This window comes from Erythranthe guttata, chromosome 5 (genome assembly GCF_056151865.1).
Source record: "Erythranthe guttata isolate IM_541 chromosome 5, IM_541, whole genome shotgun sequence".
Lineage (NCBI taxonomy): Eukaryota > Viridiplantae > Streptophyta > Magnoliopsida > Lamiales > Phrymaceae > Erythranthe > Erythranthe guttata.
In genome coordinates, this window is record NC_142537.1 from 2,002,591 (window position 1) to 2,281,827 (window position 279,237).

Here is a 279,237-nt window from a genome sequence, read left to right on the forward strand (position 1 = left end):
AGCAGAATCCCCCCAACGATTCATTTTAATTAGCAAACTATCCCTAAGAAACTCACCGTTGTGCATTTGTGTTCCAAAAAAAAATCATCATAGGAGTTTTTTTGCTAATATTTATAGCATTAGGGGTTTTTTTTGCTAATATTTATAGCACTAGGGGTTTTTTAGCAAATCCAATAAACTCTTTCATTTGATATCATGGTTGAGGCCTATGATGTATCGTTGGCCCGTGACATAATCAAACAATTTGTATGATGAATAGATACTCGATGAAGCCACTATAATTATGCTTCCTTACATTACAAATGGAATTACAAAAACGACCCTCTATATCTGTTAACGCTAGTTCTTACCTTCTGTACATAACAGAAACAGAAGAAGTCGAACACGGGCTTGTTATAAGGCAAGAAGCCCACAAAAGAATAATATGGGCCTGCTCTTGGAACCCGTTCGCCCATCAATTTGCAACCGGGTCGAGAGATAAAACCGTGAAAATATGGGAACTCGAAAACGGATCATCCGTTAAGCTGCTCACAACTCTACCGACTTTCAAGAGCAGCGTCACCGCTTTATCTTGGCTGGGAATCGACAGACAGAAGAATCACGGGCTTCTTGCTATTGGGATGGAAAGCGGTCTCATAGAGGTGTGGAGTATTATTTCCAGTGGCGAAAGTGAAAATAACTGTGCAAATGCGTCTCTTTTCGTTCGATTTGATCCGTACGTGTGTCACGTGTCTTCGGTTCATCGGCTGAGGTGGCGAAGTGCGGAGAAGAGCGGAGATTCTTCCAAGGTGCAGCTTGCTTCTTGTGGAGATGATCATTGTGTGAGAATATTTCAAGTAGGTGTTTGATTTATTTATTTTTTTGTGACAGATTGATTGATTTTTTTTTTAAATTTAATTATTTAGAAAGTGAGGGGTATAATTATGTCTGTCAAATTTATTTGGCCACCTTTTGTATACTAAAATATAAAAAGTACAGACGAAGTTGTGGCGTCATCATCTATGCAGGATTATTGTGTTCATCTTTTTGTAATTTTTAAATTAAATGGATTAAAAAAATTAATGGTATTTTTTATTTTTGTTTTTGTTTTTAATCATTATGAAAGTTTGAAACAGCTAAAATGCAAAAATAACAATGACTCGTACTACACAATAATTAATCAGTTTCTTTTTTCATGCTTTACAGCCCGTGTACTTTTAATTTAGAGTAAATTACGGCCACCTCCTGGGTTAAGGTTAAATTACAAAAAAATCCCTCATGTTTGGGTAATTACAATTGTCCCCTCAACTATTAATCTTCTAACACGTCCATCCTTACGGTGTTAAATTTAGTGGAATATTCTCCGGTCTGTAGCCGTACTTTTACCCCCATTCGAGCTCTATAATTTAAAACAAGATGATCGTAAAATGTGTCTCTCGCCTTGTAAACATTAGAATGTGGTGCATCCCCATTCGAGCTCTATAATTTAAAACAAGATAATCGTAAAATGTGTCTCTCGCCTTGTAAACATTAGAATGTGGTGCATTAGAAACAGCACGATTGCAAAACACGAGTACAAACTAGAGAATATTCCACGGAATCTAGAAGATTATATAGAGTTTGACACTGTAAGGATGAACGTGTAAGAAGATTCATAGTCGATAGGTGATTGTAATTAATCAAACATGATGAACTTTTTCGTAATTTAACCGTTCGAATAAAAATAAATGCAATAGACAATCTTAGCTGTCAAAAATAAAAACAAAATTTTCAGCAGGGAATTTAATTAGAATTTTATAATAGATACATACATACAGACAGACAGAGGAGAGGACGTGGCGATGACATGGGATAGAGTCAGCATTTTTAAGGTACTTTAAATGCTTGCAAACATAACATAGTATTATTAGTCAGACAAGGTTGGCGTGTAGCTTGCATTATATTCCTCGTACACTCTTAATCCCATATACTAATCCTTAGTTAATGACGATTAATTCTTTAATTAATGAGTAACCTACAAAGCACAAGATATTGCAATAATCAGTGCAGATTCACATCAACGCCAGTAACCAATCACCATAAAGCAACGGAGTTAAAAAAAAAAAAAAATCAGCTTATCACCTCACTCTAATTCATTTTTTTGTTCATTTCAATATTCCTCAATAATTTTTTTACTCAATCTTTTTTGTCAATATTCCTCATAATTCCCCACCAGACCAGGGATTTAAAAAAATCAAAAAATAAAATAAAATAAGGATGCTTCAAATTTTCAAATAGAACTATGAGTATAAATAAACGCGATTTTTTTTCACGAATTTACGTACTTATCATGCACAAAACAAGGAAACACAACGGACGATAGATCGAATTTGTTACACATGGTTTATGTCTATCATATGGTTTGCAAGCTATTATACGAGAGTGTAGATTTACCCAATGTACTTATACGATTGGCTGCGGGTTGTTACCAAGAAAAAAAAAAAAAAAAAAAAAAAAAGATCGAATGCTCCGTAAAACTTTTGCGGTTCGACCGAATATCCAGAACAAACGAAATCTTGCAAGGCAAATAAGAACATGAGCACTAAAAGTAGAGAGCATATGGGGAAAAGCATATATATAATAACTTTACATAATATGCTAACCACCAATAATTACAAACCTGCATAAAGAATCAATACTATCTTTACAATAAAATACATACAAAAAGAGAGGATAACTTAGTTACCTGTCTTAAAGTTCAAAATTCCTTCTTAAGAATCCATGAAGAAAGATGCAACTGAACAAAGTCGTCTGTCACGAATCTCGATTTAATACATTGTTTTTCGATAAGGATAGATGAAGAACATATCTTCACAGATTTCTCGTAAATGTTCGCAAAATCCCTTGCAATTGTTAGATGACGGATTTCTCATAAAAGTAAAGTTGCATATGGAATTCAATTCATCAAAGCCAAAGAAACATAAAAAAGACTCCCCGGAAATTCATAATCGCATTTCTTATATTACAAAAGACTTACACCGATATTGTATATCTATATAGACCGACCATATAAAACCCCGAGCTCGAAACTCTACAGTATATGATATCAGAAACCAGATCACCTTATTGCCTATTACAGTTATATCATATTACCAATATTAATAATCGGAGATGGATTAATCGATTGCCGAGCATAAAAACCAAACTCACTGCTTCAAAATTGTTCGTTCGTCCGAGCTTGCGGAGCAGATGCATCTGGTAATACAGCAATGGTGGGGCCCGCTGCCACGGCCGTCTGATACTTAGCAGCAGCTAGCTGATGTGGCAAAGGGGTGTAGTACATTTGACCATGGTTAGTAGTCGGGTCAGCATATTCGTAACCGTAACCGGGATTAACTGGTGCGGAAGAAGGGTGGTGGATTTGGCTGTAGCCGACGTACTGCACACCTGCAGCTGTGGTTGTGGTTCGATAAAGACCAACGCCGATCTCGGGTGCGTTTCTTGATTGAGGGGCTTGTCTGTTGGATATGTAGTACATTGGGTACTGATTATCGAGCATGGGCTGGTGTTGTTCTTGAGAAGGGTATATTGGGTAATACGAGGCGATCGGTACAGCTGGGATGTATTGGTTATTAGCGTGGATGAACTGTTGCGGGGTGATGTGAGTTTGATCGTATTGGGCGGATAATACGTAACTCGATTCTTGAAACTGCGGATGAATATGGAGGTTGTTTTGATCGGTAATCTTTGGATCGAGGACGTGATTAGGGGTCATCGGACCGTTTGTCGACTGGATTAGTGGTTCTTGATAAGTAGCTTGTATCTGCTTGGATTGTGGGTTTTTTGTAATTTCTTCACTGTTATCAATTAATTCATCAAAAAATCCCAATTCAGATACAAGAACACACACACACACACACAAACACACACACAATTAAATTAAATTAAAATAAGGAAAACACTAATTCAGGGATGTACCTTGAAACTGAATCTGGGGAAGGCAAATCAGAAGCACTGATTTGATTCTGCTGAAATTGGGGTGGTTGTACCTGCGGCTGAATTTGTTGTACCTGTATGTAACCGCCGTGATCGGATCTCTCATCGTCGGAAGACCCTCGATTAGCAGCAGCATACTCACCAGCAACCACCGCCGTCAGCCCAGAGACCACCGTCCCACTCCCAGCCGCGACGCCGCCGCCGGCCGTAAAAACCCTAGCATCTTCCTGCTTCGGCTGTAGCGGCGAATTGGCATTTCCGGCAACACCAACACTCATCTGCTGAAATTGCTCCTCAATTCCCGAACCTCCGGTCTTCGGATCGGACGGAGAGCCGGAAGCGGAACCGGAGGAAGACGACGACGTTTCCGGCAGCGGAGAACCCCGCACCGAGTGTACATCCTGATTGCCAACGTAACCGCCGTTAAAAACTCCGTTTCCAGTACCAACGGACTTTGATCCCTCCGTTAGGGGTTCGGCATCTTTCTCCACGACGGCGGCCGCCGCCGCCGCCTTCACGAAAAAATCATCATCCAACCCCAGTAGACAATTAACCGACGACGACTCTGAAAAGCCACGATCGCTACCAGAGCCCGCCTTCCAATTGAGAGCGTTGAAAAACCACCCCTCCGATTTAACACTCGACGGTGATTTCGGGAACAGGAAGAGGCGGAGGCGGCCGTGCTTCGTCCGGCCGCCGCCGCCGCCGTCACTAAGGCGGTCGTATTCATCCACCATGTTCTCGAAATCCTCGTCGGCGGTGACCGAGATTAGGGAATCCAAATCCTCGTCGGGGAGTTGGTATTTCAGGGAGAAGGGTTGATTGTCGAGGAGGATCTTCGAGAGGCGGCGGTTGAATTCGGAAAGTGAGGTGTGGCGGTCGACGGCGATGATCCGGGTGTCTCCTCCGACGTAGCAGAGAGTCTTGTCGTGCGGGCGGGGGACCACGTGGCCGCCGTAGCTGCACATGAGGCGGAGCTTCGGCGGCGGAGGGTCGGCGTTATACGAGCCGGTGTGGCGAGTGCGAGGGGAGGAGCCGACAGAGGCCGCGTAAAGCGCCGGGGTTGCGGTGGTGGTGGTGGAAATTGGCGGAGCAGCAGAGTGTGGTGGGGCCTCCATGAAAGTAGTTTGAGTTGGAAGAGAGAGAAATGGGAAAAAGGCAGTTGTGCTGGTTGGACAATTGCCTCTTTTTTTTATACTTCTTTGCAATTTATTTTCATTATTATATTGCTACTATCTATTTATTTTTATTTTTATTTTTTTATAATAAATTGCAAAATTACTGGAATTAGGTCATATTATATCTAGACCCTCTTCAATTTGAAAAATTATATTTATGTACTTAAAGTTTGATTACAGTCAACAATTGACTGTAATTCATTTTTTCTTTACCATTAATCAAATATGTGTAAATTTTTATTGTCCTTTTATTTAAATTTAAATAAATGGTTTTAATTTCGCGCGAAGAGAAATAACGATTCTCCATCAAATCGACCACTGAAAATTGGTTTCCGATCATGTGAGTAATCTGTTTAGAAGATGGGCGCAAATAAGAGATGAGTATGGGCGAGCGAGAGGGTGAGTAATTACGTAATCAATGGGGTTCGTGCAATTCATCTTAATAAGATATATGTAATTTTTAACATGTGAGAGAGTCTAAATATAATTTAACCTGACCTCAAGGAGGTAAATGTGATATAGACCCTTCATTTTATTCAATTTTAGTAAGAAATCATCATAATTATTAACTACAATTTTCTTGAATATATGTTGTACCACGCCATAAATACAAAATATGTAATCTTTGACATCAAATGTGTAATATTTTCCTTGTACGTTATATGTAAACAATTTAAACATGTAAATGAGTTATTTATTCATGACTTATTTATAAAATCAAATCTTTAATTGAGACATCTCTAATTACATTTGAGACCTTACATTACTAAACCATATTATTTGAACTTCATGAAATCTACTCTGGTGAAATGTAAATTTGAAATGATTATATATATTTTTCAAAATTCAAGAGAACTCTTGTTTATTAAATCTAAGAAGATTAATGTGAAAATAAGTGGGGATTATCTAAATCTAGGTGTATATATATATATTAGCAAAAATCATTAAATAAATAAATAAATAGATATTAGCAAGGGTAAATTACAATCACCTTCTTGAAGTAAAGTGTAAGTACAACGGAACCCTTATTTTTGAGAAATTACATACAGCCATCTGTAGTTTGAAAATTTCTTACATCCACCCCGCTATAAAAGGATGCTATTGTAAGCAATCTGCAAGTTACAAGGGTGGATTTAATTATGAAAAAATGAGGGGGGTTTTTCGTAAATATGTGTTACTGCAACGGGGCGATTGTAATTTACCCTATTAGCAATAAATGTATGTGATAAATATCTATGAGGATTGTGTGAAGATGTTTCTTGGTTGCAATAATGAGGGAAAACAAACAGGAAAAGAAGTGGGGCTTCTGTACGGTGTAAAGAAAAGGGGGTGCAAGTTGCAAACTGAAAACTAGTGAGGGGCTAAGCGGAAAATCAGGTTAAAATTTAAAAAAACGGAAGTGAAAGTAATAGTTAATTTCAAAGAATACGTTCTGTTTAAGATAAAAGTAAAAACTGTTGCGTGACAGAGGAGTGAATAAAGAAAATTACTGTAGTATATATTTTACAGCATTTTATAGTACACGTATATATATATAATTGGTGTATGGGTTGAATTTACAATTTTGGACCAATAATAAAATAATATCATAATTGGGTTTCTTGAAAACCCAAATTGTTAGTATTATCGTACAAGCTCATTCTTATGGTCAAATTTACCTATTGAATGAGGGGTTTTTTCGTAAAATAATATATAGTTGAGGATTAATTGTAATTATCTATACAAGAGGGGTATTTTCATAATTTGACCAGAATTTTTCCTAAACTAATAAAGCTTTTAGGCCGTATTGAAGATTCTTTTGGGGTCAAATATACGATTATTTTTGTAAATTTGGGGCTCTAAATTTGTTTAGGCCCAATTACAAGGCCCATTTAGTTTTATTTTTATTTTTATTTTTTTGTTATATATGTATTTGTTTAGCATCATATATCATGTATCTAATATTCTTCTCCAAAATTGATTGGATAAGATAGGTGTAACGATAATTTTCTTATTACAGATAGAGCTGACATAATAAAGGTTGTTTGTCATGGTGTGGCATTTAAGAATAAAGTTGATCAATATATTGAACTAATACTCAATAAAATAAAAATAAAAAGCCTAATTTTAAGCTATTATATCAACTTATCACTATTCGGCTTATTCTTAAGAATTAATATTCCATGAATTTGACAAAACTATATGATGGGATAAAGGAATCATGTGCATGAAAGCCAATTATTTCATGTTGTTTTTGGAATATATGAAATAAAAGAATTGTTCTTATTAAATATTTATTCCCATTCTTGATGATTTGCCTCGGGACTTGGACAACTATTTTGTGTATTTATGCTTTTGTACTGAACTTTTTTATTATTTAACAAAATTACACTGTGGCGATCGGACTTTGTTTGATGTTTGGCGGGTCGACCATCAATGCAGTAAATATTATATTATTATGACTTATTTTGCCTTTTAAGTAGTTCTTTTTGTTGGATGTCTCAGAGATCGATAAAATAATTATTATTTTTGTTAAATTATTTAATTTTGTATTGACAATCAAACGAGAGTTGCATATGTAGAATCTTAGATAATGACGCATTTAAATGGAAGACGAAGAAGAATCTGCACCTTTGGACATGCAATATTTCATGTGGATTCGACGATCCGTCGTCAATCCACGGATTTGTTATCAATTATTCCTTTGTGTATAATCAAATAAAAGATTTTTGTTTATATAATCTGGTTTAATTATTTGGTTGGTTATGTTCATGTATTAATCATATGTATTATTGGTTGATAGATTATGTGATTGGATAATTTGGTCCAAAAAGAATTACTATTAGAACTCTATAATAGCAATTGTTGTAATTGGGCTTTAATTGTTTTTATTGGGCTTTTATACGTGATCGGAAGCCCAAGGGAGAGAACAATTTCCATTGAGCTTTAATTGTTGTAATTGGGCTTATTCTTCTGAACATTTCTCATATTATGACAATTAATACATTGCAAATAATAATAATTTATTCTACAAGCTTAATATTTTATTTTTCTTCAAAAAATATTGATTTTTTCAAATTCATTTAATTGCCAATTCGTCCTTTTTTTAATACTCAATCAACCAGTAATAAATAGGTAGGTACCTGGACCATTCACTCAATAAATTTGAACGTGCCACCTTGAATTAATCAGCGGTTGAATGGGGTCGCTCGGCGGCACGCGGTACTTGATGTATTTTATCCGGTGATTTTAAACCGTAGATTTATATAAATAAAAATTCACTAACCACACGTACACACGAATCTGTATTATTGTATGTAAATCACAAAATCACCTGGTGTATTTCACTGAAGTAACATCTACAAAACCGCAGTACGATATAATTGATATTTTAAGTTTGTTTTTTTAGAAAATTGCGGTGAGATTATTCGATATGAAGCGATTATTAATTAAAATAAAAGTATATCGGAAAAAATACATTTTTCATCCCTCAAGTTTGCACCAATTTCATATTTGCTCCCCATGATTACAAAAAATATATTTGGTCCATCATGTTTCAATAATTTAACACTTATATAGTTATTTCCGTCATTTTACCGTTAACTCGCAGTGGCGGACACACCCTTGATTCTGTTAGTAATAATAAAAAAATTACGGAAAAGACTAAAAGTATTGTATTTTTGAAACACGAGGGATCAAATGTGTTTTTATGTAAATATGATGGACCAAATGTGGAATCAGTGCAAACTTGAGGGGTGAAAAGTGCATTGTTTCCCAAATAAAAACCTCGCCGCGTACAACTGATTAATTAATCCAACGGCTGAGCAAAGTTGACCAAAGCTCTGTATATAGTCGTTAAAATTGAATATAGTATATAGTATTCAACCGTGGCAGCGCTGCTTCACTTGCATTTCAAATTGCCACTTCAACCCCACGACCCATATAAACCCTCCTCTCTCTCCTCTCTCGCTCTACTCTCTCTCTACTTTCTCTCTCTAATCTTTCTTTCCATAGCTTTTCGATCAAGAGATCTCGGTGCCATTTAGCAAGCTTTACTGTGAAATCGGGGGTCCACTCAATTACAGCATCGACGACAATTCAGGAATTTATTTTTTCTTCTTCTAGAAGGTAATCAATCGTTGATTTTTCGCCGCCCTAGCTTAAATTTCACCGCAAGGTACTGTCGTTACTCGTTAGTTGTTGGAACATCGTTCACGATAAATAGATTGCTTGTTTCTTCACCATTTGGCCAATCAAGTACTGATAGTCTCTGTTGGTGTTTTCTCCTTAGAATCTGGAAAAATCAGCGCTGTTTGAGGGGTTGATTTCTCTTGTTTGCGAATGGGTTGGAAGGATATGATATCGTTTTGCCCTAACATGTTTCAGGTTTGTTTTTATTTATTTAATTGTTATTTTTTTTTTTTCCGTTTCTGATGTATCTTTTACTGTTGGACCGAAAAATTGCTAAATATGGCTTGCCTAGTTGATATTTCAATTTTAGTGATTTTCTTATTGTGTTAATTTTAAGTTTGAAGTAACTTGTGATTAGTATGATGCAGTTTGGTTCGTGTAGATAGAATATACCACTGATCATTCAATTAATAGACAACCGAGTACAGTGTTGGATTGATTGTCAAAATATTATCGCTTCGATTGTTTTTCAGTGTTAGCATACTATTCTAAGAGGGAAATTTCCCGGAGTTTCTGTTTTGGGCGTGAATTGATATTTCTTGGATTTGACAACTGCAATTGATTTATAAAACTAATAGTATTCGTGCATTTTGTGGAATACTAACAGGGTAGTAGAGCAAACGAGGTCGAGCTTGGTTGCCAACATACAATAAAGTCACATGGAGGAAAAGTCGCGAAGACTCACAAACACGATTGGTTGATACTTATACTGCTTGGAGGTATAGAAATCGTGTTGAATATAACTCAGCCGTTCTACCGTTTTGTTGGTAAAGACATGATGACCGATCTTAGATATCCCATGAAAGAAAATACCGTTCCAGTATGGTCAGTTCCGGTGAGTTTTTTTACAAAAAAAAAAAAAAAAAAACTAATAAAATAAAATAAAAGTTATAATATCTTAGTTATGTTGCTGACATATTTACTGGTGTTTTTTTTTTCTTTTTTTGGCAATTAGCTTTATGCAGTTTTGTTGCCTATTCTTATATTCACGATATACTATATCCGAAGGAAAGACGTCTATGATTTGCATCATAGTGTACTAGGTATTATACTAGTTGTCCCTTTTCTTGTACTAATGTTAGTTTTTAAGGATTTCAGTATATTGCGTAAGACGAGCAAATAACATTAACATGGTCGTGAACGAAAAATGCAGGACTATTGTTTGCTGTGCTGATAACTGGAGTTCTCACTGATTCAATAAAAAACGCAGTTGGCCGACCAAGGCCCAATTTCTTCTGGCGTTGCTTTCCTAATGGGCAAGATGTAATATTCAATATACTTTTTTAATTTTATTATACTTTTAATTTGCTAAAATCGATTTAAAAAAGATACCCGTAATGCAGTTTTTTCTTTCTCTTTTTGTTCCTGGATTATTAGACATCAAATGGTTTTCTGCATTAGAACTTTGGTTTGGTATAATCAATATATAGTATGGCATTAGATAAAAAGTTGGAAATTAAAATGCACAGATTTTTCGATTATTCGAAAAGCCATATTTTCTATTATTCGAAAAGTCATATTTTCTATTATTTTAGCCACGATTGTAACTTACTTTATCTTTTTTTTTCCAAATTATCAGTTATACGATCAGTTGGGTGATGTTGTGTGCAATGGTAAAGCCAGTGAAATAAAAGAAGGGCACAAGAGTTTTCCAAGCGGTCACACTTCATGTAATTGAACTTCTTGATTTTAAATTTAACCTGTGATAATGATAAATAAGGGTGTGGTAAAACTTGGATCATGTGACGGATTTTTACGAATTTTTATTTTTTTTGCAGGGTCTTTTGCGGGTCTTGGTTTTCTATCTTTCTACTTGGCCGGAAAAATTAAATGCTTTGATGGGCGTGGCCACGTCGCGAAATTATGCATTATATTTCTCCCCATACTTGTTGCTTGTCTAGTCGGTGCTTCTCGTGTTAGTGACTACTGGCATCACTGGCAAGATGTGTTTGCCGGGGGTCTACTAGGTAGGTCCCGTTTGGATATGATAAAAAATATTAAAATAAAACGCTTGTTCGATTTATTTTATTTAATTTTATTTTTGTACTCTTTTTTCAGGGCTTTCGGTTGCTACATTTTGCTACCTGCAGTTCTTCCCACCTCCATACCACACTGAAGGTAGATTTTCCCTACTTGAGTTTTTGTTTGGCTCTTTCTTATTCTTTTTCTGATTTTTATTGAATTTTATGGTTGGGGTATCGTTTATTTCAATTTTCAGCAATGTTTTCGAGGCTTTCATATAATAGTAGTTGCAAAGATGCTTATACAAAATTTCTTTCTTAGACACCCTTTTTCAACATTGCTGTTATAGTTCTTAGCATTTGAATCTCAATCATTGCCGCCGTTTTCTTGGTTTTGTGATTGTTCTAACTAGTGGTAGGAATTGGAAAGGAAATTCCAAATTTCATCAATTCTGATTTCCAAAAACTCCAGATTTTTTTTTTGAACGGAATTGGAACATATAGTATATTCCTCCCGGTTTCAGATCTGATTTTAATTTCCGAAATTCCGATTTTTTCCCCAGAAAATTACACTTAATATCAATATGGTTATGTAATTATAGGCAACCATACAATTAGAATTTTCGAATTCTGCTGATTCCAATCCGATTTTTTTTAAGAGCAAATTTATTCGTTCCGATCTACGAAATTCCGGTTTTCGAATTTCTCGAATTCTTTCATATAAATAAACGGGGGAAATTATCTTATTTTCGATTGCTCCTGATTGCAGGATGGGGCCCATATGCATATTTTCGAGCATTGGAGGAATCACGTTCGATATTAGTTCCTCCTCCGAATAACGAGATAGGCATGCAAGGAGTGAATCTGAATCATCAAAATCAAGACTCGAGTTTTGATGCTATGGAGTCTGGAAGAAGGTAGTACTACTATTTATAAAATAGTTCTTTTTTTGTCCAGTCCCTTGGGTTTGTGTAAGAACATCTGGTTTGAAGGAAATTCCTGTTAAGATATTCCTGTTCCCAAGTATTGATTGGTTGAATTAGCATCTAAATACTTATTCTTTTATTCTGTAATATATACAAACTGTTTGAGGGTTAAGAAGATTATATTGGAATTTTTATTCTTTAATAAATTAAATTGTGAAATAATAGGCGTAGCGTTTGGAATAAACATTTTTTTGTTTGAGATAAAAAAAAAAAACGTTTCTTTTAGGATAAATTACGTAAACCCCCTTGAACTTAGGCTAAATTATGAAAGCACCCTCACCTATCTGTAGTTACCAGAATTCTCCCGACGTTTGTTTTCGTCTTAAACCGACTCCCTTATGGTGTAATTTTTCACAAAATCTTTTTTATGCCAGTTACTATTTCACGAAAAAATGTCAATTCTACCTCTGCAAACATGGCACCTTACGCTACTTTTTAAAGAAAAAAATTACTCTCAGATGGATAATGGTGTATTAAAAAGTTGTGAATTTATTATTTAAGAACAAAGTCCGTGTAAAGGCTCCCGAAAGATAATTTGTGCCGTTAAAAAGTAGCATAAAGAAATGTCACGTTGTAGGGGTAGAATCAACATTTTTGTGAAATATTACTTCAAATAAAAGAAGATTTCCATGAAAAACCCTACTTTCAGGAGGTCGGTGTAAGTAGGAAACAAACGTCAGGGAATTTTGGTAATACGGATAGCTGGGGCATTTTTGTAATTTAGCTTAAGTTGAGGGTTTTTTCATAATTTACCCATTCTTTTATGAAAAAAGGGTGAAACCGTAAAAGTACACCCAAAAGACTTGGGGTTGTCTAGGGTCCGAGAGGGTTGTACTTCTCGGACCATAATCAACCAATAAAATTTTTCCACATAGAAAAAGTACGAAGCCCCAGAAAAAAGTACGATACATGAAATATACGTGAAATTACATCAAACTCCTTCTAATGAAAAATTAAAAAAATAATTGTTTTAAAGTTTATTACAAATCAACAAATTTAATGAAATAATAATCTTCCATTTCAATCTAACAAAAATTTAAGCCCTAATATTATTTTTTCTTCGTCATCAACGTTTTCCACCCTTGTTCATCACCATCAAATATCAATCATTACCTCCGACCAACATCGTCTCTTCTATAATCATCTATTATTTTCACTCCGATGATTATACATATACTTTGAAAACGTGGGTGGATCAATGCTCAAGGCTGTGCTGCTCAACATGAGGATCCATGGTCGTATCATTTTTTTTTTTATTAATCTCGTCTCAGAGCGCATATGAATGCAGGGATTTGAAAGTGGCCCTTATACATATGTCTTTTTTCTGGGAAAATATAGGCAAGCAGATTATTTGTCCACTTTTGTACTGTTGAAGGCTCCATCTCTGTTATTTTATGTGTCCGTAAAAAAGATAAAAAATAATAAATAAAAAGAAGAAGAAGAAATTTTCTATGCTATTTAGTCCTGCTACAGCGTATAGTGTTATATTCATTAGAAGTTAATATTTTCTATGCTATTTGGAAGCTTGAACAGAAAAATGCTTGCAAGGTTCAATTTACAACAAAAATTGCGCAAATTAGCAAATTAGTGTCACGAAAAATTGTAAGAGGACATAGACTGAAAGATTGAATTTGTACTAGTATGCAACAAAATTATTGTCTCTTTTCTTTTTTCTTTTTCTTTTTTTTTTCTGGAAAAATGTTCCACATCAAATTACTGGCTGTAGGTAACTAAACCAGGGGAGAGTGAGATCACAAGGATAATAGATTTTATAGACTTAATAGCGAAGAAAACGTGCTACTCATTATCTTTATAGAAGATAGTGAGATCATTGTCTTATTCAAGCACTTGCTTCAGAAATTTCACTTACAACTCAAATTCATTGTACTAATTGTACCTTGAGAAATCGTACTAATTGTACCTTGAGAAATCATAAGATTATGATACAAATTGTATGCTGAAATTTATTACGTACATTCATGAAGAAATCAGATTGAGAGAGTATGAAAGTAATCAGAAGAAATATGAGAGAGGAATTATGTCTACACACACGGTAAAAATAAATAATCACAAAATCAACCTCATATGTGTCAATTTCAATATTGAACAAGATATAAACTGCATTAATAGTTAAAATAACATAGAATATAGTTCACATATTACAGTAAAATCCTGACAACTAGAAGCAATCAAAACACAAAAAAATAAAATCAGTAAAAGGATCTCTAATTTTGTTTCAACTTCAAACTCCAGCTTTCACTCGACTTTAGTTTTTCTTGAACCTTCCATCCTCTTCAGGCTATATCAATTCTTACTACACGTTTCTTCTTCTGCAAATCAACAAAATAATTTTTTTATTAGAAATCAATCAAATAAATTTCAATTAGAAATCAGTAAATTTAAAATATATTACTTCTCCATCATCAATTTGAGGGTGAGGAGAGGATGGTCTGCCTCTACGCCACCAGAAATCGAATCAATGGATAAAAATTTGGGGTACGGTGAATCGTTAATTCTTGTGCGTGTGATGTGCGGAAGAGGGATGTAAATTATATTTTTTTATGATAAAGTTTGACAATTAACGATTCTTTTAATTTATTTTTTTAGTTGATTATGAAGGGTAGTAAAGTAATTTAAATCAAGTACGATGTGGGTACGATCTATTTTTACTAGATCGTACTTTAATTTATTAATTTTCAGGGTTGTACTAGGTCGTACTCAGACCGTACTCAAGATCAACGGCTATAATTATTTAGATAATATATTCTACGCACCAGATTCAATCGTTTATGGTCCGAGAAGTACAGCCCTCTCGGACCCTAGACAACCCCAAAAGACTTACGTGTGGGATTTTAATCTTTTACAGTAAAGTTTGGTGAGAAGTACCATCTGTAAGGCTATTTAATCAAAAAAAGGAAAATCATAAATTGGACGCATAATCACAATAATTAACATAGTTTCTTAAGTGGCTTGTTATCTAACCATGTGCACTTATTGTTATTGAATAATTATACGCTACGGCCCCGTTTGGTTGCTAATATAAGCCATGATTAACTAAATAGTTGGACTTAATTTGATGTTTGGTATCCTCAATAACTTGCCGGGTCGACCCGCCAAAATTATATAATCATGGCTTATCTTGCCTTATGTTGGCTTATCTTGCCTTTTAATGAGTTTTTTTTGTTGCACCTTTCAAGCTCCAATAAAATAATTGGGTCTCATTAGATTATTTAATCTTATCTTGGCTAATCTTATCTTGCCAACCAAACGAGGCCTACATCTATTAAATAGCTCCACAATTGTGCTATTTACATGCTAATTATACTTTTAGGCCTGTTTGCTTGCTACTATTAGGTTAGATTAACTAAATAGTAGGATTTAGTAAGATGTTTGGTTGATAGAATTCAACATTACTCAAGCCCGCTACTAAAGTTGAAGTCCGCAATTAAGTGCTACTATGCCATGAAATTAGTAACACCCCTCCCCCTGCAATTAATTTAATTTTGTAGGTGTGACTAAAACGGAAAATTATAAATTTATCCTCAAAATAATAATTTAATTTTGTTAAATAAAAGACTTTATAGTCATTTTACATATAATAACATAATTTAACAAATTTAATACAACATGTAATCTAAAGAACCAAATATATTATTAACTAATTAATTAGTTAATCAGTAGGAAATTAATCCAATCTAATTTAATCCGATCTAATCCAATATAGTTAAGCAAACTAGGCATTATAGTATTTGAAACGACATGTGAATACTTTCACTACCTATATTAGATAGAAAGAAAGAAATGGAAAAAACAAGTCAAATTATAGAAATAAAACAATATTAGTTACTATTATTTAGGCTTAGAGATTAATTAGACTTAATTATTTTCAATAATTTAAAATTGTATGGCATTGGGAATACGGAACAGCTGACCTATTGAGTATTGACAAATGACAACCCATGCCCCCACCACACACACACACACACACATAAATAAATCACACTGCGAAGCCCATTTTTAGACGGAATCACGCATTTTACGCTGAGAAATTAGTTTGAGGCTGAAACCGAAAATGGGAACTCCGATAAGAGTGGTCGCCGACGGCGATCTAGCTCCGTACCATCTGTTGAAGGATTCCGGCGACGACTCGCGCCTCAATCAGCTCGGCTACAAACAAGAGCTCAGCCGCAGCCTCTCGTACGTTTCTCATTTTCTCTCTCTCTGGTATTTCTGTGTGATTAACGAAGGATTCGTCATTTTTAGCAGTAATAGTTATTCAAATCTGTGAAAATGTCGACACCGTTTTTTTTTAAAACTCCGTTTCGAATTTTGTGGCGATATCTCAGTTTCGTTTTCTCTGTGAAGTTCACCGTTAATCGAATGTGTAGACGATAATGGAAATTCCGTTCCCGATTTAACGGTTCGTCATTGAAGAGATTATCTCCCCCAATCACAATAGAGTCTCTCTCTCCTCTTTTTTTTTTTTTTTTTTTTAATTAATTTAATTTATTTTATTATTATTACCAGTATTAAAATAGAGATTCTGCCAAAATCAAGATGTATTTATTTTATTTTTTGGTTACACTAAGAATAAAAATCTGACAAATCTATAATGTACGTCTCCGAGTAGCGATTACGACCACACTAATTTATTCGACCAAAAATTACATCTTTCAAATTACAATTAATTAAATGGAATTTTATTTATTTTATAGCAAAAAGAAAATTTGATTATATTCGTGCATGAATGTGTATTTATCTTGAAATGTGCCAATTCCGAAAAGTCGGCATAAATTCACACACCAACACACTTATATACCGAAATATAGAAGTTATATGCTACATCTAGTTATTTATATTTGGTGGATTTGAACCGTAAATCTACACATAATCCACACACCCCATGTATATGCGTACTAAATGGACAGTTATTTAATTAAATATAGAGTTCAAATCCACCCAGACACCGAATGATTTTCCAATTTTAATCGTTTATTTTAAATATGTATGAATCTATACACGTGTCTGAATAACAATTTGAGTTTGGGCTTTTTATGTGGACAGGGCTCTATCGAACTTCTCAGTGACTTTCTCAATAATATCTGTATTGACGGGGATAAACACATTGTACAATCAGGGCCTTACATTTGGTGGGCCGGTGACTATGGTTTACGGGTGGCCGATTGTGGGCCTATTCACCTTCCTTGTAGGCCTTTCTCTCGCCGAGATCTGCTCCGCCTATCCAACCTCCGGCGGCCTTTATTTCTGGAGTTCTAAGCTTTGTGGTCATCGCTGGGGCCCTTTCGCTTCTTGGCTCACCGGCTGGTAATTTTACCTTTCCCCACCTTTTTTATTATATTTAATTTTCTTTCTAATTCTTTTATTTGAATAATTATATATTAATTAGGAAGTGATTGATATGTGAGACTTTTAATGTATGAATTTAGAATTTAGGGGCCATTTGGTTAAGCTTATTTTAAATAACTGATAAACTCTTATATCTAATAAGTTTGTGTTTAGAGTTGATAAATTGTTACGTCTTATTTTTAGAATTAATTCTTAAAGTGTGTGGATAATGATCTTATAAAAGAGTATTTAGAGTATTTTTTGCAACTTATTTTTTGAAAATTTAAGGTTTAAAAAAAACCTACCAAACATTTTAAACTAACTTATAAGCTTCAAACGTTTTGAAATAACTTAAAAGCTATTCTTAACAACTTATAAGCTTCTTGAAAACTACAAAACTTTGCTAGTATTTCATCTTAACATTTTTTGAGTGAGTGGGGTAAATGGTATGAATTAGAAGGACTAAATAAATGAATGTTGTCGTTGGAGATTTGATTTTTTTTTTTATTTCTTTTTTTCTTTTTTGCGTGGTAGGTAATGCTTGATTGTGATTAACTGGTTTGTTACTCTAAGCAATTATATAAATACATTAAAATTAACATCTCACTATGAAGAACCAATAAATAATGAGATTGAGTTGACTCCAGCAAGATTATTATAAGTTGATGATGGGTTCATTCAACTTTGTTTGATTGCAAGATCAGCTACTAAAGATACATTATTTGTTTTATTACAATTTGGAAGTAGATTATCTTATTTTATAATTTAGATGTCCAAGCTTTTAATATTTTACTGTATTTAGAATATTTTAATTTATATAATTATTTGTATATAATAATTAATAATAGTATTTGTATTTAATTAATAATAGTGTGAGCACAGAGATCGAGGAAGGTTTCCTCGATTGGCTAAAAAATCTGAGTTTCAGTATATTTAATAGGTGTTCACGTGGCTACACCGAATACTCTCGGAATAATGTGTTATAGGAATCTTATCATATTGATTCCAACACAATCTAAAATTCCAAAATGTATTTACTAATACTAATAGAAAAAATAATATCTTGAGATTAGTAATAAATAGTAGCTAAATGAAAATAAGATAATGAATTGAATTAATTGGGAAATAATTATAATTGGAGCTCAGACGAAGCTCGTCAACTCTGTAAAATTATACACGAGCTTGAACTTGAGCTTGAGCGGGCCCCTTCATATGGAATTAAAAATAAGTACAAGTAGCGTTGGTGCAACAAGGCAGTAATTGTCTTGTCTATTTCATGTTCATTTACTATATATATATATATATATATATATATATATATATATATATATACTTTTTTTGTGTGCCTTCTTCCTTAGGCAAATCATAGTATAATGCCAACAAACAACTCTATAATTTATAATTCCAAGTTTAGACTCAAATTAAAAAGAGGATCTAGGTGGCGTGTTTGATGTCGAGATAGTGATGCATTTGGTGGTGGTCGTTGGTTAGGAAAATATAATCTTGGGGATCTATGGTGAAAATGAACATGGTATCCGAACTACTCAAAGAATATATGTTTTTGTGAATAATGGGAAAATGAGGTTTGACATTTCCCTATTATTGTAGTACATGGGAGTTTTATATCTACCAACCCCAATTATTTATCTAATCTTCAATCTTAAAAAGAAAAAGAAAATTACGTTTTATTTAATTTTAAAGTAAAATGTAGGAATTACTATAATTTATGTCTGGAAGACTGAAAGATATAATGATACTGAAAATTTAGAAATTTCTATAATTTTGAAGTAAAAAAAAAAAAAAAAAGAAAAATCAACAATTTCTTTTCAAAAAATAAATAAATAAAAAGGCAGAGAATGGCTCATAATTCTCCAAGGAGTTGATTAAATTATTAAAAAAATGTATTTATCGCTTCTAAATTAAGGCCGAAAAGAAAAAAAAAAAAAAAAAAAAAAAAAAATCAGAAATCCCTAATCATAATTCAGAACCAATCCGCAATGCTGGTTGCTTTGTTTGACCACACTTCGCTTCTGTTGACAGCTAAACTAAACTACAAAAAACAACGAAAAGTCCGAAAAGAAAAAATCAAAATAAAAAACCATTTCCTTCGAACAAGCATTTGCCACTCCCACATACATAGGATTACTGTGGCAAGAATCTTGGACAAGAATAAGTCCTCCTTTCTGAATCAAACAGCATCTCTCTCTCTCTCTCTCTCTCTCTCTCTCTCTCTCTCCCACACACGCACAAGCACACACACAGTAAAAGAAGAAGAAGAAGATGGTGTATGAACGTGGAGAAAATAATCAGTCACGTGTGCAAGAAAGCGGCCGTGATTCTGTTACTGATTCCGGCCATGCACGTTTGAACGAGCTTGGCTACAAACAAGAACTCAAGCGCGACCTCTCGTAAATCATCTTTTTTTTTTTTTTTTAAGATTCAATTTTTTTTCTTCTTTTCTCGATCTTTATTCATTCATTAATTTTTTTATTTTTTATTTTAATTTAATTGGAGTACGGCAGAGTGCTGTCGAACTTTGCGTTTTCGTTTTCAATAATATCGGTGCTCACCGGAGTAACCACACTGTACAACACCGGTCTGACTTACGGTGGACCCGTTTCTCTGGTGTACGGATGGCTGATTGCCGGTTTTTTCACAATGTCTGTTGGGTTTTCAATGGCTGAGATTTGCTCTTCTTACCCCACTTCCGGTGGTCTCTATTATTGGAGCGCTAAGCTCGCCGGCCCGAGTTGGGCTCCCTTTGCCTCTTGGATGACCGGATGGTAATTATTATTAATTTTTTTTTATGGAAAATAAATTTTAGTTTTATCAATCGAGTTTTTTTTCCGTTTTCTGCTTAGTTACCGACACTAGCGGAGCCAGGATTTGCAGTCCGAGAGGGCCGCCGTTAATGCTAGTGTACACAAATTTTAGATTTTTATATAAATTAATAGAGATTTGAAAAATGTTGGGGGGGGCATGCCCCCCTTGGCCTTACGCTGGCTTCGCCACTGGTTACCGAGACTTGAATTCTTTAATGCTCTTTTTAGCCTGTTTTTGCTGTTTCTTTGTGTGTAAAGCTAACTTTGTTTTATTACCAACTTTGAGCTTCGTGTTTATTCAAGACAATCTTGTCTTTGGTGGGACAGTTCCGAAGTGACGAACATTTTCCGAAATTAATTGCCTAGCTAATTCTTGTGTTTGTGGTTGGTTTCTCATTGGCCATTATTAACTTTATTATATGGAGTTTGTAGCTTATATCGATGACCGCAGTTTAACCTCTAGTTATATCCTGCGTAATTTTGAAGTAATTTGAATTGTATAGATCACTGTATTTGCTTGACTTCTTTTTCGTCCAAGAAAAGATGACGATTTGAATTAAATCAGTTATCGTTTTCCTTTTTGTGCAGGTTTAATATTGTTGGCCAGGTACTTCCTAAGCATTCAATCGTGTATCCGAAAGTTCTTATCTGATGTTGCTTTCCAGTGGCCGAGCCACCGTAGGATGGGGGGCTATGGCCCCCCTCAACTTCTCAAAAATCTACTAATTTATATAATTCTTTTTTCTTCGAATAGTGTAATAATTATTTCTCTTGCAGTGGGCTGTTACAACGAGCGTAGATTTTTCACTAGCGCAGTTGATATCGGTAATAATTCTCCTCAGCACAGGCGGCAAAAACGGAGGAGGGTACGAGGCCTCTAAATACGTAGTTATCGCATTTCACGCCGGAATTCTGCTCTTGCATGCTACCATCAACAGTCTTCCTATCTCGTGGTTGTCCTTCATCGGACAGCTCGCTGCTGCATGGAACATCCTAGGTACCCTAAATTAATAATTTTTATGTTTTATAAGTGCCATTATGCAATATATTTAAATATATTTTTTTTCGAATTTTCAGGTGTCTTTGTTCTCATGATCCTAGTTCCCTTGGTTGCAACCGAAAGAGCCAGCGCCGAATTTGTTTTTACTCACTTCAACACAGATAACGAAGTAGGAATCGGCAGTTCGTTGTACATATTTGTTCTTGGACTTCTCATGAGTCAGTATACGCTAACAGGTTACGATGCATCTGCACATATGGTGAGTATTATATGAATTTTCAATCGATTATAGTCGTTTTTGAGTATTATATTTATTGAATTTTTATTTGCCGACAACGGGTTATTTCAGACAGAGGAGACTAAAGATGCGGATATAAATGGACCGAAGGGAATAATAAGTTCAATTGGAATATCCGTAATTGTTGGCTGGGGTTATATATTAGGCATCACATTTGCAGTAACTGATATCCCAAAACTTTTGAGCCCGGAAAACGATGCTGGTGGTTATGCAATTGCTGAAATATTTTACCAGGCTTTCAAGAGTCGGTACGGTAGTGGTGTGGGCGGAATCGTTTGTCTCGGTATAATTGCTGTTGCTATATTTTTCTGTGGCATGAGCTCGATCACTAGCAATTCCAGGTAAAAAAAAAAGTAAAAAAAATAAAATTTAAATGTTTGACAGTTTTCGAAATTTTGACAAGTGATTCATACGGTATTAATGTTACTAGGATGGCGTATGCGTTCTCGAGAGATGGTGCGATGCCGTTCTCGGAATTTTGGCATAAAGTGAACAAGTATGAGGTCCCTATAAACGCAGTTTGGCTGTCGGCTTTTATAGCTTTCTGCATGGCTCTAACGGTACGTTTGTCATACTTGAAAATTCTCGGAATTGTTTTTTTTTTTCGTGAAAAAATGTAGTTACATTTTGCCGTGTAATATATTTTATTGCAGTCACTCGGAAGCTTAGTGGCGTTCCAAGCCATGGTATCGATAGCTACTATAGGGCTCTACATAGCTTATGCTTTGCCGATATTTTTCCGAGTTACATTGGCTCGGAAATCTTTTTCTCCGGGCCCGTTCAACTTGGGCAAATACGGAGTTCTTATTGGTTGGATTTCTGTCTTGTGGGTGGCCACAATTTCGATTCTTTTCTCACTGCCGGTAGCATATCCGATTACCGACCAAACTCTCAATTATACCCCTGTTGCTGTTGGAGGGCTACTCATTCTCACTGTTTCTTCTTGGTTTCTTAGTGCAAGGCACTGGTTTAAAGGTCCTATTACAAATATAAATAGTTGAACTTGAAACCACCCCCCCCCCACCCACCCCACCCCACCCCACCCCCATTTTTATTTGTAAGTTATAGTTTCAATTGTATTGTTCTCTAATGGAATATTTATTATAAATGAATTTTCCATCCTCAATTTGTGTTTTTAATAGCCATATGCACATTCGCGGAGTCGGGATTTCCGGTCCGAGGGGGCCGAATGCATTTAAAAAAATCTAAAGGGACCCATAAATGCTAGTGTACATGTACACAACTTTTATATTTTTATATAAATTGACAGAGATTTGAAAATTGTTGGGGGGGGGGCCATGACCCCCCCTTTACCTTATGTTGGCTTCGCCACTGCATATGTAGTAGCTTGTTTTTGAACAGTCCCATTATTACAATTTACAGATTCATCGTTTCTTACTGTTACGATCGGAGCTCCGATCAGATTTAGAGAGAAATTGGAGGGAGATTTTATTGATTTCAAAATGAGTGTTTACAGTTTGAGTTTACACAAATAAACTCAGCACACAGCTGATTAGCTCAGCTGTTCCGTTATTTATAGCCAACGGCTTGCCACATGGCAGCCGTGCATTGGATGCGCGACTTAACAGAAAACCAAGAGAAATAGAAAAGCGCTTTTTAACTATAGTAACTGCGTCTTTGTGAATACGGCGTCGTTTCTTCCTAGCCAAACGGAGCAATTAATTTTGTCCATTTTTTATTTATTTTTAATAAGTTTCCCAAACGATTTGAAATTACGAACTCCGAATCCAACAGACAACAGTGGCGCGGCGGGACACACGCGCTGCAAATCCACCTCCGATTCGTCTCTACTCGTTCAGATATCTAGAGAGAGAAAGCAACGCCGGTGCGTTAGAGAGAGATAGAGAAGAATACTCTCATCAATGGTGCGATTCTCTTTACCATTATTTGTAGCTTTTTCCTCCAATTGTTATATGAACGCGTCCGTAGGGTTTGGTTTTCCCTGTATAAAATTGACTGTGTTTTACGATTTTCGCAGGACAATTCGAACGAAGAATTCGAACCCCTCTTTGATTACACGCGGATTCAGCCGTACAGCGTCGTTTGCCTCGACGGTAAGTTGCGCTGTAATTGATTTTTCGCTTTTCGGTAGGGTGAAATTTTTTATTTCCTATTTTATTAATCGATGTATTCCATGGGGATTGGCAGATGATAGTCAGGACGAATCGCCGGTGTTTTTCCCCAAGAAACGGAGAATCTCAGATCCTCAAGTACAAACTTTTCCTTCCATTGAAAGATCCATTTTTTCCCCCGTTTTTATTGTAATTGCTGAATTAATCATTATGTTCATGTGGGGTTTCTTTGACTGGAAATAATAGGAAGAAAAGAAAGAGAATGCGAATGCGAAAGATGCAAAGGTGATTGATTGTGATGATAAAGAAGATGATGAAGATGATTGGTTGCTTCCACCACCGAAGGATTTAGATAATAGTTGTGATATTCATAAGGAGGACTCGACTTTGAAGGCGCTGAGGTAAGTGTATTTGCTTACTCCGCTGACTACTTGTTGTTATGATACGGATTTCCTCGGTGAGAACTGCTTCTAAGGAATGACTAAATGATTTTCCACTTGTTAAGGCAGACAACCTAAGGTCCAATACGGCTTTGCTTCCGTGTCACATAACATAGGTGATAGGACTGTAAATTTCACATACTTGGGGAAAATTTATGTAGCTATATATTCCTGCTTGTCATTGTGATCAAAATTATGCTATAAGATAAACCGGCCCTTTTGTTTGGGAGTTCATCTTCTTTGGGAAATTACTAAATAATGATTTTTTATTACCGGCCTAGATGAAATTCCTCCTCTCCCTCCTTCCACACCCGCTGGCTCCAAGTACTTGAGTATTTGAGATGTAATAGGGAAACGTGCAATTTTTTTGTTACCTTTTTATGTTATAAAGCTCTCGTCTTCTCAAAATAAACTTCGTAGGTTCCGACTTCTTTGTAGTAATGCTATAGGAAAAGAATTAAAAAAATATTTTTCATTATTTGACTGGCTTGCACTAATTGATGTGGTTAACCATATTATTATACTCATTATAGTAAGCATATGTTTAGTTTTGTCAATTGAATTTTTATTTTGTTTATCTCTTCATCAACAGAGAGGTACAATTCGTGAAACACTTTTTCTTCATAATCTGCTGTTAGATAATTTATTACTGTTGAGTAAGTATGGTTTTCTTACCTGTTCCTTTTCTTTTTTCTTTTTACCTTTTTATAGTTTGTGGTGAGAACTTATTGTCTTGAAGTGGTTAGTTAGTATATTGTTCTGGGCAAATGAGAATATGGCTTACCACCAACTGCATTATGCGTTGTTTGTATTTGAATATTTAAGACAGAACTAGGTCTTCTATGAAAATAGCACCTTATTCATATAACAGTTTTAACCCTGCAAGAATCTTTGCATATTCTTGACTTATTCGGAACCCACTACAGTTATTTGCTACTAGAAGCCGAATTCACAATGAAGACTTGGTTAATGCAAGTTTGTCATATCTATGTTAAATGAGAAATTTAGGCCCATCATAGTACTATCTTATGCGGCAGTTTTGAAACTCCATCATTTCGTATACTAATTCACTAGCATGTTTGGAACTGAGATTCGTCGTTGTCAATGATGAAGATACTTTAGCAATATGGCATGGCCAAAATGATTTCATTCCGTTTCTTTAAATCTACAATTTCGATTTTTTTATGAAAAAATGTTTAATTCGTCCACTTACCCTTTCCTCAACATTTGTGTTCTTAGGTTGAAAAGGCAGGAGTTGGCATCTTTTGCTCAGTCAGCAGAGGAAATGGTCAGAGCTGTTGAAGAATCTGTAAGAAAAGACCTTGATGCTGCTTTACAGTCTTCTCCAAAGAGTGTTGCTAAGGAGCCAGTGGAGCCGCCTCCTTCTGATCGGGAAAAACTTGTTATATCCATCCAGGATAAAGATGGCCTTAAACAATTTCGTGTTTACATGGTATGTACTTCTTTATTTTCTTTAAAAAGCTAAGATATACAGCATATTTTGGTATTTCGATGGTAAATTTATGACTTAAGGAACAAGTTTGGCCGTACAATCTGAGTCTGCTTTTACCGTTTCTTTAGATGTTTAGAAATTCACGTTTAAAGCCTCATTATCGTGTCATGTAATCTTGTAATTAAAATGGTGTTGCAGAGGAGATTTAGGTATCTATTGTTCTATGTCGAGATTAACCTCGGAATCTAATGTAACATGTTAGGGTAGCATGAAGAACAGCAAAGCACTTGCGGAAACTGTTTTCAGTGGTCTATAACTCTATATGTCTTAGCCACCTTTTAGTATTTTATCTTCTCGGATAGTAACAATAGATCTCTAAATCTTAATATATCAAAACTAAAACGGGTTTTCAAGAACTTGGTGTACTTATATCTATGTTAGTTGTAAGACCTCTGATCGGGAGATTATGCTTTCTTTCAGTGAAAGTACTCTTTTACTAAGACTAAGACGATCGATAGTGTTTTCACGTACATAATTTGTATTTATCTTTTCGTGTGAAGTTTAAGATTTGCCACAAGCTACGCTGCATCTTTTCTTTTCTTTTTTTCTCCTCGATTTTAAACAGTAGCTTAAGACAGTTGAATATTTGTGATGCCCTTGTTCATTTTATGGTTTGTGATTGTGCAGGATGATAAATTCGAGCGCCTTTTTAAGATGTATGCAGACAGAATTAAGGTCGATACGAAAAACTTGGTTTTCTGCTTTGACGGGGATAAAATCAATCCAGCTGCAACACCTAATAGCCTTGAAATGGAAGAAAATGACATCATAGAAGTTCATGTCAAGTCAACTTGATCTAATCTATTAAGGTACTTTAAAAGAGCTTCTTTCTTGATCTTCGTCTATCATTGCCCGTTTCTCGGATCGCAACATCGAATTTCGACACTGAATTATTTCTAACCCCTTAGCCTGATTTATTTCAGGTTGCCAAAAATGCACAAGCTGAAAAGTCGTACTAGAGGAATGCAATTATCGTCTCGATGAGTTGTATACCAATCTTTTTTTTTTGTTTTTGTTTTCGTCTCCTACAAATGTAAATTGATGAATAATTTTTTTTTCCCTGGATATTTTTCGTTAAAACTGTTGGTCGAAAACGCTCGGTAATGATTTTACGTCTTATATCATCGTATTACAAAGTTTGTGTGCACAAATATACAGGTACAAAAATATACATCAAAAAAGGTAAGTCAAGTTATAAAAGATTTATTACTACCAAAATAAGGGCAACACAATTCATTTTAGGTCATTAATTCCTTTTTTTTTCTTCTTCATTTATTTGTCAAATTTAGTATTATTAGTATATAAACAAAGACACGAAAGTTGGCAGACAGAAAGTCATTACAAATATCTATCTTTGATGATGGATCCAACTGCCCAACTTCCAACTTCCCCATACCGGGTGCCCAATCCTAACCATGACGTGGCGTGCTCCCATTGGCTGCTTGGATGAGTTGCCCGTACTGTCACATGCAGGATTCAGAAGTAGATAACACCTTTTTTTGTATTATTTCATATTTACATATCACCCCCCAAAAAAAGTGACCACCTCAGCCAAAAAGTGCATTCTAAAAAGCTAGAGAGAGAAACAAAATACAAGAAAGATGACTCATAATATAGAGAGAGAAAGCAGATAATATCCCTGTGATTCTCTTTTTCCACCTTTTTTTCTTTTTTTGCAAAAAAATAAATAAATATTCTCTTACATATATGAAAACACAGATTTCCAAAAGGGTTTTCTGATCTTGTTGCTGATTCAAGAAATTAAAATCACAGGTTTTTTGTTTCTGCTCTTTTAAATATTTTTGAGGTATATATATCAATTTGTTTGTTACTAGGCTATGTTTAATTTATTCAAGATGTTCTTGAATTAGGAAGATGATTCAATTGTATATATGTATGTATAGGTCAGTATATCCAATTATTTTCTTGCTTGCTAGAGATCTTAATTTTTTTTCTGTGTATTGAGGTGAATTTATGTAATTGATTATATTGGCTTCATTTGTAATGAAAATCGAGTGTCGTTTCGCCTAAATCATCGATTAAATTGCAATTAAATTGCTAGTAGAATGACAATATATTTTTGCAGTATTGATTTTATGCAATAGTTAACTGATGATTTTATACAACGTGGGACGGAATTTTTCGTACTCAATTTCCATTTGTTTATTTTTTTCTCGTAGGAAATACTGTGATTCCCAATCGGATCGTGTATATATACGTAGATAGATACACATGCCATGTTCGATAGTATTGGAATTGTACTGAGCGAAAAATGAGTAATTCGACAATGGAGAAACGTTGTGAATTTTGCAAGGCGTTAAGGCCGATAGTGTATTGTAAGGCGGACGCAGCGTATCTCTGCCTCTCGTGCGATTCGAAAGTCCACTCAGCCAACGCTCTTTCGTTCAGGCACCCTCGTACGCTCGTCTGCGAATCATGCAACAGTCTGCCAGCTGCCGTGCGGTGTTTCGCCCACCGGATGTTCATGTGCCAGACCTGCGATGACATCATCCATCGTCGTCACCGTGATGATGTCGTCGGTTTTCCGCACCAGAAGAAAGTTATCGGTTGTTATATGGGATGCCCCTCTGCCAGAGATTTAGCTTCATTGTGGGGATTTGATTTTAATGAATTGCACAACAATTCTATTATTGGTAAATAAAATTAAAAAAATTATCAATTTTGAATTTTTCTTTTTTCAATTAATTAGATTTTAGTTATGTAACTTGAAAATTTAAAATAAATGATATGTTCTTTTGTACAGAATGTGAAGGGGGATTCAGCAGCAGAGGAACGAAGGTACGCGTTGATGAAGCATAGTCGTATATATCTCGATTTTATTCTTCAGTTATTCGTATTCAAACAATCATATATATCAGGTCTCGTTTGTTTGGTAAGATTAGCCCGTTAATCAAAATAAGAATATTTGATCTTATCTAGGCTTATCGTTTTAAGTTTGCATATACAATCGCGAAGCAGGCAATAGGGCCATTGCCCCCTACTATTTTCCGAAAACTACTATGTTATAGAGATTTGTTATCTTTCGAGCAGTATAATATTGTGGGCCCCACAAGGCTTGTTTGGTTTTTTTTTTTTTTTTTTTTGAATTTGTTGATGATTGTATGCTATTTGTATAGGTAGTTGAAGACGACGAACGAGATCAACATAGGTACTCGATTCTGCAACAAATCCTCTACTTGGAGAGGCTTCAACTCTCCGAGGAAATCGACGGTCCACATTCATTACACATCAAAGAGCATAAAACCCTCAACAACAACAACAACAATAATAATAATCCAATGGATAATTTTGATGGGAATCTTGAATTCCAACAGAAAGAATATTCTCTCGAGGAGAAGACCGACGCTTCGTCGTTTTCACAGCTGGACCACTTGGCAAGTAATAATGGAAATCATCATTTGCATGGAGATAATTCATTTTGGCAATACAAAAGCCCTTCTCATAATAACGAGGTTGTCTCATTAGTACTATCTTCTTAACTATATATGTGTATCTATATATGTATATACACACACACTAGTTATAAATATATAATGCAATAATTGTGCATGCAGATTTGGCTTCAGAATATGCAAGACCTTGGAGTTTGCGACGAAGTACAATGTTTCGACAACGACGATGTCAATATACCGGACATCGATTTGACATTCCGGAACTTTGAAGAACTTTTCAGAAACGAGCACGACCCAAGTTTTAAATTGGATCAAGATCCATCGTTTGGCTTCGGAACCACAATCGAGGTTTCAAAATTTTCAAGCATTCGTTTCACTTCAAATTTTTTTGGGATTATTTTGATATATTATGACATGATAATGTTTCCCTTTTTGCAGCACTACAATGATTATAATCAATTACAAACGATGATTAATAATCCGTCGTACTACTCCGCATATCAATATCAAGATGGAACATCATACGATTCGAAGAGATCGAATTTTCATGGTAATGAAAATGTCATTATGAGAAATAAGGAGAAAAAAGCTTTGAGGTAATTATTTATTAATAGAGTAGTTTTTTTAATTAAAGTTGTTGAAAATAAGATTTGGGTTCCTTTGTTTTTTTTTTTTTTTATTTATTAATTTTTTAAGGCATGAAAAGCAAGCCTATTATACATCTCCAAAATCGAAATCTGAAATCAAGAAACGCGGGAAAGGTGAAGTATGTTATAGATGGAATTATGCATTATATTGAAGGTATTATATACTACTACACACACTGGGTGTGTACTGTGTTGTACATGTAATATTATCCCACGTGGAAACTCAAGAATTAATGTTTGATGAATTTCAAATATTTAAATCTGCCCTTCTTTCACTTAATTATATGTGAGTTCCCAATTTTGTATTTGGGTAAATTACAAACACCCCCCTGAGGTATGGTCAAATTACAAAAACCCCCCTCTTGTTTGGATAATTACATCTACCCCCCTCAACTATGATTTTTTCTTAGACCTCCACCTTTATGGTGCCAAATTCAACATAGTCATCTAGATTCCGTGAATTGTAATCTAGTTTGTACTCTTTTTGTGTAAAAAATACAGTTTTCGATGCAGCACAAACTGATATATACAAGCTAAAAATCACATATTATGATCATCTTGCTTCATAATGTAGAGTTTGAATGGGATAAAACGGGTACAAAAGTGATAATATTCCATATAATCTCTAAGATTCCACTAAATTTGATGAGTTGAGGGGGGTGGTTGTAATTATTCAAACAATAGGGGTGTTTTTGTAATTTGACCATACCTCAGGGGGTGTTTGTAATTTACCCTTTGTATTTTAATGGAATAATTACACAGTGTTTCCGGTTTTTTTTTTTTTTTTTTACTCGAGTCCATAAAAGTATTGAGCAAAACTTAAGTTGCAAAAATCCTAACTTTGAAATTAAGATATTTTTTCACTAAATTTCTACAACAAGTAAATATATAATGAAGAATATGAAATGATAATTATAAAATAGAAATAATATGTAGAGGTTTATAAATTTGTATTTTGCAATTTTTATTTTGACATCTTTTATATATTATTTTTACCGTAAAAAAAATAAGAATTACAATTAAGTATTTATAATAATATTACCGATTTTTCAGTAAAATGAAAACAATCGACCGACTCATTTATACATGGATCGGTTAAAATTACAAGCCCACTATATATGTCGGTTAATTATCGATTTTCGACCAAAAAAAATGGGTCGAAAGTGGGTCGGTTTGCCTATAAAACCACCCATGACCCAACTCTATGTATACATATAGAGCCCATGAAAGATTAATTACCCAATCATTAATTTTGTTTTTTGTTTTTTCGTAAAGTTAAATTCGTCTTAGGTCTTAGGTGTTACACATGAAATAATGCCCATATGATTAATTTACCCATTTGGCTACTAGCTATGGCAAAGTTTATAATTAATTTTATAATTTCTCACCCACCCCCCACCCCAAAAAAAACATACCTATTTGCATAATTATAATCTAAAGTGAAAAAAGTTGCCATGCTATATTCTCTCAATTGGGATCCAATGCAAAGGCGTGCATTATTAGCTGGTGCATTTTATATTTTTCTTAATTCTTTATTGTATAAACCTAAAAAATTAAAATCATTAGATATATATATATATATATGTGTGTGTGTGTGTGTGTGAATGAGCTGTCAATGAGACTATTCCAATGTAGAAAACTAAGAACATAAAAGATGCCTGTGAAGCACGAGCAATATACATGTGAGATAGTTGTCAAAAGTTACAAAAGTTATTGGAAAAATCACTTTCTTTATTTCTTTCTTTCACTTTACACATTCTTAGTGTGAATAATATAATTCTTTTTTCTTATATTCACATTTAATAACAATTGTAGGTGTTTTCATTGAATTTCACGCATAATTCGTCCTCGTTTAATAAGGATGTTGTTAGAGTTTCTACGTATTCGAAGTAACTACTTAATCAGGTCAAGACAATACTACGGAACTCTCGTAATTCTAGATACGTAAGATGTTACCATTCGATAATCATCTCCTTTGGAATTGAATTTTCTGAATTCTTCTAACAGCGAAAAACTAATTTGAGGGTAATTTTTTTAAAATGCTATTGTTTATATTATTGCATCATATATATCTAGCTTTTTTTTTTTATTATTATTTATTTATTTAATGTTAATTAAAAAGAAACTAGCATCTTTTCCCCGTGCGATGCACGGGATCTTATTTTAAAAGTGATAAAATAAATAAAATTAATACATAATAAGAAAATATAGTATACTAAAATAGTAATATTTAATAATGTAATATTATTCATATTTTATATAACATTATTTTTTTTAAATCTTATATATTAAGATTTATAATCCAAATTAGAGAAAAAAATTAAAAATAAATAACTACCGAAGTACCATTAGGGTAGGATTCTTGTTTAGTTTAAATTTTGATAATTGTTAAAAATTATAGTTAGAAATTAGTAGAGAAAAAATATTAAAAATAAGCAATTACAGAAATATCCTTAGAGTTAGTACCATTAGGGTAGGATTCTTGTTTAGTTTAAATTTTGATAATTGTTAAAAATTATAGTTAGAAATTAGTAGAGAAAAAATATTAAAAATAAGCAATTACAGAAATATCCTTAGAGTTATTTTTTTAGGGTTGTCCAGCGTTTCTTTCTTTTATATATAAGATTAGACGAGAAGAAGGTAGTCAATTCCGAAATTAGCTTAAGCGGGTAAAAAGTACACTCTGAACTGTTAAAAATGAGTCGGTAAATAAGTGGAAACGGTTAAACTCGAGAAGTGGTGGGGCCCACACCTAAGAATTTTTTGCAGGTGGAAATTTAGATTTGAAGCCGTGTCTCGAGGCTCACGCGCCGATATCTGTCAACTGGTAAGCCGACATAGATTTGACCGTTGAGGGGGTTTGCCTTTTACTTATAGTATTTTTTACCGCCTTTGGACAATTCTAACCCTGACACGTAGCCACAGTTTGGCAGTTAAAAAATGTACAATGATTGACCAATTCTGAAGACTAACTTTTTAGTTTTTCCTAGTACCGACCGCCGCAGAGTGAAAAATGAAAATAATAGTCTTTTAAGTGCACGCGCCACACACGCGTCTGGGAGAAGCTGATTTTCGTCGTTAAATTTTTAAAGTGTTCAGAGGTTAAATTTAGGTGACGCTTAAATGGCGTAGTAATGATGTCATATTAATCCAGCAACTATTGGCCGTACATTGAACCAAAAAAACCAACGGCTGTGATTTAAATAAATCGGAGCACTGAAGTGTACCTTTATCTAGTAGATTCATCACACACTATTGTAGATAGTTAATACTTAATGCATCGGGTTGACTTTGACCACATTTCTTATTATTTTTTCCACTTTTTTTTGTGTTTCCGATATTTTTGTAATTTGCATAAACATTAAATTATTTATTAAACAATTCAAACTACTCGAATTCGATTATTATTTCATTTAAGTGTATGAATGAAACTCGAAATGATTGTTACTCAAACTTAATTCAAGCATATACATAATTTAAAATGAATTCAATTACTTTAATTATATTTTATTTAACTCGACCTATATTATTTCAAACTCTTTCCACTTTTCTAAAAAAAGTATTCAATGAAACAACTTTTTGTTGGCCATTTATTTAAACGTAGTTGAAAAAGAAAAATAGAGAGTAACAAAAAATGGGTGGTTGACTTATGGATTATTTCATCTTTCAATCTTTTCACAAACCCTAAAGTGATTTGATAACCCATATTAGGTGTTTGCCATTATTTTCTCCATTTTCATTTTATTTTTTAAATTCTTATATATATTTCATCCTATAATTTCCGATTTTTGCCGACTCATGTCTGATTTTATTTAGTTTTAACAAGTATTTTCATTCGAAATTTTGATTTTCAATTTTTCAAATTATTGGAATGGAATTCAGATTTGCTTTTCAATTCGGATAAAAAAAGATCAAAATTTCTCTGAAAGTGTTAACTCTGATCCGATTCATCCGACTTCTTTCATCCCAACTTGCGAACAATCTCGCTCACAAACACAATAATTAGGCAATAAAACTGAAAAGTTGGCCATGAAGACTTTTATGCAATGTTTTGAAACCCGGACCGGACCGGCCGGTTCGACCGGTTCAACCGCGAACCGGTGCCTTGTCCGGTCCGGTTAGACCTATAAAACCGAAAATCACAAAAACCCGGTCAAAATGTCAAAAACCGGTTTTTTGACCGGTCGGACCGGAAACCCGGAAACAGGCTCAAAACCGGTTTTTTGGCTGCACACGCACTTTTTTAATTAATTCAAAAAAAAAAAAAAAGGCAGCCGAAACGGCGTCGTTTTAATGCCCAGAAAAAAAAAAAAAAAAAAAAAAAAAAAAAAAAAAAAAGAAAAGGAAGTTGAAACGTGGGCTGACTGCTTAGTCACAATAATTGATTATTCAATTCTCTACTTTTTAATTTTTACCCTAGTAAGACAACAAAAGTTACAGAAGGTGTTTTTTATTAAAAAAAGTACGAGCCTCTGCCAGACTACCAGGCACCAGCCCTGTTTTCTTAAAAAAAAAAACAGAGAATTTATTCCCTTCTTCTCCAAGTGCTGCGTTCTCCAAATCAACCATAACCGGCATCGTTGTTCTGAAATTGTCGTCGCTCTGGTAATCCTTTTTTCAGATTATAAATTTATGAATTCGTTTATTGAAAAATAGATCTAATTACATAGAATTTATATTCTTTTCACTATTATATAATTTAGCAAATAAATCTTGAAATTGGTGTTTGAAGTACACAAATAATTACTTGTTTGTTTTAGTTAGTTGATTAATGGATACATGAGTTAGTTGCTTTCGACTTTATAATTTGTAGTTTTATACGTATTTAATATTTAGGCATGCACATACAATCAAATATAATGAAAAGTAAAGACGATTCATGCTTATTTGATGTGGGCCGGTGTGCGGGGCTGCCTTGCCATAACTAGCCGCCCCCGACGTTTTTCGCAACGCACCCGACGCCCGCCGCCCGGCGGCCGGCGAAGGCAAAGGCAAAGGCTAAGGCTAAGGCTATTATTATATATATTTAAATATATATAATAAAAATTTATTTATTTCGGACCGGGCTCCGGCGGGGGGGGGGGGGGGGGGGGGGGGGGGGTCGGGCAGAAATTTGGGAGCCGGCCCGGCGCACGGAGGGGGACTCGGCCGGGCATAGTGGGCAGCTCTTCCCCCCTATAGTAGTGAAATGGACAAAACCAGCCAAATGACCACTAGACATTGACAAAACCGGCCATCGCAATGCTTTGTTTTAATATTTAGGCATGCACATACAATCAAATATAATGAAAAGTAAAGCCTTAATCAAATATAATTTTTGTTTTTTTTTAATTGTCAAGAGCATGAGTTCGATGTGATGACATTCCATGGAGGAGATGAAGGTGGAGATGAAGATGAAATTGGAGATGAGTACGAGGAAGAGTGATATATGAAGATGATAGTGTCTTTCATATGCATTTACTATTTACTTTAAATATTTGATTTTGATATGAGACTTATTTTAAATGTTTGTTTTGGATGCAAGACCTTTTTTTTTTTTTTTTGAGTTTTGATTTAAATTAAATGTTAACTTTTGAGTTTTGACTTATAAGATGATTATGATTTATGTTCCCTGTTATTTTATGGTTTGATTTATAATTTTATGGTTAATTCATGAGAATATTTGATGTTGGTAATAAATATGCTATTTTTACGTATTTATATAAATTAAATATAAATAATTAAAAATAAATTATTCAAAAACCCGGTTGGACCCCGGTTGAACCGGTCCAACCGTGACCCGATAGCTTGGCCGGGTCAATGTCCGGTCCGGTTTTCAGAACATTGCTTTTATGTATGGAGGTGTGAGAGTGATTGAATAGTTATAAACACAACCAACAAAATATATTTTTATTTTATTTTATTTATTATTTATTATTTATTTTTTTACTACGAAAACTCCAACGACATAGGAATTCGAGTTAGTGGAGTTCTTCTTTTCGCATTCCCCACAATTATGCCCTTAACCCTACTACTATTTCAACACTAACTATAGTATAACTACTCATTATATATAAATTATTAACATTATAATATATATATGTGCATATGTATATATCTACATACATTCTATCTATATATCTACATGCACGTAGATTCATGTATCTATAGAGATTCTTAATTAATTATTACCATATATATTTGATTTTTGTCTTATTTAATACTATTATTCTACTTACAAAAAAAACCAAGTCTCACTTTAAACTAAAAATCTACCATTGATCTTTGCCTTTATATACAACCACTTATTTTCTCATACCCCTAACTAACTACCACTCTTTCTCTCTCTTTCTTTCTATAAGACAATTTTCAGTTTTCACCCCTTCTAACTAAAAACATGGCCGGTGGCTACCGCGGAGGAGAAACACGGCGGCGGCGGCGGAAGCGGTGGAGGGTAGAAAAGTAATTTTGCATGTCCAATTAGTAGCTACAAACAAAATAGCTTTGCAATATTATTTCGCTCTCCCGAGTTTGTTGCCCTTCTAAACTAGGGGCGGAACTGGGAGAGCGATATTATTGCATTGCGGGGGAATTGAGGGTAGCGGTCCGAATTTATGTTTTACGTCTCGAAAATTCCATTTTTAACCTTGACGTTTTTTATTTATTTTATTTTTATTTTCCTCTCGTTGCAGTTTCTTTTTTTTGTTTTGAAGTATTGATGAGATAAAACATGGGACGATGTAAGAGATGCATACAAAGTAGCTAATTCATGGGTGTTAAGGTGGTTGTTATGGATTAGATAGGGGTGGTTTGGGAATTTTGTCAGAAGTTGGGGGTCTTTTGTGTAATATCTTTGTTATGCTGCTGGGCATGCATCTCTTACACCTGATCTTAATGTAATATTGGATTTCTATTGAATTATATATCAGAAATTAAACTGTTACTCTTTTTTTTTCTTTTTTTTTCTTTTTTTGCTAATTAATATCTTTCCCCTTCTAAATTTTTTACTTGTTAATATGATCTAGTAGTTAAATAAATATTATAATATATATATATATATATATACTTTTATTCATTTTGAGAATATATACATAGAATTTAATCATCGTAAATAAATGGATTAATTATATATTTGTTTTCTTTAAATAAACTTCTATGAGAAATTCAAGCCCAATTAATTGTAGCAGTAAAATATAGAGTTGGGCTTAGTGTTTATTTTATCAGATGGGCTTCGTATCAATATTAATGTGGGCTCTTAGATAAAGCACAATACTAATTCTCAAAAAAAAAAAATTGGGCTAATAAACTTTCCTTAGAAAACCCACATTAAAATTTTAAATTTAGTATTTTATATATCATATCTGAGTGAAATAAATGAAAAATAATACAAGAAATAGTATAATAAATTTAAAATTATTATATTAAAATGAATTTTGTTTTGCAATTGGCTTCAGAAGAATACTCAATTAAATTAATTAATAAATGCATCTTCGATTTCGAAATTATTAATTTTATTATCATGATATACTTACAATTCATGCTACAACATGTTTTCTTTTTTTTTTTCATAAAATATTTAGGTTTATGTGCATGGATGAAACAAGCCACGTATTCCTGGGTTGTCTAATACCAAGATTTCGCGTGTCTTTATTTTGATCGATTGGTCGCCACGTTGGCTGGCTGATAGCTGGGGTACGTGGACGGCCACGATTAACTCTCTTTTAGCATGACTAAACAAATCTCTACACGTTAGTCCAACAAAATTATTAATTAAAAAATTAAATCCAAAGCAGAAACAAAATTAATTTTCTGTTCAAAAAGTGTAGAATATTTATAAAAATAATAAATAAATTAAATAAAAAGCAATTAATTATTGGGTAAATTACATCTACATCCCTGAGGAATGCTAAAATAATTTTAATGTACATGTGATTTTGATAATTACAGTCACACCCCTGAAACAATTATCGGAGCCAAGATTTCATGTTCTGGGACCGACTATATTTATTTTCTGCGGGGCCGTTAGTGCTACCATAATCGAAAATTTATAAATCTTATATAAAATAATAAGGATTTAAGAAATGTTAGTAGTGTTATGTCGCCTCTTAGCTCTATGTTGCCCTACCACTGCCTGAAACTAATAGTCCGTTTGATCCTTAACGGAATAACTTATCCAATGCATTATTTTGTTGGGGTTTCTAATGTTTTAGGGAGATAAACTTAAATTACCGATGCTTTCTTAAAGTTATTTAAGCATACCTGATATGGAATTTGCAATCTGCAAATTGGAGGGTGCCGACTCCATAAAAAAATATTTATAGTGGGACCAAAATTTATCAGGTCGAAAATGACACAATTACAACTTTGTCACACTCACCAAAAAGTTGCAACTTGCAGATGCTTTTTACATTATATTTATTTATTTATTCAATTAATTAAACTCAGAAAAATATATATCAAAAAATACAAACAGTCTTTTTTTTTTTTTTTTTTTTTTTTTTTTTTTCTTTTTCTTAATTTTCCCTAGCCACCACACATTTTCTTGCAAGTGGTCACTGCGAAAATGATTCAGCACCCAACTACAATGAAAGCAATTTGCAATTCCCAGCTTTTCATTGGTTACTGAAGATATTTAACTAATTTGAGGGCTATATTGGTCTTTTTATTTTCGAATTAATTAGAGGAAAATATTGATATTTTAATTGAGAAAAAATATTGTCTAAATATAACTAATATTATAACTAAAAATTAGATGATAAATAAAATATTAATTTGGTGTTATTTTTGTCTTTTTTAAATTTTATTATTTTACAAGGTTTTGATGATTTGTGCTTATAAATATGTTGTCAGATTTTTTTGTTGTAACAGTGGTCTTTTGAAGTTGAATATATGGGAATGGGACCATCCCATATAACACTCTTTATCTGCTTGTCTATTTTTACTCCCTTTTTCTGTCTTTTATTTCAGTCTTCACGTGCAAATGGTCCCTATGTTAATTCATTCATTCATTCATTAACTAATTATGATAGTTGTTATTGTTAATGATGCTACCAATGATAATAATTATAAACTAAGCCCCTTAACTAGTAATAAATTACGAAAAAATTCCACATGTCTGGGTAATTACAATCACCTCATCAACTCTGTCTTCTTACATGTTCACTCTTGCGGTGTAAAGTTTAGTATAATCTTCGAAATTATGTGGAATATTCTTCAGTTTGTGGCCGTTTAACTCCCATTCGAACTCCACATTTTGAACAAGATGATCACATGATGTGTTTCTTGGCTCATAATATCATATTGTAGTGTATCAGAAACTATATTTTGCATAAAACGAGAACAAATTAGAGAACATTCAATGGAATCTAGAAGATTATGTTGAACTAATAGAATGGACGTGTAAGAATATTTTTAGTTGAGGGGAGTAATTGTAATTACTCAAACAAAATGAAATTTTTCGTAATTTGACAATAGTTCAGAGGTGACCGTAATTTAGCTTAATAGTAATGATATGGCATTGTTTTAGCTCGCAAACACCCATATGTTTGGCCTTTTAAGAAAGATTTAGAGAAATAATAATTTCTTTTAGGAAAGTAAATTTCATTAATTGGTTCATATGACAATTTTTATAATTTTTTTTTTGTAGTTTTTATATCTTTGAATTCTTAGAATTTTATTACTTTGATTTTTAATGTTAATTATAAATTAAAACGTATATAAGTTAAGCATTCATAACTTTCAGCATTTATCGGATGAAGAAGATTTGATTAAATAGCTATCTATTACGCATACATACAAATAAATGTGCGTGATTATATGTATATTTATATTTCGAATTCGTTGTAAATAATCAAGTGCATCATCTAATTTCCCCACTTATGTGCATGCTCAACTAAATATACATATTTTGAATTTTCTTAACTATTTTCTTCAATAGAAAAATACCGATTTTCAAATTATAATTGCCAACTAATAACAATTATTTATGATACAAAAAAAAGATTAATAAAAAAAATGTTACAGTAGGTGAAAGGAGCTCCTATGGTAAGGAACACCTCAAAAACAGAGGATAATTTCCCAAGAAAAAGAAAAGGGAAAAAAAAAAAGAAAAAAAGAAAAAGAAAAGTGAAATGTCAAAACTGCCACCAAGTTTAACCTGGAAAAAAAGAGATTAAAAAAGGTCCCAAAAAACACACATTCGCATCAAACTCGTCACCGCCACGCGCCGCCGTGGTTCTACACTACATCACTGAGACGGGAACCACGCGAGGAGATCTTCAGCGACGCGCCTGCGCGTGATCATCACGCTCTCTCCGGACGCGAGGTGCGTCCGGCAAAGGGGGCAGTTGAAGTTCAGGTGGTTGAGCCAGCCGTCAAAGCAATCCTTGTGGAACACGTGGCGGCAAGCTAGCCTGCGCACGTGGTCCCCCTCGTCCAGCCGGTTCAGGCACACCACGCAATCCACATCCAACTCGCCGTCAACTCCGTCGGACCGGTTCCGGTAGGAAAAAGCCCGGTTCAGATTCAATTGGTCGCAGAGCACGACTAGGTTGGCCAGACCGGCGCCGGCGACCTCGTATAGAGAGCTCTCGAAATGTCGGCGGTGGTCGGCCCCGGCCGGATCGAACCGGGGGGAGAATAGGCCGAGGCTGTGCAGGATAGTGAGGAGAAGGGAGTGGAGATAACTTACGCTCTTTCCGACAAGCACCACCATAAATACGAGGACCGATTCCGATGACACGTCGGACAGCTGATTTTGTAAACCCATCGCGTTGTTCGATTAACTGATTGTTAGTGTTTCATGCAATAATCTGGTTGTAATATTGTGTTTGAACATATACTTATATATTAATATATACTCTGTGTGTGTGTGTTTATATATATATATATATATATATATATATATATATATATATATATATATATATATATATAATGTATGTATAGATGTATGCGTGTATACGTGGAGGAAATGAAGGAAGGACAGGCAAGCGAATTATATTGCTTATATGGATTCAGATGGGTAGGAACCCATTAATATTTTAATCCCAAATTACGGTCAGCCCGAGGTAATACGAAAAAACTCGATACGTGCCAATTACTGAACCGGTAAGTTCGATATTTAGTTATAATTAAAAAAACAAATTTTAAATATTTTTGATAAAATTTCGATAATTGGGTTACTATTGAACCGTACGGTAAACGGTATGAAAATTTGGCGTACCGAAATTTTGGTCAATTTTATAGGATGAGCACCTCTAAATTTACCGATTGAAGAATTTTTTCATAAGACAATAAATAGTTGATGGGTGATTGTAATTATGCAAAATAAGAGAGATTTTGTGTTCAAGGGGTAACTCTAATTTGCACATATTTGAATTAAATACATATTTTTATTTATTTCTCTTTTAGAAAATAAAAAAAATTACGAAAATTGCATAGACTAATAAATAAGTTTCCGAGTCCAGATAGTGACATCATAATATGTCACTTTAATTATTTTCTTACTTTTTACATAGGGGTGAGAAAAAAAAATCGAGGAATCGGATCGAAAACCGAAAAAACTAAACCGAATTGCACCGAACCGAAGTATACACCGCATACTCGGTTTTCAATTTTTTGTGAACCGAAAATTTCGGTTCGTACTCGGTTTTTCAAGTAGTAAACCGAACCGAGGAACAAAACCGATATATATATATATATATATTCTTTTTTTTTTCTTTTTTTTTACTTGAATAAATTTCAATTGATTTTTGGGCCTACGTTTGGGCAGGTTTTTGGGCTGACTTTCGGGCCAAAATGAGCTCAAAACCGGACCGAAAACCGAACTATTATTGAAACCAAACCCAGAATTTTATGAACCGAAACCGAGAAGGAACCGAACCGCAAGAAACCGATCAGTTTGGTTTTTGGTTCCGTAGGAACCGAACACTTCGGTTCCGGTTCCGGTTTGTGGCTAACACCGAACCGAACCAAACCGTTCTCACCCCTATTTTTACACAAAATAAAATAAAAATAAAAATCAGAATAAAAAAAATCCTTGGTGTCAAAAATTGATTGTAATTCACAAAAGTTCATGTATGGGAAACTTGTGCTGAAAAGATACACATTAAATACATCACTACAAGACAAGATAGGTGGGCCCCGTCATGGGTTGGATATGAATATCTTTTGAAGCTGTTTCATTAGATGAATTTTATTTCATACAAAATCTTATTTATTTATTTTTAATACTTTATTTATTAATTATTATTAGTACAAAATAAATAAATAAAAAGTAATAACAACGTGGACGTATGCAGACCTTAATCTCTCAAGCTCCCTACTTTTTATCATAACCTCAGCAATTAATTCATCCTTTTTTGTCATCTATCTTAATTAAGCTAAACCGACTTATACATGCATTTGTCACAATATTTGCCACAATTTTTTTTTTTATATATATTTTTTTATTATTATTTATTAATAGTTAAATACCTAAATACACTTCTTCTTAACTAATATATGACTTAAATGTTATTTGGCATAAACTTATAAACTGTTAAAAAAGAGTTTCTAACATGTTTTTGAGCTTATAAACTCTTTTACAGTGTTGGTAATTTTTTTTTAAAAGAACCTTTTTGACTTGAACATATTTATTGACTAATGTATTTATATAAAAATATTATTAACTTGAACATATTTATTGACTAATGTATTTATATGTACATCTAATTTTATTTAGTTATGTATTTTGTGGTCCCCACAGGCCTGAAAATATTGTCATGCCTGACGACTGGCCAGGATGAAATAAGTTTCGTGTGATAAATTAAAGCCGTGTTTGGCATTTTTTTTAGTTCCTAAAGTCTTATCTCTTTTCCATAAATAGTATAAACAAAACTAATAACATTACCTAATACAAATATATATATATAATAAAAAAAAAAAAAAAAAAACTTTGGAACGTGAAATGATATGAATAATATTTAATATTATAACTATTAGATGTAGGGGTGGTTTCGGTACGGTTACCGAATATTTTGTTCAATACCGTGTACCTACCGTATCTTTCGGTATTGAAAAATTTTATACCGTTACCGTACCAATAATTGCGGTATACCGTTATTCGGTATACCGTAAGTTTCGATACGGTATGATCGGTACGTGGTAATCTACCGTACATCATTTTTTTGATGAACTCGGATGATACCATAATTAAGATGAATACTAAATAAATGCATAAATACAACAAATTAAGCAAATGAATATGGTGATCGATCAAGCAATCTACATGAATTTACATTATACAACCGTAGTAGCATATGTTGCTTTAATTAACTAATGCTTACTAAGATATCTATAGAAAAATTGTAGAAACTTGTAATGAGCAAAAAAGTTTGATGGTTTAAGTAAGAGAAATAATTTTTTTTTTTTTTTTTTTTGCAATAATGCAAATGAAACAGAAGACTGGGAACTCAGGGGGAAAGAAAGGGAAAATAAAGTATGGCAAAAAGTATTCCACCAATAAGTGATTAATTGGACTTTGAAACTAAAGAAGTACGTGACATAAACAACTGTAACGAGAGCTAATATTGAGTTTGCATAAATATATGAAGATAATAAAAAAATTATAATTATGTATATATAATATATATATGATGTATCATATCGTTATTCTTGTTTTTTATTTTCTTTATAATATTTGTTGACTATATTTTTTTTTATCTAAAGTTGAATATAAAGTATAAAGTTGAATATTTGTTGAATATATTAACTAATTTTAAAAATATAAAGTTGCGGTACGGTACGGTATTACCATGGTATTGAAGATACAATACCGCTACCGTACCGTAAGACAATGGTACGGTACCGATACCGTACCAAATGTAGTGGTAACCGAAAGTTCGGTATTTATTCGGTAATTTATGGTAGGTATACCGTGGTAATCGGTATTTCGTAATTTTTGCCCAGCCCTAATTAGATGTATTAATATATTAACAAATAATAATAAATAGTAAATAAATAAGTATTCATGCACGGAGAAAACATAGTAAAACGACAAGTGTCACTTTACGCGTGCCACGTAAACGTAACTAACTGTATACTTTTAATTCACAAAAGTTTATGCTGCGAAAGTTGCGCAATAAATAATAAATAAATAAACAACAAAAAGTAATAATAAATAAATGAAAGATAGTGGGGCCATCAATTACATATGGTAAGATCTACACAAATATCTTTCGAAGCAGTTTCATTAGATGATTTTGTTTTGCAAATAAATATCTCGAGATTTTTTTTTTATTATTTGCAAATAGAAGTCAAAAACTAGCCCAATATACTAATTTAGGCCCAAATAAAATAACCAAAGAGCCTGTTTGGTCTATGCTTATAAGTTGTTTAAAAAACTTATAAGCTGTTTAAGAGCATATAAGCTCTTTCAATGTATTTGGTATTTTTTTTCAAACAATTCAAATATTCAAAAAATAAGTTGTTGGAGAGTAAATAATTTTTTTTTCCAGGGTACATTTAGAGGGTGTTTGGCTAAACTTATTTTAAACAGCTGATAAGCTCTTACGTCTAATAAGATGTTTTAAGAGCTGATAAGCTGTTACATCTTATTTATTAGATTTATTTTTAGAGTATTTGGATAATGAGTTTATTTTCTATTTTTACTCACTATAAAATCTTAATTAAAAAGGTGGGGTAGATGTATTTTTTTAAAAGATCTTATTTGCTCTCCAACAGTTTATTTAAATAAAAATTAAGATCTTTTTTCAAAAAATTATCAAACACTTTGGAAGAGATTATAAGCTCTAAAACATCTTATAAGCTTCTTTTAACATCTTGTAAGCTTAGTCAAACACCCTCTTAGTGATCTTTTTATTTAAGATCTTATAATATGTAAAAAAAATAGCTTATATGTTCATTACCTTAAAAACTAATTCTGAAAATAAGACGCAACAACTTATCAGCTCTTAAACAACTTATGATATGTAAAAACTTATCAACTGTTTAAAATCAGCTAATTCCTTAATTTCAAGTAATTGAGATGCCACCACATCCACAAAATCAGCTAATTCCTTAATTTCAAGTAATTGAGATGCCACCACATCCACAGCTCAAATTATTTTCTTCAATTTGATGATTTAAACTCCAAAGTAAACCTAGTTATAACACTTATAATTAGAAATATAAACTGGAGGGCATAGCGGTAATTAACAAATTTAATTTCAGATGAGACCAAGCTAGAACAAAGGCAGGATTCAGTAAAATATTTCAATTTTATTATCAAAATATAAATCTCATAATAGTACAGCCAAGAGTCGAAAACAATCTCGATTTGCATTAAGCATCTATTTAAGTAACAGATTTCCATAATAAAGTCGAAAGATATAAATAGTTTACAACGATTTAGGGTGAAAACAATCAATAACTTCTCGACAATTTTATTACATCTTCGTACTTGAAACGATCTTATAACTCGAGATGTCCTGAAAATCCCTTTATGCACTGTTTCCAGTTGCCTTAGTCAAAGAGGTGAAACTGAACCTGCAAATTAATCAGAGTGAGTCACATATACAAATCAGGATTTTCTTGAATTCAATTCCGAAAATCTGGTGAAATTTAATTCAAAATCAATCAAATAATATGTTGTTTTTTTTTTTCATTTTCGTGTAGAGAGATACCTAATAATGGGCTTCTGAGTTGGCATGTTCGCTGATGTAGGCACGGTTGCAGTTGTTACCGATAATTCGAGAGGCTACAACAAAGAGGTTGAAGTAAAAAAATCAAAAGCTAGTTTGCCATTTTACGATAAAAGATAGAACAAAGAAACAATAAAATATATAAAACTAAAAAAATAACCTCGAGCTCCTCCAAGTCAAACTTTTGTTGAATAACCGAACAAGTGGGCCCCTCCCCTGGTCTTGCTACTCCTGTCGCTAACTCCGGTGTGACAGGCACAGATGTTTTTAAACCTTCAATTTCACCGTCGTATTGACTTTCACTCTTCAACTCCACAGCCCCATCAATTTCTTCCGATAAACCTTGGAAATTAATAGTTTGTTCAGAAGAAGATTGCTCGATCAATTTGCTTTGACCAAATCCCGTAATTCCAGGACCATTGCTGGATATATTCCCAGGAAATCCCGAGTTACTTATAGTATCAGCGAAATTATTAAGCTGGATTTTTTTCCTCGCAGGCGAATCATCCAACGAAGTGGAGTCACTAGCGCTAACAGCACCTCTACTGGCTTCGTCTTGCTGCTGCTTTCTCTTCTTCCGACCCGTAACAGCATTATCGGGCTGTGGGGAATTCGATCCGGGCAATCTTTGAACAACGGGGCGGATCTCGAAACCTCTGCCAGTTGGCGGTGGCGGGGGGCGGACCCCACCTGGGAAGACGAAGCTGGGTATCTCCTTTCGTTTGACGTGACAAACGTTGATCCACATTGTTGCCTTCAAGGAGTTGTACATGTACACATCACGCTTGAAATCGTCCACAGTCATCCTTATATCGAATTGTTCGGTGGTGGCTTGAGGGTTGGGACTTTGCTTCCTTCGCAAGCCAGTGAAGTAACTGTGATAATTTGGCTTTGACTTGTCTGAAAATTCTCCAGGGTATGGATGGCACTGCAATGCCCCATTTGTGTCCCTTTCAATCTGGATTATTCACAGCAAAAATTGTTTTAACATATACATGTGTGTGTGTGTGTCTATATATATATATATACATAATAAATTAAGCCAATAGCAAAAAGAGTTGGACAGACCTTTAAAGTAAGCCACCTTATTCTGGACTCGACCCAACCTTTCCAATTCATCAAGTCCTCGGCCGTCTCTGCTGCTATGTCGATTTGCAGATAATTCCTGTATGCTTCAAAGAAGGCGAAAGGCTCGAAAAGAGAATCCCAGCTAGCATTATTTGCTTCTATTGCCTATAACACACACAATAAATGGATCTGACATAAGGAATAACACAGCAAACAGAAGCACTAATCCCAAAAATCAAGTCTTGAAGCACAAGAAAGCATATCTACATACGCGAAAATTAAGGTTTGAAATAAGAGAATGAAAATTAAGGTTTGAAATAAGAGAATAACGTACCTCGCATATTTCTTTCCCTCTCTGAAATTCTTCGGTCATGACACGTAAAGTGCTTGAAGAGACATTGTAGCTAGAGTTCATGCAGGGATATGCAGGGGTTATTATGGGCATCAGGTGTAACGTGTCCTTGTGATTTCTTCTAGGATCCCAGAAGTTAAGTCCTAGAGATCCTTGTTCGATTGGACACAACATCACAGGATTTGGCCATTTCCACAAATTGTATACCCTAAAAAAACGAGACACCAACATGCTGGGAAGAGCGTTTGGGTACAGCTGGCAAATGCGGGCAACAAGCAGCGCCCAGTTAATACCACCAAGAAAACCCGTGACCTGTACATATGGAAAACCAACTCAAGTTTAAAACACGAACTCAACACAAAAGCCAAATTGCTCGATACAAGTGAAAAGAAAGAAGCTACGGCATTAATCTCCTTACATTTGAATAAACTCCACGCCGCTTCGCCCATAGCCTCATACATCTCAGTGTAGTACGAAAAGTCTACATTGTAAAAAATAAATAAATATACGAATCACTCTGAAGACAAAGACTTCAACGTTTAGTTTTACTGATCACAAACCTGAATATTTGGGACCAGGCGCAATATTTGATCAGTAACCCTACAACCATTGAGACTACGAACAGTCTTGTCATCCACATTTTGCAGAATAGATTCTTGTGAAATATCCAAATCCTATAAACAAAAAACAGCACACACAAACAATAAATTTAAAAATAATAATAATAAAAACAAATCATTAAAGGCTTTCAGTTTTTCACTATTGCTACAGCCCCTAAACTAGATAAACGGTAAACAACAAGTACACAGCTTAAATCAGGTTTCAAGGTATCAGAAAAGAAAATGAAATTCACGAATATGGTACACGAAATAAAAACGAAAAGCTAAAAACTCATTACTAGAAACAACAAAGGTCCATACTTCAGGAATAACCCAGAGGGACACGTTTGCATAAAGTAGATCAACAGAGACACCATTGAATTTGAACTTCATCACTGGAACATGAGCTTCTGATACTGAATGCAGCTCTTGTACTTCAGGCATCTCCACCAACATTCTGTAAAGTTCGCCAAAGAAATCTTCCTGTATTTGACAAAAGTTATTTTTTCTCGCAACTGACAAGTACCAAAATTCAATAGGATATAAAATAGAGAAAGCGTCTTACATTTCGAGTGGCATGCTTTGGTCCAACACACAAGGTGTCTATATCAGCACCAGGACTATGTACCTAGAAAATAGACGAAAGCAACTAAAAGTCAATCCTCCAATACACGCCTTGCACCCCTCCTATAAAAGAACACACTGTTTCGACGATTAGAGCCAGGGGATAATTTGTATAATAAATATTCATCCTTTCCCATAACTGGTTACTTTATTTTGCTTTTTGCATGATATTTCATGTATTCGTCAGTTAATAAAGCTCGTGCAATGCAATCTAGATATCTTCCTCTATTTAGGCCCAACCACATAAAAGTATAAAACTTAAAACCCGTTAACATTTCATGTGAAATAAGTAAAAGTAAAAGTAACTCCAGTGCCAGCAAATAACACACGTAATCCAGTGAAACATATAGAACCATGCACATTCGCTCGTGAAGAAGACATATATAATCTTGTATCTTAGCTCAACTTTGTATAACCGACATATGTCTAAAATGTAATTTGAAAGAAGAATTTGAAAAATTAAAGTAATGTTTGATTGTATCTCAGTGAAGGCATTTGAGAAGATTTACAGACAATTTTATTTACGTAGCCGAAGATACTATCCAAAAAGAAAATAGCTAATCATTTTTTCACTTCATCGAGTAGTACTATAATTACCCTGACCATAACATAAGAGTTTCAACTTCAATTGATGGAAGTAAGGTAAAATTTGTACAAATGATAAGCGAAAGCACAAAGGAAACAAAAAAAAAAATCATACCCCAAGCCGATAAGAACCAAATGTGAAAATTTTTGCGTTCGCCTCCTGTACTATCGACTCATTATAACCTTTGGCACGGCTAATATTCTTCACCCACGTCTTCACAATCTGTGAAATAATCCAAGATCGGAAAATTAGCATCAATCTATAAAGAAAGAAAAAAAGTAGAGAGTTGAGTTTGAGTAGACAACCTGGTCCAATCTACCAAGAACTTCCTCCCTTGCGATAGCTTCTTCATGACTTTCGTACAATCCCGCATCTACAAGAAACTGATCCCATACACAAGTCAGAACACACTTATAAACCACTTCCACTTGATAATGATTTGATTTACTTCTAACTATCGCAAAATTCATAAGCTAAGAAAAATTCAATGTTGTTTCAATCAGAAGTAGCTAAATGGAGGAAAACTGTAGCTGTAGACAATCAAAATTTTAAGCGAAAATCAAGTTGTAGTTGCGACAGAATTTCCATTTCTCGAGAAAAAGAGGAAGAAGGGACAAAAGAAACTGAATTTTAAATAAATAACAATAAAACCCTCGAACAAAGTCAGATTTTGCCTATAAAAAAGAAGTAGCTTGTCTTCTTTCTGTTTTACCTCCCTAAGAACATCAATAAACTACAATCAAGTTAACCACCTAATTAAAATGCATCATCGATCAAATTGAATGACAATCATTTTCAATTCTGACAATGAATACCCGATTCCATTTCAATGCCATAACTGAACCTTAGAGAATGAAACCACATAAGTATTTCGAATAGAATAGCTATCTCCTACTTGAACCAAAAACAACCCCAATCACACAAAGAAACTGAGCAGAACATATGTACAAAACTCATGAGAAGGATATATAGAACCAACCTTTTCCAACTCACGAGTCTTGATAACATCAAACTCACTTGGGCCGCCAGTTGAAATCGGCTCAGATAATCCAATACGAGCTGCAGTAGCCTGATTACTCAATCCAGGGCTACCCATCAACTATCCTCTTCTCAGCAATTGATTTGTTTCAAGAGATTTCCTCTCTTAAATTGGGTGAAAGAAGAAAAATAAGCTGATGACAATATAACAACAAAATCTCCCTTTTTTTTATTACCAATAACAGTTAACGATCAACACTCAACAATCAAAAAATATATTTATAAATAGCTATATTAAACAAATGATCAATTATATTAAACAATTGATCAACTAAAAAAATCAAAAAAAAAAAAAACAAAACAATATCCTTCGATTTTTTTATTGAATTCCAGAGAAAGCTACAAAAGAGGAAAATACAGCTAAAATTAATCGACGAAACTCTCCCTCTACTATCAATCTCTCTTCTTCTCTTTTTTTTTTTCTTTTTTCTTTTTTCTTCACTCTCTTTTACAGGTATACTACGATTAAAATCGAAACCCTAATAATTGAATCGAACGAGGCTTCAAATCTTTTTTTCCTCCTCTTTTCTTTCTCGATAATGTGTTTGGGTCTTCTCGAAACGGCCGGAATCCCTAAAAATCAATTAAAACCTGAAGTTATCCACAACTGAAAATCAATTATATCTACTAATTAACACGATGATATATATATATTTGTAATTGCAAATATACACATATATATATATAGAGAGAGAGAGAGAGAGATAGAGAGATATAGATAGAGAGAGAGAGGGGGAGGAAAGTGCTTACAAAAGGAGAGTCGTCGGCTGAGGAGGTCGTGATCGGAGAGAATTTGCTGAAGAGAAAAAAATTTGAGAGAGGCGACAAAGGAAAATAAGGGCAGAAACAAAAGCGGAGTAATTAATGATATCCGTAATTAATTAATACTTAATTAATTCATTAATAATGGGTTAGGTTGAAATTGAAATGCTGTAGGAAAAGTTCGAGACTTGAAAGTCAAACACCAACTCTGACCCACTATCCAAAAATTTATTTTAGTTTATTTTTTCCTAAAAATTGTTTTTTTTTCTTTTAATTATTTTCCTAGACTATGAGGAAAATATTTAATATTAAATTAGAAAATATATTTGTTTGTTGACAATATAGGTCGGGTTTTTATCTTGTAAATCGTTTTTGGCTCCCGATCACTATACTTTGAGCACTGCATTCCTTTCTTTTAATTTCTGCTTACAATGAGCTCCCTACTCATCCGAAAATATCTGAAATGCCCTTCAATGATTGAATTTTGAAAGTACTTATCGATTGATTTCGAAAGCATTTATCAAAAGTCACGAGACCAAGACCAGAGTGTTAGGCGAATGTGTTTTGTTTTTTTTTCGCGAGGATGATAACTTCTAATTTTATTGAATGTTAGAATGGTTGTGTTATAGAGGCCCGATCTTTGCCTATTGCATCCATGGTGGATGTTACACGAAAAACATAATGAAAATGATGAATAAAAGGTTAGAAAAATACGTTCACGTGATTGGACAATTGTGCCCGAAACACGAGGAGACCTTGGCAAAATATTAGATGGCCTCACGTACCATCGGAGTTGATTGGTCTAGCAATTGGGTCTTCGAGGTTCGTGTAAACAGTATATTATATGCGGTGAGTTTGCAGCAGAAGATATGCTCTTCGAGAGAATGAAAACTCACAAGAGTGTCGTGTAAACATACTTGTTCATGTATTACCGAAAAGAAATTGTCCGTGTGCGACTCTTGTGGCCCGGTTGGTTTGGGCCCGTTGCCATGTTTAGGTGCATACTGTTGTGGGCCTTTTGAATCCTTTTAAAAATATAGTTCTATTAAAAATTTAAAATCAATGTCTAAATTCTACTGATAATCTGTGCTTAAATTCCTATTAATTAATTTAATCATTTTAATTATTAAACGTTTATTAATTAACAACAAAAATAAATAATTACTTAATTAGTGTAAACGCTGGCACGAGAGAAGGTTTCATTTGAATACCGAAAAATCAGCACTCCCTCTCTACAAAAACATTTCCCCCAATTACTTAGCTCCAGGTTTTGGCGCCACTGAACAAAAACTTGAATTTCAGTCAATTAAAGTTTTCGATGCAAACGAATTAATTGTTTCTCACTGCCCGGATTTCGCAATTTGCTTAGCATTATCAGGTATCGCATCTCTCTCTCTCTCTCTCTCTAGATTTCGATTTCCTTTTGCGTTTATTTACTTTATTTAATTGCTCTGCAACATGCGTAGTAGTCTTCAACAGATTCGCGAGGTGTAGGGTTATAATCAATTGTATTGTTTCAAAGATGTACAATTGTTCTTCTTTGATTTGGTGAAACTGATTTTAGATGGCCGCTTCAATTGGGTAGTTTAATTCAATTGGGGATTTCTGGCCTTTTTTATTTCAAAAATTGGTGAAAGTTCGTCTAACAATTTGTTTTCTGTGTGTGTGTGTGTTTTAATTTTCCAGATTGCAGCTTTAAATAGCTTTTGGAGGTTGATTTGGTTATACTGGGATCGATTTCATGGCCGGTTATTATGATATCGATGATATATTAGCAGAAGAAGAGGTATCTGCTTTAAATTCTTGTTCTGCAGTTTTTAGAGGTGAAAAGTTGTGATTCTGATTTATGTTTCTGTTTTGGATCGGGCCCTCGAATTTTAGCTCGTTCCATCGGTATTCCAACACGATGCAAATGGGGTTGGGCTTTTTGACTCGAGCGATGATACGGATAAGGTATTTTTTTTTTTGTGGTAATGGTGCTTGTAACTCATAATTCATTTAGTAGTTTAAGCTTGTGAAGAATAGGATGTTCCTATTACCATAAATCTTCACGAAATACTCGTTGTCTTGATTTCAGGTGATAGCTGGTTCAAGAGCAGAACTGCCCTTTTGGCTGGTCCGCGAGTTGTATTTGAGACAACTTATATCTATAAGGGTTCCTCCGTGTTTTGACAGAGAGTAAGATCTCATTTTAATCCTAGATTATGCTTTTATTGATATCTATAAGTCGCCATCAAGTGGTTTTCGTTGTTTGCATCCAAGAAATAATTTGTTCTTGTTCTTTGGAAACGAGGCTGAAAGCCACAGAGATGCGGAATATGTCATTTTTTCTTCCTCTTCTTTTAGTATAAAGACAGTGCTAGAAAGTTGAAGTTGTACACATTTGAACTGAATATGTTTTAGTAACTTCTTATGCCATCAATTCTATCTTCTATTTCCCTTATTCTTACCGAGCATAGTACGAGCCCTTCACAGAACTTTTGTAATGTATTAAAAGTATTTGGATAGTATTCGTATATTATTTTGTCAATATTTGAGTTACTCTTTCTTTTTTTCTTCTCCTCCTTTTGTGCTTAATTTCTATTTTGTTCCTCGGCAGTTCTAAAACACGAGAAGAAATAGGTGCTGATGCCGCCCATGTGGATCTAAAGAGTCGATGTGCATATTTTTATACACTAGGGTGTAAGATTGCACCACTGTAAGTTTCCTCCACTCCTTTTGTCATTTTCTTAAAATCCCGGTTTCCTGCACATTCTTCCTTATTTGCCATACTTGTGTAGGAGAAAATAAATCAGAAAAAATAACTCTTCAAACTTGTTGTCTGCGTGTGCAGTAAGAATCTCAATACTTTTTTATCCATCTACCTAAAAACCTTAAATTGTAATTAGTTTTTATGACTTCAAATTGAAATGGTGTTTGAGGAATATATGCATTTTCCTTGGTTATAGATAAAGAAAAAGCTATGGACAACGAGTATTTAGCCACTCAGTTATTCGATATCATTACCCTGTTCATTTCATTATGAAGTATACTTACGTTTAATATACGCATCTTCTACCCTAAGAATGCTTTGATTTTCAAATGATGTAACCGAACAAAGACTTAAAACGACAGCTCATCATATAAAGTTATCACCGAGCTCACCTGCTTATCTTAACAACGAACAGCATAGGTGACAAAACCATAGGGCCGTTTCTTCTTGTGGCATTTCGGACCAGATACAGGGAAGTCTTGATTAAGGCACATACTCTGTCACTTTCGGTGGCTCCCAAATACTTGATTCTTCTTACTAATGAAGAAGCCAAACGTGAGTTCACTTTCTCCTTATGAATTTCAATTTAAAGGGATTTTGCGTTTAACGCCTATATATATATTGTTATAATTTGTTTTTGAAGTGTATGAAGCTGGACAATCTTCGATAGTTGCGTTTAAAAAGTGGCGGATGGGTGGGCCCAGATTCCAAATGGCCCCTGTTCTTGGACGGAAGAGGAAACCGACTTAAAAACGGTGGTGGTAAATGGTACAGCCTGTTCCGCTACATGTGCAACATTCCTTATACTAAATTGTGAGGTTCTCCTCAAGTTAGATATTAATTTCAGTAAATTAAAATGATTCGTATACTGCACTGTGAACTTTAAGATTGTTGTCACCTAGGTTTTTCTGTAAACTTGTAATAAAATCATCATATGCCGGGCAGATTTTGTACACCCCTTAATTTTTTATTTATTTCTTATGATTTGACTTGGCTCGTTCTATATTTTTTTTTTTTTTTTGAGTAAATTCAAGTCCATTACAAGGGAAAGTAGGGGAGGGAAACTCGAAACTTTAAAAAAGGGATCTATGATATCAATATATAAATATATTTTTAATGCAATTATAAAAAAAAATGCTGGCAAAACTTTAAAACAGGGATCTATGATATCAAAGTATCAATATATAAATATATTTTTAATGCAATTATAAAAAATAAAATAAAAAATGCTGGCTATGGGGTTCGAACCCATGCGCACTTATGTGCAGAAGATCTTAAGTCTTCCCCCTTAACCTCTCGGGCAAACCAGCTTTATGTGAAAATGCTTGTGAAATTACATATTAATAATAACAATTAGAAATATTTCGGCTGAAACAAAAGTCCACCAACCACGTTAGGGGCAAAAGAGGAAATTTGCTACACCTGATAGATACTCACAAGTCACATCACAAGTAACAGTGAGTTGGTGTTTGGTAGATCCGCATGGTGAGATTGTCGACAAGCTGACTGTGTACGAGTCTCCGATATAAACAATAAAAACTACGGCTTCTTTCTCCGCCTTTTAATAATTAAATAAAATAATAAAATAAAAATAAAGCTAACCTCATTTGCCCTTCCTATACACGAAGAGCTTCCCCCTTCTCTCTCTCTTATTTATTCTCTCTTTCTCTCTCTAATTTTGGTCACACAAAAAAAACAACAGAGAGTGATGGCGTGCTCAAGTGTGGTCAAATTGAACGCCGCCTCCTCATCGTGGACCGCCGGCCAGAAGTCCGTCGTCAACCAGCGCCCTGGATCGGCATCGCGATTCCCCGCCCGCCGCGTCTCCGTCGTCCGCGCCGGATCTTACACCGATGAACTCATTAAAACCGCCGTAAGCTCTCCCGACGTTTCTCGATTATGAATTGTAGATTTTATATACACATATTGCGTTGTTTTTTGTCTGTTTGAGACTTAATTTTTTTGTTTTCGAATTTTATGCATGATTTGTTGTTGATGCAGACCGATCACAGAATTCTAATTTATTTATTTTTCGGACTGTTTGGAGATTTGTATATGTTGAAAAGTAAAATGATTTCATTTTCTTAAGCAATTTGAACTGGCTTTTGAGATTCTGCTGTTTGGAGATTTGTATATGTTAACACTCTAATTTAGAGAACTTGTTCTTATCATTTCCTTGAATTCATTTTATGTGCTGCTCCAATCATATAAATATCAAATCTATGTTCGAGGGTTCGAACTCAACTCGAGTATCTTAAACTAAAGCCGTTTCTGTTTTGCCTTTTTTGGGATCAGAAATCAATTGCATCTCCAGGCCGTGGAATTCTTGCAATCGATGAATCGAATGCGACCTGCGGAAAGAGGTTGGATTCGATAGGACTTGATAACACGGAAACAAACAGACAGGCATATAGACAGCTTCTGTTGACCACCCCTGGCCTGGGCGAATATATATCCGGAGCAATTCTCTTTGAGGAGACGCTCTACCAATCAACTACAGATGGAAAGAAGTTTGTTGATTGTTTGTCCGATCAGAATATCGTACCTGGTATCAAAGTTGATAAGGTGAGGTTTAATTATTTTTTTTTTAATAGAAATATGTTTCTTGGGATTCTTCGATATATTGGACTTTGGACTAATATGAAATCATTTCTAAATTCATGGTTTTGTTTTTCCGTTTAACAGGGTCTGGTTCCCTTACCAGGATCGAACAACGAATCTTGGTGCCAGGGATTAGATGGACTTGCTTCACGTTCTGCTGAATACTATAAGCAAGGAGCTCGTTTTGCAAAATGGTATGATTTATATTGCGAAGTGCATTTGCTGATTCGTTCGAAGGATAATTTTGAGTATTGACCTTTTTGCCCTTGTGTTCTACTATTTTAGGAGAACTGTTGTTAGCATACCATGCGGTCCTTCTGCTTTGGCTGTTAAAGAAGCAGCTTGGGGTCTTGCTCGTTATGCTGCTATTTCTCAGGTATGTTCTAGTTTTGCTTCTTCAATCTCTTCTCTTGGAGGAAACAATGAAAAGGATATTAAATATATGATTTTGCGTCCAGGATAACGGTCTAGTGCCTATTGTAGAACCCGAGATTCTTCTTGATGGGGACCACCCCATCGAGCGGACACTTGAGGTGGCGGAGCGTGTATGGTCGGAAGTTTTCTACTACTTAGCAGAAAACAATGTTGTCTTTGAAGGAATTCTGCTTAAGCCCAGCATGGTCACACCAGGTGCCGAACACAAAGAGAAGGCTTCTCCAGATACCGTTGCCAATTATACCCTCACCATGCTTAGAAGGAGAGTGCCTCCTGCCGTTCCAGGAATCATGGTATTTACAATTATACCCTCACTATGTTTTGTTTTCTTGATTTTTTCTTTTTTATTTATTTTTTTCCTCGGTTTTTTGTTTGTGGTTTTAGTTCTTGTCGGGTGGGCAATCTGAAGCAGAGGCAACATTGAACCTGAATGCAATGAACCAAACTCCCAACCCGTGGCACGTGTCTTTCTCATACGCACGAGCATTGCAGAACACAGTGCTCAAGACATGGCAAGGGCGCCCCGAGAACATTGATGCTGCACAACAATCACTTTTGATACGTGCGAAGGCTAACTCGTTGGCTCAGCTCGGAAAATACTCGGCTCAGGGCGAGAGTGACGAGGCTAAGAAAGGAATGTTCGTAAAGGGCTACACATACTAAGTTTGCCCTTCCTTTTCTTTTTCTTTTCTTTTTTTGCATTTTCTTGATTTAAATTATGTAATGCTTGAATAATATGATAGTACTAATAAGTTCCGTAGAACGATTTCCCGAGCTTTGGCCTTTAAAAGGTGGAGTTGGTGAAGTTGAGGGAATAGTTGCTTGTTCTTTTTGTTTCTAGTTGTTGAACTGAAACATTCGGTTTGAACCATGATTTTGATCATATTTTCTGTGATTTTGACAATTCATAATTGCGTCCAATTACAATTTGGACCTACAACTCTTTGAAATTGTAAATAGACCCCAAAGTTATACCACTTGATTATATGGCCCACCCGCGGCCCATTGAAAAAGTCCCATCTGGCCCGTGGTCACAGCCCATCCGGCCTACTGTTTTCACGGGCCGACCCGCCCGGCCCCTTAATCCATTTTATCTTATTTTGATGGGCTGCCCTAGACAATTTTTTTTTTTTTTCAAATCATATAATTAAATAGATTGAGTTTATAAATTTTAAAATTATTTTAAAATTCTATATATATGTAAGATACATATTTATTAAGGTATTTTTTGATATTTTATTAGATGAAAAAAAGAAAAAAAAAACTCATAAAAGTAGAAACTTAATTGAGCCAATGGCGGGCGGCCCACGAGCCCATTACGGGCCACAGGCTGGCCCAGCCCGCGGAGTAAAACTGAGGTTTAGCCCGTGGAATTATATTGCTGGGCTGGGAGGGCTGAATACACGGGCTTGCTTCGGGCGGGCTTCACGGGCCTGGACTATGGGCGGGCCGCAGTCCGAAATTTGTTCATCACTATTGGGAACTAATCACGGCCCGGAGTAAAATGGGCCTAATATGTCTTAAGCAATCACCCTTTCCAATGGCCCAATGGACCATGATCAATAGGCCATAACAATAATTAAGACCTACAATTTAATACGGCCCAAATAAATATTCAGACTTTAAATTTCTGGATCATTATAAGTACGTAAATTCAGATTTATTTTATTTTATTAGGTAAATTACGGATTCCCTTTTTAGGTAACTACAAATTTACATTCACCCTTCAATTATAAATTTATCTTCTAACACGTCGACTCTTATGGTGTCAAATTCAACAGAATTTTATAGATTATGTGAAATGTTTTCTAGTTTGTACTCGTCTTGTGAAAAATGCAGTTTCTGATGCACTACAATCCGATATTACAAACCAAGAGACACATTTGATGATCATCTTGTTTCGAAACGTGGAGCTCGAATGAGTTGATACGGGTACAAACTGGAGCATATTCCACATAATTTATAGAATTCCACTAAATTGACACTACAATGAACGCGTAAGAAGATTCATAGCTGGGGAAATAGTCGTAATTACCAAAATAAGAGATGGTTTTCGTAATTTAACCTTATATCAGAGAACCGTAATTTATCGTAATTAAAATATAATAGAGTGCCTCGAAAAGCGAGATTGATCTGTGTGTCGGAAACATGGAAGTGATTAGATAAATAATGTTGAGATAAATGGAATCTGACCATATAAGTTCCAGACAGGTTGGGAACCTATGCTCCTTCATTTCCTTAATTCTCACTAAATATGTTTTCTGCTTTTCTCTCTCTCTCTCTTTTGTTTTTCTGTTTTTATTTTATTCTTTAATACTTGATTAGAAAAAGTCGAAATCGAAATCGAAATCGAGGGTTAAAAACTTGATAATATAATAAATTAATTTTGAACAATAATATTATGTCAAAAAAGAAAGAATATTGTTTTGATTATCTCTTAAAAATATATGAAATTATTGGTGACAGAATGTTAGAGCAATAATGTGAAATTATCAAATTATACCAACTAAATAATTAAATTAGGTGACAAAATAATTTATTAGGTTCCAATAATTAATGATAAAATAGAAGAATAGAAGTATATATACACACACACTGACACACACACACCAACTCTCTCCCAAAGAATGAATCAAATTATGAAGTAGTAACATTTCATAACCAATATTTATTTTTCTTGAAGTATGTATGTTAATGATATTTAATTAGCATAATCCTTTATTTACCGCACGTGGCTTACGTTATCAATAACCCGTAGAAATAGGGGCACTATACATATAAATCATTGACCTAATCCAACAATACATGATGGGCTGATGCCTAAATATTTGTCATTACTCTGTTTGTTTTTGCCACCATTAGTTTAAGAGTTTAGTGTCATATTTTTCAATTGAATTGACACTAAATTTCAGGGGACCCCTTTTTATTCCCTTCTTATATATGTTTATTTATTATTAGAGAGTTGAAATTCGTTTTTGCGAAATCTCTCGTCTCAGGCCCCCCCATCTCCTGGCCCGACAAGTATATAATGAAGAATGTAAATCATAGTGACTCAACGGCCCGTTAGGGTAGCAAACGCGGATCTGGTGCCCACAAGGAACTAATCTTCATTGGAGTAGAAATTCGGGCTAAAATTTGTTTTTTAATTACACAATAAGTTTTAGCAGGGTGACGTCATTATTAATTTAAACTATTGTAATTAGTGCAGCTTGATCTTGGATCTTAGATTTGACCAGGTGCTTACCTGTTAACCTATATTATTATATTTCTGGCTTTCTGCCTTTTTAAATTAATTTCCAGGCCAATTATTTTATGGCTTAATAGTACTTTCACCCTTAATATATGATCTTTTAGCATTTCGTACCCCAATAAACAAAAAAATAATATTTTACACCCCAAAATATAATAAATCATTTATAACCCACCTGATTTGTTTTTAAAGTTAATCGGAGCAATTTCGGCTTTTTAGTGGTATTTTTTCGAGGTGTAAAATATAGAAATCGGACGAGAACAATGAAACACGAAAATTTGTAGTTATTTGAGTTGACTTTTCAAATTCTTGGTATGAGAAAAATAGTGTAAATTGAATGAAGAATAATTGCTTTCTTTTATAGCTAAAGAAACAATATAATGATGGGAATAATTACAAATAATACTTTTTTTATAATCAATAAATTGGAAAATGGTAAAAGGCCAGTGATATAATAGCTTGCATATAAATGTGAGGAATAAATAATTAATATATCATTATCAATAAAAGTGGGTACGAATATATTGATGAATAAAATTTTGTCTTATGCTGTGCAGAATCTGCATTATCAATTTGGATCATTGCCTTTTAAATTGTTTCGTTATTTTATTTGTTATTATTATTATTTTTTAAATAATTTAATAAATAAATTTGGGCCATTACTTTCAAAGTGAGCCCAATTGTGTTGCGGTCCCCGCCCCCCTAACAAAAAAGTTCAAACAACAAATTAATGCAATTAATTGTTTATACTTTCCATAAAGGTTGTGTTGAACAAAAAAAAAAAAAAAAGGAAATAATTTATGATTTTTTTTATTTTTTATTTTTTAGTTTTTTTCTGATAATCTGGTTTAGGTGTTTGCAAAATTAAATTTTAATTATATTTCTCTTAAAATAAGTTATAATTTGATTTGAAAAACACATCATGAACCTGTTTAAAGTTGATTTACAGTGTACTTACACGCACTCTTAACTGTTAGAAATTAACACTTAATATCAACTTAAGTGGTGTTTGCAAAAGCTTATTAAGTAGAAATTATGAATTGTGAGTTAAGTTCGTTTTAAGTGTTTATTCCTCGAAATTGGGGGTGTTTGCAAAATTTTGCTACAAAATCACCTTAAATATTATAATCTATAGCTTAAAACTATTTAGTTTAAGAGAAGCAAAAATAAAAGTTCATGTTGCAAACACCTAAAAATAGATTATGAGCCCAAAAAAAGTTCATAAACTATTTGTAAATGCTTTTGCAAATACCAACTTAACTAATAATTACTAACTTCTGCTTTTAAATAAAATTTTTGAAAAACACCACTTAAGTAATATGCTCATAACTTTATACTAACACTCCTCATATATTAGGCCATTTCTATATTAGTTTTTATTTATTTATAATTATTATTTCATATCCTACAAAATTAGAAAGCAATTATTTTAAAAACAATCAAATTGTAAAGTTTTCCATTTTTTGATTTAATTATTAGGAATTTAATAACTCAAAGTTAATTTCAACTTACCAAACACATGATATATATCCATTCATTGATTTGATTATATGCCTAACTTTCAACCATGTGAAAATAGTCTTATGTTGATTTAATTATATGCCTAACTTCATCTCATTGTTCAATCTTTTCTAGTATCAACCATATCTCCTTTTATTTCCTTTATTTTCTTTTTCCTTTTCGAGTAGGGATTGATATTTACTCAAAATACCAAAAATACCCCTAATCAAAATGTTTAAAAATGTTCAACCTTTGAAATTAATCTTTCCATAAATTTGCTTCAAAAATGTTTTATTTTATTTTATACACTTCAAACATAATTCGACTGCTACAATAAAAAAAATGTATTCACTAAAATACAAAAAACACCTCAAAAAAATTCAAATTCTCCTTCCGTGTTTTTTTTCCCCAACACCGTTCGAAATAATTTGACTGCTACTATGCATAAAATCGTATATTCTCAATACATAGACAAAACATCATATTAATTTCTGATTCACAAAATATATTTTTCCAAAATAAAATAAAAATACAAACTCGAAAGCTTACCAACCATTGAGAACATAACAAGAAAATATAGTTTTATAGATTCCACACTCGGTAAGATATACCATGTAATTACACCAGAAATCTACACACCGGCTTATAAATAAATACAGTAGAACCTCGATAAATTAATAACCTCGATTAAATAATAGTTTCTCTCGGTCCCGACTCGATAAACACATGTTAAATTATTAACTTGATAATAATTCTCTAAATTAATAGAATTTTCCTAGTCCCGACTGTATTATCTGCACAAAACAAAAAAACTAGCAAAGGACAAAATAGTAATTTCACTCTCACCGGCATTACAGTGTTGTACCTCTGGGTGACAATAAAGAAGAATAGAAGATGACGCATATTAAATGTATTCCTCTGCAATTATCGAATATCCAACTCTAGTCTATTTCATCACCATCATCACCTTATTTAGCAGCCTGGTTTTGTACAGATAACCCCTCCCCCCCCCCCCCCCACCCTCACCCACCCCCCACCACCCCACCACCCAGGGTTTAATCAATCAATTAACAGATTTCATTAAAGCTGTAATCTTTTGTTTCTCTCTCTATAAATACTTTTCCCTTTGACCGCCGTACCAATTTTTAACACATCATCCGCCTTTTCCTTTTCGCCGCCCTGCTGCCATTGAAGAAGTACAGACCCGGACCTTCTGTTTCTTCTATCCCCTCTTTCAATTTTTTATTTTTTTCCTCATCTTCTGCAGAAATATTCGATTACGGCGGATACATATTTTTAATTTGATTTTTTTTTTTGTGGAGCGGGGGTTTATCTTCTAGTGATTCCCCATTTTTTTCTCCCAAATCTCGATTGGTATATTTTGATCTGAAGGCTGAGATTGTTCCGTTTCACCCCCCAATCGTGTGGCTCGGGATCGCTCGTCAGTGGCTCGCCTACGTGAGTAAGGGAAATTGAAATCATTTGATCCCTTTTTTGCGGGATTTTCCTTTTTAATTTCTGCGTGTCTGTGTTATTTATTTGCTTTGATTAATCGCTGCGAGTCTGCGAACTTGGTGTTTTTTTTACTTGTGTGTGTGTGTGTGTGTGTGAATTTGGTATTTATTCTTGTTACAGTCCACTTTTATGTATAGACTTGTGTGTGTGTTGCCCTGTTTTTATTTGTTAATTCTTATCGGAGATGTATGGTTTTTTAGCATGCAATGACGTAATTATTTTGCTGTTCTTGAATACCGGGTTTTCGTTGTTTCGAGAAATTAGTCGAGTTTTTACTTGGAAAGAGTTTCAGACTCTTAAATTGGAGCTTCACTTGAAGTTGGAAGTTATGGTGGTGGTTTTGTTGACTTTATTATTGCATGCAATTAATGAAATCTCTGAATCGTTTATGGGTTTTCGTCTTACAGTCTTGTTGGTGAAGAGTCTCTATACGGAGTTGGTACATTTTGATACTTTCTACTGTTCATGAATTAAAGAAGTTTGATTAGGTTCTATGAAGCTACTAAAATTCGTTGGTAAATGGTCGATTAAATCCAGAAAACATTATAAAACATCTTTGTTTACGGGCTTTAAGAAATATCTTTGCTTGGTCTTCTTAGCAGCATCAATGAGTTTTACAGGGACCGTTTAGATTCAAATGATTTATGTTCTGTCATTTCCTACTACTTTTAACACTTTCAATGACTTCGAATTTCCTGAGTTTCTGTTTTACTTTGTCTTCAGTTGGTACAGAGATACAAAGTAACTTTGTGTGTAAACAATTTTAGTTTTAAAATTAGTATAACTTTGCATATCTGACAATGAATTTTGCCCGTTGCTATATGATGTATAGTCAATCGGTGATCATTTTACTCGTAGAAGCACATTGAGGTTACCTTTTAGAGCATTTTTAATGAATTTGAGTTGGTTCTTGAGTATATCGGTTGCTTCGTTTTCTTCTTTTTATAAAGGATACGATCTGATGTTATATAACTAAGAACGATACACAATGACGAGGGTATAGAAGTCTCATAATTTGATCTCTTTTTGCAGTGCAAAATCTTGGAAATCTGAAATTCTAGGTTATGGAACTTAATGGTCATCGAAGAGGCAGAAGGAAGGATCTTGTTTCTTATCAAAACGGTGACTTGAGCGCATCAAGTAGTGAAGATGAGCATGATCCGTGGATTGCCTGGGCATACAAACCTCACACCATTACATTATTACTAATCGGTGCATGCTTTCTTGTGTATGTTATTAATCTTTTCCGTAGTGATGTTCACAATTTTTTGGATTCGAAATATGCAAGATCAATTTTTTATTCACCTTATTTCATTCAGAGTTTTCATATTTTGTTCTGTTTAAAATTCTTCCCAGATGGGCAAGTGGAGCACTCGATCCTGAACGTAGTTCAGAAATTGATTTTGTTACTTCTGTGAGAAGGTTTGTGCTACAAGGCTTACCATATTGCATGTCAAAGTTTTCTTTTTTCTTTTTTCGTCTTGTCTTTTTTCAGAGTTTTGAAGTAAAAAAATTGTTGCTTTTATGATTTTTGTAGGGGTGTATGGGCAATGACTGCAGTCTTTCTTGCTTATTGCGTGTTACAAGCTCCTTCTACGTAAGTTCTTTCATGTCAGTGAAATCTGCTTGTCTATGTGTTGAGCTAATAATTAGACTTGTCAGTGATGCTTACTGTCATGTAGCTGTTATTTCATTGATTCTGGCATTATTGAATCATATGTTATGGTACATGGAACCAAGAACTGCAATTATTCTCTTTGCAAACGAAACACTCGAATATGAACTTATTACAGATGAGTTTATCTAAAAATCGAGGAAGCGGTTATAATTTGTGGGGAACTTCATTTTCTCGTGAATGTTTGTGTTGTCGTCATTTTGTGCCGTCAATTCAGATAAAAAAAAATGGAAGAATCTTAGCAATGGTATGCCATGTTTTATGCAACTGTAGATCAACTTTTGCACCTTTCCCCCATCATAATGGATGAGACATAGGAACATTGATGCCCTAAATTATGAGATTTTGATGATAAATTTTGAAATCAGTATTTTTTCAATACGGAGTATCGGTTTAGAAATTAAGGGTACGTGTAGCTCCTTGTAAACTGTCCCACCCACAAGTTTATTATGTAAGTTAGTTTGTGACAGCATTTCTTGGAGTTTTCTGTTGACCTGTTTCCTTTTTGTCAATATGCTGAGTCAGCACTTACTTTTGCTCTCAGGGTACTTATCCGGCCGCATCCTGCAATTTGGCGCCTTGTTCATGGAATGGCTGTCATTTACCTTGTTGCATTAACATTTTTGCTTTTCCAGGTCAGCTTTTAGCAAGCACCGGCATTTTCGTTTCCCTCTTTTTTTTGCCTGATTTTTTTTTCAGTCAAATTTTTTCAATGCAAGGGATTCTGTCAAATGACTCGTGGATACAGTATAGATTTATAATTTTCTCGAGAAAATCAGAATGCTTACAACACCTTTTCAAATGCCTTAATGCATGGATGTATCAGTTTCTGATTTACAGATATGTTCAGTAATTGACTAATTTCTGACGCACTTCTTTATTTTTCTTATTTCGTATTTTAAGAAGCGTGATAATGCACAGCAATTTATGAGGTTTCTGCATCCCGATCTTGGAGTTGGTAAGGGATTTTTAGACCTTTTGCTTACTCCACAAAATGAATTCTTTCATTGGTTCTCTTATTTCTACTACCCAATCTCCCTAATGCAGAACTCCCTGAAAGATCATACGGTTCCGATTGTCGAATTTACGTCCCTGAAAATCCCACAAGCAGGTTTAAGAATGTTTATGTATGTTATCTTTATTTTACTCTCGTGTTTTAAACATACACTTAAAAAAAAAAAGAAAAAAAACATGCACCTGCATTTCAAAGACTTGATTTTTTTAAATTTTTTTTTTGGTTTTTAGGAGACACTTTTTGATGAGTTTGTTCTGGCACATATTCTTGGATGGTGGGGTAAAGCTATAATGATTCGTAACCAGCCACTCTTATGGGTGCTTTCTATCGGATTTGAATTAATGGAGGTCAGCTCTTATTTCTCCTACCTGTCGTTTTTTTTTTTCTCGCAGTGTTCATTTTTCAAGCAAAGTTCTGAATATAGATTTTGTTTGTTCGTTAAGGTGGTTTTAATACTGGTGTTTTCAGCTTACTTTTCGCCACATGTTGCCAAATTTCAACGAGTGCTGGTGGGATAGCATCGTTCTTGATGTACTAATCTGCAATTGGTTCGGTAGGAATCTTTTTTTTTTTTTCTTTTTCTTTTAAATATCTTTATTGCCCTTACTTGTACGTTTTATTAAATGAACATCAAATATTGACATTCTTTGCTTTACAAAAATTACAGGTATATGGGCAGGAATGTGTACTGTTCGGTATTTTGATGGTAAAACGTACGAGTGGGTCGGTATTAGCCGCCAGCCTAACATAATGGGAAAAGTACGTTTTTTATAAATGACTTTTTCTGTTTTTTTTTTTTTTTTGTCGATTTTTTTTTTCTGATTTATATTATTTCGAGTTTTCAGGTGAAACGAACGCTGGGGCAATTTACACCTGCCAGGTGGGATAAAGACGAATGGCATCCTTTTCTAGGGCCGTTTCGATTTATACAAGTTCTCAGTCTGTGCATAATTTTCTTGACTGTGGAGCTGAATACTTTCTTTCTCAAATTTTGCCTTTGGATTCCTCCTCGAAACCCACTCATAGTATATAGGTTGGTTTTGTGGTGGCTTATCGCAATACCTACTATACGAGAGTACAACTCTTACTTGCAAGACAGGTATTTCCCCTTCTTCTAGAAGCTTCCATTTGAATCGTCTTTTTTTTACTGTCTGATTGATTTTTGTTATTTTCAAGAAAACCGGTGAAAAAGGTGGGATCGTTTTGCTGGCTTTCACTTGCTATCTGCATTGTAGAACTCCTCATCTGTGTCAAGTTTGGACATGGTTCGTATTCTTGATTGCTCCTTTGTATATTTAAATTTTTTTCGTCGAATATTTGATTTTTACTTAAATGGTTTTATCGATTTAGTACGAAATTTGGATGGTTTAAAAAAAAAAAATTTGGTTTGCCAGGATTATTCCCTAATGCGATGCCGAGGTGGTTGGTTATATTTTGGACATCTGTCGGTATCGGACTTTTGATATTCTTGTGTGGATGGTCATGGCAACTGCATAGAACCATCAAGAGGAAGTGGCAATAGATTCTTTCTTTTTCTTTTCTTTTTTAAAATTTTTTATTTTAATTTTTTCGTCGTGGTTATTTATGTTTCTCGTTTCTTTGGGTAATTAACTTGTTGTAAATACCCACCACCACATTTGTAATTTGTAAATGTTTTCTCTCTTTAGGTTATATCTCACAATTATTTTTTCTAGCGAACCTCGATTATTTTGTTACATTGTTTCGTCGAACACAAACAATCGATAAACGACATATTTAGCAAAACTTAATCAAATGGAATCAAATAAATGTTTTTCTTTAATGAAATACAAATAAGAGTTGGCTGTTCTTGATCCCAACACTTGTATCAGTGTTTGTGTATATAAATCTGTGCTGTACATATATATTGTGTATCTCTCTTTTCCCCAAAAAATTAGCAGCAACCCTAATCAGCTTCATCCTTCGATGTTACTACTGTAGAGTACTACTTCATCGAATTCGGTATGATACCATTTCCTGAAATATCGAGTAGCGCCCGTTTTCGTACTGCGTATAACTGGCACGTATACACTAAAGATATATTAGCCCACAAATCAAATCACATACCGTTAAAGCTAAGAGACGGATTATCCATCACGAGGGTAGTTTTGTCTTTTTGTTCGAATAACCAAAACAAGCACACAACTGCATTGAGGTTAATTCACAAATGATGGGCATTGTTCGTATTCTCGAATTTGATAATGGAGAAGATTTCTCTAATCAAAATACAAGACGTAATAAAATTAAGTACGACCTCTGCACTTATCTATATTCTCGTTTCTGTAATAAATTACTCTGTACAACCTTGCAAACAAAATATATGTATTCAATCAGTTCCTTTTTTACTGATCAAATATCTCTCAGACCAACGGAAATCCAAAAAATCATATTTTTCAGCGAAGTGATAAATAATATGACACAAAACATAGGTCCATTGAAATTACCAGCTTTGTGCTTCGTCGAATCCATGGAGATATCGCAGCGTCGAGAACCGACAGCAATATTCTTGCAGCAAACAAATGATATCCAGTTCCTGTAATAACGAGATGTAACCCTGGTTAACAAAGTTAAACTTCTAACATGTTCAATTAAAAAAAAAAATCAGAGTATATATTTTTCGTGTTCTGTCTACTCTACCGACAAACATGAGGTAGTCTAATTAATAATGATCTCTCATTAGTTATGTATTCATTACATGCAAGCAGTATTCAATAAATTGATGATGCTATGAATTAGAGGAGAACTTGGGAGAGATTCTTGTTCTCGACCAGATTTAACATCTGCCCTGAGTATATTTTCATAAACGAGAACAACAATATCTACCAAAGTAAATATCATTTAGTAATGTTTTACGTATCTGAACGGAAAGATGGAGAACATAACGAAAACATGAAACAGGCAGTTGCGTGAAACATTGCAGGACCTCGTAATTTGGCGTTAGTGCATTTAGATGCACGTGCACACTAACTATTCACAGGACAAAATTTCTCGAACAACATCGATGGGAACACGAACCTTCGAAAGCTGAAGTGCACGTTTCTCGAAATTACAGGAACTACAAGAGAGAGATGCTAACCACAAGGTGCTTTAGTCCCCTGTAATGAACCGAAACAAGAAACTATAACGGATCAGATAAATTTCGGTATGCCAACATTTCATACCGTTTACCGAACTGAATATACGATTTGGTTCGGTAAATAACCGAATTACATAAATTTTATGTAAAAATATTGGGCAAATTATGGCCACCCCCTGAGTTATGGTCAAATTACGAAAAGCCCCCTCATGTTTGGGTTATTACAGTCACCCCTCAAAATCACAGTGAAGTACAAAATCGACATACTTCATGAGCTGGCATATGCAACACCAGAAGCAAGATTTCAATCCGACATTATTATTCACACACACACACACACACACACACACAGAGATGAAGTATGAGACTCGACCTCAGCCATGTCATAGTGAGCAAAATGATTTAACTCATCTGCTCCGAAGATAATAAATTTAAAGTCAACATATCACAAAAGGTCAATATCACATATAACTATGCACATGCACTGAATAAAACCCCAGAAAAACGCTGCAGAAATCCACACGAGCATATATTTTTCAAGATTCTCAAAAATATCAAAGAGGTCAATATCAACTATTCATACCTATCAAAGCATCTTCTGTTCAAGAACGCGAATCTCGGATGAGCAGAAAATCTCAACATTGACCAATCTGAAACTCTAATTCAAGTAATTGCTTCAGCTGTTTCCCCTTTCATTTCGAATTACACGTTCGAGTTCTCGTATGGCAATTAATTTATAGTCTTTTCTCAAATGCTTGAACAGCGCACTGTGCGTGCAAGAATCGGGCTCGATTCCTCTGTCCAGCATCTCAATGTACAACCTCAAAACCTCCTTCCAATTCCCAATGTCGCAGTTTTCGTTTATCAGTATAGTGTAGGTGTACTTATTCGGAAATATCCCTTTCGATTGCATCTCGGAAAAAGTTCTGTACGCCTCGTCCATTTTTCTAGATTTACAGAGCCCATTTAGGAGAGCGTTATACGTGATCACATTAGGCAAAATACCATTCTCCAACATTTTCGAGAAATAATTTTTTGCTAAATCTAACTTTTCTTTTCCAGCATGAGAGTGAATCAACACGGTATAAGTCACAACCGTAGGCGATAATCCTTTCCTCACCATCTCCTCAAACAACTCTCTGCCTTTCCTAAGGTACCCGATTTCCAAATGGGCATGGATTATACTCGTATACGTAACGTGATCGGGCACAACTCCATTCCGAACCATCTTCTGTAATAAATCACAAGCATCTTCTAAATTACCCAACTTAGAGACCCCATCCACAAACACGTTATACGTTATCACATCGAGTGAGAAATCCTTTAGTCGCATCTCTTCTTGCAGTTCAAATGCTGCGTCCAAATAGCCGTGCTTCAGTTCGCCTGCTATGTGAGTAGTGTACACAATACGATCGGGCTTCAATCCTCTGCGCAGCATCTCGTAGTAAAACTTTTTCGCCATCCACATATTCCCCGTCCTGTAAGAACCGTTTATGAGAATCGTGTAGGTGACGATATCAGGAGAGATTCCATGGCCGATCATTTCGTCTTTTATGCGTTTAGCGCCTTCTAAATCACCCTGTCTAGAAAGCCCATCCATTATCGTATTGTACGTAACTAAAGTAGGATCAAGATTCATTCTCCTTAGCTCGGATAACAAGACCAACGCCTCGTTTATATCCCCCAGCACACAGTAGCCGTATATCAGAATATTGTATGATAATATATCCATCGCCAAATTCTTCTTCTGCATTACTGCAACCCACTGTCGAGCATAACTTACACTTCCATTCTTGCAGTAGCCATGCATCAAAGCATTATAAGTAGATACAGTCGGCATAGCTCCTTCCATTTTCATCTCTTCCCTTAGCCCCAGTGCCTCAACTAACATTCCCGTTCGACAATACCCACTTATCAAAGAGTTGTACGTATAAGCCGAAACCTTCATTCCCTTACTCAACATGTCGGCCATTAACTTTTTCGCATCCTCAAACTGACCTTTCTTCGAAAACCCGTTAATCAGCACGTTGTAAGTAACGTCGTTTGGAGAGTGGCCCTTCGTCTGCATCTCCAGCAAGAGATTGAAGGCGTGCTGCATATTCCCTTCTCTACAAAAACAATCCAACATTGTATTGTAGGTGATAATAGTCGACTCAACCCCGAAAACCCCCATCAATTCGTACACTTCCCTCGCTCTACCGAATAAATCTCTATCACCGAGCGTCCTAAGAATCCTATTGCAATTCTTCACGTCCGGCAAGAAACCGTTCATCATCATCTTATCGAATAGCCACAAACATTTATCAACATCCGATCTCTTCGTGCACAACCACAACAGTAAATCGAGCACCTTACACGACACATGGTTATCTAAATACCCGTCGATCAAAACATTGGCGAAATTATACATGTCCACATCAATTACCCTCTCCACCACCCAATAAGCAGATCTCATAAAACCATTCCGCACCAAAACATCAAGAACACTACAAAACACAAACTCCGAATGCTTAAACCCCTTTCGACCCTCGGCCCAGCGGAATATCTTTAAAACCATCCCGGGGCGATTCCTATGCGAATTAATGGAACTCAAAAACAAATCAGGATCCCTTACCAAAGAATTGAAATAATCTGGTGCAGCCCAATGAGTATCTCTAAAAAACCCGGGTTTCTCTTTAGCTGTATTGGAGACAAGATTCTGACGAAGCCCGGGTAATGATTTAATGTTGTAATCCCTTGTTGTTACGATTCGATTGGTGCTAATGTTGTTGTTACCTTCGGGATTGAAAGTATGGGTGGTGTTCAACTCCGATGAGCAATGAAAATGGTGGGCGCGAGAGAAGATGATAAACAAATCAATGTTGACGGAACAGAAATAGTAGTAGAGAGAGGAGCTGAGGTTTTTCGTGGGGATTAAGGATTTTGAAGCTATTATACAAAAGGTCATTCTGTGATTTCAAAAGGAAGGAAATTAAATTAGCTGAGAATCGAAGAAAGTACATCCATGCGAATAAAACACGGGGAAAAAATGAAGGGTTTGTTTGATTCAGAGATTCCAACGAATGGGGGCGGCGGGATGTTAGTGGTGGTGCAGCCTACCACCGTGCGGCGAGAGGAGGAGGAACGTGTTCGCTATATCAATTTCTTTTTTTTTGTGAAAATTCATTTCCCTTTTCTCTTTTGATTATTATTTAAATAATAATAATAATTATTATTTAATGGGCAAATTACGGCCACCCCTGAATTATGGTCAAATTACAAAAATCCCTCTTGTTTGGGTAATTACAGTCAGCCATCAACTATGTATCTTACGAAAAAGAAACGCTCTAGATGTAAATTTAGGGATGTTAAATCGGTAAAATCGAACCGAAATTTCAGTACGCCAACATTTCATGCCGTTTGTTTACCGAACTGAATATACAATATAATTTGATAAATAAACGAATTACATAAATTTTATGTAAAAATATTTAAAATGAGGGGCGACTGTAATTACCCAAACAATAGGGTTTTTTCGTAATTTGACCATACTTCAAGGGGTGGCCGTAATTTGCTAACTTGTAAGTAGGGTGAAAATTGGTTTTGAATTTCCAATTTCAACCGATTCCGACGAAAAGAATTTCAACTCCATAATATTGGTTCTCATTGATAAGTTCGAAAATTCCAATTTCGATTTTTTCAATTTTTTAGGATCGAAATTGAAATATTGCATTACCTATTGGAATTTTAATTTCTATAAGTTGGCATTTATAAGATCAAATTATTATTTATTTCATATTATGGGTGAATAAAAAATGAATTTTCAAACTCCATCTATTTCGATCCAAAAAAAATCGATTTGATGAATGCATTAAAATTCCGATCCGCGATGTATAAAATAAATCATTTATGTCAAGTAATGAAAATAAATCTCAAATTAATTCCTCACAGTAGCACCAGAATTGAACTTTAGTATATAGTCCCATTCAGCACTTAACATTCGCGATCCATTAGTTTATGTAACATTGCCTGCACATGTAATGAAACCATATGAGTCGAAAACCCGAAAATTAGATAAAATAATTTCTGCCAAAAGATTATGGAATTTAAGAAACTAATATAAAAATGTGTCGCGATTTTGGGGAAAAAAATTATAATTTCGAACTCCGATAGAACGTACCGGACAAGAGCTATGCGATTTCAGCCCTTGATGAAGTTCGTGCCCCGATATTAAAAGCTTCACCGGCCGAAACTCGGTTGATCGGCCTTGTCCTCTGTTATCCTCGAAGGATATTAGAGAACGTTCTAGAAGATGCTCAAACGCCTGAAAGTAGTAAGTTTTATTTCGTATATGCTAAGAAAGTTCGATATAAACATTCGGTTCGAGATTTATTAATAGTTTTAAAAGTTAAGTATTATACATACCCGCAAGCATACATTCCGTGCATAATAGTCGGATGTTTGGAAGGTATCGTGTATGCTTTTGTACTCTGCAATGAATAACAATAGATCGGGTACGAATTTCCGGAGGAAGTAATTAAAAAAAAAACGGAGAAAAGATAAAGCGCACCTTTCATTATAGAACTGAAGTTGCACATCTCCAGCTCTTTGACTTCCAGCCTCTTCATGCAAACCAATATATAAAGCTCTAAAGTGGAGCAATCTGCACGAATAAATCCGTTTTGCAATCATTACCGAAAATGAAAGAGACGTTAGGTTGGAATATAGCTTGCATGGAGATTCCGGAAGAAAACATTTTACTAAATATTTATATGTTACGCCCAGAAAAAAATGCACGAGGAAACTATTACTAGAAAACCCGAAGAAAACAAAATGTGCTGAAATATGAGAAAGAAAATCTCAAGAATCGGTGATGTGAAAGGCCAACGTATAGTGGTATTTAATTTACTTATTTGGGGATCGGTATTGTTTCTCTTTTAGTTCTCGATCAATAAGAAAATTCGATAGTTCATCTTATCACTCTAGTTTTTCGTTAATTTTAAGGTGCATTCCAATCCCTAACAAGTGAAAAGAAAAAAGAAAAAAGAAAAATCACCTTTTAGAGCCTCCAGTTTCGGCTGTGTCTGTATGCTCGGAAGTGCTGATTTGAAATTCTCAAGTGATAGGGAATCAGAATTCAAGTCCATATGACAAACAGCTGAGAATCTGGTGGCAATTAACGTGATGTCATTGGTCGGGACGTAATAATTATACATACAAAAAAAAAATCTCACTTTCAAAAACTATTAAGCTAGGACTTACAGAAATTTCGATAGATGGCTGACAGTTGAATCAGAATAACATAATGTATCAGTGATTGCGTTGAATTTCTCATCGGCTAGAATGTTCTGCGAAAATGTCAAGGACTCTAAACAAGTATAAGTAGAAAAATTCTTTGGTTGCACACTTATTAAGCAATTTCTACTTCAGTCAACTCAATCAAAAGCTGTTTACGAGGACTTCTAATAAGAGGGCGAAATTGCAAAACTTGCTGTGGATTTATTTTAAAAGACTTTATAGGAACTGTTGCAATGATTTCCGGAAAAAGGATACAAGAAGTTTTGAATTAAAAGCTGCTATGTACTCATTTGGAAGCCCTGAATCTGCCGGCAGTAGTAGAATGTGCTCTACAAGTCTGCATATCAACAGGGTAAGTCATGATAATGAACTATTAGGAAGAAAAAAAAATAATAGGAAAGAATCGGAAATTCAGAAGATACAGGAGAGAAACTCACCTTTTCAAATCTTGTCCTGAGGGAGGAAGAAACAACAGTTTCCTGTGTGAAAAACGAGATCTTACTCTTTTCTCCAACAACTGATCAGCGTCCTACAAACCAAAAACGAGGTTTAAACATTTTTCCTAAAGCCACTTCAATGGAATAAAATTCATTGCATCACTAATAAACACAACATAATATATTTTTCCTAAGCTACGACTTCTGTTATATAGTCACTAGTAATAATGATAAAACTAGAGGCAGAGGCATCATACCAATCGACAACTCACTCCTACTACAACAGCTTGTGATGTAACAGATTGCATTGCATCAAGCAAACTATAAAGTAGTCGCTGTTTTCCCTGCAAAGATCAAGAAATGAAATAAGAATTGGTGCAGAAATGAAATAAGTCCTTCTACACTTGATAGTATTAACTTACCTGTGTAAAAAGGTCAAACTCCTCTAGAACAAACACAATTGTTTTATGTGCCAATCCACACTCCCTGGTTAAAAACGAGAGGAGAAATTAAAACTCTAAAACAACAAGAAATATCAAAAGTAGAAATTTTCTATCTTCTGAAAAGACAGGCATCTACTGTCGATGGACTTACCGCAACATGGACAGCAAGAATTGGGAGTTATCATCAAATGATGCCTGCCAAATTATTTAAGGAAGTATAGCAATTGGTCAGATCAAATTCCATTTTTTATTTTTATAGAGAAACTTTTTGGCAACTTAAAAACCTAGAATAACATTACCATTTTAGAGAACAACAGTTGATGTTCCAGACACAATTGCCTAGCTATCTCCTGCATTAAAATTTAAGTAAGATTGAAGTACACAAATAACTTGATGCCATGAAATAAGAGGCCCGTTCCATATACATTATACATGTGGTGAAGCTAACTCCTAAATAGGAATCTTTAAACACATAAATTTGAGTGATACGTTGGCTTAACCTCCTGATGAATCTTTTGTGTATAAATTTTTTTCCAAGTAACCGGGCAAGAGAAAAAACCAGGAAGCACTACTTAATAGCACTTCGATACTTGAGCCAAAACACGGGCAATACATTTGTACCGAAGATAGCTTGGTATTTATTTAAATAGCTTTATTTTCAAATCTGGTAATTTTTTGACTAGAATTCCATGTTTCTGGGAACATCTTGAGTATTTTTGGTAAGGAAAACTTGAGTCACATGCGTCCGGGTATCCCGTTTTATTGCATTCGTAAACACTTGCTAGTTATAAGTTAAAATTGCATCTACTTTGATCAGCTTAATCGTTTTGAAAGTAAAATCTTAGGACTTCTACATGCATCACATCTTTCGAGACTTTGGCCTAATAAATTTACGATAAAAGTGAAAGGTCTTGTGTATATTGAAATTATGTTTGTTAGCAAATGAATAGAATTTAATATCTGATTTAACCAACATTGGTCAATTTCCAAGGCTACATTTGGCGGCTAATTGAGTAGACAAGACTTTTTGTTGTAGGCCTTGAATTACTCAACTTCTATATTAGATAAAATATTCATGTGTACGCTATAAACGCAAGGATGAAGTGTGGGTAGTCATACCTTCAATGCGCAATTGTTATCGCTATGCAGAAGGCCATTGAGCTTAATCTGAAACGATACAACAAAATTAATCACGACAGAGTCCAGAAATACATCAAAATGTGCAACCAAAGGAAACACTGCAATTTAGAGAAAGAAATCTTAAATCAATATTCGGATACAAAAATCATACCACAGAAATCATGGCTGGGTGTTCTTTTAGTAGTTCTTCCAGAACTATCTCCAACACCTAAGCAAAACAAAGGGCAAAAAACACATGAACTTAAGACGTTATCCTTCGACCACTTCATTCAGTCGATATAATACAGAGAAATGGTACACACCGCAATTTTTCCACAGCCTCGAGGACCCAAAAGCAGAACTGAATTGTTACATGCCTCAGTTACTGAACTTGATATTATATACTTCAATTTACTGAGAAAAAGAAAGAGCGAAAAAAAGGTTCAGTTTTTCTCATGCCTAATTGCCTCTATCTTCCAATGTAAAAACGAACAATTAACAATCAAGGGGTGAACAAAATAGTCACATAAATAGAAAATACGAATGTCTATGTCTGATACTATCAGCTAAATGTTGCATCAGAACTTTTGTAGAATTTACCCAAAACTGTTTAAACATTGAAGCAACCTGGTCACCCATGAGATTTAGAAGGAAAAAAAAATATCGAATGTAGTAAACGATTGGATCAACAAACAATCAAAACTCCGTCTCAATTTCACATGAAAGTAGAACTGAAACAGATGTCCATTCGTACATGGTTCAATTGACACTGAGAAACCTAAAATTTTCGCCCAAATTCAAACCTTATATTTCTCCCTTACCCAGAAAGCAAGGGTATATAATACTGAAATAAAGTGATTTTGTGTTAAGCCCCATTCAAGCTAAATTCCCAGGAATAGATGTTTTTCATCAATTCAGCAAAGAAATATGGAAATGGAAAAAAAAAATGAAATTTAAAAAAAAAAAAATGATAATGAACCTGTAGTTGGAATCAGGGGATTGGGAGAAAAAGGAGTAGATGAAAGATGGATTGGAGATCCTGCTTCTGATGATGGTTTTGGCTAACTCTGCTTGATTTTCGTGACCCATTGCTTCTTCTTCGCTTTGCGGATACTCTGTGAAAAAACGAATTAGATTGATTTGGTGAAGGTGAAAAATGGCGGGAAAACTGAGACTCGAGGGCTGGGTGGTGGTGGTGTGATCGACTGTTACGCACCCAGTCACAGTTGGCCACATCACGGGTTGTGAACCGTCGGATCACGTGTCGAAAATAGACGAGTTTAAATAATAATAATCAGACCCTTAATCGTGTTTAAGTCCTGGACCGGCCCACTTTAAAAATAATGGCTGTATTTGCACTTGGGTCAGCCCGATTACTATTCAATGGGCTTCAAACGGACCAAATATTTTAGGAACCCATTTAAGGAGTATAAATTACAATACAGGAGAACTTCGATAAATTGGTAAAAATATATTAAATACAAGTTCGATAATTTAATATTTTTTACTAATTAACAAAAAAAAATTTAGTCACAACTGTATTAATTTATAGATGTTAAACTGGATAAGGCATTTCAAATATTCTACTCTAATTTATTTATTTATTTTCTACTCGAATCGGATATTGAAACGCTTCTCAAATCAGTTACTCCTACAGTTAAACATTTATAAATTAATACAATTAGGATTAGCAAAATTCTATTATTTAAGAAAATAATAAATTATTAAACTATTAATTTAATATATTTTCATTAAATCAGGACATGATAAAACTAATATTTAAGGCGATGTTCTTAATTTATCGAGATTTTATAGAGTACTTCTTTAATGATATTATTATTATTATGGATAATAATTCGTTTTTTGCCCTTTTCTAATTAAAAAAAAAACAAGAAATAAAATGAAGTTGGCAAAACCGCCACCAACCAAAAGGGAGCGCACAATAGAAAAACCCAGGCCGATCGCCATTCGTCGCTATAGTGCGCATGTTCTTCGCTCCCAAAAATATCTCAACAATCCACAAACACCAATCATCAATAATTCAACGTTCAATACAAACTCTTGTGCGAGCACGAATTAGCAAATCTTGCACACAACCAAAAGAAATCAGTAATGGCAGCCACAGGAGCTCTCATCTTCAACAATCCACACCTCAGCAGTAACGCCCTTTGTTTCAAATGCTTGAACACCCAACCGAAAACTCTTCTCCGCATCAACCAGAAAAAATCCAAGTTATTCGGCTTCTCAAACAAGAAATTCAGCAGATTAGTTTGCTCCGCCGTCGAAGATCTCACGGAGAAGCCGCTCGAAACTAGTGTCGGCAGTTTAAATGGAGCCGGCCCAGCTGTTAAAGGTAGACTTTGTAAAAATTGATTAAGAATAAATCGTCTTCTGTTTCACAAGTAATTGTTGGTTTTGATTTATGTAGTTTTGTGGAGTAATTGTTCTATCGGTTTTGTTTTTTTTTTTTTTTTTTCTGAAAGAGGTCGGTTTCTATTTGCTGATGTTGGGTGTAATTGAAGGTGTATGCGGCCATGAGAATCTAGGGTTTCTTGTTAAAAGTCGAATTGGTTACATGTTCTGTGGATTATGGTGTTCTTAGGTAGAAATAATTGTTCATTGAAATTTGTCCAATCTAAATGGAAGGATAAACATTGATTAGGTGCTAATTTTGAAGATGTTTAAATGGTTTAGTTCTTCTGGTTTCAACTTAAATCAATCAGTTAAGAGTTACTAAAAACTAGAGATTTCGAACAAACGTGGATATTGGATCTAAATCATGTTCCGTCTGATGATAATTGATAACGCAGTTTACAACTTAGTTATTAATTTGTTGTATTACTTCACGAGGGAACTGCCGGTACTTGCTGCTGTGGAATTATTAACATTTCATTCTGGATTGTATATTAATATCGGTTGTCCTATTTATTGAAAATCGTAAATTTCTTTTTTTTTTCATTGGCTAAACGAGAATCGGTTAGTCACGTGTATATGAGCTTACTGTATATTGTTCTACTTATCAACTTGGTTTGGGATGTCGTTTGAAATAGCAAGCAACTTTATGATATCTGTGCACTGAACTTGTGCTGTTTGACTCTGACATGTTATCTAAGTTGAGACTCTTAAGTAAAATTGAAACTGACTTTAAAATTGTAGTCGCAAAAATTGGATAGTAATATTGGTCGATGCATGTTAAATCTGTACGTGTTGCTGGACATCACCATTATTTTTTTCCTTATATTTTAATTCTTCTAGTCCGACTTGTATATTGTGGCATTTAAATTCAAATTCTGAACGTTTATTGTGGCATTACAGATTCTAGTGACGGGGCATTAGAAAACCCTTTTCTGAACAAAAAATCAGATGATGATGGAGGAAATTCCATTTACAATTTTCTTTACCCTAGTAAAGAGCTCCTCCCAGACGATAAAGAAATGAGTATATACGACCATTTGGAAGAATTAAGAGAGAGAATTTTTATCTCGGTTTTGGCTGTCGGAGGTGCTATGGTTGGCTGTTTTGCATTTTCAAAGGATCTAATTATGTTCCTCGAATCACCAGTGAGAGAACAAGGTGTTCGGTTTTTACAATTAGCACCTGGAGAATTTTTCTTCACTTCTCTAAAGGTTTGATCTCATCCTAACTTTTGTTCTTCACTTAATTTAGTCATTATATCATAAAAATCTGCTTTCATCACCACTGGAAAATCCAACAGTTGCAACTTTCCATGCACTTAGTTGAAGTTTATCGAAATTATGGTAGCTGAAATTGGCACCTATATGTAGCCACGCACATTCTTTGACGGCTATATTAATCCATAATGGCAATTTATTTACTTTCCAAATCCCAATGCTAGACTAAGTATAGTACAGTCGGATGAGATGAGGCTCGGAAGATATTGTGAAGGATCTGTAATAACTCTATCTTGCTTTAATAGCTGTTAAATTGAGTTATCCTGTTTTCCCATTTTTGGCAGGGAAACAGTATCGTAATTAGTGCCCATACTTGGAAATATTAATATTTTCTTGGTCTGAAAATTTTAATTTGTGCGGCAAAATAAAAGTAAAATGTGGATCTTTTGTGCAGGTATCTGGATACTGTGGGCTTCTCTTAGGTAGCCCTGTAATCCTGTACGAGATCATAGCTTTTCTCCTCCCAGGTTTGACCAGGTCAGAGAGACGGTTTCTTGGGCCAATCGTGCTAGGTTCCTCTATCCTTTTCTATTCGGGCATCGTCTTCTCTTATTACGTTCTCACCCCTGCAGCATTGACATTCTTCGTCAATTATGCTGAAGGGGTAGTTGAGTCACTGTGGTCTATCGATCAATACTTCGAGTTTGTTCTTGTCCTCATGTTCAGTACCGGATTATCTTTCCAGGTAACTTTTAGTAATTTTCATTTGTTCCTGTTAAAATCATTTTCAGTTAAAATGATTTTTGTTTTTGTTTTCATTGTATATTCAGGTACCAGTGATACAGCTGCTGTTAGGGCAACTAGGGTTAGTTTCGTCCGAACAAATGTTGTCGGTTTGGAGATACGTGGTGGTGGGTTCGGTAGTTGCAGCTGCTATACTCACACCATCAACGGACCCTCTTACTCAGATGCTCCTAGCGGGCCCACTTATGGCTCTTTATTTGGGCGGTGCTTGGGCGGTTAGGGTTCTTGGCCGCTGAACTCCCGTTTTTTAAGGTCAAATTTACACATTTGCCACTACTCTATAATTCCCAGAAATACCACTAGTGTATGTTTGTTTGAAGAAAGACAGTATTATGTATGTTTATTGTTGCCTTTTTTACTTTTAATAGAAATGTACTCTACTGTATTATTGTAGAAAAGAAGTACTGGTAAAAAATATTTAAGGAGTGTTCAAATAAAGCATAGTATTCAATTATTATCTTCTGTAAGGTCGAAACTGCCCCTTACTAGGGAGTTCATTTTCTATTATTTATTTTATTAATAAATATTTTGTACTGGTATTTGTATCTAATAAATATTGAGATATTCGTATTGATTGTCAGTGCCAAATCTTAGATCGTGTGGCCAGCAAAATTTGACTTTAAAGTGCTTAAATTACAAATTAGGATTGTATTTCATGGTTTTTACTATGCTATATTAGGTGAAATACAACGGGTACATCTTTTGTCACTCATAAGTGCACAAACACACGTCTATATTGGTGTGTGTAGATTAACTCATAAGTGCACAAACACACGTCTACATTGGTGTGTGCAGATTAACAGGCAAAATTCACCTGGTGTAACCTTCATCGGTTACGGCATAAAAGTAACCGCATTTGGTCATTTAGTAGTCGGAGGACTTGTAATATCACATCCGTTGTACATACAAGATTTCATTAGTTCAGAATTAAGTGTATAATAATTCGACTTAATAAAAACACTAAGCGCAATACCTTTTATATCACAACTGTCAACTGAAAAAAAATATATATACTACCACCATTGTGGGGACAACTTGTGTCAGATATTTTGGTTTATATGTATGTAACTGATGATGGCTTCTCCAAATTGATATATTCCCAAATGATCACTATATTATTGTTATAAAATTAAACAAAAGATTTTAATATAATTAAAGTCTTTGGCTTTGGCTTTGGCTTTGGCTTATGTACTCTTCATTTTCCCAGGTCCCAAGCTAATAATTAATTAGAGGGAGAAAGAAAATGAGTGGAGAAGAATCAGATCATCCTCTAATTCGGAACGACGATTTTTGCACGGAACGGGAAATTCACAATTACGAAGACGGAAGAACGGGATTTATCGAGGAAGGGAAGAGGCAGGTGAGATTAGCAGTGCCTCTGATAGCAGTAAATATGCTCCATTACTGCTTGCAAGTGATATCTGTGATGTTTGTCGGTCACCTTGGGGAACTTCCTCTCTCCAGTGCTTCCATTGCTACTTCCTTTGCTTCTGTCACAGGCTTCAGTGTACTGGTAACTATATCATTCCCCCCTCTCTTCAATTGTGTTTATTGCATTCAGCTCCTCTATGTTTACTTTAATTGTTAAAAAGACCCTTGCATTATTGATATTGGTGAAAAACACCCTGTAATACAACTTTTTTAGCGAAGTACCCCAGACCTGACCGTTTAAGGGGTCGCGTGCTAAAAAAAATGCGTTATGAAGAGATTTTTGCTAATATTAATAGTATGAGGACTTACATGAACTTTTTTAGCAATTTATAAAACACAAGGGACTGTATGCAATAAACTCTATTTGATTACATAGATGTGATAACGTAGAACCATGAACATGAAATTAAAATTTTGTGCTCTATTATAAGGGTAAATTACAGTTTTCATCCCTCAAATTTGTACCGATTTCACATTTGATCCCTCATATTTACAAAAAACACATTTTGTCCATCATGTTCCAATAATTTAACATTTTTTGTCATTTTCGTCAATTTAACTTTAGTCTATCTGATGAATTTGATGAATTGAGATATCTGGAAACAATATTTTTTATTATTTATTTCTTTATTCGAATTTTAAGTAGAGTCTTAGTCTATTTCTGTATTCTTTCTAGATTCAAACAAAATCAAAAATCAAATAAATTCATAGGTTTGATACCTTATCTCGAACTCATGTTTCAAAGAAATATTCAATCACATAAAGTCGACAAATGAAGTGGGTTAATTAAAAATTCACAGGTGAAAAATGGCAAAAATGAAAGCATGTTTGATTACGTTAGTTTTAACAGGAAACTGACGGAAATGACTAAAAGTGCTGAACTTTTGCAACATAAGGGACCAAATGTGTTTTTTTTGTGAACATGGGATCAAATTTGAAATATGTGCAAACTTGATTGACAAAATCTGTATTTTCCCAAAAATGAAATGTAATGCTAATATAATAGAGCACAAAATTTGAAGAAAAAATCCAATTTACAAAAATAAAACACGAATTTGCTAAAAGAAAAAGTTATTAAGCCCCAAAATATTATCAAAATGTAGTAAAAATGGGTCTTTTGAGGACCTAAACGAAGTGATTCGTCGTAGATCGTGGTCGTTTTGTCAATAAAAGAACATATGGGGACTTTCTAACAATTAGATAAAATATAAGGGTGCCGAATGCAATAAACCCTAATTCATAATTTCTCAATATTTTTTGAAGTTGGGAATGGGAAGCGCGCTGGAAACTCAGTGCGGGCAAGCCTACGGAGCAAAGCAATTCAACATGCTCGGAATCTACACTCAGCGTGCAATTCTCGTTCTCCTCGCCCTAACCGCCGCCCTCGCCGTAATCTGGTACAACACCGCCTTCATTCTCGTGAATCTCGGCCGTCAGGATCCAGAAATCTCCGCCGGCGCCGGCGATTTCAACCGTTGGATGATACCCGGCCTCTTCGCATACGGAATCCTCCAATGCCTCGTCCGATTTCTGCAGGCGCAGAACATCGTCGTACCTATGGTGGTAACCGCCGCCGTGAGTGCCCTAATCCATATTTTCGCGTGCTGGATTTTGGTGTTTGAATTCGAGCTCGGAAGTAGAGGTGCTGCTCTGGCTAATGCGGTGTCGTATTGGATTAATGTGATTCTGTTGGGATTGTATATTAGGTTTTCCTCATCGGAGCGCGTGAAAAGCACTTTCACCGGCTTTTCGAGACGAGCTTTTGATGATGTGCTTGGTTTTCTGAAGCTGGCAATTCCTTCTGCTGTAATGATATGGTATATATATACCTAGTTTTATGGTTACTCTGTGCATTACATTACATATACATACATATTACATATGTGTGTGTGTGTGTGTGTGTGTGAAATACTAATGAGTTTCGTGTTGATTAATTCGGAGTTTTGTAGCTTCGAGTATTGGTCGTTCGAAATGGTAGTTCTTTTATCCGGTCTCCTCCCGAATCCGAAATTAGAGACATCGGTATTATCAATAAGGTTTAATTTTGTGTAATATTTAAAAAAAAAAAAAAAAAAGTTTTGTTTTTTACACTATTTTCGCAAGTTTTTTGAGTTGTTCTTAAAACAGCCTTAGCACATGTTGGATGGTGTATATGATCTCAGTTGGCCTTGGTGGTGCAGTAAGGTAATTAATTAGTCATAAATTCATGCACACAAAAAAAAAAAAAAGTTTAATTGCTTTTTTTCAAGAATTCCCCATGTGATTAATTACTTACTTTTGCTAATTGCACTGATTGGGGGAAAAAAAATCCAGCACGAGGGTTTCGAACGAGCTGGGAGCTGGAAATCCGCAAGGTGCGCGTTTAGCAGTGTGTGTAGCAGCAGTAATCGCCACGTCAGAGGGTGTAATAATTGGAGCGAGTACGATTTTGGTTCGACATATTTGGGGAAAACTGTACAGCAATGAAGAGGAAGTAATCGCGTACGTTGCTCGAATTATGCCTCTGCTTGCACTCTCGGACTTTTTGGATGGTTTTCAATGTGTGCTATCAGGTAGTAAAAAGAATGTAGGTATAATTTGTGTTTTTAACATATTTTTTCTAATTAAGTAACTATTAATAATTGAATTTCAGGAGCTGCAAGGGGATGCGGATGGCAAAATTTATGCGTAGTCGTAAATCTTGGAGCTTATTACGTTGTGGGAATTCCTTGCGCAGTGATCCTCGCTTTCGTCTTTCACATTGGGGGCATGGTAGGTCAATTTAAAATTTCGAAACTCAAAAAAAAAAAAAAAAAAACTTCTTCAAAAATCGGAAGCTTTCGGATCAGAAATCTGCGGACTTCGAAATTCCAATTTTTCAGTCACCTATGATGTACATAATCAAACAATCTAGATTTTTACGAGGGCTTCGTCAAATGGTCGTGTTTGTAGGGGCTTTGGATGGGGATTATATGCGGGCTTTCGGTTCAAGCGTTGGCACTGATTATCATTAATCTGTGTACTAATTGGGATCATGAGGTGATAATCAATTTAATTCTCCACTTTGTTTCTTGCCTTTCTTTTTGCACAAACAGAGCTTCAATTTATTATCGTGTTATGTTTATTGTGATGATTTAGGCGATGAAGGCAGTTGATCGGGTTCGCGAAAACGACACAGGTTCGGAACGAAACTAGAAAGCTCATTCATGTCAAAATTGATTCATCAAGACAAGACAAGACAGGAACTGTCTTCAAATTTAGAAAGAAAAGAAGAAAAAGAATTAATAATAATTGTAGATGTATTTTGTTTTAAATCACACTTGTTTATATAATTAAATTTGCACTTTTTTCATAAACTCATATGTTGTAGACTACGTAGCAGTAGCACGGAAACTTCAACTTCAACTTCAACTTTTTATATTAGCGTTTCGTAAACCTAATGGGTCATTTTATAATAAAAGTTAGAAATATGTTTTTACATGATTTAATGATCAATTACAAACTCTGAGTTGATAATAATATTTTTTTTTTTGAATATATTTGTATCGAAATATATAAAAATATAGTATATTTATATATATACCCGTATACTTTTAATATTTACCCGTATTTAATATTTAACTGCACAAAAAGTCCATGTGATAAAATAAATATCACTAGAACCCCTCCCATGTGTTTTAAATAAAACGTTAAACTTTTACATCGTGGCAAATTGTGTTTGAACTAAATAAAATGCAAATCTCACAAACACGAATACATATATATATATATACTAGGGGAGCCGCACCGCGCTATGCGCGGTACGAAATGCCCCGTGGACATAGATAACAAAATTACAATAGACATTGCATATTACAAGAAGACATTATCGTATATTCTAAGCAAGCGCAAAAGTTGGAGTTATGTTTCGTACAAATATATATAATTCCAAATTGTTCAAACTGTTTCATTCAAATTGTATGAAAATGCGGAAAAATTGCATGCCTAGCTCGTATTGGCTTCTCCAACAGTTGCAAATAGCAATCCTCGGTTATAGGACTTGGTTGACAGATGTACCACAATATTCATCTTCAACTGGCATGGGCTCATGAGCTTTATCAATGAAAAAAAATGTAACAAAATTTAGCCAAAATAGTTGAATCGAAACTGAGAACAAAAACATAATTGATTTGTATGACTATTAGTTTACCTTCACCAAAAAGCTTCCTAGCACCAATGGTTATCTCGGGAGTCCCATAATCACTACGGAAATCCTCGGTTGCAGAAGAATCTATATGACGAGGTTGTTTGTTCAATCGTTTTTTTCATTTCTCTTGGTCCACCTCTAAAAGAGGAAGGCAGCAAAAATAATTTCCCAACATTTGCGAAGTCATTTTCTCCTTAGATACCCAATGAATCAACTATTTCTTGAATCGGTTTAGTTCGAAGTTCTTTCTGAAGTTGTCCACAATCCAAACGAGATTCTTCCAACTTAACATATGACTCAATTGCACGATATCCAAAGCGAGCTCTCCGAGTGTTGAGTTCTCGTTATTTTGAAGAAGTCACAACTATACATATATATCAAAAAGCATTAATATATCAAAAAGCATTAATTATTTGCAGAAAATGCAAATTAAACCAAATTACTTTAAGTTATTGTGGTTCTAGTTATACAGACACAAAGCAATAATATGTCGCAAATTTAATCTTAAGCTTACGTACGCCAGCAAATAATAATGTGCATAACTTTATCGCGCAAAATCTCAGATGCAACGTCCACCAACCTTACATTTTTATGAATATGAAACTAAAGTATCGTGAGAAAATATATCTCGCAAGAAAATGATTGAGAATTCAACACATGATTTTAATTTAAATGATAATTAATACACTCACTTAAGTTAAATGTCCGTGATCGATACAACTGGATGTCGAAGGTGTATGAGAAATTTGCAAATGTTCAACAGAAAACTGAAATAAACACCCAAATATTTGTTTGCATAAATAGCTTCAATAAAATTTTCTAAAAGTGCAACAAAAAGATAAATGATTAATTTGTTTAAGAGTTTTGTTTAAAGCCATATATAATGTATGTATCAAAAAAATAATTTAGTTTATGCTTGGCACAAGCCGAAGACGATAAGTAATAGAGAGACACAGTAAATCAAAGATGAAAAACAACTCCGTTAGGCCATGTTTTTTTTTTTTTTAAACATAAACATTAAACTTACTAAAGATGAAATTAAATTAAGGTCATGAATTAATCATTTGAAATAGTTATTTCATTAATTAAAGTGAAGATACTAAGTTTTAGATATTACTTCAAACTTAATAATTTTGAGTTAATTGAAAAATAATTTAATAATATACAAAAATGAAGATATTAATTCTTATTACTTTTAGATAATATACTAAAACATAATAATATATTAAAAACATAAAATGGAGATAATAATTCTTCAAACTAATTCTTATAAGCTTTATTTTCAATGAATATAACAAATTTTATAATTAAAGTAAAAGCATATAAATTAATACTTACCAAAGAAAAATAGAAAACTAAAAATTAAGGCCTGCAAAATTGCGCAGAGCATTACATGCAAGCAAAATGAAAAGAAAAGCAAATTACTGTTGGGGGCCCATGGTTTTGTTGGACAAAAATTAGAGGAAAGAAAAAAAAGAATAGTGAATATGGGCCCACGTTTTTCGGTCGAACCAAAAATAAGGTATTAAATAAAAGTCTAAATTAAATTGAATTTGCACGTGAAAATGGAAAAGAAAACACAATACGGCGTCGTTTAAGGCTCAAACAGAATTAAAAAAATTGGAAAATATATTAGGAAGCACTGTAGAAAATTTCCTACACATTTATATAAGATATATATATATATATATATATAAATGATGATAGTGATGGTGATCAAGTGGGGGCAGTAGTATACAGCTAATACATTATACATACATATGCCATTGAAAACCAAACCCATTTCTCGTTGATCAGTTCTCCACAAGCAAAAAAAAAAAGAAAAAACACACACAGTACTGTGTGCAGTGAGTCACAGGCAGAAAAAAAAAAAAAAAAAAAAGGAAAAGATCGATGGAGGATGGTTTGCTGCTTCTGGTTAATAAAGAGAGAGAAAAAGATAATAAAATAGGGTGTGGGGTGATAGTTGCAGAGATGAAGAGTGTGGGTTATTTAGCAGGACCGATGGTGGCTGTCACTCTATCAAACTATCTTCTGCAAGTTATATCAATGACAATGGTTGGTCATTTGGGCGAACTTTCTCTCTCTAGCACCGCCATTGCCATGTCTCTTGCTGGTGTCACTGGTTGGAGTCTCCTTGTATGTCTTCTCTCTCTCTCTCTAGATCTCTCTCTCTCTCTCTTCATCTTTTTTTTTTTTTCATTATGAAATTTGAGCTAAATAATTTTCTAGCTTTAATTTTCTCTACGTTGACAAAAGTACTAATCTACAACCATCTACCTCAACTGCCCTATTTTATTACTAATATTTTATACTTATGGATATAATATAATATTATTTCAAATTAAATCTTAAAATTAATATTTTTTAATACAGAGACATATATATATGTGAGTTAAAGGTACGTGGTTGTAGTTAGTTGACAATCCTATGTAGTGTTTATTTTTTTATTCTTCGTCCAAACTAAACGCAGATACACATGGATGTGAGTGTAATTATATGTAGATCAACGGCTGATAATGACTCCGGTGTATTTCATCAAATAAACAGATAGTAATTTTGTCCTCTGTGTGTGTGTGTAGAGAGTAGAAATTTTAATAAGTGATTAGTAATCAATGATGAATTATTATCTCTTGTGTAATATAATCAACAGTTAGGCATGGCGAGCGCTCTCGAAACCCTAAGCGGACAAGCTTACGGAGCCGAGCAATACGAGAAAATCGGGACACAAACTTACACCGCCATTTTCTCTCTCATCGTCGTATGCATTCCTCTCTCCATTCTTTGGATTTGCATGGGAGATGTACTAGTACTTTTAGGACAAGATCCCTTGATTTCGCGCGAAGCCGGAAAATTCATAGTGTGGCTTACTCCGGCTCTCTTCGGTTACGCAACTCTTCAACCCCTCCTTCGGTACTATCAGATGCAAAGCTTGATAACTCCCATGCTTATAAGCTCGTGCGTCACCGTATGTTTCCACACGATCCTGTGTTGGTTGCTCGTTTTTAAGTCCGGATTGGGGAATATTGGAGCTGCTATAGCCATGAGCCTTTCGATTTGGATGAATGTGGTCATCCTCGGTTTGTACATGAAGTTCTCGGCCAAGTGCCGGAAAACTCGCGCTCCGATTTCTATGAAGATATTCCATGGGGTTGGGGAATTTTTTCGGTTTGCGGTTCCTTCTGCGTTAATGGTTTGGTATGTAATCAAATTTTCACTATCTCTTAGCGAAAAAAAAAATAAATTGATATTTTGCCCCGTCTGAGATAAAATTTTGGCTCTGCCACTACTAATGCGCATTCGCATGCCTCAAATGTTTACCTAGTATTTTCACTCTTTTCTTGATCCAATCGCAATCTTAGTGTTCTCTTTTGTTTTCATTCAACATTTGATGGTTTTGTAGTCTCGAATGGTGGTCGTATGAGCTAGTTATCTTGATGTCTGGGCTTTTGACAAATCCTCAACTCGAAACCTCGGTGCTGTCTGTGTGGTAAGTTCCCTGTGATCGAACATTGTACATGACTACATTGTCAAAATTAGTGCGTCGGGGTTTACGGTTAAGTTGGTGAAAAGTGATGGTTCTAATGAATGCGGATCTTGTGATTTTTGAACAGCATGAACACCGTATACACACTTTCCGGAATACCATATGGATTGGCCGCTGCTGGAAGGTTTATTCACGGCTCCCCTTTTGTATACTGATTCCTTTTTTACAACAAAATTTGAAGTTGTTATTGATCTAATTTAAATTACGCAGCACGAGAATTTCGAACGAGTTAGGAGCTGGAAAACCAAGGGAGGCTCGTATATCTCTCATTGCTCTAATGCTTCTTGCATCGATAAGCGCGATAACTTTGAGCACAGTCCTCTTTGCTTCCCGCAACGTTTTCGGCTACGTTTTTAGCAACGAAGCGGAAGTTGTGGACTATCTCTCAAACATGGCTCCCCTTCTTTGTTTTTCTGTTATACTCGACAGTCTTCAAGGGAGTCTTGCAGGTTCGATATTTTGTTCTTTTTTTGCAGCAACGCCATTGAATTGTTTCGAAAAGTCAAAAAAAAAACGTTAGTAAAAATAACAGAATAGAGTAAGTACCAAGGTGTCGAATACCAAATATACATATTTCCGTTTCTTGATAGGCGTTGCTAGAGGATGTGGGTGGCAAGATATCGGAGCTTATATCAACCTAGCTGCGTTTTACCTGTTCGGTATTCCGATAGCTGGAATATTGAGTTTCTGGTTCGGTTTTCGAGGAAAAGGTCTATGGATCGGAGTACTATCTGGTGCCACATTGCAGACACTCATGCTAGGAATAAAAGCAAGTTGCACAAACTGGGAAAAAGAGGTATTTTCCCTTTTAACAATTTAAATTAATAAATAAAATCATTTTTATTTTATGTTATTGTGAAAGCAAATGGATTGATTTGGAATAAAATTTTCACTCTGCAGGCATATAAGGCAAAGGAGAGGCTGATTCAGGCGGAGTCTTCGTCAGTTGAAGGTGGACTTGCTTGAAGAAATGTTAGTAAACAAATCGACCATTATACAGCGTAAACGCATGTTTTTGTAGTTTAGTGCAGACAAAGAAACAATAATCAAGAACCGAGAAGCCACTACAATTTTTGTCGATACACTTACCTTCTAAATTGAGAAAGGAATCTGAAACTATGATCGTTCCTCTTTCTATATTGACCGCTCTACAACTTAAAAACCATGTTCTTGACATTTTGTGCAGACAAAGAAACTGTAATCAAGAATCGAGAAGCCACTGCATTTTCTTTTGCAAGACACTTAAACTTCTAAATGTTCATACATTCACATCATTTGCATGCAAACTTTCAAGACTAAAAAATAAAATAAAATAAAAAACCGAAAACCAGCCCTGACATCTGGAATTTAAGAACACTCGACAGAAGAGAAGTTTGAGCAAGGCGGCTCGTCCCCTTGAGCGTTGATTTCAGTAGCAACATTCTCAGGTGATGGACAAGGTTGTTCTCCATTTTCGTTCTCCTCTGGACTAAAATTAATTGGAAACTTCGTCACTCTCGGTTTATCGGCTAGAATATTTCTTTGGACCTTATCGACTAAAACCTTCTGAGGAGGCTCTTCTTTTAGCTGCTCATCCTCGTAATCATTATTGACGTAGTATCCTACTCGAATGAACTCTTGCCCCTGATAGGAGCAAGTCAATAGTAGCACTGTCACTCCAATAATATCTTCCTCGCGGATTTTTGACGGGTCCGGAGAATCGGCCTGTAAAATTTCGAGCAATAATTCATGCATGAAAAACAAAACAACAAAAAAAACGAAAAAATTGTAATGGTAACTGACAAGTGTGACTCTTTACCTGAAAAACAAAACGGTAATTACCAACGTTGACAGGGCCGACAAGCACACTTTCTAAGACTTGGTCGTAAGTTTCATCCTCGGCTGATCCCACGTAGATTAGCTTCCATTCCAAATCTGAGACAAATGGCAAGTATCAAAATTTGTCCAGGAAAAAAATTGATTTCCAAAAACTCCATGTAAGAAGATATCTACTGCAGTTCCTTTACAATTCCAGTTAATAAGCACGCGAGAAGACACGATCACCAAAAACTCGCCTAGCTACGATGCAACTTTTTGGTTCGAAAGTACTGAAAATATTAGGTGGGTATTAAATCCTGAATACAATCATGGAAGTATGCTAGGTTTTAGAAGCTCGTTCGGTTTGAAGGAACAGAGGTAATAGTAATCTCCAGACAAATTTACGACATGAAATCGGATTGTACTTTGAGCTAGTTCTTATTGATTACCAATTTCAAACCTAATTAGATCAATCTTTCTTTCATCTGGTAGCATTTTAGATCTTGCAATCGGAAACGCAAACCCACTCAATTCGACCACCTAATCTCAGATTCCCCAACCAGTACATACAATTTATACGAAAACATTATAATCCCCATTGCACCATATGAAATTTTATCGGAAGAAAGTGTGAAGCTTGCCTCAAAATTACAGAACACACACGCACGCACGCGCGCGCGCACACACACACACACACACACAAATCACAAACGCGTAGAATCAAGCAAATTAAACTTTTGAAATTTCTAGTTTCCGTACCGTCTTTGAGGGGAGACAAGCACTCGTACGAGATTTCGAATTGGAAGGGGCTGACGAACGGAGCCGGATTGTCCAAAACGGCGACGTTCTTCAAATTCACGGCGCTCATCGTCTAATCGGCGGCGGATTTTCAGCTTCAACCTTGTGGATTGCAGAGTAAAACGAATCGCACAAACGAAACCCTAGGAAAGAGAAGCGTCGAGGCAGTGAGTGGGGGGGGGGGGGGGGGTGTTAAGCAGTTTTCAAATGAAGTATTGAATTTAATTTAAACATGGATAAAAATGGCAATCTTTGGTTTGGCGGGAAATTTTTGAGCTGAGAACAATGCAACCGCCAAAATGAAAGGCACTGGACGAAATCGTGTAATACAATCGTCTGATTAATTTGACGAAAAGCGCTAGCGCGATTACAGCTCGTAAGGGAAAAAGTTGGAGAATAAAACAGGAGGGAGATAAATTACACCAAGCTCCCTTGAAGTTGAGTATAATTACATATAAGCCCCCATGAAATTTGAATAATTACACAGATCTCCGTCAAGATTTAATTTCAGTATTTTAACTCCTTCTAATCGTTTATTTACTTTAAATAATATTTTTCTCTCATTAAATATTGTATGAATTATATTACTCTCCCTTAAACATGTAGAACACTTTATGTTGAAAAAAATTATGAAGACCTCTTTAAAGTCTAATTTCATTTAAAAAATCGAATCTAAACTCGTTCAACATAATATTTATTAAAGAAAAACTATTAAAAAAATCATATTGATACACAATTTTGTTCTTATTTTATGTATGCGTAAGTAGGGGTGTATATGAGTTCGGCCGGATCGATAAAAACTCGATCCCGAACTCGAGTTTTCTAATGCTTCAACCCGAATTTATTCTCAGTGGTATGTAAGTTCGTGAGCCGGCTCGCGATTTTTTTTAATTAATATAAAATTCAATAAATAATTTTAAAAATAATTGAAGTTCGTTATTTATTTAGGAATTTTTTATTATAATTTACAATAGTAGAAAAAATTAATAATATTAATAAATATAAAATACACAAAATGGGCTAAGGTTCTAGATCGAGCTCGAACTCACTAAAACAAGTTCAACTTAGCTCGAGCTCGACTCGTTTGCACCCCTATATATAACCAGTGGCGAACCTATATACGGACACGAGGGAGAGAGTTATTTTTTGAAGTACTTTCTTTTAATATTTATATAAATATGTGTTTTTGTCTCCCATTTTTTTTCTTCCCCTATTAGTAAATTTATATCTTTTCCCTAATTGTCATTTCACTATAAAATAATATCACTAAAATTTATAATATTTTAATTACAAATTATAAATGTATACTTAACTTAGCAATTTTGTTGAGTAACTCTATGAACAATCGAGGGCCTTGCCTTCGAGTCCTGATTTTTTTAAATCTTTTTTGTGTCTGTACTATTTTCAGAAAAAACATTATCTTCCATACAAAATAACTTGAGTTCGTCCCTCTATATAACACTAAAATTATATTGTTCATCTTAAAAAAATCGCCTTCCATAGCAAATTGGGGATCACACACGATTAAGTATAGGTCGAAGTTCAACTTTGATGGAATTTTGGGTAAATTTCAAACTTGATGTGGTCTAATGTAAATAGGACTAACTTATAAGCAGGTCAGTGTAATTTATCCTTAAAATAAATATTCCAATGAGGGTAAAAATATAATTATTTAAATTTGCATCGAAATTTTAACCTAAATCAAACATACTGAATTTCAAAATAATTCCAAAATCGCTTATTCTAAACACGCTACCAAACATTCTCCTTAATTTCGATTGAAAAATTTGAGTAGTTCTAAATAATTTCATTCTAGCAAAGTTTATATCCATCATAATATAGTTAAAACTCTATAAATTAATACTGTCTCTGGACTAGCAAAATTATATTAATTTAGAGAAATATTAAATTATCGAACTAATCATTTAGTAGTTTTTTACTTAGTCGGGAACGAAAGAAACTATTATTTAAACAAGGTTCTACTGTAACTGAAACAAAATTAATTCAAGAACTTAAAATTTAAAATATATCTAGTACAATAAAATTAATAAATCTATTATTATGAAATTAAAAAAATAAAAATAACACCAAATTATTTCATATAGAGCATCTTGAACAAAGTCAACGGACCATGGCTCAGCAAGCTGCCAGGTGGTTGATTTTGGTCCATCCAGATCCAGACCATCGTTTATTAACCCCTTTTTTATCTAATCCCGCATCACAGTAACACCACAGTGAAAAATAAGAAATTTACTCCGCGGTAAAAAACTTCTAAAACAGGTCGCCACTCCCCACCCACTCTCTCTCTAGATTATAACATCGTCTCTCATCAAACCCTAGCATTTTCGTTCTCTACCATCTATTCATTTCTCTCTCTAGAAACCCCAATCGTCAACTCCTCCGCCATGTCTTCCAGGAGGCTCCTAGCCTCGATCCTCCGATCGTCCGCCGCACGCCGCACCAGATCCCCATTCCCATCCGCCCCGAGGCCCAGCCCTCGCCCCTCTCCCGCCGGCCACTTCCTCCATCGCGTCGCCGCCCACTACGCCACCTCCGCGGCTGCTGCTCCCACCACCACCCCGTCCAAATCTCCCAGCGGCGTCTTCAGCGGGAAGATCACTGATGAGTTCACAGGTGCTGGATCGATCGGGAAAGTGTGCCAGGTCATCGGTGCTGTCGTCGATGTCAGATTCGTCGACGGCTTGCCCCCGATTTTGACGGCGCTTGAGGTCTTGGATAATCAGATCAGGCTTGTTTTGGAGGTCGCTCAGCATTTGGGTGAGAACGTTGTGAGGTGTATCGCTATGGACGGTACTGAGGGGTTAGTCAGGGGCCAGCGCGTGCACAACACTGGCTCACCTATTACTGTGAGTTTCGAATTTCGTTTTGTTCTCTCTGTGGACTGAGATTCGCTTAAATATTCTTAATTGTTTTTTATTTTGTTTTTCCTGTTTTGGATATGAAAAGGGTTTGAGATGTTTGACTAGATCTGGTTTCTGATGTGGTTCGGAGGTGTTATAGCTTGATTTATGGTGTACTTTGGTTTAGGTGCCTTTGGATTATTTCTTTCTGTTCATTTTATACAATTTGTTCCTAGGTAGAACATCCTTTTGAATATTTGGCTTTGGTATATTGAGATTTTTGTTTTTTGTTCATGTTATGAGCTTTGCCTAGAGTAATTTTGTATATTATGGTTTGATTAATGTCACTGAAGCAAGGATGCTTCGTTTTGGAATATTAAGTTTTCCTATTAGTATGTTAAAGCTATTGGTAATATGTCTTTTGCAATTCCTGAATGATCGGTTTTCGTTGGGTAATAATACCTCCTTTGCACATCTATAAACATTTGCAATTTAGGGCTGGAATTAGAATTCTTTTGTTGGGTTTCAATTGGCCAATGTGTGTTTGTTTGAAGTGTATGGCTGCTTACCTTGATTATGCCTTGATTATGCTTATTTTGTTTGTCAAATGTCAATTGCGTAATATTTCTCATGTCAATCATAGGTACCTGTCGGCAGAGCCACTCTAGGTCGCATCATTAATGTCATTGGAGAGCCCATTGACCATAGAGGCGATCTTCGTGAGTGAATATGGCTTTTCGTTTTAAGTAATCTTATATATATTGGATAAGGGTTTAATTTTACTGACAAATGGAGTATGATGCAGACACCGAGCACTTCTTACCAATTCACCGTGAAGCTCCGGCCTTTGTGGAGCAAGCAACCGAACAACAAATTCTTGTCACTGGTATCAAGGTACTTCTGATGAACCCTATTTGATGAATGAAGTTCGTATTACCTTCTATTCCACTCTGCTTTACGTTTATTTTGAGTTTCATTTAAATGCTAAACTACCTTTTTGTATCTGTAAATTCCAGGTCGTCGACCTTCTTGCCCCATACCAAAGAGGAGGAAAGATTGGGCTGTTTGGTGGTGCTGGAGTCGGGAAGACCGTGCTTATTATGGAACTTATTAACAATGTCGCAAAAGCTCATGGTACATTGCTCTTTTGTGCACTAATTATCTTTGCTCTCGCTTGCTTAACTTTCTGACATTTTACAAATTACCTTTCTCTTGTCAGGTGGTTTCTCTGTCTTTGCTGGTGTTGGAGAACGTACTCGCGAGGGCAATGACTTGTACAGAGAAATGATTGAAAGTGGTGTCATTAAGCTAGGTGAAAAGCAGGTTAGCATCAGATAATTTGAGAAAAAATGTTCATTTATCTAGTTTGATATGATGTTTGACCTCAAGTTTTCTCATCTTTATTATCAGTCTGAGAGCAAGTGCGCTCTAGTGTACGGACAAATGAACGAGCCCCCGGGTGCCCGTGCCCGTGTTGGACTTACTGGATTGACCGTGGCTGAACACTTCCGTGATGCTGAAGGGCAGGACGTGCTTCTCTTTATCGACAACATTTTCCGTTTTACACAGGTAAGCTTGCATCTTGTTTAACTATTCAGTGAGTATTACATACTTGTCTGCAATGTTTGCTTATGTTAATGTTTGTTGTCCCTTTTTCGATTGAACAGGCTAACTCAGAAGTGTCTGCTTTGCTTGGTCGTATTCCTTCTGCTGTCGGTTATCAACCTACTTTGGCTACTGATCTTGGAGGCCTTCAAGAGCGTATTACTACAACTAAGAAAGGTTCCATTACATCTGTCCAAGCCATTTACGTGCCAGCTGATGACTTGACAGATCCTGCTCCTGCAACCACCTTTGCTCATTTGGATGCCACTACTGTGTTGTCTCGACAGGTATATGACTTTTCTTTTACTTTGCTGTAAGAAATATTATTTGGGTAACTATATTAAATGAAGGTTTGTTTCTTTGCCGAGTATGGTTTTGATCTTTTTGGCATTATTGTTATTTTTGTTACAGATTTCTGAGCTTGGTATCTATCCTGCCGTTGATCCTCTTGACTCGACATCTCGTATGCTTTCCCCGCATATCTTGGGAGAGGGGCACTACAACACTGCCCGTGGTGTACAGAAGGTTCTTCAGAACTACAAGAATCTTCAAGATATTATCGCCATTCTTGGAATGGATGAGCTAAGTGAAGATGATAAACTGACAGTTGCACGTGCTCGTAAGATTCAACGATTCTTGAGCCAACCTTTCCATGTCGCAGAAGTTTTCACTGGTGCCCCTGGCAAGTATGTTGAGTTGAAGGAGAGTATTGTCAGCTTCCAGGTAAATGTTCTACCATTGAATATTATCGAATATTTTTTCATGCTACAAACTTCACATTGTTATCTGAAATTGAGAAGCTCGATAATTTTTTTTTTCTTGTGTAAGGAAAGTACTTGTAGATAATCTGGCATATATACATACTTTTTATTGGATATTTCTAAGTTGACACTCTTAGGCTCTGTTTGGATCCAGAAAAGCCAAGTAAAAAGATGAAATGAGTAGGTAAAATATTTTTCTTCTTTGGTTAGGAGGTACAATACTAGGAAATAGATTTGGTGAAAATATGTTGTGACTAAAACAAGGAAAATAGATATTCATAAAAAAAGATTAGGAGAATTAGAAGTAAAACGTAGCAAGTATCTTCTTGCCCATAACCCCCATGGCAAAACCTCAACATGGATCAAGAAAATGATCTCCATAATCAATTGCATCACCATTTTCCTTAGGAACCAAACATATTAGAGATGTATAAATTCATTCTTTGTTTTTATTTACTTTCATTTTCCTGTTTTCGAAATTCAAGAACCGAACATAGGCTTTTTAGAGGCTTTGGTGAACTTGTATATCTTCATTTCATGTCTGTACTTCTCATACACCGTCTATATGTTCGTTTTGCTCATTGTGTTTGTTACTATACCTGGTATCTGTACTCTGATTGTGGTTCCTTTTGTACAAGTGAACTGTATTGTAAAAAAAATACTTGCACAATATATTTCGAACTATAACTTTGTCCTCTACTTCAAAAACATCTTTTTGGTTAACAAAGTTGTCGTAGGTTACCATTCACTGACGTGTTTCTTGATTGTTTGGAACAGGGTGTGTTGGATGGAAAGTACGATGATCTTTCAGAACAGGCATTTTACATGGTTGGAGGAATCGATGAGGTTATTGCCAAGGCTGAGAAGATTGCCAAGGAATCTGCTTCTTAGATAATAGATAATTGTTTTTTTAACGAATTCCTTTTGTTCTGCTTCGACTGATAATCGCGAAAATAATTAAGTTATGGCGATGCCATAAGGAGTTTTTCTTTCTTTTCTTCTTTTTGGGACCGAACTTTCGAAATCAATATGTTCCTGTTTTGTATGTACTCTGCGGGAAAGTGATACAGATGTGGAGCTAAGAGGCCCTCCCTACTGGCTACATAGCCTCCATTTGTTTTTAATTTTTATCGTGTGCCTTAATAAGAAGTGTTTACGATGGCGAATTTGTATATTTTCGTTTCAATTTTGAAATGTTGAATGCGCACAAGGTAAATGTTTAAATTTGTCACGTATCACTCGAAATGTTCGTCGAACTTGGCGTAATTTCAAATTTATATGTTCCTATGTTTGGTTTTCGATTGAAGTAACTGCACAGTATAGTTTGTCTTGTTATCGTACCTACCTAAATTCAGGTTTATTTATTTATTTAAAAAAAAATTATATATTGATTTTATCTGTAAGAAAAGTAGTTTTATAGAGTATTGGGTCAAAAAAATTGTAGTATTGGGTCAAAAAAATAAGTACTGTGTAAAAGAAATGTTCTCTTTAAATAAAATAATACTAGATTGAACTAGAATTATTAGGCTCTTCTACTTTGCACCCTTGAAATATAGTTTTTTAACATTTTGTCCCTGCAACAAAAGTAATAGCAATTTGCACCCTAGAAAATAATGTAATCACAAAAACCTATATGGATGTGATACGTGGAGCCTAATACAGCTCGAGTTTAACGCACGCGCACCTCAACAGCAACCCAAACATCAACCACCGTCCGCGGCGGCGCTTTCTATCCTCCTCTACGACCAACTCAACTGTAGAATATAGACACAAAGCTTTTTCCAAAAAAATGGCGGTTCTAATTCACTTGCCAAATTCCACCCCAACCCTTGGCATCCATGCATCACACATTTCCATATCTAAATCCTTACTCCGCCCATCCATGACTGTTTCCAAACTCCAGCCCCTCCGCCGTCTCTCCCACCATCTCCGCCGCCGCAGTCTCGCCGTCTCCGCCTCCGCCGTCCGCCAAGACACAACCCTCTGGACTCCCACCCCGCTGCTGCAAATCTCTCCCGCAGCCGAATCGCTATTCAACATCACCATCGACGTCTCGGAATCGCCCGAGCTCGCCGCCTCTTACACCAAGGCCGGCCAGTATTTGCAGCTCCGCCTTCAGGATTCCGACTCCAAACCCTCGTTCCTGGCCATCGCATCGGCGCCGTCGCTCGCCGCGTCGAAAGGCGTGTTCGAGTTTCTGGTGAAATCCGTCGCCGGTTCAACGGCCGAGCTCCTGTGCGGGCTCAATAAAGGTGATCTCGTGGAGTTGACTCCGGCCATGGGGAAGGGATTCGATATTGACCAAATATCCCCGCCGGAAAACTATCAAACAGTGCTAATTTTCGCCACCGGCTCTGGAATTAGGTAAAATTTGCTAAACGATGTCGTTTTGTTCTTTTGAATCAGAATATCTAACTTCATTTATATTAGATTAATTAAAAGATTCATGAACCATAATTGAACAGTCCATCCATCAGGTACATGTTTGGATCTTGTATTGCAATTTCACATTGCATGTAATAGCTAGTTCGAGCTTTTGTCGAGCCGGCTCGGCTCATTTACACCCCTAATCTATCTTTACTTGTTTGTTCATGATACGCACGCTCATATTTTTCCTTGTCTCGTATGAAATTGCTGTTGTATACCCGTTTCTTACTCTGTAACTCCATATATCATCCGGAATATTATTCAGTTTCTCTTTAACTTTATCAGAAAACAGTCGATATCGTATAGTGGCCATTTAATCTCTTCTTGAATGGACAATGTGTCGTGTAATAGGAAGTTAATTACTGCGATTGTTTTTGTGTTTCCTTTAATTCTTGTCCTTTTTTTTATTTTTTAAATATATTTTATTTATCATGTACTACTAGCCCAATCCGGTCTTTAATCGAAGAAGGCCTCAATGCTAATGTGAGATCTGATGTGAGACTCTATTACGGAGCTAGAAATCTTGATCGGATGGCTTATCAGGTATTTTACTGTCGTGCTTATTATCAATCACCATTCCCCCCTATACATGCGAGCAAAGGTTAAGACATGGAATATTCTCTACAGGACAAGTTTAAAGAATGGAAATCGTCTGGAGTCGATATTGTGCCTGTGCTGTCCCAGCCCGACGATAGTTGGACAGGGGAACGAGGTTACGTGCAGGTTTGTCAAACACATTTCTTTCGTTTAAGGAAATTTGTGATGCCTCCCTCGTGTGTATGCATGCATGCATGTATATATGTATGAATAAGTATGTTCTCACTCTATTGCTTTTGCAGGCTGCATTTACTAGAGAGAGAGGAAACTACGGCCCTCAGTCTACCGGAGCAGTTCTCTGTGGCCAAAAACAGATGGCTGAGGTTAGTAGTTCTTGGCCGATAATCAAGTTTACACAATTGTATCGTTTATTATCCTAACTAGGTTTTGCTCAATGCTGAACTGAATTAACGAGTACGTAGTCCTACTTGAAAGTGCTCTTATATTGTCATCCCTCGTTCGAAATTCTTGGTCAAAAGTTCAAAAATTAATATTTATTCTTGGTACTTCTTTTAAGACCTCTTCTTAGGATAAATCCCGGTACCGCTTTTAAATCTTGATATTTATACCTGACAAATAAACTTTAATGTTATTCCACTTAAAATGCGTTACACACATCATTTGTCCGTCTCGCTGTTTCCTAGCCATCTACACGAACGAGTGCATGCCAATCCACCTCATTTCAGATTGAGGACAATGATTCTATCAATAACCAAGGCTTATGTGAGCCTACTCGTAAATGTGATAGCTTGATAGAAATCCGGGTATTAGTTACGTGTGTTTGACAACAGCTAGTAGTAGGGCTGAAATGGCTAAAAAGATTGAATATTACTTGTCTACCTTGTCGCTCGACTATCCATCTTTAGCAGATCTACAAACACTTTGTAATTGAGTAAAAGATACACGTTATACTAACGAAGGTCGTTAAAAAACAGTCGGTCAAGAAAAGTGCTGGAACTAATACTTACAACAAAGTTGTACAGTCGAATTGCCTGAGTGGGTTAGATTATCTGCTATTTTCTTACATGGATCAGCTTTATTGCAGGAGGTGACTGCTGTTCTTGTAGCTGATGGAGTATCGAGCGACAAGATTTTGAAGAACTTCTAACAACCGTAAATTTTTGAGCTCGTCGTGTTGGTATATTATATATTTATACTTTTTTTGTTTTTTTTGTTTGTGCTTATAAAATCATAATCATTCATTCATTCAGAAGCTGAGCATCATCGGCTTTAAGTCACATAATACATGTAATATGAATAAATCCATCATATTATACTCGTAAATTTCGACCAACAAATATTTAGCTTGAGATGTGATTATTTTTTCGGTTTTTGAATTCATAATGTTTAATTATATCACCTATCACCCTTCATCGTCCAAAACCGAATGTGATCGAATCTGGTTCGTCTTCTTGATGATGTCAGGACGAAGCTCCGACGCGATCAAGTTTGAAGAGATATTTTATGTATCTTGCATATTATAGTGAAAAACATTAGCTGGTATATAGTTTGAGTGAACAATTCCATTTTTTTTTAATATAATTCCAATTCCAATCCAAAAAAATCGGAAAAATTCAGAAATTGGAATGGAAAAAATGTTTCAAAATCGGAACTTTTCGAATCGGAATCGACGGAAATTGGAACTTTCGTTCCAACTTGCACCCCTAAACACATCTAATATATGTATGACGGTATACCATCCACAAGATAGGAGTATAATATAAAGAAACTTACGTATTGGATAAATTTCGCTCTCGTGTATTGGGCCGAAATTGAATAATTCTAACAAATTCGACCCAATAAATTAATTACATTCCCCCATAATTCCTTCCCAACTAAGCGAAAAAAAATGAATTAACGAATTAAATAAAAAAAGCAACAACTAAGCAACAACACGTAAACGATACGAACAAGTCGCGCAAATATCAAAACCCCAAATAAAACGTAGTCGGAATTTCTCTTCATTGACTTTTAACTGCGCATAATTCATTTTGTTTGTTTTTTAATTTCATCATTTATTCTTATTATCAATATACCCTTTTTCCAATCAACCGCTTCGCTCCGACCACTAAGCCATGGCGTCGCCGTCGTCGACCACCACCACCAACGTCATGCTGGCGATCTACGAGAAGAAGACGAACTCTCTCGACTTCTATCGTCCGCTGCGCAACTTCATCGTGGTCAATTACTCCGAGCGCGAGGCGCAGAATCTGGAGGACGATCTCGACACCTTGAAGCAGCTCCGCTCCGATGTGGAGCGAGGCGGCGCCGCTGATTCTCCGTCGGCGCGGCGTGACCTCCTCCAGAATTACTATAAAGCCCTCTGTGCGGTGGAGTCCAGGTTTCCGATTTCGCCGGACAAGGATCATGTCAATACGGTGTCGTTCACCTGGTTTGACGCGTTTAAGACTAAGCTGAAGGCTTCCCAGCAGAACGTACATCTTGGTAGGTGCTTTTGTTGAATTGATTAATTGGAGACTTTTTTTTTCCGTGCTTCGGAACTCTTTATTTTTACATTATTGGCCTGTGAGAGGATATGATGTGCCTATTTTTCGTTTTCGATGATGCAGTTTAGGTTAAAAGAGTAATTTAGTTATAAAGAAACGAAGTTAATTATGCACGCTGTATAAATGTATCAATTAGAGATGCTTTCTAATTACAATAATCAATAATGGCATCTGTTTCGAGTTTAGGCAGAAATTCAATTTATGAAAATGTGAAGTGGGGGAAACAAATTCATGCATAAGAATTTTGTAAGATTTAGTAGTTTTATGTCAATTGATGATCAGCAACCGTCCAGGAAAAATAATAATTGTTCACTAGCAACCGCACAGCGATTTCTTATTTCAATTTTGCTATGTCCGAGATTATTTGACTAATATTCTGATTTGACTTGTGTAGAAAAAGCTGCCGTGTTGTTTAATTTGGGGGCAGTGCACAGTCAAATGGGACTAAGTTTCGATCGGTCTGCAGTAGATGGAAGGAGACAGGCATCACATTCATTTATAGCAGCAGCTGGGGCATTTGCATTTTTGAGGGATAATGTGTCAATGAAAGCCTCAGTCGGAAGTTCAACGACGCTGGATGTTTCTGTAGAGTGTGTTGGAATGTTGGAGAGGCTGATGTTAGCTCAGGCTCAAGAATGTGTGTATGAGAATACCATTGCTAAGGGGAGCAGCCCTGGAGTCTGTTCAAAGATTTCAAGACAGGTGCTTCTGCCAGAAACTCTTTTATCACTTCATCTCACTTTATATATTGCTTGAATGCATGTATTGCAACATTTTTAGGGTTTAAACATTGTGTCTTGAAAGTACTCGGCCAAAGAAAAAACACATGGAACATAACATTTTTTACTCGTAACAAGAATATTTGAGAATATACAAATCTTCACGCAGCAGTTAGATGGTTAGTTTTTCATGATAAAAAGTGATGAAATTGTGAGAGGGAAAGCTTATGAATTGAGGAACTACTGGTTTCTGCGCATTCTGTCCTGTAGATTTAAGACCTTTGTATTGAATGCATGAATTAGTCATCCAGAGAAAAGGATCTCCTATTGCCTATTGGTTAGAGCCTCAGATAATCACAGTCTTAAACAGATATTTTTGAGTGTGAGAAAGAGAACCTGAAAAACCAAATCCTAGATTTTCTTCTAATTGAGCGGTTCCATGCTTGGAATTGAATTTTACATGAAGGCATGCAAATTTTTAAATCTGCCATAATGTAGGCACAATAAAGTATTTGGCATTCAAACTTTTATCTTCTGTAGTTTATATTTGATTGCTTCCAACCTTCTTGAACAGAATCGCTCTGTCATGCTCTTGTGGAAGTTCTAGTGCTCTTCTGTCTTAGTAAAAAATCAGAAAAGTTTATGATGAATACATTGTTTCTACCTGAAGCTAATATTGATTATGGTCGCTAACTGGATGATATTGTTCTATTGATGAACATGGAATCACACTTAGTATAGGGAACATCATAATTATTAACGGAATACATACTTTAGATATTCTGTTAGATTTTTCTTCTTATCTTTCTGGCGTAAAACGTCTGTAATAGAAAATTATATAATATATAATGTATGAAAATTTAATCAAGTACATGATACATGTCCACTGATTGTTGACTACCATATGGTGGTAAAAATCTTGTTACTGTTGGAACTGTAATGCCAAATATTACTTAATGGTGGAAATGGATTCTTTAGCCTTCTTGTTTGAGTACTGAGTAAAACAATCACGTCAATAACCTCAATTGCAGGTTGGGCTATTCTACGAGGAAGCTTTGGCGGCATTGAGTGTTGCACCTCTAAACCAGCACTTTGAAAAGGCCTGGATTGCTCATATTCAGCTAAAAGCAGCTTTGTTTTACACAGAAGCTTGCTACAGATATAGTTTAGAGCTACATGACAAAGAAGAAATCGCAGAGGAAATTGCACGCTTAAAAAGTGGGCTTAATGCCCTTTCTGAGGCAAAAAAGTCAGCTCCCAGAGGGGCAGCCCAGCAGCTCTTGGATGCAGTAAATAAACTAGAAGCTAATTTGAATCGTAACCTGGAGAGGGCTATGAAGGAGAACGACAGAGTGTACCTAATGAGGGTTCCCCCTGCCAGTTCTTTAACACCACTTCCCACCTTCTCCATGGTTAAACCAATGCCAATGAATGATGTATTGGATGCTAGCAAGGAGAAAATGTTTGCAAGTCTTGTTCCTGATAGTAGTGCAAAAGCGCTTTCTAGGTATACCGAAATGCTTGATGACATCATTAGGACTCAGGCTGAGAAATTGCAGCAGGGTAGTGAACTAGCTCGGGTGAGACTGAAGGAAATGGAGTTGCCTGATTCTATTCTTGCTTTGGAAGGGAATTTCAATCTGCCAACAGCTTTAAAAGAAGATGTGGAGGCAGTACAGATATGTGGGGGCCCGGCTGGTTTGGAAGGTGAGCTTCAGCAACTGAAAGACCTAAGGAGGGTAAACCATGAAATGTTGGTACAGATAGAGGAGCAGTTGCAGAAAGAGGCTACTGAGGATTCACAGTTTAGAAACCAATTTGGAACTCGGTGGACGAGGCCCCAATCCAGTACTTTAACAAAGAACTTGCAGGACAGGTTAAATAGGTTTGCAGGAAATTTGAAGCAAGCTGGAGAAAGCGATGCTCGAATTGAGAGATCTATGAGAGAATATTCAGCACTTATGTCTATCCTCGACTCCCGTCCGGTAAGCCGTCAAACTTCACTTGGTTAAATGCTATCCGGATCTGGAATCCTCAATTTTTTGGAGTCAGCTTTGTGATAAATGTCTTGGATTTTTTAGTTGGCAGTGCTTATTCAAGACTAAACTATTGAATGCATCAAAACTTCTTAAAATATTATCCCTCCGTGCATTGGTTGTTATGAACTTATTTAGATGGTCATTTGTGAGTTAGTATGCTAAAATGGCATGCTTCTCATGCCTCGAGGATTAAATTGTGGCCTACTTGCTCCTTCAATCTCAGAAGTTCTAGAGTCCACAATATTTGCTGATACATAGTCTTTTAGTTTAGACAAGATGTTCTTGTTTGACTTTCCATGCTGTTACCAAAATTTTTGATTAATGGATTTTCAATTTGCTCCATGTCCGAGACCGTAGCTGTTTGCACCACATTGTTTTCCCACAAGTATCATACTGAAATCAATTACCATGAAAGTGGAATACTGAGATATATCAACTTGTTACTTCAGCAATTAATCGATGAAAACATTCTTTCCCTTTTGCAGTAGTCACTATAACTTCGTTACATTTTAAATCTTAACTTCTGAATCTATTTGTTCTGTGTTGTTGCTGCATTTTGATTCCAATGTGGATTTCTAATGTTTACTCTTGTTGATTTGTGATTAGATTGAATCTGCCCTGCCAACTCTTGCTAGGCCAATAATGTCTCTGGATGCAAATGAAGATGTTGTAGTTGGATCCCTGAAGCAGAGCTTGGTAAATTCATGTTACTGAGGCTATAATTTGAATGGTCAATCTGCGATCTGTATCGACTATCGTCAACCTAACTGTTCTTTTTCTTTTTTTCGTCATTTCATGATGTTGTTGTTTCGCTGCACGAGCATATTTTTATTATGTTAGATATTATTGATTAAAAAGCCAAATACTTTCGTTTAACATCAATTAAGTTTCTCCGATAAAGATATTTTTGTTAGCTTAACCTCAAGACTGGTAACTCGGCAAGCTTGTGATTTATTGCGTTTGTTTGCAGCGGCAATTGGAGACTCTTGGTGCTCAGAGAGCAGGCCTTGAAGACATGCTGAAAGAGATGAAAAGAAAGGTACGATGGATTCAGTAATTTGCCGATTTTGTAATTGTCCTATTTAACATTATGAGCTAGGTGAACGGTCTGCCTTTCTGTTTGTTATCTCCAGTATATTGCGTTCAATTTCAGTGTTGCCTGTATTTCTATCTATTGATACATACCATGGACAGCTTTTCAAAAATTATCTCTATGCAAACAATTCGATTGATCTGATTTATTTTTATTCCATCAGGGTGTAGACTTATCAACAGGGACTCTTGAGTTCTTACACCAAACTATTAGTCTTTATTGTGAATGAACAGTTTAGTTGTTGATGATTTATGCCATTCGGCAGCAGGTCAAATTTCTATTGTCCATAGGTATGAAATCCTGTTTATTGAAAATTAACATCATAGTTTTCAACTAAACTTGATTTTACCATTTCTGCGTTGGTGGTCTGACCTAATTTAAAGTTTGTGGACATTTAGACTTCAAGAAAATGTCTAAATCCTTTTTCTTTATCATTCTTGAAATCAAAATAAGTGGGGCAGGTTAATTTATGTTTTGCAAGGAAAAAAAAAAGAGGGGTAGAGGGTCACGAATTCCAAACAAAACGGAAGTTTCATTAGACTATTTTTGCTGTTCCAGTAAAGAGAGTGCTTTAAGTATTTCATGCCTATGTAACAAGAAATGTTGCAAAAAAATCTGATTTAAATTTGAGCTTCAGTAATGTGAAACTAACTGTTGGTTGACTTCACTCTTGTGGTTTGTCACTCAGGATGATATACTGCCCAAATTGATGACCTCTACTGGCTCGCACGAGGATCTTTTCAGAAAAGAGATAGCAAAGTATGACAACATTTGTGGAGAAATTGCTCAGAACCTTGAAGCACAAGACCAACTACTAATGCATATTGAGGTCTGAATTTAGTTGATTATGTTAATAACCTTCATGCAGATTTTCCTATTTGTTGTTAATTTAAATCATCTGCTGACTTGTTGCAAGTGATCTCAGTTGTTATTGTTATTCTGATAACCATTCACATGGAAATTCAATCACTGACGCCCACATATAATATGAACTTTGTTCACGTGCATGTGTACATGAGTAGTAAATAATTGTTATCCAGGAGTGTGTGAGTTCGATTCTCAACTTTAATAGTCAAGTTCTCTTGTGTATTCATGTCTCTTAAGATTCTGACAATTCATAATCAGATTTATATAATTATACGAACTGTCTAGTGCAGTCTTTAAAAAGCTGCAATATACGTCACAAAATGAAACTTGTTGATAACCTCAATGGATTTTTCTGTGTGGTCCAAAAAAAGTTGTATTCATGGAGTTCGGTGACTTCTGACTGTGAAGGCAACTGTTAATGCTTTGGTGGCTTTCAATCTTCTAATAGAAAGTTGTTCCTTCATAAAGAGGTTTATCTGGATATAGGTTCTGCTATGCTTGCTTATTTAGCATCCTCCTATCTTTTGAATACTGGGATATTCCTTTATAATTTATTTGTCTTTGAAATCTGAGCATGATGATTGTTCTTAAGGAGAAGATGAAAAGCTTTTAAAATCATTGAAGAAAATATTCATCTTAAATACTTTCATATTTGTCAGGCACAAAATGACAAGTTTGCTGCTATCTTTAACCTTGAAGATTATAAAGGTATGTATGTACCCTGTGCATAATGTTCTCTTGTCATATATGAAATATGGTGACTGCGGACATATTTAGCACTTAATTTTACTGACTAAATCAAATCAAAACAGATTCTTGATGTATTTTCTCGTGGAGACTAAGAGTTAACTTGCCATTTGTTATTAGTGTTTGGTGATATGACAACTTACACCCACTCAATTGGTTGTCAATTTACCAAATAATAATGTGAATTGCGCCAGTTGATTTAAATGTTTCTCATGTGGTTCACCTTGACACTGCAATGACGCTTTTAACTTATTTCTATTATTCATCTTCAAGTATCTTATCTTGTCCTTAAAAGATTTCTTTCAAGTTTATTAACTTACCTCTTAACTTGTAGGGTCGAGAAGGTTTAGCCACTATACAGTTGTTTTTGTTTTTATTTATCTTCAACTAATCATTCTCCTCTCTTTTAAACAAGTTAATTTATTGATGCCGCTTTTTATTTTTGTTTTCACATGTCCTTTTATTTTTTATCTTTTGCTTTAAACATTATCAAACTTCGTTCTATATTTCCTCAGCATCTCGTGAAAAGGGCTACAGACAGATTGAAGCTGCCGTAGCTAAATACCAAGAAATTAAGGAGAACATCAATGAAGGACTGAAGTTTTATGTTACCCTTCAGGTATGAAAATTCTATTGTCTATAGGCTGCATTATCAATCCAATTGAAAATTCTCTAGAGAAAAATATTGAAGGTGAACTGTGACGAGTCAAAAAAACTGAAATGTGATTTTGCAGTGTGTTCAGGACAAAGTTGTCGTTTTTACATTTTACAGTAACAGATAATAAGGCTAGATTTGAGTAATTGCTTACAGTCCAAAAATTTCCTGATTTGTTGAAAAATTGTAGACCTGTAAATTTCTCGTGACTATGGAATATGGATATAGTGGTGACACAATCTTGCATGTGAAGAACACCAGATGTAGAGGGCTTGTATAGTTTGTGCACAGTGGACTAAATTATAATCTCTAAATATGTTATTTTTCGAAAACAGGACGCTATCACAATTGTAAAGCAACAGTGCAGTGATTTTGTGATGACTAGAAACATCCAGTGCCGAGAGATGATTGATGACGTTCAAAGGCAAATAGCAGGCCTTAGTTTCCAGGAAGGCAAAAGCAATGCTAGCTACTCTTACACGTCAGCTGGGCCGCCACCTCATCAGGTTCAAAGAACGAATTCTCAACAGCAGCAACAGGACCCTTCGAATATGCCCAACTCATCTCACGCACAAGCCCCCACTTACCAGCCACCAGTGGCTTCTTATGCTCAAACTCCTCCTCCATATACAACCCAACAACAGGTGCCGCCTCCCTACCACCAGCCCCCTTCAAATCCATACCCACCCCCCCAACACCAACAGGCTCCAGTGGGCCATGAGTATGGGCAGCCTGCATATCCTGGTTGGCAGGGGCCATATTATAATGCGCCATCTCAGCAACCTGGATCGATGCCCCGCCCTCCTTACACTGCTCAATCTCCATATCCGCCTCCCAACCACTCCAACCAGAGTGGCTACTACAGGCAATGATGAATTTTGCTGTATGGTTATATGGTAAAGTTAAATTCTAGACCTTGCTCTCAAATTGGTTTTGAGTGATTCACTTTATACAAATACTACCTGCGGCTCATATCTGGTGTTCAAGAATTTGTGTGTATATGGTGCTAGTTTCGTTCCGTTACCTTCCCGTCTCCACATTTTATTACATCCATATATTCAGAACTTTGATGCTTTTTTTTTTGATGCTGATACAATATAGTTGTGTAAAACGACTACATTTGGATTTCGTGAGGTTATGTTTGTTCATATAAATTTTATGGTGGTTGGGCTGTTCCTACCTTGAACAGTAATTGATCTCGCAAATGTACTGTATGCCTACAATTAATGATTTCTGCATTTCTTTGTATTAATTTGCTAATAAGATATTTATTCATGTGGCAATTTGACAATCTTTTTATGCTTTCTAGTACGCTTGTGCTTGTTCGTTGGAACTTTTTCTTTTTTTTGATATACTGGTCATTGGAACTTAGAAGGTGCCAATATTTATCATATTCGGTTGGCTGATTGACTAGCAAGAAGTGTGAGATTAGGGGAAATTCTTTGTAGCTTTTGATTTTTTAGGTAAGTTAGATATCCGAAGCAGGTCGGAGAGATTTCTGATAAATTCTTATCAGGTCACGACATTTACCATATAATTTTGTCATTGATGCATCATGTGCTGAAATTGTTATATTCACTCTGAGGGTAGTCTTCAATATGAATACTAAAAGGTATCGTGCACTTCGATATTTTTACTAGTGAATACAAAATAGTGTCATAACTTTATTCTTCTGAAAAACTTCAGCAAACAACATGTGAGTAACGTGGTACAAGTTGGTAACATTACATAATAGCATTTATTGCTACTTATTTGGTTGTATAATCGAAAGTAGATACTCTTGTTACTACATCATTCAGCTTTGCGCTTGAGGATGACAAGTATTATTATTGACTTCTCATTGTCGGGGTCCAAGAAAAGTGGTGAAGCTGCAATTTTCTTTGTGTACCTATCGAACAATTCATCCATGACTTCACTTCCAAAGTGATTTTTCAGCAATCCCTCGCAGGTTGCTCTGAGGTACGTGGCACGTGCATCTGCGCTGCGCAAGGTGCGCTTTCCTGGATTATTTAATATTTCCATTCTTTCAATACTGAAACTGTTACTCCTCTCGATTATGGCCTTTAATTCTTGTGGGATGGTAAAATACAACGGAAAGTTGAATGTGTCTACCTTTTCTTCTCCAATTATTCCCTGCAATAGACGTAGAGTTAAGGACTCCATATCTGTGTTAGTGAATTTAACTCTAGAACTTAATTGCTATAGGTTTCTGCATTGCACAGAAAAGTATACGGTTCTTTCGTATGCAACGAAATTCTTTAAGGTTGCATTTTGATGGGAGGATTTGAAGGAAGGATTTCGAATCCATATAAACAAATCCATTGAGCTTGTTTGGATTGATTCATTTTGACGATAGATTTCGTATCTTTAGCTCAATATCCTTTTGGGATTCATGCTAAAACATAACATAAAATTAAGAAATAGGGTCGAAATAAATGTTGTTCCTTTACCTTCTTGGCCATGTCCACGAGACAAGAGCCTATAAGCTCCAACTCTGATTGGGTAGTGTAGAATGTCTCAGAATGCTCAAAACAAGGGGCTGCAGGAACAAGTAGAGCCATTAGCCCTCCACTCACAAGTTCCTCCGCCCTAGCTTCCAAAAACGAGCCAATATCATTAGCATAGCGATTCGAATAGGCTTCGAAAACTTCCTGTACAGCTCCTGTGTAGTGAACTCTCCCTTTATTCCATGCTGGAGAAGTATCATCGCTCACTGCCTTAGGAACTTCGGAGATCCAGTTGAGTGCGCAAGAGCAGTAGGCGAAATCAAGGGAGGCTTTAGGGAGGAGCCGCCCGTGGAACGAGCCCGCCACTGCGGCGGCGTGGTAGTTTTTTTGTGGTGGGATTGACCGGAACAGTGTGTTGAAATCGTTAAAAACTTGATCGTTGAAGAGCACTTGAAAGTCTGGGATTTGTGAAGTTTCGGATCGAAACTTCTTTTGGACCGATTCGGTGATGATTTGCATGGCTGGGAAGGAGTTGTGTCCTGTTGAGCAGCCGAAATCTGCGATTCGAAAGGGCTTCAGGTGGGTTGAAAAAACATGCCCGACGTCTAGTTTTGTTGCAATCTCTTCTTCAATTATTGGTTTTGCAGCATCCACAACTCCTCTCTGCAAGGAAAAAGAGAGTAAGTTCTTGATTATTAGGTTCTGATTTTTGTATATATATATAGATAGAGAGAGAGGTATACAGACCTGATAGGATGAGTTTTGAGCATAGCTATTAGGGCCTTCTCCACCATTCATGGCGTATAACCCTAATAACGGCATTTCTGTTGTTTTTTCATCGAAATTGAGGTTTGCATGATGATGGATTCTATGCTTTGGATCCAATGGGGAGCTCAATGTCATGCGGATTGAGGTCAGCGGGTATCGGAAGCAATTCACCATGCCGTACATTTGAGCCATGTGTGTGTTGTGTATGTGTGTGTGTGTGTGTTGTTGTGTGTGTGATATGGAGTTACTCATGCATGCACATGTATATATACACATTCATCTTCACCGGCAGCAATGAGGACCTAATATAAAATAATTCCACATAGCTATAGCTGACCACATTCATTATGACTTCTTTTGTGTTGTTTAGGGTTGACAAATTGAACGGGATTTTCGATTCTCACCGCTTAGATTTGAATTTTTCCGAGTCATGGAACAATATTTTTCATTCATTCCGAATCTCGAAATTTCGATGATCCGATTTTTTGAATTCTTTTTGGATCGAAATTGGAACATATATGAGATTTCGATTTTCAATTGTTCTTTGGATGGTAAATTGAAATATATATGAGATTCATATTTTAATTTCCGGACATTCGGATTTTTAGGTTACTAAAACTTGGAATTTTCCGGATTCCGTCGATTCCGACCGAAAAGTTTCCAATTCGGGAACAAGCTTCTTCATTTCCAATTTTTGAAATTTTGATTTTCCAAGTTCTGATTTATGTTCTTAAAATTTCCTTTTGGAAAATAATTGGAATTGGTTTTTCACTTCCGAGAAAAATCAGATTTAGTGCTAATTGTAATCGGATTCACCCGTTTTCCATCCTCTACACTATTTCCCAAGACCAAAATAGTTCTTCTACCTGACTTTGAGTACAATTACACAATAGACCTTGAATATAATATATAGCTGATTCTAGGTTTGAATTATACTCAAGTGGCTGATATTTGACATTAATAAAAGATAATGAGATGTGACAATTTCTTAGGCTGCCTAATGCAATACCCAAACCAATCAAGATGAATGCTCATTTGAAAAGCTGTTAGCCCAATCAAACATCAAATAATTTCACAATTTTATATTAGATTCTGGGCTTAATTAAATAATATGATTAAATAATAAAAGTCATAATTGAAGATCAAGTGGATGATAATGCGTATTGGCATTATGAATTTGACTATATATGTTCATTGCTTACAATAATATCACTGCTTAGGAAATAACAGAAATTATTCCCTTTGGCGTTTGACCACTGTTTAAACATAATTGAGGTGATTCATTATTGAAAGAATTAATAAAGGATAAGCTGTGGATTCAATAATAATAATATAATCTTTTTGGGCCCTTGGACAAATATTTTATAAATCATTTAGTGGCTATTTTCAGGCCCTGACCCAAATGCATACATACAACCTTTTGTAAACAACTCGGAGTGGTGTAATGGTTTAAGTTTGGGTTGGAGGTTGTTAAAAGCTCATTTGATATGCTTTGGGAATTTTACAGAAAGATTAGATAAATAAGTAATCAACAAGACAAGATGCCTCTTATAGATGCACTGGGTAAACCTACATTCTCGTATATAGTTTGCAAATCATATGAGAGATGTAAATCACACTAGGTGATGGGTTGTAGACTTGGTAATGAGCCAAATCTCGTGAATCGAGCTAGGTTAACAAAAGGGTAAGGCCATACTCGGTAGCTCATTTTAGGCGCTTAGGAGAATTCGTGCCCGTTGACTAGAAGATCTCCTAACTTGGAGTACACGATACAGCAAGAGGAAAAAATCTCGATAAGGAAAACTTATCCCGAGAGGGAAGGATAAGAAAAACCTACTATCGATGGACTCTAGAAAACCCTTACTCTATCAATATGTTTAGTAAGGTGAACAAAAGGCAGCCAGAAAAAAATATACACAAAGAGAGCAATATACTTAAAGTTTCTCTTAGCAATTGTCTAAAAATCTTATAATCGCTAGTCTCGAGGATCTTCTCTGGGGGTTCCATATAAGACAGTCATTAACGGAGACTTTACTGAGTATAATCGAACGCGATCACTGGGCAGTTAACCATGTGTGACAAACTCGACATAGAGACTATATTGTCAAGGAAATTCAAACTTGAGTCAATTGAATCGTGTAGGGAATAATTTTGGTTTATTATTACGATTTTTGGTTTTTACTGTGATAACCTCTTACACCAACCGCTAGGCTATCCTTATGTAACAAAATGATATTTCGCAAGTTGTCTTGTAGGCAAAAGCAACTTTACTCTTCTTTTAGAAATTTAAAAATTGACATATACATTTTGTGTTCATACTTTAAAGGGGAAACTACAGATAAATCCCTAATCCAAAACTCAACACACAAATCAGTCCCTAGGTAGTTTCCCCAAGCAATTCAGTCCCTACTCACGCGCCTAACATGCAGTTCAGTCCCTAATAAAATGTGCAAATACTAAAATACCCTTTACTTTATACTAATTTTACATAACTTATTTCCAACCTCCAACGCGCCGTTTGTGTTACACGCTCTTTGCCCGTTACATTTCAAAGAAGGAAGAAACAACGAAGCACGAAGAATCAACAAAACGCAGAAAAATTATACAACGAAAGGAAAAATAAAAATAAACAAACCCATTTCTCAACAATGGTGAAGCAGGGTAAACAACAAGGTTTGATTTTTTTTTTCTTTCATTTTCTTGGAAACAGACCCATTTGGGTGTTGCTTAAGCTTGCAAAAAGGTTTATTTGTTGTAGAATTGCATGATTTTGAACATATCCTCTCATGGGTATTATGCCTCGACTTTATTCGGTGTTTTCCCTAATCATTAAATCGGTTCCAATATCTGTTTTTCTGTTGTTTGGGTTTGCAAAGATCATTTATTTGTTGTCGAATTTCATGATTTTGTAACAGTTTCCTCATGGGTATTATTCTTCGGTGACATTAGCATGTCCCCAAAGGGTTTAACAAGGGTTTCATATAGGATATGGGAAAGAGGCTTATTGTATTTTTCGTACTGGTTCTATAGTATGTGTCATGGACAGTAATGGCCTTAATAATGCATTTAGATGGTATTGACACATGGGTACTCGAAGTACTGTCCCGAAAGCATTTAGATGGTATTGACATATGGTACTAGAAGTATAATGTTTGATGCTCCTGTAGTATAAGTCATATGCCATAATAGTATTACTAGTGCCTTTGAATGGTATTACTAGTGACTTTGGATGGTATTGACATATGGTACTAGAAGTATAATGTTTGATGGTCCTGTAGTATAAGTCATATGCCATAATAGTATTACTAGTGCCTTTGAATGGTATTACTAGTAACTTTGGATGGTATTGACATGTGGAACTTTATAGTACGTTGTATTTGTTATAATTGTAGTTTTATGTGTATGTAATTGCAGGAATTGATGTAAAAGAAGATTGCAGTCAATGATCAAAGCGTACCATATTTTTTGATGAATTGAATTGTACCAATTTCATTGACGCTTTAATGATCAATAAGTACGGGAGATGCATAAATTATGTTTTCGATGGTTATTTTAAGGTAGGTGAGAATTATTGTTGCGTTTGGAATACAAGATCCCATAAATATGTTGAATTTCATACATGATACTCATATACTATACAATATATTCATACAAGTCTACAATGCTCAAGTGTAAAACTAATATTTTCTTCAATTGTTACCATAATCGATATTGATCAACTCCCACATTGTCTCCATTCATTCTTAATAGTCTTAAAATGAAGAGTTGTGTCTTAAAATGCGATCATATGGATGCCTTGGCCCGACAATAATATATAGACTGTAACAATACTATATGAATGGCAAACATATACTTTATCAGTGAACAAATCGTACTATAGTCACGAATCACTTGTACTTCACAAGTGTATTCATTGTACTTACTTGATGAACAAAGCGTACCATATTTTTTGATGAATTGAATTGTACCAATTTCATTGACGCTTTAATGATCAATAAGTACGGGAGATGCATAAATTATGTTTTAGATGGTTATTTTAAGGTAGGTGAGAATTATTGTTGCGTTTGGAATACAAGATCCCATAAATATGTTGAATTTCATACATGATACTCATATACTATACAATATATTCATACAAGTCTACAATGCTCAAGTGTAAAACTAATATTTTCTTCAATTGTTACCATAATCGATATTGATCAACTCCCACATTGTCTCCATTCATTCTTAATAGTCTTAAACTGAAGAGTTGTGTCTTAAAATGCGATCATATGGATGCATTGGCCCGACAATAATAAATAGAGTGTAACAATACTATATGAATGGCAAACATATACTTTATCAGTGAACAAATCGTACTATAGTCACGAATCACTTGTACTTCACAAGTGTATTCATTGTACTTACTTGATGAACAAAGCGTACCATATTTTTTGATGAATTGAATTGTACCAATTTCATTGACGCTTTAATGATCAATAAGTACTGGAGATGCATAAATTATGTTTTAGATGGTTATTTTAAGGTAGGTGAGAATTATTGTTGCGTTTGGAATACAAGATCCCATAAATATGTTGAATTTCATACATGATACTCATATACTATACAATATATTCATACAAGTCTACAATGCTCAAGTGTAAAACTAATATTTTCTTCAATTGTTACCATAATCGATATTGATCAACTCCCACATTGTCTCCATTCATTCTTAATAGTCTTAAACTGAAGAGTTGTGTCTTAAAATGCGATCATATGGATGCATTGGCCCGACAATAATAAATAGAGTGTAACAATACTATATGAATGACAAACATATACTTTATCAGTGAACAAAGCGTACTATAGTCACGAATCACTTGTACTTCACAAGTGTATTCATTGTACTTACTTGATGAACAAAGCGTACCATATTTTTTGATGAATTGCATTGTACCAATTTCATTGACGCTTTAATGATCAATAAGTACTGGAGATGCATAAATTATGTTTTAGATGGTTATTTTAAGGTAGGTGAGAATTATTGTTGCGTTTGGAATACAAGATCCCATAAATATGTTGAATTTCATACATGTCTACAATGCTCAAGTGTAAAACTAATATTTTCTTCAATTGTTACCATAATCGATATTGATCTACTCCCACATTGTCTCCATTCATTCTTAATAGTCTTAAAATGAAGAGTTGTGTCTTAAAATGCGATCATATGGATGCATTGGACCGACAATAATATATAGACTGTAACAATACTATATAAATGGCAAACATATACTTTATCAGTGAACAAATCGTACTATAGTCACGAATCACTTGTACTTCACATGTGTATTCATTGTACTTAGTTGATGAACAAAGCGTACTATATTCACGAATAACCCAAACTTTACCAGCTTATACATTGTACTTATTTGGTGAACAAAGCGTACTATATTCACGAATAACCCGAACTTTACCAGCTTATACATTGTACTTATTTGGTGGACAAAGCGTATTATATTCACGAATAACCCGAACTTTACCAGCTTATACATTGTACTCTTATGTTCACTAATTAAACAACAGTACATAGGTTTTACATAGCATGTAGACTGCAAATATTACTAGATTCAACACTATCAAACTATGAACTACTCCACCTTCAGAATTGCAATTTTCACTTCACTTTCTTGATGGACTTGGTTCATCGACGCACATGTAGCTTCATTTTCTTCACGATTTGAGTTGGAAAAAGTTTGCCCAACTTCAAATGGTTCACACCAATGGGAGTAGCCATGGTGTGGGCAACAGTAAAATAACCTTCCGGGATTCGAAACCATTGTTGGGTGGGTGGGTTTTACAGTGATTTTTTCGTCGGAAAAAGAGGAAACCAGAGGAGAGAAAGAGAGAAGAAATAGAGAAGAAAGAGAGCAGTAGAAACAGAGAAGAAATAGAAGAAAGAAAGAGAAGATGAAGAGAGAGAAAAAAGAAGAGAGAGAAAAGGGTGAGAGTGAAAAAGAAGAGAGAGAATATAATAAAATATATAAAAATTCACATTAGGGACTGAACTGCATGTCAGACGCGTGAATAGGGACTGAATTGCTTGGGGAAACTACCTAGGGACTGATCTGTGTGTTGAGTTTTGAATTAGGGATTTATCTGTAGTTTCCCCTACTTTAAAAAGTAAGAAAATACTAATAATTAATAATAAATAATAAATGGTAAAAAGCAATTAAGAGATAAAAGAGGGGTGTATATAAGAATAAGAAAAGTACAAAAGTTGCTGTTGGGGAAAAGCTGTCCATAATGAATGCTGATGAAAGGGCTGTTTGGCCATGCATGCATTTACATCCTGCGTTTGTTTCATAATTTTGTCTTTCCTTCTCACTTTTTAATTCCTCCACCTTTTCCTTCTTTTAATTCTCCCCACTGTTTTATATATATATATATATATATATACCCATATCAACTTTGTTAGAGAGAGAGAGATCTAGAGAGAGAGAGAGATTGTGGAAAAACATTCTGTAATGGAGAGACGATTTAATTATTTACTGGTTATTTCTCTGCTACTCGGAGTTTCGTTTTCTGCCGTCGCCGCCGGATCGGATGTTCCGGCGATTTTCATATTCGGCGACTCAATTTTCGACGCCGGAAACAACCACTACATCAAAAACTGCACCGCGCAGGCGGATTTCGCACCGTACGGATCCACCTTTTTTAAACGCCCCACCGGAAGATTCACCAACGGCAGAACTGTAGCCGATTTCATCTGTAAGTGCACCTCTCGATCTATTGCACACACACACACACGTGCGGGTGTCTGTGTTTTTTATTTTTATTTTGGGGATAATTAATATGTTGATGAGGGTTTATGGTAATAATTGATACCGATGGCATTGGCAGCTCAATTTTTGAGAATCCCACTGCAAAAACCGTACCTGGAAATTGTGAACGGAGGTAGAAAGAATTATCCGGCGAACGGAATCAACTTCGCCAGCGCCGGCAGTGGGGTTCTACGTGCAACAAATAACGAAACAGTGAGAATTTCTTTTTTGCATCTTTTTTTTTTTTTGTATGAAAATATAAAAGTCGTGTTTACATGAAAAGGTGTCCCGAAACAAGCACGATTTTAGGAGGAAAAAATTCTTTACTGGAAATCTTTTTTATTTTTTATTTTTTTGAATCAATTTAATGGCTTTCTTTCTCTGATCTTTTAATTTATATTTTTGGGAAAATTCTAAAACCATATTAATTATAAAAAAATAATTTTCAATAATATATGAGCCACGAATTCTTTTAAATATTTTCGGGTCATTTTCTTTCATTTAAAAAAAAATTAGTGCTTCATATGCTATTCTTAATTTTTTTTTTTTCAATCTCAATTAATTATGTTATCATATACTAACTTTCAGACGGTAAAATTAAACACAACCAAAAAAAATTAGGTGACAATTGATAAAGTGTAAATATCCCTCTTAGGAAATTGTTCCCATCAAAATCGACCATATAATAAATTGTAACATGATTTAATTTCCATCTATTACAATTTACGCCTCTAGTATAATTTGCTAGCAGATTACTTCGTTAAAAAAAAAAAAAAAAAAAAGTAAGTGGTGGTCCTAGTGGAATCCGAAGTATCAAATAATTAATTTCATTTCTTGAATCTTCACTCTTCACCATGCAATAAGTGCAAACTTTATTTTATACATTTCCAATACAAAATCTCAATCAATCAAATAAATTTCTTGCAGGGAGTAACACCACTCCAAGTCCAGCTGCAACAATTCAAAACCCTAGTTGACCAAAACCACATCAACATAAAAATCCTCCAAAAATCCCTCTTCTTTTTCGAGTCCGGCTCAAACGACATATTCAACTATTTTGCCCCGTTCGACACCCCAACATTAACCCCCGACGCTTACGTACAATCCATGCTCAAAGAAGTCCAACTTTTCATCGACACAATCCACAAGCTTGGGGCCCGCAAGATCGCAGTGTTCGCATTAGGGCCCGTCGGCTGTGTACCGGCCCGTGCACTCTTGCCAGGTGCACCCGTCAATAAATGCTACGGGAAAATGAATAAGATGGTGAAGTATTACAATACGGGGCTCGACAATTTGGTGAAGGGCTTGCCTGTAAGATATCCCGGCGCAGTCGGTGTTTTCGGAGGTGTTTATAAGTTGGTTCATGTTTTTCGCGACGACCCCAAACGATATGGTAATTTCTTTTTGTTATCCCTTTTCTGGTATAAATAATGCATATATATTAAATGGTTTTATCAATTGACATACAGCAGAACATCGATAAATTAATAACCTCGCTTAAATAATAATTTCTCTCAATCACGATTGTATTAATTTATAGATGTTTAATTGTATGTAATTAATTAATCTGTGATTAATTTTAAACAGGATTTAAAAATGTGGATAATGCATGCTGTGGATTAGGAACACTTGGAGGACAATTGCAGTGTGGGAAAGAAGGGTACACAGTGTGCAAAAACCCTAATGAGTATTTATTTTGGGATTTCTTTCACCCATCTGAGCATACATACAAACTCATATCCAAGGCCTTGTGGGCGGGTGACACGACCCGGATCCGACCCTTTAATTTGAAGCAACTTGCCAATATTACCCTCCCCGAGTTTTAAATATCGATTATATATATGTATGTGTTCGGTTTAATTTATATGTATTGAGGTTTGTTTATGGAAAAAATAAAATCGGACTTTTTGGTTTCTGTCAGATTTGTACTACTTGGTTTCAAGCTATGTGGCACATAAACTTCAACTGTTTAACGTTTTCGCGTTTCGGGCACGTGTCGTGTCCGACATTGGAGGACACTTGTTGGACACCTTTATGGATTGTTTTGCAATTTCTAAAAAGTTATAAACATGTCTGAGTAATAAACCCTAATGGACAATTGCAAACTAATAATTGATACTAAAATTTATTCTGAATATATTTGTATGAAAATATATATAAATAAAAACTTATATATATATAATTATATAGTATATTTATAAATATACCCCTATATTTTTTATATTTACACATTTTGCCCAAACTTCCGTGTCCCCGTTTTTGGGGCATGCTATTTTCCGATGTTCGTTTCCCTATCCATGCTACATAGGTTACAAGTGTTACACAAAAATGAGGTTATTAATGTTATGTGGGATATGATTAAGATTTGATTAATGGCACAATTAGGGCTAACTAAGAACAAAATTAGGTGGCCCAAGTTCACTTGGACTTGAAGATTATTATATTGTTTCGTGAGCTCGCACGCAGCCTATCATTACTCATTACAACACGTTTATATTCTCTTCTTCTAATAATGATGGTTTCGTCTTTATGGCACTTATTATCCCTCATTAATTGGCTTGATTAACGCGCCGATAAAATGAGTTATATGTCAAACTCATATCCCATAACTTTTTATTTTTATCCAACGTGAACTAATTTATAGAGATTTAACTATAATTGAATTTGGACTTATTCTGATTCAGATTCACTCATAATTTCAAAAAAATATTATATAAAAAATATATTTTAAATGTACATCAAAATTACCTTTGTACAAGATATATTTTCTGAACTAGTGGTATTGAATTTGTTTCATTTATTTAAAAATTATTATGCCTATGCGATCGATTTTTTTTTTCTTTTTTCTTTCTATTATAATAATATTTTATTTTGTTTAGAAGTATGTAAAATAAGATAGTTGGGCTAGTTCGAAGCTTCCGCAGACTTCGGCCGAACTCAGTCCGCGTCGCCTAGTCAACACCCAAACAGTCCACAACCGTCTGCCCATATATATAATGTCATTTTCCTCTTTTAAAATAATATAATATAATATAATTAATAAACTTCTCCCTTTTGAATAAAAGAAAAATACATAAATAAATAAATAAATTCTGAATTAACGTGTGAATGTGGGGCACGCTTTTGAATGTTCCTCTCACTCCTCAATTTATTTATTTTATTAATTAAAAAAAGAACAATTTAATCACCAGAAACAAACCAGAAGCGTGACTAGATAAACACACGCAAAAACTCTCTCTCTCTCTCTCTCCTCTTTCTCTCTCATCAACACTCAACAGTCGTGTTGTATATAAAGTCTGTAAACCAACTGAGAGAAACCCCAAAAACCTTCTTCACAACATTTTTTCAACATCAAATGGGAAATTACATCTCCTGCGCTTTCGTAGCTCCGAAGCTGAGGAATCATAGATCCGCTAGGGTTCTACTCCCCGGCGGCGAAATTCGACAGTTCCGGCAGCCGGTCAAGGCGGCGGAGCTCATGCTCGATTCACCCAGCTACTTCGTCGCCAACTCCAAATCGTTAATCATCGGCCGCCGATTTTCGCCGCTGTCGGCGGACGACGACTTGGAGTTTGGAAACCTCTACGTTATGCTTCCGATGAGGAGAGTCAATTCCGTCGTCACCGCCGCTGACGTCGCCGTTTTCCTGATGTCTGCCAATTCCGCGCCGAAGCGGTTATCAGGCGGCGGCGGCGGAAGCTCCGTCCGAGTGTCTCCGGAGGCGGCGGCTGACAATTCGAGTGAGAATGGACGGCCGAGATTGAGTTTGGAGGATATGGCGCCGGAGTATCAGTTTAGACTGGCCGTGTGCAGGTCGAAGCGGCCGGGGTTGGACACAATTATGGAAGAGCCAATTTTTTCTAGGTGAAAATTAAAAAAAATTAGTTAAAAAAAATAGCTTTTGTTTATAGGTTAGGACGGTAATTTTTTCCATGTATATTTTTTTTTTTTTTTTTGTGTGTGAAATTTAATTTTGTTAATTAGGTGGTTGATTTGTTGGTTAGTCATACACTGTGGATGATATACATACAAATTAAGTTTGAAGATATGTTATACTATATTGATGACAATAATTGGTATAGCGTGATTTTTATTTTATTTATAATTAAATAATAATTACGAAATTTGGTAATTTCCTAGTGGTTGCCTTTTGAATGGGATTGCTACTTTTGAATTTGACCATGCCAACAAGATTGAATCTATCAGCATTTCATTTTTAATCGGAAAATGACATACACTGTAAATAAAAGGGAAAAATGATCTACAAATTACAATATTAATGAATATTAAAAGTTTATTTAAAATAATAAGAATGAATTTAAATATGGATCTTATGTTAAAAGGCCTGGTTGAGCTGAGTTGGTAACTCGGTTTATGCCCATTTGTAATGAAAATTATACATGGCCCAATAACCAAATAGACACGTATTGGGCTTAAGATATATGAATAAATAAATATAGCCCAAATTGAAAACTAAAGACAAAATATTATTATACATTTAATATTATAGGTTAACTAAGTATTAATTTTTGTTTGATTTTTATTTTTTACCGATCAGAAAAAAAGCTGATTTTGTGACTACTTTTTTCATTTGCGCTCTTAGATTTTTTCTGGAACGAAATTGAAATTAGATTTTCACTGATTTTTATTTTATTTTATTTAAAAAGTGTTAATTGGAGAAAAAAAATTAATTTAATTAATCCAATTGGTAAAAAGGAAATGAGGGAATTTGCTAATTGGACCAAAAAGCATCGTAATTCATGAACTGCAATCTTTTCTTGGGACTTTTGATATTCATTCTTGGGAAATGATACTAACTAATGAGATTAAGATGTTAATCTCTTTGTATTACGTGAGAGCATTTAAGTTAATTAAATCAAAGAGACACACACACACCCAATTTACATCTATATATACATCACAACCGATCGCCTTTTTATATATACAGTTTGTATTAGCTAGTTTCTTATACTCTAATAATATAATATTACTTTCATATTTGCTAATTAAAAAATATCAAGAAATGAACATGTCTGGAAAAGGTGGCAACGGTGGTGGATCAGTTGGTGGGGGAAAAGGCGGTGGCGGTGGCGGCAATGGTGGTGGTGGAGCCTCTCAAGGCGGCGGCGGCAGTGGTGGAATGATGAAAGCTCCGGGAGGAGGTGGGACGACCTACATATCTAGGCCTGGCTTTGAGAGTAATCCACAGGGATATTTTTCTGGACAGCGTGGCAATGATCAAAAGGGGAAGTGATTTTGATTTAATTAGTTTAATTAAATAATATAATGGGAGTGCTACCCCTAATTGTGTAGTCAATGATAATATATTATCATGAATAAAATAGTTTAATTATTGCTTGACCAAATTGAAAGTGAATTAAATTATATATGTAACTGCTGTTTTGAAGATATTTTTTAGCAAATTTTAGATTGAGAGCATCTCCAACCTTGTAGGTTTTGGAGAGGCAAAACTAAATTATAAATATTTTACCATCTTAAACCGAGAAAACTTGATCCGAGCTATAATTTAGCCGATTGCTAAATTCAATGACCTAATTGGTATATATATCAGTTAATTATTCACATATGGTATCCAATATAATATTAAAATAATGCAGCCCCCACCCCACATTTTTACTATTCACGTGTAGTCATCTTTTTTTTTCTAAGCCAAATTTCTATTCAGTGACATTTTTTAAGTTTATTTAATTCTTTTTTTTCGTTTATCTAATTATTATTATTATTATTATTATTATTATTATTATTATTATTATTATTATTATTATTATTATTATTATTATTAATTTATGTAAATTTTATTATATAGATTTATCGAAAGAATACCTACTATTTTGCATATTATATATAAGATATCAAATATATTAATTGTAAATATCTATTATAATCAAATAGTAAAAAGTAATAAAATGTAATAAAATGCTAAGATATAGATGATATGGTTGGAACAGGATAGTAAAAACTAAAAACTGAGCTGCTATTACATTGTTCATCGGCTATTATAGATATAGATTTCCAATTTTTAGCATCTAAATTTGGAGATGACATGACAATGTTAGACCATTTGTTTAATGTTTAATAGTAAAACGCAGCGTTTCTTCTAATATTAAATTGAACGTCATCTTATTTTGTTTATTAAAAAAAACATATAATATAATTAATAAGTGAAAATTGGAATGGATGAGTAATTGAGTATTATATTATTACCCGCGGATTTTATATAGAAATTCAATCTAGTTTATTGTACATAACGAAGCCAAGTTGTGTCACGTAATGGAGGGGTACAACTCAACAATGCATGCATGCATGCACGTACATAGTTGTCCAAAGCCCATGCACAAAGGCTCGTAGTTCAATTAATTCTTAGTTCTTATCCAATAACCCTATGTATATATAAGTGTGTGTGTGTGTGCATTTCTTTTCTATAGATATCGCAGATTATATACTATAAAATGACAGGAAAAGGTGGTGGTAGTGGCGGAAAAGGTGGTGGTGGCGGTGGAGGAAAAGGTGGTGGTGGCGGTGGAGGAAAAGGAGGTGGCAGCGCTAGTGGCGGAGGAGGAAAAGGTGGCAGTGGTAGTGGTGGTGGAGGAGGAAAAGGAGGTGGCGGCGGCGGTAAAAGTGGTGGATCGGCCGGAAAGGGAAGTGGTGGCGGCGGTGGCTGCGGACCAGGGATGATGACGGCGCCGGGAGGAGGAGGAGAGTGTATATCGAGGGGTGGTTTTGAAAGCAACCCTCAGGGTTATTTCGCCGGACTTCATGCTGGAGACCAGGCTTCCAAACAGTAGTTATATCAATTATATAAGTGGAATATATATATATATATATATATATATATATATATATATATATTTGTAATTAAAACCTATATATGTTTGTATATATTGCGAGTATTTGCTTAATTTTGTAGACAGTCGAATCTGTAACCATGTAATACTATTTTCTTGAATAATAAAAGTTTGTAAATTTCCTGTTTGATTGCTTAGTTTAATTTAAACTTTTTTCAGTTTGATGAATCAAATATGAAATTTTATTTAAATGAAATAATTGGGGGGGTGATATTTTTTTAATGGGGAAATATAATCTTACATATGAAAGTAATAAAAGCTACGGCAACGTAATAAATTTTAATGACCTGTTTGTAAATTTTATTTTATTTTTTTGATCTTCAATTATTTAAATATAGCTCTATTTTTTCGTCTATTATTATCTTTGTTTTATAATTCATTTTAATTAATATTTTTGTTTTTCTCCAATATTTCAGCTATTATCTCCTATTTTTTTCGTCTTTGACTCTTTTCTCTAGTTAATTATCCATACGCTAGGGCAATCCTAGGGTATTGTATTTTTGCAATATTAATTTAATCATTTTTCATTTTTAATTTACATTCTACCTTATCTTATCTTTTTCATTTATTTCTCATTTCTGTTCACGCTTTTATTTTGAACTTTTTATAATATCTTAGTAATTATTATTTTTTATATTTTTTTTTCTCAACTAATTTTCTAGTTTTGACTTTTAAAATGTTATGTGGAAAAAAAAAAAAAAAAAAAAAAACTAGTAGATAAAACAAAAATAATTCCAGAAGATAACTAAGAAACCTGCAGGAAAATTGATAAAATTTTTCTAGATGATACACCAGAGAATGCCACGTGTCCACAGTAAAACGACGTGGCTTTCGATTATAAGCTATGCTGCACGGACACTTCTAGAAGGTGAAGAGTCCCCGTATCCGATACCTGGACACTCGGACACTTCCGGACATTTCTCGGACACCCGTGTCGGGCCGTGTCGTAATTTCGCTAAAAGTAGGACACCCGTATCGGGCAGTGTCCACAATTTTAAGAAAGTTAGGACACTTTTCTTACGTTGTAAGAGAGAGCCCTGATTAAAAAAAATGCGCATTTTCTTTTCTCTGTAATACACATTTCCTCTGTTTTCTTTGTGAGTCCACCCAAAACTCCAAAAGTCTAGCATGCGACGGCAATCAAGAACACGAGCAACAAGGGCGAGTGGTTCTCTTATGCGATGACGACTTATACATATTTTTTACAATTTATAAATGTACCCCTATATTTTTATTATTTATAAATACACCCCTATATTTTTTATATTTACGCGTATCCCCCACGTGTCCGTATCCTAATTTTTTAGAAATGCCGTATCACTGTGTCCGTATCCGCGTATCGCCGTGTCCACGTATCCGTGTCCGTGCACCATAGATTATAAGTCATGTGAAAAATGAAACTATGATCTCATGCTACCAAGTTAAACAGTCTATATTAATTTGAATCCCTGTATGTTTATTTATTAATTAATTATAAAATAACAAAAAAAGACACGTGTAGAAATAAAATGATGAAAGATATCTACAACAATATTATTCATTTAATTTTAAATCAACGGTGAAAAATGAAGGCAACAAGAAAAATACAAACAGAGCCACAAAGGAAAACAAGTCCAACTGTGGTGGCAACTACACAAGCAAGCTGAATAATTGATGACATCACAGCCATCTTATTTTTCTCCTGTACGACGTCGTACGGGGACCTCATGTAATTCCATCCATGATTGTGACACGTGTCCACCCTCTCCTTCTTCCTCACTTGTTCCATTCTGCACCTTAGAACACTCATATTTGCGTCCACTGTGTGTGAATAATTTCCTATATCATTAAATTAACAATTTGCATAAATTTTATAAATAATTAGGTAATTATATCTTATAATATTATCTCCCTTTTTTTCATATATTTTATCTCATATTCAACATTTAATGTTTAATTTGTCACATAATTAAAAATTAGGTACATACCAATCTATTAATTATCTAAAAAAAGAAACCCTTATAATATATTATTAAATTCTAGAAGGGGAATTAATTTTTTTTTTTGGTTAGTCGAATTAATACAAAAGTGAATAATTAAATTGAATAAATAATTAAAAAAAAAAAAGTAGTACCTTCATCTCTAAAGCTTTGGGATCTGGCTTGTGCAGCAGGGAGTTGTACCTTAACCCTAGAGAAACATGGATTTGTTGTCCTGCAAATTGAAAACGCACTCGAAGCACCCATAGTAGATAATCCGTTCATATATGCTTTTGCTTAAAAGCCCTTTAGTTTTGAAAATATAACAACCTAGTCCTCTCAATATTGCTTATTTGCTTTTTTTTTTTTAACTCTCGGTGAATTTCTTCCACTCTTGCTTGTTTCACAATATGCGTATACATATTACGTTTGATATTTATAGTTGCTCTACAAAGAACAGTTACTCTAGAAAGAAAACATATATATATATATATATATTAAGTACATATATATGGGGATCGTCCCCTTTTTTTTTACTCATTTTCTTTCTCTTTTTTTTTTGGCCCATTTAGTGCTTAAACGCCGCCGTTTCATTCCATCGGGTCCAATTAGCTTTGCAGATTCTTTTTTTTTCCCTTTATTTCTCAAGCTGCTCGACCATGACATGGCTGCTTGCTTTTGCCTTTTCCTTTAATCCGTTTCTTGTGGAACGACGCCGTTTCGACGCTTAGGGATTGGCCAACAATTGTTGACCTCCGCCGCTGTCCGCCGCGCTTCATTCAAGAACCTCCACCGCCTCTTTTACTATTATAGTAAGGTTCAAGTCCCGACACCAGGCAAGCCTATCTGATGTTTTCCTCAGCCTATTTCTTCCTCTTGTCTGCTTCACGTTTTCTTCGTCCTACGTGTTGCGTCTCCGTCTGTCCTCATCACCCCTACCCGCCCCCTTCGTTTTTTCTGAATCAGACCACAGATAAATCAATCTCAATTTCCTAAAACCCCTACTGCTCACATACCATCCCGACGCCCGCCGACCAACCTTGGCCAGCCGGTTGCCACGGCGACAGATAGCAGATGTTTGCGATTGGTCAACGTTTACAGTGTTTCGTTGCTGTTTTTTCAGGGAGAACTTCCAAAAAAATCTACGCCTTTATTGGGGATGTAGGAGGTATTCTACTAAATTCAGGTTGATTGTTATTTGAATTGGGTTACAAGCGAGCTTTGTACACACCCTCTGAGACAGTCGGTTTTCCTGTTCTCTCAACTTTCACCCTATCGGTTACTTCTCTTCGATCATTTCTTAATATCTTTCGCTTGATTTATTTATTTAATTTTTTTTTTTTAATTTACAACCTGAATTTACACATTTATCTATTCTTGGGCTTGCTTTTTCTTGCAGGTGTATGAATTGATTTTTATTGTAGGCCTTTGGGAATTACGTTTATTTGGGTAATACTACTAATCAGTTCCTATATTTACCATTTAATTCGATTATTTTGCCATTTGTTTCCCTGTAATTTTTTGTCAATATTGATGTGGCTGATATTGGTTTCTTATCTTCACCGGTTATTTGTTTTGCTGAGGATTGATGAAAGATTGATTCATTGTAGACATTTACCATAGGTATCTTAACTATTACCAATAAGGTGTTTTTATTTTATTTTGATGCATGTTCTCTCCTTCGTTATTCCTTCAATGGGGGAGTCGGATTATTTTGGTATCATATAACTGTATATATATGGCAACAGCTGTTGCCAGTATTTGAAAGTCGTTTCCTTGTATCATAATTTTTTTACTGTACTTCGGGAATTGGAATCTTGAGGGCTTTGCTTTGTAGGTACTGATTGCCAAGTCAGTAGTCCTGGACTTGCTTTCTTGTGTTTCGGCTTGGTCTTGGTCTCTCTATTCATTTACAGGTTTTTTTCTTTCTTTTTTTCCCGGCTCCGGCTTGCTCTTGGTCTCTCTCTGTTCATATACAGGTTTCCCGCTTGTTGGAGAATTATATTATTATTTTGCTGGTGCCATCTACTTTTTACACCTGATTTTATTCGGGCGAGTGAATTCTGAGATGGAGATGAGTTCAGCCACGTTTGTTGACGGCGCCACTCCGATGAGTAGCTTTGCGGCGACTTCGTTTGCTTTATGGCTCTTATATATATATATATATTTTTTTCTTACGATTTACTTTGGTTCGTTTAGGTTTTTGCATTTTTTTGATTATTTGAACTTAATGTCTTGTTGCTGTTTTGATGTTTGTAGAAATTGTACAACTCCCGATGAAAAAATCAGCGGACATGGTACGACGGCCAGGATTTATAGAGGTAAAATTCTCATTTATTTAGTGCGTTCTTGTTTCTGTTACACAATGTACTTTTTTATTCAGTCTATTTTTCTCGGTTCCGAAATTACGGATGTTTATTGTGCTCTCAATTTTGATTATGATTCTTTTCAAAATATGGCTGCTGATGTTGGTTTCTTCAGCAGCCACCACCAGGTTCGCTTTGATGTATTTTTTCTTCACGTCATTTTTTCCTTCGAGTTCAGTTTAATCAGGCCCCGTAAAAGGCCTCTATAATTCTTCAATTCCTTAGGTGGATCTTGACTGCTTGTTTCTTCACATTCTTGGAACTTACTGACCGCCCTTAGCTGGCTCTTGGGTCCGGTTAGCTGGTCATTATAAATAATATTCCGCAAAATTCCGGAATAAAATTCATTAAAATGGCTATTTTGATTAATGAGTATATATATCGTGTTGTTTGCAAATATTTTACTATTTGTGAGGATAAATTCTTTGGTCTTCTATTCTGATGATACTCGATCACATTGAACTATAGTTTGGAGTGAACCCCATAGTCATAGGCTGAAAATGGTGGTCATTTTGTATTATCTCTCCAGGTCCTACTTGCTGCCTTGAGCTTCAGGTTGTACCTTCACGCTGCCAAACGTTTTCGCAAGTTTCCCAACGGAAGAACACGGGTAGTTAGTTGGCAGTCCTGATACTAATAGTTTTTAACTTTTTTATAGGTGTGGTGAGGGCAGGGAGTAGAAGCTGTGGAGGTCTGAGTCTGCTTGGATTTCATTCGTGGGGTTGACTACGCGCCTAATTGCCTGTAATTCTCTGCCCCATGTGGATGCATATGCGTATGCGTTTAACTTTCCATTTCTGAATGCCAATTCATAAACATGAATAATTTCTGCATAGTTATTGGCTATTTGTGGTTTATGGAATTCGGTTTATAATTTGTATGTGTTTCTCTTTTCGTTATTCATAAGTTGCTGCTTCAGTTTAGGCCCGGGATATGAATGCAGAGGGATAACGACGAATAAAATTCCTTAAATAGTGGAACAATCTTATACTGTCGTGCCCAAAATTGTGCTGGCTCAAACCTAGGGATATGAATGCAGGGGAATAATGAAGAATCAAATACTTTAAATAGTGGAACAATCTTATACGGTCGAACTTGTGGAAGAATTCCGCCACAGTGAAACCAAAAAACGTTGTCAATTTGGATCGCCAATTTTTGTCATCGAAAGTACGCGTCTTAAGGGAACATTGCCTTTCGTTTTCCTCTAAATGCACATGTTTCAATATTCGTATCGATTTAGTTATCGTAAGTTCTTAATCTTTGTCAGTGTGACGTGAACTTTAACAAAAAAAAAATACTCTTTAATCAGGCGAATGGATGAACGCTTCTGCGGGACTAGCATTTACACCACATGTACTACACGTTGGAGTCGGAGAGGTAAGTTTGCTGCATTCCCTAATTAATTATCTCAATTTTATTCGGTAATCCGTCAATTTGCAGTAGTAATTTTTATGTTGCAATTATTAATTGCTAAGTCGTATACAGGATATTGCGGCAAAAATACTGGCATTTGCACGACAGAGACCGAGATGTGTTATGCATCATGGCAGGTAGTGGATCGGTTTCTTCGGTGCCACTACGCCAGCCCACAACTTCTGGTGCCAATATTACGTTTCAGGTTAATGCATTTTCTACTCGTATACTTCTTTATACTAACCAAATAAATTTTTTTCGTTAATGAATTAATGGCATAATTGTAAATTGTGTGCCACTTTGGTTGCATATTTAGTACGTACTATGAAGCATCTATTTACCATTTTAATAAAGATGCTGATGTTTCTCTTAGAAGGATTTGTAATAGAAAATTCCAATAATCGTGAAGCTTTAAACTTTTGTCCGGCTACAACTTCATTTTTAATAATTTAAATAGATTTTTTTTGTTTCGTGAAGCTTTGAAGTTGAAGGTTATTTTTCAGTCCTAGATTGTCCATGTTGATTGTAAGTAATTACTTTATGGTCTGTCCTTTTGTTCGAGCTATCATTATTTTATTTTCTGACTTGCTATTTCTAGATAAATAGTGTCGTTTTGAGATATTGTGCTTGTCCGATTCGTACTTTCTCTCGGAAAGCGGTGGGCGCCGCATTCGGACAGGTGCTGTGTAGTCCTGATGGCCATATGATTGGAGGTGCAATAGGTGGTACTCTTATTGTAGCAAACCCTGTGCAGGTATTTGGTCTATTTACTTTGTTTTTCTGTTCAAAAACGGGTTAGTTTTCTTAGGCATTGTTTGGTTCATAAGATAAGATTAACCAAGATAAGAATATTAAATAATGTAATGAAAATTCGATTGTATTATTGGACCAATAAATAATAATGTATTGGTCCCTATGCCCGCCGGCGTTTTGCAGCAGGGTTTTTTTTTCCCCAAACCGCTGCCTAAAACACAACTTTGTTTTGCAAACTTCTTTCTGCGTTCCCCTTCGTGGTCAGTGGTCGGCGGCCTACAATTTCTTGCGCCACCAGCAGCAGCTTGTCGCATCTTTGCCACGTTGTTTGATATTCGCCCGCCACCTCCTCTTTTTTTTTGAATATTATCCTGCATCTTCGCCACCTAAGTTTGCTGTACAGCCCCCACCTCCTTCTCTCTGCCACCTGCGACTATTGACTCAATTCCTTATTCTTTCGCCATATCAAGTTCCCATGATTTTATGTAAATTTTCTGCTACGTACATTCTTTGGGCTTTCGAAGCTATTTCAAGATTGCCACTTTCTGCTATTATGGGTTCCATTTTTCATGTTTTGCTTCTTTCTTTTCGATGGGTGTTTTGTTGGAATTAATTAAATCACAATTTTTTTTATTATGCATAGTAAATTCTATCAGTGGGAGTGGGGTTCTGGATAACCTTTGTTTTACGTATTTTCTTTTATCATCATAATGAATTCACATTGACATTGTCTGGAGGTGTAAATTTCGGCGGTTTTGCTTTGTTCGTTAACTTTAAAGAATTGATTTACTTTTTAAGTTTCAGTTGTCATATTTGGTTGCGATGGAAAGAGTTCATTCAGGCACGATCACAGTCTTGGTTTGTACCACCTTTTGGTTAATTTAATTACGATGAATATTACCTTTTCTTTTTTGTCTTGTGGAATAACTAAGTCCTTTTGCTCGTCAAATAGATTCCAGAGTGTGATTGGAAGCTTATACTTCAATTTGTTTTCTTTTATTGTTTGTTGTGAATTATTCCTTATTTTTCAGTTCGAGATCGGTTTAGAGGATTCTGAATTGAAGCCCTCGTTTTCATCCTCTAGAGTACCACACCAGCTGGGAGAAAAGTGTTACATTTATTTTCATTATGGTCTGTTTTGAAGTTTCCTGGCTATAGATAGTTCATTTGCTGATTTTACTTGTTTCGAAGAGTGTTTGCGTACTATCGGCGAGACAAGATTTGCCCCCCACAAAACATCGCGCCGTCCACTTGCTCTGCAACCCAATACTTTCCGCCGAAGCGCCTCCCACCAAACCGCTCCAGTTTGCCGCCTCAGACGTTTAAAGGTCCTGTGCTCTCGACCTTAACCTCGCTCCATATATTATTGTTGTCGGTGGTTAATGGGAAAGATGAACTGTGCTGCTGTTTCTCTTCGGTTTACATGAACGTTCGTATTTAAAAAAAATTGTTTTCTTGCAGTAATTTTCCACTGAATTTTCTTATTAACTAGTGGACATATCGCCTGGCAGGTATGCTCATGTTGTCGTGCTCTACGTCGTGCTCTACCGGCTGCCTGCTGCATACTTACTGAAGTAAAACGTCAGTGTGTTCGCAAATACAATCGGTTGCTCAATTTAATTACAGGTATAATTCCTAAATTTTTATTTTGTGCATGTGCCAAAATTCATTCACCAAAACATATGCCCTGAATATGTCGAACTTTCAGATTTTTTGACGTCTTAGTTCTTATTCAGGCTTTTGTGCTGCAACCTCAGGTCTTCCCTTCAATTGGGAACTTGTGCTTCTGCTTTATGGTTGTAGGCATGGTTATGGTGATCTATTTACGTTGTTGTCGTAATTTTATACATTATTAGTACATGCACAACATATAGCAAAGAGAATGAATTTACACTATAGAAATATTGTACTGGGATGGTATGGTTCTATGGAGATGAATCAAATAGGCCCCAAAAAAGAAAATGGAAGAGGCCCCAAAACAAAAAATGGCGACGCTAACAAAATAGTCTTGTTTTAGTCGATTTGGATCTATCATCATCTTTTTCAGTTCACGGATCCGTTGTCGAAGTGAACCGATGTTCTTTACAATTAATGTCAATAAAATAACTGTTATTACTCGTATATACATTTCTTCTTGTTTTGTTTGGTAATGATGCAGCTATTTTTATGTGCCTAATTCGAGTTGCAAACTTGTTTTCCTGATATCTATCAGTGTTTACTCATATTTAAACACTTCATTTTTTGCACAGATTAAACACTATCCATTATGTTGTCTTTTGTTTCCTTGATTGCTATTTAACAGGAGTTTTTTTCATAAAGGAACTATGAAGCAAGACTATGCAGAGGTTTCTACATGGATTTGTCTTTGTTGTAGTGAAATGGTAATTATTTTCCTTGTAAATCTTTAAGAGCTGCGATAAATAGAAATTTATATCTTTGATTGCTATTAACAGTAGTTTTTTTGTCAGTGATTAGGATGTGGAATGTTCACCTCTCCACTTCTCATTATCGCGAGGTATTTTACTTTTTGTTTTTTTTCTTTTCTTCCCCATTTTGTACTGGTTTTCTAGATAAGAATGGAGCATCCCGGATTTTGTATTCGAAGCTGTTTTCCCATTCCTTTGCGGATTCAGAGCAACTTCTCAACAATTTGCAATTGCCCTGTGAGTTTCATTTTCTTTCTCTCTGTTTTGTCTTTGCTTTCCCGTTGGTCATAATGTTTTTCTTTTTCTATTAATACCAATTTCCAAATTACCTGGTCAATAACAGGTTGTAGATTTTAACGAGGATGCTCGTGTTCACCACTTCAAAGGTAGCAAGCACTTCCAGATAATAATTTGTTGTCTTTGTTGTTCCGTTCTTTTTGTGCGTGTGTGCTTTCCTTATCGTGGAGGAATTTGATGTTTTTTCTTCTGTGTTTTTTATCTATTATTTGATATACTCCAGAAAAATAACGGCAATTAAATTTCCCCACTTCGGTGTTTTTTTGGTTTCAATAACCACCATATATGCCCATAGGGTCAAGATTTTATGTCTTGCCTTCAGAAACTTATGTGAAGAGAAGAACTCCAATGGGGTGTGTTCAACCTTATTTTAATTAGAAGTTATTAATCTCAAAGATGAAGTTGTCTATTTGGACATGATATTGCCTGCTTTAGCACTGTCAAATTATGTTCTAAAGTTAGCTGTGTTAGTAGTTGTGCCTAATGAATTATCGATGTGCTACTAATATGAAATGTTCTTTTTGGTTTAACTAAAAGGCCCAATTTCCTGAACATAGCCTCGGTAGAGGCAAACCCAACTAATTCGCAATTTCTTGGTCACCGAGCCAACCTCGTCCGACACCATTTACGAGAAGGTGCGGTCGTCTCAATCATATATTGTTTCAGGAAGGCCAATTTCGGCGAGGAGGAGGTGTGTATCTTCAGCCAGAGAGAGCGGAAGTACCCCAATGGCGAAAGGTCAAATCAGGCCTCAAAGTCGGGATAATAGAAAGCCACTGGTATAAGATAGCACCAGGTTTTGTTTATTACAAGATATCAGAAAAACCGAGTTACTTTGGGTATTTAAGAATTTTTCTTGCTCATTGAGTAATTTTGATTTTGTTTTTGTTTTTGTTTGTTTAGCGCCTTGTCTTGCTCGTTGGCATATGGTTCTTAATAAGCACATTTCTTTATCCAATATCATTTTTTTTAGATGTATAGGGAGTTGCAGACTTAGTACATTTCTGTAACCAATAACATAATTTTTTGAAATGTATAGGGATTTCCATAATTTTTGTTTCCGTTATGCTCTTTTATTATTTACAATTTATTCTTTGAAACTGTAATTGGTTATTGTTTTTTGGCTGTGAATCTGCAAGAGGGAACAAGTTCTTCAAAAACTTTTGCATGTGTTGTTGCTCCTTTATCTGGAATTGCTTTCTTGTGTTTCGGCTAGGCCTTTGTCTCTTGATTCATTTACAGGTTTGCCCATTTTTTGTGTTCCACCTTCGGCTTGCTCTTGTTGGTCTCTCTGTTCATATACAGGTTTTTTGCTTCTTCGAGAATTACATTCATTAGTTTCTGGTGACATTTACTTTTTACACCTGATTTTATTTGGACGAGTGATTTCTGAGACGGAGATGAGTTCTGCCACGTTTGTTGATGGCGCCACTCCGAAGAGTAGCTTTGCGCGTCCGACGACTTCTTTTGCTTTACGGCTCTTATATATATTTTTTTGTGTTACGACTTACTTTGGTTCGTTTAGCTTTTTCGTATATGTTTTTCTTCAAGAATTACATTCATTTTTTGCTGGTGACATTTACTTATTACACTTGATTTTATTCGGCCGAGTGATTTCTGAGATGGATATGAGTTCGACCACGTTTGTTAATGGTACCACTCCTCTTCTTACTTTGCGTCCACTTTAATCAGGCCCCGTAAAGGGCCTCTATAATTCTTCAATTCCGTAAGTGATTTTTGACTTCTTGTTTCTTCACATTCTTCGAGCTTACTGACCGCCCTCAGCTGGCTCTTGGGTCTTTGTTACCTGGTTGTAACACTAATATTCCGCAAAGTTCCAGCATAAAATTCTTTCCAATGGCTATTTTGGTTAATGAGTATGTATATCTTTTTTTTGCACATATTTTAATATTTTTCACTGTCTTTATCCCGTTCTGCTACATAATTTTTTTTTGTTTCCTCTTTTCTTTTCACCTTCTTTGACCGGGATTTTTCTTCCCAAAAGAGAATTACGAAACAGATACCTCCACTGCACAGGAAGAAAGGAGATGGCCATCAAACAATGAATTATTCGAACGCGTGATTCCAAGGTTATCAGTGGAGGTTGCCGGAGTCCGCAATCACACCGTACAAGAAGCCCACAGCGCCGACTAAAATCAGAAAACTAATTAAATTACCGACCAATTGGCGACGCCGGGTAGGGCTTAGCCCTTTAGCTTTACACAACAAAAAGGCCCATCTGTGCTGGGTTAGGAGTCAGCAACTGCACTTCGCGGAGAGGAGGAAGTGGCCAGAGAAAGAAGCGTCAACTATTGTAGAGGCGGAAAAAGCCGCGGTGAACGTATTATATAATTTCTACCTGGCTGTAATTTGGCTCCCCTGTACCATTGTCTTAAAAAATTGTCCTCATCCCAGACGATTTCCCCTCACCCCTCATCCCACACGATTTCTTGTGCGCCTCAGCCCAGGATCCGGTCGCATACAAATTTTTGCCATCGGCGTTTGTTGTTGGTCCAGGTTCGTAGGCTGCTCTCTTATAAATTATGATAATTACTTGATATAATAACAGTGCTGCAAAAACTACCCTTGTGTTATCTCGAAATAGCAAAAACCCCCCTGTGAAATTTAGTCAAAGGCAGAATCCCCCCTAGCTGATTTTTTAGACTTGAAATGACAAAATTGACCCTCAAAATGTATTTATATATATACATATTATATGTATATTTATTCTTTTTAATTTATTTGTTTAGAAATTAAAAAAAATAGTAAACAACTAAATTGATTATTTTTTAAATAAAATAATTAAAATATTTATAAAATATAAGAATTTATTAATTGCAAGACTCCAGGGGTATTTGTGTCTTTTTATATCAAGTCAACCCTCAAATAGTTCCATAGGGGGGTTTTTGCTATTTAAATAATTTCACAGGGGGGTTTTTGCTAGTTTATTTATCACAGGGGGGTTTTTGCTATTTTGGGATTACACAGGGGTAGTTTTTGCAGTTTACTCTAATAACAATTATATTTTTCAAAATTACGTTATAAATTTTTTTTTTCAAATATTTGCAGTTAAAGTTGGTATTTCTTTTTCTTGCTCTATGTGATATGCCTGGTACCCAAGACGGCGGAAAGATCTATTGAAGAGCTTCAGCATCGAACATAGGTTTGTCGATTACAAAGCTTTTCGCTAAATAAAACTCACCTCCACTGTAAAGGAAGAAAGGAGACAGTCATCAAACAGTGAACAATTTTTGTCAATGTTGATGAGTTTTCTACTCCAATGCATCGAAATAAACCTGAACGAACAGTTTTCCACCTTTGTAGTGAACTCATTCGTGCTACAGTTGTATTGCACAACAGCCATCAACATCAAATTTCTTTTTCCTACCGAATTCCAGAGATAAGGATCGATACCATTTCCAAACTATTACTGAACTATGTCATCCCTTCGATCAACCTTCAATGTCTCATATCTTATGCCTACGGAAATGTGCATCCTGTATTTTTGCTATTTCTTCATTTCCTTGTTATGCTATTGTATATTTTCTAATGTCAAATTAGTCCTGCAACTTGTATGTACATATTTTGGATGTTCACCGGTGCTGAATATAATAATAATCAGTATGCAGTGGCAAGTCCAGGTACGTGTTACAAGGTGAGCTTAAATTTTCTACATTTACGGCACAATATGGAGCATAAAATCTTATGACTTACGATTCAATTCATTTATATCTATGTCGATTCAAATGTTAAAATAAATCTTAAATATCAACAAATCGATCAAATTTTACGATTCTTGGTCCCTATATTATTATAATTTTTTTTAATTCTGATCCTTAAACGAGAAATGCACCCCAAGTGGGGGTCAATTTGTAATTTTTGGAAATCCACCCCCTGACTGTAGCAATTTTGAAAATTGCAGAATCACCACTATACTTACTCCATCTTCCCAGCCGCTTCAGCCCAATTGCAAATTTAACCCCAAAGTGGATTTCTCTTGCAATAACCGAAATATCCGCCACCAACGCAGTATGCTTCTACTCCTCAGCTATAATCGCGTGTGACTCATTTACGCAAATTCGCGATACCGTGTTTAAAATCTTATGATTTACGATTCAAATCTTACGATCCAATTCGTTCATACCTAAGTCGATTCAAAAGTTAAAATAAATCTTATATATCAACAAAACGATCACAGTTTACGATTTAAGATTTACGAAAACTTTAATTTATTATATTTTTTTTATGATAATTACAGTTTTGGTCCCTATATTATATACTATTTATAATTTTGGTCCTTAAACCGGAAATGCCCCCAAGTGGAGGTTAATTTGTAATTTTCGAATATCCACCTCCCTGGCTGAAACAGCTGTGAAGATTGCAGTATCACCCCTATACTTACTCCATCTTCCGCTTCACCCAAATTACAAATTTGATTCCAAAAAGTGGATGTCTCTTTCATTATCCAAAATATCCGCCACATTTACGAAAATTCGCAATAACGAGCATAAAATCTTATGATTTACGATTCAAATCTTACGATTCAATTCATTCATATCTATGTCGATTCAAATGTTAAAATAAATCTTCAATATCAACAAATCGATCAAATTTTACGATTTTCGGTCCCTATATTATTAAACCTTTTTTTTAATTTTGGTCCTTAAACAAGAAATCCACCCCAAGTGAGGGTCAATTTGTAATTTTTGGAAATCCACCTTCCTGTCTAAAACAATTTTGAAAATTGCAGAATCACCCCTATACTTACTCCATCTTCCCAGCCGCTCCATCCAAATTGCAAATTTAACCCCAAAGTGGATCCCTCTTGCAATATCCTAAATATCCGCCACTAACGCAATATGCTTCTACTCCTCCTCAGCTACAATCGCGTGTGACTCATTTACGAAATTTCGCAATACCAAGTTTAAAATCTTATGATTTACGATTCAAATCTTACGATTCAATCCGTTTATACCTAAGTCGATTCAAAAGTTAAAATAAATTTTAAATATCAACAAAACGATCAAATTACGATTTAAGATTTAATAAAACTTTAATTTGGATCTCTCTTTCACTGTCCAAAATATCCGCCACATTTACGAAAATTTGCAATAACGAGCATAAAATCCTATGATTTACGATTCAAATCTTACGATTCAATTCATTCATATCTATGTCGATTCAAATAATAAAATAAATCTTCAATATCAACAAATCGATCAAATTTTACGATTTTTGTTTCCTATATTATTATACCTCTTTTCAATTTTGGTCCTTAAACCAGAAATGCACCCCAAGTGGGGGTCAATTTGTAATTTTTGGAAATCAACCTCCCTAGCCGAAACAATTTTGAAATTGCAGAACCACCCCTATACTTACTCCATCTTCCCAGCCGCTCCACCCAAATTGCATATTTAACACCAAAGTGGATCACTCTTGCAATATCTTAAATATCCGGCACCAAACCAATATGCTTCAAGTCCTCCTCAGCTATAATCGCGTTTGACTCATTCACGAAAATTCGCAATAACGAGTTTAAAATCTTATGATTTACGATTCAAATCTTACGATTCAATCCGTTCATACCTAAGTCGATTCAAAAGTTAAAATAAATCTTAAATATCAACAAGACGATCAAATTTTACAATTTACAATTGAAGAAAACTTTAATTTATTATATTATTTATAATAAAAATGCGATAATTACAGATTTGGTCCATATATTATATACGAATTTTAATTTTGGTCCTTAAACTGGAAATGTCCCCAAGTGGAGGTCAATTTGTAATTTGAAAAAATCCACCTCCCTGGCTCAAACAGTTCTGAAAATTGCAGAATCACCCTTATACTTACTCCATCTTCTTATCCGCTCCTACCAAATTGCAAATTTGACCCCAAAGTGGATCTTTCTTTCAATATCCAAAATATCTGCTAGAATTCGCAATACCAAGCATAAAACCTTATGATTTACGATTCAAATCTTACGATTCAATTCATTCATATCTATGTCGATCCAAATGTTAAAATAAACCTGAAATATCAACAAATCGATCAATTTTTACGATTTTTGGTCCCTATATTATATACCTATTTCGCATCGCACACGCCGTCATTCAGATAGCCTTTACGGAAGGAAGAAAAATTAACTCCTGATTAATCAGCTTTCGTTAACACATAAACGAGTTTGTATTTTGACAATCATTTGTGCACCAGCAAATTCCATTGTTTCTAAGGGAGTGGACCCCTCAGCACCCTCGGTAGACAACTTCAAATCGTCACTTTCCATCGCCACATTCGACACAAATTTTACCTAATCGTAAAAAAAAGATTAAAAAAATGCAGCCTAAAAATCGATATATGAAAGTATGTCGAAAATACATAATACGATAAGTTCTTGTATTCACCCGAGGCACCCACCCGAGGCACCCGGCACCGCGCATTGCGCGGTGCTCTACACTAGTATATATATATATATATATATACTACTATATAGCAGTGAATAAGACCACGTCTCTACATCGAAGTTGATGCTACTCGAATATCGTGCTAGATATTTTGCTATTTTATTTTAAATTTGGACAACAAATTAAAGCTGGCCACAATATTAGAAATAGGTGACAAGCAGCTTACATATATATATATATATATATATATATATATATATATATATATATATATATATATATATATATATATATATATATATATATATATATTAATTATGGTCGAGTGTGTATAGCACGAAAACTTCAATTTTAGACGTTTTTGCATTTCTTACACGGACTATCGGTCATTTTGAAATTTTTAGAAAGTTAGAAAAATGTTTGAATAACAAATTTGCCCTAATTATTTACGCGATTCAATGATCTATTGTAAATTAATAGTTAATAGTAAAATTTAATTTGATTATGTTTGTATAAAAATATATAAAATTTATATATAAACAAAAACTTATATATATTTATATAACAAATTTATAAATACTCCAGTAATCTTAATATTTCGGGATATGCCGTTTTCCTGTTACCAATTATCATCGTTTCCGTGTCCGTTGCTGCAGTGGTGCAAAATAAAAGAATTGGTGATAAAGTTGCACCACGTGCACATGGTATGACAAAAGATGCATGCGGACTTTCAATCGAATTCGGTCCAATTTAGATAAGTCAAATTAATAAATATATATGTAATTAGTGCAGATTGATCGAACTCAATATCTGTTAACTCTGGCTTCTACTATTGTTTAACAAGTGGCATCAAAACTATTACTATATCTAATTAATCATTAATGTGGGATTAATATTGATGATGCTAAAATATAGCTCACCTAGGATGGTGTAGAAAATGAGCTGGGAGAGCAAAGCAGATCAGTAGCTTGACAACTTGATGATCCTGAGGTATCTGCGAAATGAACACACGTGAACTACGCCGGGGGTTGATCCGGCGGAAACCCCTCCGACGCTCAAGTCAGACGTGCTGATCATAGAAATAGTCCAGAGAATACGTATTGTAGTATTGCTCAGTTAATAGGACGTACCTTAATAAAATGAGGAAAACCTCTATTTATATGTCGTTTATTGGGTTGGGTTTGCTTTGTTGGGCCCAAGCCTTACTTGAAGGTGTTTGGGCCTCAGTGATATTAGTCTTCGATATTGGACTCGTAGCCCAGTAGGTAAAGAAATTGTAGGCCCATTGGGTTGGCCCAATTAGGCATATCATTAAGCCCCCCACTCTCGAGTCGATGTGGGGGCCATGTTGTGATGGGTTTCAAATCGTGTCGAGAGTAAAAATTGGAGAAGTCGATCATTGGCGTATGGCCTAATGGTATGCGAAAACGCGTTGGAGCGTGTGTCGGAGGGGTGTGAATGCGCGTTGGCGCATAGCGCGACAAAGTTGCCGCAATATAAATTAATCGAGTCGTCGGTTTTGTCCCGCGACGATGTAGTAGCGATTTATCTCCTCGTGGGAGCTATCTTGTCGCGGGGTAATAGTGTTGATCGAGTTATCTCCTCGTGGGAGTTGTCTCGCGATAATGTAGTAGCACGGATCAAGTAATCTCCTCGTGGGAGTTGTCTCTGGGGTAATCGAGTTGATCGAGTTACGTCTTCGTGGAAGTTGTCTCACGATAATGTAGTAGCACGGAGCTAGTATTCTCCTCGTGGGAGTTGTTATTTTTCGACATTTTCAATGTTTTGACGCGTTGCTTGTATGTGTTTACATATAGCTTTCTGCGTGATGTACTTGAGGAGGGGATCAGGCTCTCAAGATTTTTTTTATATGGGGGTCGTGCCCCTTGTTAGACCTCGTGGGTCTTAAGTATGTTTGGACCGTGGCCACGTTTTAATGAATGACCCATCGAAAACAAGTAGATAAATTTGAGTAATCAATCTGGCCAGGCTATATAGATTCTCATAATATCTCTAAGTGCTTCTAGGATTGTAATCGTGCTAACTTGAGCTTACGATTATATGGTGAATTTCGGGCGAGTTGTCTCCTCATGGGAGTTGTCTTGAGCGAAGTTGTAGGAGCATTGGATGATGCGCGATTTAGGCGCGTGTGGATTGAGGTTGCTCTGAGCGAGTTGTCTCCTCGTGGGAGTTGTTTCGCAGCGAGTCTTATTATCGAGCGAGGTGGTTGCACGTGGGAGTTGCCTTGCAACGGATTTGTAATATCGAGCGAGTTAGCTCCTCGTGGGAGTTGTCCCGCTGCGGGTTGGGATATCGAGCGAGTTGTCTCCTCGTGGGAGTTATCTCGCTGTAGGTTGTAGTACCGAGCGAGTTGGCTCATCGTGGGAGTAATCTCGCTGCGGATCATAGGATGGAGCGAGTGGTCTCCTCGTAGGAGTTATCTCGCTGTGGGTTCGTAGGACCGAGCGAGTTGGCTCCTCGTGGGAGTTTCCTTGCTGCGGATCGTAGGATGGAGCGAGTGGTCTCCTCATAGGAGTTATCTCGCTGTGGGTTCGTAGGACCGAGCGAGTTGGCTTCTCGTGGGAGTTTCCTCGCTGCGGGTCGTAGAATGGAGCGAGTGGTCTCCTCGTAGGAGTTATCTCGCTGTGAGTTCGTAGAACCGAGTTAGTTGGCTCCTCGTGGGAGTTGCCTCGCAACGGGCTGTAGGATTGAGCGAGTGGACTCCTCGTGGGAGTTGTCTCGCTGTAGTTTTGAGATTAGAGGGGGTTAGCTCCTCGTGGGAGTTGTCCCACAACGGGCTATAGGACGGAGCGAATGGTCTCCTCGTGGGAGTTATCTCGCTATGGTTTCGTAGACCCGAGGGAGTTGGCTCCTCGTGGGAGTTATCTCGCTATGGCGTTGAGACCCGAGGGAGTTGGCTCCTCGTGGGAGTTACCTCGCAACGAGTTATAGGACAGAGCGAGTAGTCTCCTCGTGGGAGTTAACTCGCTATGGTTTCGTAGGGAGTTGGCTCCTCGTGGGAGTTTCCTTGTAAGAGGTTGTAGGACCGAGCGAGCTGTCTCCTCGTGGGAGTTGTCTCGCTGCGGGTTGTATTACTGCGCGAGTTGGCTCCTCGTGGGAGTTGTCTCGCAAGCCTCCCACTCTCGAGAGGATGTGGGAGCCACGTTGAAAAGGGTACCGGATCGTGTCGAGAGTAGATCGGTGTTGTAGTCTTGCGTTAATCGTTGGCATGGTGTGGAGAAATAAATTTTTTTTTTTTATTTCATAGCGAACGCAATTTGGTAGGTGCGTTAAAGAGCTCGCGCAATTTGGTGGAGCGCGTTGAAATTCTCGTGCGATTTGGAGAAGCGAGTCAAAATCTATGCGCAATTTGGTGGAGGACGGTGAAAGTTGAGCGCGATTTGATGGGAGCACGCAGTCCAAGGGCTCCTTGGAAAGCGCGCGCGCGTGCTTGCGCGCCCTCCAATTTTTTTTTTTTTTTTTTTTTTTTTTTTTTTTTTTACTGCTGATGCGCGCGTGCTGTGCACGCGCGCGCGTCAGGCGCGTGTCGGCCACGCGCGCGTGCGGTGCACGCGCGCTTCTTCTCTTTTTTTTTTTTTTTTTTTCTGAAGCGCGCGTGCTGTGCACGCGCGCGCGCGCGTCAGGCGCGTGTCTGCCACGCGCGCGTGCGGTGCACGCGCGCCTCCTTCTTTTTTTTGTTTTTTTTTCTTTTTTTTTTTTTTTCTCGGTGCGCGCGCGCACAGCTGGCTTGGAGGGGCGCGCGCGCGGCGGCTTGGCCGGCTCGGGAGGCGCGCGGCTTGGCTAAAATATATATATATATATATATTTTTTATTTTTTTATTTTATCTCCTTCTTTTTTCTTCTTCTTTCTTCTTCTCTTTTTTCTTCTTCTTTTTCTTGTGTCTTTTTTCTTCTTCTTTTTCTTGTGTCTTTTTTCTTCTTCTTTCTTCTTCTCTTTTTTCATTCTCTTCTTTTTTCTTCTATTTTTTTTTTATTTGGTTGATATTCACCTCCTTGGGGATGTTTTATTTTTTGAATAGGATATTACCCTCGTTCCTTGAGATGGAATGTGCACCCCCTTGGGGATGTTCTATTTTTTAAGTAGGGAGATTATCCTCGTTCCTTGAGATCGGATGTGCGCCCCCTTGGGGATGTTCTATTTTTTGAGTAGGGAGATTATCCTCGTTCCTTGAGATCGGATGTGCACCCCCTTGGGGATGTTCTATTTTTTGAGTAGGGAGATTATCCTCGTTCCTTGAGATGGGATGTGCACCCCCTTGGGGATGTTCTATTTTTTGAGTAGGGAGATTATCCTCGTTCCTTGAGATCGGATGTGCACCCCCTTGGGGATGTTCTATTTTTTGAGTAGGGAGATTATCCTCGTTCCTTGAGATGGGATGTGAACCCACTTAGGGTTGAAAGGTAAGGGTGATGCCCAACCTTAGGATGGGGATAACTGCCCACTGTAGGATGAGGCGTTCGAGACCTATGGTCTGAGGTGGATGCGCATGGTTGTGCCATTGGTTCGCGCGTGCGCGTCATACCATTTTTTCTGTTTTTGAAGTAGGGACGTGAAACACTTGATGGGATGTGAAACCCCTTGGGGTTGAAAGGTAAGTGGATGTACCACCCTTGAGATGTGATGCCCAACTTTAGGATGAGATAGCCCCCCATTTAGGATGAGGTGATCACGAACCACTGGGGTGAGATGCCCCACCTTGGCGATATATGGTGCCACTGATTCAGTGGCAGCACGAGTTGAATCTTCCGTGATCATACGCTGAAGGTCTTCTTTGGTTATCTGAACTGTTCGAGAAGTAAGTAGAAATTGATCATGTTGAGGACCCAGTGGGGCCTCACGAGGAGGAGCGTTGGCTCCTGCTATGACGAATGAAATGTTTTGGGGGCGATGTGACCCCCAGGGAGTCGATAACCCTTGGCGAACAAAATATTTTGGGAGCAGATGTAAGCCCCCAGGGAGTCGATAACCCTTGGCGAACGAAATATTTTGGGGGCGATGTAAGCCCCCAGGGAGTCGATAACCCTTGGCGAGCGAAATATTTTGGGGGCAGATGTAAGCCCCCAGGGAGTCGATAACCCTTGGCGAGTGAAATATTTTGGGGGCATATGTAAGCCCCCAGGGAGTCGACGGCGGTGGTGCCATAGGTGGCTCCACATGTGGAGCAGGTGCTGGTATCGCGTTGGGAGCATTTGCTCCCCTCGTGGCGATATATTGGGTCACGGCCTCTATGGCAGCGCGAGTTGAAGTTTCTGCTATCATGCGTTGAAGCGCATCCTCGGTTATTTGAACCATTCGAGGAGCAGGGAGCGGTGGATCGGCGAGTGGTTGGTCCCCAAGGGGGATCACCTGAACCTCGCGAGGCGGATCCATGGGATGTGGAGGAGGTGGCAAGCCAGAGCCTCCACGAGGTGGGAGGTCATTTGCTGTGTCCTTTTCTCTCCGAGCAGACGCCTCAGGAGGATCTTGTTGGCTACGTGATCTGGTTTGCATCGTTCCCACAGACGGCGCCAAAATGATGATGCTAAAATATAGCTCACCTAGGATGGTGTAGAAAATGAGCTGGGAGAGCAAAGCAGATCAGTAGCTTGACAACTTGATGATCCTGAGGTATCTGCGAAATGAACACACGTGAACTACGCCGGGGGTTGATCCGGCGGAAACCCCTCCGACGCTCAAGTCAGACGTGCTGATCATAGAAATAGTCCAGAGAATACGTATTGTAGTATTGCTCAGTTAATAGGACGTACCTTAATAAAATGAGGAAAACCTCTATTTATATGTCGTTTATTGGGTTGGGTTTGCTTTGTTGGGCCCAAGCCTTACTTGAAGGTGTTTGGGCCTCAGTGATATTAGTCTTCGATATTGGACTCGTAGCCCAGTAGGTAAAGAAATTGTAGGCCCATTGGGTTGGCCCAATTAGGCATATCAAATATGTTGATTAATTAACGACTTGGAACAAGTTTATGAGCCACGTAGCGCTCTCGGACTAATTCCTCTATTCTTATATATATATATATATATACTAGTGATGGAGCACCGCGCAAGGCGCGGTGCCCGGTTGATTCATACGAATAAAAAATAAGAGAAAATAATGCAGGCAACGGTGAAGGAGAAGGAGATTTCTTTAATTTCAGAATTAATATTCTTTTTCAGATTCTTCCAAATTAAAACGGAAATACAATGCAAAACAGGTTACAGAAAGCCAAAAATAAGCATATTAATGATGGAAAGAAATTAAATTAATTTTCCATAAATCTCGAAGAACTAACCAAGCGGGTTATGCCGAATCGTAGAAGAAACAGCAGCTCCAGCAGCTGAAGCCTCTGAAACTTCTTCCTTGTTGCTATTGTTATTACCTACTTCAAAGAGGAAACACAATAATGAGAAGCTAATCTTAATTTCTTGATAGTTTATTTAGGTGGATACAACTTGCTGGAACTTTGTTCAATAATCTATAAAAGATGCAAAATCATTAAATCAAACTAAATGAATGCATGACTTGTTGAAGTAATTAGGTAAAAAAGAAGGAGAATAAATTAAATGCAAGAACTGACCACAACTGATGCTGTGTAGCCAAGAATTAAGCCTTTTCTTCAACATTCGTTGAAGCATATTTGATACAAATGCTTTCAGCTTTTAACAGTCTCTTCTCATCTTTAAAGCCCATGAATTGCAGAGGATATACTTTCTTTAGTCCTGAGAAATGAACTAATATAATAATAGAACATGACGAGCCTGGCCTAGTTTTCCTGAGGTTTTGCAGTAGCAGCAGCAACTTTCTCGGGTTCATTCGGCTTCAGCAGCAAATCCGATATTCTTGCAGCCAAACTCTGTTTTGCTGAAGGGGATACACCGTGCCTACCGATAATCGACTCAAGCACTGCTTCCAAGAGTTGTTTGTTCTCTATGACCGCGCTCAGGGGTCGAATCATCTTTGGAGAAGCTAATCTGCAGATCAACAACACACAGTAAAGGAGTCGATTAATAGAGGCGAAAAAAGCAAGTCATCGTTCATCATCTTAATTGCCCAAGAAACGTGTGATCACCGTTGATGAGCCCTCCGGTGATTGAGTGAAGAGGATAGAGCTTCCAGGAGGGAAGTTTTCGTCGCTAAATACTTGGAGGAACTTTTCGATTGCGGCAGACTCTGCATCGGTGTATTTCTCTACTTTTTTCCAGTAGGCGACGCAGTTTTCTGCTACCTTCTCGGAGTATTGTTTGCCAGTTAATGGCAGTATCGTTGTCACGTTTGTGAATTTCTCAAAGGCATCTAAAAATTAACAATTAGGGATTAATAACTTTTTCTTAAAAGAAACAAAAAAAAAAAAAAAAAAAAAAACTGAAAATTGAATCCTTACCAGTGACGATGTCTCCGAAGAAGTCGAGGGAATCCGTCAATTCGTCGGCGGTCTTGCCATTCCACTTAACGGCGAGTGACTGTACAACGTTATCTTCTAGGTAAACCCCAATTGCAGTGAATTTGATGAACCTCCCCTCGATCTCCATCCCTCTCACCCCTGCGCATGTTATCAATAACCATATCAGCGGCGCTGATTTTGAAATTGCACTACTGCTTCAGCAGATAAACGAGAGAACTAACCTGCGCCGCCGAGGAAGAAGGTCTTGGTGGAACCGGGAGGGTTGATCGCTGGAGGAAATACGCATGATTCGACCTGGACTTGTAAAATTAAAGACACTGATATTGCTTAAAATTAAAATTTAAGCAATATTCAATCATAAAAAAATAGCTGAGGAGGGCGGCGATCAGGGAGGTCTTGAAGAGGAAGGCGGAGGGAAGAGAGGGAGGAAAGTAGCTGCGGGGGTGGATGGCTACCTGGGAATTCTTGAGATTGACGGCGGATCCGGAAGGAACATCGGAATTTCCGGGGAGAAGGGAGGCGCGGCGGAGCAGGTGGAGGAAAGGTGCGGTGGGAAGAGACGTTGGCGGCAGAGGCGGTGGGCGGCGAACGCGCGTGGAGGTGGGGGGGGGGGGGGGGGGGGAACGATTCCCGCTGCCATGGTTGTGTGGCAAGGAAGAAAGAGGAAGGCCCCTGAGTGGAGAAGAAGAGCGGTGGGGCAGTCAGCATTTGCGGCGGCAGAAAGGAGAGAAGGGAAAAAGGGGAAAAAAAAAAAAAAAGGAAAAGAAGTAGGTCGATCGTGCATTTTCTGAAAGAAAAGGAAAAAGAAAAGAAAGCTGCACGGTGATTGGTGGATTGAAACGAAACGGCGCCGTTTCAGATTAAAAGGGGCCAAAAATAAAGCGTAGAAAATAGGGGGGCGAGAATTGGGGGTTATCAACATATATATATACTTAATATATATATATATATATATATATATATATATATATCCCTCCAAATTACTTTTAAATGTAAGTAGGCTGATAAAAGTGGATAAAAGGTGCAATTGAAAAGTATTTCTTGGGTGAAAAAGTAATAAAATAAACTATGATAAACTACATTATTGCACACAATATAATATCTGTAAACTGCGACAATGGATACAAATTTGATCTACTATTGACTGCCCAAATTTATACTTGTCTTGTTTAATTTATACCTAACATGCTTGAAAACTTTGCACGTGTCAAGTGACAAGTTATTTGTACTTGGGTACTTTGTTGTTTTTTATAAAATAAAAAATAAAAATAAAATACAATAATAACATAAAAATATACCGATAAATTGACGCTCCCATGTAGGGATGGCAAAAAAAATCCGAACCGCTAGCTATCCGCGGGTATCCGCTATGTTTAAAACCCGTTACCAAAACCATTAGGGTTTGGTAATATATAGTTTCTGTAAAAGAAAAGAAAACCGTCATGGTTTTGATATAGTTCTGGTTTTACCTTTACGGTCATGGGTACCCGACCATTTAATATATAAAATTCAACAATATGAGTAAACAAATAATTTGGCAAAATTTGAAATAAAATATTAAATAATTAAGGAAGGATATATTTGTATATTTTTTTTCTTTTCTTTTTTTCTTCCATTTTCTGAGAGTTACTTAAACGTTATCGGACTTACAATTATATTTTATTACAATAATTTAAATGGTAAATGGGGACCCGTGGATACCCGAATATTCGTCGTAATGGTTCTGGTATTTCCATTAATTTTTCAAAAGGGTTCGGTATGATCATGGTTTGAGCTATATTAAATAAGGGGGCAACTATTTCAAATACTAACTTTTGCTTACTTGAATACTACCAAGTTTAAAACCAAAATTGAGTACATATTTATCAGTTTTTTCTTACTTTAATACCAAAATAAAAAGAAAATTACAAAAACACCCTTTCATACAAAATATCAATTATATCAAATTTTATTAGAAATTACCTATTCAAAAACCAAATAAAAAAAAAGAAAAAAAACCCTTTGTTGTAAAAACCCTTTACGGTCATGGGTACCTTTACCAACAGTATTTTTTCGACACATACCTGTCTAAATTTGGAGAATTTTCGACAGGTATGTGTCGAATTTTTTTTTTTTTTCGACACGTTGGTGTCGAAAATTGACCAAAAAATCGACCTGTATGTGTCGAAAATTGCCGGCGGGTTTCAAAAAAGAAACTTCAAAATCGACTTCGAAGCTCAAAAAAGACATTGATACTTACCTTAATGTGTTCTCCTTTCATATATACTACCATATTATTGTCTTATAACTCAATTTTATAAGTTTTGTGAGGTTTTAATTTCTTTAGTTTTGAAATTTTTTAGAAGGGTTTGTTGTGAGATTTTTTAGAAGGGTTTGTTGTGAGGAAGATTTTTTAGAAGGGTTTTTGGGGAGGGAGAAGAAGGAGATGGAGGAGGTGAGGGGTTTGTGAGTAGGGAGGGAAATAGTTTTTTTGAGTTTTTGATTATTTGGTATTTAAGAAAGAAAAATAGTATTTGTAATATTTTTTTTGGTTTTAATTTCATTAAGGGTATTAAAGTAATTTACAATTAATTATTTATTTTTTATTTTTTTGGTATTCAAGTAAGCAAAAGTTGGGATTTGAAATCGTGATCCCCAATAAATAATAATGGTTCTGGTATTGCACTTTTTCGAGGGTACCCGCTCCGTTGCCATCCCTACTCCCATTCCTATAAAGTGAAGAAAATAATTTTTTTTCTTTTTTTTACGAAAGATGCTCCAATATAAATAACTAGATTAAGGTCTTACTACACTTTTTAAATGGAGGGCAATTACGTAACTTCACATAATGTGATTGGCCCATTAAATTGGACTGTAGAATTATTGGGTATTTTATGGATTTAAATAAAGCCGGCCCGAAAATCTATAATGGGCCTGCAACATTTGAGATTGATTAGGGCTTTTTATGCAATCATTGCAATATGGGCCTGGGTTAATCTGTATTTAACAAAGATTAAGAAATGTTTTATTTGATGCAGAAATTAAGGTCAACCAGTTAATTACTATGAACCATCTGATTATATGTTGTAAGTCATAATTATTTAATTCAAAATTTTTTTGCAAGATTCACAGTCAACAAGATCTTCACTTTTTTGTTGACTTTTTGCACTAATTTAATTAGTTCGTTTTCTGCTGATCTACAAACACAATATTTATTAATTTAAAAAAGGAAAATTAACATAAATTAAATAAAAGCTAAGTTGGATCATCTAACTCACCTGCTCAATTAGATGGTCCAAGATAATCTGCCTATATCATCCATGCCCACGTGGATCAATTACATTATTTACAATATTTTATCTCTCTTAATAATTGATTATTATTTCCTTATTAAGGAATCTTGAATTATTATTTATCCAAAATTCTATTGGCCAGAACACTACTGGGATTCTCTATGATATTTGCTTTGTTAAACAATTAAACTTTTTTTTGAGGATAAAATAATGATGTATTAGACTAAATGCGTTAGTTTAAGGGGTAAAGAAGAACCCTCATTACAATAGTCACTAAATCCAGTAGCTAGTGCATGGGCCAACATATTGCCGCTGCGTTTAACAAAAGAAAAATCGCATAATAATAAAGAACTAGCAATGCGTAAAATGTCTTCAACGAAAACTCCAAACGACGAGAGAGAAGATTCTCTCGCTTTAAGAACCTTGATAACTTGTGGATCTAAGTTCAATCCAATTTGATTGTATTTGCATGTAACTGCTTTAGTATACGCGCGCAGTGGTGAAACCAGTATTTTACATTGTTTTTCAATATATATTTGATTTCACCACTGCTAGTACTTAGCACCGATCTAAATTGAGTTCTCAAATTAAAAGCACATACATGCATCAAATTTTTTTAATTGAATTTCCATTTGTAATATAGAAAAAGAAAATTTAAAAATGATTATTTCATTTATTTTAATTATTGATTATGGGTGCAATATGGTGACGAGGTAAGAAAGGTGGCCAACCATACCAATGACCTTTAGTCTCGTCACAACTAACCAAATCCTCCAAAATTTGGGTTCTGAGAGAGACAATTTGTTTATTTTTATTTATTTTTATTTATTAATTTAATGTTTATCAATAAAACTCTACCAAAGTTAGCCAACCAATCAACTTGCACACGTCTAATTTTTCTTTTTTTTATGGGAATATTTTTTTTAGGCAGTCAAAGTTTGTACGCTGACTTTGGAAGTCCAATTTGTTGCGGTAGAAATTGTAATTTATTATGTCTTCAATTTTGGGCACGACTAAATCAAGTCACCAATTCACCAATTCAACTCGTTTATCCTCATTCAGATTTTTGAATGGGTGGGTTTTTATGATTTCTTAGTTTACATAAATTTAATTTATTTGTTCTGAAAAAATAAAAAACAATAGAAGTGTAAATCAATTTGCTTGTTTTAGAATTACATAATTAGATAATAATTTAGTTATATAAGAGATCAAGGCAAACTTATATGTCACATTACAATTAATTAGCACATTGCTTCTCTTTGGCTATTGAGTATCGTCGTACTGTTTTTAATGCATTCAGTCACTATCCGAATTAAAAATTCTGGCTCTGTCACTGCTCGTATAATTAGAATCAATGTTACGAAATTACTAGTAACTAATCACTAACTGTAATTTCCTTTTGCATTAAATAGAGTTTGAAAATTTGACAAACTTTAGTCCAAGTTTTCAATGAAGTAATTGAGATTATTTATTACATCTTTATCTAACCTAATGGCTAATGCCCTAATCTAACAAACAAAATGAACTGAATTTATCGTCTCTTATTAATTTATCGTTCAATTTCAGTACTTAAAAAGTAGTAAAAATTAATAATTATGTTATCAAACTAATCAAATAATTAAACTTTAAATAACCTCTTTTGAATAAGGAGTTGATGTGAAGTTGGAAAATTATTTAATTTAACTCAATTAATCAAACTAAAGTTTTATTCAAAAATATTGAAAGAGTAACCTTCCACTACACTGTATAATATACATTAATAGTCATGATTATTACGTTATAAAACCCTTTAATTAATACGATTAATTAAACTAAATGGAGATCATTACATCTTAAATTTTAATTTAAAAAAAAAAAACCATTATTGAAAAATGACAATTCACCCTCATAATAATCAGCTAAGTTCATAACTAAATGATCTCATGAAATCCGAGAAACCAATCGTCTATTTGCCATTAATAAAACTTAAAAACAACAAATTATCTATAACAAAAAATTGGTAAAATTACTGTCGCAACCTTCTGAGATAAGGTCAAGTTACAAAAATACCCTTCATGTTTGGATAATTACAACCATCTCCCTCAATTATGTATTGTCTTACACGTCCACCCTCCCAAAATTGATGTCAAATTACGAAAATACCCCTCACGTGTGGGTAATAATTACAACCATATTCATCAATTATGTATTGTCTTACACATCCACCTTCCAGTGCTCAGGTGAAATTACAAAAATACCCCTCATATGTGGGTAATTACAACCATCTCCCTCAATTATGTATTGTCTTACATGTCTACCCTTATGATGTTAAATATACTTGCTGAAAGACGAGTTTTATGTCTCCGTCAAACGATATATAGTTGAGGGGTAGTTGTACTTGAATTACCCAAAATATGAGAGATTTTTTTATAATTTGACCATACATCAAGGACTGACCATAATTTACCGAAAAAAATATTACTAAAATAATTATAAAAAAGAAATGATGCATGCACATTGCACAAATGTCACTACAATAGCAAAATTAGTAAAATATAGATGGTGGGGACATGCTTGAAAGGCTCAAAGGCACTATTCTATTCTAAGACTTATTATTTTATTTTTATTTCTTTCTTTGAACTTTGAAAAAAAAAAGCTTCTGCGTTTTAGCTTCTCTCTCTCTGTGTGTGCGCGCACATATATATACATACACATATATATATACAGACACACATCATTACACACAGCATATGTAATTTGATTTTCAAACCAAAATAATTTAAATTTTGTTTTTTTGAAGTGGTGCTGAGAAAAACAAGAACACTCAATCTCTTGCTTTTAGCAAACAAAGGAAAGATTTCTTTAGCTTTCAGATATCCTCTCCCCTTATTTGTAAGTCTCTCTCTTCTTTTTAATTTTTCCCCCAAACTTTTTTTTATTTATAATTTCTGTCACAAAAGTCCATTAGCTTTGCATTCAAACACCGCCGCTGTGTTAAAGATCGCTTTTTTATTTTTATTTTTTTTCCGTCTGGGTATGTGTTATTTTTCCCATATTGGGTTGTCTTTGTTCAATGGATTTTTTCATTTGTATGTATATTTTCATTTGTATGTATTTATTTTTTCATTTGTATTTGAACGTTGAATAAGGTTGTCTTTTTTCCCATTTGTGTGTGTGTGTGCGTGTGTGTATGTGTGTGTGTGTGTGTGTGTGTGTGTGTGTCTGTGTGTGTGTGTGTGTGTGTGTGTGTGTGTGTCTGTGTGTGTGTGTGTGTGTGTGTGTGAAATTTGCCTTGTTCTTGTGAGTTTCTTGAATGTGCTTATTTATTATTTTTTTTTTTGGGTGTTTTGGTGAAGGGGGTTTCTGACAAATTTGGTGTTTTTTGGGTTCTTTAAAGAAGCTTTTATTTTCTAAGCTTTTCTTCTTATGTGTGTGTGTGTGTGTGTGTGTGTGTGTGTGTGTGTGTGTGTGTGTGTGTGTGTGTGTGGAGGGGTTTAAATTTGTGTATATCTTGAAATCCTTCTTATTCTTCGGAGCTTATCGATCGATTAGTTATATCTTCTACTCGTATAATAGGCCAATAGAACAAGAACTTTCGATTCATTTCCTTTCGTATGTGTTGTAAGTTTCTTGATTGCATAACATAACTTTCCCTGTTTTATTGATAGGTAAGAAGAAGAAATAAAAATACACTTTGGCGAAGAATGGGGGATCACTTTGTGTTGCTAGTCGACCGCTTGCTTACGGAATCAACTTTAGAGGCTGCAATCGAGAGCGTAAACTCGTTAAAGCGGGCCCCACCTCTGATAATCGAGGACACAGTTATCGACTGTTCCTCCGAAGTTGACTGCGAATTTAGTTTGGCTCCGAAGAAATTGGTGGAGTGCAGAATATGCCAGGACGAAGATATGGATACCAAGATGGAGTCTCCTTGCTCGTGCTCCGGTAGCTTAAAGGTTGAATTTTTCTCGTTCGTTTATTTCGATATTTTAATGCTAAATCCACTTTTTTTAGTTAGAGCCCGTGTCGTTACTTTATTCAATAAACTGTTCTTGATATCGAATCGTTGAAGATATAATCGGCAATCTTATCGTATTTTGTATCTACTCTGTTTTTCAGTATGCTCACCGAAAATGCGTACAAAGGTGGTGTAATGAGAAAGGTGACACCATGTGTGAAATATGCCATCAGGTGAGCTTTTCGCTCGCGTGTGTGTGTGTGTGTGTGTGTGTGTGTGTGTGTGTGTGTGTGTGTGTGTGTGTGTGTGTGTGTGATTTAGGTTTACGTGCTGAGTGGCTTATGATTTTATTTTTTTCTGTATTTGCAGCAATTCAAGGGTGGTTATACAGCACCACCCCCGATTTTTCGATTCGAGGGACTTCCGATGAACTTTAGGTAGTTTTTTCTCGTTTTTATATCGTCGAAATTATTGTTTCGTGTGGATTGTGACGTAGAATGAACTTATGAATTTCATGTATTAGTTTTTCTCAGTCGTTAAACTTTGTTTATTTATTTGTCAGGGGAAATTGGCAAATTGCTAGAAGTGATTTGAACAATCATCGTATTATTACAATGGTTTCAACCGATCGCAGCTTCCTCGAACCTGATTATGACGAGTATGCTCTTTCTACTTCTCGAAGCATAATTTGCTGTCGCTCGGTTGCCATAATTGTAACTCTCTCTCTCTCTCTCTCTCTCTCTCTCTCTCTCTCTCTCTCTCTCTCTCTCTCTCTCTCTCTCTCTCTCTCTCTCTCTCTCTCTCTCTCTCTCTCTCTCTCTCTCTCTCTCTCTCTCTCTCTCTCTCTCTCTCTCTCTCTCTCTCTCTCTCTCTCTCTCTCTCTCTCTCACACACACACACACACTGAGTTTTATGTGTTCTGCGCCACGAATCATAGTTTATTTATTTCGTTTTTTTTTTGCAGTTTATGATTCTCCTAATACTGCGGCATACTCTTCCGGTCATTGTTAGTCGAGCCGGGAATTATTCATTCCCAGTTCTCACGGTAAGTTTTAGATGATCATACGAGAAGTAAAAAATCCCAATATTCTTTTTTTTTTCAATAAAATGATCAAGATTTTCTTATTTGTTAATCTATGCAACACAGCTGTTAATGCTGCGAATAGTCGGAATTATTGTGCCGATCTGCATAATACTGAAAGCAGTTACTTCCATCATACGTCGCCGACAGCAACAACAGGTAAATCAAAATATTTCCATCACCTCCCGAAAATTATCCAAAAATAAAAAATAAAAATGAAAATTGTTATTAATGTGTGCTAATATTAGTAAATCCATTTTTAATGGCGATTAACAGGCTAATCTACCGACTTCTGTATCGGCTGAAGAAGCTGGTTCGTTGACTCTGAACCAGCCACATGTTATTGCTATACAGTAAACGCCTCGAACTTAGTCTATGCGAATGGTTGTAATTTTCGTGAAAATTGCTGATGCCAAGAAAGATGACGGAAAATAGTAATCCAATTTCGTCATCGATAATTAGTGAAGTTGTTGCTTTATATGTGTTGCAATCTTGTGTAAATATCAGTTATACACAAAACGAATAGGAAAAAAAACCGAAAAAAAAGGAGGAAAAAAAAACAATAGCATAGATTTCTGAGGTGGGATATAGTTATGCATGCACCTCTAAGGAAGCTAATGTACAGTGTTGATATCAAATTATATATATATATAAATATATATGGCTGTATTTTTGCCCTGTTTTGGGGACTTATTTTTTAATTTCGTTTCGGAAAAAAAGGTACTTTACGAAGAAAAAAATGGAGGCAAAAAGTTGCAGTGTTTGTATTTCGTAAGAAGAATCTGAAAATTAAAAATTATGTTTTGTATTTTTAGTAATGCCTGAAAGAGAGAACTTTGAATTTTTTTTAGAAAAAAGATGTTGAAATTTAAATTACAAAACTCGAGAATATTCCACATAAATTAAAATATTCGACTAAATTTGACACTCCAGGTGGTGGACGTGTAAGAAAATTCGTAGTTGAGGGGTGGTTGTAATTACTCAAACGTAAGGGGTTTTTTCGTAATTTACCATAATTATTTTGGGGAAAGAGTGAGAAAAAATTCAAAACCGGATTAGAACATATAAAATAAGGTAGAGAATTTCAAGACGACTTCTAATTCTTGATTATGATGCCTTGCATTTGTCGACAATGCTAATATTAAGTAATCACTTCTTAAAAAAAAGAAAAGAAGTTGAAGGAAAGAATATGACAGTTTGAAAGTTAAGGAAAGTAGTTGTCGACTTTCGAGCACTAAACTCTCGTCTTTCAACTGTCAACCGTCTTCTTCATCGTCGTCATCATCGTTATCCATTTCGTCCACTTGTCCAATCATCTATCCTAATACACTTCGTGTCAAAATTAGCTTATTTTACCTGTTAATTTCAAAATAATTGTTTGTGCTGCATCATCTGGTGACGTGTACATAGTAAAAAAGAAGAAAAAAACGAGCTTCGATTATCGATCAAATTATCCAAATGCTACAAATGTTTGGCCTGAAAATGTTCGTATACAACAACAATTGAATGTAACAACTAACACCACCAGATCCTGTATATATATAAGTTAAAATGCAAAAACCTATATATTATTATCAATTAAAATTTTCATATACTTTTTAAAGAGTGTAAATAGTATTTATGTTTCAAAAACTTCTGTCTTCGACGCCAATAACAGGCAACTGCTCCGAATAAACAGCTCACTATTGCTATAGCCAGTGCAGCAGCTTCTATAGGCACCACAACTATTAACTCTTCATCTTCATCCTCGGGAAGAATACTCTCCTCCTTGTGTAGAGTTTCGAGTCTCTCACCGTAATAACCGATCAAAAACTTATAAACCTCGTCATAATCCCAATTAATCTTACTATTTAATATTCGATCATTTTTTATGGTTTTCCTAAGATAGCAAGAAGGGCAAAGCTGACTTGGTGGCCATATGATTTTTGGGAATTTAGGATCGGCTGTTCCAGCAGATGCCTCTTCCTTCATAAGCCTCTCGTTCACTTTGTTGTGTGTGTTCCATAGCCAGAGGATGAAATCCCGAGATTTCTTGAAAGGATTCGAAACGCTGCGATTTTTTTTAGGTTTTTAATTTTACATTAAATTTGGGTAAAAGAAAAGGTAGTGGAAATGTAAGACTAATGGTAACTTACCTTGAACACATTTCGGAAAAATGTTGCCTGCACTCCTCGCATATAAAGAAACTACGGATGAAATCGCAGATAGTGGTGAATGCCAGGTGGCTTTCGCCATCGTCGACTCTTACAGAAAGCGAGTGCAGTAAAACCCACAATCCACAACTGCAAAATAAGATAAAGAAAAAAAAAAGGAAATTGAAATATTACTAATTCTTGTAAATTCAAGATTATCGAGTAGCGCTATGAATGAGCCTGACCTAAAGCCTCTGGTCTCGTTCTTGCTGCCACGACAAAACATCTGCGTGAAAAATAAAAAAATCAAAGTCATATTCCGATTATGAGAATCAGATAAATTTGTGCAACATTGCTACAAGGATTCACATAATAAAATAAAAAATGAATAAAAAGATTGCAGATGTATCGTACCCAGTTTCCTCGAGGAACATCTTTTCCACAAATCTTGAAATTCCTAAAAGCACCTTGCTCACCAACAACTGCAGTTTCCTTCTTGGCTGCAAAATCATCAAAATCAACAAGTATTTCTGCAGTTCCCTTTCGGCACCTAATAGAAGATATTCAAATCCCAACTAAGAAGCTCATACACAATAAGTATATAATGCAGAGGAAAAACACATGAGTCGAAGAATTGATGATGACCTTCTAGATGGGTGATGGACCACCAAAAGCTGGAAGAATTTAATAAGTGACGCTCGATTCTCTGATTTAATCATCTATACAGGATTACAGTTATTAGTATTATTAAATAAGGGAAGGAAACAATATAGGAAATTTCATAAGAGCCAAAGTATAGTAGATCGAGAAACGGAAGTTCTTGGCACATAATTTCACCTTATGCTCTAAAATGATGTCAAAAGCAGTGAATGTAGCCTCCTCAACATCATATATAGCACGTGCAATCTTCTCAATAAACACGTGACAAGTCAGAAAGGTACATTATAGAACGAAAAATGTCATATCAAAACAATTTCAAAATTAATAATATGCTTCTAAAGGGACCTGTCCAAGATCCGAAGCATTTGCGTGAAGATGCTCATGCTCGTATTTCTCATCATCCAGGCTGTACGAGCTGCAAACGTTAAGTAACATGATTATTAGACAAAAACACAAACTTTTCATTCATAAAAAGCCACTAGCTCGTATCTTATCTTACCTGTTAATTTGCTTATTTATCCAATTCAGCAATTGATCAGCTGTGCGTGCATCATTGATAGATCGTATTTCACTCGTATTTTTCTCTGGGTCCCAACTCCCAGACACAAACTTAGAATGTGGGCCCCATAGAAGCATGGGGTAATGTCCAACAGAGAACTTATCACAGAGGTTAGTATTTACCTGTGCTGCCATACAATCAAAGAGAAGAAGAAACAGTCGAGTCGAGATAACATGAATTTTCACATAATTTGTAAATCATTTACAAAATATCATAAACAAAAAAAAAAAAAAAGAGAGAGTAAAAATTACTAAGTAGGAAGCAGAGGAGGAGTACCTGTACGGCACAATCGACTCTCGTCATTAATATGATCCCTGGATGTACTGCATCTGCCCCATTAAAGAGCTTCGCAACCTTCTCATAGTGTGGCTGCCCAAATTGGTAAAATTTATTTTGAGAAACATAGTTTTAGATAGCAAATAACAATGTAAGATGAAACCATATTTTAATTAAACAAAATGCTAAATTAATTTAATACCAGTACTGTAGAACAATAAATCTTCAAAATTTTACTGCAATTTAAAAAAAAAAAAAATAACCCTAAGTTCCGGCGAAGAACCACGGCATGAAACTCAACATACCTTGTAATTTCTACAAGCAGGACACCTGCAAAAATCAAAAGCAGGAGATTAATTACAGGCAAAATGCGTAATTGCGTAATTTAACGATGAGAGAGAAACTGACCAATTAGCGAAGAATTCAACAATGGCGTAAGTAGCCGGGGTTTCCTCGAGCACCGCATCGAAATCGGCGGCGTTCAATTCCACCACATAATCTGATTTCACGGCTCCGTCTCCGCCGATTGATTGCAGAATCGAGCGGTACCCGGCCGAAAACGGAGCCGGAATTACACCAGACGACGTCGTTTCCATGCTTGACAGGGTTAGAATTAACACAATTACAAAAATGACAGAAAGCATGCTGAATTTATTTTGATGCATTAGATTTTAGACACAGAAAAAAATTGAAATGCGTGTACGTATTTACGTAGAGAGGATTTGGCGATGGTGTGCTGCCGTTTTGTTCATTGTGATTTGCCGTTTTGATTATGGTCCCTGCCGTTGTACGGCAACGGAGTTGAATTTTTGGTGTTTCTTTGCTTTAAAGACAGACAGGCCACTACAGAAACAGATCCTACTACTGCCTAGTATTCAATGTCAACTTTCTGAGTTTATGCTGATATTTGTTGTACACTACCAATAGGAAGTTGTACCTTTCTAAAATCAAGGTAGAATTACGTTAAAAGTGGTCCTCTGTTCTAATTTTTTGCACGTTAATTGATGTTTTAATGCATAAACTTTTGTATTAATTGTTATTTTGACTTTTTTTTTTAATTTGGATTAATAGTTATTTTGACTTTTTTAATTTGGAGATAGATGATGTTCCTTGTCAAAGAAATACAATGGACTACATGCCATAATTGTAACAAATATATATACACACCCATACACATGTGTATTACGTATGTTGTCAAAATTATAGGGTGGTTGGCTAAACTTATAAAATGTTAAAATAAGTTTATAAGATGTTTTAGAACTTATAAGCTCTTCCAAAGTATTTGGTAATTCTTTTTTTAGAAAAATCTTAATTTTTAAAAAAATAAGCTGTTGGAGAGCACATATGATCTTTTTAAAAAAATACATCTACCCATTTTTTTATTTAAGATCTTATAATGAGTAAAAATAGGAAATAAGTTCATTATCCAAACACTCTAAAAATTAATTCTAAAAATAAGATACAACAACTTTATCAGCTCTTAAAATATCATATCAGAACTTATCAACTTTTTAAAATAAGCTTAGCCAAACACTATCTTAGTTCTCACGGCTTCTCTATAAATTAATGTAAAGGATGATATGTAGTCCTGAAGCAATTGTGCTCGTGTTAAGTTTCGAATTGAAGTACAAATCATCGAGATCTCAAACACTTTGAAGGGGAAAATAACGATTAATACTTTTTATTTTTTCATTCTGCAAAAGGTGATCGAAAAATAAAAATAATAAAGTTACATATGTAGATCATAACGCTTTACCTAGTGAAATCACGAAAATCCCAGCGAGCGGATACCTATCATTGCCTTGCAACTTTGAACTACACAATGTAAATGGGGTGCAAATTTAGATTGGATGGCCTGTTTTAATAGGACAATCGAATGTCATAGGAAAAAAAAAACCCCAACAGAACCATTAACCCCTCTAACCCTAATTATAATTAGCGTGATTTATTAAGAGTTAAAGACTTAAAAGTGTCGCATGTCAAAAAATTAGTGGAATCTGATTTATATTAAATATCGGCTGATCCGCTCAAAATTTAATCTCATTAAAATGTAAGTAGATATGTTATATTATTTCCAAAATAATTAGTTTAATATATTATTATTGTGTTTTTTATTTTGTTTTGTAAGATATTTATAAACTCGTCCCTGAAAGTAAGAAACACTACTAGAAAATCGCCTATTAGCTACGGCACCATCCATCGCTAAACAATGTGAATCCGTCGCTAACTCGTGATTAGCGACAGATGTCATGCGTTGCCAATTCCGTAGAAAAAAGCCGCGTCGCTAAATTTTAGCTGCGACTTGATGAAATGCCGTCGCTACACGTGGCAACAGATAATGATCGTCGCTACACTCCGTCGCTACGTTTGTCACAGACTATTCTGTCGCTAATACGAAACGTGTATGTTGCTAATGGATGTGGCTAATGTTCTCGCTAATTATCGTTGCTATGGTAGAAATGAATATCGTTCGTCGCCAAAATCTGTCGCTATACTAGCAACGAACACATCCATCACTAATGTTGATTTTTTTCGTTTCTAATATCCGTAGCTAATTATGTTGCTAAGTGCGTCGAAAATGTGTTGCTGCCAAATCCGTAGCTACGTACGTTGCAAATATTCCGTCGTTAATCTATAGCTAAGTCCATTGCAATATTCTATCACGAAATACATAAAATCCGTCACAAATTTCATTTCTAATTTCATCGCCAAAAGTAACTTTATACAACCATTATTAGAATTATTCGTTGCTAAAGCTGTAGCCAAATCATTTTACCAATTATTAAAACCTGTCCAGATATATAATTTACCAAAAACAAAACATCCAAATATGCTCATAAAATAAACATTTGATACAATACTAAAGTGCAAGACTGAAAACTAGTTAGCAAAAAATATTTTAAGCTAAACAATATCAATAGAATGTGCAACATCAGGTTCTAGAAAAAAATAACGTTCTTCTAAAAATATTAATTTTAATCTTATCCCATAACTATGTTGCTGACCGTGTATCTCTAGTAGATCCTCTTGGCTCACTTTGGTGCACGGCCTGAATGGCAGCTTGGATACCGGCTTGTAGTTGCTCTTCAAAAGATGCACGCATATCTGTAATCTTTTGCTCCACCAATCGATTAACAACTTCTTCGAAAGTAGGACTATCAACCATGTTTTGAGAAGACGTTCGTGGTGTTGATGAAGAACTCGTTGAAGCATTAGAAATAAAGTTAACATGATGTATAAAATTAGCAGACTCTGATCCGAGACCATTAACTCTTCCTTTAATTGGTCCTCCAGTTGCCTCGAGCCAAGCATTATCAACAACTTCTTTAGGTAGAGCATGCACCATTTCCATGAAGGCCTCATCTCCATTAGCATAATCTTCTTCCTCGTCGTCGTTTATTGTTGTATCCTCATTTCCTTCTCCATCGTCATTGTTATCTAAACGCCTTCGCTTGATGATTGTCGAAAATTTATCCTGATACGATAAAATTGATAATAAATTAATCCAAAATATAGAGTAATAGAAAATTAGCAACATCAGATGTATTTCAATTAGAAGAATCATATATATTTCACTAAAAATCAATACCTCAAAGGAGCATATTAAAGCAGTTCATAAGTGCATTATCAGTACAGTTCAAAGGAGCATATTCAAGCAACTAAAGATGAATATTAAACATCAGTCCTTCTAAATTTAAAATGGATTTTAACAGCAGTTGTTAAACATTATGTGATTGAAATAAAATATAAAATTAGAATCATACCCATACACACTTTGATTTACGATCAATCCAATCATTATTTCCTTTTGTCTAATGAGTCATCAAAAATAACTATGAGGCAGTAGGCTCTCTCCCTTTCTCTTTAACCTAAAGAAACGAGCAAATAGTTAATTGAAGATTAAATAATTCAATTATCAAGAATAAAGTACAAAATTAATACTTACATATCTTCTTTTATATTCCGAAATAAGAATTGATCCTCCTATGTGCAAAGATGTGCCTTGATCATTTATACTTGATTTTCTGTTATTGGAATTAATTTCAGATTTATTTTATAAATTTGTCAGTATTCCAATAAGCCATCAATTCCTGCCAATGATTCCGATTGATCCAGTTGGGTATTATATTTGTCTCAATATATCGCTTTTTAGCTTTGTTCTAAGAATTCCTCAAACTGGTACTTCTTTTGCGTTCGAAATGTCTTCTTACTGTCAAATGATTATCCTCTGCCCAATTATACATCTTCTGTAAATATTCAATAAAAATAACACTTTAGCAAACCATACAAATTAAAAAAAAATGAGCTACATAATTAAGTAGCAAATATATCAAGATAATTGCATTTAATAGGAATATATACTCCAGAATACTACGCACACACTTGTCTAGACTGACTCATAATACAATAAGAGCAGTGATAAAACGAATAGTTTGAGAAAGCAAGTTAATCAATCCATCATCAACATCCTCACCTAATAATAATGAGAGGGCAGATTAATAAAGTTGCAAACATTTTTCTACCAGACTCTAAGTTTCTACCAGCTTACGTGTAGCAAAAAGGTAAACAAAAGACAGCAAATAATTAATTATACTATTCATAGAAGAAACAAACAGGAGATTGCATTAATCCATTACAAAGAAATAAAGAAATAAATAAATAAATAAATAAATAAATAAATATTAGTTAATTAAAAATATAATACCTGAAATTCTCCAAACCAACTATCTCTGACATGATTTGGGACACTGTTCCATGTAGGCCATAGACCGCTAAATGATTTCTTGAATATTATAACCAAATTTCTCGAAGCATTCGAAGGATTAAAACTGTTCAATAAACTATAATTAATATTCTTTCACAATAATATATGTTTCAAATATTAAATAAATTTACCTGTCTCTATCCACTTTCAGCAATATTCGGTTGCTCGAGATTCTTTGTTGTGATGCAAGACTTGATTGTGAATCTCTAACTTCCCCTTGCTTTGATAGAGGTGTTTGTGGTTGTGGTTGTGATGAATTCTCACGGCTCGCTCGTCTAACACCTCCTCATCGTGGCATTTTTCTAAAAAAACAAACAAAGAAACAAATAAAAAGAAAAACATAAAGTGTTCAGGCATATGGATTTGTGAAACATGTCATAATCTAAGCAGCAGCCGTCTTGGTTATAAGAGACTGGAGAGGTATAAGGAAGTTGAGGATTTTGGAGCATCCGACGATGGCGGTTGAGGATGCAGCCATGCGGAGGAGGAAAAGTTAAAAGGGTCTTGAAAAGATGTTTGGAACACTGGTGGAAGAGAATTCAACGGGAAAGATGGTGAGGAAACTGTTAGAACCGGTTGCAGGTCATTTTTCCAACCAAATATGTAGCAGGGTGCAAAATGTCAAGCAAGTTGTAATTAGAGGGTGCAAATTGCTACTGTTTCAATTGAAGGGTCCAAAGTGCCAAATGCATGTAATTCGAGGATGCAAAATACCAATTACCCCCCATGTTTTTCACCAAATATGAAGGCATGAAACAAGAAAGTAAATTTACCCTATCAATCCAACTAAATAAGAAACAGAGGCCATTAAAGTTTAATTTTTGAGATTGTAAGTGAACAAATATAAAGATGGGAAAAGTGTCATTGGCAAACAATTTTTTTTTATGTCTGGGCAATATCAAATTCGCACAATTAATAGGTAAAAGAATTAATTGAAGCATCTATTTCACATACAAAAAATTTCAGTTCATAAAAAAATCATAATTTCAGTTCATCAAAAAATCATAGAAAGTAGTTTCTAATCAATATTTTTTCAATACAAACAAAAATTAAAAGGGGGGGAGTCAGACTTACCCAAGAGAGACGTCGTTCGTGGCGGTGGCTTCTCGTGGCGCCGCGGCGGTGGCTGGTCGTGGTACCGTGCGCGGTGGCGGCTAGTTGCGGGGCCGGCAGTGGGGATTTGCTCGTCGCGTAGGTGGTGGTGGCTTTCGTGGTGCTGCGGTGGTGGTCAGTCGTGGCGCCGCGGTGGTGGCCATTGCGAGGCGTGCAGTTGAACCGTCCCTGCCCTCTCAATTTCTCAAAGTAGTTCTCACAAATTGTATAGAAAGGGTTTTATGTTTCTTTTAATTAGGATTACTTTTTCCTTTTACCACAATAATTAATTAATGGCAGAAAAGTAAATAAAAGTGATTCATACATACACGCATGTATCACTTTTAATATACTAAAACTTTAAAATACATTTATGTTAATATGAAGTTATTTTTTTAGGAATAATAATAATAATAATAATAATAATAATAATAATAATAATAATAATAATAATAATAATAATAATAATAATAATAATAATAATAATAATAATAATAATAATAATAATAATAATAATAATAATAATAATAATAATAATAATAATAATAATAATAATAATAATAATAATATAATGTACTTTTGAAATGGATTTGTTAGTCATTGCTAATATCCGTCACTACAGTTTCGCTAATTATTTATCTTAGATACGGATATAGTTTTCGTTGCTAAAATCCGTAGCACTTACTGATTGTTCTAAACCCAAGGGACGATTATAGTTGCCGTCACTAAATTTGTCGCTCAAATTAGAAACGAATTTGTTATCCCTTGCTCAAATCCGTTGCCACACAATTTTCCTAGCAACAAATATGTAGTCGTCGCAACATATGTTGCTACAAATTTATTTTAGAAATAGACTTAATATTCGTCGCTAGGGTTCGTTGCTACTTACCTACACTTGCAACGACTCTATTTGTTATCGCTATATTTGTTGCTGGAACATTATTTTTGAAACAAACTTATCAGTTGTCGCAAACATTCGTCGCTAAAAGCAGAGTAACACCACCAAAGGGACGATTTCATCTTCCGTCACTAATGCTATTGCTAAATCTTTACCGTAGCAACGAATCAGTTATACGTTGCCAATGTCCGTCGCTAATCGGCGATTTTCTAGTAGTGAAAAAATAAGAATATCTACACGTGGTAGCAATCTCGGGGAAAGATGTATAGAGTTCTGACGAGAACTATTATGATATTCGGAACTCGTGCGGCACTCAATAGGCCGATAGAGGTTGTGCAAATATTGCATGTCATTTGGTGAACCCGATAGCTATGTAAGGAGATCATCTCGTGGCATGTTGTTGAAGATTATTTTATTCAAGGTTTTTGTTTAGTTTTTATTATATTTGTTAGATTTTCTCTCTCCCGGAACCGTGTAAATCAGATGACAAACTCGCTTAATTGAACGAGGTATGGTTTCGGGTACTCAATTTGTGAACACTGAACCAACGGTTCACGGCCTCCAACTAACGGTTCACAACATGTGGACGTATCTACTCCAGTATGGCTCCCGTTGTGTCCCCACCAATTGTAACATGGAAAACCACCGAAAACACTACTTATTTAAATAATCTGGTGACCCACCAATTGTAGAAGTATGATTTTTTGAAAGCAATAAGAACTTAAATAATACAATTCAAGTTTATCATCTTCTTTCTGATTTCGAGAAAAAGTGCGGAAGGAAAAAAAAGAAACAACAGAGGATCCGAACGGACCTAAATGGGAATGACGTGATATTCATAACTCGTGGGACACTTAATAGACCGATGGAGATTGTGCAAATGTTGCATGTCATTTGGTTCAGCCGATAGCCTACGTGTGAAATGAGAACATCTCGAGATATGTTGTAGAAGATTATTTTCTTAAATGTTTTCGTTTAGTTTTCATCATATTTGTTAGATTTTCTCTCTCCCGGAACCATGTGAATCGGATGATAATCTCACCCTAATTGAACTAGGAGTACGGTTTCGGGTACTCAACTTGTGAACAGTGAACCAGCGGATCACGACATGTGGGTGTGTCTAATCCACCCCCTACTGTCTGAAAATTTGTCTTTTACATCATCCGAACATATCACAAACCCTCTCCTCCACGTACAACACAAGCTCCAACCCTCTCCACGTAGAACACAAGCTCCGACTTATTACTATGGAATAAGTAGCCTTGTAAGGATGGTGTGGTCCTAAAGCAGATCATCCCTCCTCCACGTACAATACAAATCAATTATCCATACTTAATTCATACACCGTAACGATGTTTATTTAGAAAGCCAATACAAGTATACAATGTTTATCTACAAAGTCAATACATGTAATTAATATAAGTTAAAAACTTATCATCATTAATAATTTATTTTATATTTAAAGGAAAGAAATGTTGTACAAGCCAAAAAAAACTCTAATAATATTTATGTAATTATTTATTTTTAATATTTTTTCTCTTTAATTTCTAACTACAATTTTTAACAATTATCGAAATTGAAACAAACCCGTGAAGAATCCTATCCTAATGGTACTTCAGTAGTTATTTATTTTTAATTTTTTTTCTCTAATTTGGATTATAAATCTTAATATGTAAGATTTAAAAAAAATGTTATATAAAACAGAAATAATATTACATTATTAAATCTTACTATTTTAGTATACTATATTTTCTTATTATGTATTAAATTGATTATTTTTTTTACTTTTAGAATAAGATCTCGTGCATCGCACATGGGAAAAAATGCTAGTTTAATTTAATAACGACTAATGTTTTCTATTTCTTTCATTCGAGGGAGAAACAAAAATGAATAAAGTTGACATCAATTTGTAAATAGTTCTATTTTTTTCATTCTTAAGAGGGAGAACCAAAAATGAATAAAGTTGATATCAATTTGTGAATAGTAAATCGCTGGTTCACAGCGCCGAACCGGTGATTCACGACTTAGAACGTTACTAATAGTAAATCGCTGGTTCACAACCCGGAACCTTTGATTCACGGCTTAGAACGTTACAAACGGTTTGATTCCCGGCTTAGGACGTTACTAACAGTTTCGCTGGTTCACAGCCCAGAACTAGTGATTCACAGTTAGAACTTACTAACGGTTGGTTCACGGCTTAGAACGAGAACCGATGATTCACGGCTTAGAATGTTACTAACGGTTCACGGTCCCTCGTGCAATGTTGTATTATTTTCAAATTCGTGCTTTGCAACTTTGAAGGTTCACGTTACTAATGTTGTATTATTTTCAAAATAATTAGTTTAGTTAATTAAGAAATGTGTTTTTTATTTTGTTTTATAGTACGTCTATAAAACCGAGTAAACTGCAAAAAGTACCCCTGTGTAATCTCTAAATAGCGAAAACCCCCCTATGATAAATAAACTAGCAAAAACCCCCCTGTGGAATTATTTAAATAGCACACTCGGCTCATTTATCATTTGAATGTTGATTTCATATAAAAAGACACAAATACCCCCGGAATTTTGCAATTAATAAATTCTTATATTATTTAAATATTTTAATTATTTTATTGTTGTTATATCTTAATTATAATGGTACAATGATGTCTTTAATTTTTTTTTTTTTTTATTAATCACATAGTTTTTGTATATATTTTAAATTATCTCTACATCAAAAGAAAATTTAAATTCCGTTATTATATATTTAAAAAAATCTATACTTAATGTGATTAATAAATTTTTAATAATTTTTAAATTTAATTTCTAAACAATCAAATTAAAAAGGAAAATATATATACATATAATATATATACATATAAATACATTTTTAGGGGCAATTTCGTCATTTCACGTCCAAAAACCTACTACCAGTCGCGCAACCCGCGAGTGAGCCACACTTAAGTCAACCAGGGGTTTTTTGCCTTTGACCAAATTTCACAGAGGGGTTTTTGCTAGTTTATTTATCACAGGGGGTTTTTGCTATTTGGATATTACACAGGGGTACTTTTTTGCAGTTTACTCCTTTAAAACCATGTGGAACCAACCTGGTGGAATGATAAGCATATGTGAACTAATTATTGTCAACAAATCCCATCAAGACCATGAAGAATTATTACCCAACAGCTTAGACAAACAAAAATTTTGAAGACCAAAACTCATTAAGCAAAATCTTTCATATAATCCCATTAATGACAAAAAATGAAGCAAACATAATTCCATTAATCAATCCGCAGGATTGATAAACAAGAAGCACCTAAAATCCTCCTCTATTACATCAAAGAATCAAAATCTTTGATCCCATCCCCCTAAATAAATCATCAATCCTAAATCATATCAAATCAGAAGAGTTAAAAAACTAAAATACATTCCTCAAATCGTTGTAACAAAATGAATCGACCTCCATTTCACTCCCAACCTTCGTCTTCACGGTAACTCCACTAACACCGGCCACAATCACCGACGTCGCTAATCCGATAAACATCCCGTGTTCGACGATACCAGGCAGCCTTAGTATCGAGTCGCTCGCTTCATTCAAATCTCCGATATCCCTCTCGAAATACAAATCGATTATGTAGTTTCCGTTATCGGTGACGTAGATTTCGCCGTTTTCGTCGGTGCTGTTTCGTCTCAGCTTCCCCTCGCAGCCGGAATCGGCAAACAGATTGACGAGCCTTTTTAGGGAGTGGCTCCAGCAGAATGGGATAATCTCCACCGGCATTGCCAATCCGCTGCCGCCGATGTGTTTGACCAATTTTGACTCGTCGACGATGACGACGAATTTCGTGGTGGCGGATTCGACCATTTTCTCCCTGAGCAGAGAGCCGCCTCTGCCTTTGACCAGATTCAAATCGGGGTCGACTTCGTCGGCGCCGTCGATGGCCAAATCGACGACCGGGTGGGTGTCTAGATCCGATAAGGGGATCCCTAGGGAAACTGCTTGGTCGTGCGTTTTCATGGAGGTGGCTATTCCGACGATGTCGGTGAGTTTCCCCTGCTGGAGGAGGTGCGCGATTCTGTCGACGGCGTGTTTGGCGGTGGAGCCGGTGCCGAGGCCGACGACCATGCCGGATTTCACGTGCTCCACGGCTTTGTAGGCGGCGATTTTCTTCAAATCGTCCTGCGTGAGGGCGGCGGAGGGGCACGGCGGAGTAACGGCGGCGGAGACCATTAGGTTCGCCGCTGGCTCGGGCGTTGAATGTGGGTAGGCGACTGCCATGGCTGTAACCTAACCCCTATATGTATATGAGAGGAGCTTTTTGGATATAGAAATTGGGTGGCTATGGCGGCGTGATTATATATAGGGCGTCAGAAAAAGAAAAAACTAGAGAGAGAGAGAGAATTTAGAGAAGAAAACAATGTTGAGGTGTAGAGATTCGGTTTGGGTGGTGGGAGAAGAAGGAGAAACGAATATTGGTGGTGGGGAGGGAATGCAACTAGGGTTTGGGCCCTATTTATAAAATGGGGGAATTGGGGATTCGGGGGCGGGAGTGGGGGCGGCGGTGGCGGTGGTTCGGGGCTGACGAATGGAGGAGGAGATTTACAAGCAATGAATGGGAATTAGATTTTTCGGATTAAGATAATGCAATAAATTGACATCAGAGTCTGTGATTCTGCAACTTATTGTGAATTTGGAAAATTAGTTACGCCCTCTCTACTCTGTTTCCTTCCTTTGCATTGTTTAATTAATTTATTATTAAATACAAATAAATTCATAATTCAAAATAATTGTCCAATTTACTAATAATGATAATTAATTAATAAAATGGAAACAAATTACAAATGGTTAACAACGACATATATTTCAAATCAAAGTTTTACTTTAATTTATTGTTATAAAATAGGTTATTTCTATGTTACACTGGGTAAATTTTATTGTTTATATACATACAACAATGTAGTTGCGTGTGTTTTCAGTTTTTGTATATATACGAACGATAAAGATCTATCTGCTACTATTGATCTACACATACCAATGCAAATTAGTGTATTTGTTGTATATATATATATATATATATATATATATATATGAATGGGGTGCTCAATAAATAGCCTAAGATAAGCTTCATAGGTGATACACACATCAATACACGCATGCCTATATCTAATGTGTAGATATGTTCTTTTAGGATTTAGGTCCATATGAATGGAATCATTGAGTTCCAATTTTTAATTATTTTCTGCAAATAGGAGTGGCAAACAAAGCATTTATCTTGCTTTTTAAAGCAATTCTCTAGCATAAGTTAGTTTGGTTAAGTTTATTTTAAATATTTATAAGTTCTTACGTCTGATAAGTATTTTAAAAAATGATAAATTATTGCGTCTTATATTTAGAATTAATTTTTAAAGTGTATAATGAGCTATAAGCTATTGTTATTTATTATTTGAAAAATATTGTATTCACTCTAGCAGCTTATCTTTTAAAATTTTAAAATATTTTTTGAAATTTTAACAAACACTTTAAAAGAGTTTATAATTTCTTTACAACTTGTAAGTTTAATCAAACACCCTAAATCTTTTGGGGCTTCACATAATGTAAACACAAGATATTCCATTGCCTAATAAATTATAATGCATTAATTATTTGTTTAAACAACTATATATGCTGTCACGAGTTTTACCAGGTTTCATCATTATCGTAATTATTTTAATATTTGTAAAACATAAGCAAGATGAGAATTATTCCGAACGTGACAGCATTTTCTAAGGTCTAAGTTAAAAGAGAAAAGTAAAGTTATTCCTTGTAATCATCACATTTTATCTTCCACCCTTTATTAAACAAATAATAAGAAAAATGAACTGTAATAAATTCGTATTTTATATGTGACAGCCTCGATCTAGTGATCGTCGATAAAATTATATGAATCTGAATCAATTGCTACAAGTTCATTTGTTCTAACCGCTAGACGATCTCTTACGAGACCAGACATGCCATTTTGACTAACACGTGGATCACATTTCAGTCTTCATTTATCTTCTAAAAACGTGTTTTATTTACTAAAATTTGGTGTTGGATGTGGACTATTCAAAGTCAAATGCTCCCTCAAGAGGCTGCCAAATTGACCCACTAATTCAAGAATTGTAGAAACAAAATCCAAATAAAAAAAGCCCAAATTGGGTCCACGTAATTATATAGGTCCAAGGGGGATGCCTAAGCCCACGTGCCATCAAAGGGAAATTGGACACGTGGACAAACAGAAACTCCTGAGAAAATTCTACCTCAATAAATCCATATATACAGTATACACACATACACATAGAGCTGATTTGAGGGTGTAAGGAATGGTGCAAACTGGTTCAACTAAACAACAAACTGCAATTAAAATACCACATGCATGCAAGAAACATTATGCAACAACAAAATTACTTAAACGCCACTCAAAGAAATCGTCGAAAATTACCTCACTCTACGAGCACCCTTACCACCGAAAAAAAGAACCCTACAAAACAAACTTAAAGTAGAAAACAACATACACAGAAAGCGAAAAAACCGCCAGCAAATGCTGCCAAAAGAGAAGCGCAGAAGATTCACTTACAGCGTAGCCCCTCAAACTTGCAATCGCCCCCAAAAGGATCGCACTCGGTGTCGTATACTGCAACAGCACCACAAACTTGTACATTCCATCACCGTCAACAAGAAAGCCCATCCTATCGCACAATCCCACAATCCCGATTCCCAAAAGAGGAAGCACAATCAATCTCGCCACGATCACGCCAGCTGTCGTTCGAAAACCGAGCTTCGAATCCGTGGGGCCCTCAGCAAGCATCCCCCCAAGTATAAGCATCACCGACGGGACGACCGCACCTGCAAGAATCTCCAAACTGTCGGAAATAACAGAAAGCGGTGGATTGTGACCGAAGAAGCAATTTCTTATCTGAGGAACCATTCCAACAATTATAGCTAACAGAGAAGCAATAGTCGGCGGCTGGATGATGTGGCGAAACGGGGTTTGCTCGGCAACTATTCTCATCTTCCGAACCACACCTAAAGTCCTCGGACTTTTCTCTCTCCCGTTTCCACCTTCTTCGATAATTTGTTCATTATCAAAATAACCAATAACGGGTTTCTTGGAATCTTCGGTTTCGTTATCTTGAATACCAGGCCATTCAGCTTCCACAAGAAGCGATCTACTCAATTGAGGAGAGAGAATACGACACCGATTCTCATCTTCTTCGACTATCTCGTAATACTCCAAAGGAGGCTCCATCATGTGATAAACGAGCGTATAAACGAGAATTACAGACACCCATTGAGCAAAAGAAACATAAGCCACGCCTTTTTTCTTACATTCCGGACCGAAAATATTCTCCTTGTCATGACAAATGGAGCCCACTAATGCGAGGGGCAAATTTCCGGTATTTCCGAATGCTGTCATTATTATAGTGAATCGAGTGTATTGAGGGGGTGGGCGGCAGATTATTACCACTAAGATACCTAAGAGGAAACCGACTGAAGTACTTAAAAGTACGTTTACAGGAATGAACCACCATTGTTTAATGTTTTCGAGGGTGATGGATTGGCCTAAGTGGATGAAGGTGAGGCAGGGTAAGAACAGAGCGAATACGAGCCTGCTTAGAAGCTTGAATGTAGCTTTTGGGATTAATTGGATTCTTCGATGCGCGAGGAGCAGGCCGATTAGTGTTATCGAGAGTAGCTTTAACAGAGGTACGATTGCATCGATTACGTCTCGTTCGTATACCGTCTTGTCATTGTAAATTTCAGCCCAGAGATTCGACATATTTTCTTCCCCGGATTAATTTATGTCAATAAATCTGCAACAAACAAGCAAGAAACGAAAAAGAAATTCACCAGTAATTTAATAAAAAGAGGTGCAATAATATATTTCCAACAAATAAACAAGCCCTAAAAGAAGATGAAAGTTTAAGATATCCCCAATATTTGCCCTAGCTTACAAAAAAAATTAAATACCAGAAATTAAAATTCAATCAACACCATCAGCGATAAATTAACCATGAACAGTAAGAAATACAAATTCAATCGTGTAAAAAAAATATCAATACGCAACAAATCAACATAGAAAACATCATCGTCAATCAACGTTAATGAAAATGAGCTCAGCAATTATAATCACACAGATCTGTAAAAAAAATTACCCTAAATAATAATCCTTAAAAAAATCGAAAAGAAATTGTTTCAGAAAGAAGGAATTACCGAAAATTCAAATCTGGAGAAAAGGAAAATTAGAGGGAGAAAGCTCCGGTGCATGAGAAATCTGCATATCAAACGAAAAGGTGGCGGAATCACGAAGAACAGAGCTACACCATTCTTCCAAATTTAGGAACTGTAATGCATTATAATTTCTTTTTTACAAGTTTATCTGAAATATATATTACCTATTATTTATGTTTGTATATATATATTATTTTATATTTAGTACGTGGAAAATATATAGTGTACAAAATGAACATGTAGAAATTGGAACATGAAACAAAATTGGAATGAAATTTAAACGAATAGATTCATCTCGAATTCCGATTTAACAAGAAAAATAATTTTTTATAAGACTTTGATTTATGTACTAATTTTAATTTTCAAAAACTCTGGGTTTTTTTCATTTCTAAATGACACTAATTAGTATAAATATTATTGGTGAAGAATTGAATTTTTAAATTTTGATTTCCAGTTTTGTTTATTTTTCCCAAAATACTTTATAACAAAATTAAAATATTAATTTCACACTTTGAAAAACATATTTTATTTTATTCTATTTTTTAATTGGGAAAATAGTAATTTATTGGGCCATATTTCTTGTCCACCTTTGATATGATTGACTCAGGCCTGATGGCACAAGGAATTGGACCACCATGGACGGGCTAAGTGAGTTGGGCCCGGCCCGGTATGTGCAATAGCAGATAGCAGCTCTTCAGCCCAGTGCATTTTTATATATTTTTTTAAATAATTATTTATAATGGTTTAAAATAGTATAATAAATCATATATTAATTAAAATTAGTATGTAGATGAGTGTTTAAAGACATTAACTGATTTTTTTTTTTTTTAAATATATATATAGAATAAACTTTTTAATTTTATTTTTATTTCGTAAAATCTGATTGGTGGCGGTAAATGGCATGTTTGTCCCTTCAAATCATTATCCAACCACCATTTATGGGGACAAAAATGACATTTACATATGTGATAGACCCAACCCAGTCCATGAACTAAAAACCCCACGCGAGTGAGCATGTATTCTTTTAGAAATATTTTTATAAACTGAAATGTTAAATGTCGTTTCAATTTTTAATAATACTATTTTGACTTTGAATCTGATTTTGATATATTTCTATTTTGATTTTGGCAAAATTCGAAACACAAGAACTGTAGTCCTTTGGGTTGGTTAGTTTTCTAATCCAACTCTGCTAGAATGGATGTCGTGTGACAAAGTTATGCATGAATGAGCTAGTCACATTTTGAATTTTAAATACCTCAATACATCAAAGTTGGGGGCAGTATACATTGATTTATGTATATATTTCTCGTCCGGCATCCAATTTTGGTGATTCAAGTTGATTAGAAAACTAATTCAGAATACCACAAATTCTATTTTTCGGGTTTTGCAAAATTTGGAATTGAAAATGATCAAAATCACATTTGAAGTCGAAACGGTATTATTTAAGTTCGAACGACATTTATCACATCCCGGTAGTATTTTGTCTCCCGAACTATGATGCATTTTGCACGTTATCCCTCAAACTAAAAGAAAATTGCACGTTGCCCCCAGACTCTATTATTTGGAGCACCGTTGACGAAATTGGCTATTTTTTGCCAAATTCTCGCACGTGCCATTCTCATGTGTTTGATTAAGGGTAAAATTGTCAAAGCACACGATTTCCGATTTCCGATCCGATTTAATTCCGAAATTAATTCCGAAAAAATCTGATTTTTTCCCGAAAATAACACCTATAAATAGTATATATATTATATAATACTTATTTTTCGAAAAAAACACCTATAAGTTTTGTTTTAGGATTTTGACATAATGAATTGTTGTTAGAAGTTTTATTGGATATTATGCGGTGTTTATTTGTATTTATTTTTTTGAACTGAAATTTAGTAGTTATTAGTTTTACATTTATCGACGTGGATGTTCTTATTTTCGAAAAATTATGAACATTTTAGAAAATTTCGGCTACGTTTTGAAAATTTAAAGCTACTGTGATTTCCGATTTTTTCCGAAATTCCGAAATTTCCGAGCCTTTTAGAATTAGAATGAATTTTTAGATTCCAAAAATTTTGGAATTGGAATTGGAATTGATTTTGTACTTCCAAAATTTTCCAAAAAGGCTAATTCCGATCCGATCCGATCCATCCGACTTTCACCCCTACTCCTACAACTCTCCCCTTTTCAATTTCTCCGTTCCTATTTAAAAAAGAAAAGAAATTATAAACTAATTAATTCTTTCTAATTTGATCGAAGTTCTTTATCCTTCACATGAAGCCAGAAATATCCAAAGCTTTTTCTATAACAAGAAATCACAGTGCTTCTCTTTCTTACTCATGTTTTTGGAAGTTGGTATAACAGTATTTATTTATTTATGCCTCTCTTAAAATAAACTATTTTAAGATATAATTCAAAAACATTAATTTTAATCAAATCCATTTTATTATTATAAGGAGCTTTTATATAAATATGAAGAATAAATTTATTTGCAAAACACTCCAACTTTTAAATTAGATGATCAATTAAACAATTATTACAAATTTGACTCAACACTCTGCCCTGACCAATATTATTTATACTTTTTTTTTTTCATTTTTCTTCAACTGTTCATAGATGAATTAAAATGAATAGTTACATCATTAAAAAGAAAGGTAAATTACTAGGGGCTGTTTGGCATGCAGAATAAAGAGAGGGAAGAGAAAATGGCAAAGAAGAAGAGGTTAAATGAGTTGACAAATGAAATGACAACTCAAGGATCCCCCTTTGGTCTTCCAAACCATTGAGTTGGACTATAGAACAAACCAAAGCTTCACCCAAACAGGGAATATTATTTTTTTTCTGGCAAAAAATAATAAAATAAAAAAAATACCTGAACAAATAAATATATATGTGTGAATAGGGTTTTCTTGCAAACTTTAAGGTACCTTTCATTTCATTGTCCCTTCATTATTGTGTGTACGTTTTATTAATTTTCTTTTTGACCAAGGACCAACTTGCTTGCTCATGTGCTATACCTAGCTAACCTAAGTCATGACACCCTTGAACACAACTTATGAGTTATGCATATAGTTAAATTACGAAAATATCCATCTTGTTCGGGTAATTATCCGTATCCTCAATCACTAATCTTCTTACACGTCTTCATCCATGTGGTGTTAAAAATTTAGTGGAATCTTTTTGAATATGTGGAATATTCTCCGGTCTGTACCCGTTTTACCACATCCAAGCTCTACATTTTGAAAAAAGATCATGATCATATATAAGATGTGTCTTCTAGCTTCACTAGTAGAAAAATAGTTTTTTACTACGATCATTAATTAACCGTAACAAAATGTATCAAATTCGTAGTAAAAAGGCTTTTGCTACGAATTTACCCCGCAGCATATACGGACGTGACAAAAGCTTTGCTACGGTAAATGGCCGTTCCAAATACTTTTTTGCTACGGTAAATCTATCTTAGTAGTTACTACGACTTCAAAATTGTTCCGTAGTACAAAATACCTTTTATTACGGTTTTTCACCGTAGCAAACAAATTCGTATTAATAAACAAATTTTCTACTAGTGCTTATAAATATCGGATAGTGGTGCATCTGAGCTCTATATTTTGAAACTGCACTTTTTCTCAAAACGAGTACGAATTAGAGAATATTCCACGGAATCTAGAAAACTATGTTGAGGATTCATACTCGAGGGATGTAGATGTAATTTACCAAATATGAGCGGGTTTTCGTAATTTAATTTTTACTTGAGAAGATTAGCATTAAGTCCTTTATTTGCTATGAAATTAATTAATTTCTATATATGATTTCATTCTCATATATATATATATATATATTATAAACTCTAGCTTGCATTAATTTGCAGAAACAGTCGAGCCAAAACTCAGGTACTCATCCATGATAAATAAATAAATAAAAAATAAAAAAAATATAGGTAAATAGATATATAGGGGCCTGATGCATGATGATGCATGATGCATGTGGTGGCAAATCAACGTACAGTAGCAAAGATTTGAATCAACAGTCCCAAAAAAACTTCCCATAATAGTAATCATTATTCATCAATACTTTCTGCCAATTATGGAATACTATGATTCTTCTCCAAACCCTACCATTATGGAGTACGTACCCCCATGCACCCCACCCCCCCACCCCACCCCAGCTGGTGATGGATGATGAACTATACAGCTGTTTGATTAGATGTATAACAAGTAATTGTACCATATTTTATTTATTTAAATTTCATGATTTTTGTGTTGTCAAAATCTTGTGAAATCAATTCATATTTGAAAATATAATAAAAGTGTACCAGCATCTTCCATGCATAGATCATGCAAGTACTATAATATATATGTAACTGCGCAATCTCACTATTTCCATGGCGTTTTCCCTTCTGCTCTAAATCCTTTTCCCAAGCCCACCCTAGATTTTCATGTCTCTCCCTTTTTTTTTTTTTTTTTTTTATTATTATTATTATTATTTTTCTCTAATATATTTTGTCCTATTTAAATACCCTCATTTTCCCCCATCTCATTCTTCTTCATAACCATATTCTCCTCTTAAAACCAATTTTAGGTTATATATACATACATACATACATAGGTTATATATACATACATACATACATATATATAAAATATATATATATATATATATATATATATATATATATATGATATGAAGAAAATATATTAATAAAGATTTATGTGTAGGTAGGTGTTGATTAATTAGGGTTGTGGAGAAAGGGAGCTTCCTTCAGTCCAGTCCGGGGCGGGTTGAGAACTGAATACTCAGCTGCCGACTCGTTGTTTCGTGAACTCATCGGATTCTTATAAGGCGGCGGCGATGGGTTTCCGATGTAACGATGCGGGAGCTGAGTTTGGTTTCTTCTGTCGCGTCTTGGACTGAAGGGAGCTCCCTATTTTTTATATCCACTATCCCCTTTTTTTTCTTTTCTTTTTTTAATTATTATTATTATTATTTCTGATTCAGTTACGTTAACATGCATGAAAAACCATAATTATTAATGAGTATTTGCCCTAATATATGCATGTCTTAATGTTTCTTTTATTTATTTATTTTATTTTTTTATGCATGAAACTGCAGGCTGACGTACACACACACACACACACACACTCATATATATATATATATATATATATATATATATATATATATATATATATAAATGGCAGGTGAAAATTTCTGGTGAAAACGAGAGGAGGAGACAAAGATTCTGTGTGCACGTGTGTTAATTTTGTAGTGATCACTGATTTAATTATATTGGTTTCTGTTTGTATTATCTCTCACAATATTCTAAAGGTGTTGACATAAATTCTTTAATTTTCTAACTTAATTTATTGTATATTTTGTTTCTATTTTGTTTCCCTCCAAATTTATGAGATTTTATTCTTTTATCTTTATTAATCAAAAGGCTAAGTATTTTGAGCTTTAATTTATTATCAAGTATTATAACCTTCATGTATTAAGGTCTATTATTTATACTAATCAGTATGCATGTAAATACATTATATCACCAAATTATATAAAATATTCAACATTCGATTTTATTTGTTGTTTAAAGTTTTGTCGAATATATTAGGAAAGTTCATTCATTTAGCTTTTATTTTGAAATGGCAATCTCAGTATGAAAGCTTACCTGCATTATTGCCACTTTAGGAATAAACAGGAATTTGACTGGTCAAAAAAATTAAATAAAATTTACATATATACTTCTTTTAATTTAATACAATAATCATCCAACCCTACTGTTCTACATGAAATGGTATTCGAACTATAAAATAGAAAAAAATTTAAAGAAAAGAGTAATTATAATACCCCGATGAAGTTCACCGGATCGAATGAAGCATTTAACAAACCGGATTTCGACGATTCAAACATACGGGCGATAAGCCAACTTCAATTTTATTTCAACAAGTACTGAAAAAGGAATTTAAGTATTCTGCTTACCTACTAAAGATGTTTCATAATTTGTATGATTAAACTAATAAACGACACGAGTGTCCACACGGCAAGCCATACGAGATGGAGTGCCGCCTAAGTTTATCGTTTTTTTCCGAATTACATAACCATCAAATCTCACTAATCATTATTAAGTTTCTCCTAATTAAATATAGTGTTTCATTTAGCTCTCTGTAAAGTATCCTTCATACCTTCTTTACTGCACAAGTATCTCCCTCCGAATTAAGCACCTGTACGATATAACAAAAAAATAACAGCAAAGCGCCAGCACGCCTCGTATCAAGATCCATCAACACCCTCAACCGATACTACAAACCGCTTTTTTTTTTTTTTTTTAATTTATTTATTTTACAAACCGTCTAGCCCAAAGAGATTAAGTGGTTCAGAGGAAGGAGGAGGAGGAGGAGGAGGAGATTGAAGTAGTGGCTGTTCGGGTTTACCTTGGTCGGAAAGTGGAGACTCGGGTGGTGTTGGCTCGTACAGTTCTTCTTCGGTTTCACTTTCGAGTGGCTCAAGCTTTAACGGAGTTTGTATTTGATAATGTTCATCACTAGGTGGAGGCTCGAGTTGCTGGTATTTGGGTTTATTTTTCTCCAGGAGAAGGTATGTAGTGTAGTACCAGAATAGTAATATTCTGCCTTGAGCTGTCACTGTATCTCTGATTCGACTCCCTCCGAATGAAAGCCGATCGAGCACCTGAGAAGGGTAAGAACGTAAAATTCCGTAAAAGGGTATTTCGGTCCATAAAAAATATCAAAATCGGTCAAGGGAGTTCCTGCACGGTGGTCACTCACTTGTTCGCCAGACTGAACGTCGAACGAGTTCTGATGATCAAACTGAAGGCCGCTGAATTCGTTAATGCAAAGCCCTTGAAATGCCCTATAAAACAGAAACAAAATTAACCATCCTTCAGTTACTAAACTCAACTAAATGACAATAAAGAAAATCATAAATTATGAAAATACCATCTGATGAGAGAAACACGAGGAATCCAACGAAAGATGAGTGGGGTGTTCTCTGCATTGACGTAGTAGCCTCCAAATACAATGAAAACCGTCATAAGTGATGGTCCTACGGCTAAAGCTGCTTCGGTATTTGGAACTATAGCTCCAACCGTTAGGCCCATCGCTGATGCCGCAAAGGACTCCGCGGTTACTATTCCACAGAACTTTCCAAATCTAGAGAGAGAAGCTTACTTAGTTTCATAATCATTTTAATTACCGGAACCAACTAAATCATTTTCAAATCAGAAGCTTGCCAGGATAAGGCGGCAATTTAACTTCTTTTTTTAGTGTCTTAAAGATGAGTTATTAATAAACTGAGTTGTACCCTATTTTTATCAATACGAAAAAATTCACCTTGATATTGTTGGATGCAGACGAGTCATGGGGTACAAAGCGGTACCGAAAAGCAACGGGAAAGCTGCTCCAACAGGAATCTCAGCTAACAATTTCGAGAGTAAATATGGCCCTAACGAATACGACCCTTTGGCTCTCTCTCTATCGACAATTGCACGCTCTTTGGGAAAGACGCCTACAGTCTTAGTGAGTGCAGCCATTGCAGTGTTTATAGCAGCAACCTGAAACCAGCCAAAAGAAAGAGTCGAGACATGTGAAACCTAAGAGGAGTCAAAGATCCTGCATCCTAAGTTTTTATGCGCATACATTTAGTTTGGTTAAACATCTATTTTCTCAAGTCACTTGCCTGAAGCAATCCCATTCTATCTTGTATCGAAGTCTGTGATCTTCCCATCCTCCAAAAGACAGAACCGAATATTACAGCTGATGCTATGGACATCCTTGCTCGAACTTTGTTTGTAGGACCATCACGAGAAGCCTTTTTGCAGTTGAGAGGTGTGGACCAAACAGGACAAGAAAAAGTCAGAAAGAATATTCCACAGATAAATTGTCACACAATTCTTGTAAGAAATAACATACCAAATTATTTAAGGAATCATAAACATGTCACTAAGTAGAAAGATTATCACGTTTACCTGCATCCATGCACGCTTAAGGAGTAACCGAAATTGCCTCCACCAACCACCTTTACTTTTGGCAACAGTTTTATTCCTCGAGTTTGTGTTGTTCTTAGAATCTAGTCCGGTCAGTGGAGTTGCATATAGAGTTGATGACATCAGCTCGGCAAATGATTCAACGAGACCATCTATTCTTTTCTGAGAAGCATTGACACTCTCGGTAGAACTATAATCTACTGAAATGAGATCGGCCAAAAACTCTGCAGGGTTCTCATGATCGGGACAAATGTACCTGCCATTTTTACAAAATCGATATCAGCAGATAAAGACAGAGTCTAATATCTTGCATGAAGATGCAATATCAACTTTAATGGTGTAATAACATTGAAGCGAAGAGAATCAGAAAACGAACCCGAATTTTGAGAAGTAAGACAATGTTTCATCACGTGCAGGACCAGCATAAACAAGCGAACCTTCTGTGAGCAATAAGATGTCGTCAAATTTGGCATATACTGAGCCTCTGGGCTGGTGTATAGAGCAGATGACAGTGTGTCCATCCTCCGCAAGTTGCCTTAGGGTTTCCATTACTTTCTCAGCCTGGAATGCATCAAGTCCTGAATTCATAAAATCAAATAATTAACACCAGAAGAGAATGTGAGGTCGAGTAACCAGTCACTACAACAATACGAATGTGGAAATATTCTTTCATATTCGGTTGTACACGTCACATCAGATCATTGATTTGGTGCAGCTGAGGATAATCTATTCTGCACTAATTTGTTTACATGGTTTCTGAATTTGAAGAGCGCTATCTAGTCAGTTTTTAACAAATCGATCATAAATGAATTGCACTAGATATTCTAGTGGACTTAGCATAGACTGTTGGACAAGTCCAAATACAGGGTAAGGACGAATCGTAAAAAGTATTTCTATTGGCAAAAGCAATAATCTACAAAGAATTATTACGTCTCCAATATAATTAGCGACACAAAATGGTACTACAAATGCAGCACTGCGAGATACTCTACCGGAAAAAAAAAAAAGAGATCCCAGTTAAGCATTTTTATACCTAATTGAGCTAGTAATTAATTAGGGTATTTTTGTTACGATTTCTTCTAAATTCAAACATTACTATGTGCTTTTGCATTTAATCTTTAGATTCTGCTAGGGAAACAAAAAAACCTGTTTATTACAACCACATAGCTGAACTCATACGGAAAATTAGGAACCAGAGATAACCATGCCTGTAGTAGGTTCATCGGCAAAAATGACAGATGGACTAGCTATTAGCTCGCATGCCACTGACAATCTTTTCTTTTCACCACCACTGATACCACGAACTTTTGCATCCCCAACGCGTGAATCAGCACAGCTGACCTTTTAGGAAATAGCACAACAATGCATTTAAAAAAACACACACAATAAGCTCTTATTTGCACCAAAGTTATAAATCTCCTGTAATTAGTTTTTTTAAATTTTCATATAAGGCCATATTTAGAAAAACACACACAATTGGAGATTTTAAGAAAAATAATCGGAATAAAAATGGCAAGCATTTCAACAAAATCAATTTAACGTCCGATAAGTTCTTAAATTACTTTCTCGCACGGTCAATACTAAACAAAACAAAGGCTGCTCACCAGGCCGAGTTTGAACAGGAGATCATTCACATATTCATCTCTCTCTTCGACGGAAGATATATCCTGCAGCTGGAGTTCAGCAGCAAGAGAGAGTGTTTCTCTAACAGTCAACTGTGAGAAAAAGAGATCCTCCTGCCTAACAAAGGCAAACCTGAAACGACATTTATCCCATCATTTAACTATAAAGATTCCAAGCAGTAAAAGAAAAACTCCGACTTAATGATTAAACATACTTATAAGCTTTATTTGAGAATGGCTGCCCATTAACCTCCAAAAGGCCGGACAAATGTAATCTCGGTGATGCCATTATCTGACCAGCCAAAAGATTGAGCAAGGTAGTCTTCCCAGATCCCGATGGACCCATTATTGCAAGTAATCTACCGGGTTTCGCCTCTCCGCTAACATTTTTCAGCAGAAAACGGACCTAATAAATTAAAAATGGACGATATTAGATTGAAACAATAGCTTTTCCCATCTGCCAAAAAGAGTTTTTCTCCGAAATGGAAACGACAAAATTCCACAGCCAAGTAACATACTAACATAAATTGCAGTCCGACGTAAAGATTTACGGTTCGCATCAAACGAACCCCTTAAGTCTACTTCTAATTTCCCCCAATCTTATGATAAATACAACTATCTCAATATGGATTTACAGTAATACTTTAGGACATAATAACATGTTGGGAAAATTGGTTAAAAATTGAGTCATGAACAATTTTTATCAATATTAGTGTACGGTCTAATACATAAATGAATTTTGGATTAGAACCAATTTTGTGGTGAATGAAAAATTACTAGTCCAAAAATATAAGGAAAGTGGGATTTTAAGTTATCCCACATTGGAAAAGTAGAGAAGTACTGAGCTGTATTTATATCAAAATATGGGGACAAAGGGTCACGCCCTTTGGGCATTCAACTTTGTTTGGGAGAAAGGCCTATATGTTATATGTTTCAAATCGTGCCCACACACGCGCGCGCGCCGCCGTCCGGCCGGCTCGGCTCGTTCGTAAGGTACCTTTTTGCCCCAAAGGACACTACTTTTCAAACCTTATAAATAGACCCTAACATTCCCAGGATTCCTCACTTCAATCCAAATAAAAGCCTACTGCATATTCAGCCTTCCCTTTACAGATTCTCTCGAAAAGTTCTACACAAAGTACAGTTCGTCGTACTTGGGATTTGGAGTGCTCATATTCCAAGTTTTGCCGTTGTATCTTGGGAGACAATTTCCATTTAATCCGTTAGCACCGTTGCGGGGAAATTTCGTCTTAAGGACAGAGACAACTCGCCTCGGCAAAATTTCCGTTCATAGCAGATTCACAACAATCTTAAGACGAAAACTTACTTTCAATCTGCAAAATGGCCGAAGGAGACGACAACAACAACAACAACACCCCGGAAAACCAACATGTTGATCCACCAAACCAAGGAGTGCAGCCGCCAAATGTTCCTGTTCCTTTCCCAAACGGTGCTGTTCCACCTCCGGCTCTTCCACCTGCGTTTCGTCCCGCCCCATACCCTCCTGTCGTCGCTCATGGTGAAAAACCGGAGAAGTTTAAAGGTATTGATTTCAAACGTTGGCAACAGAAATTGCTCTTTTACCTCACCACTATCAACTTGGCTGTTTTCGTTACGGAAACACCTCCCGCTGTGCCTGATGCCAACGCTACCTTGGAAACGAGAGTTGCGTGGGATGCTTGGTTTCATTCCGACTTCTTGTGTCGGAATCACATCTTGAATGCTCTAGATGATTCACTATACAATGTGTATAGTGCGATCAAAACCGCTAAGGAACTGTGGGAGTCCTTAGAAAAGAAGTACAAAACAGAAGATGCCGGGTTGAAGAAATTCATCGTCGGGAAGTTCTTGGATTTCAAAATGGTGGACAGCAAGACTCTTATGAGCCAAGTCCAAGAGTTGCAACTCATCATGCATGATATTCATGCCGAAGGAATGAGACTAAGTGAATCCTTTCAAGTCGCTGCAATGATCGAAAAGCTACCACCGCTTTGGAAGGATTTCAAGAATTATCTCAAGCACAAACGCAAGGAAATGGGGCTTGAAGATCTTATCGTGAGGCTAAGGATTGAAGAAGACAATCGAAAGACCGAGTCCAAAACCGGCAAGCAGCAAATGGAGGCTAAAGCACACCTTATGGAACCTAACGTGCAAGTTAGCAAGAAAAGAAAGGCTCAAGGAAATGCTAGTGGCGGTGGAAATGGAAGCAACAACGGCAAAGGAAAATGGAAGCCAAAGAAATTCAAGTTCAATGGAACGTGTCACAATTGCGGCAAGCCAAATCACATGGCAAAGGATTGTCGTCAACCCAAAAGGCAAGCTAACATGGTCGAAGACAAAAGTGTTCCTATCGACATGTCCGACCTCAACTTATGTGCCGTAGTCTTTGAAGCTAACTTGGTGGACAATCCCAAGGAATGGTGGCTCGATACGGGCGCAACTCGCCACATATGCTCCAACAAGGAGTCGTTCTCCTCCTACACTCCAATCAATGGTCAAAAGGTGTTCATGGGAAACTCTGCCACCTCGGATGTTGTAGGCATAGGAAAGGTTATTTTGAAGCTCACCTCCGGGAAGGAGCTCACTTTGGTTAATGTAATGCACGTTCCGGATATCCGTAAAAATTTAATTTCCGGAACATTGCTCACTAAAGCTGGTTTTAAGTTAGTTCTTGAGGCTGAGAAATTAATTCTCACCAAGAATGGTTGTTTTATAGGGAAAGGCTATGTAGATAACGGCCTTGTTAAGATGAATGTAATGACGCTTGTTCACAAGCTTGATGATAATAAAATTACTACTTCTATGTACTTGATAGAGTGTTCTAAATTATGGCATGTTAGACTAGGACATGTGAATTTTAAAACACTCAAAAAGTTAGTAGACTTAGAACTACTACCTCATCTTAAATTCGATTATCAAAAAGGAAAATGTGAAACTTGTGTAGAAGCAAAAATGACTAAATCGTCATTTAATTCTGTTGAAAGAACAACGGAACCTCTAGATTTAATTCACAGTGATATTTGTGATTTAAAATTTGTGCAAACTAGAGGAGGAAAGAAATACTTTATTACGTTTATTGACGATTGCACTAAATATTGTTATGTGTTTTTGCTAAGAAGCAAAGACGAGGCCTTGGAAGCTTTTAAAAGCTATAAAGTTGAAGTGGAAAATCAACTCGGAAGGAAAATCAAAATGATTCGAAGTGATAGAGGTGGAGAATATGGTGCTCCATTTGATGAATTTTGCTCTCAAACCGGCATTATTCATCAAACTACGGCACCTTACTCTCCCCAATCAAATGGTGTTGCTGAACGCAAAAATCGGACTCTTAAAGAAATGATGAATGCAATGTTGATAAATTCGGGTTCACCTCAGAATTTGTGGGGGGAAGCACTCCTCTCGGCAAATCATATTCTTAATAAGATTCCGCACCGAGAAAAGAAAGAAACCCCTTATGAATTATGGAAAGGTCACAAGCCGTCCTATAAATATTTAAAAGTGTGGGGGTGTTTGGTTAAGGTACAAGTACCCAAACCAAAACAAATAAAAATTGGGCCTAAAACTGTTGATTGTATCTTTATTGGCTACGCAAACAACAGTAGTGCATATCGATGTTTAATACACAAGTCTAATGTTCTTGATATGAATGAAGGCACTATCATTGAATCAAGAAATGTTGAATTTTTTGAGGATAGATTTCCCTATAAAGAAAAATCAGCAACGGGTTCTCACAAAAGAACATATGAAACTGCTAATGATGGGTTTCAAAGTGATGAAGAACCTAGACGAAGTACTAGGGCAAAAATTGCTAAGTCCTTTGGACCGGAATTCCTAACATATACTTTGGAAAATGATCCAAGGACCATAAAAGAGGCCTTATCCACTCCCGAAGCGCCGCTTTGGAAAGAAGCAATCAATAGTGAAATTGATTCGATTATGCAAAATCATACGTGGGTATTGGTTGATTTACCCCCGGGAAATAAACCGTTGGGATGCAAATGGATTCTCAAAAGAAAGTATAAAGCCGATGGCTCGATTGATAAATACAAGGCAAGGTTAGTAGTCAAAGGATTTAGACAAAAGGAAGGTCTAGATTTCTTTGATACCTATTCGCCCGTAACGAGAATCACATCAATTAGAGTACTTCTAGCAATTGCTGCTTTGCACAATCTAGAAGTTCACCAAATGGACGTAAAGACAGCATTTTTAAATGGTGAATTAGAAGAAGAAATATACATGGAACAACCCGAAGGGTTCGTTGCTCATGGACAAGAGTCCAAAGTATGTAAACTTGTGAAGTCACTTTATGGACTAAAACAAGCTCCCAAGCAATGGCATGAAAAATTTGATAGAACAATACTATCAAATGGGTTTAAAATAAACGAGTGTGATAAATGTGTATACATTAAAAACACACCAAATGAATTTGTGATTATATGTCTCTACGTGGATGACATGTTAATTATGGGTAGTAATCACGAGATAATCGTGAAAACTAAGAAAATGTTATCAACACATTTTGACATGAAAGATATGGGTCTAGCCGATGTAATTTTGGGAGTAAAAATCATCAAAAATGACAATGGACTGGTTCTTACTCAATCGCATTATATTGAGAAAGTACTACAAAAATTTAAAATGTTTGATAGTCCACCTGCTACGACCCCAATCGATTTGAAAATTCACTTAGCCAAAAATCGTGGAGAACCAGTGGATCAATTGAAATATTCTCAAATCATAGGCAGTCTAATGTACGTCATGAACTGCACTCGTCCGGATATTGCTCATTCGGTTAGTAAATTAAGTAGATTTACAAGCAATCCCGGAAATGACCATTGGAATGCACTAACTAGAGTACTTAGATATTTAAAACACACTCTAGAATTTGGTTTGCATTTTACAAGATATCCATCTGTACTAGAAGGATACAGTGATGCGAATTGGATATCCGATACCAAAGATTCTAAATCCACAAGTGGATATGTTTTCACTATAGGTGGAGCTGCTGTGTCATGGAAATCTACAAAGCAAACATGTATAGCTCGATCCACAATGGAATCGGAGTTCATAGCTTTAGATAAAACTGGAGAAGAAGCGGAATGGCTTCGTAATTTCCTAGAAGATATTCCGTGTTGGAATAAACCAGTGCCGGCAATACTGATTCATTGCGATAGTCAATCAGCAATTGGAAGGGCACAAAGCAGCATGTATAATGGTAAGTCTAGACACATTCGTCGCCGACATAATACCATAAGGCAATTGATCTCAAATGGAATAATTTCTATAGACTATGTAAAGTCTAAAGACAACTTAGCGGATCCGTTGACTAAAGGTTTACCAAGAGATCAACTACAATGCCTATCTAGGGGAATGGGATTAAAACCCATAAATTAAGAACAATCTTGGTGGTAACCCAACCATGCTGACTGGAGATCCCAAGAACTGGTTCAAAAGGGACAACTAAGCTAAGAAAGTTCAGTTGAGCACTAAGGAACTCATTCCTAACTCATTCCCGCGAAAGATAATAGTGCTACCTGCAGAAAGGGTAAAGGATAAGCTAACGCTTTTAATGATTCCAAAACCTTATAACAAAAGGTGAGGTATTGGCAGGATACCTTTAATAGGAGATCACCTATGTAAGTGTATGAAGTGAGGGCCGCTTCAAAACTTGACAAACACTTATGAATCCAAGATGTCTGTCCATGGCCAAAACGGACACAATCATGAGAACTAAGGAAATGTGAGAATAGTATTGTGTGGGTTGCATTGTCTTGGTTTACACGAACGGCTGACAGTTCAAGACATCGCGTTCACTACTCAGCCTAGTAAATCCGATGTAACTCCACTACGGAAGGTTCAAAGCTATATGCTACCTATCCCGATGCAATACTATTCGTGGGAACTCTAGAGAGAATCGACGCCCTCGTTTTCATTCATGTGGGGGATTGTTGGGAAAATTGGTTAAAAATTGAGTCATGAACAATTTTTATCAATATTAGTGTACGGTCTAATACATAAATGAATTTTGGATTAGAACCAATTTTGTGGTGAATGAAAAATTACTAGTCCAAAAATATAAGGAAAGTGGGATTTTAAGTTATCCCACATTGGAAAAGTAGAGAAGTACTGAGCTGTATTTATATCAAAATATGGGGACAAAGGGTCACGCCCTTTGGGCATTCAACTTTGTTTGGGAGAAAGGCCTATATGTTATATGTTTCAAATCGTGCCCACACACGCGCGCGCGCCGCCGCCGCCGTCCGACCGGCTCGGCTCGCTCGTTCGTTCGTTCGTTCGTACGTACGTATGGATCGGATTTGGATTTGGGCTCGGGCCCAAATCACTACATTAATTTTTTGGGCCAAAAACATTAGGTCATGGGCTTTAACCCATTCAGTCGAAGCCCATCTCGATTGATCTGACTGGTCTGAATTGGTGCGGCCGAACCAATGCAAACCATTCAGGCTCAACCCGAAATGGTGCAACTATTACTGGTACCTTTTTGCCCCAAAGGACACTACTTTTCAAACCTTATAAATAGACCCTAACATTCCCAGGATTCCTCACTTCAATCCAAATAAAAGCCTACTGCATATTCAGCCTTCCCTTTACAGATTCTCTCGAAAAGTTCTACACAAAGTACAGTTCGTCGTACTTGGGATTTGGAGTGCTCCTATTCCAAGTTTTGCCGTTGTATCTTGGGAGACAATTTCCATTTAATCCGTTAGCACCGTTGCGGGGAAATTTCGTCTTAAGGACAGAGACAACTCGCCTCGGCAAAATTTCCGTTCATAGCAGATTCACAACATAACAAAGGACTCCCATTCGATACAATTTTCTACAATTCAAATTCAAACTCCTATGATTGTTTATATTTAATCAACAATCAATTGAACCAAATTTTCAAAAAAATAATCCTGCCATATCTTCAACAGTTGTGGCAGCAAACAATTGATTTTTTTTTATTCATGCATATTCACTTACCGATTTGGACGATTTATCGGAGAGAGAGCAATTAATGTTGGTCCATTTGATAGTGACCGGCGCAACTTTCCCTTTCACCGGAAGGCGGCCTTCCTCGTCGTCGTCGTCATCCTCCGGCAAGGTCTCCGGCAGTAACTCCGGGCCTGGGGCAGAGAAGAGGCGGAGCAGCAGAGCCGCCGCCGCCGCCGCCAATAGATGCCCCATTCCTCCTCCTCCTTTCCCGCCAATTCTCAGCATCTCTCTGGTTCAGCGCGTGCTTATCTTTCGTCTCACTCTGTTTCTTCTCAGTAGCTACTGAGTGGTTAGATACAACCTCTGTATACATATTTGTGATCATACGACGCCGTTCCGGGGGAAATTGGTCTAATTGATCGCCACGTGTCCGTTAGAGGATAAGATTTATACTTAACATTATGTACTTAAGATTTATACCTTTAATCATCACTTAATTGTGTTTATACTTAAAAATTATGCGATTAAGCTCATAATTAAGTTTAAATTATCGGGCTGGGTCTAAATTTTAATGGGCCTTCTTTAACTTATCTACATCCATATTTTTAATTCAATATGGACATTTGGGCAATTCACGATATTTCAAAAAAAAAAAAAAAAAAAAAAACAGCTGACCTATTTTCCAACAATACTTATTTATGATATATATATATATATTTAAATAATTTTTATTTAATGAAGATTCAGAATTCCAAACAGAGAATATATGGAATATATAATTGTGAGCTATTGGGTCTGCCAACATTTAATATTTTATTATTAGGATAATGTAATTAATAAATACTATTGGGGACAAAAATCCCATGGTCATCAATCCATCAACCTAAATTTAATTGTTTAAGATACGATGTAGGCAATTGTCATTACTCAAGTCAAGGTTCAAATACTTAAATAGCTCAATAATTCTACTTAGTTTCATTTTAATTATTTGGGTAAATTACGGCAACCGTCGAAGTATGTAATTATCGATAATTGCAAATACCCCTCAATTATTGACTCATCTAACTTTTAAACTCTTACAAAACTATCACTAATTCAATGGTGAAGATTTCATGAAATATTCGTTATGAATTTTCAGATCTACCCTTAAAGGACAACTGTAATATACCACAGGGATAAATATAATATTTTTTTTGGTTGAGAGATACTCGTAATTTACATATAGTTTATTGTTTGTTTAATAAATAGGTAATTAGACAATTCAGTCATTCCATTTGGATTTAAAATGGAATGTTAGTTTTAAGGGGTAGTTATAAATCATTCATTTTAATCTAAAATTCCTTTTATATCTATTGTTATTTAATTGTAAAACTTACCATAGCATATTTCATTTTACTAAAAATATTACACGTGACAAAAAGTCAATTTATCACAACATGACATGATGCATAACAAATTATAGTAAAAATTACTATAATTGAAAAGTAAACCGACACAACTTTAGTTGGTGAAATTAACCATTAATGATGTCTTAGTTGCAATCGATTAAATAAAACACGACATCTAATCCCGATGCGTATTAGACAAAACTTGTCTAATACATTTTGCATGTATTATGTATTTTGTGACCGAATAACAAAATTTATCTCGTGCAAATATTAAAAATTTCAAGTTACTTTGCAAAAAATAAAATAAAAATATATTTTTAGAATAAACAAATGCTTTTTTTTTTTTTGATAAATTAGAATAAACAAAATGTTATTAGGGTTTATTAGGGAAAACCCCCTTATTCATATTTTCTAATGAGGTAGATCCAATTTTTTTTCCCCTTTTTGAGATACACCCAATTTTGCCAACTTGGCAAAATATATTTAATACCCCTGTTTTATTATTAAACGACATTTATTTCCTTTAATACGTGATTTGAGATTTGCTGATACGTTGCCTAAAATCACGGAATAAATTTACGTGAGATCATTGGCCGTTATATCAAATCGTGTACAATATTTTTTGAAGATTCTCTTCATCGTTCCAGCGGGTTTTATCGTCTTTGAAGATTTCTGCACCGTCGTGGAAATAGGATCGATTTTTGAGCGTTTGTTAATTGTTGGACGTTGTTAAGCGGGTATGAATGCGTTATTCGTTTTTATTTTTTGCTCAATGTCCATGATTGTCGTGTACGGTGGTTAGAAATTTTTAAGAATTGTGTTGATACTTGATTATATTAAGTAGAACGTTTTTTAACAAAATTATTCCGTCATATATATATCGTTTTTTTTGGCCGATGATGTTTGTTTGGAAGAGGATTGACAGAGTTAGAAGAGGATGGTTCACGCAGATCGGACCAGAGTTGTTTTATATGAGCTTCGTAGTTGGTTTATGCAATAATCGGAATAATTGTCCGCTGTGGTCGAGTTCATGTTTTTATCCCGATCGATAGTTGGTTTATTTGTTTATAACAGCCGATTTAAGTGTGCTGGGTAGTACATTAAAATATAGTTCATAGTCTTTTTTAATTTAGCGTATGGATTTTGCATTTTAAGTTTATTTTTGATGGTATTAATGTATTATCATTCAAATGTATTTGCAGTCTATTTAATCATTTTTTAGTATTCTGCATTTTTAAATTTGTTTCATGATTTTAGGTTTTTTCGATGGCGAATTTCGTACGGATTTTGTTGAGGTTTGGTGGGTTGGTTGCTATAAAGAGGTGTTTACGATGTAATGGCTCGGTAACTTCGGTTAAGTGTTAAACCGTTGTAATACAGTAGTATACTATTATGAATACCGTATGATACTACCATTTTCATTTTATTATACTATTATGAGATTATTAATGTACTAGAGTTTTTTAACTTGACATATTGGTTTGATTGTGTTATGATGTGTTTTATGTATTTAATCAAAACCCTAGATTGAAATTATGAGATTATTAATGTACTATTTTATTGGTTATGTGGAATACTTTACGTTGGTGTAGTTCTCAATGTTCTTGTCATTTCAGTGGTATATTGTTTGTAACACAATTTCATATCACTACTATAACCGTAATATACTATCATAGCAGATTAATGTACTATATTGAAATTATTAATATACTATATGTGGTTGAATAATACGGGATCCATAGTCAATTAACGAGATCCATAGTCGAATTAGATCAATAAGATAGTCTATTACATGATATAAGGAAAATTACCCTAATTGATTAGTATTTCAAACAAACATATTATTCAGTTTCCATATATATTATTATTTTTTCATATATATTATTATTTACCCTAATCGTTTTCATATAATAAGGAAAATTACCCTAATTGATTAGTATTTCAAACAAACATATTATTCAGTTTCCATATATATTATTATTTTTCCAATAGTCAATTAACTAAACCCATAGTCGAATTAGATACATGGGATAGTCTATTAAAATATATGAGATAGTCTATTAATTTAAAAAACAAATCCGCCGCCGTCACTTCTCAAATCTAGGGTTTTGATGATTCTTCGGCCCATAGTCGATTAACGAGATCCATAGTAAAATTATACCAGTGGGATAGTCTATTAAATGATATGGGATAGTATATTAATACAGATGTAATTCGACTATGCATCTCGTTAATCAACTATGGGCCGAAGGATTTGATATTATTTCAAAAGGTAAAGTAACGGGATTTGTGGGATTTGATTGAGGGTAATTATGTAATTACGAAAAGCTTGGGCTTTTATCAAAATGGCAAATTTAAATTTGGATCTACCCCTATTATTTGAATGTTTAAGGGGGTTATATCTAATAGACCCATGTTATTAACTATAAAATTTGCAAGGAAATATAACTAACCGAAAAGCAGAAATTCTATAAATTTAATAAGTTCATTTACAGCAACGAAAACAAACACTATAAAAGAAAAAAAAAAACAAGCACCACTTTCTTTCTTCAGCGCGTAGAACACACTTCCACCGCCGACAGTGCAACAAAGAAATAAAACATCTCACATGATTCTCACACCTCGCTCGAGCGCGTGAGCGATAAACACAAGAGAAACAGTTTTTTCACACAAGTTTAGTACTTACTTAAGATCTATGATCAAACATTAATCATCAATTTTTTCAAAAAAACAAATACTAAGAAAGAAAAACACACACACACACACAGAGAAACACACATTTTCATTCAACGCACAATCACTGTTCTCTTCTTCCCAACAGCTCTCTCCTTCCCACCTAAATCTAACTTCTCTCACATCAAACCCTAATTCCAGCAAAATTTTGCCTGAACTGCAATCCCCCAAAATTCCCAAATTAATAACGAAACCCACGAAATAGGAAACCTAATAATCACCCGGGCTTGATCGATCTCGTTCAATTCCGTAGACATTCATGAAAATCTGCAGAATCCCATTTACGAATCACCGGAATCTTGACTAATTTTTTTTTTTTAATCAATTTTTTCGGTTCATGCAAATCTGAATGGGACCCGAAAAGAAATGGATCTTCACCCTGTTCTCCGGCGCGTTCATCACATTCCTCATATTCCTATCGTTCATTTCGGGTTTCAGTTCGTCGAATTACAGCGCGTTCCCTCCGCACAAGCCGGCGGTTCATCACGGGCCGGGCCATCCGCCGGCGTTCGCCTACTACATCTCCGGCGGCAGGGGTGACGTGGAGCGGCTGTTCCGCCTCCTGCTGGCGGTGTACCACCCGAGGAACAGGTATTTGCTGCACATTACGGCTGAGGGGAGCGATGAGGAGAGGCTGAGGCTCGGAGCTTTGGTGAAGTCCATGCCTGCGGTTCGGGCTTTCGGGAATGTGGATGTGATTGGAAAGCCCGATCCGAATACCTACATGGGGTCCACGAATATTGCGGCTATTTTGAGGGCGGCTGCTGTTTTGTTGAAGGTGGATGGTGGCTGGGATTGGTTTATTACTCTCAGCGCGTTGGATTATCCGTTGATTACGCAGGATGGTAAGCTGTGCTTTTCGTTTCGTTTCGTTTTTATTATTGTAGTGATTGTGGATTGGGGCGTCTTATTTTGTCCGTTCAAATTGTTTGTCCGTCTTTGTTAGTAATAATTGAGTGTTCGTTAAAAGGGATTAATTTTCGGATGGAAAGATTTAGTCTTTTTTGGTGGAGTGCCCGGAAAATTCGAATCTTTGCAGATGATTGTTACATGAGAAGTGATTTGGAGTTTTGCATTTAAGTTAATCTAATTGATTCGATGTTTGCTATTATAGTGACGATGTAAGCCAATTTCGAGGAAGTGTTTGAATTGTTTGTCTAATTTATTGAGTTACTCAAGGAGCAATAGCAATTACTATCGTGGAAAATGTGATAAATATGACGAATTTTTATTTATTACGCATGGATGTGTCGGATTAAGTTGATTGCACTCATGTGACGAAACGGAAGACTCCCGTTTTCTTCATATCTATTCGGACAATTTGCTGATTTGTCTTTTTGTAAGAAAATTGCGCTTGCACCAGGTTGTGAATTTCTACGCCTTCATAAAATTTTCTTGTTTTAAATGAACTAACCACGACTATTAAAAATTCTGGATCGGTCATTTTGTTATGTTGAGCACATAAGTGCACAACTTGTCTTAAAGATCTAATTTTTGGGATATGTTATTTGTATATTTATAGATGTTCGAAATCTGTTTCTGTATTTGAAGTACTTGAATCGGACCTCTTTTCTTTTCTTGGCTAGGAAAAGAGAGATAAAGAAATTGAACTATTCTTGGTTGAATGTTCTAAGTTTCGTTATTTGCATAGTTTAAGCACATAATAAATATTGGTAGCGGTGTGATTCACTTTGAATATTCAATTTATATACATATATTGAATATTTATATGTTAATTAGATGAAGCTGTTACGTGTTAGCATCCGGTCCACTTTGATTATTATAATTGAATATACTACTTATTAGGATGGATTGTAGGTGACTTTGTTACTTCAAAAATTATATGAAATGCTAACAAACAAGGCCTAAATATTTGTTCTTTGTGAATCCGTTCATTTGTTTGAAATTATATTTCCTCATGTAAGACCCGCGTGCGTTTCCACCCAACAAATCGTACTTTAAAAATCGAACCTTTTTAGCGACTTGTCTACATTTAATGATGTTGTCTGCACAACCATAACAAACACACACACTTGGTATTTCGTGTTATCTATTCTATTAATAATGCAATTCTTGAATTGCGTAACTACATACCGTGCTGATTTTTTTATTTTTGTTTGTAATCAGATTTGTCCCATGTGTTCTCATCAATTAGCAGAGACTTGAACTTCATCGATCACACAAGTGATCTGGGATGGAAAGAGTAGGCAAATAATCCTTACTCCTTGCATCTTAAAAGTCAACATTTTGCATTGACTTCTCCGATGCTTCCTCTACTTATCATCTCTCACAATTTTTTTTATTACAGGGGTCAAAGAATCCAACCCATTGTAGTGGACCCCGGTATTTACTTAGCCAGGAGAACCCAAATCTTTCACGCCACCGAAAAACGTCAAATGCCCGACGCTTTCACGGTTTTCACAGGCAAGTCTTTTATTCAACATTTTGTAATAGGGAGGTCATAACTTCCCGAAACTTTCTAATTTTATTTGCTAATAAATATCTAGGTTCACCATGGGTTGTCCTAAGCCGATCCTTCCTCGAATTTTGCATATTCGGGTGGGATAATCTCCCGCGGACACTCTTAATGTACTCCACCAACGTAGCTCTCCCCCAAGAAGTCTACTTCCACTCTGTCATCTGCAATTCGCCCGAATTCAAGAACACAACGGTCAATGCCGACCTGAGGTACTTCGTGTGGGACGACCCGCCCAAAATGGAGCCCCATATCCTAAGAGAATCGGATTACGAGGATATGGTCAATAGCGGGTCGGCCTTCGCCCGTCAGTTCGAAAAGGAGGGGTCCGTTTTGGACATGATAGATAAAAGAGTCCTCTTGAGGGGGCGTAACAGAGCGACACCTGGCGCGTGGTGTAAAGGGAGGAGGAGTTGGTTGATGGACCCGTGCTCACTGTGGGGTGATGTTAACGTTGTGAAAGCGGGCCCACAGGCGAAGAAATTTGGTGGGTCCATCGATAAGATTCTTGATGATCGGAACTCGCAGCCAAATACATGCATGTGATAAAAATATATTCTTTGGTTTTTTCTTTTTTTTTTGGGCCATGGTGTTATTCTTTTGGGGGGGAATCTTCTTATTGCGAAAGCTCGTTTTTTATGTTGGAAGATATGGAAAAACCGAAAGTCTTGATTTTTGGGGCGTTTTGGGATAGTATTTATTGTACAGAAAACCAGCCAAATGGTCTTCCAATGATGCGAGGAGTTATACCCCTTCGTATGTTATTTACGATCCCTACCCTCGCCGATTTGTTTTTTTCTTGCATCACGAGTTTTTTTTTCTTCTTTCCTTCGAGTTTTTGTAGTTTATTTTGCGAAAGAGCGCAGTTAGAACCCTTTGGAATATCCTATGTAAATTAGGGCAATGTAGTAAGAAAATGTTGTTGTAATATTTGATCAACTTGATATAAATGGATTATTTGATTTCGGTTCGTGCAAAATATGACTGCGTTTTCGTTCGATTTATTTATTTAAATTGTGCTTCGTTTTCTATCCAGTGGTTGCGGTGCCGGTATATGTGAAGATTGATGTAAAAATGATTGTGCATCGTTTGCTTAGTAAGCTGTTTGGTTGCTAATATTCGTGTTTAGTTAAGTCCTTAGTTAAGTCCCTGCTACACTTAAAGCCTGGAATTAGATGCTACTATTTTGTTAAACTTATTAACACCGCTTCCCGTGCGATTAATTTTGTTGCTTAAAAGAGTTTTTAGATATTTCATATTTAATACCAGAATTTAACAAATTTATTATTTAATACAAGATTTAATCTAGGGAATCCAACATCTTAGCAACTAAATAATTAATTAGTACGTAGAATATTAATTCAATCTCACTTAATGCAATGTAATCCGATATAGGAAAACAAACGGGGCCTTACTGAATTGTGAAATATGAAAAATTTGAACAATCTTTCTAATTAGGGCAAATTCTTGAATTGAACAAAAGGCCCTACTATAAAACCCTCCGATCTATTTTTCATTCTTCCCTCAAGTTTCAATTATTCAAATCTCTTCCAAAAAAAAAAAAAAAAAAAAATCTACACATCTTCTGTATATCAGCAAAATTCCAATGGGGTTTCGCTCAAATCCTTTATTCATAAAACATTTCCTGCAAAAATCCGTTAAAAGATCAAATCTTTCCACTGTTCCTTCGAGCGCACCAGCTGTTTGTGAAAATGCCCAAGTCAGACATGAAACTGAAATAATCTGCCAACTGGTAACCAAGGTCGGAAATGCAAGAGATCTCGACTCCGCTTTGAATTCCGCCAATTTAAGCTACCAATTACCCCCACATTCGATTTTCCAAGTTTTGAAGAAGCTCAACAATTCCGGAATCATGGCGCTCTCGTTTTTTCGGTGGGCTGAAAACAGGACGAGTTCTCGACGACACACCACCGAGTGCTACAATGTCCTGATCGAATCACTGGGCAAAATCAAACAGTTCAAAATGGTCTGGTTATTAGTTGACGAGATGAAATCAAAGGGCCTCCTCTGTAAAGACACTTTTGCCCTCGTTTCGCGGCGCCTCGCGAGGGCGAAGAGGGTCAAAGAGGCCATCGAAGCATTCGAGCGGATGGAGAAAAAGTACGCCTTGAAACCCGAGCTGCAAGATTACAACAGGTTGCTCGATACCCTGAGCAAATCCAGACACGTGGAGAATGCACAAGAGGTGTTCGACAAATGGAAAAACACAAGATTCACACCCGACATCAAGTCCTACACAATACTATTGGAAGGGTGGGGTCAAGAGTGTAATTTCCTCAGGCTCGACGAGGTTTACCGCGAGATGAAGGAGGACGGATTCAGTCCAGATATCGTGAGCTACGGTATTTTAATCAACGCGTATTGCAAATCAAGAAAGTACGAAGAAGCAATCGAATTGTACCACGAAATGGAAAGAAAAAACATGAAGGTGACACCTCACATATACTGCACTCTAATCAACGGATTAGGTTCCGAGAAGAAATTAAACGAAGCCATCAAGTTTTTCGAGTTATGCAAAGGTAGTAGCGATTGCGTAATCGAAGCTCCAACTTATAACGCTATGGTGGGCGCTTATTGCTGGAGTGAGAGGATGAACGAAGCTTACGGCGTGGTTGAAGAGATGAGGAAATGTGGGGCCGGCCCCAATACGAGGACATACGATATTATCCTGCACCATCTTGTAAAGCATAAAAAAACGAAGGAAGCGTATATCGTGTTTCGGAAAATGAACGGCGAACCGGGTTGCGAGCCGAGTGTGAGTACTTACGAGATAATCGTTAGAATGTTCTGCAAAGAAGGGCGAACGGATATGGCTTTGGGTGTATGGGAAGAGATGAAGGGTAACGGTGTACTTCCTGGTATGCATATGTTTTCGGCTTTGATTAACGGCCTTTGTAACGATAATAAGCTGGATTGTGCGTGTAAGTATCTTCAAGAAATGCTCGATATGGGTATGCGGCCACCCGATCGATTGTTTAAGCATCTGAAAAAGATTCTTCTCGGTGAGGGGAGAGAAGATATTGTCATTATATTGGCTCATAGAATTGAGAAACTAAGGAATATTCCCTTAATTGGTTGAGAAAGATTTCTATATACTAATACACTATTTTTGTAATCTCTGATATATTTCTTTTGCTCTGTTTCTTCTGTTTGGTTTCTTTAATCTTTCAACATTTGTTACTAATCTGAGAATAAAAACAATAAAAATTAAAAAACATCGTATGCTCGATTTTCGTCATTATACCAGTGTAAAGAACCGATTCCAATTACACGAAAACGAGGGGAAAAAAAACTTTCCACAATCCGATTTCAAGAACCGTAAATTCCCAAGTACGTTTTTCTGGCCAAGAAAACGACTAAACATCTTCCTGAAAAGAAAACCGAACCTTAAAATTCGGGCGGAACCAGTTCGTCGAATTTATCGCCAGGAGAAACATCAACAAATTCCAATTCCTCCTCTTCGCTCTCCGGCAAAGCAATCGCCCTTCGTATGCCATGAACAACCAGCCACTCACTAACGAACATGTCCGGGAAAGTAATTTCAACTCCATTCACCATCAATACTTCATCATCTTCATCCTTAGTAATCTCCAAACCGAACCCCATCGCATTATTGGAAATCACAGTGCCGTTAGCAGTTTCATCGAGATCCCTCCACCCGGCTTTACACGGGACGAGATGCCTCATGAACAGTGAGTAGTACCTCGGGAAATCCCCAGAAAACGGCACCAGTTCTTCATCTACAGGTGCGAATACAGTCCACTGCATGAAATTCTCCGAAAATCCGAGAAGCTGCAAATCGAGAAACGAGGCCATAATCGAGTAGCCTCTGGACTTCAACACACCAGACGCCACTTGGAAACGAGAGATGGTTTCCAAATTCAGGCATTGGAGATCGGATTTAGGGTTTGTGGTGGTGGCGCCGGTCGAATTAGTGGATGTGAGGGTGAAATTCAGGTTGAAGAAGCCGTCGATTGCGTAGACAATGAGAAATCCGTCGTCGAAAATGGGGAAATCGGAGATTTTGACGTTGTTTATGGATAGGGTTTCGGGATGGGCGGAGGTGACGGTGAGGCGTTTGGAGTGGGAGAGAGATGGGAGGGTTGAAGCGAAGGGGAGAGAGAGGAGAGATACAGGGGGGAGAGAGAGGGGGGAGAAATGGAGGAGGAGGTGAGCGAGCGACGGCTGGCCGTAGGTGTAGAAGGCGGCGTCCGGCGGAGAGAATATGGTGAGGGTGGTGATGGTGGCGGAGGGGCGGGGGAGGGGGAGGGTTGGGGCGATGGCGTGGAGGATGAGCGACATTGCGATGTATCCTGAATCGGCGAGAGTGTCCTCCGCGTTGGTGATGGATTGCGGCGGCGGTGGTTGTACGGCGGCGGCGGCGGAGGAGAGGAGGAGTAGAATTAGAGTAGGGAGCAGTTTCAGAGACGCCATTAGCTCTGTACTGCTACTGCTACTGTGTGAGGTGTGTGTGTGTGAGAGAGATAACTGTTTTCTCACGTTTTCTATACACAGTAGATTTGGCGGGATAATTGAGGCGGAGACACGTGGCGTCATGCTATTGGCTGGCTGTGAACAGATTTTTGTTAGATTATTCCCTTTTTCTTTTTGCTCATCAATTTATATATAATTTTTATTAAATGAATCTAATTAGATATTAGCCCCTTTTTTTTTTACTTGAGCAAATATAATTTTGTTTGAATAAATATAAAATATTTATACATAATTACTCTTTTGAATATTTACAAATTTCATTGATGGGCACAAATTCGGGCTCCACTGGTCTGAGCCTGAACAACACCGTTTAATAAATTAGCATCAAGCCCATTATCGGGCCGAAGCCTATAATAAAATTGTCGCCTATAAATTAAAATAAAATAAAATAGTCATCGACGTAAAGTAAAATCTCTAAAAATTAATACAGTTGGGACCATATAAACTCTATTAATTTAGCGAATCGAGTTAATAGTTTAACATGTTTTCACTGAATCGAGACCTTGAGAAACTATTATTTAATAGATGTTATTAATTTATCGAGGTTCTAATGTATTCTTTAATCCAAATCTAGCCGTCCAATGGAGTAGACTTCCGGCTTGCGGCTTGCCCCATAAATAAATCATGATGAAATTGGGTAAATATGCAAGAGAGGTCAAACGTTGTTAATTTATTTGATAATTATTTAATTAACATTATTCATTAATTAATATATTTTCAAAAATAATTCAAAGTGGCTTGAACAATAATAGCTACTACATTCGTCTCTAGAGTGCATAGGTATAAATAATTACAAATTGGAAATGTTATATTACAATTCTATATAAAAATTAAGAATTTAAAGCCTCGTATTATACATTTATTTTTCATAAAATTAAGGTTCTTTATTTAATTATATTCTTTAATAAGTGGACTGCAATTGATTTACCTTTTTATCTAGAAACTTGCAGTACAACTACAACCAATTGGGTAGACATGGCCACGGGTCGGGTCTGACCCGGACCCGCCCCGGACCCGACCCGGCGACCGCCCCGCCCCGCCCCGGCCCCGCCCCGTTGACCATGGACCCGGACCCGGACCCGGAAATGTATGGGTCGGTTTCGGGTCCCGATATTTTGGACCCGAGACCCGACGGGTCCACCCGGCGGGTGGACCCGAGGACCCGGACCCGAGGACCCGACCCGAGGACCCGTCGGGTCCACCCGAATAAAAAAATATTTTTTTTTTCAAAATTCGAAAATGCAATGGCTAGAAACCGGACCCGAACCGGACCCGACCCGGACCCGGCCCGGACCCGGTCCGAGCATTCAAAAAATGTTTTTTTTTTTTAAATTATAATGGCTAGAAACTCGGGTCCGACCCGGACCTGACCCGAAAATTCAAAATTTTTTTATTTATTTTTAATTTCAACGGCTAGAAACTCGGTCCACCCGGACCCGAACCGGACCCGACCCGAAAATAATAAAATTAAATTAAAAAAAAAAAAAAAATTCAAGAACCGATTTTGGACCCGGACCCGACTCGGACCCGGCCCGGACCCGGAGGACCCGAGTGGACCCGACCCGGACCCGGACCCGCCTCCACGCGGGTCGGTTTCGGGTCCCAAAAAAGTAGGACCCGGACCCGGCGGGTCCGACCCGGACCCGGACCCGACCCGGCCCGTGGCCATGTCTACAATTGGGGGTCTGACTTTAAATACATGGACCACTTTGTTGATTCCGTAAAATGAGACTATTCTTCGAGTAATTACATCTAGACCCCTGTAGTTTATAAATTTCTTACATCCACCCCTATAAAAGGGTGTCAATGTAAAGAAATCGTCAAATTACAGAAGTAGTTGTAATTATTAAAAAATGAGGGGTTCTTTTTCTTTGCAAATAGACCTTACATTAAGGAACATTTGTAATTTACCTTTTATTTTATAAGTTGGGATTTGACTTTGTGACCTTGTCATACATAACATGTCAAATACTAATAATGAAATAAAAGAAAGAATCAACCAATAATTGGTCTTGAGATATATAATAATAATAAAATGATTTGTAACCTAACAGCAAAGGCTATCTTAGCAACCAATGTATGCCCACTACTCATATTATTCTTATTCCAAATTCCAACTGTATTTTTTTTATTCTTATTAAAATTATTATTAATTTTTTTCAATCCTAAATTTCTATACCTTTTTTTTTTATTATTAATATAATGGTTCTTAACTTCTTATGTTTGTCTTATGCAATTAAGTTGAAATCACATCTTTCTTTCTTCTATGTATTTCAGCATAGAATCATTCTTTATTTTGTTGTTTTCAGTAGTTCAAGTTAATATAGTGGTATTTTTTTATTTTTATTTTTAGAATAAATAAACTACTTATCTACATTTTTTATGGAAAAAGTTTCTAAGAATGAAATCAAATTTCAGAATTTTATTATAGGATAATTGCGGCCAATCCCCTGATATAAGATCAAATTACAAAAATAATTAATCCCCTCAACTATGAAAATCTTCTTACACGTCCACCCTTATGTTATCAAATTCAACACAAATTTTAAGATTCTATGGAATATTATGTAGTTTGTACTCGTTTTGTGTGAAAATGCAGTTTCTAATATACCACAATCTGATATTTACAAGCGAAGAAATACATCTTATAATCATTTTGTTTCAAAATATTGAGCTCGAATGGAGTAAAAACGAGTACACACTGAAAAATATTCCATATAATCTAGAAAATTCCACTAAATTTGACACTGCAACGACGGACGTGCATAAAGATTCACAGTTGAGAAGGGAAGTTGTAATTACCCAAAAATGAGGGGTATTTTCGTAATCTGACCTTACATAAGGGGATTGGTCGTAATTTATACTTTATTATATTATATAGTAGTATAAAAATACACAATTATTAATAATAAATTAATATATTTCCAACTGTACTATACAACCTCAAAACTTGATAAGCCCACATTTCGTTGTCCCCCATTACTGGAATCGCACACACACAAACCCCCCGCCCCACTCCTCCCTCCTCTCTCTCTCTCCCACCCTCACCAAATGGCCGCCGGAGAGACCACGGCGGCGGAAGACGGAGCGACGGCCGCCCCCCTCCGATTAATCCGAGACGTCGCCCGGATTTCCACCGCCGGCTTCTCCGGGGTTTTCAAGAAAGACTGTGCTGACCTGGCACGCCGGGTTTCTCTCTTGGCCCATTTGCTCGAAGAAATTAGGGATTCCAAGAAAATTCAAGAAAATGGCGAAGTGGTGGTGGGCCCCACTTCTTCTTCTTCTTCTTCCTACCTTTCTTACATTTCAGATGTAACCGTGGCCCTCCAGGCTGCGAAGAGACTCGTCTCCGCCGCTAACAACTTCGACGATTCCAAGGTTTCTTCTGTAAGTATATATATATATATATATATTTGCTATATGTTTACATCTGTGGGTTGAATTTCCATAATGTGATTTTGTTGACTTTTAAAGATTGTTGAGTTGACTATTTGGATTAAGGTGTTTCATTTGTTTCTGCATCTGATCTAGAATCATTTTAGATACTGTGTGAAATTGTTTTTTTGGTTTAAATCACATCTGCTGTATATAATTAATTTTCTGATTTTTGTGAGTAGAGATCCAAATAAAAAAAAATTCTGTTTGTTCGAAAAATTGATTCGAGATTGCCTCCGCCCGTTGATGTACGTTTATGTTCTGCATTATGTTAATAAAATGTTATGCATTTCAAGAACATTACATAGATGTATCGGAAAAAAAAAAAACTATATTATCGACATTAAAAATGTGCACCAAATGATTGAGTAGAAGTTATGGTTATTGCTCGTCTTAGTGTCGAAGATTGTTCGGGTTCGTAAAGACGATTAACAAAGATTATTTATCAGATGGATTATGCCATATAATTTTCATCACCATCTTACTAATCCAATTTCTGATCTAAAAACAAATGAATTTTGTTCGACTCTCATAAATTCTGTCTTTATCTTATTCAAGAACGGAGCGACAAAGAAATTCTTCTTTCAATTCCAATGTGTGACGTGGAAATTGGAGAAAGCATTGACTAATTTACCTTACGACGATTTTGACATATCAGAAGAAGTGCAAGAACAAGTAAGTTATTATTTTTTTTTATCAAGATTCCTTTTTCGAGCATCTTTATATTCTTATCTGCGACAATAATAACACAATCCCGTTGGTCAACCCAGGTTGACTTAATCCGAGCGCAGCTGAGACGAGCCACCGAAAGATACGGCGGGCCCTTGAACTCAACCTTATTGTGCAGGGCATTATCTCAGCCGTTGGATAAAGAAATCAATCCGTTTCATCCAAGCAACAGATCGTTGATTGATTGTTTACATGTCGAGAATATAGGGATTATCGACCATCAAGCCGGATTAAAATCGAGTCCTTCACAAGGCAATGGCTCGGTACACCATGCTGTAGATGATGTCGACAAGAAAGAAAGCTCGTCAAATGACATTTCTGCCCCTAAGGATTCTTCGGATGGTGCGGACATCGAAAAATTGGACGAGAACAAGAAACTAGATTCGCCTATAATCCCCGACGATTTTCTCTGTCCTATATCGCTCGAACTTATGAGGGATCCGGTGATTGTCGCCACGGGGCAGGTAATAATTTAATATGTGGTTTATTGCATTCGACACCCCTGTGTTTACTCTAATTGCTAAAATAGTCCTTGTGTTATTAATATTAGCAAATACACTAACTGTAGTTTCTTACTTTCTTCTAATTCGATCTTCGTCTTTTTTTCCAGACGTACGAGAGGTCTTACATACAGAGATGGATCGACTGCGGCAACACAACATGCCCGAAAACTCAACAAAAACTCCGCCACGTCACCCTCACTCCGAACTACGTCTTACGAAGCCTAATCTCACAGTGGTGCACCAAGCACAACATGGAGCAGCCCACACTACTAACCAACGGCCGCATAAAAACAAGCGACGGTTCGTTCCGCCACGTCAGCGCCGACATCATCTCATCCGTCGGAACCCTCGTCCGCAGCCTCTCGAGCAGATCCTTAGACGAACAAAGGGCGGCGGTTTCCGAGATCCGATCCCTCTCCAAACGGAGCACCGAGAATCGAATCTTGCTGGCCGAATTAGGCGCTATCCCGATTCTGGTCAACATGCTGACTTCCGTTGACTGTCTGATCCAAGACAATGCTGTTACTTCGATCCTTAACCTCTCCATTTACGACAACAACAAAGGGCTGATAATGTTGGCGAACGCAATCCCGTCGATTGTACAAGTCTTGAGATCGGGAAGCAATGAGGCTAAAGAAAATTCCGCAGCTACCCTTTTCAGCTTGTCGCTCGCGGACGAGAATAAAATAATAATCGGAGCATCGGGGGCAATTCCGGAATTAGTGGATTTATTGAAGAACGGGAGCTCGAGAGGCAAGAAAGACGCTGCGACGGCTTTGTTCAACTTGTGTATATATCACGGGAATAAAGGGAGGGCCGTTAGGGCTGGGATTATTACTGCTTTATTGAAGATGCTAACGGAATCTAGTAGTGTAATGGTTGACGAAGCTCTGACGATTCTTTCGGTACTTTCTACTCACCAAGAGGCTAAAGCAGCGATCGTGAAGGCCAGCACGATTCCCGTTTTGGTGGATCTTGTAAGAACGGGGTTACCTAGGAATAAGGAAAATGCGTGCGCGATTCTGCTTTCGTTGTGCAAGAGAGATAAGGAGAATCTTGCGTGTTTGAGTAGGCTTGGTGGTGTTATACCTTTGACCGAGCTTGCTAAAAACGGGACCGAGAGAGCAAAGAGGAAGGCGAGTTCTTTGTTGGAGAATCTTCGTAAGTTGCAACAGCTTTAACGGGAATTTTTTTTTTACTACGGAATTCGATTTAATTTATTTTTGATTATTTGTTTCTGACGGTGGAAGTGACACGAGTTTTAGGGTGTGGGGAAGACGACAGTTTGGAGGGTGAGGGAAGCTAAATATATATATTTTTTCTCACTCTTGGTTTCGATTTGTATTTATTATTTATTTATTTTACTTCATTCTTGGATTGGATGTACCATTTGTTTGATCTGTTTACTTTGTAATTTTTACGACTAAACATGCTGATTGCTTCTTTTGTTGATATTACTCTGTTGGAACAAAGGTGTTCTGAAGATTTGATGTAATAAAAATGTGTTTCTGTTTATTTGTAATTTTAGGGAAAGCATTTTTATACAAATATGGGTATCTTGATTCTTAAAATACATTAGGGTTTGTAGATGCTACACTTGGCGAAATATGCCCGGTAATTATAGACCATTGATTTATTAACACACACTCATGTGTATGTGTGCTTATTGGGTGTCCACAATTACTTTTGCAAGAACGAACTATATTTTCGCATCGTCTCTTTTTTCCTGCAAGATAATTGAAAGAAGCGAGTAAACAAGCGCTGAAGATTCTTTATTGTGGTTCGTTTGAACTTTTTGAATGTGACGTGCGATTTGGTTGGAGATAACGAAAGATCTATTTGTTTGTGTTATATATATATACACATATCTTTTTTCCCATTCAATTATTGTTTTCTAACCTGAATTTCTTCGGTCTCGCTTTCGAATTTGGTTCGATTAAGAGAAGGAAGTATCAGTGCTCCCTCAATTTTCATATCTAGGAACAATATTAGGGTTTGTTACTCTGTGTGTGTACTCGTTCGAAGGGGTATGAGACTTCTCTCATTGTGAGAAATGCTCGAGGCATACTAGAATGTTTTTTATTGTCACTTTTGTTTGTTGCGTAAATATAAATATGCACGGCGTATAACGAAAAATATGAAAAATCGCTAAAATATCATTGTCATTAATTGTTTCTCAATTAATTAACTATATTCCAATAAATTAAGAATGATACATAATTAGGAGCATCCCTAAGGTAATGACAACTCAATATTGACTCAAGTTATGTTAATTGATATATAAATAAATATATATATATGCAACAAAAAGTTTGAGAATAGACAGATACGACGAACCTTAATAGCAGTCGAATGCGTAGGGACAGAAGAGTAATTTTACTCTGAATCTGTCATTTCATCTTCATCTTCTTCTAGGATATACACCAAAGCTCGTTTTCTTGCAGCAAAAACACATGCCACACCTCTTGATGCTGAAAAATAGGAATTTTTAAACTAAAATGTTAGCTTATCAAAAAAAACATCATCTCGTTCTACTTGCATCGGATATATGTCCATTTAGAAATTGTATTTATTTTTTATTTTCTGAACTTGTCTATGCACAATAGAGGGTAATATCCGTCATTCCATTTACGATGTAAGAACATTGTTGTAGACTTATAGTAGATACAGTATGGATCAAAATCGAGCAAATTGCCAGATAATGTTGCTGGCCAACTATAAATCATGGGACTCAACCATGCTATCAAATGAAAAATTAGCTTTGATTACTAATATATATATATATATATATATATATATATATATATATATATATATATATATATTAGTAAATGGATGCAAAATCAGCCGATTATTTAAATTTGTGGAACTTACCGCTAACTGCCAATGGAGCAACCACAGAGTGAGAAATTTGTCGAACCTTTTCATTCTCCAAGTGCAGGAACGTAATGTGATCCTAAAACAAGGTACGTACACTGACATGTTTAGATCCATTCTACGACTACACGCTGAATATTTTTATTTTTTATTTTTTATTTTTTTCCATGTGGGGTGTGTACAGAAGAAAAATGTATATACCTGAAGTTCATGAAAATTCCAAGAGTTGAGAATAGATGATCTTGAAATAGACACAAACGAAACATCGGCCGCTCGTAAAATCATCATACAAGCATTACCCGAGCTCTCAGAAGCTGCAGTTACTTCATTTAATAGCAAGACAATTTGTTCTTCCTGATTTTAGACAACATTTGAGGATTTGAGCATCCAAAAAAAGCAAGAAAAAATACAATTGGCAAATATTATTATACTTACTTTATACAGAGAAAGATCCACACAATGATAACCAACAGGAATGCGCAACAGCGCCACCTCTAGTGAATTTTGACCATTTTTCAAGTTGTCCAAATCATATACCAAACCCCTTGCTATGCCAATGCAATTTGTAATGTTGGGGAAAGTCTCGTCAGGTATCATAAAAGAAGTATAATCAGTTAGCCTCTCGTCGGTGATTTCGTGATTTATTGCCGAATGAGAAGTGTCCTGGTAAATACGATAAGAAAATTAAAATGAATGGTAAAGATTTTTTTAACTTTTTTTTTTTTGGTTTTTTGAACTACACATGGTTATGCAAGAAGTGATTTCGATTCATAATAACGAGAAATTTAAGCCCAAGTGCAGTCCTGATTTAGGCATTCCTCATTAGACTTTCATATTTGTAGTTATGTGCAGCTAGTAAAGATCTCTTACCAGTATATGATGTGGCAATTATAATTGTTAGAAATATTTCCCCTATTTTTTCTTATTTTGTGTAAAATATTTACTCCAATCCCATGTGGTTTAATAACCTGGAGCTTCTCAGAGTTCATTTGTTCAGCATAATAACAATTGGTCTTGGTTTTCAATTTCATCGTTTGAGGTTTAAGGTCTCGATCAAAATACATGATTTTTTTACTAACAGATACTTTAAGCTTATCTTATTTGGACTTGTGCCTAATATTCTGTGAAGAGTATATCCATTTGAGTAGTGTACAGGTTACAATAGTTTTTTTAATTTTGAAGATGAATGAGGCTCTGAAACAACATACATAGCCAGAAGTATATCGCACCCACTTTTATTTTCTATTTAAGATTTAAATAACCACAAACACAAACGTGTCATAGACCATTAGAATTTAAAACTTGTATTCACATTTATTGAGAGGAATAGCAATACCTGATAGTATGACACTGATACTGGAAAATAAGAGGAGTTCAAATTTGGTGAAGATCGAACTGGGAAAAGTGGCAATATGTCTTTACTAAGTATCTTTCTGGAAACAGTGACTAGTGGCATCTCCAAAGCCTCCTTGAAACTGGAATTACAAATCATTAGATCCGTCAATCGACAACTTATAAATCGAGGAATGAAATACACAACGAACCAGCGGGCAATTTTGAATGGACTATGAGTTTCCCCGCCTTTGTCGATAGATTATGTTGATTATAAGTTAGGTGTTTCTTGTTATTATTGTCACTTAATAACCGGAGATTATATTACAATGTCTCATCTACTTGCGTAAAGGGAAAGAAAGCATACCAAGAGTCCAGTTGTTGAAATTCTTTTGCCAGTGTTCTTGTCAAGTATTCAGAATCTGAGAAACCTCCAAAATGGGCCAATTCTCCAACTCGTTGCTTTGTTTCCCTTGTAGTAAAAAATAAGCAAACATGAAAAACAAAATCAAGTACTGACAAAGCTACACCTCTACATGCACAAGGGAAGTTTCCATGATCCAGACATTATCTCAAAGCCAGCTCTAATAGTATTAATCAAACTTCAAGGAATAAAGGGTTTTTTTGATGCAAAACAAACTGACGAAAAGTATTTCACTCATCATCTAAGCTACCACTGTTAATATATTCATTTCTGATGATAGTCGTGTATCACAAGAGTCCGGGGTCATTTTGTCAATAGTTGCCTCTCTAAAGTTGCACGTTTTGGTAAACTTGCTCACTTCTCTTAGTTATTCATCTTCTGAGTTCATTACTGCTCCATATAAAGAGATCCAACAGTGAACTAAAATTTGCATCAACCTCGAGCAAAGTAAATTTCAAAAGTAGAAGCCCTTTCCACTAAAAGGCGAACTCCATAACATAAACCCATTACTCACTACCATCATCTATATTAGAAGATCACTAATCAAATTAACTTTTTAGTAGATGAAGTACAGTAACCAAAGTTGAGGTTATAGAAGAATTGAGGATAGTTGCTAGAGATTTAGGCAATGTTTGGAACCATTTCTATTTTGTTTTCATTGTTTCCCCAAAACAAAATGGGATTTATTACACTTTTCAAATCATTTTCTCAAAACAATTTCAAAAGTTTCTCTCTCCTCCAGACATGATGTGACTGCTACAGTAAAATGATTTGACTGCTACAGTAAAAAATGTTTTCACTAAAAAACAAATAAACATCACTTCATCTTTCAATTTTTTTCTTCAAAAATACTATTTTCTAACATCTTTAAACATGTATTTTGTCTCCTTCCAAAATACAAACAAACATTACTTTCATTCTCAAATTATTCCCCCAAAACATATTTCCTCAAAATGAAATCAAAATAAGATCCAAAACGCTTCCAAACATTGCCTTATGAAATCTTTCACTAGTAATGGATGCTAACAGGAAGTTTCACCTAATGTTCAGAGTTATTGCATTAACATAATTTTAAAGTGTAAATTAAAACTATTTGACATGGCCAACAGCCGAGAAACAGGAACACCCTTAATCTCAAAGCTTCCGTCAGTGTTAATTGGTTAAAAGACTTACAAGTCAACTTCAATGTAGTGATCCAACTCAGTATCTTGCAGTAATGTACCGACCGGATCTTGGTTGTACAGAAACTTCAGGAATACGATAACAAGTTCACTGCCAACAAAGAAAGGATCACCCGAGTTTGAGAAAGTCCAAAAATTTTCAAGAACTAACAAAGCATAGCTAACTGGCGAACCTACTGAAGGGCAGAAGTTGGTCGCTTGGTTCAGACATTAGAACCTTGACGCATTTCAGAAGCCAGTTGAAAAAATTTGAAAACTGAACAGGAGACAAGTATTAGAACTGCAATGGCCAAGAAGTGGTAAGGAGTAATCAAGTTGTTTGTGTAGCAATCACTGACAACATTGTAACACTTAAATGCCTAAATGCTGCTGGTAAAGATCATTGTAATTTATTCTCATACAACTAATATTCACGCGAAAACTGTCATTTCATTAGAAAACTGACTTGTGATAGCAGGATATATTACCTAATGTAAAGTGGTCATAGTTTCTCTTTATCAGCATGCAAAATTAAGATTCTATTTTAGTTGAATCACAAACTTTCACGAGCACTGTTGATATCAAGAGAAACACTAAAATTAGTGATTTATGTTAACCCGTTGTCTTTTGAATCAAGACAATATACCCGTAGTTATCAACAAGAGCTCTGTGCTAGTGCATGTGTGTATCTATGTCCTGCATTCGTGCATATTAGGTGTATAGATGAAGGATGAAAACCTATTTCTTCAAATTATACAACTAACGTTGGTATGCAATGTCTTATACTACCAAGGGATAGCACATACCTGCTGCACCACTGAAGATAGAATCCTATTAAATCTTTCAATTTGTACAAGCAACATTCCAGCCTTTTCTGTAGCATTATCGATTAACTTCTCATCCAATCCAATACACAGATAACGTGCACGCCATTTTGAAAGTCCTCTTAGTTCTCCAATTCTGAATGCAATGATTTCTGCAGCAGGCTGAGAATCAGAACTTCAGAAATCAAATTTGAACAGAGACCTTACTAAAAGATTGGTCCAAAGTATGAAAGTGTCATAGGATGTTACAAAAGTAATTATCAATTATTGCAATATACCCCCACATCAAGTAGATGTTAATGTTAAACCCCTAAATATTGGTTAAGCTCATAGCATATAGTGGACCTAAAACAATCTGTTTGTTGAATAAAACTAATTTGCTATCATGAAAAAGGTCTTCTCAATCACTTTGTAAAATGTTGCTTGTTAGCGTTACACGCACCTGTAGATGATCAAGCATAATTGTCTGAAGCTCCTTTCCAGCCCCACAAACAGCCTTAGCAACCCGTTTGAGCCCCTAAGGACCAAAAAATCAAGTGCAATGTTAATATAAGTCATAATCTTCAATTCATTATTGACCAATTCACTGGGTTGAACATACCGCTTCTCCAAGAGAAGTAACCAAAAATTGATGAACTGGAGGACTTGTCCTTGCACCACCCAACAAGCTTAGAAACTCTTCTTGAGGACTGGAGTCAAGTCCTGCAGTTTTTTTTTCACTCGAGGATTTAAACAGATAACAAACAGAAAAAAAAAATACAACTGATTTGTTTTTATCTTCTGAAAGTTACCATGGTCCATAATCAGGGTGGATAGAGCATTGAATTTTTCATGATAGACATGCATAGCATCTGACCACTGCTTAGACATGACACCTAGCGACCTTCTGATGACTTCAATCAGATGCTCCACATTGGAAGCTTGCTGAGCCACCTGTTGAAGCTCGTTTTTCCTAATATTGACAGGGAACCAACAATCAAACACTACTATGCGGCGACTCTCATAATAAAATAATTATATCATCAGCACAATATGGTGAATTTAAAAAAATGTATAGGTTTCAAATCTGTAATTCTTTAGAACATTTGAACAAATTTTATAAGAGAGATTTTAAGACAGAAGAAGACAAGGATTTGCAACATATTAGTGTGCAACAACATATAGGTAGAAGAAAGAGATAACACGCGTTCATACAATCTCTTTCAAATATTATTTTACCACACTTTCAAATATTATTTTACCTTTTCCGGAAAATTGTACTGTCTAGGACTAAGCAATGGAGACCTTGTAAATTACTTCCAGACATTTGATTGACGCTTGCTCTGGATCCAGTTTCAGTAAGTACACCAGAGCATAGGACGATGGTATGACAAATATCACTTGACAAAGCCACCTGGAAAAATATGGAAAATATCACATGAAATCCAGACTGTCGGAACAAACAGTGACGTGCCATGCTTTTCAACAAGTTCATAGATGATTTTCCAGTTGTCAAGGCTAGTAATATAAATTAATTGAGTATTCATAAAATCAGCTGTGACTGTGAAAACCAGTTGGATACATAATTTACTTAGGATTGGATAAATATTATATCCATGTAACTATCCATGAATCATTTCATCAGACCTCTTTTTTATGTTTATATGATGTTATGCAAGTACGTTCACATAGTTTTGGGTTCTTAATATGCTTATATGCAAATTGTCATTACACTTCAAATATTTGTTTCTCTTGGGATCATATTTATGTATAGTAATCTGACCTGTCTGCGTATATAACGGAAACCAACTCAGATAGCATTACTACTTATGTGGATCATGATTGACCTGACCACATATACGAAAAAGGGGATTCAAAAAGAGATTGACACATGTGTTATAAGATTGGCCTAGATTGAACAATAAAACTTTGAGGGTAGTTGATAAAGACCTACTGCATTTGTAAAATGACTGCCTCTAACCTACACAGCCACATAAGCAGATACTGTACATGTTGAGGGCATCATCCAACAGTGAACCAAGTTAAACAAGGACCAGGCACAACCATGGCATTATTAAATTTGTTTACTGACGTGTTGATAGTCATATTGCTGAACTAGTTTACACTTTGTTTATGTAACTAGTGAAAACATGAAACATTACAACTGGATAGTTGTAGCCACTATTTAGACACAAACATGAATGCTTAAGACAGATATCAAAATGAACAGAACCATCCACAAAGAATATGAATTTACCTTACAAATAGAAGCATCCATGAGTCGGCACGACACAGGGTTTCCCGCAATAGAGCTGCCAAGAGCAAGATTGTGTATGTTCTGGAACATCGGTTTCAATATTAAAAAAAATATGGATAAAGTTGTAATCACATTTATATCTAAAGAAATTATCTTACAACTTTTCCTATGGGGAATATGCCAAATATATTAAAGCAAATATTTCCATCTTTATCCCCACTGCATAAAATGTCGAACTGTTGCTGTGAAGAATCAAATAGTTCCCGAAACGAATCATCGCTTTCTTCCATGAAACCGCTACTATCTCCAGGAACAAGTCCAGGTGTTCGAGGAACTCTTGGAGCAGGTGGGAAAAAACGAGCAGTCCGATCTTCATACGTCGGATTGCCATTGTTTCCACCCTAAACACAATGTAAGCAAAAAATTGTATACTTGATAAAGATAAAGGTTATGAAGATTCTAAGTGCACCTCATATATAGTACAAATACATACAAGTCTTCCTTTACATGACATTTAACACCCAAATCAAGTGAAAAATAGTGGTTCCTGAGAATCTCAACGAGGAAGAAATTAAGGAGCCATACCATTATCTTTTTTCTGTCCTCCTCCCAGTTGAGACATACTACAGAAGCACTATGGAACTTCATATTTCTCAACAGCTTCCCATTCTGAACCATAGATACACCAAAAGGGTTGACATGAACTTCAAGTGAGTCGAAATTAACAGCTAGCATACCAATAGTATGGATCAAGCGAAAAACACTTTCTGAAATAGCACGCTCGGACGTATTAAAAACAACTTACTTCCACGTCATGCAGCGAAATACTCCCATCTTCAAGGCCCACAGCAATTGCTTTACCATCCGGGCGCCAACATATCGATGTTATGCATTTTCCTAAATAAAATGCCCAAAATTAATTTCGAAAATGTACAAGGTGAGAAACATGGATTTGTTCTCATCAAAAAAAAAAAAATTTAAATAATCAATGTTACCCAATCGGCCGTAATCAGTAACATGAATATAAAAAATTTAGCATGAATTACGGCAGATTCAAACTACTACAAAGATGATCATGAATTAGCGCTACAAACTTCATTTCTTAACCCAAATTCCAGCAAAGAGAAAATGCTGCTTACCAGGGGAGGTGGTCCAAAGCTTCTGCCAATTGAATCGATGGAGAAGAAGCTTCGAGTCCTCCGTAGCCATGGCGAGTAAATCCTTTTCCGGATTCCATTCAGCAATTTTTATCTGCACAGTTCAAAAAAAAAAATTACGCCGTAAACTCTCATACAGCAACATTGTTTCAATTATTGAGAGAGGGAGAGGAAAATTACCTGTGATGCAATTGGTTTGTCGAATTGGAGCTGAAATGGAACCACCCTTTGAGATTCTTCGTCTTCCATTAAAATGAGAAATCAAGGTTTAGAGGTTTTACTCCCCAATAGGTAGGGTTTTGGGGTGGTTTGGGGGGGGTGGGGTGGGGGTGGGATGGGGATGAAGTCCTCTGGTTTCTCCTCTTTGCTAGACGCGCCTATTACTTGCATGAATTTCACTTTCCAAATTTTTTTTCTTTTTGTATTATTTCCTCTGGACTTTGGTAAATTACAAAACCCCCCTGAACTTAGCTAAATTATGAAAATTACCCAGATATATCTTTGTAATTATCAAAATCTCTTTGTCTGTTTCCATGTACCCCTTAAATACCGATTCTACCCTCAAGACGTGGTATTTCTTTATGATACTTTCTAAAAACAAAAAATTACCCTCATGCAGATTTTACATGGAATGTTTATTCTTCTTATAACAAATTCACGACTTTTAGTATTATCATTATCCCTCAATGGGTAACATTATCCTGCTCACATAAAATTTTAATCATACAGTTAAACATCTATAAAATAAACAATCAGAACTAACAAAATTCTATTAATTTAGTGAAACATTAAATTATTGAACTAATAATTTAGTAGGTTTTTACCGAGTTGGGACCTAAAAAAACCATATTATATAAACGAGGTTATTAATTTATTAAGTATCAATTTATCGAGGTTATATACTATTTACATAGTATCAACCGCCACGTCATCTTTTGTGTTGCCAACATGGAGCAGCTGTTTCCGCTCTAATGATAATTAAATTAATATTCCAACTAATTATTATTAGTCAGTAACCCACATGCAAGATGAATTAATTGGAATCTCTTTACGCATTATTGGGTTCACACGCAATTAATTAGTGCAGGTCACTTTCATTGAACAAGCAATTAATGCCTATTTTTTGACTAATTAATCAAAGTTTTAGTACATAATTATTTTGTCCATGCGACTTGGTGTAATAATTTCTGTCGAGGTGTCACTATATTTTTTTTTTCTTCCTGAAATTACTCTTGCATGGGATTTTAAAACTTTATTCTATGATCACTTACGTATGATGGTTTTACCGTTGATCATGTAATTTGAACTGTTTTTGTCCTTATTCTCCCATTTGAATTTTTCTTATGGGACTAAACATATATATAGTAGGTTTGAATTGAACACCTCAATTTACTTTTTTCCTAATTAAATTTTCGGTATTCGAGTTTTGTTTGATTGAGTTTAATTTGAAATAAACTACATTTCATTTGACCATCAACAAGATAGATAAGAGTGTCAATATAAAGACTTTTTTCCAAGTCCAACCGCCTTGGGTCAGGCCCGTTCCTGAGAATTCGGGGGCCCTATGCGAGGTTTAAAGAACAATTAAAAGTAGGGGCCCCTATTTGATAAACCAATTTTTTTTTTTATTAATGGGGTGTTTGAAATTGAATGTATTAACAAAAATATAAATAATATTTTTCTAAAAATGATGAAATAAAAGATTACGGGGATCGGGGGTGGTGCCCCCGAAATATTTTTTGAAATGTATGAATATAAAGTAGCTAAAAATGTGGGAAAAAATTCAAAATTAACAATATGATTTCCTGGTTCACTTCCTCCTGTGACGTATAATCTTTATAGCAAATAGACTTCATAAATATTTATAAACTTGAATACACTAATGAATATTGATTCTTATTTTAGAATAAAAATAAGTAATTAAGACATTATAAAATTAATATTTAGGGGCCCCAAAGTTAAGAAAATTGCAAAAATTTCCATTGATCATTTAGCTTAAATTTATTTTAGAATTGATGTTCCAAAATATATATTATATATAATAAATTTTAAAAAATAAGTACTAATATATAAAGTGTAAATAAAATAATTTGGGGGCCCCAAATTTTCGTAAAAATTCGGGGGCCCTAGGCGACCGCCTACTTCGCCTCCCCTCAGAACCGGCCCTGCCTTGGGTGTTGGAAAATCCATCTAGCACATATCTCTCGCCGAAAAATGTAGGGTGAAAAAAAGAGAAGTTGAAAGAGAGTATATACAATCTACATTGATGTTAAAATCGTACCCTAATAGGATTTGATACATTCGTTGATATAGATAATTTCTAATTAGATATTTCCTAATTTAGATTCTCTTTATTCATCTGATTACGTTGAATTCTGATTGCGCAATTACTTGTCATAATTTACGTGTTTTCCTTATTTATTTGGGGAGAATATCTTCGAATGTTCTTCTACCCACCACCATACATCGTCTCTTGCATGTTCACATGAGTTGGCGAGCGCATTACCCTTATATCCCAGAGCATCGTTTTAGCTAGTTTGTTACTAACGTGCTTTCTTTGAACGAGCTTCTAAAAATGCATTATATTTGACACGTATTGTATAGGTGGATCTCTTATGGCCCATATATATAGTTTGTCTTATACGATTTAATAAGTTCAATATGAGAACTATGGCAAAACTTTACTAAACTGACCCCATCATACGTACATACGTACATACTTAAAATAATTTTTTCGTGTTAAAAAGACCCCGTAATTACTAGGCCACTTGCTATAATAATTCCATAAACACAAAAAAATAGTAGATTCTACCTTTCAAGGCAAAATTTGTTTTTCCAAAATGACAAATGAATTCAAACAAATTACTTGTTACTATACAAGTGTAGGCTTAGCAGAACTCATCCATAATTACTATTGCGTCCCGCAAAAAAATAATATTTACATGATTTTAGTTCTTTTAATTTAAATTCTTTTTTAAAAAAAAAAGTTCTTTTATTTTAAATATTAAAATTAAATTTGGTGGTGAAAGCGTCTCAAACTTCTAGTACTCGTCAAAGAGGAGGGGGCGGGCGCCCAAATTTTCGAAACTCGTTATTTGTTTGACTCGGAAATTACTAAAACACCCACCACCTATAAAAACTCGCCATCTGTCCATCTCTCCCCCAATTTTCATTTTCAACTGGCAAAAAAAATGGGCAACAGTTTAGGGGGGAAAAGAAGAGCGAAGGTAATGAAAATCAACGGCGAAACGTTCAAATTGAAGACTCCGGTTCAGGCTCGGTCGGTGTTGGAAAGCCACCCGGGTCACGTGCTGTTGGAGTCGGAGTCGGTGAGGCATCACGGCGCCCGAGCCAAGCCGTTGGAGCCGCACCACGAGCTGAAGCCCAAGCGGCTCTATTTTCTCGTCCAGCTGCCGAAGTTTCCAGAAGATAAGAGCGTGCGGAGGGTGAGGTCGGGGATTCACATGAGCGCCAAGGACCGGCTCGACAGCTTGATGCTGGCGCGGAGATCGGCTTCGGATCTGTCCACCGTTAAGCCGGTGAGGTTTGAGATCGAGGAGGAGAGAAAAGGAATTTTAGAAACCCGCGGCGGCGGCGGCGGCGGTGGCGGCGGACGAGGAGTGAGGGTTACGATGAGGTTGCCGAAGTCGGAGGTGGAGAGGTTGATGGCTGAGAGTAAGGACGGGGCTGAGGCGGCGGAGAAAATTGTCAGCCTCTGCATGGCGGCCGGCGGCGGCGCTGCGGCGGAGATGAACGCGGAGGAGTGCAAGCGAGGCCCTAAATTGCGTGAGGTTTGTCGTTTTATTTAATTTTTTTTTTTTTAATATCTGATCACACATTGACATTTGCTCCACTTTTTCATGGCGTGTTTACACAGGGCTTTCACATTTGATTTGCAATTACAATTAATTAATTAATTGTAATTGTAATTTTTTAAAGCATAAATTCAAAAATAGAAAAAAAATCAGTTATGGTTGCATAAGCATTGGGTTCGTTGATTTGTTCTATCCTGCATCTATAGTATACTTCATCGGATAGAATTCAACCTAATTACGCGTCCAAAATAAGTGCATTTTACACACGCCTACACGTTTATGCGTCCGATTATGTGCAGATCTACTACGTTACGTTACCTCGTGAAGTTCCATTTGAAAATTAGAGGGACAGTTAAAAAGTAGTTAGCAATTCATTAATATTGCATATCAATTTGATATAAACTGGCATTGGATTTCTTAATTATGCGCTACGCTCACGCTCGATGAACATGGCCTAGTGTGAACTTAATCATTGAAAACTATCCAACATGTTATTTGCAATTTTAAACGAAAAAAAATAAAAAATCGCGCAGACTTATCCCCTAGCTAGAACATGCTTAGATCACATATCCAACTGTAGCACATGCTCATTTTGTTGCAATTAGTGTTGACATCTAATTGCATCATTAAGTATTGACCCGGTCGTTATCTCGCATTAGGTATTGACAATAATTACAAAATAAAAATAAAAAAATATTCTAGTTGCATATATGTGTATTAATGGAGTCGACGACCGATCAGTGGTTGAAAGTAGATCGTTTCAAAGATCTGTTATTAGTGCATAAATCTTCTTATATATATAAATAAGTAGGTCTACCTATACATTAATCTATAACTAATATTACTTTTTCAACCGCGGTTAGTTCAGCTTTACGAAAGCAATATTAGTTTTTGCAGAAAAGAAAAAAAAAACGTGTTTTAAAATTCCATGAATCTCAGAAAGTTAGGCATCTTTTATTACTTGGCAGCCATTATTTGTTAATTTGAAATGTTTAGTGGATAATCGAAGGATGCGTTACGACCAAAAAGACGACATTAACTAAGGATAAAGGTTATTGTGCTATGATAATTGATAATGATATAACAACTATGGCCACCATGCGTATAAAGTACAAAGACATGTACTAAAGTATCAGAAGGTTCGATTTTTTTAATTTATATATTTGTGCTCATTTTTCTTACAGAAGCGCGTTGGATTTTTGCCGATAAACGAAGGAGACATCCATCTTGCTGTGGCCTCTTAGCACCGGATAAGAAGTCGCAGTTCCAAAAGCATATTACACGTGATGATTATTAAATGATATATATATATATATATATATTTATTTTCCGTATTTTTCTATCCGAATTCCCTAGAAGAATTCTCAGCAACGTAACAGAATGTTTCTGTGATCTATTTGTATATGGAAAACTGAATGTTAGGATGCTGAGAATGAGCTGATATTTTATTAGCTTCTTCTTCTATAGGTCGACTAGGTGAATTACGAGAGAGAGGGTAGTAGTTTATATTAGCTTCGATTTTGAAGTGAATTCATTCCATTCACTTTTCGATTATTATTTTAGCTTCATATTCGACTTTTTTATGCATGAATAACATAAATTATTTTGCGCAATCACAGTTATACGATGCGATATTCGAATTGGAGTTTTGATATTTTTTTATCAAGTTTTACCATTTGTAAGGCCATTTTCTTTTTCGTTTTTTTCGTTCAACAGCGATTGGTTCTCCAACGACCCCGTTTCCGACATAATTATTAGACCTTTTTTCGTTGAATTAGTTAACCAGAAATTACCTGCACAACATGTAAATAATTAGTTGAAAAATTAAGTCAATTACCTAATAAGTACCCCACTGAATGTCATTCTCAAGTAAAGTCTATCCCTTTAAAAATAAAAAATAAAAAAAATTAGAGACTTGATTTTGTCTGGGACAAGTCTTATAATGTCTGAGTAGTGACCATTCTTGAATCCGAAGGCCTTTTTCTCTTGTCATAAAAATAAAATAAAATTAATAATAATAAAAAAAAATTGCAAATTCCATATCCACATTCAAAATTAATCTCCAATTACCACAAAAAAAAATGTAAACAAACAATCGAAGATCAATGTAACTTTAAAATTACGACGAAGACCACTGATTCGGCACTGTAAGAAAATAGGTAGTCATCGCTTTCCTAAATCTCTTCTTGTACTGTTTAGGAGAAACAATAGTAGGTGAAGCATTTTTCGGACCACCTAAAATACCCGACGCCTTAACCCACGTCTCCAAATGCTTGTCCCAAGTATATTGTCTCATATAATCTATAATCCCGATTACCATTTCTTCCCTCTCTTCATCCACTCCAACCAATAACGAATAATCCATCACATCCACCCCCTGCAAAAAAAAAAAAGAAAAAAAACGAGTAATTATTATTTTCTTCGAAAAATATTTTACTTTTTCAACGGGGGTAAAAACGTCTTTCTTACAGCTAGAAACGATGTATCGTTCCAAACGGCTCTCTCGAGCCTCCTCTTGGCTTTGCTTTCGAGATATATCGGATTCGTGCACGAGGCTTCTAGAAGGTTCATGTCCAAGAGTACTTTGTTGGGTCCCGTTTTGTCCGGATTGTAGCGGGCCCGGGCCGAGCCCTTGAGATCGTAAACCCTCGAAATATTTTTACCGAAAAATATATTCTCCATCACCATCAAATCCATTCTTGTCTCCTTCCCACCTTTCGGTTGTTTTACAGTAACCTACGATTTTTCACAGAATGCAAATTGAAATTAATAAAATCGGACAAAAGACATAAGAAAAATTTGGGCTTATTTTTTTTCTCCAATTGTTAAAAAACTTCTCATGTTTAGGGGGTTGTTTGCTAAAAAGATGCATTATAAAGGGGTTCTTTTGCTAATATTAGTAACATGGGGAGTTTTTTAGCAATTCGATATAACACAAAGGGTACTAAATGCAATAAACTCGAAAAATTACGGTTGCATGAAAAAAAAAAAAAAGAAAAAGAAACCTGATATACGCCAAGTACTTTAGCTAGAGAAGTTGGACTTCCCGAGCTAAGAGCATCAGTCAAATACTTAAAATATTCTGGAGCAAATTCCTCAAACGAATCGAACTCCGTTTTCGTCACCTGTTTAATAATAAACCGTTCATCGAACGATTTCGCAAAATAAACATTGCTCTTCCCACCTTGTGGGGTCCACCTCCTACACCGGCTCATCGAGCGTATAAAATCCACCTCATCGGGGCAGCACCTCCTTCTAAGAGCATCAAACTCCCTCGCAAAGTAACAAGTGACGGAAAACCTCACCCTTCCGGAACCTTCCAGAGACTCGTCCTCGAAAGATATTCTAAGATGAGAAGAAGTATCTTCCGAGGCATAGCTTCCGGAATATTCCAAGTCGAGGGAGCCGAAAGACTGCCACGTCGTAAGCTTCCGGTAGCTTCTTGCGGGCCCGCTCGGTTTATCAACCCAATCGGTGTAATCTTTGGAGCTAAGTGCGTAAGAAATTATGCTCGTGGGCTCGTTATCGTAAACAATGACAGTAATATCCTTTTGTGGGCCCGCTATCAATCTTGCTCCTTCGGGCAAAAGAGATACAGACGAGATGAACGAGGGTGAGGTGGCGGCGCTCGGTGTGAGATTCAATTTCTCAGCTTCGCGAGACGATACTTGAGAGTGAGTCCTTTGTACCATCGAAGAAACGGGGTCTCTCAACATGTACCTGTAATCACCCGAAGCATGAAAAGATCGGAGAGGTAGTACTTTCCGTAAACTTTCTTGTACCCTCTGCGCAGAATCGAAGGAGTGAACTCTTGCTGGCGACGATAATAATAATCTTCGAAAAGCTGGATTTTTTTCTTTTTGAATTGTTTTAAAAAATCTAGCTTCGTCGGACACGTCAGCGTCACCGTTCAGCGTGTCGACTGGCGCCAGGTCAGCGCCAGACCATGCAGAATCTATCTGGTCGGAGAGGATCGATCCAGGTGAAGGCAGTCGTTCCAAGGAATTACTACTATTTACGGAATCGCCCACGTAGCGACGAACCTCGTCCCATTGCTTTTGCAGGCTTTCTTGGAGACCGGGCTCGATTTCGGGCTCCTCCGATTCCGGGTACCCAGGCCCGTCATCTTTAAGGTATGTTTCGGAATCTTTTAGCTCGATAAGAGAATCGATGTGTTCATGGGCCACGGGATTGAAATTTCTCTTGAGCAGGGAGTCTAGTATATATAGGCGTCGATTCCAAATGTGTGAACAGGTTATAAGCGTGTGTCTCAAACGGTTAATTTCAAGAATGTCGAGTTCTGCTAGTTGGAGCATATCCTGCGGCAAGTTTAAAAAAGAAAAACGAATATGAGTGCGGTTTTTTTTTATGCTAAATTAGTTATACAATGAAAAAAGCAGCGCACTAACTTCGAAGTAATTTTCTTCTTTGGCAAGCGTGTCGTTTAGTTCCACGACATGGCTATGCAACTCGGTTTCGTCGGATAATTCCCGAAGAACAGCTGATATCTCCGTGTAAAGGGCTTTCGATTTGCTCAAAAGCTATAATACAAGGAGATAACATATAGTTAGAATACACTTAATTAAAAAAAACAGAAAATAAAAATAATATATATATATATATATATATAGTAATTTAGGAAACCTCAGTTGCTTCATTTCTGATCCAGCTGTGCTCTGTAGCACGACAGAATTCAAGAATCGGAGGCGGCAAACAAACATCAAGGATGTTAACAGGCGAATATTGGAAAACAGCCACCATATTCCCAAACCTGCAACAGTGGAGGGTGATTAAGTCATTCCAACAAAACCCGAGACATGTTGAAAAAACAAGAATCGAAAGCGAATAAGTATTACGCACCCGTAAAACCTGAGACAGTTCCTCCGCAGAGAATGGCCACAGCTGGCAACATGATCACCACAAGCACGGTCCGAAAAGCAAAGTTCTAGAAACTTCCCGAAAGAAAGCCCCCATGCGGAATCGGACATAACTACCCTCCGTGTGGCAGGTGGGACCCCCTCGACATGCGTGCACTTCAAACATCTCTGCCACATCCATATCTTCCCTTCCCTTTCCCCGGGCAGCCTAATCGAAGAAACCCTTTTGACTTTCACAGTCAAATTCCCCTGTGGGTGAGTGTACCGTATCGCATGTGCTTCCCTTGATTCTTTGCACGATCGACAGCTGTACAACTGCCACAAAAATAGCAAAAAAAAAACGACACGAGTATAAGCACAAAATCAGAGAAAGATTGAATCTTTAGTACCCGTAAAGAATTTTTAATGTATATTAAGGCCGAAACAAAGATTGAATTTTTAACCTTATCGAAGAGATCGTCTCTGAGATATCTCCCTAACGGTTTATCAGAAGGGCCGTAGAATTTTAAACGGAGGAGGCGGGAGCGTTCGCACACAGTCCCGTTGAGTGTGCAGTGGCTAGAGAGAGAAACTAGGATGCTCTTGTTATTTACACTCGATCCTTCGTCGGAATCATCTGATTTTTCGACAGTTGCTAGTTCAGAAGCTTCGTTTATTTCGTCCGCGGCAATAGAAGCATCGTCATTTTCTTCTTGCTTGCTGTTATCGGAAGTCATTTTAGAAACATCTGCAAAAAACGAGGTCTCGAGCGACAAGTGGTACGCTGCAAAGACTGCGTATTTGACCACTTTCTTCACTTTCTTGAGTTCATCGTCACACGTACCCCTCAGTACAACCTATTATAAAAATTAAATTTAAAAAATTAAATTAAATAATTCGATGATGCGTTGGGAGGCGTAAAACTAATAGTATTACCGTGCAACCCAATCGCCTTGGACAGCCTTCGAAGTACATTAAGGTTTTCAACGTTCTTTTGTTGACTAATTGGTTGACCACCTCGTGATTTTCTGATATCTTCTCCAAATGGAAGAGCTCGCATTGCCCTAATCTTGCAGTGGAGATATGATCGATAGACGGAGTTATCATAGCACCGGTGCATCTTGAAATCCGCTCGAGCAACGGCATTTTAACGTTTAGAACTAACGAGATTTCTTTTGCCAATAGTTGTTCTTGAGCAAACGAAGACACGCTCTTCTCGACGAGAAGTACATTCGGTCGGTGGGCCTCTATCTTCGAAACGATCATCTTCAGATGATCGTTTTCCTGATTCAATAATTTTTTTATTTTATTACTTTATTGCAAAAAAAAAAAAAAAAAAAAAAAAAGAAACAAAGTGGGGTCCTTAAAAACCTGCTGTAATAATCTATCGAAAGACGATAGGTGATCGGAAGATTTTTGGTACTCGAGTGATCCTGCCAAGAGTAATATTCGAGTGTTTTTGTATTGTGATGTCATACGTTTGTGTTTTATATTCTTCGTACAAACTACTCCTTTGATAAGTTTGCTGCATTAAAAAAAAAAAAAAAAAAAAAATCGAACTATTTAGTCACTGTCTGAAAACCCGATAAATGGTTACGAAATATTTCGAAAAAAACATTTACCTCTCACTTGGTTTGCCCGAGGCTACACATTTGACCTTTACGTAGTCACAAGGATCCATGCTGCCACCTGTACTAGTATCGGGCTTTACGTAATTTGCCGCTTGCCACGCTATTCTTGTTAATATACATAACCAGTCCTCGGAGTTCTGTTCATTGCACATTAAACCCTCCCCTCGTAAAAGCTCCGATACAATCCCTTCGAAATGGCCTTGCACAGCAGCTCTCGAGTCCTCAACTACTTCATTATCCGAGTCGTCGTACGTAAAGAAACTGCTTCCCACCTTGTCGATGACATCATCATCGTACGGTTGAGGAGGAGGAGGAAACCAAATCGCACCGTTGATTTCGAAATCCAATGGTTGTGGTGGATCACACGTTCGTTTAGCAGGCTTTTCTAAAACTTGCTGCTGTACAAAATGCCCGATTAAAGTGTCGGAAGTAATAATATTTTTCCGAGAGGGGCTTTCTGATGGACTCGATCCAACAGACGTAAAACCGTAAAAACTGTGTCTAGCACTAACACTAATAACAGAATCTATGTCAGAAGTATCGTCGAAGTATTCATTTGACGAGGTGAAAAAGTGACTCGTATCTTCTCCCTCTTCATCACACCTACAATAACAACATAATATCGTAAAATCTTAACCCAAGAAAACCGAACTTTTGAACCAAAAATTTTACGATCTTCAAGAATTTTGATCCCTTAGAACTTTCTTGATATTAGAAATTTTTCATCTATTATTAATATTAATAATAATAGAACAACGATCAAGATTCATATTATCCGAGAGAGTATTGTAAGGTGTACCTGTTTGTCAACCGATGAACAGATACAGGAGACGGATTGTCTGAAAACGACTCGTCACTAATTCGACTCAGACCATCAGACGTGTCACCACTAAAACTCGGTGACGGTGGTTCTGGGCTTTGTCTCGAGAATTCACAAGGATAGATTCTTCGGAAGGTTCTATTTACGGGACCGATAAGTTCTAAGCAAAGATTACATGTCTTGATATCAAACGCAGCCTCGTTCGTCTCTTTTAAGACACACTTCCCGCAACGGTGTTCGATGCAAGAATTCGATAAGTTCATTCCACAGTTGTTGTCAGAAATCGACATGGAATTCGAATCGCTATTTCTCCAAGAAATCCAAGATTTAAACTTGTCGATCAAATCCACCAGTGAACTATCTGGTATTCCCATAGACCAGCACCAAAACACTTTTTGTGCTCTAAACAGTTAAAAAAATTCGATTTTGATTTTCCGAAACCGAAAATTTATCTATCCAAAACTATCGAAACCCACAATAAAAAGATGGGTTTTTTTTCCTCCTAATTTGGTTAGTATGTATATATATATATTTTTTTATTTTTCAATTTAACTGAGATGAAGAAAAGAAAACAGAGAAGCACAAATCCCACCTCAAGAATCGGATAAAATATCAACAAATGGGGGGGAAATTCAAATTGCCTCAAAAGAAATTCAGACAAAATCAACCCTAATTTGTATCACACAAACACTAAAGGGGGGTTAATCTTAAATCCTCGAACGAATTCAAATCCCCTGAAACCCTAATTAGCTCAACCAATCCCAGAATCATGAACACTAGACTTCAACAAGAGTGATTCTTTCATCAAACAGAATCCAAGATCCAGAAATTGAATAGCCACGAAATCAAGATTTTAGGTTGATTTTTGCATCAATCAAACAGTAAACCATACAATCAAGAAAAAATTCTTGAATTACCCAATTGCTTAATTTCTTTTACCCAAAAAGGAAAAATAACGCACACCCAGATCAAGGAAAATCAAGAAATGTGTAAACTTGTAGAGAGAGAAACTAGAGAGAGAGAGAGAGAGATTTTGAAAAGGAAAGAAGAGGAAAAAAAGTATCTGGGATTTATTACACAGAATCAAAGGATGAAGAGTAAGAAAAGGAAGGTGGTTCCATTTCCAGCAATGGTGGCTCGAATCTCCATAGCCAAAATCTGGTTCTTGAAGAAGAAGGAAAACAACTCATGTTTCTCTCTCCTCCCCATCTTTACGGGCAACTCACTTTCACTCCACAGCTGCTGCATTAAAATATTCGTACAAATATACTCTCATACATGTGAGTGTTCGTCTGCCTTTACAACTTTTACACACCTCTCTCTCTCTCTCTCTAGAACTCTCTCTTTCTCTCTCTAAACATATATACGCAGGAATGCATGTATCTATCTCTGTCAACTTTATCTTTCTTAGGATTTCATGTTATGATAATGGAATGGAAATCCGTCTATTTAATTATTATTACTCTTGTTGTAATAATCTTTAATAGGTTATTGAATTCTTTATTCCATTTTAATAATGGGGGAATTGAATGTTCGTGGATGCTATTGGCCAGAAACAGTGTCATGGAATTAAAATATTTTGGCTGCTAAATCAGCAGCATCATTTACTTTTCGGTAAATTACGAAAAAGACCCTCGTGTTCGGGTAATTACAATCACCTCTCACAACTATAAATATTGTTACACGTTTACATTTATGGTGTCAAATTCAACAGAATCTTCTAGATTCCGTGGAATATTCTTTACTTTGTAATCGTTTTTGTGCAAAATTACAGTTTCTGGTGCACCACAATTTGATATTTACTAGTCAAAAGACACATCTTATGATCATTTTGTTTTAAAATGTGGAGCTCGAATGAAATAAATCGAGTACAAACTGAAGAATATTCCACATAATCTAGAAGATTCCACTAAATTTGACATCGCAACGGTGGATATGTAAGAAGATTCACAGTTAAAATGTTGGATTATAATTACCCAAACATGAATAATTTTTTCGTAATTTAAATTTACGTAAGGGCTGTGGTCGTAATATACCCTTTAGGTATTGAATATTGGTTTATTCATGTGTGGATTAATATTACATATATTAATATTTTTTTTATATATTTATGAATCACATGCATAATGGAGTATTTATTAAGATGTAGAATTTCACATGCAGTTTCAAGAATGGCATCCACCAAATTGCAAGTTATCTTTGATACTTTCTGCTAAGCCTAGGATGGGACTTGACCCGTGGACCTATTAATTTATAATTTCTTTTAATTATATATAAATTATGATAAATTACAAGTCATCATTGGGATAAGAACAAATTACAAACAAATGGTTCATCTTTGAATAATTACAACCACACTCCTGATTTATGAATCATCTTACATATTCATAATTGGATTTTAAATTTAGTTGAATCTTCTAGATAATGTGGAAATATTCTCCAGTTTATATCCGTTTTACCTATTCGAGTTCCACATTTTGAAATAAGATGATCATAAGATATGTCTCTTGGCTTGTAAATATCAGGAATGTGGTGCATCTAAACCTAACTTTTTGCACAAAACGAGTACAAATTAGACAACATTCCACGGAATCAAGAAGGTTCTGTTGAATTTGACACCATAAAGTGAACGTGTAAGAAAATTCATAGCTGATAGAAGTGGTTGTAACTACTCTAATGGGAGGGGTATTTTTGTAATATGACTTTACCTCAGAGGTGACCGTGACTTACCTTGTAAATTAATATATGTTTTCAATTTCAAATGTTTCATTGCAAAACTTTAATAATTATCAAGCTGCCTAATTTCCAAGCAACCTTAATTCGTCTTCCTAATTTTATCCATTCTCGTTTCTTTGGTCCTAATACATATTAATTTATATAATAGTAATAAATACAAATAATAAAAAAAAAACATAGTACACTTTAGAAAAATATATATACTCCTTTTCAGAAAAAAAAGAAAAGAAAAATATATATACTCTAATATTTATTGGTATTTTAAATGTTGAAATACCTTTATAATCTGAGAAAAGCAATTAATAAGTTAGTGAAATATGAGGTGGCTGTGGCTCCACCTGAGATTGGATTGGATAATTAGTAGGACGATGTGACCTGGCAGCTTTTTTCTTATTTAATTTCCTATTAAAAAAATAAAAAATTCATTAAATAAAATTTTAATCCATATTTGTTATACTATATAAAACCTTGGATAGCTAGGGCCTAATGTTATGTGTTACATCAATTGGCAATTTTGTATTTACCAATTACAATAATAGTGTGTGCTCCCCACTCAATAAAGTAACACTAATACTATACGCAATAGTTGTTTTTTAGTATAATTATTGGTTGTCACTATTTTTTTCTTCATCATAATAATCATGTATGACTCATCTCCATATCACCAAAATATACGGTACAAACTTCTTATCATTTGATTCTTGAATTGTACATCAATCCCACTAAGAGAGATGTGTATTTATCTTACTCCATTGTACTTTTGACATTAAACACTTTTCACAATGACTAGTGTTAGTAATAAAAAATCGGGCGAGACGGTTGATTAATCGGTCTTCAAGGCGAAGGCGGTCGATTTCAGTGTAATGTTTAGAATCGGATTTTAGTCTATGAGGCGGTCAAACTTTGGTGGCAAAAACCACGCCAGTGGAAAATGATTTATCCCGATTAATCACCGCCACGCCAATTAATCGCGAGGCAGTGCGCCTAACCGCCTCCGACGCCACTCCCACCTTTTACAACCTCAGTAACTATTGATGTTAATATCAGTTATTAAGATTTATAATATGTTACATCAGGTAGATCTTTACCATTCGTATATATACTGTCCATATTTCACGCAATTTGTTGAAAAGAAGTTCTAAAATAAATTGAAAGAAACTTGACTATATAATTAAGTCCGTGTGACAATAAAATTGGTCAAATATGAGGGGTAAGAAGTCTACTTCACTAATAGTCGCAAAGAGGCCAAAAAGGCAGAATCTTTCAAGTTTCATGTGATACATTTACTTATACAAATTTCAAGAATTCCTCCTAATTTTGGTATTGGAAAATGACAATGGGAGAAAGAAAATACATTAAAAGACAATTATTTTCCCTTACTAAGAGCAACTCCAATAGAGTTATTAAATGAGTTATCAAATCTCTTAACTACCATTTGACTCCTAAATTTAAAAATTTTGTTCTCCAAAGGGGTTATTAAAATGGGTTTGTATTTTGATATTTCACCACTTTGAATCTAAAAATACATCCTGCAGATTGAATTATCAAAAAAATAACCACCTAATCAACCAATCACAAATTGACATGTGGCAATTACATATAAAATTATCAAAAAACTTCCAATTGATATTAAAATTTGATTACCATGGTTGGAGTAGATGAGTTTTAAATGTATTTTGAAATATTATCGTAAATATCAAATGATCATTTGATAAACCAATTTTGATATTTAGCATTGGAGTTGCTCTAACAACGTAATATTATATTGACAAAAATTAATGTACATATTAATTAAGGTCCCAAATGTACTCTTTATTTAAAGCCCATTTAATCGTACTATCAGAATTATTAGCTCTATGGATCCGAAGGCCCATCTCACTCGGCCCACTACAGAAATAAACCAACAACATCGAACAATTATTTTTTTTACTTTTTGCCAAATCTCACTAACGGTCCCTCATATTCACATTTAGTTTCATTTTAGTCCATTATGTCTCAATTGTCTCATTTTCATCATCCATCTCTATAATTCGTCTCATTGTCATCCCATAATTCATCCCTTTAATTGTATAAACCTGTTGAATCTTTTTAAAAACGGATGGAATATTCCGTTGTTAGAATTTTATTTGATAAATTAAGATTTTTTTTCAATAAATAACAACGTTTGTAATTTAAAATATAATATTTGCAACCAACAAAAATACAACTTAAAAACCTACAATTTTTACGAACTATTAATTTATATTAATATAAAAAGAATCATCTATGTTGTGCATATAAGTTAGAAACCTATTTAAATAATTATAATATGTCATCTACATATATTCTCTATCAAAAATTTATTTATATTTTTATGATCTTATGTTAATATCTAAGAAACTATTCAGTTATACGTGTATTTATAGTATTTATTAATTTATTTACAGTTTATTACAAATAATTGTAAGAATAGAATATTTCATCCAACAAACAAAAGATTCCGTTAAAGTTAACTAAATTATACAACAGAGAACTATATTGTGATAGATTGTAGAGTTGAAGGATGATAATGAGACAATTTAGACATAAGGGACTAAAGTGGAACTAGATACTAAGATGAGGGACTATTACTGAAATTTGACCTTTTACTTTTTTTTTTCTCACAATAGTTAAGTACTCAAATTATTGCTCCAAACTTGGAAGGATATAATGTGCATTAATAATAAATAGTTAGATAATAAAAATTAATTGTCAGTGGCAGCAATTTGTAAACTAAATAACAATCGATGCAAAATTGTCAAATTAAAAGCTACACAGAGAGGTTATAATATTACTTTGACAAGAGTTCTATTGTTTGTGATTAAATTAAATCGAAATAAAGGGAGATTTATTTGCAGAGATATCAGACTTTATTATTTGTAAAAAAAATAAAAAAATAAAAAATCCCATTCAAACTTTTCATGCTGCAAAATGTCAACTGTTTTTTACTTTTTAGTTGCCGGAAGAGTTAATTCGTCCCTGTAACGTGACAATTTCAAATTTTAATTAAAAAAACATAATAGTCTCAAAATATAAAGCATGCATATGACCAAAATAAAAGGTTCTTGAATAATAAATTAAATAATTCAAATATTCAAACCCTAAAAATTAAAATCCTCTTTTAGTACTCCAAATTGTCTGCCATTGCAATAAAAATTCAAAGTCAACCCATATTGCTCAACACACCACATTATTACTTCCAAATAACCATTTTTTGTTAATTAATTAAATAAATAAATAAATAAATAAATAAATAACCATTTTTTTCTTCAATCCCGGCGCCTAAATTCCTATTTATATATAATTATTAATACATTCATCATCAAAATCCTCCAATTTTCTCCATATCTAAACTTTTCTTTCTGAAAAAAAACACAAATATTTAGTTCATACTTCCTTACGATCGTGCAATAGACACGGGGTCTCGACTCTTGAAGATCGACAAAGGAAAAAGAAAAAGATGCTGCATGAGGAGAGATTTCGTGTAATCGTAATCGATAAGAAGATTGCTTTGATTTTATTATTTCTATGTATAACAATGGCTTCGAGAGGAGAAAGCAGAAGAATGATGAAAAATAGGGTTATGGAAACTTTGCTCGAAAATCGACTACCGCGGGGCCTCGTTCCTCCATCGGGCCCATCCGCGTGTCACAATTATAAGCTGGATTCTAATTCAGGTGATAGTAAGTTCAATAGTTTTCCAGGGGATGATATAACTTGTCCTTGATTATTCAATTTTATTATTTTTCTTCCTTTTTTTTTTTCCAAATATTTTTTTCCCTCAAGTAGAAAAGTTAGCAAACATACATTTACAGTATGATTATTGCATGCGTTACATGGTAGCTACAACAAATGTATGTATAGGTTGTAGTAACCAAATATGGGACTCGAAATATTTTAAATTTAATATTTGAATATTTTTTTTGAAAATATTAGAGTTTTGTTGATTTGGAAATGTTGCTTTTATTTTATGGTAAATTACGGCCAACCCCCTGATGTAAAGTTAAATTACAAAAAAGTCCCTCGTGTTTGGGTAATAACAGACACCCCCTCAACTATGAATCTTCTTACACGTATGGTGTCAAATTCAACATATAATCTTCTAGATTCTGTGGAATGTTCTCTAGTTTGTACTCGTTTTGTGCGAAAATGCAGATTTAGATGCACCACAATCTGATATTTACAAGGCAAGAAACACATCTTATGATCATCTTGTTTCAAAATGTGGAGCTCGAATGGGGTACTAAAACGGATACAAACTAGAGAATATTCCACATAATCTAGAAGATTCCACTAAATTTGACACCGCAATGGTGGACATGTTAGAAGATTCATAGTTGAAGGGGTAGTTATAATTACCCAAACATGAGGGATTTTTCGTAATTTAACATTACCTCAGGGAGGTGACTGTAATTTACCCTTTATTTTATATATGCAGTTTGTTGATCTTGGAATTTGTTGTGTGTTTCGGCCCAAATTTAGCAGCTATGACATTTGTTGTGGGAATTTAGTTTAGCCCATCAAACATATTTAAACTGAATCTTGGCCCATCAATAAAATCCAGCCCTTATTATTCATTATTATAATAATAAATAATTAAAATATGCCGTTACATACCTACTACTATTACTCGTGAGAATATTAATTTTCCACACCTAATTCACCAAAAAAAAAAAAAAATTAAAAAAAATCACAAGTATTTATAGTAAAAGATATGATGAGAACTTGCTCTTGCACCATGCAAAGTACCCTTTTTAACCACAACCAGGGCTTTCTGTGTTTTTTCAATTGTCTTTTTCGAATTTAAATCAGAAAAGGATGCGGGCCCTACACTACTTAAATTAACACTTCTCTTGGACTACAGTGTCATTTTAATTTATATAATATTTATTTTATTTATTTATTATTTATTTTTAATCATTTTGTTTTGTTTGGAGGGTTGGTGGCTAGTTTCATGAGGGGTAGCTTTGCTACATTTTCAATAGGCAAATAATTGAATTACCCATTTTTAAAACAACTAGCATTTTTCCCATTTTATTTAAATAGTGAAAAAATCAATTTAATACATAATAAGAAAATATAGTACACTAATATAGTAAAATTTAATAATGTAGTATTATTCATATTTTATATAACATTAGTTTTTTAAATCTTAAATATTAAGATTTATAATCCAAATAAATAGACTAAGATTTAACAAATCGAATTTCTAGTTTTATCTCTTAAGATTTGAGATATATTGATGAAAAATAGGAGATTAATAATTGTTAAAAATTATAGTTAAAAAATTAGTAGAAAAAAAATATTAAAAATAAATAATTACATAAGTACCAGTAAGGTAGGATTCGGGTTGGTTTTAATTTTGATAATTGTTAAAAATTATAGTTAGAAATTAGTAGAGAAAAAATATTTAAAATAAATAATTACAGAAATACCATTAGGATTTTTTAGGGTTGCCCAGCGTTTCTTTCTCTTATATATAAGATTTTCATTTTTCACATTTTTATTATTGTAATAATTGTTCTTTACTTTAATTCGGACGGACGAAAACATATGGCACTTTCCTTTTATTATTAGGCCCTTTATTTATTATGTCAAATAGTTTGGACATTTTAGTAGGGAGCCAAGTGCCAACATAGGAGCCGCCGGGGGCCGTGGCCCCCTCAATTTTTTTCTAATATTTATTATAAAAAAATTAAAATTGTGTACACTAACATTAGCTCCTCTAATGGGACCTTTTGTTGAGCTTTTACATACTCACTGCACCAAGTAGTATGTATAGTGATACTTATTATATCACTAGGGTAATACTTTTTGTCACAATGTTATATAACTATACATATGGCTCCATATGTTTTTTTATTTTGGAATAATATTTTTCATTTCAAAATACGAAAATTCGAATTTATAAATTTCTCTCTCTCTTTTTTTTTTTTTTTTTTTGTGATCGGAATTGGAATGTATAGAAGATTCTGATTTCCGAAAGTGCTTATTCCGATACGATCGGTCTGATTTCCACCGCTAAGTCTATTTACATCACTAATTAGATATAGTGAAAGGAAAAACAAAGTAGTGCCAAGAATTCCAAATTAGAATCTTTTACATTGTCACAATAGTTATGTCATAAATATTATTTTTTTGTGTAGTGATAATATATATTATATAAATTTATTATAAAATATGCTCCATGCATGCATGTGCCATAAATATAATTATTGTCTCAAAGTTTTTTTTCTTTCTTTTATCTATTTTATTATGGGCAAATGGCAAAAAGGCCCATCACATGGGACTTAAATGCATTTTGGTCCACAAAAAAAACAGTCTCTCAATTAAGCCCATCCCCATGTCTTTAGTCTAAAATACCCTCAATAATATAATTCTTATCAATTCCACCCATTATGATCTAACTTCCTTAATATTACACATTGACCCCGGATTTAAACAAATATATCACATTAACCCCCAAAACTTTTTTTTTTCAGAAAATATTTTTTTTTCTGAAATGTCCAGATTCCGGCGTTGACCGCCGGAGACCGCCGGTCTCCGGCGTTGACTTCATTTTTTTTTTTTTGAATTTTTTTTTTCTTAGAAGAAAAAAATATTTTAATTAATATTACTGTTTTAGCTACTAAATTACTGTCTCAGACAGTAATATTACTGTTTGGGACAGTAATATTATGAATATTATTTTTTCCGAACAGTAATATTATGAATATTATTTTTCCGAACAGTAATATTATTAATATTATTATCTAAGACAGTTACAGTAATTTAGCATCTAAGGCAGTACTATTAATTAAAATATTTTTTTTAAGAAAAAAAATGAAAAAAGCTAATTAACAGTTAAATTACTGTCTCCGACAGTTAAATAACTGCTGGAGACAGTAATTTAGCAAACGAATACAGTAATATTAATTAAAAATATTTTTTTTAAGAATAAAAAAGTCAATTAACAGTTAAATCACTGTCTCCAACAGTTAAATAACTGTTGGAGACAGTAATTTAGCAACGAATACAGTAATATTAATTAAAATATTTTTGAAGAAAAAAAAAAGTCAATTAACGGCTAAATTACTGTCTCCGGCAGTTAAATAACTGCCGGAGACAGTAATTTAGCAGCCAAGACAGTAATATTAATTAAAAAAAAATTAAGAAAAAACAAAATTATAAAAAAAAAAAGTCAACGCCGGAATCTAGTCGGAAAAAAAACATTTCAGAAAAAAAAATTTCTGAAAAAAAAAATTTGGGGGGTTAATGTGATATATTTGTTTAAATCCGAGGTCAATGTGTAATATTAAGGAAGTTAGAGCATAATGGGTGGAATTGATAAGAATTAGGGTTAAAATTGGGGTCAAAATTGAAATTAGGGTTAAAATTGGTTAATTGATGAAATTGGGCTAAATTGGGGTGTAAATCATGAAATTGGAGTTGAATTGGGTTTCAATGAATTGGGGGTAATTTTGGTATATATAAAAGAATTTTCCTTATTTGCAAATAAATTTGAATGGGGTGGATTTATTTGAAAGACAAAAAAGTTGGATGTCCCTCTTTTATTATATGGTAGGTATGATATTTGGTGTTAGGTTTCTGTTCATTCGTTTTAACAATAAAATTGCTGGTTAATACGGTGTCGTATTGTAGACTGACAAACATGTATATATCAAGATTTTCTTATTATTTAATTTAAGAATATCATATCTGACAATATATTAAAAATAGTCATCTTCTTTCCACTTCCCAGATTTCATGGCTGTCAACTCAAAGTCCCCGATTTTATGTATACACTATTAAAAAAAAAAAAGAATTAAGCCTATTTTATTTCCTCAATAATTTTAAAAATAATACATTAATGAAAATAATTATTATACAATTTGAAATGTTCTTATACTTCACTAATTATAACATCGTGAAGTAAATACATCACGAATTTTACTATTAAATTAAACAAAAATGACATAGAAAAACCAACTAATCGGAGTACGTAACATACTAACACCATTGGAAAAATATTTAAGGTACCTGACTAAACTTATAAGCTGTTAAACATAACTTATTAAGTATACACGACGAACTCCATACAAATCTATTAGTTTTCTTCGTATATTTGTAGCATCCACTTGTAATAAGGAAACTAGAAAGAATGAAAATGAATACATTTCGGACCAATCAAATTTTATTAATTTAAATAAATATTTCTTAACACATTATCTTTGAGTCGGGACCAAAGAACAAGTCAGTTAATCGAATTATTAATTTATCGAAATTTTACTGAATTTAAAAATGAATAAGTCGAACTAATTAATGCTGCAAAAAGGAAACACTAATTAGCATCTTGACTAGTTTTCTTGAAATGCTCAACTTCCAGAAAGTGGCATAGTCAAAGCAAACACTTAAATATTATTATTAAACTAAATAAAAGTCACTAATTAAGTTGCTCGTAATTAATTAGACAAAATCATTTTTAAAGAAAAAATAGTGGCCTAGTAATAAAAGTTAGAAGGCACAAAATTGTGGTAGTTGAAAATGAAGATTTAGGGTTTACGTGGTTTGGTGGGGAAAATATGAGTTTTTTGGGTAGTTGGTAACACACAGTATATCAACTGTCAACTACCTCAACAATATATTGACCTATTTATTGCTCTTATTCTCTACCGCAGTTACAAATTCAATCAATTTTATTTTTTCAGTGGCTTAGATCTATTGGTTTAATTCTCAAATTTGACAGATTAAATTCATAATTTGAAAATTAAGTTCACTACTCTAAGTTACTTAACTATGCGACCGGCAATTGAGCCGGGTCTATCCGAAACCTGATTGTTTGGCTCGATTTTATATGAGTCAAGTCTAACTAACTATGAATTGGGTCGAGTTTGAGCCATTTCATTAAACTTGATTCATTAATGAGCTGAATTTGAGTTTACAGTGGATCAACTTGAATCAGGTCGGACTAATTAAATCAATAATTAAATAAATAATATATTTAAGAATTAAACATTTGCAACGTCAAACTTCATTTGTTTTTAGGAACACGCTATAGCTTTCAGTTTACAATGCGACTATATATAGCTTTTATCTTATTGTACAATTCATAAATATTCTAGATTTTTCTCTTCGGTTGTGCAGTTTTTTTTTTTTTACATGTTCTACTGCAAAGTTGTAAAGTATGTAGTTGTTCGATATAAACCCGATCTAAACCCAAAGCCGAAAAAATGCACAAGCCAAGTTTGAACATATATTAACGAGGCCCGATAGTATATGAGTTTAAGCCTACACTAATGAGGACCGATGATATATAAATTTGAGGACACAAGTTCGACTCACATGGCCCAACTGACATTCCTACTTAATTAATTAATTCCATTTACCATGTTGAATTGTCTGTTTATTTTCGATAATTGTCTACAGCAAAAGACAGAACTACTTATTAATAAAGGATAAATTACATCCACTTCTGAGATATGGTCAAATTATAAAAAAAACTCCCTCCTATTTTGATAATTACATCTACCTCTCAACTGTATTTTTTCTTATACCTCATTCTAGAATTCCGTGGAATGTGCTCTACTGTGTACTCGTTTTGTGTAAAATTACTGTTTCTGATGCACCACAAGCTGATATATACAAGCAAAAAAAAACACATATTATGATTATATTCCATGTATTCTACTAAATTTGAAACCACAAGGGTAGACGTGTAAGAAGATAAATAGTTGAAGAGTGGTTGTAATTACACAAACATAACTTCTCGTAATTTAACCATACCTGAGGGGTGTTTGTAATTTACCCATTAATAAAATATGAAATGATAAAAATGTTACTGATGAGTGATGAGTGATGATAATATTAAACTAGAGGTTTACCATATGTACATATATGTGACGACTCATAATCGACCCCAACAAATAATTTTTCTTGATATATATATATATATATATATATATATATATATATATATATATATATTTATTGGTTGTCAATATATATAGTTACTTGTTCTTTTTATAAGAGCTTCAGAGAATTATTATACAGTAAAATAGGTAGCTTTTCATTTGATGTAAGTTTTATTCAACTTTATAATAATTACTTTTCCACCTCTATATTTTTATGGCCTTGTTATGACAGATGAGTGTGATAGCATGTTGAGACGTGTTGAATACATATCATAAGATAACTCCAGCTTCACATGACTAGTTCTTTATCTCTTACTGTTATAATCATGTTTAATTAGTTTATCTCTTTGTATTAATTACTAGCTAGGATATTTATTAAAATATTCTTACATGCACAATCATCATCACTTATTGTTGAACGAAACTGATACTGATACTGATACTGAACAGTCGTTGAACAAAAAATAAGATTTTGCACTTAATAAATTAAATCCGCTACAAAAGTTGGAGGGCTTCGGTTCTTAAGTCAATTTGTCATCAAATAGTTTTTATAGACCATTTACATACACAATTTAACAAATTTAATACGGGATTTATGTTAAGGAAACCAAATATCTTACTACAAGTTAGATATATAATTCGTGAACCGCCAGTTCCGACTTAATGACATATGTTTTAATTATTTAAAAAAGAATCTACGGTTGTGATTGTTTGACCATCTAAAAATCACTAGTCACCCGTAAAATTTCGACCAAAAAAAAAATAATAAACTCGATTATTTAGGAGTAGAAAACCTTCCAATCAACAAGTCCACATAAAAAAAACTTCCAAGTCCAAATAAATAAATCCAAACTCATAACGTAACAGGCGAAAATTCCAATAATAATTGTACGTTCATAACGTGCGAAAATTTTAATCTACTTAATGTTTGAAACCCTAATGAATCCTGAATCTCGAAGCTCAAGCACATTTCCACACTAATCATCGGAAAAATGAGTATAACAACAGTAATGAGCTAGAAGGTCATCAAGAAACCGTATATCTCGACCGATGTGATCAATCTGTTAAAAAAAAAAAACCGACGTACGATTAACCAATGATTAAACATACTTGTGATCGATCAACGGCTTAAATTAATCGAAGAAACATTTAAGGGTCGGGTCTGGATATTCCGACCCAGAAAGTGGCGGGTTGTGACGGCCACACTTGAGGGTGGGTTGTTGAAAGTGAAATAGTTTGTATAGAGATTAAATCTCACCCGTCAGTCAAACAAATTAAAGCCTCTCCTTTTTATTATTTTTTTACGTACGTGTGTGTGTGTGTACATTCATTGCTTCACACGAGCCAAACGTCATTTATTTAATTTAAATATTTAAAATTAAATAATTAAATGTTTTCTCAAAGTCTATAAAATCAACCCAATTAATCCAATAGGAAGACAAGCCCTCTTGTGGAGTTGAGTTCATCTTCTTGACTCCATCAAAACCCTGCTTCAATATCTTTAAATTTAATTCCTCCCTCAATTTTTTTATTTATTTTATTTTTATATAAATATATATATGATCTTCCTCATCAAATTATATATGTTCCTTAAAAAAAACCCCGAAAAAACAGTTAATTTTGCGTTATTTATCGATTAATTTTGTGTAATTATATTCAATTCGGAGATCGATCGGGGAAGAAATCGAATCGGTGAGTGGTTTCCATGCTAGGCTCGTCAAGTGAGCAGTCTTGGTTGATTTCACTTTTGTTTCGTTGTCTGTTCGACCTTAAACTTTGTCCGAAACCCTAGCTTAATTAACTTTACTTTGTTCTTCCTATTTCGTAATTTTTCTTTTGTCAGAAAAAACTATATTAATTTGAATTAATTAATTAATTATAAGCTTAACTGTATGTAGGTGGTAATTAACTAATTAGTTAATTCTTCCCCCCTTGTGTTTCAGTATAATTACTTACGGACACACACATATATATATGTCTCGAAAGTAATTACAAACACACGCGCGCACACACACACACACATATATATATATATATATATATATATATATATATATATATATATATATATATATATATATATATATATATATATATATATATATATATATCGAAGTGTAAAATTGTGTATTGACACGTGTTTTAAGGTTGAAAAGACGACGAACCTAAGGTATATAGCAACCAAAGGACTGCTGATTTGCCGAGTATTTTGCATGGAAATCAAATACCTTTTTGCAGCTGCCGGAGATCGAATTATTCGAACTTTTTTTTATTTAATATCACAAGCTTTCGTTGATTTTATTTGCAGTATGCAGGTTTTTCGGGTGCAACATAAATTTCATAAGGTATTACATATATATGTATTTATGTGTGTATATATATATATATGGTGATTATCAAGAACATGGAAAACCCTAGAATATATATATATATATATATGAATATATGTGTTGACAGGTATTAGTTATTAGGCCAGCCACAGATGAATCAGCTGCAGTCTGCAGACGAACATGCGTTAAGGCGCGTGCGATCGAACTCAAAAGGTATTGATTTTACGATTAAGTGTTATATTATGAAGAATTTGAGTCGATACTATCGTCGTTCTCATCGGTAAGATGCGTAGTTTTTGGTTGATGTTTATGTTATTATCATATCATAGATAATTCTTTTTTAGGTTAAACACACCTAGGGTATGAGAAAATTCATTACTATTGTCATTCCAAAATTTTCGATTTACCGAATTGCGGTATGGTACAATAAATTGGTAATTATTACCAATTTATGTTTGTGTGCTTCTTAAGTGAAAAATGATTTATTTATTTCTTTCAAAACAATTCCACACAATATTTAAAGTGTAAGTATTCTTAAAATACTTGTTACATTATATCAACTCAAACTAATTGATATGAATTATGATTATGAATCATTAATAAGATAAAATGTTAAACGTAAAAACTCTTAACGCGAATTAGATCACCATTAATAATGAACATATAGATCCAATATAATTTGAGCAAATTACGGCCACTCCTAAGGTATGTCTAAATTATGAAAAGACCCCTCCTGTTTGAGTAATTACAGGCACCCCTCATTTTAAATATTTTTACATAAAATTTATTTAATTCGGTTATTTACCGAACCAAATCGTATATTTAGTTCGGTTAACGGAATGAAATATTGGCGTACCGAAATTTCGGTTCGATTTTACTGAATTAACATCCCTAAATTTACCTCTGGAGGGGTTTTTTCGTAAGATAATACATAGTTGATGGGTGGCTGTAGTTACCGATCACAGAAGAGGTTTTTTCGTATTTGACCATAACTCAGGGGTGGCCGTAATTTGCCCAAATAATTGTACACACTAACAAATGATTACTAATTATAATTGATAATAAGTTTAATTTGTACACTAAGAATTTGTTAATCTTTTCTCGTACACGAAGAATTATTTAAAAAATATTTTATATTTTAACAATATTTCAGTATTACAATATTGTAATGACATGCATGGAATAATATTCGGTACCAAAATAACTCGGTATTGTACGGTAATATGTTATCATTCGATAGAAAATCGAAAGAAAAGTGGTAGGGTACGGTAGAGTACTCGGTTGGCAGGGCATTTCAGTAAAAATATCTACCCCTAATTACACCTACATTTGTTGAGATTAATTAAAAGGGTATTTGGCTAATCATATAAGTTGTTAAAACAACTTATATATAAGACTTTTAAGTGCTTATAAGCTCTTCCAACATCTTAAAAATTCAAAGCATAAGCTGATGAGAAACTTACAATATCTTCTTTATTAAAATAATTATACCCCATATTTTTATTCGAAATCGTAAAAATAATCTATAAATTTCTTATCCAAATTGTTCAAAAAATAATTCAAAAAATTAGACGTAACAACTTATTAATTATTAAAACGGTTTATTAGATATAACGTATAAGAGCTAATTATCAACGGTTTATTAGATATAACTTATAAGAGCTAATTATCAGCTGTTTAAAATAATCTTAGACAATTTGGTCTAATTAACTACGCATATATGTTTAGAAAATTATACAAGTCACCCCAAAATTTTGATCGAAGTGAAAAATTCTATCGAAAATCATTGTATATATGTTTAAAATAATACATTGTTTGAAATAAAACAAAAATTCACACCATTTATTTATTGTCACAAAAATTGAACTGTGAAAAAGAGAAATAAAATTTTCAGCATATAAAAAATGATGAGTGAAATTAGGAAAATAAGGTCTGACAAATTGATTATATTGGTCCCATTTATTTATAAATGAAGTCCAAAACGATGGTAACCCCATATACCTTTCAACTTTCACATGCGATGCTTCCCTCAATTTGGCACCAAACTCGACAGCATGGCACATATATATATTATTGGACCAGAAATTTTCAAGAATTACAGTTTGGTCCCCAAATTTAACCATAATTAACAATTTCACCCAAATCCTACTTACCCCTTACAAGCACGAGTCTGTAACAACTACAAAACAGTTGTATGCCCAAATTTGATATGTTGTAGGTGAGATACATAACCACTAACTTTTAATTTTTTAGTCTCCTAATTAATTTAATTGTATTGTATTTTATTTTTGTTTTAATATATTAATTTATATATATATACAAAGCAATTATATTATTAATGATACCATATACTCCTCCATATAAATACACAATCATTTAATAATTATAATGAAATAAAATATACAATTTACAACACATGATCATTAATTGTGAATTAGTAGTTCTCAATATTTTATCATAAATTTGTCATTGAATAATAATTATATTGGTTGTTGGACATTGGGAATGCACTAAGATCAAATCTCATCCGTCAGTCAAACCAAATTTTCACACGTGCGAGCTAGTGTGTGTGTATGTGTCTTTTTTTTTCTCTCTAAAAATAATTAATTTATTTCAAGAAAAAGAACTTTATAAATATCATGAACATCTATATTTTTTTTTCCTTAGCTTCTCTTCTTCTTCTTCTTCTACCAACAAAGTAATAATGAAGCTTTAGTTATTATTATTATTATTATTATTATTATTATTATTATAATGAGGGCCATGAGTTCAGATGGTACGATGATAGGCGGCGGCGCGGCGAAAGGGATGCAGATATATATATACATACAGATATATGTGTATGTATATGTTTGTCGGAAAATTGAATGAGGTGAGTGGTTTCAATGCTGTCCTTGTCAAGTGAGCAGTCTTCCTTGCGGTTTAACCTTTGCTTCGTTGTCTGTTCGACCTTAAAAAACACAACCCATTCGAAGAATGAAACCCTAGTTTTTTATTTTAATAATAATATTTTCCATTTTCTTAATATAATATGCATATCTATAAATAGATTAATCTTGAAACATAGTTCTTGCCCTGCATGCAGTTCATTTTAATTTTTATTCATTATCAATAATTAATTAGCTATCTAGGATTTATAGTATATTATGTGCTTTAATTAGAAGCTTCCTTTCCATATATATTTAATCTAATATTAATATTTGTTTAAAAAACAAAAAGAATGGGGGTATTATTTCATGATGATAAAAGACAAAAATAAATATATAAAAAAAACAAAATAACCTACCTTTTTATTGGGAAATGGAAATCCCTTCCTTCAATATTGAATGACATATATAGTTTTGTCAGTTATATATATATATAGGCAAGAATCTGGACATATATCAGTTTAATTTCAATTCAATTTCGTTTTTTTTTAATTTAAATTAATTTTAATTGTATAGGGATCTGTGTAAGTACATGATTAATTAGGGCATGCATGTTTAATTAACTGCCTGTTAAGAGAAGGGGGGGGACCAAACTCCTCACGTGCAAACACCTACTCTTCTGGAGTTCAATTATATAATTCTTTTTTCGTTGATTAGTAATTAATTAATTAGTTTAGATTATACGTAAAACTTGAAAAAATCTGCGGTTTTTTTCGGAACTGGTTATTATTATAAGGTCGAACAGACATCGCAACTAAGGTACTGTAACGAGTAAGGACTGCTGATTTGCCAAGAATTTGCATGGAAATCAATACCTTTGCTGCATGATGAAGATCGATCGAAGATTATATGGGATTTTATATTTTTGTCGAAATATTGGTATCGAGATTTCGTGGGCAGATGAATATTGTTTCTGTTGTGGGATGTATTAATTATTATGTATATGTTCTGCTGTTCAATATTGTTGTTATATCATCACTGGAATTATTATGTATACGGCAAAATTTCGGAGTACGGTTTAAGAATCGCTGTTAATTATATTCTTCGTTTAAAACACAGCTTGTTAAATTGTAAAGATGGCTGTAATAATTGATACAATATTAATGCAATAATTATGTACGAAATTAAGGAAATTTTCATTTTTGCTGATTAGGTAAATTAATTAGGATTTGCATTATACAAAAAAATGTAATGCTTATGTTATACATCTGACAAAATTTTGTATTTTGTGACTACATTAATAACATAGCTATGATGGCAATATTGTGCAAATTTTTACTGAAATGTAAATTATCAAGTGATTTAAAAAAAAATATATTATTTCATATTTGAGTACAGATGCCTGCTGCCACTCTAAAAGATATTCGATTATTTGTTGTAGTGTATGTGCACATATAATTATCTTGTAAATCATTAAAATAATCAAAAGATGCACAAAAATAGAGCCAAATATCTTGTAAATCAGAGTTAGTTATTTTTTTTTTTTTGCTTCCGAAAATTTTCCGGGCGACGGTGCCACCCACGCGCAGCGTGCCACCACTGGTTGCCCGTTGAATGGTTGCCCAAGCCATCCTAGCATCTTTCCTGCCGCAGCGGGCACGGCAGATCCTCGTTGCCCATCGGTGCTAGGCCATGGCTGTGCTTCGACCCGTCTTCAAACACGACCAAGAAGTCTGACATGGAGTCAACGGGCTCGTAAACCTGCAAGACGCATACCTGATTGGCGCAATCAGCAGACCGTTGCCTCGATAGCGACGTGTGCGGGGTGCGAGACATGTCTTGAATGTCAAATTAAAACGACCCTCGACAACTGATTTCTTGGCTCTCGCTAGGACCGGCAATTGAACCCGCCCTACACGAAGCCCGATAGCTTGGCCCGATTTTATTTGAGCCGAGCCTGATTAATTGTGAGTAAGTTTGAGCCGTTTCATTAAACCGATTAACTGATTAACCTATGAGTCGAGTTTGAGCTTACTATGTCTCAACCCGAATAAAGCCGGACTGAATCAAAATTTTCGAAGAGTTAAATTACATTTAGAATTGCTTCTAGTTATTTTATTTTATGATTTTTTTTTTCATTTTGGAGTCGGATGCATTTTTTCGCTTAATTAATTAAGGGTTAAATATTTGCAACATTAAGCTTTATTTGTTTTAATGAACATACTATGTTTTTTTTTTCGAAGTTTTTTTTTGTTTTTCTTCAACATGTCCTGTTCAAAGTTATAAGATATGTAATTTATTTATTGAGTAACCTGCAAAAACTACCCCTGTGTAATCTCGAAATAGCAAAAACCCCCCTGTGATAAATAAACTAGCAAAAACCTCCACTGTGAAATTATTTAAATAGCAAAAACCCCCCTATGGAACTATTTGAGGGTTGACTTGATATAAAAAGACACAAATACCCCTGGAGTCTTGCAATTAATAAATTCTTATATTTTATAATATTTTAATTATTTTATTTAAAAAATAATCAATTTAGTTGTTTACTATTTTTTTTAATTTCTAAACAAACAAATTAAAAAGAATAAATATACATTTAATATATATATATATATATATATATACATTTTGAGGGACAATTTTGTCATTTCAAGTCTAAAAAATCAGCTAGGGGGGATTCTGCCTTTGACTAAATTTCACAGGGGGGTTTTTGCTAGTTTATTTATCACAGGGGGGTTTTCGCTATTTCAAGATAACACAGGGGTAGTATTTGCAGTTTACTCTTTATTTATTGCCCGATATGAACCCGAAGCCCGAAAAAATACGTGAGTCGAGTTTGAGCCTATAGGCATGAGCCCGATGGTATATGAGCTTGAGCCGACCCATACTTAGTTCATACGACCCGATTGCTAGCCTTGACTCTCGCATCAATGTAGAACAATCCCGACAACCACCGAAGCAAATTCGATTTCCCACGACCTTAGCCCGTCGCCGGCCAATGTTCCCACGGTCGGCCAAAAACATCGGGTGGCACCGGCCCGGACTACATTTTCCCCATTACTCACTCTAAAGCAAGACGAGTCCAATTTGCGACCCATTTATCAATACAATATTTGAGGCCCAAATATTGGCACAACAATATAGCCCAGGGCACATATATGATTTTAGACACTAAATTTGTTTACATAAAAATCAAGTTAATTATAAATGATAATACTTTAGAATTATTATAAATATATACTTCCAAATTATTAAAAAAAATGACAAAGATTGAAACCAATTCATCAAATAAATGTAGGAATTATCATTCATAATTAGCACCGAATATTTATATATTTTGCTACCTGAACAAAAAATTATTTCAATTTTTAGGTAAATAAGATAGGAATTAGGACCACATAATTCAAATTAATATTAAAATAAAATAAAATTACACGAACTTCAAGTGGCTATGCTAAAATAACCAAGGGGTTATTTATTCCATCCAATTTCACAGCACACCGCCTCTTTTTAGTGTCTTCATTTCCACTCTTCAGTCTTCACCTACCAACCCCATCGCAGCCGTTGATCTCGCCGGAAAATGTCATTCACCACTATAAAGCCAGTCGCCTGCCGGATCCCTCCGGTGAACGGATCAAATGGTCCGTACACTCAACTTTCGAAAGTCACAATGATGAATAGACAAGCTCTCCCTCGTCTCCAGGTTCACCTAAATTACCTGTACTTTTTACTCTTTTTTGTTTCTCTTCTACTTTCTGATTACAAAGTGTTTGTGTATTTGTCCCAATGAGCTGAATATTGTACAGTTGATTTTTTCCAGATATTTTATATGACTGATATAATGATTTCACTGGTTTGAATAAAGAGTTTGTTTGTCATTAATTCTACTTTTCTTATGGAAACCTAATTTTCAAGAGATTTAAGAGTTTGGATATGTTTATGAGCAAAAGATTGTGTGTATATAATTATAAATTTTCAAACAAATTGGATGTTATATATTATCTTTGGCCTTGCAGCTGTTTTTAAAATTATGCTCATATGAATTGAATATTTTAGATCCTATTATGTTTGGACAGAAGTGGAAATTTGAAATGCTGATCTCAGTTTAGATATTGTTTCTCCGATCTTCGATTGGTCAACGACTCGATAACATCCCTGATTTAGTACTCGTTATTTTGTTTTACCCAGAAAAGAAAAAAAAGGTTTAAAGAATCCTCTCTTGGTTGATTGAGCATTCTTCGTCAATGGTTCGAATGCAAAGTTTCTCTTGGTTAAACTAAAGAAGGATATATATATATTCTGTTGAAATGGAAGGTTTAATAATTTATGAGCATGCATACTGTTAGGTACAAGTTCTTTCCAAAACAGCCATGGATCCGTAGAAAACACAAGAACAACTGGAAATGAGAATTAAAATGTATATTGATATATGAACGGCTCAGTTCCCTTTTCCAGTGTTCATCCAATTTATCCAAGGTCTGGTGGTAACACCAACTGAAAACAAGCACCAAAGTACAGCCACTGATCGGAACCCTAGATCTGACCCCAAAACCTCACTCCGAGTTGACTCACCAACACATGCACAGTCAACTCGGTGATAACTCACCCTCTCCACTCAGCACAAACCCAGTATTCTGCAAACTCAACACCAAAACCCTCACAGCAGAGGATTAAGGTCAGAAATGGACAGGTTTGAATAAAAGGTGAATCATACCTATCTCTCTCTCTCACCACAGTATATATACACACAGTTTCAACGGTCCTCAGCATTAATTGTGCTGTGACGGCAAGGACACCCATTGTCCGGCAAGACCTGCGACGGTGTTGCCGGAAAACGACAAGGGGTGACGAAGTACTGTAGAGAGAGAGGGGGACAGGAGAGGAGAGAGGGAACGGCGCAGCAGTGGAAATGCTGCTAGGGTTGAGTTGGTAAGAGGAAAGGGGAAAAAGGGAGGGCTCAGATTGAAGCCCTAGATTAAACGGTTCAGATCAAAGTTGACTGGATCAGTGGGCTTAAGTACTGTTGGGCCCAATTTCACAAGTTGGGCTGTGAATAAGATAAGTCATTGGCCCAGATCACAACAGATCATATTATTGGGCTCAATACTTAACAATTCTCCACCTGAGACCAATAAAAGGATTAGTATGAAACACACTTAATGGAATGGGATCATCATTGCCGTAACTGTGAATCTTGAACACTAATCACATAGATTGTAGTAGAAGATTCACACAGTATTTTTTCCACACATGAGGTAATCACCAAGATAAAACCAACAATTAACATCACAAAGAAGTTAAGACAAAACGAATAAAACAAGCAATCACACAGAAAGCATCAACAGACTTGCACAAAGCAAGCAGACAAACACATGTCTGATTTCAATCAGTTTTTGAGACAATGTTCAAGATTCTCAAACATGATCTCAATTTTTCCACAGGCAGGCACTTAGTGCCCATGTCAGCAGGGTTGAATTCAGAAGGAATTTTCTCCAGGTCTATCACACCTTTTTTCACCACTTTCCGGATGAAGTGGTATTTGATCTCAATGTGTTTTGTTCTGTCATGAAAGACAGGGTTCTTGCACAATTGTATACCTGATTGGCTGTCAGAGAAAACAACAACTTTACCTTTCAAGAACCCAATTTCTGAGAGCAGCCCTTTCAACCAGAGAGATTCTTTTATAGCCTCTGTGGCTGCAATGTATTCAGCCTCTGTGGTAGAAAGGGCTACAATGTTCTGAAGTTGAGATTTCCAGCAAATACAAGAACCACACAAAGTAAACACATAAGATGTGGTGGACTTCCTATTATCTCTGTTATTAGCATAATTAGAATCCACATAACCACATAATTCAATTCCTTTTTCACACCTAGAAAATTCAATCCCTGTTCTAGCAGATCCTCTTAGATATCTCATTAGCCATTTCACAGCCTCCCAATGAGGCATGCCAGGATTGGCCATATATCTACTCAAACAGCTAACAGCATATGCAATGTCAGGCCTAGTACTTACCATTAAATACATTATAGAGCCAATTGCATTTGCATAAGGAACAGATTTCATATCACAGATTTCAGGTTCAGTCTTTGGGGACTGTTCCTTACTTAGCAAGAAATGAGCAGCAAGAGGCACAGACACAGACTTGGCATTTTTCATGGCAAATTTATCTAAAATCTTTTCAACATAGGCAGATTGGTTCAGAAACAAAGAACAATCTTTCCTATTCCTGATTATGTCCATTCCCAGAATTCTCTTAGAGTCACCAAGAAATTTCATGTCAAAGTTTTCACTTAAGCATTTATTAACATGATCAATAGCCTTTAAACAGGGACTAGCAATAAGCATATCATCAACATAGATCAATAGGAACACAGGTGATTGACAGTCATCTTTGAAATACAAGCAAGGATCAAATTCACTTCTTTTAAATTTCAAAGAGAGCATGCATGAGTCAAATTTTTTGTTCCACTGCCTAGGAGACTGTTTAAGGCCATACAGAGATTTCTTCAACAAACAAACATAATCAGGTTTATCAGGATCAACAAATCCTTCGGGTTGAGACATGAAAATTTGCTTATCAAGATCACCATGTAAGAAAGCAGTTTTAACATCCATTTGCTTAAGTTCCCAATCAAAATGAGCAACTAAGGCAAGCAAAATTCTGACAGTGGTGAATTTAACAACAGGAGCAAAGATTTCAGTATAGTCTATACCCTCTCTTTGAGTAAAACCTTTAGCTACAAGCCTAGCTTTATATCTAACAGAATCAGATTCATGCTTAATTCTAAACAGCCATTTACATTCAATCAAAGAGCACTTAGCAGGTTTTGGGACAAGAGTCCAAGTATGATTGACATGCAGAGAGTTAATTTCCTCTTTCATAGCAGATAACCACATAGCAGATTCAGGAGATTTTAAAGCATCTTTGTAGCACTTAGGTTCATTTCCATCTAAAGAATCAAACACATTGAAAACAAAAGATGCAAGCTGAAAATTATCAAGATGATGAGGTTGCCTAATTTCTCTTCTAGGTCTGTCCCTAGCAAGCTGATAATCATGCAAATCATCAATTTCAGGCAAATCAGACTCAACATTTTGATCAAACACATTTTCAGGCACAGAAGATGAATCATCATCATCAACAATATCAATTTCCTCACTCTCAATAGGAGATTTCTCCACCTCAATAGGAGCAGAGGGGGGAACAATAAATGAAGGCACAGGCAAACAAGGATATTCATTTTCATTGAAAACAACATTTCTACTAATGATTGTTTTAAAACCATGTTCATTCTTTAGCCAACATCTATATCCCTTTACCCCTTCAGGATATCCAATAAAAACACATTTTAAGGATCTAGGTTCTAATTTATCAGATTTATGGTGAACAAAAGCAGTACAACCAAAAACTCTCAAATTAGACAAATCAGCTGGTTTCCCAGTCCACATAGTTTCAGGCAAATTTCCAGACAAAGGCACAGAAGGAGATCTGTTAATCACATAAGCAGCTGTTAAGACAGCTTCACCCCAAAACACTTTAGGCAAACCAGATGCATGCAACATGGATCTAACCCTATCCAATAAGGTTCTATTCATTCTTTCAGCTATGCCATTCTGTTGAGGGGTATATGCAACAGTCCTATGTCTTCTAATGCCAAATTCAGCACACAAAGAATCAAATTCATGATTACAAAATTCAGTGCCATTATCAGTTCTAAGAGTCCTAAGTTTCTTGTTTGTTTGATTTTCAATAAAGGTTTTCCAGGATTTGAACTTATCAAAAACATCAGACTTTTGCACAAGTAAGAAAACAAACACTTTTCTTGAAAAATCATCAACAACAGACAAGAAATACTTGTTTCCACCAGGTGTGGAGACAGGTGCAGGACCCCAAACATCTGCATGAACATATTCAAGGATCTCTGTGCACTTAGATGTATTAGGGACAGAGGATTTAGGGAATTTCACTTTAGACTGTTTACCCATAACACAAGAATCACACAAGGGCATATCAACAACAATGTCATCACTCAGATAGTTGTTTTTATGCAAAATTCCTAGTCCTTTACTACTGATGTGGCCTAATCTTCTATGCCAAAGATCAGTCATGTCATGCTGGACAGAATTAACATGTGAAACAGATAATGCAGATGCAACATACATATTATGCATTCTAACAGCCTTAAAAGAAAGCAAACCATCATGCATAATGTTCATGACCCCATCACCCCAAGTGCCCTTATACCCAGAATCCTCCAAGACAGCACAAGACATCAGATTGCTACTCAGTTTAGGAACATGTCTCACATTTTTCAATTTAAGCACATAACCAGATTGAAATTTCAGACAAACAGTTCCTATACCTAGCACATGTCTTTTACTACTATCAGCCATAGACACAGAGCCATTTTTTAATTCAACATAGGAGGTGAACATGCTTCTATGGGGTGTCATATGATTAGAGCAGGCAGAATCCATTAACCAGTCATTATCAGTCAAAGATGCAGACACAGAGTTCACAAAGTCAAGATACTCATCAGTAATCATAAACACATCACCCATGTTCTCAGCAACTTGATTAGCCTGTTCATTATTAGACTTAGAGTCTTTCTTAGGTTCAGAACACCTATTTGCATAGTGACCAGACTTACCACAGTTGTAACACTTCCTATGTTTGAGCTTATTCTTACTCCCTACTTTACCCTTATCAGATTTTTGAAAATTTTGGTTACTGGAGGAAGAAGCCTTATTTGAAAACTTGTTTTTAGGCTTGTTTTTCACAAAGTTAACATCACCCAAACACTTGCTGTTTTTGGTGGTTTTCAAATCAAGTTCCTTACTCTTTAAACCATTTATCACAGTGTCTAGAGTCACTTTGTCTCTGCCATACTTGATGGCAGATTTGACATCACTGTAAGAGTCTGGAATAGCATTTAGAAGAACAATGGGGGTATATTCATCAATATTTTTGTCCCCAGTCAATTTAATATCTTGCACAAGTTTTGTAAAAACATCAAGATTTTCATCTATATCTTTGTGCAAGTCAAGTTTAAATCTAAAAAACTTTTCCAGTAAAAACATTTTTGAGGGTAAAGAGGTTTCAGTATAGAGCTCTTCTAACTTATCCCACAGTTCCTTAGCAGTATCAAGTTTACCTATCTTTCTAATCACAGAGTCAGATAGGTTCAGAATAATCAGGGAGTAAGCAAGTTCATCAAGATCATCTTTCATTTCCTTAGTGGTTTTATCATCATATGTTTGAGTGATGGCCTTAAAACATTTCTGTTGAACTAAAACACCTTTCATTTTCTGTTTCCATATAGCAAAATCACCCTTGCCATCAAAGGAAGCAACAGGATAGGAATTCATTTTCACACAGAGAGAAAAAGAACAATATAAACTAAAGAGGCACACAAGCACACAAGCTGCACACAGACAGCAACAGAAAATAAAGCACGCAAGCTGCACACAGACAGCAACAGAAAAGAAAGCACACAAGCTGCACACAGACAGCAACAGAAATGAAAACACACAAGCTGCACACAGACAGCAACAGAAATGAAAACACACAAGAGATGATCCCAGGTGGCCCAACAGGGAGCCAAGTGTTGCAGAAGGCAACTAAGTAACCAGTCACAGACTGAGCTTTCTCAGGCTACTCCCCTTCCCCAGATTCCTGCGACACTAAGCGGTCCGGACAAGGGAAGTTTGGAGTGGCGAATAGCCTGAGTTGGCCCAGAAATCACACAGAGAACCGGTTGTAAGCTGAGCTATCTCAGACTGCCCCCCTTCCCCAGATTCCTGCGACACTAAGTGGTCCGGACAAGGGAAGTTTGGTGTGGCAGGCAACCTGAGTTGGCCCAGATCACAGAGAACAGCGGAAGCAAGTTCTGACCACACAAGGTCAACCACAGGTTTTCCAGGATTTTACCCAGAAGCAGAGTGAGTGAGTCACAGTAGTGTAATCCGTAGCACGAGTCTGCAAAGAACAAGTGTCCAACTGATGCTCTGGTACCACTGTTAGGTACAAGTTCTTTCCAAAACAGCCATGGATCCGTAGAAAACACAAGAACAACTGGAAATGAGAATTAAAATGTATATTGATATATGAACGGCTCAGTTCCCTTTTCCAGTGTTCATCCAATTTATCCAAGGTCTGGTGGTAACACCAACTGAAAACAAGCACCAAAGTACAGCCACTGATCGGAACCCTAGATCTGACCCCAAAACCTCACTCCGAGTTGACTCACCAACACATGCACAGTCAACTCGGTGATAACTCACCCTCTCCACTCAGCACAAACCCAGTATTCTGCAAACTCAACACCAAAACCCTCACAGCAGAGGATTAAGGTCAGAAATGGACAGGTTTGAATAAAAGGTGAATCATACCTATCTCTCTCTCTCACCACAGTATATATACACACAGTTTCAACGGTCCTCAGCATTAATTGTGCTGTGACGGCAAGGACACCCATTGTCCGGCAAGACCTGCGACGGTGTTGCCGGAAAACGACAAGGGGTGACGAAGTACTGTAGAGAGAGAGGGGGACAGGAGAGGAGAGAGGGAACGGCGCAGCAGTGGAAATGCTGCTAGGGTTGAGTTGGTAAGAGGAAAGGGGAAAAAGGGAGGGCTCAGATTGAAGCCCTAGATTAAACGGTTCAGATCAAAGTTGACTGGATCAGTGGGCTTAAGTACTGTTGGGCCCAATTTCACAAGTTGGGCTGTGAATAAGATAAGTCATTGGCCCAGATCACAACAGATCATATTATTGGGCTCAATACTTAACACATACTATTTTATACTACATCAAAACGAGAATTGGTACCAAATATGTGGAATGTTAAGTGAATAGAGGTTAGATCGGACGGCTCCCAATCATGAATCTTTCGTACTAGACGGTCTAATACTATGAAGCCAGCAATCAGTTTGATTCGATTGTATCAAAAAAATGTGGATGTTATTACATGTTATCAGAAGATTGTTATTACATGTTAATCCACATATTCATTACGCACTCCTTTGTCTTAATATTTATTTACAGCAAAAAAGGGGAAAAAAATGATGAATGATTTTTGTTCTGCGAATTGTACTTAGTTCGATTGATCTTTGTTCCTGCTCGAATCAATGGGTAAACCATGGTAGATATGCGTATAAACCTGGACTCGTTCGTTGAAGTGTTTACGAAGGAGTTTGAATTTGATTTGTAAAACAATTTTTGATCATACATTAATTGGTTGTAGGTGAAAGCAGAAAAGGAGAAACAAGTGTTGCAGGAAAAACGCTCGACCGCCACCAAATCAAGGCGGGAAATAATGCATTTAACGGCCGTTTCTCTAGGTCTTGCCGCTCTTCTGCCGCCACCACCAGCTGAAGCACGTGCTAGAAATGCCACAATGAGGCAGAAGATTATGCAGAAATTTGAGGAACTCCGGCAAAAAGCCGGATTGTCGAAAAACACTAAAGAAGAAGCTGAACAAGAATACGAAGAAGAAGAAAAGAAACCGAAAGCCGAAATCAACGACAAGTCGAAGGTGAAAGAAACCACACTACCCCCGAAAGAAGAGTTGTCCGTTCCAACACTTCCAGGTATCATGAACGGTACAATTGTCGAAACCACTCTCCCGTGATTTCAGCTTTCGAGAAACTTATGTTGTAATAGCATTTGATGTATTCTCTAATATTTGCATTTGATGTTCGTTTTTTTGCGAGAACTCGATTCAAGAATGAACGATGATAACTGTGGTTGAGAAAATTGCACGACGAAATTCACTAATTGATAGATGAAAAATAAACAAAAAGTCTATAAAAAAAAAAAAACGAAAAACGAAAATCAAGAAGTTTTCTTGTTCATATTGTGGGCAAGTTTGCGCATTTGGAATCTCCAGAACATGAAATAAGCCATGCCCAAACCAATTAACACAAACACCCACACTTTCTCTTCTTTGTTCTCATTCTCCGATTCTACTTCGACAATGCTGAATCCATCTCTTTCTCCGTTCCCCGAAACGCCCTCGTTCACGTGCCCGTATAACACGTATACCCTGTTCTCTGCTCCGACGACCACAGCGCTGGCCTGCCTCTCCTCGTCGAGGGTAGTTTCGTCAAACACAGTTCCCCCGCCCCAGCTGTCGTCGCTCTTGATGAAATACAGCTTCTGCTGCGACACAACCGTTACGACGCCGTCGCGCCTGAGGGCGATCCCGTCGGCCGCCGTAAGTTCCTTGTTCAGAAGCACCTGCCTTGCGCCTCCGTCGTCGGCGTCGACTTTGAAGAGCTTCCCCGTGTTCGACTGAGTTACTAGTAGGTAGCCTTTGGAGTTGTAAACGACGCCGTTTAGTCCGCAGTTGTGGTAGTGTGCGGTGGTGTCGACTGCTTGGGGTTTGAAGGATTGAGATCTGGATAGGATCGTGGCCTCGCCTTGCTCGTTGACTTTGTAGATGACGTCATTGGCCGAGTCGGTGACGTAGGCATTGCCGTGGTAATCGGTCGCCACGTCGTTGGCGAGGGTTGGGGAGGGGAGGAGGTCGTCGAGCGGGGTGAGGAAGAGGCGGCGGAGGGTGGCGCGGTCGTAGGCGGCTAGGGCGGAGAACGGAGGGGAGGAGCGGTGGACGACGGCGAGGATGCGGTGGTGACGGGGATCGAGCGAGATGCCGAGGAAGGAGGAGTTGGCGGGGAGCGAATCGTCGGAGAGGAGGGAGGCGGCGACGCCGGCGTCGGAGACGGAGATGAGCTGGCGGTGGCGGAGGGAGCCGACTACGAAGTGGTCGGATTTCTGGTCCCAGGCGAAGGACTCCGGGTAGAGATTCGGCCACCGGAAGTTGATGACGTGGGAGCTCCGGCCGTGTACGGCACCGGCGAGGAAAACTAACAGGAGAGTTAGTAGGATCTGTTTGAACATATCTGTATATGAATCTCAGAAATCGAGGACTGGATTTCGATTTCGATTTATATGTGAAGTTGTTGAAGACGATGAATTTGTGTTGGGCAAGAAGATTGATATCGATTGGAATTTTTTTTCTTCTTTTTTTTTTTGGCAAATTACGCTTACACCCTTTAGGTAAGATCAGTTTGATAAAAAAACCCCATATTGTTTGTGTAATTACAACCATCTGCCTCAACTATTTATTGTCTTACGAAAATACCCCTCTAGGTAAATTTGACAATGTAATAGTCAACGTGTAAAACAATACATAGTTGATGGGTGGTTCTAATAAATGAATAGGAAAGTTTTTTTATAATTAGACCTTAGCTTGGGGGTGGTCGTTGTCCTTTTCTTTTTGATAATTAAATTTTATTTGGGCAAATTGTACATCATCCCACTCTAAATTACAATTTTTTCCACTTTATCCCTTCAAAAATTTTAAAAAGTGAAAGTCCCCTTTTAAAGTATTTTTCGTACTGCATATTGCCTCAATATCAAAACTTCGATAGATGAATCATTGAAATTGAGTATTTTTGTTGCACGTTTCCCTTTAAAAACACTACTATTTTGATGTTGCCCTTTTAAAATGTTACTTTTGCACAATGCCCCCAAAAATTAGTTTTTGGCAAAGTCTAACCAAAATAATATTTCAAGGGTGCATTTGGATGGAGGGATTTGGGGGAGGGATTTCAAATCCATAATAACAAATCCCTCGGACTTGTTTGGATGGAGGGATTTGGAGATGGATTTCAAATCCCCACCCCTCCTTTTTAGTTGATTTTGGAGCAATAGTGATGGATTTCAAATGACTCCAAAATTGGAGTCATTTCAAATCAATTCCCCAAATCAAATCCCTCCCCAAATCCCTCCATCCAAATGGACCCCAAAGGAAGAATATCCCTTTTTTTTATTTTTTAAGAGGGAAAGTGCAAAAAGTGAGAAATTTATATGGAGTGAACTGCAATTTTTTATTTTATTTTATTGGTCAAAATATTGACATTAATTGTAGGGAATCCAGACTCCACAAAGGGTAGGATTACAAACTTTTATTCGACACGTATCTCACTAACGGGTCAAAAAAACCGGTTGCTTCGATCCTACACCCGGTGAAAAACACCGGGTGGGTCTTCTGCTGCCACGTGTTCTTTTTTTTATTTTTCTAAAACCCCTAAAGGTAAACCCTAGCGGGGAATCTATTATAAAATACAAAAAAGAGACACGTGGCAGCAGAAGACCCACCCGGTGTTTTTCACCGGGTGTAGGGTCGAACAAATCAAAAAAACCCAAGCCAGTTAACAACGGGTTAAATTAAATTGGGCTCCAAGATTTCATAGGGTAAAGTTCACTTTAACCTCGTACTCTGTCTGTCCGAGAATCACTTTACCCATCGTATTCTCAATTTTATCGATTTACCTCCTTATACTTGTATAATTTTTTAATACAATCCTCTCCTTTAACTTTTGTCGATTTTGACTCTGACGTCGTTTGGTCAATTCTGTAAATTACAAAATTGCCTATAACGAGTCGTTTCGTCTTCTCCCACCACTTTCTCTTCCAAGATATTCCCAAATTGAAGTCCTAGCTTAGAAAAGTCAAGACCCAAAAATTGATCGATTCCATCCAGTGCAAAGAAAAAAAAAATATGAATGTGTGAAACTTTCTTTTTTCTAAACTCGAGAGTCAAAATTGAAAAAGTCAATATTTTGACTCTTGACCAAATCAAAAAAAGTTGACGGAGAAGGCTGTGTTGGGAAATTGTACAAGTACAAGAGATAAATTGATGAAATTGAGAGTACGAGAGCGTAAAGTGATTTTGGGGCAGAAGTACGACGGGTAAAGTGGACTTTACCCTAGTTAAAATTAATTTCAAATAAAATTAGAAAAAATGTCGTTAATTTAAAAATATCTGAGTCGAAGCAATTGCTAATTGCTAGAAGATTCCAGATGGCGAAAATATCTTCTTCCCCAGATATTTTTGAGCTTCTGCAACTGTTCTTCATCAATGGGACCCACATACAACCGCCTCACCCCAATTCGTAATTATCCCTTTTTAGCATACTCTATAAATAAAATTCTTCCTCTATTTCCTAAATCTACCTTTCGATTTTGCGTTCGTAAAAAACAAATTTAGAAATGGAGTTCTTTAGTGGGCAGCCTTTTTATTACAGTGTTCTTGGTGTTGATAGAGACGCTTCCGACGAACAAATTCGACGCGCTTATCGTAAACTTGCCATGGTATGTTTTTATTTATTTATTTATTTTTAATGGGCTATTAATTTTTTTTAAATAGGTTTTAGTAATGTTAATTAATTGACTGAGGGTTCTTGATTTTGATTCAGCAATGGCATCCAGATAAGTGGTGTAGGAGAAACCCTAGTTTTATTGGTGAGGCCAAACATAAATTTCAGCAAATTCAAGAAGCATATTCAGGTATTTATATGTTACATTATTACAGTTTCATTTTTTTTTTTTTAAGTATTATTACAGTTTATTTTGTCTTTTTTTATTCAATTGTTTGGAATTAATGTTTAGTTAAATATTTGGATGAAATGAAACAGTGCTTTCGGATAGTAGGAAGAAGATGATGTATGATGCAGGGTTGTATGATCACGATGATGACGTGGACGGTGTCGAGGTGCGTATATTATATATATGTGTGTGTGTGTGTGTTTTGGGTGTTGCTGCGGTTTGTGTTGTCGTTATGTATAGGTTTTGATTTTATTTCTAACGATTGTCCGAAATTTTGTGTTTACTTTCGTAATAGGGATTTGGCGATTTTCTTGAAGAAATGGTGTCTCTTATGAATGATGCTAGGAAAGAGGTGAGTTTTATTGTTTGTTTGTTTGTTTATCTGTTTCTAGTGCATATTGGATTGTCGTTTATGAACTATGTTTGATTCTTTTTAATGTATTTTGTTTGATGGGACATTTTTCGTGATTATGTGGGATTTTTCTTGACTTGCTTTGCATTTAATTGAGTTTAAAAAAAGAGTATCGAATGACCGATTTTGTGGTTGAATTGGAATGAATTAAATGTGACAACTGCACTATATCGATATTTATGAAATTCGGTTACCGAACTTGGACTTAATTCTTCGTAAATGGATGGGAAAAAAAAAAAAAACAGGAAAGGAACTACAGCAGTGAGGAAATACAGGGCATGTTCTGGGAGATGGCGCGCGATTTCGAGATTCCCGAGAGGAATAATCCTCCGCAGCAGCGCGGACCAGAGTGGTTTTGTAACCCTTTTACACTTTACGAGTCGGCTTCAACCATTCATGGGGGAGGGGAAGCGAGGTTCAGGTGAACTCTCACTTAAAACAAAATCGACCCTTGAAAAACATACGGTGCACGCACCCTCATTTTTGCAGAATTGATGAGTGAATAATTCTCTGGATCGAGACTGTGATGAAACAACGTCAATCTGATATTGCTTCGGAATTGGTTTGTTGGTGTATATATGCAAAATTCAGATTGATCTCTCTGCATAAACGTACAGTTTTTTCGGAGTTAAATGTAATCCTCCGGTACTTGTGAATTGTCAGTTTTTTTTTTTCTAGGTGGATTTGTGTTTGTTAGGCGTAGGTTTTGAAATCGAAGCAGGGTTGTGGGGTTGCTATGTACATTCTTGAATATTCAGAGGTATACAATAAATGTTGTTTCGGTTTTAATACTACCGTTTCGAGTTCAAACATGATTTTGATTCATTTTTAGGGTAGATTTGGCAAGACTCAAATCGCGGATACCTGGACTGACGCTGGAATTAGCACTCCAACGGACAAGTCAGTAGGTGTAGTAGGTGTCGAATAGTGTTTTTGGGCGGCTGTATGGTTTGGGCCCATTGGGCTATTAGCCTAATGTGTTCGTTTCTCTGGGCTCTAATATCCTTAGGTCTCGTTTGGTTGCCAAGATAAGATTAAATAATCTAATGAAATTTAGTTATATTACTGGATTTATAATCCAATAAAAAAACATGTCTAGAAGGTAAGATAAGTTTTGATAATATCTGTGGGCCGATCCGACAAGTTATTAGCTATGCTGCACGGACACTTCTAGAAGGTGAAGAGTCCCCCTATCCGACACCTGGACACTCGGATACACCTGGACACTTCTCGGACACCCGTGTCGGGCCGTGTCGTAATTTCGCTAAAAGTATGGACACCTGTGTCAGGTAGTGTCCACAATTTTTAAAAAGTTGGGATACTACTCTTAAAAAATGCGCATTTTCTTTCCTCTGTATTTCTTCTGTTTTCTTTGTGAGCCCACCCAAAACTCCAAAAGTCTAACATGCGACGGTGACCAAGAACATGAGCAACAAGGGCGGGCGGTTCTCTTATGCGATGACGACTTATACATATTTTTTACAATTAATAAATGTACTCCTATATTTTATTATTTATAAATATACCTCTATATTTTTTATATTTTCGCGTATCCCCGTGTGTCCGTATCCTAGTTTTTTGGAAATGCCGTATCACCTTGTCCGTATCTGCGTATCGCTGTGCCCACGTATCTGTGTCCGTACAGCATAGGTTATTAGAGATACCAACCGAGGCCTTATTGGGCTACTATGATTTGGGCCCTTGAACAAATTTGAATGAAATAAATATTTTAGATTATGAAATTTATGAAACAATTATTTGTGGGAAGGTCCGAAGTGGCACATAAATAAAACTAACGGTTTCTGATATGGACTGGTTTTCTAATGCTAATATTTTTCCAAGTCTTTGTCTTTACGTTATGAAGAAACAAAGGGTCAATTTGAATTGTCAATAATTGATGTTTGATTGTTTTCCAATACTTGTATGCATATATATATATATATATATATTTTCTAATACACGGTGCCATGTGATGTGACGGTGCTATTGTATATTTCATGAAATTAAGCATGCTATTCAACTTTATTTAACCAAAAAATAAAAACAAAAAAAAAAAAAAGTTAATGAAAAATGCATCTATTTGCATTGAATTTATTAAAAACAAAAAAGATGCGCGTAAGTAGGTTTTCGAGTGAGTATTTTAATTTCAGTCAACTACAAAGACGACCTCTAAACGACGACCACATACCTAATTACTTCTTCGGCACGAGAATCTTCCGAACAATATATATTGGCTTTACAATGCATCATTTTAAATGATTCCCTTAAATTTCTATAAAAAAAATTCATATAAAAAAAAATGATTCCCTTGAAACTTTATATTAATTTCGAATAAATACTTTCTCCATAGTGATGCATATATGCAACCTTTGATTAAGGCCTAGGGAAATGTCATCCACATGCCAAACATGACTTCCCCACCTTTGCTTACATCAAATCCCCCAATTCTTCCATTAAACTCAATTTTATTTTATAAAATAACTTATATATTAAATTCAAATATTACTCGAAACCACTCTTGGGCTGCCTATTTTTTTGCATACATATCTAGCAAACAAATGTATTTTTTATTTATTTTCATGAAAAAGGGTACAATTATTGGAACCTCAGACATGCATGCAATTGCACACACAAAACCCCTTAATTAAAAGAAAGTACAAAATCAATAAATTAAGGCCTAATTTATGGCCCCTTGAAAGTGGACTTTGCCTTATCGATTAAGCCAACATGAAAATTATAATTGAAGGTTCTTTTCTTTTCTTTTCACAATTTAAATTCAATCCCCCTTTGCCGGTAGTTTTTAAATTTAACAAATGATTTGCCCATTACATTTTACACTTTTAAAATAGTTCACTTCACCGACTATAATATAAAAGATCATTTATCCAGTGCACATACAACATAACCTCAATAAGTTATACATCAATAAATCAATTATCTCCCTTAAATAATAATTTATCTTGCTATAAATTAGTTTTTCAGTAATTTAATATTCAACTAAATTAATAGAATTTTACTAATCACAACGCAACTGTATTAGAAATTTCATATCAAACCCACACTTGTAAATTGCCTACAAAAAGGCTAATTTTTCCTCCAAACTTTCCTTGGCCTTTTCTAGCTACTTTCATGCACCTAACAAAACGTAATAAAATAAACCTCTTTCTTCCTTCTTTCTTCTTCTTCACCATTCTTCACTTTCAAGAAACACAATAAATCAAAATCTTGAAACACAGATCAAAATTATCTCACCATGGCCACTCTCAAATTGTTCTATTTCACTATATTTATAATCGCCACTCTTTCAATGGTAAGTTCAAGAAATCTCGACGAACTTACACCCGACCCTGATTTGCAGAACAAGTGCGGCAGTTGCCCCTGCAACAACCCTTGTGCTAACCCACCGCCATCTCCGCCGCCGCCGTCGCTACCACCGCCGCCGCCTCCCCCGGCTCCAAAGAAGCCGCCGCCAAGCAGTATTAACTGCCCGCCTCCCCCTTACGGCGGCGGCGGCGGCGGCGGTGGAGGTCAGTACCCGCCGAACCCACCTTACATATACATAAACGGGCCGCCTGGAAATCTGTACCCGGTTGACCCTTTCTATTCGGGTTCGGGCCGGAGCTTCGATTCCGCGGGTTTGATGTTGATCGGCGGTGCTCTTCTTCTCAGCTGGTTCATACCTTTCTGGTAAAACAAAAATTAATAATAATAAAATATATATTATGTAAAAATTAAGAATCCCACGAATTGGGGTTACGAGAAATCAATTTATCATTCATGTAATTACAATTTAGTTTGTTAATTGACATTAATGAAGAATAATAGTTTTTCATTTTGTAATTTACTTTTGTTAATTTAGTTTTTCTTTTTCTTCAATCAATTAATTTTGTTTTTTAAATTATATTACACTATTACAAAATAAGTAATTAATGCAGTATTAGAATTTTAAATAGACACGTAAGTTTAAAGAATCCAAAGCAAAAATTAAGAGATTATATAAGCAATCAAAGTGGACTATGAAATTTAATTTGTTTATATATATATATATATATATATATACACACTTATTTAGCAAACCCTTTGCTTAATGAAAGTTACATACTATCCACTTACACCTAATTGTGCTTAATCCCATTTGTTTCTAATTAACTAACAAATGTGGGGTCCACCATCACCATTAATTGGATTGAAGTGTGAGGTGTCCCTTAGCATGCAATAGCTTCTTTACTTCTTTAATAATCTCTCCAATTATTATTGCTATTATTTTTTAAATAATTATCTTCTATGTGCAAGAAAATATATTGTCCGAATGTATATTAGATTTCTATTGATAATAAAGGAAAGTGCAGCCAACCACGTAGATGTGTATTGAGTAAACTTACATCATCGTATAATAGTTTGCAAACCATACGAGACACGTAAATCGTATTAGGCTAAGTTGCTAGTCATGTGTGACAAGCTCGACATAGCGACCGGTGTGCAAGAAATTCAAACCTGAATCAATTGACACAAACTCAATTACTCCAACCGTTAGACTGTATATTAGATTTTTTGAGTTGTGGGTAGAAATGGATATAGAGTTGTTCTAAAGGTATTTAAATGAGTGTGTAATGGAAGGAATAAATCAAAGCTAATCTACCTTTTCACAGCTCATCTTATTGAATTATTGTGGAATAATATGTGACAGCTCCTAGTATTATTCATACTTAACTCGGAAATTTGTTGGATATTTTAATTTAATTTATTGCAATCCAACTTCAATCTAAAATTATCAATTCATTTAACTTCATACTAGAAATACACATTTCCATTTTTTTTCTTTCCCAATTCCCTATATGAGTTCGAGATGTAAAAGGAAATGAGTGACAATAAGAAGCTTCTAAACCAATTTACTTCTTTTTTTTCTGTTTTTTTCTTTTTAGTTTTTTTACTGGGCGAATTACGGTCAATCCCTGAGGTAAGACAAATTACGAAAAACCCACTCATATTTGGATAATTACAACTACACTCAACTATATATTGTCTTATGAAATCTCCTCATTTAATTAGTAAATTTGACACTATAAGAATGTACATGTAAGATAATACATAGTTGGACTCCTTGTATTTACCCACATAGAAAATATTTTTTTGTAGTTTTTTCTTAGCTTAGAGACCGATACCGTAATTTACTTTTTTTAAATATATATATAATAAGTAACCAATTTCCCATTAAAAAAGTGTGATATATTGAAAATGGCAACTGGGCAGAGTCGTGACGTAAATATTCTCGACGAAATCAATTTGGGTTTCACCAAATAAATGGGTCCCACAATTCATATAATTGAGGTGTCAAAGCCTATATGTGAAAGAATATGGTTTCATTGGATTTTTCCTTTAACAACTTGTTTTTTTAAATTATTCCTAATCCTAGCTACCTACTATCATGTGTATATATAGACTATTGTATTGTTAAATTATTGGCTAAATTACGGCCAACAGTAACAGGTAATATAAAATTATTGAAAAACCCTCGTGTTTGGATAAGTACAAATATATTTTAATTATAAATTTTTTTACACGTCTATCCATATGGGGTCAAATTCAACATAATTCATAGCCGTGAAATGTTCTCTAATTTGTACTCATTTTTTGTAAAAATGCAGTTTCTGATAGATATCAATCTGATATTTACAAGTCAAAAGACACATCTTATGATCTTCTTATTTCAAAATATGGAGCTCGAATGAGATAAAACGGATACAAACTGAAAAATATTCCACATAGTTTAGAAGATTCCCCTGAATTTGACACCGTAAAGATGGACGTGTAAAAAGATTCATAGTTGATGAAGGTGGTTGTAATTACCCAAATATGAGAAATTTTTTCGTAATTTAACCGTATCTCAGGGGATGTCCGTAATTTACCATAACCTATTTGTTGTGGATGGAAATTTGGCTGGCTGATTGGTTGGTGGCTTAGCTTATTTACTAACTTTTTCATTGTGGTCAAAATCAGTAGTTAGCAATATGCGTTGGAATCAATTTCAACATGCATGAATGACAATTCGGATAATAAATTTGAATAATAAAACAATAAAAATACTATATTTGGTCGACTGTAACTAATAAAATTCACTGTTTTTATGATAAAATAATTATTTTTCCAATACTAATAATTATTATTAATATACTTGCCACCGGAAAATTGACCCTCCAAAACAAAATTCTCCCAAATAAAAAGACAAAACAATAATTGCAAATTTGCAATATATGTAGAGAATTCGAGTGGTTGTATACATTAGGACCAATTCTATCACCTTATCGCCATGCCCAAACAAGCCTTTAACCGTATCTTTAATTTAATTTAATTCTGCCCTACCAACTATATAAATTAAATCAAATCTCTCTACTTAACCAAAAAAAAACAAAATTAAATAAATAAATAAAGTCGTTTACTTAGTCTTCACTCCTCTCTCTCATATCATCACACATTTCTTTCCACTTTCCCTTCACTTTCAAAACACCTCCATCACACACACACACACACACACACACACACACACCATGGCGGCCTCCACCACACTTCACCGGCGGCGGCTACTCTCGACAACACTCGTCTTCCTCTCAACAATCCTCTACTTTCCGGCCACCACCACGCCGCAGGAGTGCCCCTATCCGTGTTATCCGCCGCCCACCGGCCCCGGCGGAAACAACCCTCCGGTGACAACATCGCCGCCATTCTACATCACTCCGCCAGCTTCTTTCCACGGCCCTCCGATTTCCACCACCACCCCTCCCGCCGGATACTATCCGTTCACCCCGCCTCCACCGCCTTACTTTTACGGCCTCACGCCGCCGCCGCCGGAGCCTATCGTGCCGTGGTTCCCGTATTACTTCCGGAAGCCACCCCACGGAGATCAGTCTTCATCGACTTCTATTAGAGGATCGACTATTTTTCCAATTCTTATTATTGTTGTATATTTAATTACAATTTTCCATTAAATGTTGGCTTTTTTATTTGAATTAATTTCATGCAATGGAACAAGTATATTAGTTGATGATATTTATATTACCAGTCGAATAATTAAGGTCTTAACTGAAAGATACCTATCAATTCTAATAATAATAATAATAATAATAATAATAATAATAATTATTATTATTATTATTATTATTATTATTATTATTATTATTATTATTATTATTATTATTATTATTATTATTATTATTATTATTATTATTATTATTATTATTATTATTATTAGTACTAGTAGTAGCAGTACCATTACAAAAGAGGAGTTATAAGACTTAGGGTAAATTACATCTACACCCTTGAGGTATGCTGAAATAACTTTAAGATCTCTGTGGTACGGGTAATTACATTCACCCCTATAACCTAAAACATAGTTAGAAACTCTAATTGGATAATACATTAGATACGTTGTTCCAATAGATTTCTAACGGACTATTACTTTTAGTAAGTGGTGAAGACAACATAGAGCTCGGGGGTGACATGGTTCCCCCAACATTTCTTAAATCACCCATAGTGTTATGTTGTCTCTACCAATTCCTAAAACTAATAGTCGTTAGAAACCTATCGGAATAACGTATTTAATGTATTATCTCATTAGAGCTTCTAACTATGTTTCAGGGGTGATTGTAATTACCTATACCATGATAACCTTAAAGTTATTTCATCATAACTAAGGGGTGTGGATGTGATTTACACTAAAACTTAATATGCTAAATATATTGAAATTAAGAGGGTGTTTGGCTAAGCTTATAAGATGTTAAAATGAGCTTATAAGATGTTTTAGAGCTTATAAGCTCTTCCAAAGTGTTTGGTAAATTTTTAGAAAAAGATCTTAATTTTTTTTAAAATAAGCTGTTGGAGAGTAAATAAGATTTTTTTAAATAAGTACATCTACCCCACCTTTTTATTTAAGATCTTTTGATGAGTAAAAATAGGAAATAAGCCCATTATCCAAACACTCTAAAAAATAATCCTAAAAATAAGATGTAATAGCTTATCAGCTCTTAAAACATCTTAACAGACGTAAGAGCTTATCAGCTGTTTAAAATAAGCTTAGCCAAACACCCTCTAAATAATTGAGAGCATATCACCCTAAAAAATTCGGAAATAGATGCATAATTAATATTAAGAACTTTGTCAATATAATTAAAAATAATTTTCACAATTGATCAATAGAATTTGGGCCTTCATAGCTTGTTAAACATCAAGATATCATCACTTATCATCTCTTGCTCCGTTATTTTCCTATATTAATATGCATATATAAAGTCATAAATAAAAACGTTCATATAGTGAAAAATTGTATATATATTCAATGTATTAATTTGAAATGTTAATTTCTCTTCCAACACCCAGTCAAAAAAATTTAAAATTTGAACACCGCTCATTTCTCATTTCAACGGTTATAGATCAAAAGAGCATTTTGATTGTGAAGAGTTATTACATGAGAAAGAAATAAAGAATAAAATGTAGTTGTCAATCGTTTAAGTAAACATCTGCTACGGTGAAAGCTACATGAATTAAAAATCAGTTTCCAAGTAAAAATACAGTGTAAAAAAATGATCAAGATACCATGCCGTTAAACGTTTACCAAAGCAGCTGCTACTACGATGATAGCCCGCTCAAAAAACACAAAGAAGACGCTACATACATATCTTGTTCAACAACGAACAAAAACGTTGGTACAGGGGCAATTAAAGAAAACATTGGTGTTCTCCAAGAGAAGTTGGAGGGCTGAATCTGTTTGATGATATGACTTCATGAATGGTATACAAACAGACAACAATCAAGGAAGAGAGAGAGAGAGAGAGAGAGAGAGAGAGAGAGAGAGAGAGAGAGAGAGAGAGAGAGATGCTTCTCTGGTAGTAAGCGAGAGAATTTGTCCCGCTTCTATGACACAACCTCTCTAATGAACCAACCATGCTCTGCAGCATTCTCAAGAGCTAATCTTTGTATTGGATCTGTACAACAATTAAATGGTCAAGCAAAATTAGAATAAATTTGGGGCTTCATTCATCCATCAATGAAAGAAAAAAATTAGAGAGAAAAATAGAATATCGGTTTAGGAAAATCAATTCATTCATGAAAACAGTAAGAGGATCCTACCACAAAAATCGCAGGCAAGATCCAAAAAGCTCTAACAATGAAGATGAAGCTCCACTTCTACATCCAGGATGCTCTCGACGGGCCCAACAAAACAAACATAAACATTTAAAATCGTTCAAATAAGTTCCAAAACATAATTCTCATAGTCTTCCAATACACTCGCACCTAGTACACAAAGATCAAAAGATTTAATGTGTAAAATAGCATAAGCTAGGAAACAAAACTTAAACATGCAGTCATATAGCAAAAAGAAATTTAGAACTCACAATACCTTTGCATAAAATCGTGACCTATGTTTACTCCAAAATCTGAGAATAATACAACATAGAATCGAGAGCTTTTGTCAAAAATAATATGTCTAAAGATAAAAAAAAATATATATATGTAAAAAGGGTTTGTTGCAACAGGTGTCCCTATCCTTGTTATTCCCCGCCCACCGGCTCCGGAAAGAAACATCTGGCGACCACATAATATAGACGCCAGTCTCAACTATACCGCCGGCTTCTTTCATCGGCCCTCAAAATTTCCACCACCACCACCACACCCGCCGGATTCTAACCGTTTGCTCCTCCACTGCCTTATTTTTACGGCCTCACCCCACCGGAGCCTATAGCAAACTAACATATTAATATTACTATTATGGATACCTTTTTAAAAATTGGATCTCCTCGGAATGAATCGAATTTGAGACTTATGAATCGAACTTCGTAAGGAAAGAGGTTTTGCATAGGTCTCAAATTCGTACTCTAACTACAAGCCCGTTTTTATAAGACATGAGCAAATCTTTATATTCTTTGCAAACCCAAAAAGAAAGTGACGTTCGTGAAAAGCCGAAAAAGAAATCTGACCATGTTTAACTATATTAGTGGGTCGTGTCGACCCCGTTTTTCACCGGGTTTATGACAATCAAACCAATTGGATCATGTTGGAATTAACCAACCGAGATTTCATAAGAATTATACTCGTAATTAGCGCTTATATTCTGCTCGTACCCATAACAAGAAAACACAGACAAATCGAATAGTTAAATTTTCTATCATTTTGTACCTCTGATACGCACCAGCATTGTTGATCAAAGCATCTTTCTGCACCGAAGCCTCGATTGTGGCTCTCCACTGGTGCTGAACGTCAAGCTCAACAGCCATTGTTTTGGGTTGAACTTGGCTCGCTCGGACGACACGATTCCAACAGTATCAGTCGTCGTGTGCTCGGACAGTCATTTCATCGAACATGTAATCTACATACAAACATATACATTATTATACCTCATAAAGTCTAAGACGAGAAACAGACACTTCAAATATCACTACGTTTGGAAAGTTAAATCACTAAAAATATCACATCCATGGTTTCTTCACATCTCAATATATATATATATATATATTTTTTTTTTTTTTTTTTTTTTTTTTTTTTTTTTTACTTTGGTCTCGAATTATGCTGCTTCTAGTTAGTTTTGGTACTTTGGAATGAAAGATCAGAGAGAGAAGGTAGAAGAAAGGTCTCGAATTATGCTGCTTCTAGTTAGTTTTTGTACTTTGGAATGAAAGATTAGAGAGAGAAGGTAGAAGAAAGTTTAATCATAATAAAAAAAAAAAATATATATATATATATATATATATATATATATATATATATATATATATATATATATATATATATATATATATATATATATATATATATATATATATATATATATATATATATCTTTCACATCGGAGCGTTGATCGCTTCCGGTTTCAACGTCCTGAGAGGAAGCTTGGGATTTCTGACATCGCCGCCGCTCTCACTGAAGCACAGCGAGAAGAAACACCTAGGGCTTTGGTAATTTCGATAAACTCATTAGAGCTAACCTCGATTGCTAATCTCGTCGGAATTGATATCAGTAGATTGATTGATCTTCGTGGGCTGGTTAGGGCTAATACGAACATGGGTGTTTTGGTAATCTCGATTAGCGCTAATCAAGTTCCTTTAGTTGCTAATCTAATTGGACTTCATGTTGGTCGATGGATTAGTATTGAGCTTAATCTGAATTGAAGATTTGGATCATTTCAATTACCACTAATCACCTGATTCTTCTTGCTAATCTCATTGGCGTTGATATACGTGTTGGATTGACTGCTCCTGTAGTTCCTGGGGAAGTTCGACTAATCGTTTTCACGATTCACGCCAACCAACGTCGAATTGAGGGATGACACTAATTAGAAAGTGGAGAGGCTCTGCTGATTAAAATTGAGGATTGTGATTAAAACTGAACTGTTGATTTTTTTGGTGTTTTTATTTTCGTAAGCAAATATTAATGCAAGACAATTTTGCAGTTTTTGTTATATTTTTTAATTTTCATATGTTACTGTGTGGCCATTTCTGTGTTAGAAATGTATATATTTTACAAATATTCCATTCTTTTTTAGTCCAATGGAGAACTAAAATCCGAGATAGAGTATTAAACAAAGCGACCCAAAATTTTCCGACATTTGAACAAATATTTTCATTCCATTTTTCTGACTTTTTTTGGATATCCCTTGAAATAATAAATATATACATATATATAGGGGCATTTTTTTTCTAGGCCATTTTGGCCAACTTTTTAAAAAATTAGAACACTTTTCTAGAGTATTTCAAAAATAGAATAATGCGTCATTATAAATCATGCGTTTTAAGAAGACGACACGTGTCCAATAGATCTACGGTGCTTCAAATGCGTTATTATAAATCACGCGTTTTAAGAAGATGAAACGTGTCCAATAGATCTACGGTGCTTAAAAGGCGTCATTTCAAATGACGCGTTTTAAGATGGCACCACGTGTCTAGCTCTTTTCAGCTCTATTTTCTTTATTTAATTGGTATTTTACATCTAAAAATAATAGTAAATTTAGCTAACTTATCTTTCTTGCCAATTAGAAAGTTTGAAAATCAATTTAATTAACTTTTAAGCTCTATTTTCTCTATTTTTAATCAATTTTTCAATTGAATTTTATTTAGAATATTTTTTATATTTAATTTGTTATGAATAAATAAAAATACTAAAAGATTTAATTATTTAGAAAGCGTTTCTTTTTGCCCATTTTTTTTTATTTAATTTATTTTGGTTTGAATAACTAAAATATTAAATTATCGAAAAAGAAAAAGAAAAAGTAAAATATTAAAAAGTATAATTAAACAACATCATAAATAAATACAATAATGACATCACAAACAAACTTTTTTCAAGCCGGCTTATCGACCTCACAAGGTGGCTCAACTTATTGACACACCCTTGATATTCATACAAGTTAGAATTTTCTTTTTGTCTTTTTTTTTTTCACATGATAGTAATTCTTATAATTTAAAAATACGTACAAATAAGATAAATAGGGTAGTAAAACATCGAATAAATAAAGAAAACAAAATATCAAAATGTGGATTTGAACAAAAACTACAAACGAAAAAAATAGTAACTATAATATTAGTTAAATTATAAAATCAGTTAGTCTTTTTATAAATAATAACTATCAAATATTTATCAATAATATTATGCCGTTATGTTTTACAAGATAATTATTGTAAAATGTAATAACTATTGAAATTTGTAATTGATTTTCAAACTTTCTAATTTGCAGGAAAGATAAGTTAATTATATTTTCTATTATTTCTAGATATAAAAAAATTACATAATGAAAATAGAGATGAAAAGAGCTGGACACGTGGGGTCATCTTAAAACGCGTCATTTCACAAATGACGTCTTTTAAGCACCGTAGATCTATTGGACACATGGCGTCTTCTTAAAAGGCGTAATTTGTAATGACGCCTTATTCTATTTCTGAAATACGCCAAAAAATGTCATATTTTTCAAAAAAAATTGGCCAACATGGCCTAGAAAAAAATTTGGCCCTATATATATATACTAGGTGTGGAACACCGCGCAAGGCGCGTTGCCCATACGCCATATTACACGCATCGACCGGTTATTACGACGGGGGTGATGATGCGAATGCACAATGTGATACTGTGTAATCCCCAAAAAGCTCTAAATTTATAGTTAATGTGCTTAAAACTGAACAAAAAACGCGAATTAGAAAAAAAAATAAAAAAATTGCAAGATACTCGGTTGACAAGATTTGTAAAGTCCATAACTTTTATTAAATTGCTTTAAAAAAAATTGAACCCATTAAAAAATTAGATGAATAACAAAAAAGCCCTCTCAATAGGGCATCGCGGCCCAAATTATATGGTTATGCTTTTTTCTTGGATTATATTATACTAGTAATTGTACCCGTGCGATGCACGGGACAACAAATTACATTGTTTTGATGTTGTAAGAATATAAACAAACGTTTGATGTATCGTATGATCAAAATTCTATTATACTGGAACATTATTAAGTATACTACACACAAAAAAAAGGACATAACTTTACTGTTGAATAAGTATCGTATGAATTGAATCAGCTAATACCAGTAGATTGAAAATTTGAACCAGGAAAAAAATCATCAATTATGTCTTTCATGTTGAGCTTAAAAGTAATTAGATTTAATAACTAAGTTAACATAATCAAAACTAAACTATCGACAACATACCATCGTAAAAAGCCATCTATACATCTTGCATCGGAACTAAGCCCTTCTCCACTGCCTCATTTTAAGGCTGTTTTGCCACTGGAATTAACAATTGGATAATTAAGAAACAATAAATTAAATATCGCATACAAACAATAAGTCTTGAAGGTCGACTTCCAATAGCTTGTGGCTCCACCCATTTTTGGTTAATTTTCTCAAATCATCCATTTCAATAACATGTCCAATAACATATAAAATGAAATAATTGTTATACATAAAATTTGAAAACTTTGGTATAAATTAATGAAACACATAATTTAACAAAATGAAATTACCTATAAGCCATGATGGAAAAAAATGTAAACTAATTACCACACAGTCAATAGGATGAAGAAGAATATAAGAAACAAAATCTAAAGTCGGCTTACCAAAAGAAGAAGCCTTAGGTAGGGAAGACATAAAATTCAAATGTTGCGGACATTCTGTAAAACGATGTTACAAAATCCGCTAGGGATGAAAATCAGATTTATTTACCCTTTTCTGTAAAAATTGAAAATCAGATTATTATAAATAATATCTAGGAGAATTTGATGAAAATCGATAATAACTTTTAAAATAATATTTAGGAGATAAAAATTTGATAAAAAAATCAAAAACTAATATTTAGGAGATAAAAATCTGATAAAAATCGAAAATAAAATTTAAAATAATAGTAAGGAGATAAAAATTTGATAAAAATCGATAATAACTTTTAAAATAATATTTAGGAGATAAAAATTTGATAAAAAAATCAAAAACTAATATTTAGGAGATAAAAATCTGATAAAAATCGAAAATAAAATTTAAAATAATAGTAAGGAGATAAAAATTTGATAAAAAATCGAAAATAATATTTCAAATAATGTTAATGAGATAAAAGTTGATAAAATATGAAAATAATAATTAGAATAATATTTAGGAGATAAAAATTTGATAAAAATCGAAAATAATGTTTAGGACACAATAATCTGATAAAAAACGAAAATAATATTTAGGAGATAAAAAACTAATAAAAACATGATAAAACTCGAAAAAAATATTTAAAATATTATTTAGGAGATATAAATATGATAAAATTCGAAAATAATATTTAGGAGATAAAAATCTGCTAAAAGTTGAAAATTATATTTAAAATTATAGTTAGGAGATATAAATTTGATAAAATCAAAAAATATTATTTATAATAATATTTAGGAGATAAAAATTTGATAAAAATAAAAAATAATATTTAGTAGACAAAAATCTGATAAAAAATAAAAAATAATATTTAAAATAATATTTAGGGGATACAAATATGATAAAATTCGAAAATAATATTTAAATTAATATTAAGGGGATAAAAATTTGATAAAAATTGAAAAAAATTGACAAATATGACATTAGGGTTTCTTAGGGTTGCCCTAGCGATTCTTTCTTTTATATATAAGATATCTAGGATATAAAAAAATGATGAAAATCGATAATAATATTCAAAATAATATTTAGGAGATAAAAATCGAAAATAAAATTTAAAATAATAGTAAGGAGATAAAAATTTGATAAAAATCGAAAATAATATTTCAAATAATGTTAATGAGATAAAAGTTGATAAAAATCGAAAATAATATTTCAAATAATGTTAATGAGATAAAAGTTGATAAAATACGAAAATAATAATTAGAATAATATTTAGGAGATAAAATATGATTAAAATAAAAATTCTTATTTAAAATAATATTTAGGAGATAAAATTTTGATAAAAATCGAAAATAATATTTAGGAGACAATAATCTGATAAAAAACAAAATTAATATTTAGGAGATAAAAAAATAATAAAAACATGATAAAACTCGAAAAAAATATTTAAAATATTATTTAGGAGATATAAATATGATAAAATTCGAAAATAATATTTAGGAGATAAAAATCTGCTAAAAGTTGAAAATTATATTTAAAATTATAGTTAGGCGATATAAATTTGATAAAATTAAAAAAAATATTATTTATAATAATATTTAGGAGATAAAAATTTGATAAAAATAAAAAATAATATTTAGGAGACAAAAATCTGATAAAAAATAAAAAATAATATTTAAAATAATATTTAGGGGATAAAAATATGATAAAATTCGAAAATAATATTTAAATTAATATTAAGGGGATAAAAATTTGATAAAAATTGAAAAAAATTTACAAATATGACATTAGGGTTTCTTAGGGTTGCCCTAGCGTTTCTTTCTTTTATATATAAGATTTGAGGCCTTGATCGATGAATTATTGATATTAATTTCTATCGATTAAATTGCAGGTGTTAGCAACAAGATACGTTGTTTGTATACATGCAACAAAAAAAAAAAAAAAAATTGGGACATAATAAAAATTAAATATCGTAATTAAAATAGAAAATATAGTAATAGCCCTATCCGAGTAGTTTTGAGTCCGCAATAGTCCAATGCGCCCATGGGCCGTGCGGCCTTCAACCAGTTTGAGGAGAGAGAGATCTGGAGAGAGAGAGAGAGGACCAATTCAATGTTTTGAAAACCGGACCGGTCCGACCGGTTTGACCGAGAACCGGCAGGTAGTCCGGTCCGGTTGAACTTCAATACCCGGAAAGTTATAAAAGCCGGGTCAGTAGTCCGTGAACCGCGAAAATACCGGTTGAACCGAAGAAAACCGGTCCTAAAAACCGGTCTATGCAAACACAAAAAAAAACTCAGAAGATATTGAAAATCTTCGATGTTTGTATTGTTGAAGGAGCCCACGTATTGTTTGCATTTGAGAAAGAAAGAATAGAAAAAAGAAAAGAAAAGAAAAGAAAAATTGTAGAGATGGAGAGAAGAACGTGGTGGCTGGCGGCGGTAATTGGTAGTAAGGTAGTATCAGTATTCACAAACCAATATTAGGTCTTTAGGGTATATTGAGTAATTAATTGGATAGAAGTGTTATTGTCATTTTTTATTTTATTTGTTATTTATTTAC

General features: G+C 35.2%; 39 protein-coding genes, 4 long non-coding RNA genes, 1 other non-coding gene and 2 pseudogenes across 60 annotated transcripts in view; 27 read left to right on the plus strand and 19 right to left on the minus strand.

The window, feature by feature from the left end:
* ELP2 (elongator protein 2) overlaps positions 1-1,085 on the plus strand; it is a 5,399-nt gene extending 4,314 nt beyond the window's left edge. The window contains exon 10 of the mRNA XM_012990638.2: positions 367-1,085. Coding sequence (XP_012846092.2) covers positions 367-848 — 482 coding nt within the window. The 3' untranslated portion in view covers positions 849-1,085. The remainder of the gene's footprint in view (positions 1-366) is intronic.
* Positions 1,086-2,951: 1,866 nt separating this feature from the next.
* LOC105966093 (uncharacterized) lies at positions 2,952-5,190 on the minus strand. Its single transcript, XM_012990639.2, has 2 exons — positions 3,937-5,190; positions 2,952-3,815 (listed from the first exon to the last, which is right to left on the minus strand). Exons 1-2 carry the CDS (start codon positions 5,070-5,072, stop codon positions 3,173-3,175), a joined length of 1,779 nt encoding a protein of 592 aa, XP_012846093.2. The 5' UTR covers positions 5,073-5,190; the 3' UTR covers positions 2,952-3,172.
* Positions 5,191-8,951: 3,761 nt separating this feature from the next.
* PAP1 (phosphatidic acid phosphatase 1) lies at positions 8,952-12,395 on the plus strand. 2 transcript variants are annotated; one of them, XM_012990774.2, is made up of 9 exons: positions 8,952-9,239; positions 9,403-9,497; positions 9,910-10,137; positions 10,258-10,345; positions 10,456-10,565; positions 10,882-10,972; positions 11,081-11,269; positions 11,361-11,420; positions 12,033-12,395. In XM_012990774.2, the coding sequence occupies exons 2-9, from the start codon at positions 9,453-9,455 to the stop codon at positions 12,182-12,184; spliced, it is 963 nt and encodes a 320-aa protein (XP_012846228.1). In that variant the 5' UTR covers positions 8,952-9,239; positions 9,403-9,452; the 3' UTR covers positions 12,185-12,395. The 2 variants fall into 2 exon arrangements, with proteins under 2 accessions (XP_012846228.1, XP_088674619.1); XM_088818493.1 differs by lacking the exon at positions 8,952-9,239 and adding an exon at positions 9,262-9,288.
* A 3,810-nt stretch (positions 12,396-16,205) lies between these two features.
* LOC105965952 (bidirectional amino acid transporter 1) lies at positions 16,206-22,841 on the plus strand. Of its 2 annotated transcripts, XM_088818495.1 has the most exons (10): positions 16,273-16,446; positions 17,314-17,574; positions 19,636-20,003; positions 20,118-20,378; positions 21,006-21,024; positions 21,195-21,414; positions 21,495-21,676; positions 21,767-22,056; positions 22,146-22,275; positions 22,369-22,841. In XM_088818495.1, the coding sequence occupies exons 3-10, from the start codon at positions 19,876-19,878 to the stop codon at positions 22,714-22,716; spliced, it is 1,578 nt and encodes a 525-aa protein (XP_088674621.1). In that variant the 5' UTR covers positions 16,273-16,446; positions 17,314-17,574; positions 19,636-19,875; the 3' UTR covers positions 22,717-22,841. The 2 variants fall into 2 exon arrangements, with proteins under 2 accessions (XP_012845951.2, XP_088674621.1); XM_012990497.2 differs by lacking the exons at positions 19,636-20,003; positions 20,118-20,378 and having other exon boundaries at positions 16,206-16,446.
* Positions 22,842-23,413: 572 nt separating this feature from the next.
* On the plus strand, positions 23,414-26,897 carry LOC105965953 (Ubiquitin-like superfamily protein). Its single transcript, XM_088818498.1, has 7 exons — positions 23,414-23,601; positions 23,715-23,790; positions 23,885-23,946; positions 24,055-24,209; positions 25,488-25,701; positions 26,389-26,570; positions 26,685-26,897. Exons 1-6 carry the CDS (start codon positions 23,599-23,601, stop codon positions 26,554-26,556), a joined length of 678 nt encoding a protein of 225 aa, XP_088674624.1. The 5' UTR covers positions 23,414-23,598; the 3' UTR covers positions 26,557-26,570; positions 26,685-26,897.
* A 404-nt stretch (positions 26,898-27,301) lies between these two features.
* On the plus strand, positions 27,302-30,101 carry BBX27 (B-box zinc finger family protein). Of its 2 annotated transcripts, none has more exons than XM_088818496.1 (7): positions 27,302-27,534; positions 27,942-28,415; positions 28,526-28,560; positions 28,899-29,234; positions 29,337-29,522; positions 29,613-29,770; positions 29,871-30,101. In XM_088818496.1, the coding sequence occupies exons 2-7, from the start codon at positions 28,034-28,036 to the stop codon at positions 29,971-29,973; spliced, it is 1,200 nt and encodes a 399-aa protein (XP_088674622.1). In that variant the 5' UTR covers positions 27,302-27,534; positions 27,942-28,033; the 3' UTR covers positions 29,974-30,101. The 2 variants fall into 2 exon arrangements, with proteins under 2 accessions (XP_088674622.1, XP_088674623.1); XM_088818497.1 differs by having other exon boundaries at positions 27,311-27,568.
* Positions 30,102-34,273: 4,172 nt separating this feature from the next.
* Positions 34,274-35,466, plus strand: LOC105966051 (uncharacterized). The gene is made up of 2 exons (XR_001173507.2): positions 34,274-34,426; positions 35,161-35,466. It is a non-coding gene; the product is annotated as an uncharacterized LOC105966051 (long non-coding RNA).
* Positions 35,467-39,712: 4,246 nt separating this feature from the next.
* LOC105966026 (E3 ubiquitin-protein ligase RHA2A) lies at positions 39,713-40,685 on the minus strand. Its single transcript, XM_088818499.1, has one exon. It carries the CDS (start codon positions 40,566-40,568, stop codon positions 40,047-40,049), a length of 522 nt encoding a protein of 173 aa, XP_088674625.1. The 5' UTR covers positions 40,569-40,685; the 3' UTR covers positions 39,713-40,046.
* Positions 40,686-45,041: 4,356 nt separating this feature from the next.
* On the minus strand, positions 45,042-50,644 carry LOC105966136 (nuclear poly(A) polymerase 1). The gene is made up of 13 exons (XM_012990693.2): positions 50,501-50,644; positions 49,692-50,323; positions 49,018-49,095; positions 48,827-48,934; positions 48,068-48,130; positions 47,824-47,985; positions 47,464-47,577; positions 47,322-47,384; positions 46,886-47,215; positions 46,552-46,716; positions 45,644-46,441; positions 45,466-45,539; positions 45,042-45,328 (listed from the first exon to the last, which is right to left on the minus strand). Exons 2-13 carry the CDS (start codon positions 49,806-49,808, stop codon positions 45,283-45,285), a joined length of 2,118 nt encoding a protein of 705 aa, XP_012846147.2. The 5' UTR covers positions 49,809-50,323; positions 50,501-50,644; the 3' UTR covers positions 45,042-45,282.
* Positions 50,645-51,702: 1,058 nt separating this feature from the next.
* LOC105966035 (DNA replication complex GINS protein PSF3) lies at positions 51,703-54,267 on the plus strand. Of its 2 annotated transcripts, none has more exons than XM_088818500.1 (7): positions 51,703-51,890; positions 52,199-52,298; positions 52,394-52,465; positions 52,590-52,690; positions 53,112-53,210; positions 53,680-53,819; positions 53,908-54,267. In XM_088818500.1, exons 2-7 carry the CDS (start codon positions 52,254-52,256, stop codon positions 54,012-54,014), a joined length of 564 nt encoding a protein of 187 aa, XP_088674626.1. In that variant the 5' UTR covers positions 51,703-51,890; positions 52,199-52,253; the 3' UTR covers positions 54,015-54,267. The 2 variants fall into 2 exon arrangements, with proteins under 2 accessions (XP_088674626.1, XP_088674627.1); XM_088818501.1 differs by lacking the exon at positions 51,703-51,890 and adding an exon at positions 52,037-52,093.
* Positions 54,268-54,491: 224 nt separating this feature from the next.
* TRNAL-UAA (transfer RNA leucine (anticodon UAA)) lies at positions 54,492-54,574 on the minus strand. The gene has a single exon. It is a non-coding gene; the product is annotated as a tRNA-Leu (tRNA).
* Positions 54,575-54,715: 141 nt separating this feature from the next.
* LOC105966153 (fructose-bisphosphate aldolase 3, chloroplastic) lies at positions 54,716-57,204 on the plus strand. Its single transcript, XM_012990715.2, has 6 exons — positions 54,716-55,137; positions 55,560-55,829; positions 55,950-56,059; positions 56,151-56,241; positions 56,324-56,593; positions 56,685-57,204. Exons 1-6 carry the CDS (start codon positions 54,973-54,975, stop codon positions 56,961-56,963), a joined length of 1,185 nt encoding a protein of 394 aa, XP_012846169.1. The 5' UTR covers positions 54,716-54,972; the 3' UTR covers positions 56,964-57,204.
* A 4,735-nt stretch (positions 57,205-61,939) lies between these two features.
* On the plus strand, positions 61,940-66,953 carry LOC105966180 (CDP-diacylglycerol--serine O-phosphatidyltransferase 1). 2 transcript variants are annotated; one of them, XM_012990746.2, is made up of 13 exons: positions 61,940-62,508; positions 63,598-63,793; positions 63,922-63,987; positions 64,103-64,162; positions 64,785-64,875; positions 65,144-65,198; positions 65,288-65,367; positions 65,486-65,602; positions 65,724-65,808; positions 65,923-66,014; positions 66,101-66,354; positions 66,432-66,520; positions 66,650-66,953. In XM_012990746.2, the coding sequence occupies exons 2-13, from the start codon at positions 63,630-63,632 to the stop codon at positions 66,775-66,777; spliced, it is 1,281 nt and encodes a 426-aa protein (XP_012846200.2). In that variant the 5' UTR covers positions 61,940-62,508; positions 63,598-63,629; the 3' UTR covers positions 66,778-66,953. The 2 variants fall into 2 exon arrangements, with proteins under 2 accessions (XP_012846200.2, XP_012846199.2); XM_012990745.2 differs by having other exon boundaries at positions 61,947-62,512.
* Positions 66,954-67,569: 616 nt separating this feature from the next.
* LOC105966181 (uncharacterized) lies at positions 67,570-71,477 on the minus strand (annotated as a pseudogene). Its single transcript, XR_016031347.1, has 3 exons — positions 68,933-71,477; positions 68,289-68,328; positions 67,570-67,806 (listed from the first exon to the last, which is right to left on the minus strand). The product of XR_016031347.1 is annotated as an uncharacterized LOC105966181 (transcript).
* Positions 71,478-72,165: 688 nt separating this feature from the next.
* Positions 72,166-76,764, minus strand: ORC4 (origin recognition complex subunit 4). Its single transcript, XM_012990809.2, has 16 exons — positions 76,605-76,764; positions 75,949-76,039; positions 75,798-75,854; positions 75,626-75,673; positions 74,806-74,856; positions 74,658-74,701; positions 74,486-74,549; positions 74,321-74,407; positions 74,064-74,155; positions 73,882-73,963; positions 73,591-73,676; positions 73,385-73,494; positions 72,899-72,991; positions 72,754-72,818; positions 72,509-72,652; positions 72,166-72,357 (listed from the first exon to the last, which is right to left on the minus strand). The coding sequence occupies exons 1-16, from the start codon at positions 76,712-76,714 to the stop codon at positions 72,322-72,324; spliced, it is 1,260 nt and encodes a 419-aa protein (XP_012846263.2). The 5' UTR covers positions 76,715-76,764; the 3' UTR covers positions 72,166-72,321.
* A 702-nt stretch (positions 76,765-77,466) lies between these two features.
* Positions 77,467-80,515, plus strand: APG2 (Sec-independent periplasmic protein translocase). Its single transcript, XM_012990725.2, has 4 exons — positions 77,467-77,978; positions 78,941-79,251; positions 79,712-80,002; positions 80,088-80,515. Exons 1-4 carry the CDS (start codon positions 77,738-77,740, stop codon positions 80,295-80,297), a joined length of 1,053 nt encoding a protein of 350 aa, XP_012846179.1. The 5' UTR covers positions 77,467-77,737; the 3' UTR covers positions 80,298-80,515.
* Positions 80,516-81,103: 588 nt separating this feature from the next.
* LOC105966221 (protein DETOXIFICATION 16-like) lies at positions 81,104-84,904 on the plus strand. The gene is made up of 9 exons (XM_088818503.1): positions 81,104-81,574; positions 82,756-83,309; positions 83,442-83,528; positions 83,620-83,676; positions 83,806-84,044; positions 84,125-84,243; positions 84,424-84,510; positions 84,610-84,701; positions 84,748-84,904. The coding sequence occupies exons 1-8, from the start codon at positions 81,305-81,307 to the stop codon at positions 84,664-84,666; spliced, it is 1,470 nt and encodes a 489-aa protein (XP_088674629.1). The 5' UTR covers positions 81,104-81,304; the 3' UTR covers positions 84,667-84,701; positions 84,748-84,904.
* Positions 84,905-87,379: 2,475 nt separating this feature from the next.
* Positions 87,380-90,323, plus strand: LOC105966211 (protein DETOXIFICATION 14). The gene is made up of 7 exons (XM_012990777.2): positions 87,380-87,796; positions 88,311-88,855; positions 89,061-89,147; positions 89,272-89,328; positions 89,415-89,653; positions 89,795-90,000; positions 90,105-90,323. Exons 1-7 carry the CDS (start codon positions 87,551-87,553, stop codon positions 90,168-90,170), a joined length of 1,446 nt encoding a protein of 481 aa, XP_012846231.2. The 5' UTR covers positions 87,380-87,550; the 3' UTR covers positions 90,171-90,323.
* An 89-nt stretch (positions 90,324-90,412) lies between these two features.
* On the minus strand, positions 90,413-92,007 carry LOC105966212 (putative histone chaperone ASF1A). Its single transcript, XM_012990778.2, has 3 exons — positions 91,761-92,007; positions 91,003-91,118; positions 90,413-90,908 (listed from the first exon to the last, which is right to left on the minus strand). The coding sequence occupies exons 1-3, from the start codon at positions 91,867-91,869 to the stop codon at positions 90,552-90,554; spliced, it is 582 nt and encodes a 193-aa protein (XP_012846232.1). The 5' UTR covers positions 91,870-92,007; the 3' UTR covers positions 90,413-90,551.
* A 2,009-nt stretch (positions 92,008-94,016) lies between these two features.
* On the plus strand, positions 94,017-98,192 carry LOC105966062 (ATP synthase subunit beta, mitochondrial). Its single transcript, XM_012990605.2, has 9 exons — positions 94,017-94,666; positions 95,304-95,379; positions 95,466-95,554; positions 95,677-95,794; positions 95,880-95,983; positions 96,071-96,229; positions 96,328-96,552; positions 96,677-96,988; positions 97,804-98,192. The coding sequence occupies exons 1-9, from the start codon at positions 94,205-94,207 to the stop codon at positions 97,915-97,917; spliced, it is 1,659 nt and encodes a 552-aa protein (XP_012846059.1). The 5' UTR covers positions 94,017-94,204; the 3' UTR covers positions 97,918-98,192.
* Positions 98,193-98,565: 373 nt separating this feature from the next.
* LOC105966063 (fruit protein pKIWI502) lies at positions 98,566-143,462 on the plus strand. Of its 2 annotated transcripts, XM_088818507.1 has the most exons (6): positions 98,673-99,390; positions 99,897-99,996; positions 100,081-100,176; positions 100,293-100,373; positions 101,096-101,173; positions 143,449-143,462. In XM_088818507.1, the coding sequence occupies exons 1-5, from the start codon at positions 98,816-98,818 to the stop codon at positions 101,156-101,158; spliced, it is 915 nt and encodes a 304-aa protein (XP_088674633.1). In that variant the 5' UTR covers positions 98,673-98,815; the 3' UTR covers positions 101,159-101,173; positions 143,449-143,462. The 2 variants fall into 2 exon arrangements, with proteins under 2 accessions (XP_012846060.1, XP_088674633.1); XM_012990606.2 differs by lacking the exon at positions 143,449-143,462 and having other exon boundaries at positions 98,566-99,390; positions 101,096-101,348.
* LOC105966094 (Endosomal targeting BRO1-like domain-containing protein) lies at positions 101,884-109,960 on the plus strand. Its single transcript, XM_012990640.2, has 9 exons — positions 101,884-102,495; positions 102,952-103,259; positions 104,308-105,261; positions 105,922-106,011; positions 106,286-106,354; positions 107,097-107,237; positions 107,935-107,983; positions 108,538-108,641; positions 109,013-109,960. Exons 1-9 carry the CDS (start codon positions 102,126-102,128, stop codon positions 109,547-109,549), a joined length of 2,622 nt encoding a protein of 873 aa, XP_012846094.2. The 5' UTR covers positions 101,884-102,125; the 3' UTR covers positions 109,550-109,960.
* Positions 110,308-112,149, minus strand: LOC105966095 (S-adenosyl-L-methionine-dependent methyltransferases superfamily protein). Its single transcript, XM_088818506.1, has 3 exons — positions 111,872-112,149; positions 111,128-111,787; positions 110,308-110,810 (listed from the first exon to the last, which is right to left on the minus strand). Exons 1-3 carry the CDS (start codon positions 112,142-112,144, stop codon positions 110,469-110,471), a joined length of 1,275 nt encoding a protein of 424 aa, XP_088674632.1. The 5' UTR covers positions 112,145-112,149; the 3' UTR covers positions 110,308-110,468.
* Positions 118,310-120,612, plus strand: GLIP6 (GDSL-motif lipase/hydrolase 6). The gene is made up of 4 exons (XM_012990573.2): positions 118,310-118,639; positions 118,772-118,905; positions 119,620-120,085; positions 120,280-120,612. Exons 1-4 carry the CDS (start codon positions 118,396-118,398, stop codon positions 120,516-120,518), a joined length of 1,083 nt encoding a protein of 360 aa, XP_012846027.2. The 5' UTR covers positions 118,310-118,395; the 3' UTR covers positions 120,519-120,612.
* On the plus strand, positions 121,868-122,765 carry LOC105965956 (uncharacterized). Its single transcript, XM_012990500.2, has one exon. It carries the CDS (start codon positions 122,048-122,050, stop codon positions 122,558-122,560), a length of 513 nt encoding a protein of 170 aa, XP_012845954.2. The 5' UTR covers positions 121,868-122,047; the 3' UTR covers positions 122,561-122,765.
* On the plus strand, positions 123,722-125,498 carry LOC105965957 (uncharacterized). The gene is made up of 2 exons (XM_088818299.1): positions 123,722-123,903; positions 125,168-125,498. The coding sequence occupies exons 1-2, from the start codon at positions 123,722-123,724 to the stop codon at positions 125,496-125,498; spliced, it is 513 nt and encodes a 170-aa protein (XP_088674425.1).
* LOC105961459 (AT-hook motif nuclear-localized protein 10-like) lies at positions 128,979-135,822 on the plus strand. The gene is made up of 11 exons (XM_088818504.1): positions 128,979-129,139; positions 129,776-129,837; positions 130,412-130,626; positions 130,826-131,049; positions 131,192-131,259; positions 131,368-131,500; positions 131,894-132,049; positions 133,080-133,376; positions 133,785-134,429; positions 134,517-134,711; positions 134,818-135,822. The coding sequence occupies exons 5-8, from the start codon at positions 131,234-131,236 to the stop codon at positions 133,188-133,190; spliced, it is 426 nt and encodes a 141-aa protein (XP_088674630.1). The 5' UTR covers positions 128,979-129,139; positions 129,776-129,837; positions 130,412-130,626; positions 130,826-131,049; positions 131,192-131,233; the 3' UTR covers positions 133,191-133,376; positions 133,785-134,429; positions 134,517-134,711; positions 134,818-135,822.
* A 4,396-nt stretch (positions 143,463-147,858) lies between the features above and the next one.
* Positions 147,859-149,197, minus strand: LOC148770413 (chalcone--flavanone isomerase-like; annotated as a pseudogene). The gene is made up of 5 exons (XR_016031348.1): positions 149,032-149,197; positions 148,798-148,870; positions 148,556-148,714; positions 148,244-148,467; positions 147,859-148,145 (listed from the first exon to the last, which is right to left on the minus strand). The product of XR_016031348.1 is annotated as a chalcone--flavanone isomerase-like (transcript).
* Positions 149,198-154,446: 5,249 nt separating this feature from the next.
* Positions 154,447-157,385, plus strand: LOC105965959 (RING/FYVE/PHD zinc finger superfamily protein). Of its 2 annotated transcripts, none has more exons than XM_088818508.1 (8): positions 154,447-154,719; positions 155,496-155,783; positions 155,947-156,018; positions 156,155-156,222; positions 156,348-156,498; positions 156,750-156,830; positions 156,933-157,025; positions 157,143-157,385. In XM_088818508.1, exons 2-8 carry the CDS (start codon positions 155,532-155,534, stop codon positions 157,221-157,223), a joined length of 798 nt encoding a protein of 265 aa, XP_088674634.1. In that variant the 5' UTR covers positions 154,447-154,719; positions 155,496-155,531; the 3' UTR covers positions 157,224-157,385. The 2 variants fall into 2 exon arrangements, with proteins under 2 accessions (XP_088674634.1, XP_088674635.1); XM_088818509.1 differs by lacking the exon at positions 154,447-154,719 and adding an exon at positions 154,753-154,861.
* Positions 157,386-158,281: 896 nt separating this feature from the next.
* LOC105966217 (sulfhydryl oxidase 2) lies at positions 158,282-161,353 on the minus strand. 2 transcript variants are annotated; one of them, XM_012990782.2, is made up of 12 exons: positions 161,205-161,353; positions 160,902-161,090; positions 160,799-160,823; positions 160,494-160,586; positions 160,158-160,339; positions 160,004-160,073; positions 159,836-159,904; positions 159,644-159,717; positions 159,413-159,548; positions 159,244-159,284; positions 159,002-159,148; positions 158,282-158,916 (listed from the first exon to the last, which is right to left on the minus strand). In XM_012990782.2, the coding sequence occupies exons 1-12, from the start codon at positions 161,243-161,245 to the stop codon at positions 158,454-158,456; spliced, it is 1,530 nt and encodes a 509-aa protein (XP_012846236.1). In that variant the 5' UTR covers positions 161,246-161,353; the 3' UTR covers positions 158,282-158,453. The 2 variants fall into 2 exon arrangements, with proteins under 2 accessions (XP_012846236.1, XP_088674631.1); XM_088818505.1 differs by having other exon boundaries at positions 160,902-161,288.
* Positions 161,354-163,298: 1,945 nt separating this feature from the next.
* On the minus strand, positions 163,299-166,694 carry LOC148770414 (uncharacterized). Its single transcript, XR_016031346.1, has 5 exons — positions 165,390-166,694; positions 165,199-165,322; positions 164,440-164,740; positions 164,258-164,362; positions 163,299-163,968 (listed from the first exon to the last, which is right to left on the minus strand). It is a non-coding gene; the product is annotated as an uncharacterized LOC148770414 (long non-coding RNA).
* Positions 166,695-170,447: 3,753 nt separating this feature from the next.
* On the minus strand, positions 170,448-171,948 carry LOC105966197 (putative ribose-5-phosphate isomerase 1). Its single transcript, XM_012990764.2, has one exon. It carries the CDS (start codon positions 171,503-171,505, stop codon positions 170,645-170,647), a length of 861 nt encoding a protein of 286 aa, XP_012846218.2. The 5' UTR covers positions 171,506-171,948; the 3' UTR covers positions 170,448-170,644.
* Positions 171,949-173,552: 1,604 nt separating this feature from the next.
* On the minus strand, positions 173,553-175,774 carry LOC105966219 (Auxin efflux carrier family protein). Its single transcript, XM_012990784.2, has 2 exons — positions 175,460-175,774; positions 173,553-175,059 (listed from the first exon to the last, which is right to left on the minus strand). The coding sequence occupies exon 2, from the start codon at positions 175,023-175,025 to the stop codon at positions 173,727-173,729; it is 1,299 nt and encodes a 432-aa protein (XP_012846238.1). The 5' UTR covers positions 175,026-175,059; positions 175,460-175,774; the 3' UTR covers positions 173,553-173,726.
* Positions 175,775-181,351: 5,577 nt separating this feature from the next.
* On the minus strand, positions 181,352-192,497 carry ABCG7 (ABC-2 type transporter family protein). Of its 2 annotated transcripts, XM_012990661.2 has the most exons (12): positions 192,068-192,497; positions 185,299-185,489; positions 185,066-185,216; positions 184,670-184,802; positions 183,838-184,039; positions 183,444-183,717; positions 183,155-183,286; positions 182,809-183,029; positions 182,416-182,628; positions 182,245-182,329; positions 181,891-182,146; positions 181,352-181,680 (listed from the first exon to the last, which is right to left on the minus strand). In XM_012990661.2, exons 1-12 carry the CDS (start codon positions 192,302-192,304, stop codon positions 181,673-181,675), a joined length of 2,103 nt encoding a protein of 700 aa, XP_012846115.2. In that variant the 5' UTR covers positions 192,305-192,497; the 3' UTR covers positions 181,352-181,672. The 2 variants fall into 2 exon arrangements, with proteins under 2 accessions (XP_012846115.2, XP_012846114.2); XM_012990660.2 differs by having other exon boundaries at positions 181,352-182,146; positions 192,068-192,451.
* A 3,615-nt stretch (positions 192,498-196,112) lies between these two features.
* Positions 196,113-199,595, plus strand: LOC105966171 (Core-2/I-branching beta-1,6-N-acetylglucosaminyltransferase family protein). The gene is made up of 4 exons (XM_012990734.2): positions 196,113-196,985; positions 198,268-198,343; positions 198,449-198,564; positions 198,648-199,595. The coding sequence occupies exons 1-4, from the start codon at positions 196,490-196,492 to the stop codon at positions 199,160-199,162; spliced, it is 1,203 nt and encodes a 400-aa protein (XP_012846188.1). The 5' UTR covers positions 196,113-196,489; the 3' UTR covers positions 199,163-199,595.
* A 518-nt stretch (positions 199,596-200,113) lies between these two features.
* Positions 200,114-201,780, plus strand: LOC105966201 (Tetratricopeptide repeat (TPR)-like superfamily protein). Its single transcript, XM_012990768.2, has one exon. The coding sequence runs from the start codon at positions 200,223-200,225 to the stop codon at positions 201,714-201,716; it is 1,494 nt and encodes a 497-aa protein (XP_012846222.2). The 5' UTR covers positions 200,114-200,222; the 3' UTR covers positions 201,717-201,780.
* A 73-nt stretch (positions 201,781-201,853) lies between these two features.
* LOC105966202 (putative fasciclin-like arabinogalactan protein 20) lies at positions 201,854-203,134 on the minus strand. The gene has a single exon (XM_012990769.2). The coding sequence runs from the start codon at positions 203,069-203,071 to the stop codon at positions 202,025-202,027; it is 1,047 nt and encodes a 348-aa protein (XP_012846223.2). The 5' UTR covers positions 203,072-203,134; the 3' UTR covers positions 201,854-202,024.
* Positions 203,135-206,038: 2,904 nt separating this feature from the next.
* LOC105966133 (U-box domain-containing protein 11) lies at positions 206,039-209,313 on the plus strand. 2 transcript variants are annotated; one of them, XM_012990686.2, is made up of 4 exons: positions 206,039-206,518; positions 207,125-207,241; positions 207,337-207,759; positions 207,906-209,313. In XM_012990686.2, exons 1-4 carry the CDS (start codon positions 206,183-206,185, stop codon positions 208,977-208,979), a joined length of 1,950 nt encoding a protein of 649 aa, XP_012846140.1. In that variant the 5' UTR covers positions 206,039-206,182; the 3' UTR covers positions 208,980-209,313. The 2 variants fall into 2 exon arrangements, with proteins under 2 accessions (XP_012846140.1, XP_012846142.1); XM_012990688.2 differs by having other exon boundaries at positions 206,042-206,509.
* Positions 209,291-218,315, minus strand: APC4 (Transducin/WD40 repeat-like superfamily protein). 2 transcript variants are annotated; one of them, XM_088818510.1, is made up of 20 exons: positions 217,989-218,198; positions 217,791-217,902; positions 217,457-217,548; positions 217,237-217,320; positions 216,810-217,052; positions 216,652-216,732; positions 215,657-215,808; positions 215,207-215,367; positions 215,017-215,117; positions 214,858-214,932; positions 214,398-214,577; positions 213,786-213,868; positions 213,605-213,703; positions 212,375-212,479; positions 212,012-212,150; positions 211,111-211,338; positions 210,877-211,029; positions 210,673-210,754; positions 210,136-210,269; positions 209,291-209,524 (listed from the first exon to the last, which is right to left on the minus strand). In XM_088818510.1, exons 1-19 carry the CDS (start codon positions 218,055-218,057, stop codon positions 210,175-210,177), a joined length of 2,334 nt encoding a protein of 777 aa, XP_088674636.1. In that variant the 5' UTR covers positions 218,058-218,198; the 3' UTR covers positions 209,291-209,524; positions 210,136-210,174. The 2 variants fall into 2 exon arrangements, with proteins under 2 accessions (XP_088674636.1, XP_012846185.2); XM_012990731.2 differs by lacking the exon at positions 209,291-209,524 and having other exon boundaries at positions 209,925-210,269; positions 217,989-218,315.
* A 2,579-nt stretch (positions 218,316-220,894) lies between these two features.
* LOC105966020 (uncharacterized protein At1g66480) lies at positions 220,895-223,236 on the plus strand. The gene is made up of 2 exons (XM_012990563.2): positions 220,895-221,599; positions 222,808-223,236. Exons 1-2 carry the CDS (start codon positions 221,000-221,002, stop codon positions 222,865-222,867), a joined length of 660 nt encoding a protein of 219 aa, XP_012846017.2. The 5' UTR covers positions 220,895-220,999; the 3' UTR covers positions 222,868-223,236.
* Positions 223,237-223,601: 365 nt separating this feature from the next.
* On the minus strand, positions 223,602-230,405 carry LOC105965961 (putative 1-phosphatidylinositol-3-phosphate 5-kinase FAB1C). Its single transcript, XM_088818511.1, has 11 exons — positions 228,910-230,405; positions 228,102-228,713; positions 227,851-228,004; positions 227,416-227,763; positions 226,944-227,336; positions 226,484-226,815; positions 226,268-226,394; positions 226,033-226,164; positions 224,629-225,942; positions 224,093-224,359; positions 223,602-224,000 (listed from the first exon to the last, which is right to left on the minus strand). The coding sequence occupies exons 1-11, from the start codon at positions 229,302-229,304 to the stop codon at positions 223,743-223,745; spliced, it is 4,332 nt and encodes a 1,443-aa protein (XP_088674637.1). The 5' UTR covers positions 229,305-230,405; the 3' UTR covers positions 223,602-223,742.
* Positions 230,406-244,072: 13,667 nt separating this feature from the next.
* On the plus strand, positions 244,073-247,866 carry LOC148770415 (uncharacterized). The gene is made up of 2 exons (XR_016031349.1): positions 244,073-244,117; positions 246,678-247,866. It is a non-coding gene; the product is annotated as an uncharacterized LOC148770415 (long non-coding RNA).
* Positions 247,867-250,126: 2,260 nt separating this feature from the next.
* Positions 250,127-258,533, plus strand: LOC105966161 (uncharacterized). The gene is made up of 2 exons (XM_012990724.2): positions 250,127-250,477; positions 258,022-258,533. Exons 1-2 carry the CDS (start codon positions 250,355-250,357, stop codon positions 258,406-258,408), a joined length of 510 nt encoding a protein of 169 aa, XP_012846178.2. The 5' UTR covers positions 250,127-250,354; the 3' UTR covers positions 258,409-258,533.
* On the minus strand, positions 258,525-259,870 carry LOC105966160 (NHL domain-containing protein). The gene has a single exon (XM_012990722.2). It carries the CDS (start codon positions 259,677-259,679, stop codon positions 258,612-258,614), a length of 1,068 nt encoding a protein of 355 aa, XP_012846176.2. The 5' UTR covers positions 259,680-259,870; the 3' UTR covers positions 258,525-258,611.
* Positions 259,871-261,593: 1,723 nt separating this feature from the next.
* LOC105966034 (uncharacterized) lies at positions 261,594-263,371 on the plus strand. Its single transcript, XM_012990576.2, has 5 exons — positions 261,594-261,938; positions 262,043-262,133; positions 262,262-262,338; positions 262,468-262,524; positions 262,830-263,371. The coding sequence occupies exons 1-5, from the start codon at positions 261,837-261,839 to the stop codon at positions 263,007-263,009; spliced, it is 507 nt and encodes a 168-aa protein (XP_012846030.2). The 5' UTR covers positions 261,594-261,836; the 3' UTR covers positions 263,010-263,371.
* Positions 263,372-270,963: 7,592 nt separating this feature from the next.
* Positions 270,964-274,161, minus strand: LOC148770416 (uncharacterized). 4 transcript variants are annotated; one of them, XR_016031352.1, is made up of 4 exons: positions 273,774-274,161; positions 272,752-272,941; positions 271,705-272,311; positions 270,964-271,559 (listed from the first exon to the last, which is right to left on the minus strand). It is a non-coding gene; the product is annotated as an uncharacterized LOC148770416 (long non-coding RNA). The 4 variants fall into 4 exon arrangements; XR_016031351.1 differs by lacking the exon at positions 273,774-274,161 and adding an exon at positions 273,558-273,758; XR_016031353.1 differs by lacking the exon at positions 273,774-274,161 and adding an exon at positions 273,558-273,757 and having other exon boundaries at positions 271,705-272,012.
* Between the last annotated feature and the right edge of the window lie 5,076 nt (positions 274,162-279,237).

Coding starts and splice junctions, on each gene's coding strand:
- LOC105966026 (XM_088818499.1), bottom strand. CDS start 40,568: ATGGGTTTACAAAATCAGCTGTCCGACGTGTCATCGGAATCGGTCCTC.
- LOC105966217 (XM_088818505.1), bottom strand. CDS start 161,158: ATGCATCAAAATAAATTCAGCATGCTTTCTGTCATTTTTGTAATTGTG. Junction 160,074..160,157: donor ATAAATAAGCAAATTAACAG/GTAAGATAAGAT, acceptor TAACGTTTGCAG/CTCGTACAGCCTGGATGATG. Junction 158,917..159,001: donor TTTTCCGAAATGTGTTCAAG/GTAAGTTACCAT, acceptor AAAAAATCGCAG/CGTTTCGAATCCTTTCAAGA.
- LOC105965956 (XM_012990500.2), top strand. CDS start 122,048: ATGGGAAATTACATCTCCTGCGCTTTCGTAGCTCCGAAGCTGAGGAAT.
- LOC105966063 (XM_012990606.2), top strand. CDS start 98,816: ATGGCGGTTCTAATTCACTTGCCAAATTCCACCCCAACCCTTGGCATC. Junction 99,997..100,080: donor TTGATCGGATGGCTTATCAG/GTATTTTACTGT, acceptor TATTCTCTACAG/GACAAGTTTAAAGAATGGAA. Junction 100,177..100,292: donor GGGAACGAGGTTACGTGCAG/GTTTGTCAAACA, acceptor TTGCTTTTGCAG/GCTGCATTTACTAGAGAGAG.
- LOC105966202 (XM_012990769.2), bottom strand. CDS start 203,071: ATGGCGTCTCTGAAACTGCTCCCTACTCTAATTCTACTCCTCCTCTCC.
- LOC105966094 (XM_012990640.2), top strand. CDS start 102,126: ATGGCGTCGCCGTCGTCGACCACCACCACCAACGTCATGCTGGCGATC. Junction 102,496..102,951: donor CCAGCAGAACGTACATCTTG/GTAGGTGCTTTT, acceptor TGACTTGTGTAG/AAAAAGCTGCCGTGTTGTTT. Junction 105,262..105,921: donor CTATCCTCGACTCCCGTCCG/GTAAGCCGTCAA, acceptor ATTTGTGATTAG/ATTGAATCTGCCCTGCCAAC.
- LOC105966221 (XM_088818503.1), top strand. CDS start 81,305: ATGAGTGGAGAAGAATCAGATCATCCTCTAATTCGGAACGACGATTTT. Junction 81,575..82,755: donor TCACAGGCTTCAGTGTACTG/GTAACTATATCA, acceptor TATTTTTTGAAG/TTGGGAATGGGAAGCGCGCT. Junction 84,244..84,423: donor TCTTTCACATTGGGGGCATG/GTAGGTCAATTT, acceptor TCGTGTTTGTAG/GGGCTTTGGATGGGGATTAT.
- LOC105965961 (XM_088818511.1), bottom strand. CDS start 229,304: ATGGGAATACCAGATAGTTCACTGGTGGATTTGATCGACAAGTTTAAA. Junction 228,005..228,101: donor TCGGGCAAACCAAGTGAGAG/GTAAATGTTTTT, acceptor TTTTTAATGCAG/CAAACTTATCAAAGGAGTAG. Junction 227,337..227,415: donor CAAGGCGATTGGGTTGCACG/GTAATACTATTA, acceptor TTTTTATAATAG/GTTGTACTGAGGGGTACGTG.
- LOC105966212 (XM_012990778.2), bottom strand. CDS start 91,869: ATGAGCGCCGTGAATTTGAAGAACGTCGCCGTTTTGGACAATCCGGCT. Junction 91,119..91,760: donor CTTGTCTCCCCTCAAAGACG/GTACGGAAACTA, acceptor CATTTGTCTCAG/ATTTGGAATGGAAGCTAATC. Junction 90,909..91,002: donor ATTACCGTTTTGTTTTTCAG/GTAAAGAGTCAC, acceptor GAAATTTTACAG/GCCGATTCTCCGGACCCGTC.
- LOC105966034 (XM_012990576.2), top strand. CDS start 261,837: ATGGAGTTCTTTAGTGGGCAGCCTTTTTATTACAGTGTTCTTGGTGTT. Junction 262,339..262,467: donor ATGACGTGGACGGTGTCGAG/GTGCGTATATTA, acceptor CTTTCGTAATAG/GGATTTGGCGATTTTCTTGA. Junction 262,525..262,829: donor TGAATGATGCTAGGAAAGAG/GTGAGTTTTATT, acceptor AAAAAAAAACAG/GAAAGGAACTACAGCAGTGA.
- LOC105965952 (XM_088818495.1), top strand. CDS start 19,876: ATGGTGTATGAACGTGGAGAAAATAATCAGTCACGTGTGCAAGAAAGC. Junction 22,057..22,145: donor TCGATCACTAGCAATTCCAG/GTAAAAAAAAAA, acceptor TAATGTTACTAG/GATGGCGTATGCGTTCTCGA. Junction 22,276..22,368: donor CTTTCTGCATGGCTCTAACG/GTACGTTTGTCA, acceptor ATTTTATTGCAG/TCACTCGGAAGCTTAGTGGC.
- LOC105966062 (XM_012990605.2), top strand. CDS start 94,205: ATGTCTTCCAGGAGGCTCCTAGCCTCGATCCTCCGATCGTCCGCCGCA. Junction 95,380..95,465: donor TGACCATAGAGGCGATCTTC/GTGAGTGAATAT, acceptor AGTATGATGCAG/ACACCGAGCACTTCTTACCA. Junction 95,984..96,070: donor TTAAGCTAGGTGAAAAGCAG/GTTAGCATCAGA, acceptor CTTTATTATCAG/TCTGAGAGCAAGTGCGCTCT.
- ORC4 (XM_012990809.2), bottom strand. CDS start 76,714: ATGGGTCACGAAAATCAAGCAGAGTTAGCCAAAACCATCATCAGAAGC. Junction 75,674..75,797: donor ACCCAGCCATGATTTCTGTG/GTATGATTTTTG, acceptor GTATCGTTTCAG/ATTAAGCTCAATGGCCTTCT. Junction 72,358..72,508: donor AATCGCATAGCTCTTGTCCG/GTACGTTCTATC, acceptor TTACATGTGCAG/GCAATGTTACATAAACTAAT.
- LOC105965959 (XM_088818508.1), top strand. CDS start 155,532: ATGGGGGATCACTTTGTGTTGCTAGTCGACCGCTTGCTTACGGAATCA. Junction 156,019..156,154: donor TGTGTGAAATATGCCATCAG/GTGAGCTTTTCG, acceptor CTGTATTTGCAG/CAATTCAAGGGTGGTTATAC. Junction 157,026..157,142: donor GTCGCCGACAGCAACAACAG/GTAAATCAAAAT, acceptor GGCGATTAACAG/GCTAATCTACCGACTTCTGT.
- LOC105966219 (XM_012990784.2), bottom strand. CDS start 175,025: ATGTCGAATCTCTGGGCTGAAATTTACAATGACAAGACGGTATACGAA.
- APG2 (XM_012990725.2), top strand. CDS start 77,738: ATGGCAGCCACAGGAGCTCTCATCTTCAACAATCCACACCTCAGCAGT. Junction 77,979..78,940: donor AGCCGGCCCAGCTGTTAAAG/GTAGACTTTGTA, acceptor GTGGCATTACAG/ATTCTAGTGACGGGGCATTA. Junction 79,252..79,711: donor TTTTCTTCACTTCTCTAAAG/GTTTGATCTCAT, acceptor TCTTTTGTGCAG/GTATCTGGATACTGTGGGCT.
- LOC105966095 (XM_088818506.1), bottom strand. CDS start 112,144: ATGAGTAACTCCATATCACACACACAACAACACACACACACACACATA. Junction 111,788..111,871: donor CTCAAAACTCATCCTATCAG/GTCTGTATACCT, acceptor TTTTCCTTGCAG/AGAGGAGTTGTGGATGCTGC. Junction 110,811..111,127: donor TCGTGGACATGGCCAAGAAG/GTAAAGGAACAA, acceptor CGTCTATTGCAG/GGAATAATTGGAGAAGAAAA.
- LOC105966197 (XM_012990764.2), bottom strand. CDS start 171,505: ATGGCAGTCGCCTACCCACATTCAACGCCCGAGCCAGCGGCGAACCTA.
- ABCG7 (XM_012990660.2), bottom strand. CDS start 192,304: ATGCTGAGAATTGGCGGGAAAGGAGGAGGAGGAATGGGGCATCTATTG. Junction 184,803..185,065: donor TCCTGTTCAAACTCGGCCTG/GTGAGCAGCCTT, acceptor ATTTCCTAAAAG/GTCAGCTGTGCTGATTCACG. Junction 182,147..182,244: donor ACGTTCAGTCTGGCGAACAA/GTGAGTGACCAC, acceptor TACCCTTCTCAG/GTGCTCGATCGGCTTTCATT.
- LOC105966136 (XM_012990693.2), bottom strand. CDS start 49,808: ATGGGTAGCCCTGGATTGAGTAATCAGGCTACTGCAGCTCGTATTGGA. Junction 49,096..49,691: donor AGACTCGTGAGTTGGAAAAG/GTTGGTTCTATA, acceptor GTATGGGATCAG/TTTCTTGTAGATGCGGGATT. Junction 47,385..47,463: donor GCCTGGTCCCAAATATTCAG/GTTTGTGATCAG, acceptor TTTACAATGTAG/ACTTTTCGTACTACACTGAG.
- LOC105966211 (XM_012990777.2), top strand. CDS start 87,551: ATGGAGGATGGTTTGCTGCTTCTGGTTAATAAAGAGAGAGAAAAAGAT. Junction 87,797..88,310: donor TCACTGGTTGGAGTCTCCTT/GTATGTCTTCTC, acceptor TATAATCAACAG/TTAGGCATGGCGAGCGCTCT. Junction 88,856..89,060: donor CCTTCTGCGTTAATGGTTTG/GTATGTAATCAA, acceptor ATGGTTTTGTAG/TCTCGAATGGTGGTCGTATG.
- LOC105966171 (XM_012990734.2), top strand. CDS start 196,490: ATGGGACCCGAAAAGAAATGGATCTTCACCCTGTTCTCCGGCGCGTTC. Junction 196,986..198,267: donor TCCGTTGATTACGCAGGATG/GTAAGCTGTGCT, acceptor GTTTGTAATCAG/ATTTGTCCCATGTGTTCTCA. Junction 198,565..198,647: donor CGCTTTCACGGTTTTCACAG/GCAAGTCTTTTA, acceptor ATAAATATCTAG/GTTCACCATGGGTTGTCCTA.
- LOC105961459 (XM_088818504.1), top strand. CDS start 131,234: ATGTACTACACGTTGGAGTCGGAGAG. Junction 131,501..131,893: donor GTGCCAATATTACGTTTCAG/GTTAATGCATTT, acceptor TGCTATTTCTAG/ATAAATAGTGTCGTTTTGAG. Junction 132,050..133,079: donor TTGTAGCAAACCCTGTGCAG/GTATTTGGTCTA, acceptor CTTATTTTTCAG/TTCGAGATCGGTTTAGAGGA.
- LOC105966133 (XM_012990686.2), top strand. CDS start 206,183: ATGGCCGCCGGAGAGACCACGGCGGCGGAAGACGGAGCGACGGCCGCC. Junction 207,242..207,336: donor CAGAAGAAGTGCAAGAACAA/GTAAGTTATTAT, acceptor TGGTCAACCCAG/GTTGACTTAATCCGAGCGCA. Junction 207,760..207,905: donor TGATTGTCGCCACGGGGCAG/GTAATAATTTAA, acceptor CTTTTTTTCCAG/ACGTACGAGAGGTCTTACAT.
- LOC105966153 (XM_012990715.2), top strand. CDS start 54,973: ATGGCGTGCTCAAGTGTGGTCAAATTGAACGCCGCCTCCTCATCGTGG. Junction 55,138..55,559: donor ATGAACTCATTAAAACCGCC/GTAAGCTCTCCC, acceptor TTTTGGGATCAG/AAATCAATTGCATCTCCAGG. Junction 56,060..56,150: donor GGAGCTCGTTTTGCAAAATG/GTATGATTTATA, acceptor CTACTATTTTAG/GAGAACTGTTGTTAGCATAC.
- BBX27 (XM_088818496.1), top strand. CDS start 28,034: ATGAGTAATTCGACAATGGAGAAACGTTGTGAATTTTGCAAGGCGTTA. Junction 28,561..28,898: donor TCAGCAGCAGAGGAACGAAG/GTACGCGTTGAT, acceptor CTATTTGTATAG/GTAGTTGAAGACGACGAACG. Junction 29,235..29,336: donor GCCCTTCTCATAATAACGAG/GTTGTCTCATTA, acceptor TTGTGCATGCAG/ATTTGGCTTCAGAATATGCA.
- LOC105966035 (XM_088818500.1), top strand. CDS start 52,254: ATGGCCGGTTATTATGATATCGATGATATATTAGCAGAAGAAGAG. Junction 52,299..52,393: donor ATATATTAGCAGAAGAAGAG/GTATCTGCTTTA, acceptor CTCGAATTTTAG/CTCGTTCCATCGGTATTCCA. Junction 52,466..52,589: donor CGAGCGATGATACGGATAAG/GTATTTTTTTTT, acceptor TCTTGATTTCAG/GTGATAGCTGGTTCAAGAGC.
- LOC105965957 (XM_088818299.1), top strand. CDS start 123,722: ATGTCTGGAAAAGGTGGCAACGGTGGTGGATCAGTTGGTGGGGGAAAA. Junction 123,904..125,167: donor TTTGAGAGTAATCCACAGGG/ATATTTTTCTGG, acceptor CTATAAAATGAC/AGGAAAAGGTGGTGGTAGTG.
- APC4 (XM_088818510.1), bottom strand. CDS start 218,057: ATGGAAGACGAAGAATCTCAAAGGGTGGTTCCATTTCAGCTCCAATTC. Junction 217,321..217,456: donor TTTCGCTGCATGACGTGGAA/GTAAGTTGTTTT, acceptor TCTATGGTTCAG/AATGGGAAGCTGTTGAGAAA. Junction 215,809..216,651: donor TGGATGCTTCTATTTGTAAG/GTAAATTCATAT, acceptor ATATTTTTCCAG/GTGGCTTTGTCAAGTGATAT.
- LOC105965953 (XM_088818498.1), top strand. Junction 24,210..25,487: donor TCGACTTTGAAGGCGCTGAG/GTAAGTGTATTT, acceptor TTGTGTTCTTAG/GTTGAAAAGGCAGGAGTTGG. Junction 25,702..26,388: donor AACAATTTCGTGTTTACATG/GTATGTACTTCT, acceptor GTGATTGTGCAG/GATGATAAATTCGAGCGCCT.
- LOC105966180 (XM_012990746.2), top strand. CDS start 63,630: ATGGAACTTAATGGTCATCGAAGAGGCAGAAGGAAGGATCTTGTTTCT. Junction 64,876..65,143: donor TAACATTTTTGCTTTTCCAG/GTCAGCTTTTAG, acceptor TCGTATTTTAAG/AAGCGTGATAATGCACAGCA. Junction 65,603..65,723: donor TCGGATTTGAATTAATGGAG/GTCAGCTCTTAT, acceptor TGGTGTTTTCAG/CTTACTTTTCGCCACATGTT.
- LOC105966160 (XM_012990722.2), bottom strand. CDS start 259,679: ATGTTCAAACAGATCCTACTAACTCTCCTGTTAGTTTTCCTCGCCGGT.
- LOC105966201 (XM_012990768.2), top strand. CDS start 200,223: ATGGGGTTTCGCTCAAATCCTTTATTCATAAAACATTTCCTGCAAAAA.
- LOC105966093 (XM_012990639.2), bottom strand. CDS start 5,072: ATGGAGGCCCCACCACACTCTGCTGCTCCGCCAATTTCCACCACCACC. Junction 3,816..3,936: donor TCCCCAGATTCAGTTTCAAG/GTACATCCCTGA, acceptor AATTGATAACAG/TGAAGAAATTACAAAAAACC.
- LOC105966020 (XM_012990563.2), top strand. CDS start 221,000: ATGGGCAACAGTTTAGGGGGGAAAAGAAGAGCGAAGGTAATGAAAATC. Junction 221,600..222,807: donor GAGGCCCTAAATTGCGTGAG/GTTTGTCGTTTT, acceptor TTTTTCTTACAG/AAGCGCGTTGGATTTTTGCC.
- LOC105966161 (XM_012990724.2), top strand. CDS start 250,355: ATGTCATTCACCACTATAAAGCCAGTCGCCTGCCGGATCCCTCCGGTG. Junction 250,478..258,021: donor AAGCTCTCCCTCGTCTCCAG/GTTCACCTAAAT, acceptor AATTGGTTGTAG/GTGAAAGCAGAAAAGGAGAA.
- GLIP6 (XM_012990573.2), top strand. CDS start 118,396: ATGGAGAGACGATTTAATTATTTACTGGTTATTTCTCTGCTACTCGGA. Junction 118,640..118,771: donor AACTGTAGCCGATTTCATCT/GTAAGTGCACCT, acceptor TGGCATTGGCAG/CTCAATTTTTGAGAATCCCA. Junction 120,086..120,279: donor CGACGACCCCAAACGATATG/GTAATTTCTTTT, acceptor AATTTTAAACAG/GATTTAAAAATGTGGATAAT.
- PAP1 (XM_012990774.2), top strand. CDS start 9,453: ATGGGTTGGAAGGATATGATATCGTTTTGCCCTAACATGTTTCAG. Junction 10,138..10,257: donor TTCCAGTATGGTCAGTTCCG/GTGAGTTTTTTT, acceptor TTTGGCAATTAG/CTTTATGCAGTTTTGTTGCC. Junction 11,270..11,360: donor GTTTGCCGGGGGTCTACTAG/GTAGGTCCCGTT, acceptor CTCTTTTTTCAG/GGCTTTCGGTTGCTACATTT.